At 41.6% G+C, this 251000-nt stretch overlaps 3 protein-coding genes and 1 pseudogene across 10 annotated transcripts in view; 3 read left to right on the top strand and 1 right to left on the bottom strand.

The window, feature by feature from the left end:
- Positions 1-16957: 16957 nt before the first annotated feature.
- RHOBTB1 (Rho related BTB domain containing 1) lies at positions 16958-129188 on the top strand. 5 transcript variants are annotated; one of them, XM_029245251.1, is made up of 11 exons: positions 16958-17059; positions 62071-62121; positions 90521-90722; positions 91241-91344; positions 107722-107907; positions 110664-111643; positions 113343-113461; positions 119781-119931; positions 123604-123692; positions 126350-126455; positions 126998-129188. In XM_029245251.1, exons 3-11 carry the CDS (start codon positions 90531-90533, stop codon positions 127165-127167), a joined length of 2097 nt encoding a protein of 698 aa, XP_029101084.1. In that variant the 5' UTR covers positions 16958-17059; positions 62071-62121; positions 90521-90530; the 3' UTR covers positions 127168-129188. The 5 variants fall into 5 exon arrangements, with proteins under 5 accessions (XP_029101084.1, XP_029101083.1, XP_029101085.1 ...); XM_029245250.1 differs by lacking the exon at positions 16958-17059 and adding an exon at positions 59799-60026; XM_029245253.1 differs by lacking the exon at positions 16958-17059 and adding an exon at positions 59887-60026 and having other exon boundaries at positions 123609-123692; positions 126998-127189.
- A 32583-nt stretch (positions 129189-161771) lies between these two features.
- On the top strand, positions 161772-184263 carry LOC114883263 (annotated as a pseudogene).
- Positions 184264-194479: 10216 nt separating this feature from the next.
- Positions 194480-208650, bottom strand: CDK1 (cyclin dependent kinase 1). 3 transcript variants are annotated; one of them, XM_029201219.1, is made up of 8 exons: positions 208440-208650; positions 206196-206257; positions 203736-203892; positions 202792-202915; positions 199881-200051; positions 198539-198702; positions 198287-198428; positions 194480-195504 (listed from the first exon to the last, which is right to left on the bottom strand). In XM_029201219.1, the coding sequence occupies exons 2-8, from the start codon at positions 206230-206232 to the stop codon at positions 195406-195408; spliced, it is 894 nt and encodes a 297-aa protein (XP_029057052.1). In that variant the 5' UTR covers positions 206233-206257; positions 208440-208650; the 3' UTR covers positions 194480-195405. The 3 variants fall into 3 exon arrangements, with proteins under 3 accessions (XP_029057052.1, XP_029057050.1, XP_029057053.1); XM_029201217.1 differs by having other exon boundaries at positions 208330-208445; XM_029201220.1 differs by lacking the exon at positions 199881-200051 and having other exon boundaries at positions 208330-208445.
- Positions 208651-246922: 38272 nt separating this feature from the next.
- Positions 246923-251000, top strand: part of ANK3 (ankyrin 3) — a 677213-nt gene continuing 673135 nt past the window's right edge. For both annotated transcript variants that reach the window (XM_029244863.1, XM_029244862.1), the window contains exon 1: positions 246923-247066. In XM_029244863.1, coding sequence (XP_029100696.1) covers positions 247010-247066 — 57 coding nt within the window. In that variant the 5' untranslated portion in view covers positions 246923-247009. The remainder of the gene's footprint in view (positions 247067-251000) is intronic.

Raw genomic sequence — 251000 nt, 5'->3', positions numbered from 1 at the left:
GTGTGTGTGTGTGTGTGTGTGTGTGTGTGTGTGTGTGTGTGTGTGTGGTGGTGAAGCTTTAAAAAACTGATAAAAGCTCTGGACATGCTCCTGAGAAAAATGTCCAATGGCACTTTCCAACAGAACTCTCATACGGTTCCATGGAGTCCAGGCTGCCAAAGCTCTTGAGGACACTAGGGTCACCAGCCGAAAGAGGCCAGCGGTTCAAGTATTCACTCTGGGCTGGGGAGGCCTGGAAGATGGCTTGGATCGGTGGAATTTGAACAGGGCCTTTAAGGGCAGTAGCATTTAAGCTGGACTGTGGGCTTAAGGGGCTTCTGAAGCTTTCAGAGGAAGCAGGTTCCCACAGGGTTTGAGGGTATTTAGAGAAATTAGCTTGGACAGGTTATAAAAAAAAAAATGTCCAGATCATGGACAGCCTTGGACTCTAAAGGGCTTAGGCAGCCTATGTTGGGAAATAGAGTGACCTCATCCACGTGTCAATTAGGGGAGAAAACATGATCAAACAAAGGGAGATGGTGTGGGGAGACCGCAGGGAGCCTGGGCTCAGGATCAACAGGCTTGGTATAAGCTCCTCCATGAACAAGCTGGGACCCCTTCAACATGTGGGCAACTTCTGTGAGCCACCATGTCTTGAGCTGGGAATTGAGAATGATAATAAAGGCTACTAACGGGGTTGTTGCGAGGATAAAGTGAGCTTGTACAGTGATGGGCACAGTGCATGATACTGCGTAAATATTCAATCCGTGGTACTTGGTACTATCGTATGCTACTGCAGCTACTACTGCTCTTGTTATTTAAGTAGGATTAGCCTCTGAGCAGCCGGCAAGAATGGTTCGAGGAGAGTGAAAGACAAGGAAAATGACTGTTTGATCTAGATTTGAACAAAGCTTTAAAATGTCCCTTTTCCAAGTTGAAATTTCATTATCAAAAATCAGTGAGGGCAGAAACAAGTTAGTAAAATCATGTTTCTACTTTTGACTGAGAATTTTTTTTACCATTTTTTTAAAATCAAGTATAGTTAATTTACAACGTTGTGTCAGTTTCAGGGGTATAGCAAAGTGATTCAGATATAATATATATATATATATATTTTTTTTTTTAAGATTCTTTTCCATTATAGGTTATTACAAGATACTGAATATAGTTCCCTGTGCTATACAGTAGGTCATTGTTGTCTATCTATTTTATATACAGGAGTGTGTAAATGTTAATCCCAAACTCCTAATTTATCTCCTCTCCTCCCCGCTATCCCTTTTGGTAACCATAAATTTGTTTTCTATTTGACTGAGAATTTTAAAATAAATACATTCAGGCTCTTCATTACTTCTCCGAAGGGAGGGTGTATTAAAGATAACCCAAATAAGTTGCTCTGATCCAAAGTCAAATGACCTTCTTCTTTTTTCACCTGTTACTCTTAATAGCAGCTTTGCTGTCTTACTTGTTTCGTCTTGGCTAGTATTTAATTTGCACACAGTGAGCTCAGACTAATTGTTCGGAATGTTGTTCCCCAGAGCCTTTTAAACAGCAAGGCAGATGAGTTTATTAGATAGAACTCACAAAACAACCTCCCTTCACAGAGCTAACTGATAACGGTGGAGGTGGGATCATGGAGGCTCTGGAGTCAGGCTTCTTAGGTAGCAAACCCTGCTGGCTCTTCCCACTAGCTCTGTGACCAGGCAGGTCGTTTTGCTTCTTTAAACCTCAGTTTCTCCCTATCTGTACACCAGAAGTAGTAACAGCCTTTACCTCGAAGGTCATGAGCACAGAGGTCTCACACAGTACCTGGCACACTTTAACTATCACAGAGAATTCTGTGATCTCAGTCTTGTCTTCATCTCACCAGTATATTATTTCTTTAACATATTTATAGGCAGTTTAATTCAGGAAAACAGCTAATAATGTGGGAGAGATTTACAATCTTCAGTCACATCTTAATTTATTGATTTACACAGCCAGGGCTGTGTAGGGCATTTTCCAAGCCACAGAGTACAGTGTTCTTATTTCAAAGAATTTTTAATCCCAATTTTCATTACGTGTTCCTTTCCCCTCCTCACCCATCTTCAACTTTTCTAGCATGACTGGTGCCTTGCTAAAGACCTTTGGGTTTCAAGCTGTACATTAAAGCATCTGGGCCCTAGAATTTACTTGGCTCATAAACCTATGTTACCGAACAACACAAGATCTGTTTAAGGTACATTATGGTTACATGTATGGCAGTTATATTTTATTTGGCCTGTGCTGAGCACCTTGAGGCCATCTCCCACAGTGCCTTCAAGATGGCAGACTCAGCTATTTATCGAGTGAATTTCATGTGTAATAAAATACATGGCACTCTTTTTCTGAAAATACCTTTCCCTCACATTAGGAAATCAAACTTTTTAAATAAAAGAAAATGAAAACAAGGAAAAGCTATCTAACCTTCACACAGATTAGTCTGATATTTCTAGACTGAAGTACTAAAAATGAATTTGAAAAGTGAATTTGGAGAACGACCATTCCTATTTTCTAGAAGAGATATGGATTATAACAAGCCTGTATCTCCATGAGGGTCTCTGCATTAGCTGGTCTCTCTCTGGAATGCTCTTCCCTCCAATCCTGCTTGGCCCAGCTACGATGACACCTCCTCAGAGAGCTCTTCCCTGACCATCCAATCTCATTCATTTTCTATTACATTACTTTGTTTTATTCGTTACAGTACATTACCATCCACTTATTTCACCTTGTTTTTTATTGCCTTCCCTCATCCCCACTAGACTAGGAGTACCCTGAGGTCAGAGGTCAAGTCTACATGTTTCGGCTGTTTTCCGAGTAACTAGTACAGTGCTACGTGCTTAGTAGGTAGTCAGTAAATATTTTGTCACTTAGTTGAATGTCAAAAGACCAAGATCTGGTCTTCCAGGGTTATTCCGCTGCAAAGGAGTAATTTCTTATCTTTTGGGTCTAATTCACCTTTCAGAATTGGATTAAAATGAAACTCCTCCGTAATAAAAATTTATATGCACCAACTTTTGCATATAATTTGAGAGTCCATAGACCTCAGGCTAGGAATTCCAGCTCTAAAAGTGTACGTATAGATTAAGAAAACATAACTGAAATATTGAGCTGAATATCACAAAAAATTTTAATTACTATGAACACGAGTGTCCTAATGCTCATTTATGGTAATGAATTATGTGTTGCCTTGGGAAAATTCTGCAACCCTCCAAAAGGGAAAAAAAAAGCTGCCTACAAATGTTGTATATTTTATTTATATACTGGAAAGGAGTTAAAGCTTACAGAGAAAGGCTAATAAAAATACATACTGTAGAGCAATATAAAATATATTTCAAATAGGTATGAAAAAAATGAGTCACAGGAAAAACAAAATAAGGCTAGAAATGTAAGATAGAGCCAGGAGAGAGAGTCATACTCAAAACTTTTTTTTCCCCCCCTAGGGTGAAATGTGACAAGAGGTGCAGTAGAATCATAGGAATGGGGCTGTTCTCCCTTATCTGCTACCAAGACTGGCTGATTCAGGACAGTCCTCACTATTTTCTTGCCTCAGTCTCCTCATTGATCCAATTCAGGGCTGGGTTTAATGGCTCTGCTGTCAATCTTTTTTTTTAATTTTTTAAATTTAATTTTATTTATTTTTTTATACAGCAGGTTCTTATTAGTCAGCCATTTTATACACATCAGGGTATACATGTCAATCCCAATCGCCCAATTCATCACACCACTACCACCACGACCCGCCACTTTCCCCCCGTGGTGTCCATACGTTTGTTCTCTGCATCTGTGTCTCAATTTCTGCACTGCAAACCGGTTCATCTGTACCACCTTTCTAGGTTCCACATACATGCGTTAATATACGATATTTGTTTTTCTCTTTCTGACTTACTTCACTCTGTATGACAGTCTCTAGATGCATCCACGTCTCAACAAATGACCCAATTTCGTCCCTTTTCATGGCTGAGTAATATTCCACTCTATATATGTACCACATCTTTTTTATCCATTTGTCTGTCGATGGGCATTTAGGTTGCTTCCATGACCTGGCTATTGTAAACAGTGCTGTAATGAACATAGGGGTGCATGTGTCTTTCTGAATTATGGTTTTCTCTGGGTATATGCCCAGTAGTGGGATTGCTGGATCATATGGTAATTCTATTTTTAGTTTTTTAAGGAACCTCCATACTGTTCTCCATAGTGGCTGTATCAATTTACATTCCCACCAACAGTGCAAGAGGGTTCCCTTTACTCCACACCCTCTCCAGCATTTTTTGCTTGTAGATTTTCTGATGTTGTCCATTCTAACCATACTCAAAGCTTATGCCATGAAATTCAATACTCTCGCTAGAAGACAGTAACAAATTTTATTCTCAGTCTTTTAGCAGCCAATGCAAAGGAGAAAAAAGTAATCAGTTATGCCTTGCAGAGGGTCATATTTTATATATATGTATGTATGATTATATGTATATGTATTTTACAGCACACTGCTGCTTGAAAGAAGGAAGCTTGAGTGCAGGAATAAGGAATAGAGATTACGTTTCCAGTGTTTGTTTTTGGTAAGTGCCCTTGTACCTGAGCGTGAAATAACCTAGAGTAAAATGTTCAAAAAGAACTAGCACTGTGAATGTTTATAATCAAGATTTGATGGCTCTCTGTAATTTTTGTGAGCAGCGGGTCGAGCAGAAAGAGGCTTTGTTTGCCCAGTAAGACCCTCCTAGAACACAAGGGTGGACGGATAGGGGGAACAGACAAGGGAGACGAAGGTCTTTCTCCATTTTCTTATACCCCCATCAGTCCTGCAGCATTCCCCCCCTCCTGCCGGTGCACACAATTTAAATGCAACAACTGGAGCTTTCATGCTCCCCTTTAGGGGGTGTGCATCTAGGACGCTAACATAAGTTTTTCCACCTAACCTTAGTTTCCTTGAATAGCAGTCCATCTGGGACTTCTATGCCTTCTCTTCGAGAGAGCAAATACAAAAACTAGCTTCTCAGAACATTATGTGGATTTGTGGCATTCTCTGAGGGGCTATAAATGGATCACACTGACAGCTTTATTTGTCATTCTTAAATGGAATGTGTTTTTCCCCCTTTGTGTTAAATCGAAATCAGATGGCATTTCTTATTTCAATGTGGAATGTTTTTACTCTCATAATTGCAAAAGTACATTCACAACTGATACTGTTCTAATTGACAAAATTTGCGTTTCATTATTGGGAGGGAGGGTCCTGTATTTGGAATGTAACTGAGGGAAGACAACTTAGGCAACATTTTCGTGTTGCCTATTTATTGAGAACCTGATACAGTTGATAGAATTCTGTCACCATATGGAAGCAGAGACAATTATAGTGCATGTAATGACATGGATTTTAGAAGCAAGGATATAAAAAGCTACACCCAGCAGAATAGCCACAATCCAGAGACATCAACATTTTTGAAATCTCATCTCTCCTTTGCCTCCCCAGCTCATCTCTGGTCCTATTCTTCTCTTCTCTTCCTGCCCTTGCAATGGCTCTGGTTCAATATATGCAGTGACAAAAATGGCAGGAGTAGGGTTAGAAAGTACTACCTTCATATCTTAGCATATTTTTACGTGCTAAAACCACTTGCTTTTCAGCCCAGATAAAATTTTTCCTTAAAAAATCCATATCATTCCCATCCACCCATTGCTGAATCTGAGTGCGAAAGGAAGCCCTCCCACTTTGATTTCTTAAATCCATCAAAAGCCTTCAGTGCTCTTGTTACTAATCTCAATACTGTGTTTATCTTTAGAATTTTTAAACACTGGGCTATGGGTACATTTTTCTTGCTGAATTTATATCGGGGTTTATTTTCATATTCATTTCATACACGCATGTTTTCAATAAAGCTGTCTTTAGTGAGTACCTACTATGTGCCAGACACTGTTAGGATGCAATGAATTGCATCAGGTATTCTCTGCCCTCATTTGGCCTACAGGCTGGTGGGGCAGACAAACAGTAAAAGAATCACCCAAGTAGGTTTGAAATTGTAGCTCTTCTAAATGCTACAAAGGAGAGACACAAGATTCCAGAAAATGAGATCTATATGATGTACAGACTAGGAGTATAGGCAGAAGGCATGATGTATGGGACAGCCAAAATGTAAGGAAAGCAGAAGAGAGCAGGGGTCACGCGAGAGACAAGGGAAGCCAAGTGGCCGAATGACAGGGAGCAACATAAACAACTTGAATCTGAGGACGTAATCAGAAGCCATCACCATGAAAGGCTTTTTAGCCGTAGCAAAGCATATCCCTTTAACCTAGCACCAATAAAAAAGGTTGGTTTGGGGGGGCTTTTTTCAGGGGGAGGATTACAGTCAGTCACATCATCAATTGTGTATTTCAAAAAAGTATTTCTGGGGCTTCCCTGGTGGCGCAGTGGTTGAGAGTCTGCCTGCCAATACAGGGGACACGGGTTCGAGCCCTGGTCCGGGAGGATCCCACATGCCGCGGAGCAACTAGGCCCGTGAGCCACAACTACTGAGCCTGCGCGTCTGGAGCCTGTGCTCCGCAACAAGAGAGGCCGCGATAGTGAGAGGCCCGCGCACCGCGATGAAGAGTGGCCCCCTCTTGCCCCAACTAGAGAAAGCCCTCGCACAGAAACGAAGATCCAACACAGCAAAAATAAATAAACTCCTACCCCCAACATCTTCTTTAATTAAAAAAAAAAAGTATTTCTGGCTATAATGCAGAGTACTGGTTGGCCAGTGGCAAAAGTTATGTAGACCAACTGAACTTTTTGAGCAGAGAGATACTGGTAGCTTGACTTAGGGGAGGAAGGATGAATTCTAAGGGGTCAGTGGATTCCAGAGATGTGCAGGAGGTGAAACTGACAGGTCGCCTTCTGCAGTATTTATGCAGAGCCCACGAGGAAGTGTCAGGGAACACTGGAAGAAGAACAAGTCTGTGAAGACAAGTTTGTAAGTTCAGTGTTGCACATGCTGTGTTTCAGATGGCTTGCAGTCATCACAGGGCAGAGCAAGCAGACATGTGATTATGGGTGTGGAGCTTGTCAGAAAGCTCTGGGATCCGAACCAGAGATGGAAACTTGTGATTCAACTTCACATTCACTGGTCTGGATATGATCGACAGGATCCACAGTTGGAGATGACGCCACAGAAAGGGTATAAAGTTAGTCACGGGAGAGAATGCTACGACCAAAGCCTTGAGGTATTCAAATCCATCGTGGCCATGTAGTGAAGGATGAGCCTGCTGAGGGTGGGGGGCGAGAGCCAAGAGAAAGAAGGAAACCCAGGAGACTGCTGGCTTGTGGGGCAAGAAAACAAGGATTTCCTTTTCAGAAGGTGCGAGTGGTCAGTTGCCTTGAATGTGGAAGACTGACAAAGGAGACACTTGTTTTGAATTAAAATAAAGAGAAATTGAAGACTGGTTCAAGATGGCGGAGTAGAAGGACGTGCTCTCATTCCCTCTTGCGAGAACTCCGGAATCACACTTAACTGCTGAACCATCATCGACAGGAAGACACTGTAACTCACCAAAAAAGATATCCCACATGCAAAGACAAAGGAGAAGCCGCAATGAGACAGTAGGAGGGGTGCTATCACAATAAAATCAAATCCCATAACTGCTGGGTGGGTGACTCACAAACTGGAGAACACTTATACCACAGAAGTCCACCCACTGAGGTGAAGGTTCTAAGCCACATGTCAGGCTTCCCAACCTGGGGGTCTGGCAACGGGAGGAGAAATTCCTAGAGAATCAGACTTTGAAGGACAGCGGGATTTGATTGCAGGACTTTGGCAGGCCTGGGGGAAACAGAGACTCCACTCTTGGAGGGCACACACAAAGTAGTGTGCACATCGGGACCCAGGGGAAGGAGCAGTGACCCCAGGGGAGACTGAACCAGACCTACCTTCTAGTGCTGGAAGATCTCCTGCAGAGGCGGGGGGCAGATGTGGCTCAGCAAGGGACAAGGACACTGGCAGCAGAAGTTCTGGGAAGTATGTCTTGGCGTGAGCCCTCCCAGAGTCGGCCATTAGCCCCACCAAAGAGCCCGGGTAGGCTCCAGTGTTGGGTGGCCTCAGGCCAAACAACCAAAAGGGAGGGAACACAGCCCCACCCATCAGCAGACAAGCAGATTAAAGTTCTACTGACCTGTGCCCACCAGAGCAACAGCAAGCTCTACCCATCACCAGTCCCTCTCATCAGGAAACTTCCACAAACCTCTTGGATAGACTCATCCACCAGAGGGCTGACAGCACAGGCAAGAAGAACTAGAATCCAGCAGCCTTTGGAACAAAAACCACATTCACAGAAAGATAGACAAGAAGAAAAGGCAGAGGGCTATGTACCAGATGAAGGAACAAGATAAAACCCCAGAAAAACAACTAAATGAAATGGACAGTGTCAACCTTACAGAAAAAGAATTCAGAATAATGATAGTGAAGATGATCCAGGACCTCGGAAAAAGAATGCAGGCAAAGATTGAGAAGATGCAAGAAACGTTTAACAAAGATCAAGAAGAATTAAAGAACAAACAAACAGAGATGAACAATACAGTAACTGAAATGAAAACTACACTAGAAGGAATCAATAGCAGAATAACTGAGGCAGAAGTACGGATAAGTGATCTGCAAGACACAATGGTGGAATTCACTGCTGAGGAACAGAATAAAGAAAAAAGAATGAAAAGAAATGAAGACAGCCTAAGAGACCTATGAGACAACGTTAAACGCAACAACATTCACATTACAGGCGTCCTAGAAGGAGAAGAGAGAGAGAAAGGACCCAAGAAAATATTTGAAGAGATTATAGTCGAAAACTTCCCTTACATGGGAAAGGAAACAGCCACCCAAGTCCAGGAAGCGCAGAGAGTCCCATATGGGATAAACCCAGGGGAAACACGCCGAGACACACAGTAATCAAACTGGCAAAAGTTAAAGACAAAGAAAAAATATGGAAAGCAGCAAGGGAAAAACAACAAATAACATACAAGGGAACTCCCATAGGTTAACAGCTGATTTCTCAGCAGAAACTCTACAAGCCAGAAGGGAGTGGCATGATATACTTCAAGTGATGAAAGGGAAGAACCTACAACCAAGATTACTCTACCCAGCAAGGATCTCATTCAGATTCGATGGAGAAATCAAAAGCTTTACAGACAAGCAACAGCTAAGAGAATTCAGCACCACCAAACCAGCTCTACAACAAAAGCTAAAGGAACTTCTCTAAGTGGGAAACACAAGAGAAGAAAAGCACCTAGAAAAACAAACCCCAAACAATTAAGAAAATGGTAATAGGAACATACATATCGATAATTACCTTAAACGTGAATGGATTAAATGCTCCAACCAAAAGACACAGGCTTGCTGAATGGATACAAAAAGAAAACCCATATATATGCTGTCTACAAGAGATCCACTTCAGACCTAGGGACACATACAGACTGAAAGTGAGGGGATGGAAAAAGATATTCCATGCAAATGGAAATCTAAAGAAAGCTGCAGTAGCTATACTCATATCAGATAAAATAAGCTTTAAAATAAAGAATGTTACAAGAGACAAGGAAGGACACTATGTAATGATCAAGGGATCAATCCAAGAAGAAGATCTAACAATTATAAATATATATGCACCCAACATAGGAGCACCTCAATACATAAGGCAACGGCTAACAGCTCTAAAAGAGGAAATCGACAGTAACACAATAATAGTGGGGACTTGAACACCTCACTTACCCCAATGGACAGATCATCCAAACAGAAAATTAATAAGGAAACACAAGCTTTAAATGACACAACAGACCAGATAGATTTAATTGATATTTATAGGACATTCCATCCAAAAACAGCAGATTACACTTTCTTCTCAAGTGCGCACAGAACATTCTCCAGGATAGATCACATCCTGGGTCACAAATCAAGCCTCAGTAAATTTAAGAAAATTGAAATCATATCAAGCATCTTTTCTGACTACGCCGCTATGAGATTAGAAATGAATTACAGGGGAAAAAATGTAAAAAACACAAACAGATGGAGGCTAAACAATACGTTACTAAATAACCAAGAGAGCACTGAAGAAATGAAAGAGGAAATCAAAAAATACCTAGAGACAAATGACAATGAAAACACGACGATCCAAAACCTATGGGATGCAGCAAAAGCAGTTCTAAGAGGGAAGTTTATAGCTATACAAGCCTACCTCAAGAAACAAGAAAAATCTAAAGTAAACAATCTAACGTTACACCTAAAGGAACTAGAGAAAAAAGAACAAACAAAACCCAAACTTAGCAGAAGGAAAGAAAGCATAAAGATCAGAGCAGAAATAAATGAAATAGAAACAAAGAAAACAATAGCAAAGATCAATAAAACTAAAATCTGGTTCTTTGAGAAGATAAACAAAATTGATAAACCATTAGCCAGACTCATCAAGAAAAAGAGGGAGAGGACTCAAATCACTAAAATTAGAAACGAAAAGGGAGAAGTTACAACAGACACCGCAGAAATACAAAGCAACCTAAGAGGCTACTACAAGCAACTCTATGCCAATAAAATGGACAACCTAGAAGAAATGGACAAATTCTTAGAAAGGTATAATCTTCCAAGACTGAACCAGGAAGAAATAGAAAATATGAACAGACCAATCACAAGGAATGAAATTGAAACTGTGATTAAAAATCTTCCAACAAACAGAAGTCCAGGACCAGATGGCTTCACAGGTGAATTCTATCAAACATTTAGAGAAGAGCTAACACCCATCCTTCTCAAACTCTTCCAAGAAACTGCAGAGGAAGGAACACTCCCAAACTCATTCTACGAGGCCACCATCACCCTGATACCAAAACCAGACAAAGATACTACAAAAAAAGAAAATTACAGACCAATATCACTGATGAAGATAGATGCAGAAATCCTCAACAAAATACTAGCAAACAGAATCCAACAACACATTAAAAGGATCATACACTACGATCAAGCGGGGTTTATTGCAGGGATGCAAGGATTATTCAATATATGCAAATCAATCAATGTGATACACCACGTTAACAAACTGAAGAATAAAAACCATATGATCATCTCAATAGATGCAGAAAAAGCTTTTGACAAAATTCAACACCGATTTATGATAAAAACTCTCCAGAAAGTGGGCATAGAGAGAATCTACTTCAACATACTAAAGCCCATATATGACAAACCCACAGCAAACATCATTCTCAATGGTGAAAAACTGAAAGCATTTCCTCTGAGATCAGGAACAAGACAAGGATGTCCACTCTCACCACTATTATTCAACATAGTTTTGGAAGTCCTACCATGCCAATGAGAGAAGAAAAAGAAATAAAAGGAATCCAAATTGAAAAGAATAAGTAAAACTGTCACTGTTTGCAGATGACATGACACTATACATAGAGAATCCTAAAGATGCCACCAAAAAACTACTACAGCTAATCAATGAATTTGGTAAAGTTGCAGGATACAAAATTAATGCACAGAAATCCCTTGCATTCCTATACACTAATGATGAAAAATCTGAAAGAGAAATTAAGGAAACACTCCCATTTATCATTGCAACAAAAAGAATAAAATACCAGGCTTCCCTGGTGGCGCAATGGTTGAGAGTCCACCTGCCGATGCAGGGGACGCGGGTTCATGCCCTGGTCCGGGAAGATCCCACATGCTGCGGAGCAGCTGGGCCCGTGAGCCATGGCTGCTGAGCCTGCGCGTCCGGAGCCTGTGCTCCGCAACGGGAAAGGCCACAACAGTGAGAGGCCCGCGTACCGCCAAAAAAAAAAAAAAAAAAAAAGGATGACTAAAAAGAAAAAAACAGAGAAATTACTAAATGATATGTCTGGGAAACAGACCTATAACTGGTTCTGAATGTGGTCATGCATGTTTGAGACGATTTCACACGTTCATATTTTACACATATCTTAAGAAGATGCTAGGGAGAAGGTGTGATAGAGAGGAAAGCCATTTTGACATGTTGGCAACCACTAGAGAGAGAGTGGAACTGGGTGGAATCTGTGCACAGAACAGTCTGAGGATCTGGGGATGTGAACTGGAGAGAAAATCAGACCCTGACACCAGGGAACTCTATGAGCTGCCTGTTCACCCGCCCGATGGTGCTCTTGTGAGCAGGGTAAATAAACCGAATGTTCATGAAGCAGTGTTGACTCACCTCACCCACTTGCTAGCATTGCTGTAGTGGGGGAGGAGGCCATGGGCTGAGACACTGCAGAGTACATTCTCCGCAACTTCTGTGGCATGAGCTGCAGCCTCAACTTCCCTCCCTGCCCCTGGACAACACCAACATGTGAGCCCACCCAGAGGGCAAGGAGTGGAAAGCTGTATCTCAGCACAGTGAGCACCGTGGTAAGGCAGAGGTCAGACTGAAGCGGTGTGAGCTGCAGACGGAAGGTAAGAAAAAAAGACGAGCATCGGAACTTATTTACAGCAGTGCAGCTATAAAGGGGAAGAGAGACTGGAGGCCAACTGGAGAGAAATAAGTGGATGAGTCACCAACTTATTCATTCAACAAATAGGAAACTATCTTATATGCGTCGGCCAATGGGACAGCACCAGGAAGACATCTTCTATCCCTAATGGGAGATCAGATGTAAACACTTACTTGATTTTTATAAATTGATCAAACACATTTGTCAAAATAATGAAGAGAGGAAAGTAATACTCCACCGCTATTTGGGTTTCTATCTCATCTTCTCTCCTTTCATTACTTTTGTCTTCCAAATTTGGACAGTCTTGCTATTGTCACCTATTCAGAAAATATCTTCTAAAATGGTGTCCATAACCCATGTTCAGAGCTTTTCATGGTGCCATTTGACTTTAAAAAAAACCATCTTACCGCCTTTTATATGGTACCCACAATATTCAAGCATGAAATATTACACCAGGGCAGTTAGAAATGTGAATAAAGCAGGGTTTCCCTAGATTATAAGCTGAGAGCTCTTCACGATGCTGTATTTACAGCTATCAAAAATAAAGCCAGAACTGCTACTTGTAAAAGAATGAAATTAGAACACTTCCTAACACCATACACAAAAATAAACTCAAAATGGATTAGAGACCTAAATGTAAGGCCGGACACTATAAAACTCTTAGAGGAAAACACAGGCAGAACACTCTACGACATAAATCACAGCAAGATCCTTTTTGACCCACCTCCTTATTTTTGAAATAAAAACAAAAATAAACAAATGGGACCTAATGAAACTTAAAAGCTTTTGCAGAGCAAAGGAAACCATAAACAAGATGAAAAGACAACCCTCAGAATGGGAGAAAATATTTGCAAACAAAGCAACTGACAAAGGATTAATCTCCAAAATTTACAAGCAGCTCATGCAGCTCAATGTCAAAAAAACAAACCCAATCCGATAATGGGCAGAAGAGCTAAATAGACATTTCTCCAAAGATGGTATACAGATTGCCAACAAACACATGAAAGGATACTCAACGTCACTAATCATTAGAGAAATGCAAATCAAAATTATAATAAGGTATCGCCTCACACAGGTCAGAATGGCCATCATCAAAAAATCTACAAACAGGGCTTCCCTGGTGGCGCAGTGGTTGGGAGTCTGCCTGCCGGTGCAGGGGACACAGGTTCGTGCCCCGGTCCGGGAGGATCCCACATGCCGCGGAGTGGCTGGGCCCGTGAGCCATGGCCGCTGGGCCTGCGCATCCAGAGCCTGTGCTCCGCAACGGGAGAGGCCACAGCAGTGAGAGGCCCGCGTACCACAAAAAAAAAAAAAAATCTACAAACAATAAATGCTGGAGAGGGTGTGGAGAAAGGGAACCCTCTTGCACTGTTGATGGGAATGTAAATGGATACAGCCACTATGGAGAACAGTATGGAGGTTCCTTAAAAAACTAAAAATAGAACTACCACATGACCCAGCAATCCCACTACTGGGCATATACCCTGAGAAAACCATAATTCAAAAAGAGTCATGTACCACAATGTTCACTGCAGCGCTATTTACAATAGCCAGGACATGGAATTAACCTAAGTGTCCATCGACAGATGAATGGGTAAAGAAGATGTGGCACATATATACAGTGGAATATTATTCAGCCATAAAAAGAAATGAAATTGAGTTATTTGTAGTGAGGTGGATGGACCTAGAGTCTGCCATACAGAGTGAAGTAAGTCAGAAAGAGAAAAACAAATACCGTATGCTAACACATATATATCTAAAAATCTAAAAAAAAAAAAAATTGGTTCTGAAGAACCTAGGGGCAGGACAGGAATAAAGAAGCAGATGTAGAGAATGGACATGAGGACATGGGGAGGCGGAAGGGTAAGCTGGGACGAAGTGAGAGAGTGGCATGGACATACACACACTACCAAATGTAAAACAGATAGCTAGTGGGAAGCAGCCGCATAGCACAGGGAGATCAGCTCAGTGCTTTGTGACCACCTAGAGGGGTGGGATAGGGAGGGTGGGAGGGAGACGCAAGAGGGAAGAGATATGGGGACATATGTATATGTATAGCTGATTCACTTTGTTATACAGCAGAAACTAACACACCATTGTAAAGCAATTATACTCCAATAAAGATGTTAAAAAAATAATAATAATCTAATGGAAGATGAAGACCCTCCATAAAGTGATAGGGAAAGAGAAAATAGGACTTCACATGATGGTGACTGTGAGGCTTTCAACTGACATGTCCATATTAAATTACTACTAAGCATAAGGGAATATAAATTTCCTTAGCAGTGAAAAAACCAAAACCAATTTCGATTTGAAAAAATAATTCAGATGACAGAAATATAGAATTGTATAATACAATTTGATACTTAATAAATATTGTAATTGCTCTATAAAGTAAATAAATAAAGCCAGAGTACTATAAGTGTGATTCTTGTAGTGAGGGTATAGTTAAGCATCCTTGGGTTTGTAGAGGAGGGTACAATGGATTCTGCACAAGAATTCAGGAAGATCCCTGAAAGAGGTGGTATTTGAACCTGTTGTTGAGAGGAGCATTTCATCAGCAGAAAGGTAGTAACCAAAGTCAAGGAGGCAGGAAACAGCTTTTGGGGAGAGGGGCACAGAGAGGGGAAATGCCTTAGTAGGACTAGAAAGGTTCTGTGAAAAGTGGTAAATGTATTGATCTCAGCTATCGACAAGTTCTGCCGAGAAGGTTTAGACTTGATCCTACAGGGACTGGAGAGCTGTTTGAAGTTTTCAAGCAAGTGGGGAAGCATGAGGTTTAGGAAGAAAACTAAGGTCCATCCCGAAATCTGCGAAATGATGGCGACTGGAAGCAGGGGTACATGAGATTGGAGCCCACTGCCTGGATGGGAGATGGTGGAGGCTGGGTGAGTTTTTTGATCACCAACGGCCTTGGACATGTAAAAGGGAAGTGAAGTTTGTGTGCAAAGTGGCCATAGTCAGGCGGGTAATGTTTTACGCGGAGGTGCGGTGATGGAGGAGAAGAATGAAGATGACACCAAGGGTTCAAGCCACAGAGGGTGACAATGCCACTGACGTCAGGCACAAAAAAGAAGAGCAAATTCAGGAGAGGATGGGGATGAGAATCCAGCCTGGAGAAGCATCAAAAAAGACAATTTAAGGTGGTGGGAGTGTGAATGAAATTGCTGCCAATGGAGAGTCTTCAGGAAGGCCCACATTTAAGGGGAAGAAGAAGAACCAAAAGAGGACAATTGAGAGGCGTTTCCTGTAAGATTGGAAGTGAGGTTTCAAGGAAGTCAGGAAAACATGGAAAACATGTGGATTTCAAGGAAGAGCTCCATGCTGTGACTTGTTTCGTTTACAGTATAATCATGCGGTTGTATCTTTTCCCTTTCTCATCCTTTCCCTTTGGAATGGCCTCACAAAATGGGCTGTGCGGAGGTCGGTCCTGTATCACGTCTGCGTTCATTATCTTCGCAGCTCTACCACCTGTTTATTCATGCACAGCGACCGGCCTAGAGTCATGAGCAATCAGTGACTTCCTTCAGAAACTATCCTCATTGCTGACAACATGACTTACGGAGCTCCTTCTGTGTTTCTTAGGAAGGCACAGCGAGGGAGGAGAGCTGGATGATTTGTTAACTGGGAGTGAGGTGGGCTTACATTTAGGATTTTCCCTAATTCAAGCTTCAGGTTTGTCTCTAGGAGTAATACAATTTTCATAGCAGTAATAACTACCTCCAAGCAAAAGTACTCTTTTGCCCTTCAGTTGTCACGGTAGGTAGTCAGCTCTACTCTTATCAAATGGGATATTAGCCCATTGTATCTCAGGGTCCCTCTATCGTGTTTTACTTGTAAGAATTTTCTATGAATTTCGTATCAAGAGGATAAAATACTTGGCTTCTTTGGGGGAAATGATGTATTTTCTCCTTTCTAATAATAGGAGATTAAAAAGAAATTATGTTTTCCTTTTTCCTAAATTACCAAGAAATTCAAATCCAAATTGTAACTTCAGTCATCTCAAGTACTGACCAACGTCGGTCGTATACACACTTCTTCCTTTTTTACTCTCAACCCTATTTTCTTATTTTTATTCATATTTCTTCATTTTTCTTTTTGAAAGCCACCTCAAATCTTTACGATAGAGTCAGAGCATAAATAAGTGAAATAGTTTTACTGTTAACTAAATGTCCTTCTACACATTGTCTCATCTGCTCATCAGAGCAGTCCATCGAATAGCTGGCGTGAGTACTCCCACAATAGAGATGAAGGAGCTGAGCCTGGGTGAAGTTAAGGACCTTCACTTCACCCAGACAAGTACAAAATGGGATGTGGACGGCCCCCGGTCTCCTTTCTTTAATGGCGGTAGTCATTTTAGCCTTTCTTGCTCAAACTTTTGTGGGCACCGAGTTGATCTCTAAATAGCATATGGTTGGCTGGGATAGCTCTCGTTCAGACGGGAAACAATCACTGACATAACAATCTATTATTCCTTGTAAATTTTTCTTCTTGATGATAAAACATTCCATGCTTGTATCTCCTACCCAGGTTTTATAACTACCCAGAAGCACATGAAAGAGGCCTCTTTCAGCAAGTATTCTTGATTAAGTCATGAAAATGGAATTGAAGCTCATTCTTCCCCTTCATGGGGTAAGTAACTACTACTATGGGTAATTCTAATCCTCTCATAATATTCAAAAAGAAATGGAAATACTTGTGTGAACATGGCATAACTTCCAATATCTAGATCTGTCTTCAGAATGTTTCATAAAAGAGGGGAATTTCAAGTTTTTAGTTCAGTTGTGGTTTTTATCGATGCTAAATATGTTTTACATGGTTTAGAATTTTAGTCATTTTGATCTACTCATATGTAGACCTACATATGAGTTTTGATCATTAAATTAACATAATTCTTCTACTCACTTTATAAACACTTTTGAGATTCCTTAGTGGGTGGCATCTGTGCAGAAAACTGTCATGTGGACTCTGAAAAGTCATGGCCACATATAAGAAAGATTTCAAAATGCCAGATTGCTGTGCAGTGGCACTTCTCTTCATCCCAGATGCCCTAGTTTGGAGCATCCACCCCTTTTGGTGTGGACACTGACTGTCTTTAATTGGAAAAACTTATTATCACTTTGCAAGTGATTAGAACTGAGTCATCCAAAGTGAGTGAAATTGGCTTTTGAGTAAAGGGCTATATTACTGAGTTTTCACCAGTGCATTGTGCCTAAAGGACTTAAAATGATCTGAAACAGTTCACTCTCCTCTGTCCACACTCACAAAATCATTTATTTTCACTCTTCGTTGTAGTTTATTTTTCTTTATAGGTTCTAATGCATATTGAAAAGAAAAATTCTATATGTAGAGATGTGAATATTGCAAAATTACATTTATTCTAATGAATTAGGGATGCGGGCATATTTTAATTTGTGAGAAGGATGAATTACAGATAACTGTTAAACAAATGTGGCTTTATTACTTTAAACTACATATAGCAACTTCAACAAAACATTATAAAACAGAAATCCTTAAGGAGACCTGTTATAATAAATCATATGAGCATTTTGTTATTAGCATATAGATTGGGTGTATGTAGGAGCTTGTAAAGTGCCCGAGGTTCACTGAAAATAGCTTATTGTGTCTAAAAGAGTACATAAGACTGGAAAAAAATATTTAAAACACCATATGTTATCTACCTATAAATAAAATGTTTGCAAAAGAAAGGTAAACATCAGCCCAGCTCATGATCAAATTATCAAAAGATTTTAAATTCACTGAAGTCCTAAATTAATGAGATATTACCATGTATGCATAAATCTAAAGAATAAAATTTGCTGATACGTCTCTCATATGGGTATTTGTGCTAATGAATCAGGATCCTATTTACACGATTAGTCCCCAAAGTAATTGCTTATTTGAAGAAGTTCTGTCTTATGGGCTTTCAGTTAATTAAATCCATTTGCATTTTATGCACACATTTTAAATTCTCAAGTCCCGTTTTTCATAAGTCAGATTCAAATATGTTCATGTGATAATACCTCTCATTAAGGCATTAGTCTTTCATTTTTAAAGGAACTTTCAGAATAGCCATATGCATAAAATGCTTATTAATGAAATCCAATCAATATTTTAGAGAAGTCAACCAATATTGCTTCTTAGTTTAAATTTTCCTATTTGTAATGGTGATTGCCATGCTGAATATACCTTCAATTTCTAATTTTTCGGTTAGTTTCACTTGTTCAATATTTTTTTGTCCTGCTTTCGTTCTGCATGGCAGTTTTTAACTTCTAATCATGCCATGGGATTATAAGCATCCCTTTCCTAAAGAGTAGCTTTTTCAAAGTATGTGCATATTAACTGATCTTGCCAACCCAACTGGGAGATCACTAAAGTATGGAGAAAAACTTTTCTAATACTGAAGGACAAAGTATAGTAATTCACAAAGTTAGGTATGTTTTTAAAGGCATAGTTTGCTTAAGGTTTTCAAATATTTGAGAAGCTGGGAATTAAAGTACACAAGTCATAAAAAAAAAATGTAAATGCCTTCATTAGATCCAAACTATAGTAATCTCGCGGTGCTACCCTAGCTTGGAAGCTTGAAAAAGCTACTGAGGTTAGGAGAGGAGAAGCAGCAGCAGGACAGGCGAGATGAAAGCAGGGGCCAGGAAGAACCACCGGACGCGCACAGTGGACCCAGGCTCTAAAATGAAAGAACATGGCAAGGTCAGATGCTGGGAAACGCACAGAGGGGCACAATATGGAAAGCAGATTTGAAATCCCGGTTTTATTTGCTTGTTTGTTTTTGGCCGCGCCTCACGGTTTGTGGGATCTTAGTTCCCCAACGAGGGGTTGAACCCATGCCCTCACAATCCCTCAGCAGTGAAAGCGCAGAGTCCTAACTGCTGGACTGCTGGGGAATTCCTAAAATCCTGGTGTTAAATCTTGCCTCAGTGACCTATATCTAGGTGCTTATTAGATGTTTATCTAGTTTACTGTTTATCTGGGTTTATTAATTCCTCTTTGCAAAGAAGACGTAAAATGCAGAATCTGGATATAGGTTCCAATTCCAGCCTAAGATTATATCTGAATAAAAAAATGTGTAGAAATACCGTAGAAAAAAAGGAAGAAAGAAATGATATCCTACAATCAGAATATGACAGTTATTTTGTCCTGTTTAGCAGTATTGGTCAATAATGTAATTTTGTTGTCATCTTAACCTGGGATTATACTATAGGTATAAAAAGGAAAACAATTTTTGATACCCTGAAAAACTTATACACTTTACAATAAAATAAACAAATTTCATTCAATTAAATCTTACTGATTCATTTAAGCAATGATCTATGTTGAGTTTAATACCAATAGTCTCCTCAGAAGATAACATTTTCTTTGTAGCTGGAATTGCCCTAAGGAAGCGCTTCTCATTTAGAGAAAGTAGGAATAAAGCACTTGTATTACCATTTGTACAGATTTTTAATACTGAATAAAATATTAGTGTTTAGTGTAATATTGATTCTCAACGTAATACTCCTCCCCAATGGCATGCTAATTGGTTAGAATTAAATCAGACAGACTTAAAAACCCTGAGAACAGACCATCTAACACTTGTAATTTTTTTCATTAGTTTTCAGAATTCCAACTAAAATGGAATTAATCTGTCAAATAAAAGACCATGATTCAATAGAAATTCTGTGTACTATGTCTTGTGCACCCTTTCTTCCTTCCCAATGCTCCACCCCATGATGAAATATGAGTGAAGGGGGGGCTTCGCTGGTGGCGCAGTGGTTGAGAGTCCGCCTGCCGATGCAGGGGACGCGGGTTCGTGTCCCGGTCCGGGAAGATCCCACATGCCGCGGAGCGGCTGGGCCCGTGAGCCATGGCCGCTGGGCCTGCGCGTCCGGAGCCTGTGCTCCGCAACGGGAGAGGCCACAACAGTGAGAGGCCCGCGTACCGCCAAAAAAAAAGAGTGAAAAGGGTGGGAAAGAGGGCACGCCTTCACTTATGAGTTTCAACCATGGAATAACAGCATTTTAGAGGCAGGTGATCTACGTGCATTCCATCTCTGTAATTTACTAACTGTGAGACCTCAGCCATTTACTTCACCCTCCTGGAGCCACAGTTTCCTCAACAGTGATATTACTAATCTAATAGTACTGACCTCCCTCGAGTTGTTGAGGAAGTAAAACAGAGGTTCTCTCTCAACTGGGGGCGATGTTGCCCTCCAAGGAGACGTTTGGCAATGTCTGCAAATAGTTTGGGCTGTGACAACTGGAGGGGGTGGGTGCGCCACTGGCAGCTGGGGAGTAGAGGCCAGGGATGTTCCAAATCTTCTTAGGCGCAGGACAACCCTCCCCACTCCAAAAAGTCATCCAGCCCAAAAGGTCGGTAGTACCAAGACTGAGAAAGCCCGGAGCAAAGTGAAGTGGTGTACACAATGAGCACAGTGTCTGACACACAACAGGCCCACGGTAAATATCAGTATAGTTACATTGTTATTGTTGTCATTATTTATTTGAGAAGGAACTCCAAGTAACCTGCCTGGTATCAGGACTGAATAAGCAATTCGGGAAGCCCATCCCAGCACAGTCAGTCTTGCCTGTCAGCTACGTCATCTACTTGGGGTGGCCAATTTTTAGGGACAGACTGACCCACTTAATACTTGACTAGTGTAGCATGCTCATAAATAGGATCATACCAAAGTTCGAGGGCTATCATTTAATTTTTACCTTCTTAGAAATTCGAAGAAAATAGGAAAGACAAATAATAACTTACAGTCACAGGTGACTTTTACTTTTTAACTTCTGCTGTTAGGAATGGCTCAGGAGTCTCCTGACGATCATTTACTTTATAAAATAAACTGATGTTTGGACAAATAGCTAGGAAATATGGTCTTCTGATTAATATAAGGTCCTGATTAACTGTTTATATGGTACATGAACATTATCAATTTCAAAACCAGTTGAATGCAACCATACAGTTTTAGCTTTGAGGGCGGGGGAACTCTTGCTTAATGCAAGATTATTTTGGTCAAAAAGACTTGAGTTTGAATTTCAGCTTTATAACCATCAAGCTGTGTGACTTTGAATAATTTGCCTAACTTCTCGGAGCTCAGTTTCCTCATGTTTAATAGGCATAAAATTACCTCATAGGATTGTTGAGGGATATTAGCAGTGAATAAATGACAGCAGTTATTATTTTCATTATTATTATTTCTTCTGGGAACCTTGCATTGCTTTGCATGGCCATCAGTTCTCATTCTAAAGAATGATAACTAGGATATATAGGTACTTTTTTTAATTAACAGAGGAAGCTCAAATTATTTCCATTACCTCAATAAACAAAATCTTAGACTTGCTTCAATAAAACTGATTTCACATGAAAAAGGAAAACATACATATTATACATGGAATTTTCCAGTGAGAATATTTTTAAGGAAACAGTGGATTTCCTAAATTAAAGAACAAATGATGTGCACATCTTCCTCTATTTTAATACAGTTGATAATCCACTTTTTAATTTGCCACCTAATTATAATTCAATAGAAATTTCCCTAGATGAATGTAGTAACCTACTTCAGAAGAGAAATGGTGATGTGAGTAGGCGATCCTACTGTGAATTTTGACACTTTTTCAGGTCCAATTTGTTCCAAACCTAAACCACCCAGGAGAAACGGGGAGAGCTCTGTTGCATAACCTAATAATTCAGACTGCCAGGAAGGGAGACTATAAGGCTGAATTCACCTTTCGTCAGTATTTTTTTTTTTGCGGTACGCAGGCCTCTCACTGCTGTGGCCTCTCCCGCTGCGGAGCACAGGCTCCGGACGCGCAGGCTCAAAGGCCATGGCTCACGGGCCCAGCCACTCCGCGGCATGTGGGATCCTCCCGGACCGGGGCACGAACCCGTGTCCCCTGCATCGGCAGGCGGACTCTCAACCACTGCGTCAGTATTTTTATTTCTCCATTTCTTTGTTCCCTGAAGGAGACTCAACTATTTTTTTTCTTCCCATCATTCGTATGTTTTAAATTTGAAAATAAAAACACAATTAATCCAAATTATGGCTTCCTTCATTTTTCTTGCTGGTTTGCATTCTTCTTAACTCTTCAAGTTTCCACAGCTTCCAACTGAAAGGTCTTGATTTTTTTTGTTTTTTTGTTTTTTTCGGTTTCTAGGACCAAGAGGTACTTGAGGAGACAATTTCAACATCATAATAGGCATCTGTTTGATTCCACAACCCAGACCCTGTGTTAAGGAAGGAGATTTTTTTTTTTAATCTATCCCTTAGCAAGAGATATGCAAAGTTCCCAAGCCTTAAAATTTTATCATTGGTTATCCATCAACTTAGTTTAAAATGTTTTCAGACTTAACATTTGGTGCTGAGGAAATGGACTGCTTTATTGAACTCTCTCTTCCAACCAGTTTTAGCTTCGTGTAGTTACAACTTCAGTGTCTTTGCATATAACTCTGAACTACTGTCTCACAATTCCTGGCTCATATTCATTAAATTTATGCAGAGAGGAGAGCTGAACTTTTCATTTTAATTATCTCCTTGCTTCCACCCTTGCACCCTACCGTCTCTTTTCTTTTCTTTTCTTTCTTAATTTTTATTTTATATTGGAGCAGAGCTGATTAACAATGTTGTGTTAGTTTCAGGTGTACAGCAAAGTGACTGAGTTATATATATACATGTATCTATTGTTTTTCAAATTCTTTTCCCATTTAGGTTATTACACAATATTGAGCAGTGTTCCCTGTGCTATACAGTAGGCCCTTGTTGGTTATCTATGTTTTAAATATAGCAGTCTGTACACGCCAATCCCAAACTCCCAATCTGTCAATAAAGTATAAGTCAGGTCATTTTGTTCCCTGACTCAAAACTCTCCAGTGGTTCCCTGTTACAATCAGAGCAAAAGCTAGAGCCTAACAGTGGTCCTCAGTCCATCTATGTTTCAGCCCGCTCTGACCACTCTCTCCTCCTGCCCCCATCCCCACACTTACTCCACTCCAATCACTACAGCTCGCTATAGTTCTGCCAGCACAGCAGGCATGTTCCTGCCTCAGGGCCTTTGCACATGCTACGTCCCATGTGGGACACGCTTCCCAGGGAATCCACATGACCTGCTCTCTTATCTCCTTCAAGTCTTCCCTCAAATGTCAACTTCTCAGTAAGATCTTCACTGACCACCCTTCTAAAAATGCAACCCCTTCCCACCAATTCCTATTTTTCTCCCCTGATGTATTTCTCACCATGATAATCGCCACCCTCTGATAAATTATATAACTGACTCATTTATTGCTCATTTATTTATTGTCTGTCTCCCTCCACTAGAATGTAAGCTCTATGCGGGCAGTGATTTTGGTTAGTTTTGGCTGGTATCACGCACTTGATATTAGTTAACTTGAACTGAAGTAGAACTGTTGCCTTACTGACCTTATTTTGTTTCCCTCAAAGCCTTAATTTTGCCCTCCCTGGCTTTTTCTTCTGGTGCTCTGCCCTTATGATAGTTCCTTTAGGAAAACTTCAATGCCCCTAACCCCGAGTTGGATTTAGGAAATGGAGGAAACAGTTTCACTGTGTTTCCTTTTGATCTCTGATAAGCTTCAACTGGGATAAGTATGCATTTTAGCCATGTTCCTTCCCCTGTTACTTTTCCTATTAGACAAGGAGACTGTTATCAGTAAAAGGGTAAATTGACTGGGATAGATTAGATTCCTGATCAGAACACTCCTGGGTGAATCGTGATGCAAAAAAGAGATACTGATGAAAATGCCAAGTGCAAAAAATAGTTAAATGAAAGAAAACGTGAGGGTTATTTCCCTTTGGACCTAGGTAGACTTTTTCTAGCACACACATTCCTAGCATAAATATTAGAGCCTTAAATCTGATTCGAGCAAATACATACCTCCCGATGACAAGAAAGCCATCAATATAACTCATGACCAAAGATTAGTCGCTGTGTATCATTGCTGATAACACATGATACATAGAGGAGATCTGGCAATATTTCAGACTTCTCCAGTCGGCCATTTGTCATTTCATAGTGGAAGATGAGGAGGTATTTCTGTATTAACGGCCGCTATAAAAAGGAAGTGAGTGAAGAAATGCCTGATGTGTTTTATCATTGAGAGTCAAAGGGACACTTGACAATGTTAAAAATGCGCTGAATGGATTACAGGTTTCGTACAAGTTGGTCTTCTAAATGATAAGATTCCGTTAAAAAAGAAGAAGAAAAGGTAGAAGAGTGAGGGAAATATGTTTTATATTGCTTAGTTCTCCCTTGTGCCCTTGAACGACATTTCTGAACTTGAGCTGAGAAACAGGAGCTTGATTTATCTCTAAAGCCTGTAACGTTTGGAGCAGCATGATATCCTTGAAACCCTGCTGCTTCAGGCCATGCTGCTGAAGCACAGAACGTTTACATCTCGGATGAGTTCAATGCAATGTGCAGAGACCCGACGTACATCCCCGCTAATTTAACATTGCTTCCCGATCTCAATCCATAATTTAGAATCAACCAAGCCACAGAGCATGTTCATCACTTCCACCTGATTGAAAAATTCACACCGATGTCCCCTTCGTAACTACTATGTCTATGCAAGTGAAAGACCTAAGTCCCTTCGGGAAAGAACCTTAAAAATGGGACTGGGGATGTGAACAGCCAAGAACTTTGTCTCAGAAATGTTGGGACTGAAAAGTTTCTAACATAACCAGTAACTTCTGCGATGCTCTGCAGAATTCCAAAGACACCAATAAAAATTAAATAAAAAGCCTCAGCTTGGTTATGTGTATACTTAGATAGGCAAAGAGATATATTTAAGGCAGACGGTGTTGAATCTGAATTAGTATAAATATTATTAATTTAATGTTCATACTGTATTTTATGGTTTATAGACAGCTTAGCAATAATTTCATATATTTTCCCTCACAGCACCACTGTAAAATATATCAGCATTTTTTCCCCATTTTATAGATGAGGCAACCTTTAATAAGTGATCTGTTTCTTTCCTGTGCATATTGGTTAACTGGTAAATGATTAATTTTTGTCTACATGAACTTCACCGTGCAGAGTATTTATTTTAGTGTGAGTTGGTATTTATTTTACCCTCAAAGCATTGCAGTATCCAGTTATATATGCATGTTTTAAAGGCAGTAAAGCAGCCACCAGTAGTTAATGCAACATTAAGTCAGAGACTTTAAATCCACAGTAAATTCTGCATTAGGGTATTTAAATCAACCATCCCCCTTTCTCCCCTCTCCGGTCCGTGTGGGTCATAAATGGTCCTTCTACAAAATGACCACATGGCACCTGTCCAGTGACAGCGAAAAGATATGCTGAGATTTTCAGAGTTTAAAATCTTAACTGTAAAATAAAGAACCTAAAGGCTTATAACTACATCTGGCAAGAGTGGAAGAGCAAGCACGTCTGATCAGTGACTTGTGCCCATGGAATAACTGTGGCTGTGTGGCTTCTATCTGGCTCTCTTCCTTCTGCCGTCTTTATTTTTCTGCCTTCATTTCTTCCTTTCCTCTTCTTTATCAATTTTTTCCATCAGTGCGATGACTGTTGTGGCTGCTTGTACGGAGAAGAAACTAATCACACGTAAGTGATATATTAAAGGTTTAATAAAAAAGGGAAACATCTCTGGCAACACTATCGTTTGCATTATTTCTCCATAATGCACTCTACTATACTATTCCTGTAACTGCTCCCTCAATGTGTGCAGCACTTACAGTCCAAGGTTCTCAAAAAGCTTCCTAAGCACTGACTCAGCTAGACCCCCTCGACTGTCATTTCGCCGCGCTTATCTTATAATTTAGAGGACAAAACACCACAAAGTTCAGTCATTTGATCGTAAGTCAAAAATTTTTAATTAATTAGAAACGTGCTTTCTTCTCATGATAATTTATAGTATGTAATTCTCCTTCACTTATTGATCTCAGGACTCTTATATTTAGCCAATAAAACTAAGAGTCTAAAAAATTCCTTGCAGAGGGTCCCTGCCCTAATTTCACATGCAAACGTTTCTGATAAAGTGTAACTACTGGCATGTTAGCTGTCAAAGGCAGGTGATTCACAACACATTGTGTGTGCTGGGTATTTAAACTCTTCCCAGAAATTGTCTCTTTCAAAATTGAAATGTATTTCTTTTTATAAATTTATTTATTTGATTTTGGCTGCACTGGGTCTTCGCTGCTGCGCGTGGGCTTTCTCTAGTTGCGGTGAGTGGGGGATACTTTTTTTTTGGGGGGGGGGGGTACACGGGCCTCTCACTGTTGTGGAGCACAGGCTCCGGACGCGCAGGCTCAGCGGCCACAGGCTCACGGCCGTGGCTCACAGGACTCTCAACCACTGCGCCACCAGGGAAGCCCGGGGGGGCTACTCTTTGTTGCAGTACATGGGCTTCTCATTGTGGTGGCTTCTCATTGTGGAGCACGGGCTCTAAGCGCGCGGGCTTCAGTAGTTGCGGCACGCAGGCTCAGTAGTTGTGGCACACGGGCTTAGCTGCTCCACGGCATGTGGGATCTTCCCGGACCAGGGCTCGAACCCGTGTCCCCTGCATTGGCAGGCAGATTCTCAACCACTGCTCCACCACGGAAGCCCCTAAAATGTATTTTTGAAACTAAGAGAGCGCCTAAAGATTCAGGAAGTGCTATGATATGAATTTTATGCAAGTACTTTTATTATTAAAAATGTTGTACCTACTGAAATATAAACTCCATTACATCAGATCTACCAGTAAGACAGTGTATTATGAAGTAATATTTTTTAATTTGTGTCATTCGTTATGGGATCTATTGTACAGTACCTATTGAATCAAGGCATAGAAGTTTTGAAAATGAATTTTTTTTAAAAAACAGGAGCATTACTACAGATGAATGTCATTGAAATATTATCCCCATGCTACTTGCTTAGACATCAGTTAAAAAAGGAATCAGCACCTCAGCGTGCAGGTTTCTAACTCAGACTTAGATACAGTTGACCTTTAAATGGACACTGTGGATTACTTTCATATAATGAAGACAGAGAGACAAATTGGGAGGTTTTAGCCATCTTACTCTGCTATAAAAATTGAAAAAACTACACATACAATTAAAAGAAACATTTCAAAATATGGGAGTAATATATGGAGTATACAAATTTCAACCTTCTAAAAATCCCTCCTACTAATAAAATACCCAAATGAAATGCCATTATAGCTTCCCTCACATACTGCAGTTCCAATATCTAATACTGCAAGGCTTTTTCCAGTCCAAGACTTTTTAGTTATTTATTTATTTATGGCTGCATTGGGTCTTCGTTGCTGCACGTGGGCTTTCTCTAGTTGCGGTGAGCGGGGGCTACTCTTTGTTGCAGTGCGTGGGCTTCTCACTGCGGTGGCTTCTCTTGTTGTGGAGCACGGGCTCTGGGCACACAGGCTTCAGTAGTTGTGGCTCATGGGCTCTGGAGCTCAGGCTCAGTAGTTGTGGTGCACGGGCTTAGTTGCTCCACGGCACGTGGGATCTTCCGGGGCCAGGGCTCAAACCCATGTCCCCTGCATTGGCAGGCGGATTCTTAACCACCGCGCAACCAGGGAAGCCTCCAAGACTTTTTCGACAGCAGTTATTCTTCCCATTTACATTTATTTGACCCATATTGCCGCTTCTAAATTGGATGTATCATTTTCCTCTGAGAACTCCATGTCCTTACACAGCCTTACAGGAGAACCGTGAATTTACGTCACTTTCTGGTTCAACAATGGACTAAATGGGTGGAGAGCCAGGTAAGACTCCCTTACACTTGCTCATTCTCCACCACCCCTCACAGAACATGAGACACGAATGTGCGTCCCATTACTGTAAATGTTGAACTGGGCTTGATTCCCAGGTTCTCAGTCTTGTAACCCCAGGACCCACTATTACGGTATTTCTGTTTTCACTGATTGTCATCTTTTTATATAATTCTGTTAGTTTCTGTGAAAAAGAACCATTTCGAGGAAGGATTCTTTTATGGAAAAACTGAAAACTAATGTTCATGCTGAGTAAAAACACTGTGCTCCTTTTCAAAAAGAAAACGTACCAAGTATTCATGATTTTTCGGAAGTGCATTTGCAGAAGTTGCTGAAACTTAATCTTGGTTCTAGATAAAGTCAGCCCAGCATTTACACAATTATTACCTAGCATTTCCATGCAAACTAATAAATGGTATTTCAGCCTAAAATTTCAGCTTTAGTGTACACTGAACTGAAAAACTCTTACAAGGAAACATTCTTGTCCATCAGAAGTTGGTACTGAAAAGGGAAATTCAAAGCAGCAAATATGGACAGGGCCTTTCCAGCACCAATAGGGCAAGAAGATCCCGGCCCAAGAACATGGGTCTCTAGACCATGTGGCAAATGGATCCCTAGAAAGAGCAAAATCCCTTAGGTTTCCATGGCTTTGAATCATCAGCCATTTACACCTTCCAACTTATTCCCCTGGTTCTGAAGTCAGATCCACTTGGTAACCAGTTCATTGATTATAATAATTCTTCACGTATATTTATATCTACATCTATATCTGTACCTACAGGGAGAAAATACAGCAGTCAATATAACTCATTAGCCTGATAGATATATTTCTTACTGTAAAGTAATATATTGACATTCTGCTGTAAAAAGCTTTTTAATTAACGTGAATATTGTCAATGACCTCATTTTAAAGTCATGTAACTCTTGGCCACACATACAGAGGTAGAAGTTCCACTCCTGGAACTTGAGGCTAGAGGGAGATAGACATTTCTCATCCCATATATTTGTTTATAAAATACAGCCACTCCCATACATACTATCACAATGCCTTCCCCACCCCACAGGAAAGGGAACTAATGCTTGTAAGAAATGACAGTGAGTCTAACGCTGTCCTTAGAGAAATAAAGTTCCTCGTGCAGGTTCACCCAGCCAGTAGGTAAACAGAGGTGAGAATAAAACTCAGGTCTGGGACTTCCCTGGTGGCGCAGTGGTTAAGAATCCGCCTGCCGATGTAGGGGACACAGGTTCGAGCCGTGGTCTGGGAAGATCCCACATGCCACAGAGCAACTAAGCCCGTGCGCCACAACTATTGAGCCTGCACTCTAGAGCCTGTGAGCCACAACTACTGAGCCTGCGTGCCACAACTACTGAAGCCCACGGACCTAGGGCCCGTGCTCCGCAACAAGAGAAGCCACCGCAATGAGAAGCATGCGCACCGCAACAAAGAGTAGTCCCTGCTCACCGCAACTAGAGAAAGCCCGTGTGCAGCAACAAAGACCCAACACAGCCAAAAAAAAAAAAACCTCGGGTCTGACAGATGTCCTTTCAACTAAACTTATGTCTTTACTTACCTTCTACTACTAGCAACAAGTTCCCTGTCTGCTGGAGAATGAACACTGCTCCTATGGGCTATTCTAAACAACTCTAAACCCAGATCTCACCCAAGAAGTGGGTGTTCTGTAAGTCAGGGGTCCCCAGCCCCCGGGCCATGGACCGGTACTGGCCTGTTAGGAACCAGGCCACGCAGCAGGTGGTGAGTGGCGGGCGAGCGAGCAAAGCTTCATCTGTATTTACAGACGCTCCTCATTGCTCGCATTACCACCTGAGCTCCGCCTCCTGTCAGATCAGCGGCGGCATTAGATTCTCATAGAAGCGCGAACCCTACCGTGAACTGCGCATGCGAGGGATCTAGGTTGCGTGCTCCGTATGAGAATCTGATGCCTGATGATCTGAGGTGGAGCTGAGGCGGTGATGCGAGCACTGGGGAGCGGCTGCAAATACAGATTATCATTAGCAGAGAGGTGTGACTGCACAGAGACCATAATAAATCAATTGCTTGCAGACTCATATCAACACCCTATCAGTGAGTAGCAAGTGGCAATTAAGCAGCATCTGGTGGCAGGCTTTAAGTCAGAATCCGACACTTATTTTAGTCCTCCCATTATTTCATTTACCACTTCCGTCTGCGCCTTTTTCCCGCAATGAGTAAGCCAACAAGCTAACCCTAGCCAAAATGAATAAAAAACAAACGTCGCTGGAGAGCTTCTTTGTAAAGGGGGAAAGACCCAATGATGAGACAGCAGAAGACTCTAAGACTGCCAACAAAAAGAAAGCTGCATTTAAAAGAAAATACCAAGGGTCCTACTTAAATTACAGGTTCACTGCAACAGGTAATTCACATTCTCCAAGCCTGCTTTGTATAATATGTGGTGACCGGCTACCCAAGGAAGCCATGAAACCTTCAAAACTGCTTCTCCACATGGAGACCAAGCACCCTGCATTAAACGACAAGACTTTGTGGAGTTTTCCAAAAGAAAAAAGATGTGAACACAAAGAACAGAAGCAATTATTGAAGGCCACCACTTCATCAAATGCGTCTGCACTGAGAGCGTCATTCTTAGTGGCTAACCACATGGCTAAAGCTAAGAAGCCCTTTACTATTGGTGAAGAGTTGATCCTGCTTGCTGCTAAGGACATTTGTTGTGAACTTTTAAGAGAGGCTGCAGTTCAAAAGGTGGCACATGTTCCTCTTTCGGCTAGCACCATAACTAGACGAATTGATGCAACAGCAGCAGAGGACAGACACAACTGTTAGAGAGGATTAATGAGTCACCGTGGTATGCAATCCAGGTTGACGAGTCTACCGATGTTGACAACAAGGCAACAATGCTTCATTTTGTGTGATGTATTTTTCAGGAGGATGTGCACAAGGATATGTCATGTGCACTTTTGTTGCCAACCAACACTACAGCTGCAGAACTATTCAAGTCTTTGAATGATTACATCAGGAAAACCGAACTGGTCATTTTGTGTAGGTATATGCACGGACAGAGCAGCTGCCATGACTGGACAGCTTTCTGGTTTCATTACTTGGGTCAAAGAGGTCGCTTCTGAATGTGAGTCTACGCACTGTGTCATCCATAGAGAAATGCTGCCTAGCCAAAAAATGTCACCTGAACTTAACGTTTTGGAGGATGTGATTAAAATTATCAACCATGTTAGAGTACACGCCCTTAACTCACGTCTGTTCGTGCAGCTCTGTGAGGAGACAGACGCAGAGCATACATGTCCTCTCTTATACACAAGAGTGAGATGGCTTTCTAAAGGTAGATCACTGGCCAGAGTTTTTGAGTTACGAGAGCCTCTCCAGAGATTTCTTTTAGAAAAACAGTCACCACTGACAGCACATTTCAGTGACACAGAATGGGTCACAAAACTTGCTTACTTGTGTGACATATTCAACCTGCTCAGTGAACTCAATCTGTCACTTCAGGGGAGAATGACAACTGTGTTCAGGTCCACAGATAAAGTGGCTGAATTCAAAGCCAAACTGGAATTATGAAGGTGACGAGTGAACGTTGGGATTTTTGACACGTTTGAAACATTAGCAGAGATTTTGAAAGAGACTGAGCCAGGGCCTTCCTTCTCCCAGCTGGTGCATGACCACCTATCCCAATTTTCAAAAGACTTTGAGCATTACTTCCCAACCATAAAAGACCCGTAACTGGGAAGGAATGGATCCACGGACCCATTTGTGAATAAGCCAGGTGAATCGACTTTGTCCGTGCTAGACGAGGATCAACTGCTTCAGATCGCAAATGACGGTAGCCTTAAAAGTTTGTCTGAGACAACTTCAGATCTCTATACATTCTGGATTAAAGTCAAGGTGGGATATCCTGAGATTGCCACAAAAGCACTGAAAACTCTGCTTCCATTTCCTACATCCCATCTCTGTGAAGCAGGGTTTTCTGCAGTGACAGCGACCAAAACGAGATTACAGAGTAGACTGGACATAAGCAACACACGTCAGGTGTCACTGTCTCCCGTCACCGCCAGGCGAGACCATCTAGTTGCAGGAGAACAAGCTCAGGGCTCCCACTGATTCTGCATTAGGGTGAGGTTGTATAATTATTTCATTATATATTACAATGTAATAATAACAAAGTGCACAATAAATGCAATGCGCTTGAATCATCCAGAAACCATCCCCCCACCCCCAGTCCATGGAAAAATTGTCTTCCACACAACCGGTCCCTGGTGCCAAAAAGGCTGGGGACCACTGCTGTAAGTGGTACTCTTATCTCCATGGACGTTTGGAGAAACCCTGTCTGATCATTCACCTGTATGTATATTTTGGAATCTGATTTTTTAAAAATTTATTTATTTATTTATTTTTGGCTGCACTGGGTCTTTGTTGCTGCACACAGGCTTTCTCTAGTTGTGGCGAGCGGGGGCTAATCTTCTTTGCGGTGCACGGGCTTCTCATTGCAGTGGCTTCTCTTGTTGCAGAGCACAGGCTCTACGTGAGCGGGCTTCAGTAGTTGTGACACATGGGCTCAGTAGTTGTGGTACACGGGCTTAGTTGCTCTGTGGCATGTGGGATCTTCCCAGAGCAGGGATCAAACCTGTGTCCCCTGCATTGGCAGGTGGATTCTTAACCACTGCGCCACTAGGGAAATCCCTGGAATCTGATTTTAAACTGAACACTGTGAACACAACGACATGTGTTCGTAGTGAACTTAAGAATTTATTGTACACTCCTTATCAGGGAATTGGAAAGGCAAAGAGAAACAACCGTTATTATACCAAGCAGTGTCATAGCTGTCTTTCATTGTCTATTCATACCTCATTATTTGGTCTGGCTATAGAATTAGTTATGAGTCCAATTCCAGTGATCACATTTTGTTAATTAATAATATCTGTTTGCGTCCAAGTATACATTTATATTATTTACCTAAAACTAATCCGAAAAAAGGTCTTAAATCTGTTTAATTGGAGCTGGTAGGAGTGAGGCTACTACTAACTAATTATAAGCTTAGTGACACACAGATAAAATATTCTGGATTTTGACCATGCATGTTAGGTATTAGGAGTCTTATAGTCAGCCCTCTGTATCCGCAGGTTCCGAATCCACAGACCCTGCATCCCCACATGATTCAACCAACCGCATATCGAAAATATTCAGGAAAAAAGAATTCCAGAAAATTCCAAAAAAGAAAACTGGAATTTGCCATGCCAGCAACTATTTTCATAACATTTACATTGTACTTACAACTATTTACACAGCATTTACACTGCATTACGTATTATAAGTAATCTAGAGATGATTTAAAGTACACAGGAAGATGTGCAGAGGTTATATGCAAATACTATACCATTTTATAAAAAGAACTTGAGCATTCTTGGATTTTGGTATCTGTGGGGTCCTGGAATCAATCCCCTTGCTAATACTGAGGGACGACTGTATTTCATGTTATGGAGATAGATGTAAAATTTTGGAGATTATTTTTTCATCTTAGAAAATGATAGGTATCAAATGTCATTTATTAAATCATTCTGATTTAATTTAATGAGGTCATCTTTCCAACTTCCAATAATTTTGCCTAAACTAGTTCAAATATTAGAAACTTTTCTTTAAAAAAAGATCATCACCGAAGACTGAAATTGTATAACCTAAACAGGAACTCATTTCAGTGTTTACCATACCGCCCCACTTTGAATAAATTCTTCCTAATATGTAACTCAGTTCTCTCCCAAAATGTTCTCTGCAAGCAATGTAATACTAAATCATCTTCCTTCATCTGGATTTTTCATCTTTTTTTTTTTTTTTTTTTTTTTTTTTGCGGTACGCAGGCCTCTCACTGTTGTGGTCTCTCCCGTTGCGGAGCACAGGCTCCGGACGCGCAGGCTCAGCGGCCATGGCTCACGGGCCCAGCCGCTCCGCGGCATGTGGGATCCTCCCGGACCGGGGCACGAACCCGCGTCCCCTGCATCGGCAGGCGGACTCTCAACCACTGCGCCACCAGGGAAGCCCCATTAGAATTTTGATTGGACAAAGCAACACTCCCACACCTGACCACGTGGCGCACCTACTGAACGCCCTTCTGAGTTCTCTTCTTGTGCTTGTAAATGGCATTTCCCGGGTTTCCAGAAAGATGATTTCTGGAAATTCATCTGGAAACATTTGGGGCACTAGTTTTCCTGCTGGGGCTAAGATGGAGCCAAGTTTGAACTGTTTGCTGGGAGGGAGAGCGAAGGGCGGGGGCATTAAAGAACACAAAAGGAAGGTGAAGTCGGGGTCTGGAGGAGGAGAAAGGGATGCAGGTTTCCAGTTCGGTCCCTTGAAGCCTCACCTTTCTGTGCCCCACACAACTGGAGTCCCTCTGTTCTCTCTTTATTTTCCTCTAGGGACAAATTCTCTTAGGACCTGGCCCCTCTTCTACTAGTATAATCTAACCTGCACCTCTCCCTTCATCAACCCCTTAAGGGAAATTTAAGCCAGAAGGTAGAGAGAATTTCAGGAGGAACAGCTTCTAAAAACAAATAGATGATGATGACCAAACCTCAGATTTCAGTAAAGCCCTGGCCATTGAGATTATTCAAAAGAATTATAGGAATGCTAACATCATCTCTTTGCCCCAAGATTGCAATCATTTCTAAGGGATGAAAAAAAAAAAAGGGACAAAGTTCCCACCAAGCGGAATCCTTGAAAGCATCTAGAACATAGGCACCCTCTTACATTCTCTTTCTTCATCTTCTCTTCCCTCTTAGCAACAGCAGACTATCATTTCCATTCCAAAGACACAAAGAAAATAGAAATCTTACAAATCTGCTCTCTTTCTCATCTACCCATGTTACCATCCCCTCTAAGCTGCAGGTCCATCTTTTACTGGAACAATGTGTTCCTGGAACTTAAAGAGCAGACAAAGAAAACCATGTGTATCCTGAGGTTTGTTTTTTTTTTTTAAACTGGTCTCAGATCATTTGGGGGTTTTCCTTTATGTCTGCTATTCCCTTGTCTGCACAACTCTTCACCTGGATTCTCCCAAGGCCGATTCATACCATGGAAGCCTCCCATCAAGAGGCGCTCCCTAAGGACTTCCCTGGTGGTCTAGTGGCTAAGACTCCACGCTCCTACTGCAGGGGACCCAGGTTCGATCCTGGCCAGGGAACTAAATCCCGCATGCCGCAACTAAGGCCCGGCACATTCAAATAAAAAAATAAATATTTAAAAAAAAGAGTCACTCCCTTCTCAGAGGACTGACTTCCTTAACCAGCACATCTGAAACTACAACACCACGTTGCTCCCTCTCCTCTTACCTTCCTTCATTTTTCTTAAAAGCACGATTGCTGCCTAGAATTAAAGACATGCTCTATTTGTTTGCTGTCTTTCTCCCCTACTAGAATATCAGCCCTCTAAGAACAAGGATGTGACCTTGTTCGTATCAGAGTCCCAGTGCCTGGAACACTGCTGCTACATGGAAGTTTCTCGGTAAACATACGCTTACTGAATGAAGCAATAAATGGATTATTTAGAGCAGAGATGCAGAGACACTGGAAAGAAGGTCCTATAAAAACCACCACAGCAGAATGATGTGCAGCTACATGGCAGAAATTGTTTTAAAGTAACTTTTGTTTTATTTTTTTAGATGATAATATAATCAGAATTGCTCTGACCATCTGAAAACCACTTCATAGACAAAAATGTGGAGGTAAAATTTTAAAGAAATTACTCATAATCCTAATACCGAAAAAAATGACGTTAAGAGCTTTAGGGTGTGTTTAGAATTTCTGCAAGCTCCTCAATCTTTTCAAGGCATTTTTCCTTTTGAAACTTATATGCTATAGAATTCTTCTAATCTGTTCCCTGAACTTTTAAAATCTGTTCTCATAAATTTACCATACTTCTCTGATATTTTTCAGAACTTCTATCCCCATCACAGTTTTTAAAACTCTATTTTTATCTTTAAGATTCCTGTTACTTCCACCTGCTCAACTGGCTCTCCCTTATGAGTCAGAACTTGATTTTTTTGAACTATCAGTTCCTCCATTCATTTCCTCCAATTTTGGGACAATGGAATTGCCAAGAAGGCAGGTCAATGACCTATCTGATGTCCTGAGTTTAGCTGAAAATGAATTCCAGGATAGCTGGTTAGAGATCACCATTGATACCATATGTCATAAAATATTGTCTCATTTAGTCTTCAGACTTTATTCTACCATTAAGGATATACCATAAGAATGAAGGTAATGGAAAAATGCTCAAAAGAGACTTCCTAAGGAATCTATATTCATTCATTCAACACTTAATTATTGGGGACCTGTTTGAAGCCCTTGAGATACCAAAATGAAAGCAAAGAATATACTACTTGGGAAAAGCACACCAATAATTCTTCTACACATATTTATTGAACACCTACTATGTGCCAGGCACTATGCTAGGCATATAAGCAGGGAGGAATCATAATATCAATGATCAGACACGCCTGGATTTAAATCTCAATTACATTCTAGCTTATAAATTGCTGAATAATTTACTTTATCTAGAAACTAAGACTAACAACACACACTTAAAGGACTACTGTTAGGCTTGAGAAGTTAAATCATCCAAGGTACTGGTGATATAAAGATGAGCAAAATAAATTCTCTTTTCTCAAGATGCTTGAAGTCTAGTAGATAATATACATAAAAACTAAGCATTTCGATAATACTTATTGAATAAAATCAAATCTAATACAGGACAAAATGAGATACTGTAATACTATATTAACTTTTCTACTGAATGGTAAGTTTCTTTGCACACCTAGAACCCCTAATATAGTATCTTTTGAGTAATGGAATACTCAACAAATGTTAAACGGATGAACAAGTAGATATTTTATAAGTGACTCTTCCACAATATCACCCTAAAGTCATGAAATTTTCTCTTAAGGCAGAATATTTACTTCCAGAAACCTCACTTTAGTATTATTTAAATTCTCCTTTAAGATTCAGAAATGAAAGCAGATTGATTTCTGCCTATACAGTAGGATTACAGTAGATACTGTCCCTAATTTTTCAAGTTTTATATAAAGAAGCTTGAAAGCCCTGAGGGTATTTTAAGTTGTATCTCCCATGTAAAAATCACAAGTTGATTTTTGCTCTTCACTTCAAATTCTTTTGTCTAGAAATAAGTAACAAGTTGGCAACTTCAGAAATGTTTGCACATTTTCCTCGGTACAAAATGACTTTATAAAGAAAGGCTGAAAGAGCCGGGGTTTCTGGTTGTTGGAGCACTGAAAGGTAAAAGTACAAACAGTGACTAACACGTTAGTCATAACAAGCAGCTGTTCCTTAACAGGACAAGAAATAACATGTTTAAAATTCTGCAGGGAAGTCAGGATAGACAGAATGAAGAACTTCTTATCAGCTGTGACTCTAAATTAGCTGATCCTAGAAAAGCATGTGATGTAAAGATTTCTTAGGATGATACAGCTATCGTTGAAGTAATTTTAATTAGCTTTTCATTAAGCTTTCCTTAATAAAAGTTAGGCAGACAAGATGACTTTCCAAGGTCTTAAATTTCTAGCACAAGCGTGAGAGACTTTGCTTATTTTCCATGTGTCCCCTAGAGGGCAGCGGTGGCCCAAAACACAGGAAAGGATTTTCTGTCAGTCTCATCCTCTGGTGACAACCTTCACTCCAGTCCCTTTACCATCTCTCGCTGCTCTGCCTTCTGTAAGCAAGCTGGCAGTGCTATGTTTATTTCTGAGTACCTAACTAGTAAAATCATTAAATACGAGAAAAGAACGTTGCATGGAGCATATTTTTACAGAGACTGGAAGGAAAGAACATTATATGAAGATTGTTATTTTATGTTTGTGTATATCACTTCACACACACACACATACCCTAGTTGGTCCTTTTTATGCATTTTCATGCATTTTGGAGTAGAGAATGGTGTTAAACATTTGGGGGGGAAAATAAGATGGGTCAAGACAAAGAAATCAAAGTTTTTTTTCCTTTAGTTGGCTTGAAACAATCCATAGTTATTACTGAATGCCTATTCATTCATTCATTCACTCAGGAGTTATCTACCTGTAAGAACCATCATATTAGATGCTACATTTGGTAATGTGTGAAATAAAGCAACTACAGCAGGGAGCTTATAAATAAGGAAGCGATGCTAAATCACATGATACAGAGAAAGATGACACAGGAGTGTACCCAGCTAGCAGCAATGTGCCATAGAACTCTTTGCTCCCCTAACACATGGTGTGGATTTCTTTTGGAGGCCCATGGGTCTGAAATCCTTGCCCAGTCCAACAGAGCACAAAACTTTCTATTTAAAAGGTGATGACGAAACACAGGAAGCTTCCTTAATGGGAAGGGAGAGCCTGAGTGTGTGCACTTTTCTAATGCTGAGGTTTTCTTTTTTAGTTAATATTGCTTGTTTAAATATTTTATTCTGCTCATAGATATTTTTACGCAAAGGGTGCAACTTTCAAAAGAGACTTTTTGCAGGGCTGCCCTAAAAGCCTCTTATCATGCTTGTGGAATTTATCTCCTGGGATCTTTTTTATTGTATTCAGATTATTTGCTGATTAAACTTCTTTATTCACTTTCATTTTATGAAATTGGGAGTAAGATGTAAACCTCAAGTCTGTGAAGAAAAAGATTAACGATGTGAGAATTATAATTCAGTCAATATTTGCTGAGCCATTTGGGTTTTCTGTATGAGCACAGGGTAATGAAAACAGTCTACCTATATGGCAATGAGTGGCTCTGAGGACATTCCTGCCATAACTTTGGGTCAAACCAAATGACGTGGTTTGTGTGATTGCTTGTTTACGCAGACTGCTTTGGCTGGAAGTTACACATATTTGCAATACTTCCTGGGGGACTTCTGCCATCAAATCTGAATCCATGGTCTGCACTACAATCGAAGGCTTTGAGACATTAGAAAATTGACTTCCAGTCCTAACGATATAGCAGACGGTCTAACTAACCATTTATGATGGTCCAACTCTAGATTAGGAATGACGTATTTGTTTAAGTACATTGAAATCTGTGGATAGCTTAAGTGATATTGCTTTGAAGAGGGCAAGTAGCAGAATCATAGCGCTGTCAGTTATGTACAGGTTATGTTTAGGAATCCAGGACCAATCCAGCAAGGGGACAAAATTGTTACAAGTGGACAAGAAACCATAGCATTTTTAAAATTATTTCTATTTGGCCAAAATTGACTAAGCCAAATTTTATTTCCAGGGCTGCAGTAAATAACCTTAAATCTTCATCAAAGGACGGGTGAGCGTCTAAGTACTTGTCAAGTGTAAAACTTCTTTAGAAGAAAACAGAAAATGAGGGCTGTTTGAGAAAGACTTAAACATTTACTCTAGACATTTTATGAGGGGGGAAAAAACACTATATAATTTGCTTCCTCCTGAAGATGTGGAAATTTCCCCTAAAAGGTAAAAAAAAAAAAAAAAAAAATTGTTTGTAGAAAGAGTAGGTATAAAAGCTAATTTGCCCTCCTGACTATTTTGCATTTGTAGTTTGAGATGAGCCTATAAAATGGCTACTCTTAGACATTAATCATTTCTCTCTCCACCACCATTTCTGAGTGCTATATTTAAAAAGAATATAGGGGCTTCCCTGGTGGCGCAGTGGTTGAGAGTCCGCCGGCCGATGCAGGGGACGCGGGTTCGTGCCCCGGTCCAGGAAGATGCCACGTGCCGCGGATGCGGCTGGGCCCGTGAGCCATGGCCGCTGAGCCTGCACGTCCGGAGTCTGTGCTCTGCAACAGGAGAGGCCACGGAGAGGCCACAACAGTAAGAGGCCCGCGTACAGCAAAAAAAAAAAAAAAAAAGGAAAATAGAACCATTGTGTGTCTTTTGATGTATTATCTGTTGTAGAAAAGTGCCTCTTTTCCTGTTCAGAAGGGTTATATGGGAGGTCAGAGATAGCCAGATGATTTTAACTTGGTTCCAACAAAAACTACAGATCACTAACTGCAAATAATTCATCGGCAGCCATTTTCTACCATGTGGCTCATTTTGAAAGTTTCTGCTCATAACAGTCCTACCACTGGATCTCAGGTGCAGAAAAATGACCAGTTCCTTTAAAAATATTATAAACAATCACTATATTTAATAGCACTGCAATAACATATTAATAGAATAACCTATCTTTTTTTTTTTTTTTTGGTACGCGGGCCTCTTACTGTTGTGGCCTCTCCTCTTGCGGAGCACAGGCTCCGGACGCGCAGGCTCAGCGGCCATGGCTCACGGGCCCAGCCGCTCTGCGGCATGTGGGATCCTCCCGGACCGGGGCACGAACCCGTGTGCCCTGCATCAGCAGGCAGACTCTCAACCACTGCGCCACCAGGGAAGCCCCCCTATCTTACTTTTATAGCTTTTTCTTAAGTTTAAATTTATAGCTTTATTAAAAGCACTTCCACACATGGCAACTCATTTAAACTTCACGCTGATCCTAGGTGGGTGTAGTTAAATCCATTCCAGAGAACTTGGGGGACTTTCCCAAGGTCACATAGCTAGGAAATGGCTGAGCTCATTCTTGGGCAAGGTCTCCCCACTTTGAGTCTAGATCTAAGTGACATTCTAGTGAGTCAGTATTTACAATCATTGCATTCATTTTATCATACAAGGCAGCCTACTTCTAGCTGACGTAACGTAGTGCTATTATCATGTGGCGGGCAGCAGACTCAAAGCACAGGTCTCCTTTTTAGAGAGGAGGAAGCAGAGCCCCAGCAAGTCTAAACGCATCCAGAATCACACAGCTAGTGAGCCGTGGAGCCAGGGACACGCCAGGTGAGTCCAACTCCAAAGCCACACTGCTTGCCAGAAAAGCACTTTCTTTCCAGGGCGGCTATTATTCTAGACCGGGCTTTCACACTCCCCTAGTTGTTCTATTCTAAAACTGTCGGCGGTTCTGTGCTGACTTCTGCCTCGAGGTTGTACATTTTCATTGAATCCGAGGTTTTCTACACGTTCCAAATGATGTTGGGGTGGGCCCTCTATTTAAAGTGTAATTTGCAAGGCATGGCACCTCCCAAACATCAACAGAGGACCAAGTGAAGTAATCCCGGAAGCCTAGCCCTCTTAAAGTGACAGCCACCCCTCCCGTTCCTGTGGTTAGCGGAAGGGTTAGAAGAAAAGGAGGGTCTGAGCAAAGCAAACTTGACTCTGTTCTGAGTACAGAACAGAGTTAGTGACCCTCCCCTACCCACAAACCCAACCCCAAGTCACGAAAGGTACGGAAGAGCTGTAGAAGGAAGTTTGAAAAAGACTCCACAAGCCTGCTCTCACCACTGTGGCCGTGATGGGGACAGCATCTTCCTGAAGCCGTAATAACAAGTTCAAGGGTATTAGAGGTGGTAAGCAATGCAGCAGGCCAGTGGGGGGAGGGGGGGTACCTAAGCTTCTAGGACTACCCAGAAGGCCACAGAAAACGCAGTCCCACTGTAGCCATTACAAGTGCTTCATGACTTGGGCTGTGATTGCCCGTAAGTAAGAACGTGTCGGATGGATGGTGGGGACATGGTCCAAAAGTAATATCATTTACAACTCTCTCATGAATATTTCCAGTTTAAATATTTGGCCCAACTGAATAGTTCAAACTCAGATACTATGAATATGACTTTCGGAAAAAGCAGTCATTTATTTGATACAACGTGCTATGTTGCAAACACAGATCATTAAATTTCCCATTCTCTAAGGGGGTACTTTGTTCCTGTGGGCAGCTTATTTACAACTGGCAAAACCACATGCCTGACTGTGGACGTCAGACTCTTGTTGGGTTACTTAGATAAACATACTATTTGATTAACTTCACCAGTGTAATCAATAGGGGCTCTGGCTGTCTCATTAATTACATTCTATGGAAATTCTATGCATGCATCATTTAATTAGATTTTTCACTTAGTACTTATCAGAGTATAGGAAATGTCATAGTTTCTTTGCACATAGTAATGAAATCACTGGTACATTACCAAGATTAAATCATGAAAGGATATCTACCCTTCTGTTTTCCTTCCTGCTAAAATTATTCAAGCTTCTTACAGTACCACCTGTGATAGGCGGGACATGCAGAATTTCAAAGCTTTCCGCAACACTTACCAATCTCCATGTCAGAGAAAATTAGTATTTCCAGTCTACTATTTATCATTACGGCATTTTAGACCCTAACAGCTAATTCTTAAGAACATTAATAACATGTACCTTTATTTAGTGTTCAATATGTACAGTGAATGTGTTAAGTGCTCTGCTTACATGATCTCACTTAATCTTCAGAGGAACACATTGCGGTTTCTGTCCATTATACAGATGTAGAAACTGAGGCACCAGTCACATAGATGGTAAAGGACAGAGCCAGGACTGAAATCCAGATGTGACTCATACCAAGGCCCATCTAATCTAACCCACTTATTTCACAGATCCAGCAACAAACCCCGGGGGTAACCTGTCTTTCCAAAGGGCACACAGCTGGAGAGTGGCATACAAAACTAGGATTCAGGCTTCCATCTGTTACCTTTATTGCCATGAGCCATTACTAAAGACCTGAGCTACTCAACTTTTAATTTGTTTCATTTCTATTTCAGCATAGAGCAGCCAGGCTCAGAGACATGTAAACAATATCCATTAGCACTGCTGCCTGTGATGTGTAGAGCAATCACATTTTTAATGGACTCTGTCTGAGTCCTTCCTTGCCTGCATAGCTCTTAAAGAGGTCTGGAGTTAATTTATTGCTCACTGGGAGTCAGCACTTGGCATAGTTCCTCCAATGGCAGAGTTGGATATCTGTGGATTTTGCTTTCTCCCATACCCCTGGAAACTTTTCCCAGAGAACGTCATACTGTAGCTCCCTGTTCAAGGACCAAGAACTGTGACTGCTTCATAAAGAGCCTTCTACTCTGAACAGCACAGATGTAGCCATGGCTTTTCCTTGCATTAAATAACTCGGATGAAAATTTTTATCATGAATGAATGTTGAATTTTATCAGTTGTTTTATCTGCATCTATCGAGATCATGTGGTTTTCTATTCTACTAATGTGGTGATTTACATTATTGATTTCCTTAATAGTAAACCAACCTTGCATTCTTGATCACTTGGTCTTGATGTATCATCCTTTGTTCAGTTGCTGCATTTTCTAATATTTTGTTCGGGACATATGGCTCTATGCTCCTGACATCCTTGTCAGGGTTTCTCATATTACGCTGGCCTCACCTTGGTCCGAGTGGTGGTCACACAGGTATTTGCATACATTAAAAGTCATTGAACTTAAGATGTTAGACATTTTACTGTGTGTAAATTACACTTCATTTAAGTACAATTTTAAAAAATCGTTCACAAGGCTTTACCTTGTCCTCAAGCCAAATTGATGAGAATGGCCTTCAAGGCTTCTGTCTGCTTGGACAGCTGGGTAACCACTGTTCCTGCACCTTACACTATGGCCGCAGAAGACTTCGCTTGCTCTAACCATCACATTATTTCACGCTCTCAGAACTTTGCTACTGCTCTTCCTCTGGCACAGAATGACCCCCATATGACTCTTTCTCCACCTGGGAGAATTCCTTTCATCTTTCAAGGCTTAACACAAATGCTGTTCCTTCTAGGACATTTCCTGGAAGATGCTGACACCCCCACCCACCCCAGCCCAGCCACTGGCACATGAGTTGATCCCTTCTCCATGCTGCCATTGCACTAGGCACACAGTGTTCTAGCACACAAAACAGATGCTGTGTGTGAATGTTTCTGTCTCCTCTGTTAGGCTAAATGATTTTCTGAGTCTCCTTCTCATCTTTGGGTATCTAGGGCCCAACAGCGCGCAATAGGAGGACTTGGAAACACTGAAAGAATGAATGCTTCCTCCAATACAAAGCTGGGGGAAGGGAAAGAGTATAATATGGTAAAGTTGTTACCACTTTATAAAACCAATAAACAAACAGATGAATGTCTCCTCCAAAACAATTTTGGGAGGAGGGGAAAAGATCTGGTATAATTATGTCTATGTATTGTTGCATTAAAAATTAACTCAAGGGACTTCCCTGGCGGTGCAGTGGTTAAGACTCTGTGCTTCCACGGCAGGGGGCCCGGGTTGAATCCCTGATCAGGGAGCTAAGGTCCCACATGCCGTGCAGCGCAGCCAAAAAAAAAAAATTAACTCAAAACTTGGAGGCATAACACAACAACTATTTCACTTATTTGCTCCCCATTCTGCAGCTTAGGTGGGACTCTGTAGGGGTACCTGCTCCGCATGGCATCGTTTTGGGGTGCCTCAGCTGGGGCTGGAGGAGCCACTTCCAAGACAGTCTCATTCAGCTGGCTGGCAAGTTGGTGCTGGTTGTCAGCTGGGAGCTCAGCTGAGGTTGTCTTCTAGGGCGGGCCTGCCTATTTATGGATACATGGGGCCTCTCCACGTGGCTAGGCTACGCTTTTTAAGAACGGCAGTCCCAGCGCAGTCCAACTTCTTACATTGTAAGTAGTTTCCTACGAAGTCTGCAAGCAGAAGCTGCCAGGCCTTCTTAAGGCTTAGGCCCAGAAATTCAACCACACTCTACTGGCTGACGCAGATCCAAGGGCCAGTCTTCCACGAGGGACCTCCCTCGTGGAATACTGAGAGGCAGGGTCCACTGGGGACCACCAAAGTAACATGCTACCACAATGAGGACATCACCATATAAATTGTAAAACTGAAGTCATTTTTACTTCAAACTCCTACTCTTTCCTCTCTGTTGATGGTTGATATTTTCTGAGATGTTTTTGAAAACAAATTTAGAAGTTCATATCGTTTAATTCCAAGTTTTGCCTTATAGATCCAGTTATGCTTACTCATCAAATAAAAAGAAAAAACTTAGCTCCTCCGACCTGTGCAATATCAAGGTCCCAAACCCTTTAAGAACTAAAACCTTTTGGGTTTCTTTTGCAAGAGACCAGCTCAGAAATGTTGATTTCTAAAGGAAATGAGAGTTTAGCAATTTTATACTGGACAAATCTTCAGAAAATTTACAATCACATTAGTGTTCTTTACAACACACTGTGCTCAAAATTCAGTGTTTTCAGGCTTCGACTGTACGCTTATAAAAATGGTATCAAGTTCCCTGTGATTTCCTCATTCAGAGGTGCTTGACTTTCCCACCTCCCTAAATTTGGCATTAGCCTTCTTGTGCTCTGTACTCAGTCTTTTAACCACATGTTCTGAGAACCCAATTACTGACTTTGTAATCCGATTAACGGTGGGGGTCTGTGTCTGTCCTGGCAGAGAAAATACACTCACAAGTGATGTGTGCTCACAGCAAGGCCTTCCACTTTGCAGAGGTATTGTATAGTGGTTATGAATTTGGGTTTGAATCTAGACTTAGAATTTTAATCCTTGAACTGCCCTTTCTAGGGATATGATCTTGCACAAATGACTTAGCTCTCTATACCTCAGCTCTCTCATCTGTACAGTGGAGAGGAGACTAGTACCTCAGAGGGCTGCCATGAGGATTACAGGATCTGATAAAGCTTGCAAAGCACTGAACAGTGTGTCAGGCACGGAGTAAACATTCAGTGCATGTTGTTGTTGTTATTATTACTACCAGTGGACAAACTGTTAAGAATACTTTCAGTTTTTCAGAAATAGATTTACTAAGTTTGTGATTATCCTAAAACCTTGGGCTCCACCCCCTTACTGATTCTGTGGACTTGCTCCGTAGCATTCTCATTATCAACTAGCATTTGATTCAGGTTGGTTTTTAGGATGGGAGAAGGACGGAAGGCGAACTGACTTCTAAGGCTTAGCGGCAGTTAAGCCACTGCACCAAATTGTTTGGGAACAGCTGTAGTCACTCCGAAGAGGATTACCAGCCTATTAACAGATGAGGTCCACATGACAGTATTTCAGTGTGTTCACTGATAAAAGTTAATGGCTAAAAATGGTTATGAATTTAATAACATGTTTAAACAAAAAATACCTCATCTACCATGATAGTACATATTAATTTTCAAAGTAGTGACATTCTTTTTTCAAACAACAAACAAACTTGGTGTACACATGGGTTTTTGTTTCCTTTGCGATCAAACGCTGGACCCTTTTGAGTATCTATCATTAACAGGATACAGATAACAAATTTAGACTGAGAATGCTTTTCCAATACTGGGTCTGCTGCTACCATGCTACCTTAACTACTTACAGTGTTTTATAATCAGCACTGCTGGTATGCACTGAACTGGCGTTTTAGATGAATATATTTGTGCTGTGTAATGATGGCTGGCAGTTATCTGTGGTTTGGAGTAACCCAGGACAGTTACTCCTTGAATAACTAACCACAATGACCCACACGTCTGCCCAATCAGGGAGGAGCCTCCGTGCTGTTTAGAATGACTGATCCGCGCGGTACACCGTTGTGGTATTCTTAACGTTGATGTTCACAAAGTGTGTTTGAGGAACACTGTGGATTGTTGATAGGTATTCTAAGACCACAAAGAAGGGATCCTGGTCAAATAAGCACGGGCAGCTCAACATAGACTATTTCCCACTGAGAAATTAACTTTCACCGATAAATACTTTATTATACTTTACTCTTTGCAGAATATTTGCATGATCTCAAAGTGCCCTTTCATGGATGATCAATGTAATGTTGGCAGTGGTTACAGTGGAACAAATAAAGCCATAAAGGATAATTTTCCATTAAAACTGCAGCTCTGTCGTAAGTCACATAGGTGGCCTTGTATATATGAGTAACTAGAAGAAATTATAACTAAGGAAACTTGTGAACGTTTTATCATTCACCTTTATTATAAACCAGTTACTCTGGGCTTTCTCGCCCACAGAGACACGACACTTTCACCAAAACTCCAGGCTCCTCTAAAGTGGATCTGTGATGGGAAGTGAGATTTTGTCCCTGGCCCCAGGAGTTATCCGCTTATGTTTACAAGCTAAAGGACTAGACTCCTGCAATGTCGATCACGACGTGTTTAACTGCTTATATCACTCACATGTGATTCAGTTAACTACTTGTTCATGAAGCGGGAAGTTTACCAAGTAGTAAATCAGAGGTCCTGTGAAATATTAAGATAAATATAATATTTACAGAGCTAAGGAGCGATTGCAGTTGTGTGCACGAGACATGGTCTTGACTCCAGAGCAAGAAGTCAGATCCTCAGCGCTTTTACACAAGGAAACATGATGAAAGCAGAAGTGACGACAATTTAGAAAAAGCCTCACAATTCAGCTTTTTTCTGGGGACTGATTGGTAGGTCTCCTTCCAGGTCATTGGTGTTTCTAAAAAAATTTGTATTTCTTTTAATGTGGTATCTATACATAAATTAGCATACTATGCACTCAATTACTTCAGAATATTTACTTTCATGTGGTCAGAAGATCTGGGTTAGAATTCTGGGTTAGATAGAATTCAGGTTCCCCGTCTGCTAACACACAGCAAGTCACTTACCCTCTAGTAAACTTCATTTCCCCATCTCTCGAATTTTGAGATAATAATTCTCAAGGTTGTCATGAAGATTAAGTGACATGTATATTAGAGATGCTTGGTAAGAAGAAAAATGTGATATGAATATAGGTGGAATTAGTTTTCTGACATGAGCTCTGTGTGTGTGTGTGTGTGTGTGTGTGTGTGTAGTCCATTTATTTTTCTAGTTTCCGCATGTAGTTTAGCTCACTTCTAGGGAAATGCAGCAATTACAAGTCACTGGCACAGCAAAAACCTCAGATCTCAAAAACTAAACCTTCTACCTTATGGATAGAATTTGGTGTAGGCTATTCTGTATAATACTTACAGTCAACATTTGGGGCTGAGTTGTGGGAATGATATAGTTCCTATAAGACTGATCTTTGCTACTCCCAAATCCAAGGATACCCTGTGCTGTACAAGATATTTAAATGGCTCCAGGATGAGTCATTTTACACTTACCAGTGTGTATAAAGCTTCACATTTTACAAGACATTTTCCACAAACATTATTTCATTTAGTCTTAACAACTTTTTAGAAAGTTAGTATTCCCATCTTCATCTTATATATGGAAATTTGAAATGCAATGGATGAAGGAACTAGCACAGAATTACATGACTAGTTAGTGGGATGGCCAAAACACAATTCCATTTTCCTACTCTTTCCACTACTCTATGCCCCCTTTAATGTGTTTCCGTTTGGGGTTTTTCGGGGTATTTTTTGTTTTTTAACTTATGTCATGAAGAGAAATACAGTTTTGTATTTTTTGTATGAAACAGTTGGTCGGGCAAGATAGCCTTAAACATGCTATGACACATAAACCTTGTCATTTATTTGTAATTAGGTAAAGCTGAAGCCTAATATAACACCTTTTGTAATATTAGGAACATAGCTGATTTTGAACAAATGTCCCTTTCAAATGCAGACTTCTTTCCCAGTACAGAGCCCTATTTTTACTTTTTTTTTAAAAGCAAAGATAATGTGCATTAGGCTACTGTGTTTTTCTTTTCTAGAGGTGTGACATACCTGGGTTACGATTAGTAACGCCATACTAAACAAAGCCAGCCAGAGGCCCATAAAAGCTGTTTGCTACCTCCTCTTACACATGCTGAGCTAGACCAGCAGAACACCACCTTAGTAAGAGAGATTCTGACAGGAAGATGAATGTAGTTAGAACTGTCCAGCCCGCAAAACCACATTTTTACCAAACTTGCCCCACTGTAACAGAAAACCTAATGAAGGGATGCATACAGAAAGGATTTTATGCAAACCTGCACAAATACATTTAACATGCTATAATCAAAGGATACCTTTTTGTCTATTTCCAACACATGGCCTATATACACTGGTGCCCAGTAATACAGGAACGCCAATGTAAAAAGCATTTTCACCTTCATAGAACTGACAACTAAAAAGCACACTGACTGTATTTAGCGCTTCTGTCTTTAAATGGGTAACCAAGGAAATGCCAAGACTGAAGGACTAGTTAATTTACACTTGTAGCTTTTAGGTAAAGGACAGTCTCCTTCAGTTGATTCCCACAGCCAAGACTGGCTTGGATTTCCCCAGAAAATAGGAACTTCAGGGACCACAAGGGCTGGTTTGAGTAACAGCTGAGATAAATTCCCAAGTAGTCAAAACCCCACACAGCTGGGCTCCTGGGGCTAAAGGGTCTTCACTCTACCCAGGTGAAAGCAATTTGGGCAAAGCCTGCCTGTGGTATTTGGGACAGAAAGGGTTCGTGATGGTACGTAATTCCATGTGGCTATCAATGACATGAGAGCTGGCGAGGGGGCCCCAGACACAATGCTCGACAGGCCCCAGAGCAGTCTGACATCCGGGAGAAGCACCTACTCCGGCAGAAGTACTAAAGGTCCTGAATACAAGAAAGAGTTTCAGGAGAAACAGAGGGACCGGGAGGATCAGGTCATTTTCTTTTAGATCCCGAAATACTTTGCATTAATCTAGAGCCCCGAACAGGGGCTGTCTTACCTTATTGCCACCGGTCGCTGGAGCTGCATACAGCCCCTCCTGCCAGCTAGGTCCAGACAGACGCCACTGCCTGCAGGTGGGAGCCAGAGCCCAGGTCCTCCTGGGCAGCCAGCGAGCAAGACGATTTGTACGGGACGAGGAAGCCGCCCCTCAGCCATTGCTGAAGTCCGGTGCCCACGGGCCTCACTCTGTTCTCTGGTCCAGAAGCATTTCTTCAAAAGCCAGAACACCCGAATACATGAGACAGCATGCCACTCACTAGGTCTCCAGCCACCATCTCTTTAGAGTACCACAGAGCTGTCGGCTGTTCCACATTAACACCAGGAATCTGCTCCAATAGCTGTTTTTCAACATTGTTCTACCAAACACATCTCTCCTTAAAACAGGGGCATGTCTTCAAACGCTGGTAGTGCTTGTCTCCGTAACACCTGGAACCCGCCACCCAGGATAACATGCTCTCAACAGCCAAGTACAGCATCCTACCGGGCACCCAAGGAGAAGGAGAGAGACGAAGCAAAGCCGGCCTCACTCAGGCTTCTGCTGCAGGCATAGCTGCGTCGAGCACGTACACGCATCGCCGGAAGAGGTGTCTGCGACTGCGCGGAGACCAGACGTCCACTACTTGCGCTGCGGCCACGTGTGGGGCGGGGTCTGCGTGTTGGTTACCGACAGCTGAAAACCAAGTTCATTAAATAATCCTGAAAGACCCTCTCTATAGGAGTTTTTTGTAAATACTTGAGAATACTTACTGTAAACACCTGAGAATATTCTCTATAAAACGGATGGCAATAGAAGTGAAGGTAGCATTTAATTTGCATCTGCAAATTCTGTGATCCCAGAATATTTTTTTATGTTTATTTTTATTTATTTGTTCCTATTAGTCACCCATTTTATACACATCAGTGTATACATGTCAATCCCAATCGCCCAATTCAGCACACCACCACCGCCACCCCCTGCCACTTTCCCCCATATGTTTATTCTCTACTTCCGTGTCTCAATTTCTGCTAGGCAAACTGGTTCCTCTGTACCATTTTCTAGGTTCCACATATATACGTTAATCTACGATATTTATCTTTCTCTTTCTGACTTACTTCACTCTGTATGACAGTCTCTAGATCCATCCACGTCTCTACAAATGACCTAATTTCTTTCCGTTTTATGGCTGAGTAATATTCGACTGTATATATGTACCACTTCATCTTTATCCATTCATCTGTCGATGAGCGTTTAGGTTGCTTCCATGACCCGGCTATTGTAAATAGTGCTGCAATGAACATTGGGGTGCATGTGTCTTTTTGAATTATGGTTTTCTCTGAGTATATGCCCAGTAGTGGGACTGCTACTATGGTAATTCTATTTTTAGTTCTTTAAGGAACCTCCATACTGTTCTCCATAGTGGCTGTATCAATTTACATTCCCACCAACAGTGCAAGAGGGTTCCCTTTTCTCCACACCCTCTCCAGCATTTGTTGTTTGTAGATTTTCTGATGATTCCCATTCTAACTGGTGTGAGGTGATACCTCATTGTAGATTTGATTTGCATTTCTCTAATAATTAGTGATGTTGAGCAGCTTTTCATGTGCTTCTTGGCCATCTGTATGTCTTCTTTGGAGAAATGTCTATTTAGGTCTTCTGCCCATTTTTGAATTGGGTTGTTTGTTTTTTTGATATTGAGCTGCATGAGCTATTTATATATTTTGGTATTTATATATATTTATATATATAGTTATTTATATATTATATATATATTTATATATATTATATATATAAATATATACATTATATATATCATTTACAAATATTTTCTCCCATTCTAAGGGTTGTCTTTTCATCTTGTTTATGGTTTCCTTTGCTGTGCAAAAGCTTTGAAGTTTCATTAGGTCCCATTTGTTTATTTTTGTTTTTATTTCCATTACTCTAGGAGGTGGATCAAAAAATATCTTGCTGTGGTTTATGTCAAAGTGTGTTCTTCCTATGTTTTCCTCTAAGAGTTTTATAGTGCCCCGTCTTACATTTAGGTCTCTAATCCATTTTGAGTTTATTTTTGTGTATGGTGTTAGGGAGTGTTCTAATTTCATTCTTTTACATGTAGCTGTCCAGTTCTCCCAGCACCACTTACTGAAGAGACTGTCTTTTCTCCATTGTATATCCTTGCCTCCTTTGTCATGGATTAGTTGACCATAGGGGCATGGGTTTATCTCTGGGCTTTCTATCCTGTTCCATTAATCTATATTTCTGTTTTTGTGCCAGTGCCATACTCTCTTGATTACTGTGGCTTTGTAGTATAGTCTGAAGTCAGGGAGCCTGATTCCTCCAGTTCCATTTTTCTTTCCCAACATTGCTTTGGCTTTTCGGGGTCTTTTGTGTCTCCATACAAATTGTGAAATTTTTTGTTCTACTTCTGTGAAAAATGCCATTGGTAGTTTGATAGGGATTGCACTGAATCTGTAGATTGCTTTGGGTACTATAGTCATTTTCACAATATTGATTCTTCTAATCCAAGGACATGGTATATCTCTCCATATGTTGGTATCATCTTTAATTTCTTTCATCAGTGTCTTATATTTTCTGCATACAGGTCTTTTGCCTCCCTAGGTAGGTTTATTCCTAGGTATTTTATTCTTTTTGTTGCAATGGTAAATGAGAGTGGTTCCTTAATTTCTCTTTCAGATTTTTCATCATTAGTGTATAGGAATGCAAGGGATTTCAGTACATTAATTTTGTATCCTGCAACTTTAACAAATTAATTGATTAGCTCTCGTAGTTTTCTGGTGGCATCTTTAGGATTCTCTATGTATAGTATCATGTCATCTGCAAACAGTGACAGTTTACTTCTTCTTTTCCAATTTGTATTCCTTTGATTTCTTTTTCTTCTCTGATTGCCGTGGCTAGGACTTCCAAAACTATCTTGAATAATAGTGGTGAGAGTGGATATCTTTGTCTTGTTCCTGATCTTAGAGGAAATGATTTCAGTTTTTCACCATTGAGAATGATGTTTGCTGTGGGTCTGTTGTATATGGCCTTTATTATGTTGAAGTAGGTTCCGTCTATGCCCACTTACTGGCCTTTATTCTGTTGAAGTAGGTTCTGTCTATGCCCACTTTCTGGAGAGTTTTTATCATAAATGGGTGTTGAATTTTGTCAAAAGCTTTTTCTGCATCTATTGAGATGATCATATGGTTTTTCTTCTTCAATTTGTTAATATGGTGTATCACATTGATTGATTTGCGTATATTGAAGAATCCTTGCATCCCTGGGATAAATCCCACTTGATCATGGTGTATGATCCTTTTAATGTGTTGTTGGATTCTGTTTGCTAGTATTTTGTTGAGGATTTCTGCATCTATCTTCATCAGTGATATTGGTCTGTAATTTTCTTTTTTTGTAGTATCTTTGTCTGGTTTTGGTATCAGGGTGATGGTGACCTCATAGAATGAGTTTGAGAATGTTCCTTCCTCTAATTTTTTGGAAGAGTTTGAGAAGGATGGGTGTTAGCTCTTCTCTAAATGTTTGATAGAATTCACCTGTAAAGCCATCTGGTCCTGGACTTCTGTTTGTTGGAAGATTTTTAATCAGTTTCAATTTCATTCCTTGTGATTGGTCTGTTCATATTTTCTATTTCTTCCTGGTTCATTCTTGGAAGGTTATACTTTTCTAAGAATTTGTCCATTTCTTCCAGGTTGTCCATTTTATTGGCATAGAGTTGCTTGTAGTAGCCTCTTAGGATGCTTGGTATTTCTGCGGTGTCTGTTGTAACTTCTCCTTTTTCATTTCTAATTTTAGTGATTTGAGTCCTCTCCCTCTTTTTCTTGATGAGTGTGGCTAATGGTTTATCAAATTGTTTATCTTCTCAAAGAACCAGCTTTTAGTTTTATTGATCTTTGCTATTGTTTTCTTTGTTTCTATTTCATTTATTTCTGCTCTGATCTTTATGATTTCTTTCCTTCTGCTAACTTTGGGTTTTGTTTGTTCTTTTTTCTCTAGTTCCTTTAGGTGTAACGTTAGATGGTTTATTTGAGATTTTTCTTGTTTCCTGAGGTAGGCTTGTATAGCTATAAACTTCCCTCTTAGAACTGCTTTTGCTGCATCCCACAGGTTTTGGATCATCGTGTTTTCATTGTCATTTGTCTCTAGGTGTTTTCTGATTTCCTCTTTGATTTCTTCAGTGACCTCTTGCTTATTTAGTAACGTCTTGTTTAGCCTCCATTTGTTTGTGTATTTTACGTTTTGTTCCCTGAAATTGATTTCTAATCTCATAGCGGCGTAGTCAGAAAAGATGCTTGATATGATTTCAATTTTCTTAAATATACTGAGGCTTGATTTGTGACCCAGGATGTGATCTATCCTGGAGAATGTTCTGTGCGCACTTGAGAAGAAAGTGTAATCTGCTGTTTTTGTATGGAATGTCCTATAAATATCAATGAAATCTATCCGGTCTATTGCATCATTTTTTTTTTCTATTGCATCATTTAAAGCTTGTGTTTCCTTATTAATTTTCTGTTTGGATGATCTGTCCATTGGGGTAAGTGAGGTGTTCAAGTCCCCACTATTATTGTGTTACTGTCGATTTCCTCTTTTAGAGCTGTTAGCCGTTGCCTTATGTATTGAGGTGCTCCTATGTTGGGTGCATATATATTTATAATTGTTAGATCTTCTTCTTGGATTGATCCCTTGATTGTTACGTAGTGTCCTTCCTTGTCTCTTGTAACATTCTTTATTTTAAAGTCTATTTTATCTGACATGAATATTGCTACTCCAGCCTTCTTTTGATTTCCATTTGCATGGAATATCTTTTTCCATCCCCTCACTTTCAGTCTGTATGTGTCCCTAGGTCTGAAGTGGGTCTCTTGTAGACAGCATATATATGGGTCTTGCTTTTGTATCCATTCAGCAAGCCTGTGTCTTTTGGTTGGAGCATTTAATCCATTCACGTTTAAGGTAATTATCGATATGTATGCTCCTATTACCATTTTCTTAATTGTTTGGGGTTTGTTTTTCTAGGTACTTTTCTTCCCTTGTGTTTCCCACTTAGAGAAGTTCCTTTAGCATTTGTTGTAGAGCTGGTTTGGTGGTGCTGAATTCTCTTAGCTTTTGCTTGTCTGTAAAGCTTTTGATTTCTCCATCGAATCTGAATAAGATCCTTGCCGGGTAGAGTAATCTTGGCTGTAGTTTCTTCCCTTTCATCACTTGAAGAATATCATGCCACTCCCTTCTGGCTTGTAGAGTTTCTGCTGAGAAATCAGCTGTTAACCTTATGGGAGTTCCCTTGTATGTTATTTGTCGTTTTTCCCTTGCTGCTTTCCATAATTTTTCTTTGTCTTTAACTTTTGCCAATCTGATTACTATGTGTCTCGGTGTGTTTCCCCCTGGGTTTATCCTGTATGGGACTCTCTGCACTTCCTGGACTTGGGTGGCTATTTCTTTTCCCATGTTAGGGAAGTTTTCGACTATAATCTCTTCAAATATTTTCTCGGGTCCTTTCTCTCTCTTTCTTCTCCTTCTGGGACCCCTATAATGCGAATGTTGTTGCGTTTAATGTTGTCTCAGAGGTCTCTTAGGCTGTCTTCATTTCTTTACATTCTTTTTTCTTTATTATGTTCCGCAGCAGTGAATTCCACCATTCTGTCTTCCAGGTCACTTATCTGTTCTTCTGCCTCAGTTATTCTGCTATTGATTCCTTCTAGCATATTTTTCATTTTGGTTACTGTATTGTTCATCTCTGTTTGTTTGTTCTTTAATTCTTCTTGATCTTTGTTAAACATTTCTTGCATCTTCTCCATCTTTGCCTCCATTCTTTTTCCAAGGTCCTGGATCATCTTCACTGTCATTATTCTGAATTCTTTTTCTGGAAGGTTGCCTATCTCCATTTCATTTAGTTGTTTTTCTGGGGTTTTATCTTGTTCCTTCATCTGGTACATAGCCCTCTGCCTTTTCATCTTGTCTATCTGTCTTTGAATGTGGTTTTTGTTCCACAGGTTGCAGGATTGTAGTTCTTCTTGCTTCTGCTCCAGGATATATTTTTGAAGGAAAAAAAAAATCTCAAAACTCAGTAGTTAAAAAAATCCAGTCACAAAGTAGGCCAAAGAGATGAACAGATATTTCAGCAAAAAGAGACATGGGACATGAGATGTTCAACATTATTAGTCATTAGGGAAATCCAGATTAAAACCACAATGACTTGTCCCTACAAAGCTACTGTACAATTGAAAACAAATATTTTTTAATACAGATAATACCAAATACTGGTGAGATCTTGGAGAAACTAGATTTCTCATACATTACTGGTGGGAATGTAAAATGGTACAGCCACTCTGGAACATAGTTTGACAGTTTCTTAGCATATGACCCAGCAATGGCATTCTTGGGCATTCATCCCAAAGAAATAAAAAACTTAAGTTCACACAAATACCTACAATGCAATGTTTACAGAAGTATTATTCTTAATGGCAAAATACTGGAAGCCACTCAAAAGTTCCTCAGTGGGAAAATGGATGAACAAATTCTGGTATATCCATCCAATAGTTTACTTAGCAATAAAAAGAAATGAACTACTGATATATGCAACACCCTGGATGAACCTCAAGAGCATTCTGCCTAGTAAAACAAATTTTTCATTCAATCTCAAAACGTTACATACTGTATGCTCTTATTAAAGTAAGCCTCAAAATGTCAAAATTCTAGAGATGGAGAAAAGATAAATGGTTGGTGGGGGGATGCAAATACCAAGATTTAGCATGAAGGAGTTCTTTTATGATGATGAAACTTCTGTATCTTGATTGTGAGAATTTTTTTTTAATCCTGTGACTTCAGTAAATAATTACCATAAAAGGTAGTCAAAAGTCTTTACACCACTTTTGTGCAGTACAATCCTGAGTGTTTAAATACACAGTGTTGGTTTAATTAAGCTTAAGTACCAAATTTTTCTTTTATTTTTGGCTGCATTGGGTCTTTGTTGCTGCACTTGGGCTTTCTCTAGTCGCGGCGAGCGGGGGCCACTCTTCGTTGCGGTGCGCAGGCTTCTCATTGCGGTGGCTTCTCTTATTGTGGAGCGCGGGCTCTAGGTGTGTGGCTTCAGTAGTTGCAGCACACGGGGTCAGTAGTTGTGGTGCACAGGCTTCAGTAGTTGCAGCACGTGGGCTCAGTAGTTGTGGCTCGCGGGCTCTAGAGCGCAGGCTCTGTAGTTGTGGCACACGGGCTTAGTTGCTCTGCGGCGTGTGGGATCTTCCTGGACCAGGGCTCGAATCCGTGTCCCCTGCACTGGCAGGCGCATTCTTAATGGCTGCACCACCAGGGAAGTCCCACCAATTTTTATATTTATTAAAAGTGAATGGTATTGATTTTATTAGCAAGCCACAATTTTAGTATACACATGTGGATTATTTTGTGGTAATAACAAGAACAGGGCAATAACAAGATTCATGGCAGTGCTTCAGAGGATTATTTGCTATTGTTCTTTTCCTTTCCTGTTGGCAAAATATAGTCTGTACTCATTTTGTCCAACTTTTTTAGAATCCTGAGTTTCATGTGTAAAATTTGGGGGCTACATAGCACCATTGTGGCAACCTCTTTCTCAAATCACTGCCCTGGCTAGGAAGGACTTCCTTAAATCATGACCTTTCCTCTGCCACACCTGAATTATTGTTTACACCAATTTATTTTCCTGGACATTCTTCCGGTCATTTTCCCTCAGATGTAGGCATCCAACTGGGTAATTCCATAATGATGGTTAATTCTTTGCCCCCTGGAGAAGAAGCATCCTTTGAAAGGCCTATCTGAGCCTCAGTGCCCCCTAGGGGTGGAGGGCAACGTCTGAACAGTTGCCTACCAACTGGGGTCTTTGTATAGGTGTCCTTCTGGTCCTACAACCTACCTGCTGCTTAAACAAGCCATTTAACTCTTTTTAACTTATAACTGGGGAAGTGAAAGAAATTGAGAAGAGGCAGGATGTCAAAAAGCCAATTAGTGGTAAAATAAGGCCTTAGCACAGGCTGACCCAGGTGGAAATGCAGCTGTCAAAATCTCAGGAAACTGCCTCTGTGTGCCTCAGTTTCCTCATCTATAAAATGGTTATGTTAACAATGGCATCTACCTCATCCGCTGCTGTGAGGCTTGAGACAATGTGTTTGGAATCTCCTAGCCTAACCCATTGCCTGCCACATGTGAAGGCCATAATACATGTTGATTCCTATTTCTTTTGAGGTTTTACACTATTTTTTAGCCCCTCTGGACAGTCTGAAGAGAAATGGCTTGCAATAAAGAGAACTGATTGCTAGGAGTGAACAGGGTTAATTAACTTTTCCCAAGAAAGAAATGTGTTCCTGAAAAAAATGTATAATATATTGATTAAACCTTTCAAAATGGAGTTACTTTTAAATAGACTAAGCAAAGTCTGTTTTGTGCCAAGTAAATGATCACCCCCTCATGTATCTGTGTTGAAGTTCTTAGAGTAGACACCCATACTTGACTTTTCGTTATCCTCTTCCCTGGGTATCAAAGATTAGGGACTAATAATTCCATTCCCAACAGACAGTTCAGTGAGGATGGCTTAAACGAAGCAGGTTGCCCTTAATAACCTTCCTTGTAAAAACACTGAATATCACTATATTCCGGGGTCTCTGGGAAATTCAGAGAGCACCAGGCAAGACTTGGTCCCCAAAGGGAATATAAACTAGTGAGGAAGAGTAGGAATATCCAATGTAGTAAAACTCATCTGGGGAGCCTACGAAGGGAGAGCAAGTATTCCATCTGGGAATCTGAAGATGGTTTCTTGGAAGAAACTGAGGGAGAGGGGGATATGTTCGCATGTATAATTTTTTTCTAATGTTCTGTTTCTTGAGGGATAACACAAAGAGGCAGCCTTTGCAATAGAATGTGGGTCCCTCTTTCCCAGCCCTGCAAACCTTCAGGAACCCATTAGCTGAGAACTCCTTGAGGACATTGTTGCCATCTTTGTATCCCCAGCCCTTAGTACACAGACAGCCTCCTCGGTGAAGGTTTATTAAAGGAACAAGCCCCTTAAGGTAGCTGAACACATCAATACCTTTATCTCCTAATTGCCTCTTTATAAGCTGGGAATATAGGAGGTTTAAAACACAGTAACTTTAATAGGCTGACTGAAAGCACGTTGAGGGCCGGCACCAGGTTGGTTGTGTTCGCTGTCACCTCCTTAGAGCTTGACAGGGTACCTGGCACACTGTATGTAGACACTAAATAAGTACCTTTTACGTGCGTGCATGAAAACTGCCCCTGGTCCTGTCCTCAAAGCTCAAAGTCAGCCTGGAAGAGTAAGAAAGAGTTCACGAGGAAGGACGGACTGTCGTGGGCATCCAAGAATTTTGACAACCCACGAGCAGCCAGAATCAATTTCACTTCCTCACTCAGCCATTTGTAGGCGGCTGTAAATCGCCTACTTACTCGGGGGGGGGGGGGGGGGGGGGGGGCAGCCCGTGTGACCTTACCGCCCCCTGCGGGGACCCCCACGAGCCAAGTCACAGAGGAAGGTAACCCAGAGGGGGGAGCCGGCCAACACGTGCAGCGCCCAGGGGAGGAGCAGGCTGGGCTAACGCAGCCCTTAGTCAGCAGCTGGGCTCGGTTTTGAAACAAAAGCCCATGTCCTCCCTCGGAGTCCGCGGCCGGTCAGCTCCTTGGGGGAAGAAAACCATGCCGCCCAGCCGGTTAGTGGCCCAACTTACTTTTCCGGAGCCTGGGACAAAGGGCCAGCAGTTGTACGGGAATGGGTGGAGTGCTGGGGACAGAGGACGGGGTGGGGTGGAGGTGCGGGGTGGGGGGCTGGTCGTCCTGCCCCTCCCCGCCCGGCCGCTAGCGAGCGGGGCTGGGGTCTGCCAGGCACTGCGCACGTCAGCCCCGGGCAGTCTGCCTCCGAGGCCGGGCCCCCCCCCGGGTCCGCGTCAAGCGGAGGCACCTTTGCAACCCGCGCCCCAGCGCACAGACACACCAGGCCCCGGTTTCATGAATGAAATCCAACCGTGTGGCTATAAATAGCCGCGAAGGCTGCTAACGTCACGGAGCGAGCGGCGGCCGCCAAGGCGGCGGAGCTGGGTGCCGAGCGCTCTGTTCCGCCCGGCCGGCCAGCCAGCCCGAGAGCCGGGTGGGGGCGGGAGGAAAAGGGGAGGGCTGGGGGGCGGCGGCGGAAAGGGGCGAGCCCCTCCGGCCCGGCACCGAGAAGAGCGGCCGCGGCGCCGGGCGAGCCCGGGAGGCGAGGCAGTGCCATGCTGCCTTTGTGCAAAGTTGGGCGGCGGGCGGCGCGCCGCGCGCAGGGGCCCCGCACACCCGCGACCGCGCGCAGTCGTGGCTGCTGCTGAGTGGCGGGGGCCAGCGCGCCCCCCGCCCCCCGCTCCCCCAGCCCTTGAAGGCGGAGAGAGCTGGCGTCTCGCTCGGCTTCAGGGTAGGTTCTGTGTCGTGAGTGCGCTATGCTGTGAAACTTCTCCGAGCGGCCGCCGCGGAGCCTCGCTCCACCCGCCCCGGCCCCGGCGGGTGGCCTGTGGGAGCCCCGGGCCGCGCGCCACGCGGCGGGCAGCGTCCCGAGCGAGAGTCGTGGGACCGAGCTGCTCTGGGAGCCGCCCTCGCCTGTCTCGCGAGGCCGGGAGCCCCGCCATCAGAGGCAAGCAGAAGAGATTCCTAGGAGCGCCCGTCCAGCCGCACCCCTAACTTGGAGCTGAGAAAATGCACAACAGGCACCCTTTGCAGGCGGGCGGGGCGGGGTGCCGCGCAGACCATAGGGCTCTTTTCCTTGGAAGGACGGTGGTGGGACTGCAGAGGGGGATACCCGAGCCCCTTGGGCTCTTGCACCCCCCTGACCGGTCAGCCCAGAGTTCGGCGCTCCCCACCACCAGCCGGTGTCCATGGAGTCTGTTGTGAGTTGCTGTGACAACAGTAGGAGCTGCCATGAGGGGCTGGCAAAACACCTTACCTTGTCTCTGCGCGCTCAGCTTTCGGGGAGAAAAAGGGGGGGTGGGGATATGCAGACAGGGAATCCAACCCCTACTACAGAAGGCGAAGTGGAAGGCCCAGCTATGTAAAAATGGACCACCCGATCTTACTGTCGCTCTGCCGTTTCTACCCTCAGCAGTATCAAACATCTCAACCGAGGAGCAGTGTCAATATTTAGACTTGGAGGAGCCAGAAACTTAGAGGGGAGCGCCAGGCGCAGGGTTCTGACTTGGTTTTGCACGTCAGCACACGAGCGGTGCCTTTCGAGCTGACTGCACACGTTTGCTGGGGTTGGGGGCGGGGAAAGGTACGAAGATCGGTATATACACAAAGGCACCCAGACCTAGGAAGACCTAGGAAGTTAAGACCAGAGGAGTCGCCTTGACTTTGAACTTCCCCCAACCCTTGCTGTTCACGCAGCTCTGTTGAACCCCAGCCAGACGCTCAGCTTGAGGTTTCACTAGTTTGGGGCTCCCCACCACCACCCGGGGCAGTGCTGCATATTCTACACCGTATTGTGGATCCTCTCTAAGCTGCAGAAGTATGTTATCAGTAGTTTTCATCTCTGTATAACTGTGCTCTATCAGCAGATATAAATAGCCAATCGGCTGTGTGCGCAGCAAACGCTAGGCTTTTCTAAACATACAGATAAGTTTGTTTAAAAACACTCTTCAGAAATGTGGAGTTATATTTCATTTCCGGTAACTCTGTAGATGCCCAAGAGGGTCACTGATTGCTAGAAAAGAAACACAAGCTCTTTTCAATGTAAATAATGTCTACACACCGCTCCGCAGGTGAAGTGGGCGGCAAATTATTATTCAACTGGGTTTCCTCTGAGATACCTGGATTGTATTTGGACGTATTCGTGGGAAGGGGATTTAACTTGTTCATCCCAGCGTGGAAGACTCTGAAAACTCAGTCGGAAGCAATGAAATCATAGTACTCTAAGCTTGCCCCGTTGATCGTTGTTTTGAGAGGAGCGTAAATTTAAGTGCATAGGGGCTGTGTGTGATCACAGAGGTGAAAATAGAAACATAGGTAGTTTGATGTCACTGGCACAACAGCATAACTTATTAACTATACAAATGTAATCAAATAGTAAAAACCAGAATCATTTGGACTTTTACTTACGATAATGTCCAAAAAATGCTATTTTGGAAGAATAGCGTGTCCACTTCGTTGACTTCCATATTGTTAAATGCCTGTAAGGTTTTCCTTGTTCCTATTCCTGAGTTTGTGGTTACATGCTTTATTCTGTATCATCCCCAGAGGCTCAGAAACAGACTTCCAGAAATGCTGCAAAAAGTTAACCTAGCCATTTCAGGATGTATATGACCCCAAGAAATGCCATTTTAACACTGACACTTGGCAGAAGTAAAGCAGATTCTGCCCTTTTGGGGGGAAAAAAAGGAAAACAATGTATGTTTTAAATGTCAGTGGCTCCCCATGTGCTCCTAGCAAGCAGTAGGATTTATAAAGTATTTCTCTCTTTTGTGTAGGTAAGTCCAGCTGTGAGCAGGGTGTTCTGTTCTTCACTTCCAGCGAGCCAGGTCAGTGTTCTCTGTGCAAACCCATGACCGTAAATTGCTGACATCCTGTGTCTAATTCTGAGCATGCATTTCAGAACAAGTTTCTTAGTCATTTGTCTTAAAACGGTTCGTCTTTGTCATGTTTTTATTGACTCAATTATGAATATCACAATTTCAGTGATTATTAAAATTAGTCTATTTACCCTGAGCAAAGTGGTACTAAAATGGGCCTTGAATCAGTATGTTCTTTAAAGGCTTTTCATTTTCACTTTGGGGATCCAAGTGGTGCCAAAATAGCTGAAGATACTGGGGATTTGGGTGCTTGATAATTAAGATTTTACATCTATGCTAATCTTAGCGCTCTAAAGCTGAAAGAAAATTGATACAATAATACTTGACATTTTTGAGCATGAACCAAAGTCCAGGTAACGTGCCGCATTCTTTATACTACGTTCTCAGTCTGCATCAAAAAAAATCCCTGTTAGGTGTAACTACTCCCTTGGTCGCCAAAGGACAGGTGAGGAATTGAAAGTTCAGAGAGGTTAGGTAATAGGTTCAATTCCTGCTTCTCTAGTAAATGGAAGAAATAATAGTTCTTTTCAAGTGCTGTCTTACTCCAAAACCTAAATTCTTTAATTGGAAAAATCTTATCTCCAGTAGAGAAACTGGGACCACGAAAGGTTAAGCGACTTGCCTGAGATAACTTGGTAATTACAGCTTATGTAGTAACATTCAGTGGCACAGCTGTTAACAAAAGAATAAATTCCATTCTCTTAAGTATTGTAAAACAGCAAAATATTAAGTATTCATATGTACTTTCTGGCATGGCCCTGTCAAAAATTTAAGAAAGTTTTTACCATGGGGTCTCTGGTTTTAAGGATCTCACAAACAGATTTAAAAGACAAGATATTAAACATTCATGTAGGAAAAGTGAGAAAATAAATCAAGATCATACATGCCAGAAGTTTGAACTGAGGGTCAATGGTACATTTATGAGAAGTTCAGCATTTTCCACCCTGTGGGACTACTTTGCAGTTCTATGTATGCATGGAAAAAAATTTCCAAGCACATTTTTGTCAGGATAGATAATAAAAGGGTGAGAGATTGAATAAAGACAGAATGTAGAACTTCAAACCAAGAGGGAGACATGCATTCATTTAGAACTGCTAAATTACAGTATCTCAAACTCAAGGTGTTATTGCTTCAAAAGCATCGAAACAAAATTGTGAGCTGTCTGACACAGCATCAATGAGAAAGCATTACCATTTGGCATACTGGATTCCTTCTGAAACCTCAGTTTGTCTGATATGTGCCACGTAGATAGATTTGGATACCTAATAGTTAAATACCAGCTAAAGTTCTGAAAATGGCCAGTATTTAAAGATTAAGCAGGACATTTTCAGTTTTTGCCGGGGTTGACAACCGTCTCCTTCCCCCCTTTCATACTCCCCTCCTACTTTTTGTAGAATAATTTGTAACAGTTGTTAATCCTTCTCAGAGGGTATTATATAAAGGGATAATCAAAAATAAAATAGGGAATAGATTACTAGAGAAAGCTTTACTATATCATCTTTTTTAATGTACTGAAAAACCCCAACTCAAGCTAATAACCCTAAAAGCTTAATTAGTTAAGAGATACTTTTAAGCATTTAAGGGGTTGTTATAAGCTGTCCTATTACACCTTTGTCCTGTAAAAGTTGTTATATAGTGTATCATTACAAAATAGATCATAAGAGCGCTGTTAGACTGGGAAGATCCCATTACAGGTTAAGGCCTCGTTATCAACCGATATTTGCTTAGCTATGACCATGGTATGTCGTAAATTATCCGTATAACAGCTATAAACCTATAATTACTTAAAGAGTAAACTTATACTCTGAATCATATGATGTTAGCACCAAAAGAAGCTTCAGAATGAGCATGGTATCTCTAGTAGTAATTTAATTAGCAATCATTTGTTTGCTTTTGTGAACTTCAGAGGCTTTGGTTAATATGCTTGACTTATCTTAAAATACGCCTGGAAATATTTGACACTTTACTATGTTTTTTTGCTCAGGAAATTTACCTGTAGAAAACAGGAATTTTTTCTTTAACCTTTCTATTGGTCTTCCTTTTAGAAAACAGGCAGTTCAACCTCATTATGTGAAGAATGGGGTTCAAAGAGTACAGGCGATTGGAATCTGGTTCTTGTGTTCATCTTTTGTTCACCCAGGCTTCCCACCAACCTGGCAACACCAAAGCAAAATTTGGACGGGGAAGGAAAAATAAGTCACAAAAAGTGTGGCGTATGTAGAAAGGGGGAGGGGGTGGGAGAGTGTTTGAGTGCTGGGGGAAGGGATGGGGAAAGGGAGAACTTTGGCAGGGAGGGCAAGAAGCAGTCACTCAAAAGGATGGGATGTGTGTGGATTGGTTATTGACATGTCAGCATCAAAATGGTTTGGTTTTTTTGGTGGGGCTTATAAGCAAAGTAAAGTCGCCTCCTCCTAGAATCTTTTGTTCTTTGTGCGCATTGGGCAGAAACTGGGAAATAGGCAAAAAAAAAAAAAAAAAAAACCACTAAAATGAAATGTGGGTCTGACAGGCACTCTTTCCAGATGTCCCAGGACACTCCTGTCTTCAGACACTCCCTCCAGCTGTCCTGTCAAATACATCAGCATTTCTCTTATAAGGTTTTATCCACTGAGGGTGAATTAGAAGGTTTTACAAAGAAAGAAAGAGATAGATGCCAGTAGGTACAGAAGAAGCATGATTACATTTCTCCACTCTGCACCTGAGTTTGTTATTGCATAGACACAGATGAATGGCAAGTTCCCAGTGCTAATGAGGTACAGTCTCAGGCTCCATCCCTCTGTGGAGAAGTTTCCTTTGAATTGTTACCCAGTGGTAGTCCAGACCCCTAATGACCACTGGAATAACAATAACCAGTACTTATTATGCTCCTACTAGATGCCAGACACTTTACTGCATTACAGCTAATATTCATTATTAATTCCAATTTTACAGAAGCCTAAGGGAAACTCAGATATGTTAAGTCAGAGAACTAATTAGAGGTAGAGCTTGGATTTGTACCCAGATCTGTCTAAGAACTTGAATATATATTTGTTTTAAATATATCCTGGGGGGAAAAAACCACTTTAAAAACATTAAATTCCAGGTTATTCTTGCAGATGGTAGAGTACAGGAGTTAAGTAATTATTCTTGTAGGGTTTTTTGAATTTTGGGGTTTTTTTTTGTTTTTTTGTTTTGTTTTATATTTGGTAACTTGAACCACACAGCAGTCTTGTCTGGACAGACTTGTTAACTCTTCGGGTCATTTCTAATACATTTTGATGGAAGTCACAATTGTAAGCAGTTGAGTCATGGAGGGTTGAATCATGGACCCAGAAAGGTTCTTAAGGATACTTAATCCAACCTCATGTAGGTGAAAAAAATCTGCCACCCAGAGAAGCAATGTAACTCACCACTCTTACAGTTCATAAGTGGCACAGCTGGAACTGAACCCAGGTTTCCAAGGCCCAGCCCAGGGCTCAATTCTATTACATAACACTGCCTGAAACGTGCCAAGTCTTCAGAAGCCTCCAACTTAGCCCAGATTACAGCTATCAAGTTTGAAATACATCTGAAACCTAATATACATCCAGAAGTGGGTGATAAGAGGATTCCAGCAATGTAAAGATAAGGTGGGTTCTAGGAGAAGCCTCGCTTATCTTCACTGACACCAATATAGACCAGTCTTGCCTCGTATTCGAACCATAGCAGCTCCATACTCTTGATCCCTTCCAAGCTGTTTTTGTTGAGATACCTGTTTTCATCAAGTATGGAGCTTTTTAATTTTGTCTCTGGAGTTCTGGCTTTTTATTAACTATGTGATGTGGGTGACATACTTCTTTGAACCTTATTTTGCTCGTCTGTAAAATGCTAACAGTATCACCTCTGTCAGAGGGTTATGAGGATGCTATGAAATCACACATGTAAAACAGATAGTAGGTGCTCAATAAGGGTGAGTTCTCTTCCTAGGCTTGCTAAAGTATCTTAAGGGAAAATGTTATAATACATAAGGGCATTCATGTCATGTTGCTGCTAAATGTTCTTCAGTCATCTGAAGTCTGATATTGCAAGGGATGATTAGTGACCTTTTTTCTTGGGTGAAAATGGGCCCAATCGTGTCTCAGTACCAGTGGCGTCTCTGAGTACCCGTGGCGTGGGCACGCCTGGGTACAATTACATTTGTCTTCTTCATGATCTAGGGTTGCCAGGGTTTACTTGAATTATTTTATTGCTTCGGTTTCTACCTCAGACTAATACCAAGCTCCTCTTGGAGATTTGTGGCTCTCATTTCCTTCCAGACACTGTTTAAGTATCTAACGTGTTTTCCACATAGACCTTTGCATCTCAAAGCATCCACTATGTTTTCAGCCAAATAACTAAGAAATATTTCCAGAGAATAGTGTTGCCAGTAGAACATTTTTGCTTTCAATTTCAAAACATGTGAGAGCTTCCTCCCATCATTTCAATTAACTCTAGTATTGAATCTTTCCTGTGCATTGGCCCTGTCTTTTCTCTTTGTCCTGGGTTGCCGACTGCTTTATTGATTGGGAAAAACATAAGCACTACAATTTCCCCCTTTCACCCTCAGCACTTGATAGCTACCCTGGCCTAAATTACATCTCTGGGAAGTGTTTCATCACACTCCTCTCTCCAGCTGCCACACTTTGTCATGTGGCCCTTGCTGCCCTGCTTTGGGTTTTAGGAACCAAGCCTTTGGCAATGTGTCCTATTCATCATATACATGCAGGAAAGCTACTGATAACGATTATTTTCTTACTTGTACTTTCCCCCCGTTTTTGACATTAATAATCCAAGTGGCCTAGAATGACCTTTATTTTCCTAGTGGCTCAGTTTCCCTTTTCAGTATTTGACAGATGTGACAAATGGCAAGATGTATGTCCTTTTCTTCAGGCTTAGGTGTAGCAAGGGGCTCCTCGCTGATGGCAGCGCTACTGGTCCGAGGACCACATTTTGAGTAGTGAAATATACTGTACTCTCTAAAGTATAGTCATTACTCTATCTGATGCTGAAACTCATGCCTTGGAGGCTGTAAGGCTCCCATCTTATTTTGTTTGTTTCTTTCTTAAATTATAATAGAGAGTCATGGAGTCTTAAACTTGAAAGGGATATGCTGGTAAATCAACCAGCACTCTGGGGAAAAAAGGAATGCATTTATGTGCATACATAAGTTGATTAAAAATTTTACTGACAAAGGATGTGTGTAGCATACAATTTATAAATAATAATAAAATAAAGAATACTCTGTTGTGAACTCCATCTAGCTAATTGGGTCTCACAAAACACTCGTTGCTTTTTGAGAACTCACCTACGGTACAACTGATGTGTGTAATTCCCATATAAACGTTGTCTGATATTTTCCCTTATGTTAATGAGTAAGATAAAAGTGAAATAACGAAGACATATGTCAGAACTGTACGCATTCATCAAAGATATGGGGGCTTCCCTGGTGGCGCAGTGGTTGAGAGTCCGCCTGCCGATGCAGGGGACACGGGTTCGTGCCCTGGTCCGGGAAGATCCCACATGCCACGGAGTGGCTGGGCCCGTGAGCCATGGCTGCTGGGCCTGTGCGTCCGGAGCCTGTGCTCCGCAACGGGAGAGGCCACAACGGTGAGAGGCCCGTGTACCGCAAAAAAAAAAAAAAAAGAGATATGAATGACTTCTTTGCTGAACCAGATAATAGCTTTTAAATACAATAAGATATTTCCTTAAATGTACTATTCATAATGTAACAGCTAAACATATTACACACTTTTAAGTTTAATCTGCATTATTAACATTTTAAAATCACTTTCTTAAGTCAAGACAGTCAACAGAACAATAAAGCAAGCCCTGATGTGAAGCGGTTGCCAATTTCACTGGTATAAATACTCCCATCATGGCCAATTTGAAGCCATCATTGTGACTGAGCTGGAATTGGAAAGAGATGGTACAGTAGCACACCATTATATAGCATTTCCACCATACAGATAAAATGTGCACAAATAACCTCAAAATATAGATAACAGTAAAATAAATACAAAGTGGTGAGTTCTGAGTAGTACCTTTGTTTTTAGTATACTTTATTGAATTGAAACTTTATCTGCTTTAATTTTCAATACTGACCCTATTTTAACAGTCTTGCAAAAGTCCTGAAAATTTAACAGTTGGTTCGTGGGCTTGTAGAGGCTGGCTCCAGCGCACCACTGGATATGGCTCATCTGGTCCTGGTGATTCTCAGCCTTTGCTATACACTGGAATACCCCGAGGCATTTACAACCTACAGCTTTAGTAAATTCATGTCAGGGCCCAGGAATCTGAATTTTTAAAACATTTTTATTGAACTGTATCTTATTTCAAGAAAAATACACAAATCATAAGTATATAACTTAAAGAATTATCACAAACTGACCACACACCTTCACCTAATCTAACCAACACCTAAATATAGAAACAGAACATCACCAGCACCCAGAATCCATTCTTAAGCCCCTATTCAATCACTACCCAGTCGAGCCAACCACTGCCTTGACTTCTAGTACCAGGGATTAGTTTTGCCTGGTTGTGAACTTTTATATAAATGCAATCTCTTTTGTGTCTGGCCTCTTCCCCTCAATATTATGTTTGGAAGATTCATTATAATATATGCAGCCGTAGTTCATCCATTGTTTTTTAAAGAAGCTCTTCAATTTTATCTTTTTTAAAATTTTTATTTTATTTATTTATTTGGCTGCACCAGGTCTTAGTTGCAGCAGGTGGGATCTTTGTCGCGGCACGTGGGATCTTTGTTGCGGCATGCGGGCTCTTAGTTGCAGCACGCATGTGGGATCTAGTTCCCCGTCCAGGGATCGAACCCGGGCCCCTGCATTGGGAACGTGGAGTCTTACCCACTGCACCAGCAGGGAAGTCCCAGTTCATCCATTTTTAGTGCTGTATAATATTCCATTGTGTGAACAGGCCTCAATTTATTATTTCTATATCCATCATACTGTCGATGGTTTGTTTCCAGTTGTTGACTGTTACAAATAGTGCTACCAAGGACATTCTTGCGCAGGCAGCAGTATTTGAAACAAAACAAATTCCCCCAGTGATTCGAATGAGCAGCTGATTTCTTGACTGCCTTCTCTATAATTTCCCCTCCTGTCTTTTATTTCTCATATGATGTGACCAAAGCTATTGCTTCTTTCGTGTGAATGTACTTTTAACACCTTAGGCCGTGAAGCTGTGTGCTTCCATTCATTACAGCATGTTCTCCTGGCTCTTTTCAATATAGGTTCACCAACACCCCCTTTCATCAAGACATCTGCTCTTGTGCACTCTAAATAGAGAGGAGATTTGGCCTCACATCAATAGCATGGAGGAATATTAGACATGGTGGAGATGGAGCCAAGGCTAAATTTGGCAGCCGATCGTTAAGGCTCCTGGAAAGAGGCTTCAAGGAAGGGAAATTGTTTCCCTTTGTGTGTATCAAACAAAAATCAACGGCAAACCTTTGGAATATTTCCAATTCTAAATTTTTAAAAAATTGATTTATTTGAAGTAGACCAGGGACTCTCTTCTGACATGAGAACTGACATCTCTCAAAGTCTCATGATTTGATCTGGAAAGAGTACAGAAGGAGGTGTTCCCATGGGCTTGTTCTACACCTAGTGTGCAGCCGGTGTAGCCTTGCTGCATTGTTCTAGGCTGAGTGGCTGTGTAATTTGTGTCTTTGGGCCTATTGAGATATTAGTTCCTTTGATAGAAGTCAAGGGAGCTGAATGACCAGGAGCTCCAAGATGATGCTGTTGATGGAGTAGGATGGGTGCTCAGAATGGAAAGAAAGGTGCCAACAGCAGCAAGGCTGTTTCCTGCCATATGAAAGGCAACGTCACTTACAGCTTTCATGATATGCAGGGAAAAAGTAAAGAATAGACACTAATTCCACTTAATGAAAGAAGAATGTATTCCCACACACATAAATATCATAGTCCCTGGTTTTCCTACCTCCCCAACCTCACTTTTTTGTAAAATGTCTTTGTTATAAAATAACACATGTTCATTATAGAAAAGATGGAATATGTATGTAGATAAGAAAAAAAGAAAAATTAAATCAGTTATAATCCCAGTTGGCATTAATATTTTAATGTATCTCTACCCCAAATATTTTTGTGTATATTTAGGTACATAATTTTTTTAGGTACGTGATTTTTAAGGAATGGTGTTACTCATGAACCTCTAACTGAAATAATAAACGTACTCCTATAACGTATTTTTAACTGCTATATACTCTCCCATTATATGGACACTTTTTAAAAACCCCTCCCCTGTGGTTGGATTTCTAAAATTGTTTCCAATATTTTGTTTCCACAGTAATATGATGAACACTCCTTTAATGGAATCTTTTTGTAATCCTAAATAGTTTTTTAGGAGTAAAGTCTTATAATTGGATGAAAGTTAGGGACATTTTAAAGTCTTTTGAGTGCCAGTGGCACTCCAAAATAATGATACCATCTTCCACTCCCACTAACAGTGCCTCATCCTGCTTTTAAATAATGTACAATCTTTCATGTAATAATTCCTACCTAGAGTTGGAGGGTATATCTGAAAATACTAGCTAGAATCCACACGTTGCTGGCAGCCAATAACCTCGAATAAAATAAGAGATTTTTAAGGTTTTTGTCTACCAGCATTTTTGTGTTTCTGGTCTAATGTTGCTAAGAAATCCTGGGGGGCAGGTGGTGGTGGGGGGGAATAGTTTTCTTCATTTGCCTGAATGAGAGCATAAGCTAATCCTAACCGACATGTTATATAGTCTCATAAATGATTAAATGCAATTGTTTGATTGTCATCATATCTGAAGGTTTCGCAGCAGGTGGTCTTTTGGTGCTACAGATGCTAACCCAAGTGACATCTTTAGAGAATACTTGGAATGAACAATTTATGACAGAGGACTATAGAGACTTCTCTATACAAGGATGGATTTTTAAGGGCATCTAGTCTGCAGACTTGATATGAGCTTTCTCAAACGAGCACTTTGACATCTCTTTAAAGACTTGACCAATATTTTAATTATCAATTCTTGACGAAGCTTCCTGATCCAGCCCTTAGCTAAGGCTCACCCACATGAGGACTACAGGCCCTCTGAAAACAATGTATAGTGTCCTTTGTTGCTTTATATATATTTTTGACTTTAAAAAAGGATATTGAAGTATAACATGCATAGAGAAATGTGTCTAGATCACAAGTGTACAGTTTGATGAATTTTTGCAAACAGAACATACGTCTGTAACCAATACCTAGATCAAGAACCCCACTTCTGGTCACCACCCCACTGCACCCTCAGTATGTCTGAACTGCTTCAAATTTTATGTCCTGGGTAAGTCAGTCATTTACCGAATTTGATTTTTGACTGAACCCTTCCTTAATATGAGCTAGCTGCAGTCAGCTTTGATCAAACTATCTCCCTTGTAACTGAGAATATGTAGAATCTGCCTTTCCGAGTAAAAATTATAACATTAAATTCATGCACTGAGTGTGCAATATTTATGTGTTTGTGATTTTCAGGTATACAAATACACAACAGGCATACAAACGAATTTGGAACTTTTTTTCTTAATGAATATAAAGCTGATTATACTACATTATCCAACTTAAAAAAATCTTAACTACAATTGATTGCCACAGAATAGTTCATGGGCTAAGTTCCCAACAATTTCTTAAAATTGCTCATTTTCGTTACCATAAGTATTCCCTTTAAACACTCAGAATTTAAAAGCCAAGAATTTTTCATCTCTTTGAGATAGAATCGTATATTAAGGATCCTGGTTGTCCACAGCTGTCTCTTTTGGCTCAGTTGCTATGTCTGATATTCAGCAAGATATCATTTAGGTTCCTATGTTCTTTTTTTTTTGGCGGTACGCGGGCCTCTCACTGCTGTGGCCTCTCCCGCTGCGGAGCACAGGCTCCGGACGCGCAGGCTCAGCGGCCATGGCTCACGGGCCCAGCCGCTCCGCGGCATGTGGGATCCTCCCAGACCGGGGCACGAACCCGTGTCCCCTGCATCGGCAGGCGGACTCTCAACCACTGCGCCACCAGGGAAGCCCTAGGTTCCTATGTTCTTTTTAGTTGAGAGGTTGAGTCAGAAAAAAACAGGTTTAATAGGCTCACTATGCTTTTTAAATACATGATTTTGAAAAACAATCTATCATCAAAAATCATTTTTTATTATTACTGGAGTGTACCAGTGTACTCTTAGTAGAATTAACAATCAAGGGTTATGCTTATGTACTCATTACTTTTTTAAAAATAGTTTTCCCATTATAGAAGTAACACATCTAAGAATATTATTCACCCAATAAAAAGGAATGAGGTACTAATACATGCTACAACATGGATGAACTTGAAAACATTATGCTAAGTAGAAGAAGACAGACACAAAAGGCCATCTCTTGTATGGTTCCATTTATAAGAAATGTCCAGAGTAGGAAAATCCATAGGCACAGAAAGTAAATTAATGGTTTCCAGAGCTGGAGGGAGGAGGGAACGAGAATGTCTGCTAATGGGCACAAGGTTTCTTTTAGGGATGATGAAAATGTTCTAGAATTAGATAGTGGGAATAGGTGTACAACTTTGTGACTATAGTAAAAAAAAAAAAACAACCCTGAATTGCACACTTTAAAAGGGTGAGTTTTATGGCATGTGAATTTTATCGCAGTTTACCAAAAAGAGGTAATATATTTTCACTGTAGAAAATTTGGAAACTACAGGAAAGCAGAAAACTGGCAACAAGTTACAGCCCCATGATCCAGCCACAATCACTGGCGTCTGTTTAGTGTACTTCCTTCCAATTTATTTTGCATGTATTGTTGCAGGAGGAGGAGACTGGTATTGTTGCCCTTTAGATGGCAAGCGCACAATTTATTAAATTTTAAGTATTCACTTATCAAAACCCACCCATCTCTTCCCCTCCAAACAAAGGGCGGGTCCCCAAGGAAGATCCATTCGTTGGCTGAGGGGAATGCACGTGAGAGAGGCAGAGAGCAATGGCCAGCCCTGTGAGAGGGGATGAAGCAACACCTGAAGGGAAAAGCTCTAGGGTCCCGAGAGGCAAAAAGACAGGTTTGAGCAGTTGCCATGGAGGCAGAACTCTTCAGGGAAACATCCCAAAGAGACTTTTTAGAAGTTTCGCTGCAAGATGCCTGATACATTATGTGAACCACATCTCTCTATTCTTCAATACCTGTATTGTTTTCAGGGCTTTCTAAAAGTCACATTTTTGTCCCTTTTAGATGTGTCACTGTGGTAAGGTGGTACTTAGAGGGAGAGAACAAGGAGGCTTGATTTTATTCGAGTTACACATATTCATTTTATGTAGTTTTTGTCAACTATATTTCAGATGACTCTCCTGCACTTTCCCCTCCGTAGTGATACATTAGCACTTCTCTCAGTTACTGCAAACTTAATGTAAACATAATTTTAAATAATGATAATCTTAACAGATCAGACTTACTGAATGTTCTCTTGATGGCTGGCATAGTGATTAAAATATTTTACAAGCATTATCTAATTTCATCTTCACAACCACCATTGAGGGAAGTCATTATCCCCAGTTTACAGACAAGGAAATAGAGGCTTAGAAAGATTAAGTAATTTGCCCAAGATCACATACCAAGTACCTTAAATAATTATCCCCCGACTTATCATAGATAGGTGGTTTGCAATTTTTCCTTATTCTTAATAAAGATGTGATAAATATATTTGCTTTTAAAACATTGTCCATTTATAAAGTTCTTAGATGGGTATTTTTCAAATTTCCAAGTGGTTGAGTTTCTTGGTTGCTGTCATAAAACCTTTCCTCTTAACTTTTTCATTTATTTCTTTGTGGCTAGAGAATTTGGTTGCTATAACTTATGTTTTGAAGGATATTTGTCTTTATGATCAGTCCATATGTAGTCAACTTTTATAAATGTGGCAAGAACACTTGAAAAGAAAGCACTCTCTTATGGATTTTTTTTTTAAATGTGGGTTATCTATTAACTTAATGCCACTTTTTATGCTACTCAAGCCCTCCGTGTGTTGTATCTCACTTTTGCTTTCTTCATCTGATGGTGATTCTGATTATTCATCTCATGTCAGTTATTTGCATTAACTTCTCTTTTTACTTATAGAATTTGTCCTCCTTTTTATTACATGCCTTTTAATCTATGAAGGGTCATTATTACTGCTATGCTTCTACTATGAATTGCCCTTTTTTACCTTCTAATTATCTTTTACAGATAATTTTTCTATATAAATTTGAAACCAAAGGCTAAATAACTGTAGGCTGGTCTTATATTCTCGACTGGTTCTGGTTTCCACAGTTCTTTGAAACTGAAATGTCCATTTTTTTCATTTTTAATTATCTCTGGGTGTTTTGGCAAGTATCTTTGAGCAGTTTAATTCCTTAAAGACATTTGAGGTTTTGCCCCCAAGTCTTTTTTTTTTTTTTTTTTAGTAATGCAGATGACTTTTTTTTTTTTTGGTCTGCTTTGGGTCTTAGTTGCGGTACACGGGATCTTTCATGGCAGCGTGTGGTCTTCTCTCTAGTTGTGGCATGTGGGTTTTCTCTCTGTAGTTGAGGCGCGCGGGCTCAGTAGTTGTGGCGCGTGGGCTTAGTTGTCCCACGGCATGTGGCATGTGGGATCTTAGTTCCCCGACCAGGGATCGAACCCACGTCCCCTGCATTGGAAGGCAGATTCTTAACCACTGGACCACCAGGGAAGTTCCACCCCCTGAGTCTTTAATATCCAAAAATAACTTTATGTTGCCTTCACACCAATATTAATTTGACCTGATTCACAAATTTGTTATTATATCACTTTCCTTTGAAAGCTCTGTGGTTTCTACTGCATTAAAATAATGCATTGGTGAAGTATATGGTCATCTGTATTATCCTTTCTTGATAGAAATGTTTTTCGCCATTAGTTTTAGAAGATGTTTTGCTAAGATACTTACAGGATTATTATACAATTATTTTTTGCTGAAAAATGTATAGCTTTGGAGTCTTCTTATCTTCTCCTTCTTTTTCTCCCCACTACATCCTCCTTTTAGTACTGGGAAAAATTTGTTCTATTAAATCACATTTTGCAACCTTATTTCTTCAAGAGCCCTACTATCTATGGGATTGCTTTTCAACAGCCTCTTACCTGATATCTTCCGTTACATCATTTTCAGATGGCCTTCCTTCTATATTTAGAGTTTCTCTTGTTTGGCCTCTACCTCACGAATTCATTTTACTGCATTTTCAAGGCTGCTATTGACTGTTGCCAGTATGGTTTTGAATTTGGCTGACTCATATTCCATTTATACATGGCCTTTACTTACCATGTTCTATTGCCTACTTATAGCCTCATCTGCTGTTAGTATACCTGCATTATCTTCTTTTGTGTGATCAAGTACATGGATAGGATTTTTTTTCTTATGTTTCTTAAAGCATATCTACTTCAGTAGAAGAATCTTCTCTATGTCTTTAGCTAATTGCTTGTACTTTTCTTTTTTTATTAATTTTAATTGGAGTATAGTTGATTTACAATGTTGTGTTAGTTCCTGCTGTATAGAAAAGTGAATCAGTTATCCACATACATATATCCACTCTTTGGCTACGTTGGGTCTTCGTTGCTGCACGCGGGCTTTCTCTATTTGTGGTGCGCGGGCTTCTCATTGCAGTGGCTTCTCTTGTTGCAGAGCACAGGCTCTAGGCACACGGGCTTCAGTAGTTGCAGCATGTGGGCTCAGTAGCTGTGGCTCACGGGCTCTAGAGCACAGGCTCAAGAAGTTGTGGCACACGGGCTTAGTTGCTCCACGGCACGTGGGATCTTCCCAGACCAGGGATCGAACCCGTGTCCCCTGCATTGGCAGGCAGATTCTTAACCACTGTACCACCAGGGAAGTCCCTCCACTCTTTTTTAGATTCCTTTCCCATATAGGTCCTTACAGAGTACTGAGTAGAGTTCCCTGTACTATACGGTAGATTCTTATTAGTTCTCTATTTGGTATATAGTAGCGTGTACATGTCAATCCCAATCTCCCAGTTTATCCTTCCCCCGCACTTTCCCCTTTGGTAATCATAAGTTTGTTTTCTACATCTGTGACTCTATTTCTGTTTTGTAAATAGGTTCATTTGTACCATTTTTTTAGATTCCATATATAAGCGATATCATATGATATTTGTCTTTCTCTGTCTGACTTACTTCATTCAATATGAGAATCTCTAGGTCCATCCATGTCGCTGGAAATGTCATTATTTCATTCTTTTTTATGGCTGAGTAGTATTCCATTGTGTATATGTGCCACATCTTCTTTATCCATTCCTCTGTTGATGGACATTTAGGTTGCTTCCATGTCCTGGCTATTGTAAATAGTGCCGCAATGAACACTGGGGTGCATGTATTTTTTTGTGTCCGGGTTTTTGATAGACCATATGTTGAATGGTCACTGTTTAGTCCATCCATATAAAAAAGGATTTATGCTGGCCAAGGATTGAAGTATATTTACATTCCAAATGCTTGGAATAACCTTAGGCTTTCAGGGACCAAGGCAGGGCTCTGTAGAGATCCAGGAACCCACCCAGTCCCCAGCGGACAAGCAAAGCTACTCAGTTTGGTTCGGGTTGAGAGGACTTAGGAGGGTGAGATAAGGACTAACGTGAGGAGTGTCACCACAGAGGAAATACCGACGTCCAGCCTTGTACACCCTCAGCGCACTCCCTCTGACGTCAGCATCACAAGCTCAGTCACTTCTGTTTGCAGTGTCAAAGCTGAAACAGCCTGGTGGAGCCAGCTGAAGGAAGCAAAAACCAGTCTCCTCCATGCTCGGTGCTGTCTGCCCGGCCCAGCCTCAGGAAGGGGCAATGACGGCAGCCTGCCGGTGTCATAATGGCTCTCCAGTGGCTCCACAATCTCCTCTTTCCACCCTGTCCCAGTGAGTCCATCTCGCATCACTCCAGATCACAGGCATCTGTGGCAAAGAGCCTCCTGCTTCCCTCCAGGCCAACTCTTTTCCCCGTGGAAAAGAGTGACCTTCTCATTTGGCTCCATGGAAGTGAACTGGGTGGAGATCTTTTCAGTTTCTGGTGAATGGATACTTCTTATTCTTAGTTTCTGGTACTGTTTTGAAGTCTGCTATCTGTACAGAATAAGGTTAATTTTAGTGAGACATGGGTAGAGGGGGGGTCCAAGGCATCTGTGCTTTCATGGCTAACTTGCCTTAAGTCCAGCTAATTGCCTTTTGTGATGTGGCTCTTGTAGGCATAGACTGAACTCTGTCTTCCAGACTCATGTTCATATCAGTTATGAATCTTTCTCCCTATGTAGTGGATACATATGCCTCCCTTTTCCTCTTCTTTTTCAGCCAAGCAGTGAATAGAGTTGGGAATCCCTTGAATTAGGATGTCAAAGTCTAAAAGTGGATGAGAACTTTATACGTCCCTTATACATAAATATTATCAAGATTCATAACTTGGCTATAGGCACTAGAGCACAGTGAAAGACCACATTCCTTTATTTTTCTAAATCAGGTCCAGCCCGAAGCCACTCTTATCTGCCTATATCGGGGCTCCTCCCTGCCCCCTGCCTTCCCGTTTGGTGGAGGGGCCTGGACCTTGGTCCCTGGTGGTTCCCATGGTTACTGATGCTCTTCCTGCTGGGGGAGCCATGGCTGGTGCACTGCCATCTGTCAGAGACAGCTCTCATGATGGGCCACACAGATGTCCCTCAACGTGTTCCTCTGCAGGCTTGGCAACATGCCGCAGCTTTCGAGGCCATGGGCTTAATGATCAGTCACCAGAGACAGCCGAGCGCCAGGTCTCTGCCAGCCCCAGGTGGAAGGTTTCCTAAGGAAGGTGGAATGACTGTGCTTGTGTATGCAAGTGAACGGATATTTACGGCAAGCCACATACAGCCAAGGCACCATGAAAGGATCTGAGGATTTAAAGGTGAATAACAGTCTCTGTTGTCAAAAGTGCATAATCGTGGTGAGGTGGAAATGAGATACATATAAGCCTAACTGTGAATATTACAAAACAAGATTGTGATAAATACCCTGGGAGACAGGATAAAGGGAGAATGTGCTAAGTGCTTCTCGTTGCAAAGTGAACTTGAATCTGTCTGCTTTGCTCCATCTCTGCTGATTCCACCCTGGTCCCAGCCACCACCCTTTCCCTCCTGGAGAACTTAGAGCTTCCTAGCTGGGCCTCGGCCACTGCTCAGAATCCCCCCACATGCTCTCCACACGGCAGTCTCGGTGAAACCAATGATCCTTTAAAAAAAGCAAATCAGAACCTGTTATTCCTTTGCTGAAAACACCTCAGTGGCTTCTCACTTCATTGAGAATAACATCGAAACTCCTGACCGTGGCCTAAAAGGCCCTGTGTGACCTGGCCCCTTCCTGCCTTGCAGCCCTCTCTTGCCCCAGTTCCCTACACTTGAGCTTTTCCCACCTGCTTCGTTCCCATCTCGTGACGGGGCCCTTCTCATTCTTCAGAGAGCAGGGAAATGGAGCCTCCTCGTGGAGACCTCCCACCCATCATTTCCTCTCATAACCCCTTTCGTTCTTCCTCAGGGAGCTTATCAAATGTACAGTTATGTCCACCTGACCGTGAGGGTCCCTGAGGGCCAGCACCACCCCTGGCCTGTCTGCTGCTGTCCACCTGTAGGCCTGGCACTCACTAAGTGCAGCCTCTGTTTCTTTAACTATGACAGCCCGAGTCCTAAGAACTATTTCAGCGGGTGGATCAGGGGCACGAGAAAGGGCATTTGAGCAGAAATAATGGCACAGTCAACATCAAAGGCGGGGTTACATGGCATGTTTGTAGGCATGTAGCACACACTTTACTTATGGTGGCTTTGAAACCTACCCTGGAATTTGTATGCACCTTTTAAGCTGTTTCTGATTTGTTGTTTATTTTTTCACTGGGACAGCATTTATTAAGGGCAGTGGATAGATAGAAGGAGAAGTCTATTTCTAATCCTGGCCCACCTTCCCCACTGACACTGAGTTTTAAAAAATGAAGGAACGTGATCTGGTGTAGGTCTTTACAGGGCTCTGCTGAGAACGAGTGAATGTTTCTAAAAGTGTCTCTGTATTATCTGTATTCCTGGACTTCTCTGCAGTGCTTTTTCTGTTACTTAATCTCTTTTTTGTTTTGATCACAACTTTCAATTGAAAAAATATTGTTGCTTTGAGTGATGAAAGGCAGTATTATCCTAGAGATACATTTCGGTGAAGTTTTGATTTAGGGAAGCCCAGCCCAGCCCAGCCCAGCCCTGACTGTCTCTTTCCCCAGGTCTGGACCCATTCTCCATTCCAGCTGAGATGTTTATATAATGCATAAGGCAGCTCCTGCCTGACTAGGACTGGTGATTAAGAGCTCAGGATAATGAAATCTGCACAGTTGAAACTTGGCTGTTGGCTATAGTTATTATGCAACTCTTAACATTTCCCTTTTGTTCCGGCCAATAATATAAAATTCTCAGTTTTTCTTTCAAAGTTAACTCTTCAAAGATGCTGAAATTTGTTCCACTAGTATTTTTAATGACCAAGTTAAATTATTTCTTAAAGTTCAGAGTATATGCTTTTCTAAAGGACAAGAAAGTTTAGTGGCTGTGCAAGAGCCCTGTTCAAACTGTTAATAACAGCCGAATGGAGCTTAAAGTACAAAGGCCCCTCTGTGGGCCTTAGATTTCTGTCTTTAAGCAGACTGCTCACCTGGCCTTGACTGCAGTAGCAAATATAACAAAAGATACGGAAAAAGTGACAGTAAGAGGCGGCATATTCCGAGAGTGGGGTGATGCGGAGGAATTAGGAGATGCTCAGTGAGGCATCTTAGACAAGTGATAAATCTTTCCTTGCCACCCGCTCTAATGTCTGAATTTCTAGTGTTAGAAGAGATCTGCACCCTTACCTGAATTCAGATAGTGGACCTATCCTAATGTGCACCCACCTGGGACAAGCGGAAACATCTAGAGTTTTATAAGCCACGGTGCCTCTGAATTATTCAGTTATGGAGACAAGACTCTGACGGTCACCTAGCTGTCGTGTGACTGAGGAAGCGAACGTGCCTGAGACGTCCTGAGAACCTGTTTCTTAAGAGAAGAACAGGACAGCACAAAGGCCATCATCTCAAGGACTGAAGGTGGGTGTGGGGAACCATCACAGGAAGGAACATGCTTTGAAAAGGAGTCTAGGGCAGCTAGGGTCATGTTAGGCTCTATCACTGTTTTGCCCATGGTTTGCCCAGGAGTATATTAGGGACCCATGACCCAGCTTTATGGAAGAGAGGCATTGTATGCTCATATATTCCAAGCACCTCCGTATACAGTAGTACCCCAGAAACAGCTGATGACTCATTCAGTGAACAAGACGGGCACTTTGAAGTTACAGCCACAGGGAAAAAAATGAAAAGGTCACAGACCACCATTCAGTGATTTGCTAATATAAGAAAAAATGAGTGTGAGAGAGAGGAAGAGAAAGAGAGTATCTATGTTTTTGATTGCTTCTCCCAAAACCATTTATTGGTACAGAGGAGCAAGTAATTTAGTCTGTGGGGAGGTGGGGCAATTATTATGAAAGCTTTTTAGATGAGGTATTATCTGAATAAGATTATAGGGAATGAATAGGATTCACCAGGCAGATGAAGAATTGTGGAGGTACACACAGCGTTTAGAATTTTTTTTTTTTTTGGCCACGCCGTGCAGCACGTGGGATCTTAGCTCCCTGACCAGAGATGGAACGCGCGCCCCCTGCATGGGGAGTGCGGAGTCTTAATCCGTGGGCCGCCAGGGAAGTCCCCAATGTTTAGGATTTTGAAAGCCATTTTGTGCGGCTAAAGCAAGCTGTGTTAGTTTCCTACTGCTGCTGTAACAAGTTACCCAAAGTTAAATGTCTTAAACCAACAGATTTAGTATCTTATGGTTCTGGAGGTCAGAGGCCTGAAACGGGTCTCACCGGGGTAAAAATCAAGGTGTTGGCAGGCTGTGTTCCTGCTGGAGGCCCCAGGGGAGAATCTGCTTCCCTACCTGTCCCAGCTCCCAGAGGTTACCTGCATTTCTTGGTTTAGGGCCCTTCCCTCTATCTTCAGAGTCGTCCTTTATTTCTCTCCGACTCTGACCTTCTGCCTCCTTCTTGCCTCCTTCTTCCACATGTAAAGGACTCTTGTGATTACACGGGGCCTACTCAGATAATCCAGGATAATCTCTTTATAGTAAAGTCAGCTGGTTAGCAACCTCAGTCCCATTTGCTACCTAATTCCCGCATGCCATGTAACAGAACATATTCACAGGTCCCAGAGATTAGAACGTGGACATCTTCGAGGGACCATTATTTTGCCTACTGCACTGTGCAGTACAAGAAGTTGAGGGTGACAGTGTAGATAAGAGTTGGCATGATTCCTCAACCCTAGGTAGAAAAGATCATCCAAGAGGGGCCTATCGTCTGATATGGAAATGTATATATTATTTTTTAATGGAGGAGTCGAGGTTCTAGAGATTTTCTTAAAGAATAATGTGTATGTTTCAATTAACTATGGCTCTGAAACAAACCACCCCGAAACTTGGTGGCTTAAAGCAACAGTTTATTATTTCTTAGGATTCTGTAGGTTGGCTGCGTGATTCCTCAGCTGGTTTCAGCCGGTTCACTCATAAAACAACATTCAGCTGGAGGGTTGGCCGGCCTAGAGGATTCAAGATGGCCTCACATTATGTGGCATTTGGTGATGGCCGTCGGCCGGACTGCCTCGGTTTTCCTCACTGAATTCTCATCTTCTGCTGGGCGGGCCTCAGATGACGGCCTTGAGGTTGCTCCAGTAGCACGAAGGTGGAGCTGCGGGGCCTGTGGAGGCCTTCATTCCGGAACTCACACAGTGTCACATTCACCACATTCTTTCGGGTTGGGCCAGGAAGTCACTCACATTCAAGAGGAAGGGAAATAGATTCCATCTCCTGATGGGAGTTGCTGCCGTGGCCATATTTCACCCAGCACTGGGCTGTAAAGATAGGATTTTTTGCTCTTAGAGTAGGATTTTGGAATTGGAGATTTCAGAGGTAAAATGTTTCTGAAGGACAGCGATATCCAGCGCACGGCCAAAAGGTACGAATAGCTCCAGTACGGTGTGGTGAATGTCACTGGCACTGAAGAGGCGAAGAAGCTCTGAGGCTTGGGTGTGGGGTGCATCATTCTGTGGACGCAGCAAGAAGACTGAGTTGGTGGTGGATGTGCAGGAGTGACGTGAAGTCCAGTAGATGGCAGTAATAATGGCGGGGGCAGATATGGGATAACCAAGCTGATGGCGTAACCTGAGAGCTAGAAGATCGGGACCACGCTGTTCTAAGCCAGCCTTGTGGAGGGCACCAGTACCCAGAGCGGTGGTGGCCTCCCTGCACCTCACCAAGTCCTTCACTTCCCAACCTCCACAATATCTTGTTCACGTACCAGTTTTTTTTTTAATTGAAGTATAGCTGATTTACACTGCTGTGTTAGTTTCAGGTATACAGCACAGTGATTCAGTTATGCATACATATATGTTCTTTTTCAGATTTTCTTCCATTATAGGTTATTACAAGATATTGAATATAGTTCCCTGTGCTATACAGTAGGACCTTGTTGTTTCTTTTATATACAGTAGTGTGTATCTGTTAATCCCAAACTCCTAATTTATCCCTCCCCCTCCCTTTCTCCTTTGGTAGCCATAAGTTTGTTTTCTATGTCTGTGAGTCTGTTTCTGTTTCATAAATAAGTTCATTTGTAACATTTTTTACATTCTGCATATAAATGATGTCATGAAATTTGTCTTTCTCTGACTTACTTCACTTAGTAAGATAATCTCTAGGTCCATCCATGTTGCTGCAAATGTCATTATTTCATTCATTTTTTATGGCTTAGTAATATTCCATTGTATATATATACCATGTCTTCTTTATCCGTTCCTCTGTTAGTAGACATTTAGGTTGCTTCCATGTCTTGGCTATTGTAAATGGTGCTGCTATGAACACTGGGGTGCATGTGTCTTTTCAAATTACAGTTTTCATCTTTTTGAGATATATGCCCAGAATAGGGATTGCTGGATCATATGGTAACTCTCTTTTGTTTTTTAAGGAACCTCCATACTGCTCTCCCTAGTGGCTGCACCAATTTATATTCCTACCAACAGGCTCCCTTTTCTTCACACCCTCTCCAGCATTTATTGTTTGTAGACTTTTTGATGATGGCCACTCTGACCAGTGTGAGGTGATACCTCATTGTAGTTTTGATTTGCATTTTTCTAATAATTAGTGATGTTGAGCGTCTTCTCATGTGCCTGTTGGCCATCTGTATGTCTTCTTTAGAGAAATGTCTGTTTAGGTCTTCTGCCCATTTTTGGATTGGGTGGTTTGTTTTTTTTGATATTGAGTTGTATGAGCTGTTTGTATATTTTGGAAATTAGTCCCTTGTCAGTTGCATCGTTTGCAAATATCTTCTCCCATTCTGTAGGTTGTCTTTCTGTTTTGTTTATGGTTTCCTTTGCTGTGCGAAAGCTTGTAAGTTAGTTTAGGCTCCTTTGGTTTATTTTTGCTTTTATTTCTTTTGTCTTGGGAAACTGCCCTAAGAAAACATTGCCATGATTTATGTCAGAGAACGTTTTGCCTATGTTCTCTTCTAGGAGTTTTATGGTGTCATGTCTTATATTTAAGTCTTTAAGCCGTTTTGAGTTTACTTTTGTGTACCATGTGAGGGAGTGTTCTAATTTCATTGATTGACATGCGGCTCTCCAGCCTTCCCAACACCACTTGTCAAAGAGACTGTCTTTTCTCCATTGTATATTCTTGCCTGCTTTGTCATAGATTAACTGAGCATAAGTGTGTGGGTTTATTTTTGGGCTCTCTATTCTGTTCCATTGATCCATATGTCTGGTTTTGTGCCAATACCATGCTGCTTTGATTCTGAAGCCTGAGAAGGTTATGCCTCCAGCTTTGTTCTTTTTCCTCAGGATTGTTTTGGCAATTCTGGGTCTTTTGTGCCTCCATATAAAGTTTAGGATTATTTGTTCTAGTTCTGTGAAAAATTTGATATGGATTGCATTAAATTTGTAGATTGCTTTGGGTAGTATGGCCATTTTAACAATATTAATTCTGCCAACCACCATATGACCCAGCAATCCCACTACTGGGCATATACCCTGAGAAAACCATAATTCAAAAGGACACATGCACCCCAATGTTCATTGCCCCACTATTTACAAGAGTCAGGACATGGAAACTACCTAAACGTCCAACAACAGATGAATGGATAAAGAAGATGTGATACATATACACAATGGAATATTACTCAGCTGTAAAAAGGAACGAAATTGGGTCATTTGTAGAGATGTGGAGGGACCCAGAGTCTGTCATACAGAATGAAGCCAGAAAGAGATGTGAAATGTATACATGTGAAATGTAGAAAAATGGTACAGGTGAACCTATTTGCAGGGTAGGAATAGAGACGTAGATGTACAGAACGGACATGTGGACACAGGGAGGGAAGGGGAGGGTGGGATGAACTGGGAGATTAGGATTGACATATATACACTACCATGCGTAAAATAGCTGGCGGGAACACGCTATAAAGCACAGGAAGCTCAGCTTGGTGCTCTGTGATGAACTAGATGGGTGGGATGGGAGGTGGGGAAGGACGTGCAAGAGGGAGGGGATATAGGTATGTATATAGCTGATTCATTGTACAGAAGAAACTAACATCACATTGTAAAGCAATTATACTCCAATAAAAAATGAAGCTAAAAATATATATGTTAATTCTTCCAATCCAGGAGCATGGAATATCTTTCCATTTCTTTCAGTCATGTTCAATTTCCTTTATCAATGTTTTATAGTTCTCAGTACGTAAGTCTTTCACCTCCTTGGTCAGGTTTATTCCTATGTATCTTTTTTTGGATATGATTTTAAAAGGGATTTTTTTTTTAACTTTCTGATATTTCATTGTTAGTGTAAAGAAATGCAACAGATTTCTGTATGTTAATCTTGTATCCTGCTGCCTTGCTGAATTTGTTCATCAGTTCTAATAGTTTTTGTGTGGAGTCTTTAGGGTTTTCACATAGAATACCATGTTATCTGCACGTAAAGACAATTTTACATCTTCCCTTCCAATTTGGACACATTTCTTTTTTTTCTTTTTTTTTTTTTTTTTTTGTCTGATTGCTGTAGCTTGGACTTCCAATACTATGTTAAATAAAAGTGGTGAGACTCGGCATCCTTGTCTTGTTGCAGAATTTAGTGGGAAAGCTTTCAGCTTTTCACTGTTGAGTATTATGTTGACTGTGGGTTTGTCATAAATAGCTTTTATTATGTTGAGGTATGTTCCCTCTATACACACTTTGCTGAGAGTTTTTATCATGAATGGATGTAGAATTTTATCAGATGGTTTTTCTGCATCTGTTGAGATGATCAACAGAGGTTTTGGTCTTTTCTGTTGATATGGCATATCACATTGATTTTACGTATGTTGAACCAGCCTTGTGACCCTAGGATGAATCCAACTTGATCATGGTGTATGATCCTTTTTATGTGTGGTTGGGTTCAATTTGCTAATATGTTGTTGAAGATTTTTGCATCTATATTCATCAAGGATGTTGGCCTATAATTTTTTTGGTAGTGTCTTTGTCTGGTTTTGGTATCAGGGTGATGGTGGCTTCATAGAATGACTTTGGGAGGGTTCCCTCCTCTTCAGTTTTTTGGAAGAGTTTGAGAAGGATTGGTATAAGTTCTCCTTTATATGTTGGGTAGAATTCTTCAGTGAAGCCATCCCATCCTGGACTTTAGTTTTCAAGGAACTTTTTCTTTTATTACAGATTCTATTTCATTTTTAGTGGTTGGTCTGTTCAGATTATATCTTCTTGATTCAGTTTTGGTGAGCTGTATGTTTCTATAAACTTGTCAGTTTCTTCTAGGTTCTCCAATTTGTTGGCATAGTATTCTCTTATGTTTTTTTTTTATTTCTGCAGTATCAGATATTATTTCTCCTCTTTCATTTCTTATTTTTATCACTTACCTGTTTTTAAATAAACTTCTGACTTCTAGAGAGTATACAAGTAGATTTTTCAGGCAGCATTTTAACCGTCAGCATCCATGTCCTGAAGATTCAGTGAAGGTATGAAATGAAGTTCAAGTCAGTTTTGAGTGAGATTACAGAGATGCCACAGTATCAGGTTACCAGTATCACTTCCGCCTAGCTATTCTTTCCCTTTTATACCTTCCTTGTCTCCCCAGATATGGATCTAAAGGCAAAAGGGTATCTTCATAGATCAGCAGGATTTATGGTGGTGAAATTTATTAACAATGTTAAAGGAATATTTATTACTCTCTTTTCCAGGTGAATAAAAATCAGAAACCAGAGAGTCATTATCCAGATGGTCGTAAGCACGCATTCAACCATAAGAGTGCTAGATATGGATACGTTTGAGCCCATAACAAGCAAAAGAGGATACAATTGCATATTTTTATAATTAGACCATGATGTAATGTTTATTGGTTTATGCGTAACAGATGAATACTTGGTTTATAGTACAAGAAGAGCAGGAGTTTACATCCTTGGCTGTGACGTCATACTCTTAAAGTACTTTTTAGACTACCACTAAGTAAATTTCTACCCAAAAGGAAAGATTTGGAGCCTCGGATTTTGGAAAGCCAGCAAACTCTTCCTGGAAGTGCCCCATGTAGAGTGCATGATCCGGGCTATGAGAATATAATTCTGCCTGCCTTTCACTTCCCTTATATGCTGTCACCTTCGCACAAATTTCAGCACCTTTGGCAGTCACTTCAGTTTTGCGCAGATTGCTAGAGATGAGAGGACCAACGGTTGTTATTCTCACCTTTGATGCAGAAATTCTTTTTAGGACTGTGCATGAGATGTGTCTATAAATAAGTAAAGTGATGATATTTTTGTAATCATGGCCTTAATATAAAAACAGAAAGGCTTTTATCCCCCTCCAAGTCATCTTCTGTAAAAGCTACACAGCTATTCCACCTGAGCTGCCACTATTCAAATTATTTGGGGGACTCCTCTTTGGGGGGAGGCTATCAGAGTAAGTTTGCAAGCCAACGAGAAAACCAATGTTACAGTTTTTGTGTCATGTCTGAATTTTTACTAAATCCAAACAGTCTCCCCAATTTTATGGATTGGTTCTCTTTGACTTTTATCTATCTAAAAAATAAAATAAAATTCACTCAAAAGTATAAAGTTTTGATGTCACTTAGGACATTCAGAGTAATAGACCTCAGGTTCCAGAGTTGTGAGACTCCAAATGGAACCTGGTTTTTTCTGACATAGGCTACCCCACGGTAATAACACCAGAATCTTGTCAAAGACTGTTGTGAAGTCCTACCACTTTTGTTCTAGGATCTAGAAGTGCCCCATAAAAATATTTTTAACCTACCTTTGCAACTCTGTTATCCTTCAGTTAACTGTGACCTCCTCTCTCCCCCTCCCCACCCAGAACTTTCTCTGCCTTCTTTGCATCAGGTCAGCTGTGCTCCATCTTGTATTTATGTGCTGCAGTTTTCAATGAATTACCCTTTAATTGCTCTACTAAAATGTATCCTTTTTATAGATCTTTATGATTATTAAGTTTATGATTTTTGCATCTAATCCTGATCTTCCACCTGACTCAATTTCGTTGTCATCTAAAAGTATTCATTTCAGCATGATGATTATAATTTTGAAGCCATCAGTGTGTCAGGTACGGCCCTGGGGACTGAAAACATCAGTTCATCTAACCCTCACCGCATTAGGAGATGGGTACTATCATTCCCACCTAACAGACGAGGAAGCTAGGGCTCAGATAGTGCCGCTGACTTGCCTAAAGTCAAAGAAATGACTAGAAAGCAGGGAGACAAGGATTCAAACTCTCATCCATCCAAGGCAGGGTTTCCCAACCTCGCACTATGGTATTTGGGGCCAGATAATTCTTTGTTGTGGGAGCTGCCCTGTACATTGTAGTATGTTTAGCAGCATCTCTGGCCTCTGCCTACCTGAAGCCAGTAGCCCTTCCCTACACCCATTGTGACAACCAGAAATGCCTCCAGACATTGCCAAATGCCTCCAGACATTGCCAAATGTTCTAGAATTTAAGCACCACCCATCTAATGCCAAGGTAATGCTTTTGCCACATTATACTATTAAATCGAGAATACAATCATAGAATTTTAAGGCTGGATTTTAAAGAGGTTGATTTTTGGAATCACCACACCTGGCTAATCACCAGAATTGGAGATATTTAAAGACTCTTTTCCCACCCAAGACCTTCAAAATCAGCATTTACCAGGTGGGGGACAGGTATCTATTTTAAGCCTCTTCACAGGTGTAGGATCAGATCTTAACCTCACCACACATCTGTTCCTTGAATCACTCCACTCCATTCCTGCCAGATAGTTCTCCAGCCTCGGGTTTAACACCTCCTGTGATGGTGTTACCCATATTCAGATGGTCCTAACTATGCAAAAGCATTCTTCTTTAACATTCTTTTCCTATCTCTCCCTCTATACCCTTAATCTCATATTATCCAAATTATCATTTTTCTTAAGTCAATTGAATTAAACATGTATTGAGGGACTTGCCTGGTGGCACAGTGGTTAAGAATCCACCTGCCAATGCAGGGGGACACGGGTTCAAGCCCTTGTCCGGGAAGATCCCACATGCTGTGGAGCAACTAAGCCCGTGCACCACAACTACTGAGCCTGCGCTCTAGAGCCCATGAGCCACAACTACTGAGCTCACATGCCACAGCTGCTGAAGCCCACATGCCTAGAGCCCGTGCTCCGCAATAAGAGAAGCCAGCGCAATGAGAAGCCCGCGCACCGCAAGGAAGAGTAGCCCCCATTCACTGCAACTAGAGAAAGCCAGCGTGCAGCAACAAAGACCCAACGCAGCCAAAAATAAATAAATAAATCTATTAAAAAAAAATTGTTTTAAACATGTTTTGATTCCCAATTATGTATTAGGCCCTACCCTGAGCTTTTTTTTTTTTTTTAACCATGGCTGTTAAGACCGTTATGGATTCTTTTTAAGAAAATGACCATCCAACAGTTTTCTCAGTTTAACAATAGACTTCCTCAGAAGAGCAATCGTAATACATTAAAATCTTGCATGGTTGGCCACCCATCCAGCTGCTACAGCCCATCCAGCTGCTACTGGGAAGCAGTCCGCTCTGCAACTTGTGGGGTTCCTGTTTTGGGGAAGCAGAGCTGCCAGTAGCTTTCCTCTGCCTCTTCACCCCTCACCCAGCAACCCTCTTTTAACCCTTTTTGATGGTTTCAGGAAGATTCCAAAGTAGCTCCTCATTCTGGTAAAATCATTCTCTACCACATGCTCCAGATTTCTTCTCTGAAAACAGAGAGGAAGGGAAATTTTTTTCAAAATCTTTCTTTGTAGTGCTCCTCTTAAGAATATCTTTTAATGAATTTGATTAATAAAAATTAATGAATGAGTATAAGGATAAATTAATTTTAATAACGTATCAAGGGACTTCCCTGGTGGCGCAGTGGTTAAGAATCTGCCTGCCAATGCAGGGGACACGGGTTCAATCCCTGGTCCGGGAAGATCCCACATGCCTCGGAGCAACTAAGCCAGTGCGCCACAACTACTGAGCCCGCATGCCTAGAGCCCATGCTCCACAACAAGAGAAGCCACCGCAATGAGAAGCCTGTGCACCGCAACGGAGAGCAACCCCACCCGCCACAACTAAAGAAAGCCAGCACACAGCAACGGAAGACTCAACTCAGCCAAAATAAATTAATTAAAATAATAATGTATCCAATCTCACACTTACAGTTCACTCTTCTTTAAAGTCAAGTAGTCCCTTTCTGCTCACACTTTGGATTCTCCCCTAAGTCACCAGGATAGTTTAGAACCTACAGGAAATTGCTTTTTAATGAGAGATCTTGGATCACTGGAAGATTGTAACGGACACTCATACTGCAAAGGCTGCTTATGACCGAATGTGTAAGGTTAAACCTGCAGGTGCCCAGTCTCTTTAGCGGGTTGACGTGAGTAGCTAGTGAGCTAGAAATGTGTGCAAGCAGCCCTGACTTGCCTGGATGGAGCTCCAGTAGGCAGGTTGTGTTTAGAGAAAACCAAGGAGAAAATAACATGTTAACCGGAATCAACCGTTTGGGGTCAAAATAACAATCCGGTGTTTTTGTACTTGTGTGAGACATAAAAAGAAAAGTTGAGTTTCAGTTTGGCTTAGTAGGAACTTCCAAACTTCTGGCTTCTGCCTGGGTACCTCCAAAGAAGTACCTGGACCAAGGGAAAACCGCCTGGCCCTCTCCCATCTTTGACTGCTCTGGAAAGCACCAGTGTCTTGAATGTGGTGTCCGCTCTCTTCTTCTAGAGTTTTATAAATGGACACTGACATGGACTACGAAAGACCCAACGTGGAAACCATCAAGTGCGTGGTCGTGGGAGACAACGCCGTGGGGAAGACGCGCTTGATCTGCGCCAGAGCGTGTAATACGACGCTGACACAGTACCAGCTGCTGGCCACCCACGTACCCACAGTGTGGGCCATTGACCAGTACCGGGTCTGCCAGGAGGTAAGACAGACGGTGTTTCTTTAGAATCCTAAGGGTACATCATTGCTGTTGCCAGTCTGATTTTTATTTCTTTTTTTGGATTTCTAGTTACTTGATTTTTTTTTTTTTATCAAAGTCTAGTTGCTTTACAATGTTGTGTTAGTTCCTGCTATACAGCACAGTGATCCAGGTATACCTATGTATACATTCTTTTATATTCTTTTCCGTTACGGTTTACCACAGGCAATTGAATGCAGCCAGTCTGATTTTTTAAAAGCAGGGGAAGGGGTTAACTTGTGTATTCGAGACAAAACTCACCTTTTTAGTGTCACAAGCAAAAACAAAAGCCAGAAGGCCGACTTGGAGTATGGCTATGGTATCCTGAGGGAGGGCTTTTGAGGCACGTGGCTCCAGGAACAGAATTAGGACTTAGCTAAGTCCTGTTCGATAGAAGGAGAAGACTAAATGCAAGTGTGTCTCGGGGGCTCTGAGGGGGAGCCTCTGACTGCCAGTGAGCATGGGTGCTGTCTCTCCTGCAGGTCTTGGAGCGTTCCCGGGACGTCGTTGATGAAGTGAGCGTCTCTCTCAGGCTTTGGGATACTTTCGGCGATCATCACAAAGACAGGCGTTTTGCATATGGCAGGTAAACCAAGACTAGTGCAGTTCAGTTCAACTTCAGTACAATTTCCTTTCCCAAACCCATCTCTGCTTCGTAAATCAACAAAAAATCACATAATATGGCCTCGAGATGTGTTGGGTGCTGCGCTGTGTCTAAGAAAACACAAGGCCAAAAAAAAGAGCAACCCAAAACAGCATTGTTTCCTGATGTCAAGAAAAGCGCTCTGCGTGGCCACTTGGTTCCTCCCAGGAAGTATTTTATTTAAAACAACCAGTGCTAGTTAAACTGGACATTTGCTGGATGCAGATTCTGTTGTGCTCTCCAACCTTGGGCCGCTTTGATTGTTGTCTTCCTGAATAATACTTAATTTACCTTCTCTTAGAATGTTTTAAGTTTTTTTTAGCACTTGGCCACCCCACTTCAGAAGGTCTCTTTGGTCTTTTTGTGACCATACTGCCGTCTGATGTTACTTGCTTTGGGCTTTGTTGTCTGAAAAGTCTATTGTTTTTATTTGAAGGTCATTTTTAAAAAAGAAAGAAAAATATCTCTGAAGTTCTTCACAAAGGCACATTTCCAAAATGAACTGAAGCGTTAATGTCTACTTTTCATTTAAAAAAAAAAAAAAAAAAGGAGGAGGAGGAAAAATCCAGTAAAGGGAAGATAAATCTAGGACATTAATATGAGTGGGAACGAGGTCAAAGTACCGTAAAATATTTAGCAACTTTTCTTTGTCACCATAACTCCAAAGGAGTCTCCGGGACTCCAGCGGTCTTAAAGTCCCTCTCAGTGAATCTGTTATAACTATCAAAATCCAGATAAGGAGGAGATTTCCTTACCCCTTAATAGTAAATGAAGACGTTCCCTTTTAAGTTTAGAAAGTTTAGAATTTAGGTCTCTGTTAACATCAAGCATCATGCTACCTCACAGGATTGGATTAGATACTCCAAACGAGTTACTCCTTTGTATTGAGATAAGCTTTTCTGAAAGGACCTCTCTTTTCTTCAAGCCAGTAGCCCTCGTAAGCCTCTGAACTTCTATTGGCATTTATCCAAGTGGTCTAAAATACTGAATAAACCGCTGAAAGGGTTTGCCCTAGTCCTGAGAAGTCGTTCACACACTGAAAGAATCTGCAATTTAGGCGTTTGTTCAAGGGGGTCTCAGAAAGAGGCATGTAGAAGTAAAACTGCTTTTAATGTCCCCTTGAACAACGAGAACTGTTGAAGTTAATATCCAGCATTACAGATAGGTTTCTTCTTGAGTTTCCTGGGTTTTTTTTTTTTTCCCTTTCCATGATGTTCTTGATTCTTATCTTAGTTGCCATTTGGGTTTTTTCCTGTTGTCTCATTATTACACACGCACAAAAATAAGAATCAGTGAACCTGCTTGTAAGTACTATGCCGTCAGATTTTGTAATACCTGTGGTTTTAAGGAAGCATAATTAAATGATGACTGGAAGCAAAGTAAGGACAGCACAATAGATTTCAAAGGACTGTTTGTACCCAACTTCTAAAAAGGTGTGGTGAATAGAGATGAGCTTACTGAGATGTTGGGTTTAGCTTCTACATGCTGTCTCAACAGCTCAGTGGTTTATTGCCACTTGAAATTTATGTATTTGGGATGATGAATTTTAACTTGGTTCCACCATGTAAAACTTGTTTTGTGGTAATAGAAAGGCTGCTTCATTATTATGGGAGGTTCCTGCTTAGGGGTGATTTAATGGCACAGTGACCTTCATAGGTCTGATACTGACAGGCATCTACACTGGGCCTCATCCAGCTTCTTGATGTATGTCATGCCTGTGCTTGGTCCCTCCCAACAGAAATAAGCTGGTCTCTCATGTGACTCTATCAGTTCAAAGTGCAGTGTTCTGGCTCTGACAGTGTTTTGCTCTGTCAGCTGTAGCCATCCCCCACCCCTTTGGTGGAAACAGGACGCGCTTTCCAAGCCAAGTCTGACTCCCTGAGCCACACAGAGGGGCTCAGGAAGCCCTCCCGTGTTTCTGACCGAGCTCTCTGTGGGCCTCACTTTTATGTGCATGTCTGGCCTTGCATTTCCTCTGTCTTTTCTGATTCTCCGCAGCCTCCAGGCTTCCTGCCACAGACCCCACCACTGGTAAAGAACAAAAACCAGGGCTGTTCTGTTTCGGATTCCAGCCTCTGTCTATAAACGCTAAATATGTCAGACCGCATTGCTATAGCACCAAAAAGTTACATTGTATGGAAAAGTCTGGTAGTAGTAGAAGTTTCTTTTACTCAGTATAGGGCTCCAACCACTGGATCTCATTGCTGTGTGAGAGCTGTTTAATTTCTGTATAACTTCCATTTTTAGCTCCCTATCATTCGTTACGGAGAAAAACCATAATTACAGTTTCTGACATTCAGTTTGGTTTGCAAACCTGTTTTTTCACTGATGTTTTTACTATACTTGGTATGAATTACAAGTCAGCGAGATGTGATACGTTCCTGAGACTCGGAAATGTATTTGGAACCTTTTTAAAATAATTCATTTGATTCTTATGGTGACAGTGAGAGAAACCAGATTCATACCAAGATGCCTTAGACCTCACCTTCAGTTTCCTCGGCTTCTTAGCACCAAGCTAGTTAACAGGTTACCCCCTCAAACCTCCTTTGGCACAGGCACGTTCTAGTTTGCAGGGTGGGCCAGGGTGGTGCCAGTCTGCTGACTTGAATTTGCAATTTTCCTCATGTGGTATAACTACAACCAGAATGTCAAAGCTCTTGTTATAATTTAAAGGTAATTATTCAACCCATTTTTTTAGCCAACTAGATTAACAGCTCCAATTCATCAAAGCCCTACAGTGTGTCAATCAAAATATTAGGTGCTTTGCCAACACTAGTTTAGTTAATCCTTCCAGGAACCCTAGGAGGCAGAGATTATCTCTACTGCAGTTGAGTAGAGAGTTGAGTTCTTTTACTACCATAACCTGCCCAATAGTGAGTTTCAAAAATAGATTCAAACCCAGCTCTGCCTGACTCCTACTCTTTCCATTGTGACAAGCTACCTTGACCTCATTTTAAACAGAATGCAACTGAAACCGCCACCCCACATTGATGAGCTGGGTATCCATTTGCTCTTCTATATTTGTGTGGTGGCTCAGAATGAGAAGAGATCTCAAAAAGTCATCTGGTCAACCCCTTTTCTCCAGGAAGGGAGATCATCCATCCAAGAAAAAGTAGTGATAGGAGTCCTTCTGTTCGATGGACATGAAAGGTAGCAGAGTGGCATTAGCATCCTAACACTTACCTAACACATTTGAAATACTTCAAACCCTCTTTTGTCTGGAGCGAATGACTCCAACTTTTAGTAGCCTTCCTTCTTCCTACCACCTGCTTTCTATCCATTTTCGCATGAACTTTTGAAGCTCTTTCCTGGATCTTTTAAAATGTCAAGAACAAAACTGTACCTAGTAGCCATGACTGTGATCAGCTGCTCTTTTTTGGCAAGAAAAAAAAATAGCTTCTTTTTAAAGGGATGTCACTCAAGAGCTTTCCCCTAGAACTGTTAAAAGAAGGAAGTGTGTACACTTAGGTACCTGGCACTGAAAATGTAGGCAAGTAGGATGGGCTCTGCCTTCAACAGAATACCTGGGCCCCTCTGCCGCCATCCTACAGTCACACCACACATAAATAATTACCCATTTTATTGTTCACTTTCCTTGAAAACCTTCACCATTGCTGTGTCTTGGGGCCACATAACCTTCAAACACATAAAGCCTATGGAGCTGGAGGTGGTGATAACAGCAGCTACAATTTAATCAGGGCTCCCCACGAGCCAGGCCTGTGCTCACGGCTCTACGTATCTTGTTGCCACGTCATTCTTGTGGTGACCCTGTAAACTAGGCTCATTTCACAGTTGAGCAAGCGCGTACAGAAAGGGGCCAAGGTCAGATGGCTAGGAGAGAGTGGTACTGAGCTTTTCCTGGTAGTTCTGTCTGGCTCCAAAGCCTGCTTCTTCCCTTCCCCCCAGGCTTTTGTGGTTGACGATGATGATTGACGGCCAACTTACTTTACATTTATTCCCAGTCCAGTCTAATTCTTACACTATTCTGTGTGGACATGGAAGACCAGCGTTCACCATCTATCACCAGCTCTAACTAATATTCCCTTTGTTCCTCTTAAGTTCTTTAATACGTAGCAAATGACTTAATTCTCTATATGCATCCATGAGTGACTAAACATGAGTCCTTTCATTTCCAGTAAAAATGTTACAACCGAGCAGACTTTCTGAGAGGGAGTGGGATGCTTGGGTACTCTCTGTGGCATGTTTTCTCCCCCCAGTTTTACGTAAGCATGCAGAATCACTGTATCTACCCTTACGCCGAAGAGTTTCTAGGCATATTTTCAGTACAGTTGGAACTCTTATTATATAGATCACTCTTACACACTGATTTTCCTCAAGTGTTTTTACGTCCAATGAGAAGTACACTACATGTTTTAAATGATAACATCAATCAGAGCCACGGTTTCTGTGTATCTGTTTAGATAAGACAGCTCTAGTTTCACGTGGAAGGCACATGTAATCAGATACAGCATGAATACATCTCATCTTGAATGCCTGGTTGAGGCCCTTTAAAAAATTCAGGACTGTGGGTGACCAGTGTTTATGTCTTTGTTTGGGATTGGCTGAACTTGTGGTTAATGGCATGGGAAAAAAGCAAGAAACAACTAATGTGCCTCAATAAAGTATTTTGAAGTAGTTCTCGTCCATGGCACTTTTCTAAACGCTTGGCCAGAACTAACATTCTGATGGTGACTTCAGGATGGCAAACAGCCTGTCAGACAGAGAAACATATCAAGTGGAAGAGGGCCAGGGCCAGGATGAGGGTGAGGCACTCACCTTGGGTGTAAAATGTAAATCATCATAATTTTTAAAAGATAGGATCGGGCTTCCCTGGTGGCGCAGTGGTTGAGAGTCTGCCTGCCGATGCAGGGGACGCGGGTTCGTGCCCCGGTCCGGGAAGATCCCACATGCCGCGGAGCGGCTGGGCCCGTGAGCCATGGCTGCTGAGCCTGTGCGTCCGGAGCCTGTGCTCCGCAACGGGAGAGGCCACAACAGTGAGAGGCCCGCGTACCGCAAAAAAAAAAAAAAAAAAAAAAGGATCACTGTTAACTGATCCTTTCTTTCTGTCTCAGGCTCAGCATGGCAAATGTTACTGGTCCTGACCTTATTTAAAATTTTGGTATTTTGCTCATCATGGATTTTTTTTTTACCTTAATTTTGATTTTTGAAAAAATAGTGTTCATCTGGATTACTGAGGTTTTGGGCACCTCTTTAAATTTTGCACCTGAGGCCAGTGCTTCACTCTTCACCCAAGTCCTGGCCCTGAAGGTGGACTTTATAAATGGATAACAAATCAGCAAAGGGAGGAAAGTCCCCAATGCGGGTACTTTATGGAAAAGTCATCCAAACCACACTTCTAAATGTGTGGTCCAGAGGCATCTAGGAAAACTACTGCAGCTTGTTTCCTAAAGATATTTCGTCCTGCTGTGGCATAAAGGACTAAGACTTGCCCAAGTTACAGAAAACAGTAGAAAGACATTAGAAGAGCAGCTAGTTGAACCAAGGGACAGGAGTAGTTGCTCCCTAAGAGGTTCGACTAGAACTGCCACTTCTCATAGTTGGTTATGCCGAAGCTACCGGTGATCTGATGTCAGAGCTCTGGGGGGAGGTGAACCGGCATGTTTTAGCCCGTACCTGGATGATCCGAAAGCAGCCAGTCCTCAGGCCACGCTTGGCTAAACACTGTCACGGAAATATCACAATACTCTCTACTGAACCTCAGCCAAACGGGAAGAATCTCATGAATGCTGGAGAGAGCTTTTGAGTGAGGGAAACCGGGGAAAAAAGAGCACATACTGTGTGTGTATCCCTTGCTGTAAAATTCTAGAAAATGCAGTGTAATCTGTACTGACAGAAAGGAGAACACTCGCTGCCTGGGAAAGAGGATGGGGGGAAGGAGGGATTACCAAGGGACACAAGGACACTCTCAGGGTGATGGAAATATTTGTTTTATTGACTGGGATGACAGTATGGAGAGTGTATACCTATGTCAAAGCTAATCACATGGCGCACTTTAAGTGTGCAAAGTTTAGTGCATTTCAATTGTAGCTCAATAGTTTTTTAAATAAAATATTTTTATGGGCAGTCTAAGTAGTCTATGATATGTGAGGAAATTTTCATGGCTGACAATGTATGTTTTGATTATGTATAGAACTTAAACTTAGTTCTCATTGAAAATATCAATAGAAATCATTTGTATGAACTTAGGGGCGAAAAAAATAAGACGAGATCCTTAATAGCTGAACATAGGAAATGGAATGGTTCTGGCATCTCAAAGCTAATGATGGGACACTATCAAATTGTCCCCAAATCATGCTGGATCCCTTTTCCCAGAGACAGAGCCCTCAGCTGTGTGGATCGTAATTCACCTAAGTGGCCTGTGTCTTTGGCTGTGGTTCTGTTTGTATCTTTTTCTGAGAAGATACATTTGAGCAGGTACCCTGTGATAACTGAATAAAGGACACCACATTCCTGAAAGTTTTCCATTTCTCCATCAAATAGTAACAATTTTCTCTTTCGTAGTTGGCCCTTTCTGGAACTAGAGAATGGTGCGAGACCAAGAGAAAAAGGAGGGAAGCATAGTAAGCCACACCACCCCAAACCTCCCCCTTTTTCGCCAAATTTTTGAATTTATAAATTGGGGTGGGGGGGGAATGCTTTGTTTGAATGAGTATTCTTAAACAGAATTACATGTATTAACACTAATGTTTTTCCAACTATAGTTTGTTTCTCCTCTGGGTATCATTTCCAAGATCTTTACAAGAATCATTTTAAAAAATAATTATATACTTACGGTAATCCATTTACCCATAGATAAGGGCATTAACTAAAACAGTTGAAAGTGGATTATTACTGCTTTGTGCTAATCCAAAACAAAAATATGTTAGACTAAATGCATACAAGTAATTAAAAATTTTTAATGTACTGGAAATTTATGGATTCTGTACTAAAGTACTCAATCATAGGACTGCAGTCATGCCAAATCATCTGGCACAGAGAAAATATGTCTGTGCCGTGCTCTGTGCCATCCCCAGCCTGCTGTCCTCCGCTGTCCTTCCTGCTCTGAACTGGTACATCTTGTACTGTAACCAGAAGACACAACATCAGAAGAGCTGGGATCCCTGTGCCCAACCCAGCCCTGTTCCCGGGATGAAATTGTCCTTGAGAAGCAGCAGTGCCAAATGAGACAGGAACAGGGCTTGGTTGATGACTGGGGTCGGTCATGTTCCGGGACCTGGAAGGATGCTGCCTGCTGCCCAAACATTGGTCACATGACTGGGAAAGACAGTCCGTTATGGTTGAGCCCAGAAAAGCATTTGTGGACCCAAAAGATGCCACAGACATATGAATAATGTGGCCACTGAGATGGGTAAGGAGAATAAGGAACATATATACTGTTCAATACATTAACATCGTGTGTTCTGCCTTCTTTTTACCTTTTTGCTGTTACTACTTAATAACTGCAAGCTTGACAAGTTGGGTCAAATACAGCTGTTTGTTGACTTTTCATCCTTGGACAAAGAGAAAACATCAGTTTGTGATGTTTCTATACTGGAATCATGTGATGAAGAAATAGAGATTTCAGCCCGTACAGCTTTCCCTTATAAATTAGGTGGTAAGAAGAAAGAGACAGCTGCTGGGTAATTCTGCAGTGTCCTCAGAGGATGCTTCTATTACCATCTTTCAGCAATTCCATATCAATGAGCTAGTCAGCCAAAAGGGAAAGATCTCTTGATGAGAATGTCCTGCCATTCTTATTAGCTGCAATATACAAGATATGTCTTTGGTGACTTTTGAACCCATAATCGTATTTGTCTGACAGTAATTGGTACCATATGGTTTACAGACCACTTTCACAGATATTCTTCTTAGTGAATCTTAACAATAATCGTATCAATAACTTTGAATTTTGACCATTTATTAAATTTCCAAAATTATTCCACTACTTTGTTCTCTCCCCAGAACTCCTCTGCCTCTCAGCCTAGAAAATATAGTTAGAAGGACAAAGTACTGAATTACCAAAAGATAAAACAAATAAGCATAAATCTCTTCTAAACTTATCACCTTGGTTATCTTTCTATTTTAGTACTTTTGGGGTGGGGTGGGAGAGTTGGCATGTCTTTTAAAAAACAAGATGGTCTGTGAAATAGAGGGTGTTATGTTAAGCCTTAATTCTGTGAAACTAACCCAGAATTAATCCTGAAAGTAACCTGCCCATTTCTTTATATTTCCTTTGTTTCTGGATACAGTCTAATTCCTAGAAGAGATCATTAATCCATTTTTATTCTGCCATTATGAAAGTATCCAATTAGATGGGTAAATAGATTTTTAAGATAAATCCAAATAATTTAAAGATATATTTTTAGTGGATAATCTCTGCTATATACCAGAGATATTATATAACTATCTTTCAGCCATAATTGTCTGAAGAAATGTAATAGCTCACATATCATTTTTTCATTAAAACTTTAAGCATATCCCCTAACTGACTTATTTTAGGCCCAAATTTATTTCTTTTAGATTTTGAGTCTGCAGACATATTTGCATCTACATCCTGCAATATCTATAAGGCCATTTTATTTGATAAACAGTCACTGAGGGCTTCTTTTGTTACAAACACTGTGTTGTGCACAATGGGAGAGAAACTAGTAGGAACAGAACAAAATCCCTAAAAATGAGACTCAGAGTAGTGGGGAAAGACAGCAACATTTTAAAGAGTTACAATTCAGTGTTAAAGTGCTGAGCTAAAGATGTCAGTACCAGGAACAGGGAAGAAAGAATTTCTCTGAGCAAAAATTCCACCATCATTCTTGACTCCTTTTGGTCATATCTGACACCTGCTCCATCAGCAAACCCCGGTGGCTCTAGCTTCCACGTGTATAAAGAACGCAGCCACTTCTCACCACCTGCACCACTCCCAGGCCGAAGTCACCACCATCTCCCTCTGGATTATTATTTTTTAACTGGCCTCTCCTTCTGTCTTATCCCTCCTGACAACCCACGCCCCACCACCATTTGGTCAGTTCTCATGATGGCAGTGGGGTGATCCTGTTAACACATAAATTAAGTCATTCTGCTCAAAAACCCCTAATCACAAAAACCAGTTCACTCTGAGTAAGAGCCAGACACCCATTAGGCCCTCTGTACCTCAGCCCAGCATTGCCTCTCTGAGCTCAGCTCCTGCTGTTTTCCCCCTCGCCCTCAGGAAAACACCCCAGGAATGCTCCTGCCTCAGGACCTTTGCACTAGCCGTTCCCTCTTCCACAGTGTTCTCCCCGCAGATATCAACGTGTCAGCTCCTTCACTTCCTTCAGGTCTCTCCTGAAATGTCACCTTCTCAGTAAGGCCCTCCACGGCCACCTCATTTCAGCAGCAGCTTATGCTCCCCAATATTTCTGTCCCCCTTCCCCACTATATCTCCTCCTTAGCACTTGTCACCACCTAGCATACTAAATATCTTACCTATTTTTCTTGCTTTTTGTCTCTATTCTCCAGTTGAATATAAGCATGACGAGGGTTAGCAAAATGAGAACAGTGATTTGTGTCTTTAACTTGTTAAAGACACAAATGTCTGGAAGAGCACCTGGCACATAGTAGGTTATCAGTTAATATTTCTGGGAGAAACGATTGAATGATTGCTTATTGATACTGGATAAGTGACTTGGCAAGTCCTTGTACCTTTATTGATTCACAGAGGATTGGGGAGAAGCCTGGGTAAGAGTGGTGGGATGATCTTGCTGGTTCACCCAGTTTCGTTTCAGAAGAGTCAGGAGGTTAATCCCAGAGCCCTCCCATCTGGCCATCTAGCTGACATGTAGGCATTGTTACATGTGCAGCTGGTCTTGCTCTTAGGAGAAAACAGTGCAGGAAGACATTTCCTCAGTCATGTAGCTTCAGGGCAAGCCGAAGAGACATGGGAATGAGGTGGAGTTTAGGCAGAGAATTTATTACCACAATTTCACTTTCTCCTGTCAAGGAAGCCTTCTCCGTATCAGGGTTTCCTGCTTTCATTGATCAGGAGTTAAATGAGATTGCTTAAGCTATTTCTTTTAATTAATTACTTGTGCTTCACCCAATTTCACACGCACTCCACTTTTTCTGATGATTGTGTGAGGTGTAAGAACACAGACAGTCTCTGACTTACAATAGTCCTATTTACAGTTTTTCTACTTTACGATGGTGCAAAAGCGATACACATTCAGTAGCAAACATACTTTGAATTTTGATCTTTTCCCAGGCTAGCGAAATGTGGTACTATACGCTCTCGTACTGCTGTGCATTGGCAGGGAGCCACGCAGTCACCAGGGTAAACAACTGATACATTTACAACCACTCTGTGCCCAGACAGCCATTCTGCACATTCAGTACAGTATCCCATAAGCTACATGAGATATGCAATACTTTATTATAAAATAGGCTTTTTGTTAGATGTTGCCCAAGTGTATGCTAATGTAAGTGTTCTGAGCACGTTTAGGGTAGGCGAGACTAAGCTATGATGTTTGGTAAGTTAAGTATATTAAATGCATTTCTGATTTATGATATTTTCAATTTAGATGGGTTTATCAGGACATAACCCCATTATAAGTCAGAGAAGATTTGTACACTAAAGGGAGCATAGATAGAAAAATGGGATATCAAGTTAAAAAAAAAGCTGGTTTCCAAAAGATGATAACCCACAGCTTTCTATATGGTCAGGCCGTTGCCTTCTGTGATATTTGCACTATGATGGCAGAACCAACCATTTTTAAGACTTGAGTATTATCTATTTTAGGATTTGGTGGCATTGGTGGGATGTTGACATGGCTACCCTGTACTTGAGAGTGTGCATCGCTTGGTCCCATTTTTGGAGGGTGGGGGAAGACTGGTTTAAAATGTTGCTTCCTACTAAACATGCAGTTATGGGCTTGGAAGAAATAGTTACGCATGCTAATCACTCCCCAATCTGGATATATTTCAGGGTGTTTTCACAGTTTTCCCCACATAACATCTGTACTTAAGAAGCCTCACTGCTATTGGTAAAGTATTGACTTGATTTCTCCGCTCACATCCAGGGCACTGCATGGTACTGCCCTGCTCTCCCTAGATCCCCTGCCAGGCACTCCCCTACAGGCCTCTCCATTCTCCATGAGTGTGAGCTTACACAGCCATTCATCTCCAGGTGGTTATGTTCACCATCACTGACAACTCCCTCCGCATCTCATACACACCGGGCTGCTCCCCTACTAAAATTTTCCAAAGCCACGTGTTACACATTCCTTTTCTCTGCCATGCTCCCAGCTGTTTTGTGCTGTTTTGATCTGTCTGTTTGCACAGCGCTGTCAGATTATATGCATGAAAGGTGTATTGCTGACATGAATGGTTTTGAAAACGTTTCCGTAGAGGCTACCTCGGTTATCAGTGGGGAGAAGGAGGTCAGGGACTCCTACTTGAGTCTTTGCCAGAAGAGGACTTGTGTACATTGACAAAGAAACCCATTGAAATGTGATCATGATCTCTACCAATATATAAAGGATATGGTAGTCTCTACTAAAGAAATAATAATAGGCAGTAGTGACATAGAAAGGCTTAAACGTATATGTTAAAAAGGAGATACTTCCAAGCAAGACTCAGGTAAATAGAATTGGTAGCTTACTCTTGGTTACCAGGTATTCATCAGCAAGAGACCCAAGCAAAACTGGCACAGCAGAGAAGGGCCCTCGGATGCCCTGCTCACAGCTCTCTGGAGGACTGCATGGAATCCACTATCCTTCATGTTGCCCGCGTTGGCCTGGTCTTACTTAGATAAAGGATAATTTAGCAATTATTTTTTTCACCTAAGCAGATAAGAAAACCCAAGGCCCATGGCTCCTTAGCTGGACAGTGACGGCAAAGTAGAAAAGGGAAGAAAAGGGAAGAGAAACTAAAAAGATGGAAAGCACTTTTGTGATAGGAAAGAACATAGAAAATTTATTCCTAACAGCAAATTTTTGATAATGATTATCTACCTTTTTTTTTTAATTTTTATTTTTATTTTTTGCGGTACGCGGGCCTCTCACTGTTGTGGCCTCTCCCGTTGCGGAGCACAGGCTCCGGACGCGCAGGCTCAGCGGCCATGGCTCATGGGCCCAGCCGCTCCGCAGCATGTGGGATCCTCCCGGACCGGGGCACGAAGCCGTGTCCCCTGCATCGGCAGGCAGAGTCCCAACCACTGCGCCACCAGGGAAGCCCTATCTACCCTTTTTAATCACTTCTTCAAAGGATAAACTTAGCTTCTGTTTGCTTCCCTGATCTTTTCCCACCAAGTTTGATAATTTGACTGTAGATATTATAAAGACAGGCCATGAAAATGTGTGGCATTTAATGTTTAAAGTCTAGCTTGAAAAAGAAAAAAAATGTATATATACACATACTCTTACCTTAAAAGGAAAATCCACCATGTATTTAATTTCAATCTATTCTTTAAAGATTTCACATAAAAAAAATTTCACTCTACGCCCATAGCCATATATAATAAAGAGTGTAATGAATAAAGTACACTTTTTAAAAAGTCTATCCCGGGCCAAGGTATGTGGGTATGATGCACTGTTTTCAGATTTTGTTTTCTTTAATCCTCCAACAAAGATTGGCCCCAACTTTGCATGCACGCCTTATGTTATCCAAATATCTCTGCCAATCTTTCACATGCTATCTTTGGCCAGTGTTCTCCTTGAAAGATAGCTGAAAAATATATGCTTTTCTGTTTGTTTAATATCTGAAGAAGAACTGCTACAACTGAGGTTGGCTTTATCAGCTCAAGCATTTTGGGGATGACGAGGTCTCTCTCTGGTCCCACCCCTCCATGAAGCTAGAGATCCGCAATTGTTTCAACACATAGATTTACTTTGGATTGTTTTTCACTTGTCTAATCAAAACATTATTTCATGGGCATTATTTGATGCGTCAGTACCCTAGTGAAACTTTTATATTGATATTTTCCCCTTAGAAACAATAAATCACATTTTTCTCCAAAATATAAACATTCATAGGCCAGCAACACTCTAAAATCCTTCGTAATCCTGGCTTTCTTTAATAAAGCCACTTAGCCCAGTCCAAAATAATCCAAACCTTTCCTACCCTTCTCAATATTCAAGTTCTGGAGTTTAGAGTTTTGTCTCCTATGTGCTTTGCCTCTGCATTCTCGAATTCTCGTGCTTTCTACTCCAAATAGCTGTAGGACTCCACTTAAATCCCATCAGATTCTTTTTACAGCTGAAATAGGAACCCTGAGGTCATTTCTAGGCCAACTCTGCTGCCTAATCTGTGAGAATGTCCTCATCACACCTCCCCCTCCCAATTATTTTTAAACTCAACTCTTCAAAGTAAAAAAGTGTAACAGAGCCCAGAGAAGCAGAAATGCTAGAACTTGCCTTTTTCTTTTTATCTTTCACAGGAATGGCATTTTTAAACACCAGCTTGTGTCAGACATTGAACAGTCTCCACCCAGGAATGAATGTTTTGATTAAAAGTTATTTAGTATCTCTAGCTCCTTGGAATTCTGCCTAAAGCTGGAGGTATTCTTAGCTGCAGGTCTTGTGCCTCTTTGACCAGATAGAAAAATGGCTCAAAATCTAGAGGGAATAAATGGCATTCTCAAAATAGCTACTTGATTATGTAGGTGTTTATATCATAGAGGATCCTGATGTGTTGAGAATTAGGAATTAGAAAAGAATGCTGGGATGCGAAGGAATATGTCAAAGCAGCGTCTTTCTATAGCTCTATCCCTATGGCCATTGATTCTGAGGCTTTTGCTTAAAATCAGGTTTAGAACACTACATTCGTATGGCAGGCCTCTGTACATAATGCTTCTTAACTTGAGTTTGTATTTAAATCAACAAGGGTTAAAGACATTTAAGCAGGTTGGTAGATAAAATATGATCTAATTTTTAAACTACTTTTAATGTAAAATCATGGGGACAGATTCCCATAGCATCTAAACGTGCATTTCAAAAAAGGAAAAAGAAAAACTTTATTCCAAGGATGCAAATAGAATTTTGACTCAAGTTATTTTCGCTTCAGAGGTAGCGTTGCTCTCAGTACAGCCTCTTCTCTTTAACTATCATCCTTTTGAGGCAAAATATTTACAGAGCATTGAATTATTTTTCTGGCTTTCCAACGGCATTTCATGCACTGAGATATTGATGTGACATAGTTAGAAGTTGGGCCCTCCGGACCTGTATTGTGCAATGGCATTGTGCTGCTATCATCAGGAGATGCCATTTTTTCCAGCCCCCAAGGTCCTGTCCGTACTTGTTTACAGGTCATCTGGATAGAAACTACTATAGGTTCAGTGGCATGAGTGTTATCACGGTAACCTTGGCAACAGAGCTAGCTCTGATTTCAAAACCTCACATGCTGTATCATAAAATTAGATAGCAGAATTGACATTTTGCTACATGTCTGTCATATAAATTAAACTCTGAGAATGATTTTCTTTATAGCCATGTGCCTTAATATGGAAATAGAAGGCACCAATTAGAAAAAATTTTATACATATATCAATATGTACTGTTCCACATTTAGGTGGTGGATACATTTTCTCAATTCTTTCCCTATGATTTTGAACCTGAGATACTGCCATATTATTCTCACTGTGCAGAATTCTTGGCAGCTTTATTTTATGATCAGGCTGAAGCTCACAGCAGAGCTGCATCAGATATCCTATATAAATAGGATTATGAATAATAGAAAACTCAGCTCCTAAAAAATGTAAAATTCAAAGCATTCTTGACTTTACTGGATACTATTATTTATGCTGATTAGAAGTGAGACTGTGCACAGAATATTCTGCTAACTAAATCAGAATCCCAAAGACAAGACATGCTTCCCTTTCATTTATATAGTTATGCATATTTTTACACACATTATATTTTCCAGTACCCAAGAATCTTTGATAAGATCTTTATTTCAAGGGCATTTTAAACATGCAGATTAATATACACATCTGCTTTGAGTCCTAGAGTCCTCTTTTATAATTAGTAAATATTTTAATGTCAGGATTTTCCCCTCTACTTGTCGTGGTCTGGTGCAGTTTTTCTTGGATATAAATTTAAATACTCAACTTGTGAATTACATTTAATGTAAGCACCCTGCAGTTCGCTGCATTGCAAATCATTATTTTTAGAAATTTTATGGTTGCCTGGATATATTTGTTTCTCTTCATTGATATGTAGGGAGAGAAGCTCATTAATGATTTAAAAAGATGGTGTTTTGATTCATCGACTTGATTCTTCTCATTATATAAACAATAAAGGCAATAAATTAACATCTAATAAAATTGTGAGTTTATTTCTGAATATAACTGCAAAATAGTCTTGAATCCGTGGTTATAACTTTTTCTATTCTTTATATTCTTCTGCCTCCATGTTTTCACAGTCATCATTCTGCACATTTGAACCTAGAAAAGATGGTTTATAATTCTTACTAAAGATACCTTTTAGCAGTTATCTGTCAAACACCATAATTGACAACTGTTTTGTAAAACAGTTCTTTGGCTCCTAGAATGATAAGTTATTATATGAAACATGGAAGATCCTTATGTCACAACTGATTATAAAACAATTTTCCTTTTTTCCATATATCTGCTCTGTGTCATGTATCACATTTGAGAAATCTGCTTCCAACATTTTCTCATCCATCTTATTAGCCGTCTGACTACCTCCGGCTAGTTTTATGTTAAATACTACCTTCTTGCCTTACACCTAGCAAAAAGTCGAAATTCCTGCAAATTCAGGACTTATCCTTTTCAGAAAAAGATAAGTGGTTGTGCTCTCTCCATGTGTGCTTGAGGGAGAAGAAGGGCAGAAATCCTTCTGTGTATTTGCCGACCCTGTACAGCAAATACCTGTTACATTTTTTTGTAATGTGTAAACTGTTTGCTTTATCTCATTGAGTCATCATCACCTTTCTGTTTACAGTGGTAAATGGTATTTTTTTATTATTTTCTTTTATCTTGAAACTATTTCTTGTGATGAACAGAAATAGTTCAGCATGTGGTGGTTCCAGAACTGAGTCTAGTTTGGATAACCATCCGTACTGTAAAATAACGTCATTGGAAACCCTTCAATGCATAGGCCTTCTGCAGTGCAACGTGGAAATGAACTCAGGCTGTGTGGGTGCTGGAATGTGGAGGCTTAATGGGCTGTTTGCATGACACCAAGATGTATTTTAATATCTGGTCTTTTTTTTTTTAAACTGTGACATGATATGGCATTAGATGGATGGGGGAGGGGAGGAACCATAATGATAAAAGAGAAAATACAAGTTAAAAGGCAAAATACAGCTTCTTGTGTGATTTCCTTTTAGGTCCGACGTTGTGGTCCTCTGTTTTTCGATCGCTAATCCCAATTCCCTAAATCATGTGAAAACGATGTGGTATCAAGAAATCAAGCACTTTTGCCCTCGCACACCTGTTGTTCTAGTTGGCTGCCAGCTAGATCTCCGCTATGCTGATCTTGAGGCTGTTAATAGAGCCAGACGCCCTTTAGCAAGGTAAGCCGAGGGACTCAGTGTTTCCCTGTGCCGGCCAAATTAAAATTTAGAGGTAGCAGATGTCTCTGTAGCCTTGGGTTCTGTTCTTCAGTGGCTCTGGGGCCCCATCAATCAGCCATATGCTTTAGGTTTGCTTGTTAAACATGAGGAAGGGGTGTGTGTCCCTGACCCCTCTCACCTCTTAGGCAGGGACCCATTTTTGTAAAATGGTTGACCAGCGATTGAAGTGAATTCTCTAATTATGATATGGAGTGTATAAAAGTGCTTTGAACTTTGTAAAGTAGTAAACAAAATGTTAGCTACTCATAATAATGTCTTTCTGGAAATTATATTAAAGTTAACTGACATTCAGAGCCATCAGCCATAATTCTTGCCCCCAGGAACATCAGGTTCATGCAAACACATATATCCAGGTGTTTGTTTGTTTTTGTTTTTGTTTTTGTTGTTTTTGTTTTTTGCGGTACGCGGGCCTCTCCCGTTGCGGAGCACAGGCTCCGGACGCGCAGGCTCAGCGGCCATGGCTCAAGGGCCCAGCCGCTCCGCGACACGTGGGATCTTCCCGGACTGGGACACGAACCCGTGTCCCCTGCATCGGCAGGCGGACTCTCAACCACTGCGCCACCAGGGAAGCCCTATCCAGGTGTTTTTCATCTTCTCATTTTCCTCCATCCAACCTCTGAGAGTATTTCATTCCCAAGTTGGCAGTGTCAAGTTTTAAAAAATTACATAGACCAATGGTTGCAAAACTGCAACACTGCTTTTCAAATGGCTCTAGTGGTGATATGTTTAGAGCGTCACACGTTTAAAATACAACTTGAAGGAGAGTTTGTTTCAGTCTGTATAAAATGTGGATACCAATCTTGGTGGCAGGGACATGGAATAAGAGTTTTTCCAAAAGTTGTGCTCCTTCAATATTCTCTTTTAAAAAATAATTTTATACGTTTTATGCTTAACTCCGTTTTTTGCTGGTGAGCACAGCTTTTCCCAAAATGTTGATATTAATACCTTCCTTCCAGGCAGGTACTTGCCTTAATAGGGTTGTTAGAAAATGTTATAGATACAAGTTTTTATGCTCTCACAGCAAAAGCAAATGGTACTTTGTTGAGATAATTTCTGATGTTCTAGGTATGTCTTGGATGAATGTTCTGAAAACAATTCATGTTCCTTCTATTCTTAAATGCATGGACTAGGAATTGAATATCATAAGCCACGTAGAGGGAAAGAGGACTCCGGGCAAATGAGAGATTAGCCCCTGGCCCCGGAACTTTCTGTTTCAAAGGTTAGGATAGTCGGGCCTCACACCGTGGATGTGCGGAGGCCTGGAGGAGAGTTACAGAGCTCCAGGGGACAGTCCTTTCCATAGACAGTTCTGAGATTTGATGAAGGAGGTGGCATCTGAGCTAAGCCTTAAAGAGATTCATCAGTGTGATGAAGTTAACCCCTCTCCCTCTCTGCACTTCCCTTCCGCCTTTACAACAAGCTGCAGTTTTCCATCTAGGTCCTCAAATCCGAATTCTACCCAGTATTCTTATTGTTCCTAAGGCCGGTGCCTGTCACACACATCACCCTTGGTCTCGTAAGCCAAATATTTATTTAGGAAGATCATCTCCTAAGAGTGTGTCTCAGAACCAAGGATGCGTGTGTGAAGAGTATAACGACAGATCCCATCTTGCCTACGTTCTGGAATCCATCTGTGTCTTGACCACGGTTATGCCATAATTACAGCACTCATCTGCCAGTACTGCTTCCAGACATTTGGCTTCCTGGGTTGTGATTAGATTGTAAGCGGGCCTTGTGTGCCAGTCTAAAGGGTGTAGACTTTATTCCATGGGCTCCGTGGAACCAGAGGAAGTTTTTTTAAAGAACTGCGGCTAAGTCATACTTGTATTATGTGAGGAATTTTCGTGCAACAGTGAGCACTGTGAGAGAAAATGTGGAGAATCTGAAGAAAGATGAGTTCAGGGGCTCATGCAATGAGGGCCTGACTGAAGGGTGTGGAAGTAAAGAGAAGCGGTGAGATATGAAATAAGGCTCACAAACCTAATAGAGGAGACTTAATGAGCTGTCGGACATGGACCGTTTGGTCTAGAACCAGGGAGTTCTAGACTCTCATTGCTTAGGAAAGGTCTCTCAGCAACTTGCAAATGTGACCTTAGGCAAACCCTTTAAACTCTCTGCCTCAGTTTCTTCAGAATGTAGAACAAATATAATACCCATAGAGTTGCTGTGAGGCTCAAGTGAGAAAATGACTACGGATTGATTTTTAAGGTATACGGCGAAATGTAAGCATAAGGGGATAATAATGAAAATGATGCTGATGATGGTGGCAATGATGACAACAGCTAACATGTATCAAGCACTTACTATGGAACAGGTACTATGCTGGGCAAGTATCTCATTTAAACCTTCCAATCGTCCTTTAAGATGCAAGTACTCACTATTATTCTTCCTATTTTACAGATGGGAAAACCAAGGCTTAAAGAGGTTAAGTAACTTTGTCCAGGATCACATAGCTAGCAAACGGCTGATACTTGAGTTATTGTTGTTACTACCAGAAGCACTTTTTTTTTTTTTTCCTGCAGTCATAAGTCCTTTATATTTGCAAGTCTTAAGGTTGGTAGATTTTTCAAGAGCCTGGTTAAAAGCCTGAATAGGATTTTAAATGTATAATCCATTTAGGTGCTTAGATAGGCCCTGGTTACTATTTTCTTTCCTGAAATAAGACTGATGCTAATTTTTAAAGTATTCTATTTCAGGCCCATAAAGAGAGGGGATATTTTGCCCCCAGAAAAAGGCCGAGAGGTTGCAAAGGAACTGGGCATACCCTACTACGAAACAAGCGTATTTGACCAGTTTGGAATCAAGGATGTGTTTGACAATGCAATCCGAGCCGCCCTCATTTCCCGCCGGCACCTGCAGTTCTGGAAATCCCACCTAAAGAAAGTCCAGAAACCTTTACTTCAGGCACCATTCCTACCTCCAAAAGCCCCTCCACCGGTCATCAAAGTTCCAGAATGTCCCTCCACAGGGACGAACGAAGCCGCCTGTTTACTGGACAATCCTCTGTGCGCTGACGTCCTGTTCATCCTCCAGGACCAGGAGCGGATCTTTGCACACCGGATTTACCTTGCTACCTCCTCTTCCAAATTTTATGATCTCTTTTTAATGGAATGTGAAGAAACCCCCCACTGGAGCGAAGGAGCTTGTGAGCAAGAGAAGCAGAGCAGGGATTTCCAGGGGCGGCCCCTGAGTCTTGATCCAGACGAGGAAAGGGACGAGGGCACCCCAAGGACACCTCAGGCCGATCAGTGGACGTCCTCAAGCCAGAACCTGTCCCAGCAGGAGACCCCGGGGCTGGAGGCCGAGGGCTCAGCGGCAGAGACACAGACCCTGTCAGGCTGGAGTAAGGGCTTCGTTGCCATGCACAAGGAGATGCAAGTCAACCCCATTTCGAAGCGGGTGGGCCCCGTGACTGTGGTCAGGATGGACCCATCCGTCCAGCCAGGCCCTTTCCGGACCCTGCTCCAGTTTCTCTATACGGGGCAACTGGATGAAAAGGAAAAGGATCTGGTGGGCCTGGCTCAGATAGCAGAGGTCCTAGAGATGTTTGATTTGCGGATGATGGTGGAGAACATCATGAACAAGGAAGCCTTCATGAACCAGGAGATTACGAAAGCGTTTCACGTCCGGAAAGCCAACCGGATAAAAGAGTGTCTCAGCAAGGGGACGTTCTCAGGTGAGTGGGTCCAATGGCAAAGTCATCGACACCTCTGGTTGCCTTTGATCAAACGTTAGCCAGACACGAGGAGGGGAAGGGTAACCATCACGAGCATACGTAAGTACTCTTCCCCCACGTACCAAAGTTCCACGTATTTTACTTATTTCATTCTCACAGACTTGAGGGTTAAATGTGATGATCTCCGTTTTGCAGATGGGGAAACGGAGGGACAGAGAGGTTAGGTAACTGGCCCACGGTTATACAGGTTGTAAATGACTGAGCCAGGATTTGAACGCAAGCTGCCCCCTAAAGCCCCGTGCTGTCACAGCGCTCCTCAAGGGTAGGTCGAGCTACCCCCGAGCCTCAGCCAGTCGGTTTGATGCTCACAACCGCCCTTCAGGATTCCTTCCCTGATCAAGTCTGTTTTGACCCTTCGGCACGCACCCATGACAAAAATCAGTGGCCTTTGTTCCCCAGGCCATGAAATCCTTGAGGCCATTTCGGTGACCCTCTGCATTCCCATCTGGAAAGCCTCATCTGTCTCTAATCCCTCTCCTTTCACTTCTCACCCTCCTTTACCCTGCTCATCTGTATCCTTCTTGCCCCTTCGTTGTCTTTGATAACTGTGCTGAGGGCTGCCCACAGCGCCCTTATGTAATTGCTTAAGCACCCTGGTGGCCTGTATCCAAGATGGGCGACTGGCCCATGCTTGTCCTATCTTACAGGCTTGTGCCGTTTTTGTTCTGTAATTGTTCTGTGTATGTTTCATTGTAAAACTTTGACTTCCTGACTTCTATTTATAGGGGTACTTGTATTCTTCTCTTTCTCTTTCATAATGCCTGTCATAGTAATATACATGTAACAGGGGGTAGCTGAATCTGTTCATTAATTTTGAAGCTTTGCCGTAATATTTACTCCAGACATTGACCGTCATGGTACAGAAGCAGTCTTGAAAGTTAATGAAATGTCACAAACCCACAGTAAAGTAAACAATAGACCTTAAGTGAACGTGATGAAATCTCCCTTTCCTTACTACAGAGGTATATTAACCAAATACAGTGTGGGAGCTTCAATTGGATTCTGTTTAAAAAAAAAAAAAAAAAAAAAAACCTATAAAATACAATTGGGGTAATTAGAAAAATTTGAATATGAACTAGATAATGGATGATATTAGGGAATTATTCCTAATTTTCTTAAAAATAATAATGGTATGGTTATCTAGGAGAATGTTATTTTTAGAAAATTATTTATTAATAAAGTAGTTAGGAGTGAAGTATCATGCTGTTAAAAAATGTCTACATAAATGTAAAATATATAAATGTATATATAGCTAAGGCAAACATGACAAAATGTTAAGCATGTGAAAAGCAAGTTGTCGTTGTACTATTCTTTCCACTGTTCTCTATGTTTGAAATTTTTCAAAATAAGGCTGAAAAAATATTCCTCTCCTTTACGTTACTTTATGGTTCAGAGAATTTGTGTTGTGACCCTTGTGTAATTTTAACTGCTTACTCCTTAATCCTCGGAGGACACGGTGAGAATTGGGTGTGCCCAAGGCGGGGGGTCGGGGGGTGCCGGGGAGGTTGGGGAGGGGTGGACACAACATCAGTGCTTAAAGGTATGGAGGAGAGAAGACGAGAGATGTAGGCTGAGGCGCGTGGGTGGAAGTTTCTCGGGGAGGTTGGCTCACGCTTGTGCTTCCTCCATCCTTGGGCAGATGTGACATTTAAGTTGGATGATGGAGCCATCAGTGCCCACAAACCACTGCTGATCTGCAGCTGCAAGTGGATGGCTGCCATGTTCGGGGGGTCGTTCGTCGAAAGCGCCAACAGTGAGGTAGGTGCCTTCCGAAAAGCCCAAGCGGCATCTTTATGAATGTGCATGTGTATTTATGTTAGGAAGTGTTTAACTGGCCAGAGGACTTCGATTCTTTAACTGCTAACTTGGAATAGGTTTTTTTGTTTGTTTTGTAATTTTTCTTTTTTTTTTTTTTGGCCACACTGCCGGGCACGCAGAACTTCCCCGACCAGAGATCAAACGTGGTCCCCTGCAGTGGAAGACTGGAGTCCTAACCACTGGACTGCCAGGGAAATCCGGAATAGTTTTTTAGGCAGTGCTTCAGTGTCAGGTCACCGTCGTCTTTTTTTTTTTTTTTTTTTTTTTTTTTTTTTGCGGTACGTGGGCCTCTCACCACTGTGGCCTCTCCCGTTGCGGAGCACAGACTCCGGACACGCAGGCTCAGCAGCCATGGCTCACGGGCCCAGCCTCTCCGCGGCATGTGGGATCTTCCCAGACCAGGGCACAAACCCACATCCCCCGCATCAGCAGGTGGACTCTCAACCACTGCGCCACCAGGGAAGCCCCTTCACTGTCTTCCTAATTCTGCAGTTATGAGGAGCTGTTGTCTGTCGCTCACTTGTTCTGTGTGAGCCCCTATGTGCTCCTGTATCCTTCCATCCTCACAGCTCTCCTTGTCCCTGAAAACATGCTCAGCTATATTTTTTAACAAATGTCACCAGGCAGGGTACTCTCAAAATCACATCGAAGCAGGGCAGACCGTCTTCCAGAAGGTGGATACTGAAAAGTGTCTTTAGTCACTTATGTCCTGGGCTCAGCTCTGCTAGTAACAGACGGGGGAATCTTAAAAAGCCACCTCCTTGTGCCTCGGTCTCCTTATCCGCAAGACGGGGGATGCACTAGGTCACGCTCAAGGTGCCTGGAGCTGCAACTCTCCGAGGCTGTGCCCTGATCTGTCTCAACTCTAGGGTTTGTCAACTCTAGGGAAACAGTAATGGAGCAAAGGGTGACTCCTCTGAAAGGCCTCTTGGAGTGCTTGTTACATCTAGTAGAAGCCACTGGGTAACCTGTCAAACGCTGGCCCTATCTCCAAAAGAGGGATAGTCTTACAGCAGAGCAAGCAGTATCTTGGAGACCCTGTATCTCCACCTTTTTACGAACTGTTGGAAAAGACAGAAAAATTCCCTTCAAGCGTTTCTAACTTTAGTCTAGAGGTAGGCATTTTTTCTGTCGAGTTTTGCAGGTATTTCTTAACCATCTTTTTTAAGAAAAAATAAAACATGGGGACACAAGCTTATTGTCCTAAGAGGCTTGTTATGTTTATCTCAGCATCTCTCCAAACTTTTAACAGAAATACAGAAAACAATAGCTAACTTTTCCAAGGGGGGGGGTGCTCACACCAGAAATCCGAGCACTCCCTTTGTGACCCAGACGCTTGCATTTGCATCCCCAAGTAGGGAAACAGAATCCTAGAATCACAAGCCAGGATGGCCAGCTGTCACTAGGCCACCCTCCTGCTTCCAGAAAAAACTATAGCTGCTCCTAAACCAACCCCCAGCCAAAGACTGTCTGCTGTTGGGGGAAAAGATGTTAGAATTATCCTGATGACCTCTTCTGGTGTCTGCCAGCCTTTGTAAACCAGGAGGTCCTTACCTGTAGCTAAATGTAGTGTTTCCTGGGCCATCAAAGGTGTTTGGGAGCATCGTTACTGAGATGACAGCAGCTGGTAGAGGCCACCCAGTGAGGAAAGGGCTTGAGGCTCAGATCCCCCAACTCCCCTACGTAAAAAGCTGAGTGGCCTTGGGCAAGTGACCACCTTGCTGGGCTCCAGCCTCCCCATCTGGAAAAGACGATCGTAAACCCGTAATGTGGTTGTGAGGTGTGACAGTTGATACTTGCAAAGCACGTCATAAGCGCTAAATGCAAGGTGACCTCAGTCCTATTTGGATGCCGGTAGCGTTGATGATATTGCTTCCCTCTCACTTCCAAGAAAATTGGGGGAAGCCACCAATTCATAAAACCTCATCCAACTGGCACGTCGCCAACTTCAGTAATCTCCTGAGATAAAGAGTCCAGAGGCTCGCTTCCCTTCTTTTTCCAGCTCTCTGAAGTGTGTGCCAAGAGTGCCGCAGATAGCCTGCTCTTCACCCAGCAGAGAGAAGTTGATCGAGGTCAGGAGCCCCTTGTCCCACGAAGGGACACTGTCAGAGCTGACCTCACAAATGCTAATCCCCTTTATCCCTTCCCAGAATGGACTGTAATTGTGTCCAGATTAAAATGTGCGGGAGAGGTGACCAAAACAAAAACTTGGCAGCCGATGTGAACCACACGCGTATGCGGCGCCACATCCTCTCCCAGGGACAACACCTGTTTAGCTTCACCCTGCCCCCCACCCCCTAAGGACTAGGTCACTCACCATTGAGAACTGCAGCTGAGCCTGATAGGGATGTAGAGATTCAACCCAGCTCAAGAGACAAAGGCCATGGAACCAAGCAACTGAAGGTCTGTGCCAGGGCACCTCGTATACAAAGAATGGCATGAGCTGTGGATATGTCCAGCCTTTCCCGCCCTTTCTCGTGATTTCCAGGGTAGACTGGAAATAGTCTACCCTGGAAATAGTACATAGTTATGAACTCTAGTCTCAGCTTGACCTTGGGCAAGAGTCTGACCCTCTTTAGACCTGTGTCCTCATCTCTAAAACAGGGACCACAAGAGAACCTTTTTCGAAGGGCAGGTAAGGCATGAGGATACGTGTGTAAAGCATCAGATTTGGTGCCTAGAACATGCAAAGGCTCAAGGAGTGTCAGTGACTATTATCCTGGAGGATTCTTGTTAAATTGTTTCCATGAGGAGCTCAAGATCTTTGTCCCCCAAAAGCCTTCAGGTAACAAGCCCCCAGTTCCCTTCCTAAACTAGCGAAGTGTAGTAGAGATGGTTATGGGGGTAAGAAGAGGCATTTGGTTAAAGGCTCAATAAATGCTTAATGGTAAATTGAGGCGCGTATTCACATGGGCCTTTTCTTTCTAGGCCACCTTTTAACTCTTTGTCTCCTGAAAATCTGACATCCTCCACAAAATCCAGCCTCTTTTTTTTTTTTTGCATTAATAGAATTCACATGCATATCCAGAAAGGAATAAAATATGCCCACTGATGTTCCTTTAACTTTTTTTGTCATTTAATATTTAAGAAGACACTGTAATTTACTTCTGTTTTTCTCATTACTTTTAATGTAGCAGTAAGCATAATTTTCTCCCCAGAGGTACTCAGCAAGTGGTTCATTAAAAATGCATGGCCGGCTTGTAGGAAGCAATGCTCTGGATCTAGAATACTCTCTCATTCTCTATGAGACCATCTCTAATTATAAGCCTGATAGTCTGAGCCGATCTTCGCAATTAAAATTTTAAACCAACTAAACTGGAATATGGGTCGTTGTTTAGGGTAGCATTATATTCTTATATTTTTTAAAGCTACATTCAGCAGGTAGGGCACAACATTTTTAATTCCATTTCTTGTATTTGTATTATTTTTTAAAGTTCTATAAAAACAGTCGCTCTGTTGCTATTCAGTTCATTATAAATGTTGAAATCACAGAAACAGCCTTTTAAAGAGAATCAGCATTGAGGGGGAAAGAATGCGTGTTCTGAAAGTGTTTTAGTTTTTTCTCATTTGCTGGTTACTTCTGAGGGTCCCTAACATTATTTGCCCAAAAGAGCCATTGCTTTAAAAAAAAAAAAAGTTAATGTTATATTGAGCAGGAAGGAAACAGTAGGTCATGGATGATTACAGATGTCAGAATGCTCTGAAGACAGTGGAAGTGTTGGGCCAGGGCTGCTTGCTGGAATCCACTGTCATCTCCGGCCGCCAGAAACAACTTCTTTCCATTTAGGATGTCCATTTTGCCATGACTTAAAACACACTCTTAGCAAAAATTGCTAAAGTCATCTGGGTATCTTCAAAATCCGTAATCTCAGTGAAGAGAAGCTTTAGATGTCATCTATTCCAAACCTCTCCCATGTCACGGATGAGGAAACTGAGGTTCAGAGAGGGTGATTTGTCAAAGGTCACAGAGCATTTTAGCAACACATCTCTGGGCCTGCCCCAGCCTCTTGCCCTGTCCTCCAAGCCATTGTTTTCAGAAACAGCAGACATCCCCATCCCTGAGAGAACAGGTGCTCATAGGAAGCTCTGGGACTTTTTTATATTTATTATCACTAACACTTTAGAGCACTTAGCACTTTGTAAAATGTATATATTTTTACTATCACAGTGGCCCAAATTTTAAAGTTTCACAAGTTAATTAACCTTCAGTTATCTAAAAGGTGTACTAATCCAAGCACCATTCTAGAGAAATGAAATTTTGCCATATGTCATTTGCCATATTTGCCATAAATAATTTCATGTCTGTGTAAGATAAACGCATGTGTACATAAACATATATACACACAAATATAACCAGTGTTAGATTCACTGGAATAGAAATTACAATACAACAGCTTCTTTATTTCAAAATGGTATAAGTAATAGTTTCTACTTGCCAGGTTTTATTTATTGTAGAGGTTGTGCTAGAAACTTGAAATGATCACACTTGTCAAGTCATTGATGGTAGTAACCCATGCAGCTTATTAATAGAATCATAATTGTTTTCGCTCTGAGAGGGGAGGGGGTAATTCTCTTAATATTTCTAGGGATTTTTCTGGGCCCTCCCTTTCATACACTTAGGGAAACTCCAACTGTCTGAAAGGATATTCCCTCTCTGAAGTGGCTGGTGTCTATGCAGGAAAATTATATAGATGGTTGCTATAACTTAAACAGTTGTGCAACCACACCACTAGAAGACTGCAATGGCCACAAGGCCCTTGTCGATTGTGGAGGCATTTTATGTGTGTGTGTGTGTATATATATATATACATATACACACATACATACAAATATATGGAGAGAGATTATAGTATAGATGTAATCATATATAATATACAGATATCATGTATAATTCATAAATGTAATCATATATAGATATATATTTTTCTGTGCTGTATAGAGAGGTTTATTAAGTACCAGAATTAAGAAGTATATGACTGTTCACCCTTTTGAACTTAGAAATCTAATTCTAAAAAACTGTTAGTGAAATAAGGTGCTGTAGTGTAGCTTTCTTCCTTACCATGAAGGGTTTCCAGTCCTACACAGCAGTTCTGAACATAGACTTTAGAATCATATTTCCTGGGTTCAGATATCAGCCCCAGCCTCCTAGCTCTGTGACCCTGGGCGCTGGACTTAACCTCCCTGAACCTCCGTCCCTTTATCTGTAAGATGGCAAAAATAATAGTCTCTTCCTCCTAGGGAGGATATAAGGATCAAAACAGATAATGCATGTGGAAAGCTTATTACCACAGTACTTTGTGCATAGGAGGCCTTCTATTAGGTTAATTCTTATCATCATTCCAAATAGCAAGCACTAGTGGCACCATTCTGTGTTTTGCCAGGGTACGTCTCGTGGAGTTAGAAACCTAAAGTGAAGAATACCTGCTATAACGTGTACATCCCTGTTGATCCAGGCCCAGACATTCAGAACTCTACTTCCCAGGCAGTCCCTGGCTCCCCAGCAAACTCTAGCATGTAGGAATATGGGCAACAACCACAGGTACTCAGGAAGGAGATTAGGGGGATCCTCCAGGGGACAATTCCCCATACCCAGCCATTCCCCTAGATGTCCCAAGCACTGGTTTCTCTGGATTCTCTGCATCTGCTGATACCTGATAATGTTCCAGTAGTTCTATGTCTATGCCATAGGAAAAATAAAGTGTGTATGTCATGCTAGCATATACTTTTTAATTTTTTTTTATTGACATAGAGTTGATTCCATGCTAGCATTTAGTGAAAGAAGGTTGGAATCAAGCCAGTCACTGTGGCAACTAGGGTGGCTGCTCATCCTTTGTTTTGACATCTTAGAGAGCTGGGCTCTGTCATGTGTCAGCAACAGTGCAGTTTGCAGCTCCCCCCAACACCTGTCATGTTGCTAGGAGATTTCTTTCCCCACAATCGAGTATTATAAGGTACTTGGCAGGGAGGGCCTATAATGTCATACATTTACAGCCCATTTGTCTGATTTATAAGCCCAAACAGCCATTTAAAAATTCCAAATCAGGCTATGTCAGGCAGCCCCACTTTTTTGTCGTCTACAAATCAAACGGTTATGTTTAAAGCCATAAATAGTAAATGACTTCTCTGCACAGCCTCAAAGCAAGGTGTCCCAGACTCACTAACAATGAATCACACAGTGGGGATATTTACAAGCAGTAGAGCCTGAAAATATGCCCACTGGTTTCTTCAGCAGAACTTACCTTTTCAAATAACATTTCAGGTATATCTCCCGAACATAAACAAGATGTCAATGCAGGCGGTACTGGATTATCTTTATACCAAGCAGTTGTCACCTAACTTGGACCTGGACCCACTGGAACTAATTGCTTTGGCAAACAGATTTTGCCTGCCACACTTGGTTGCGCTTGCAGGTAAGGCTGATGACTCAGGGCCATGCGGTGTCTGACTGTCATATTTATCAAAATCGCATTTAAGCAAAAATAAGATTTCCAGGGAATAAAAATTTATTTTTTATCACCCAATATAGAACTGTCTGGTACAGGGTGGTATGAACGGATCAAATGTATCAGACAGCCCAGTTCAATTCAGCAACTATTTTTTAAGCACCTACTTTGTAGTAGGTCCTGCTGAGGCACATTTAAAGCTGAGTAAGGCATGGCCCCTGCCCCTGAGGCCCATGCTCTATGCCCTCTGCCTCATTTGTGGGTGGACCACAGAATTGGAAATAAAGCTGTTGTGTCCATTTATCCCCATACTATGTGTTCAGACACAGTGTCTAAGAAAGAGGCAGGGGACTTCCCCGGTGGTTAAAAATCTGCCTGCCAGTGCAGGGGACATGGGTTCTATCCCTGGTCCGGGAAGATCCCACATGCCACGGCGCAACTAAGCCTGAGTGCCGCAACTACTGAGCCTGCATGCTGCAACTACTGAAGCCCACACGCCTAGAGCCAGTGCTCCGCAACAAGAGAAGCCACCACAGTGAGAAACCCACGCACTGCAACGAAGAGTAGCCCCTGCTCGCCTCAACTAGAGAAAGCCCGCGCGCAGCAACGAAGACCCAATGCAGCCACGAAAAAAAAAAAGGAAGAAAGAGGCAGTAGGAGGCAGTGGTTAAGAACATAGGCTACAGATCCAGATTGCCTGGGTTCAAATCCTGGCTCCACTATTTACTGGCTGGATGATTTCCTACTTGATTTAACTGCTCTGGGTCTCAGCTTTCTCTCTCTTTAAAATGGGGATCATAATATTCTACTACAGAGTTATGAAGATTAAATGAGTTAAGAGATTATATATATATAAAGAGAGAGAGAGTCCTTAGGAACAGTGTCTGGCACCTAGTAAGCGTTATGTAAGTGGTTTTCTTAAAGCTATTTTAGAAAATGTTCTGACATTGTCAAGACCATTTTGGGAAAAAGGGAGACTTGCTTTAACTTCACAGAATCTTATGTATCATTTCTAGATTTGTTCAGTTGGTGAGCCAAAGCAGGTCAAAATAAGATATACGCTTTCGAATATTTCTTTTCTTGAATTTAAACCTTGTGCTTCATTCACCAAAGGTTTCGATTAGCAAGAAGGGTGTTTATTGCTACATTTAGTTGACTCCTGTTAACCGTGAAAGCAGAATAGTGCCTGTTTTGCTCACTGGCTTATCCCCTGCACGCAGAAAAGTGCCTGAGCATATGAGGTTCTCAGTAAAGATTTGTTGAATCATTAAATGAAAATGAATGTATGAACAAACCAACCAGTCATATCTACCCTTGACTTTCTGCCAGTGTCTTTACAGAAAAGATTTACTTCTCTGTATTCCAGGTTTCTACTACACTCAACCAACTGGAGATCAAAGTTTTCTCCTTACCTCCCTTCTTCACCAGTTGGATAACAAGAGATGGTTGAAGTATTGCTATTCATTTTTTTAAATGGTTTTTAACCAATATACCTGAAGTCATAGATTCAAATGAGTATTGCTGCTTTTTAAATACTAACTCTAGGAGGCTGCAATGGGCAATTCTTTTTTTCAGAAGTAAGAGTCCCAAGCCATTTGACTATCCAGTTTTTACAAGTATTTGTCCTTTGAAAACAAATTGAATTTTTTTAAATAGTCAAAAGTAATTTGGAGGCAAATCTGTTGAACAAGGTTTGGGATCAATCTTGAAGTAGTGCCATTTTTGCTTAAATATTAAGTGTGGTGATGAAAACATGGGACTGATTTCTCCGTGAAAGAAACTGACCCAAAGAAACCTTCTTGTGTGAACCATAGACTTCTATGTATGATTACTTTTCTTATTAAATGCTATTATTAACTGTTATGATTATTTAGTAAATAGCTTCCTAAGGTGGTTCCTTTAATCCTTTATATAGTGTTTGGTGTGTAGTATAGAGTGTTTAGACCATAGTGTTTAAAAGTCAGTTTCTGGGGTGAAAATGCCTTGCAAGGCAAAGTGTTAAATGAATATCAAGAAATATTGCAGTTCCCTAAAATTTAAAACCCAGTGACTGGACTTCCCTGGTGGCACAGTGGTTAAGAATCCGCCTGCCAGTGCAGGAGACATGGGTTCGAGCCCTGGTCCGGGAAGATCCCACATGCCGCGGAGCGACTAAGCCCATGCGCCACAACTACTGAGGCCACGTGCCACAACTACTGAAGCCGGTGTGCCTAGAGCCCCTGCTCCAGAACAGGAGAAGCCACCGCAGTGAGAAGCCCGCTCGCCGCAACTAGAGAAAGCCCGCGCGCAGCAATGAGGACCCAACGCAGCCAAAAATAAATAAATAAAATAAATAAATTTATTAAAAAAACAAACAAACAAACCCAGTGACTCCTCTGGGAGATTTAGTTCCAAATGGTTCTTTGTTTGTCAATCGAGCTGAGGAAGCTTGTTTCAAAGAAACCATCCCAATCTTGATACCCTGTTGACCAGATGGGGGCGTACTGACTAACAAGTAAGTATGTATCGATAGAACCAGAGCAGAAGGTAAGCATGATTTGGACCATATACTAGAAGAATAGATGCAGTGCTAAAGATGAAAAAAGAATACGTCAGCATCAAGGAGCCAGAAAATGCCGGGCCAAGACTGTACGCACACGTCAGTGCTAGAGGCGGGCAACAGCCTAACAGAGGCAAGACACAGCTCAGTCTCAGAACCACAGTTTGAATTCATCTTAGAAGCCTGGAACACAGCTTCGAAGCAGAAATGGCTCTCCCATCTAGACTTGTCTGACTTCTGGCTGAAGTTCCCCCCAGCCTTTGGAATCTGAGAGGTTGAACGTGTTCCTTGTCTGCTGCTGCTGAGACACACGTACACATTCACAATTTTAATTCCCCATTTGCACTCATTCCGGTTACTCAGTCTCTCCAAGGTCAGAGAGTACTGAGAATTGGAGGGATGTGAATGGGGAAACTGTCAAGCAGGAAGATATGACGGAATCTAGAGGATTCTAGGGCTTCCCTGGTGGCGCAGTGGTTGAGAGTCCGCCTGCCGATGCAGGGGACGCGGGTTCGTGCCCCGGTCCAGGAAGATCCCACATGCCGCGGAGCAGCTGGGCCCGTGAGCCATGGCCGCTGAGCCTGCGCGTCCGGAGCCTGTGCTCCGCAACGGGAGAGGTCACAGCAGTGAGAGGCCCGTGTACCGCAAAAAAAAAAAAAAAAAAATAGAGGATTCTAGGCAGGTACTGGCCTGTCCAGAGCAGCACGCTCCAACAGAACTATGTGCAGTGATGGAAACTTTCTGTGTCCGCATTGGCCAGTACACATGAAATGCGGCTTGCGTGGCTGAGGACCTGAAGATTTTACTTGGTTTACTTTTAATTTTTAATTTAAGTTTAATAGTCTCAGGTGGCCAGTAGTTACCATATTGGACAGAGAAGGTCTGGAGGACTCTAGATATTTCAGAAGGCTAACAAGTATCCCCGGAGTCGCTGGTGCACTGGCTGGAGACCAGGACTCCCCGTGCTGAAAGGCGCGCGGCAGAGTGGGCCCTGGGTTCAGTTCACGTGGAGCTGTGACCCGTGCTTCCTCCCCTCGTGGCTGCTCCCGGGCCACGGCCTCCAGGCACTAACTTTCTCCCGCTCCCTCTCTCCTCCCCAGAGCAGCACGCTGTCCAGGAGCTGACCAGGGCTGCCATGAGTGGCGTGGGCATCGATGGGGAAGTGCTCTCTTATTTGGAATTGGCCCAGGTTTGTAGCAGTTTGCCTTTCACCTTTTCAGTGTGTTCAACCAGTTCGTTTAACGCTGATGAAACATTCCACTGTTGCATCTGTCTAAATAAAGATGTCACCACCGAGTCACAGAGGCCCCCCACTGTGTGCAACGAGGAGATCTGAGAGTTTTACGTTTCATGCACGGTTCACCCTGCTGGGCTTTGTTTGAATAAAACAACAAGGACCCCACCCACACGCCAGCCCCCTTGTGCCCCCCTCCCCCTGCCCCGAGGCACCAGCTTCACATGTGGGAGAACAACTCAGGGCATGGGAGGAGAAGGCATTCTCTCTCCTTCTTTGAATTCTCAAACACGGATCGGCCGAGATCAGACAGTTTCTAGAATTTCGTGAAGTCCAGTGATGGATGCCTCACGTCTCACTGCAGCTCTCCTGGGTTTTTTTTTTTACATCAGTACTTGTTACTGTTGACGTTGTGGTTCCATAATCCCCATACACACTTGCCCCCTTCCTCTATAGAGGGTCTGAGATCCAGCCTCGGCTTTGTCACTACATAACTTACTTAATGCACAAAGCTAAACTCTGCCTCAGTTTCCTCATCTGTAGGAAATAAGGATGGTAACTCACACCCTGTCAACCTTACAGATTATTTTGAGAATCAGGTGGGAGAGAATGTTCCAGAAAGAGCACCAAAGAGAGGAAGCCCTCTCATAATATAAGGCACATATGCAGAGTTATCTAGTCCCTGGCCTAGACTTACTGGCAATGAGTTTACACTCTGAAGGAACTAAGAATAAACTCTTTAGTTTTTTCTGTGGCCTATTAGGTTTGGCTTTCTTCATTCCCTTTCTCAGGGCAGTGGTTTACCAAGTCTTAGGTCAGGCAGTTTCAATCCAGATTTCTCAGAAGGGAAAACGGTGGACCAGGACTTCACAGCAACCTGCTCACTCTGACTTAACATTCAACAAGGATTTGTTATTTTCTCCCCCTGTACCAGGCACCACCCTAGACGAGAGGACATGGAGATACAAACATGGTAGATTCTCTGCCCTTGGGGCCGTCCTAGGCCACTGAGGGAAACAGACACAAGCACAACTTATTAAAATCCAATGTGAAAAACAACCTCACAGAGGTTCCAGTTAAAACTGAGAACAGACATCAATCACAAGTCAAATCAGCAAGCCCCCATCAACACTGTCCAAATGGGAATTTGGGGGTGTTTTGAAACAGGCCTGGAGGACAGCTTATGACCTGTGCCCTCTCCAGTAAGTATTCCTCCTCGAGAACAATCAGATGACCCAGAACTTCATATAGGGCCAGCCCACTTGAGGTAATGATTTACAGTTGTGTCTATTTGTTTGCTGTGTATTCCCACCCCGTGCCCTCCCCCGACCCCGCCCACACATACACCCTGCAAAGAAATAATATGATTCCTGCTAAGCTCTGACAAGCCGTGGCAGGAAGAGTTTAGGACAGAGTCTCCCACATCTTAGTTCATTTGTTAGACCCTAACCCAAGGGGTAAGTATTTAACAGTCAGCTTGGGGACAGGTGGGACCCTGATCTGTTGGATTTTCCAGTTTCTGGGGTGTAAATACCCCTACCTGGCCAACTTTAACAACTTGAAGTCACCGAGCTCAGAGTACAGAAGGGATGCCCCCCGTGATGCTCTTAAGCAGGTACAAGCCAACGCCAGTACTGCACTGCCCTGCTCTGACTTGCAGAAGGAAATCTGTTATCAAGAGAAGTTGGAAGCACCTGCTAGAATTGTCTGTCATGTTGGGCTTGTGATCTGCAGAGAGTTTCTTGAGTTAGTTTCTGAGGGCGTTGGCTTTTCTCTTGGCCTCTGTTCAGGGCACTGACGGGGGGCCCTGGAGGAAGCACACTGTAGGTTTCAGGGGTTCACCTGCTCAAAGAAACTTCAAGAGCAACAGACAACAGAATGGATGTCTGAAAGGGGCCTGGACAGAAAGAGTGAGGGATGGGGGGACCTGCCAAATTGGGGGAGGGAACGGGGAGTGGACTGTGGATTTTTGAGCATCGGGTGTTTTGCAGTCACGGCTTCCTCAGCTGCCACTGTCCTGAGTATCTGCTCAGAAAGGAGAGGGTGGATCGAGGGTCTGGATCCCTCCGTCCCCGCCCACACTGCCTGCTCTTCTTATGTAACCAGAGGACAGGTAGAGGACAGGCACACATGCTGCGTGCTCCTGCACTGATCTTTCATGCTCCTGTTTTAGATCTCTGGCCCCAGCCACCTGAGCTTCGACATGCAACACAGCGGATTCTGTTGCCGAGGCTCCTTAAACAGAGATGACATCGCTGCTTTCTCCTGTGGTCTGGTGCCTTCCAGAGGCCACGGCCACTTATCATTAGAGGGCAGGTGGAAGGGGAGAAGAGGAGGGCAAGGCATACTTTAGACTCCTGATCTGATACAGTGATTATTTTTAGCGCACATATCCCCGGGGGGGGGGGGGGGGGGGGAGGAGTGTGCCGAACGCTTACACGTGGCTGGCCTCCGAACCATGGGCAGAGTCAAAACCCTGTAGTCAAAACAAGAGGTTTCCGAATTAGTCATCTGGGCCCTTTATTTCTTTGACCCGTCCCGTGGCTTTTTCTTTCTTTGTAGCCCCACTTTAGAAAACAGAGTCTGACCCCCTTTTGGTCACTTCCCTGCAGTTTCACAATGCCCACCAGTTGGCCGCCTGGTGTTTGCACCACATCTGCACCAACTACAACAGTGTTTGTTCCAAGTTCCGCAAGGAAATCAAATCGAAATCTGCAGGTGAGGCCGTGCGGTCCCCGTCTGTCCAGTTCCCCTCACCTGTGACTGAAGGGTTTACCTTCACTGCCCTCGAGAATGAACGCGGGCAGCCCCCAGCTCATGGAGAATTCCTTGTACGGTAGTCACAGATTCACGTGACGTGACCCAAGGAATTGGAGGTTGGAAATCGTCTCTGGAGAACTTCACGGCCGGGGGGATCTGGGCGGAGGGGGCGGTCAGGATGCCCTGCTGTGGAGCGAGCAGAGATTGCTGGCTTGCCCTTGTCCAGGGAGGCATGCTTGGGAGAGAGCTTACGCTCTGAAATGAAGGGGTCCTGGGTTCAGGCTCTCTGTGTCCAGCTGTGTGATTTTAGGCAAGTGATTCTACCTCTCAAAACTTTGGTGTCACCGTCTGCCACTGGCCCTACCCACAGTCCCTGCCCATTGGGTAGTTAAGATGAGCACACGATCATCATATATAAGAAGCCTAAGCACAGAACCTACTAGCACAGAGAAGCCATGAATGAAGAGCAGGTATCATCATTGGCATCTTTCCTTCCCCAGACAACCAGGAATACTTTGAGCGGCACCGCTGGCCCCCCGTGTGGTACCTGAAGGAGGAAGACCACTACCAGCGTGTGAAAAGGGAAAGAGAGAAGGAAGATATTGCACTAAATAAACATCACTCGAGACGAAAGTGGTGCTTCTGGAATTCATCTCCAGCGGTCGCCTGAGGCAGAAGAGAAAAAAAAAAAAGCAGAAATCTGACACACCACTTTTCGAAGCACTGCTGTAAAGTCGGTCTTACTGTTAGAGATAAGGTGTAGTTCAGGTGGCAGGCACTGCTCTTCCTCCACTTTCATGCATTTATCTTTGTTGGGATCAAAGCACAAGCTCACCGTCCATGAGCCTGGACAAAAAGGGAAGTTGACGCACACTGCATTCCTTAAACTTGTATATTTTTTGTTAGAAGGCTTAATAAAACTTTAGTCCGTTATCTCATTTCTTTTTATACAAAGGAAAAAAAAAATCCAGCTCTCACGTTTCGAATTCCAAATTGGAAAATATTTTTATATGGTCTCTTGTAAATGAAAATACTGTGTATTACTTTATTTCACAAGCCACACATTAACCATGAAGTCGCCCTGTGATTCTCTTTGCCCATGTGATCACCAAGCATTATTACTTAGAGGGTTATCCTTCTGTCGTGAAGTAAAGGGTTGGAATGAAATTCCCCAAAGTGCAAGTTAGGGAGTGTTTCATCTTTGTTCTGCTGAATAGCATCGGTATAATTACAAAGTCAACTCCAAGAATGTGTAATATTTACGATATTTGCCATGTAAGTGCTAGTAATTATATGGTTATATGTGCCATGTAAAATACAGTGATATCACATCTTCTGTTGTATAAAACATCTAGACTTAAAGGACAATCTTTATAATCATTAGAAGGGCTTATTAAATCCCAGCATTATCCAGGGCAAACTCTCTGGTGGACCTGAATACAGAAGATACAGTAAGAGCATTGGTGTTCGGATTGCTGTATTAGGATGTACATCTCTCAGTGTTCCTTGATCTTGCCGTGTTTCTGCATGCAGATTCTCCACTGACTTGAATCGAGATGGGCAAGGGAAAGGGTCCCCGGACTCTGTCCCAACGTCTGCAGGCTTGTCACACCTCCCCACTGGAAACAGGCTTCCTCAGGTCTCTCACCTGCGGCCAACTTCACTTTGTAAGACCCATATTTTTAACTCTTCCCAGGGAAAACTCACGTTGCTGCAGAAGTATACCAAGGCAGACCACCCACCCCTGCTGAAATTCAGCGGGGCCTGTGAAGGCACGAAGCTGGAGGCTGGGTCGTCTAGGGTCACTGCATTCTCCAACGAAGACGGGAGTTTTACTCCAAGAGTCTAGGAAACGGTGCTATTGTGAGTTAGTTCTGACCCTTTGTCATTCTGAGTTTTCAGTGTTAAAATAGAAAGTACTGAGCAGGGGAGTTTTGAGAGGCCGTCAATCACTGCTTCTCTGTAAATTAAAATGTTACAGCACTCACGCAGAGCATTTTAAGGTCACACTTCCATACCTGTCAAGGGATGTTGTATGGTGGAGGCTGAGACTTATTCTTTCAGGAAGTCAATTAACTGATGCTAAAAGCTGTTGATTTTTTTTTTAGCTTTCAGAAGTTGCAAAAGAGACAGTTGAATCCAAACTCCAATGTTGACAGCCAAATATATTTGAAAATCTATCCAGATTACAGATGGACATTTATTACTGGCAGGGGATACACACCAGATTCAAAAGCTGGGAGAGGCCCAGCAATAAAGAGGCTCCTTTATCACCCTCTCATGACAAAGGAGGGGGCAGTAGAGTAGGGAAGGATGGGATGATTGTAAATGCCTCTACTTTAATTTGGGGTCAATAGGTTGTAAGTCATTAATGGAAGGAGAAAGGAGACAGAATGAGTGGAAGAATCGGCATATATCCCGTCATAAAATGGTAGAAGTTGAGTTTTCCATGAGTAGTCAGAATGGAATTTATACAACCAAAGCTCCCATGTGATTGTAATCTTGCCAAAATGTAATGGACATATAAATGAACCTGGGTATAAGCAATAATATCCACTAGTGTTTGTTATCAGCTACTGTTACCAAGTGGCTGGTTCATTTGGTTAACGCTGATTATGGCCTTTTAACCATGGTGGTTTGTTTTGTGTTTTTTATTTCACGAAAAGCCAGTAAAATCGTTTAGCTATAAAATGCCTCCAGTTTTTCTTTAAGGACTACCATCATTATCATGTGTGTAATTTTCATTGCTTTTTAAAAAAAACTGTCAAAACTTTAAAGGTGGTGGGTCATGGGGGCTGTGTGTCCTCTAGGAACCAGGCAGCTTGAATGACCGTCATCTTTGTTTTCAGTATTGCCAGCAGCGTGCAATACCATGATGTAAATGAGGGGTCTGGATCTTGGCTCTTGGCTAATATGGTTATGTCATTAGACGTGGTACAGTTCTGGAAAAAAACAAAAATGATGCCTTTCCCCTAATGGACTTCTTATAACCGGATTTTGGGGGATTCCACCAGCAATTAAGTCAAAGTTTGCATTGGTGGACTCATGAAGATCAGTCTTTTCTTCAGAAGCAGATCTGAGAAAAGCCTTTGGAAAAATCTGTTAAAAATTTCTGGACTTCTAGGTAGTGTAATATTTGCCCAAGCTCAGAAGGAAGAATGGTCTCCAGTGAGGTCACAAGGGGGGATTTTCTGAGCAGCAAATTCCCTATGACTCCATGGAAAGGAGTTGACAACTATAAAAAATAACCGCAGGAAAAAGACAGTGAGTTTCCAATACATTTACACACCTTTTAAAGGTGGGTGGTCCAGATCAGACACCTTTTACATAACGCATACCAGTGGGGTCTTACATATAGAAAGTCTTGGTCTAAATCTCTCCTATGGCAATGCCTGGCAAACCATCAAGGATTTCAACAACCCTATATCAGCATTATAGGAACCACAAATTGTACTGGTTTAGAGGTGACTCAAGTATTTTCATTATAGACATTCAAAAGCAGGAATTCTATGCTTCTAAGATTTTTTTTCACACTTACTTCCACTGTATGGTATATCAGTTGTCAAAATTCAGTTTTTCATCACGGTGACACTGGCTAAGTAGAATAAATTCTACTAGTCAGAGGAAAAAACAAAGTGAATTCTGAATTTGGAAACTTAATGAGTGCAGCATTTCTGAAATGAATGCTTTTCTGCAAGCTAAAGATTTACCAGACTTTTTCTTACGGAAATATATGGGGGATTTCTTTAATTGGATGCCAGTGGGCAAGCAGCAATAATTCCTCTTTTCTAGAAGAATGTGACTACTGCATAGAAGATGTAGACTTAAAAGTTAGCCAGGGAGAATGTGTTCTGTGTGTGCGTGTATGTGTGTAAGTAATCAAGAAACGACACACGGAAGAAAAAAAAAAAAAAGGCTAAACACAATTTTAAAAAATAAAGAGGGAGAAGGGGCACTGACCAGAGCCACCGAAGTTGAATTAAGCACTGTGAGCCTTGGATGCACCTCTTCCTTCCAAAGTGCTAATTTATGAGATTATTCCATATCTCATGACTTAATTTTCAGATGAAGACTTTGCTGTCTTAAATTTCCAATTAGGAGGCAGGTGATGTACGCACTGGTGTGGCAATGCTGCTGACCTCCTGTCAGAGGAGAAGCCGTGCTCTTCCCTTTGGCTGCATTTGAAAATCTCACCCTGTGCTGCTAGTGCCTTTAAGTTGGGTATTTTTACTTAAGCCATTTAGATGCGGGATTTTTCACTGGTTCATGTGCAGGTGCCTCGTCAGTTAGACATTTACAGACTATAGTCTACAAAATATGGAAATAATTTGGGAGCAGATAACTCTTGGGTGGAAACAAGTCAATCATACAGTTGCACATCCACAGACGTGAAAGTGTTAGAAACAACAGTAGGAGACATGAAGTGACTTGCCAGCAACTCCCTCCTGTTGCTCACCAGTTCTCTAGGAACAGAACATGGAAGTGACATGCATTTCCAGAATGTAGATGAAATGGGTGATTCCCAAATGGGGCCCCATGGAAGGAGTATTTAAATTCTTTGAGTCTGAATACATTCTCAATCCCAAAGACAAGAATGGTTAGATGGAGGAGGCGATCAATAAGAAAAGAACGTGCTTCATATCTCTCTGCTTGGATGCCAACCAAAGTTTGAGCATTTTTTTTTTTGTTTCCTCCCAATCGGATAAAAGTAAACATCCTTTTGATTTGATGATTCATGGTAGTCCCAACTGGAGGGATAATACCCATGGAATGTTAAGTTTAACTGGTGTGGGAAAAGATACACTACCTCTCCAAGCTTTAGTCATCCAGAAAAGAATGGAAACAACTTTCACTGAGTTTTTCGTGCAGATTAAGTGAGATGATTTACGTAAAGCACTTGGAACAGTGCCTGACACATAGTTATCACTCAGTAAATAAACCTATGTACTCAGCATGTGAAATACCCAGGCAAGAAATCCAGGAGAGAGGACAACTCTGCACATTACAAAATGGAACAGTATTGTCTTTTCCTGCATTTCTCAAGCTGTGTGCCAGCCTTGCTGCTTAGTGCTTCGTGACAGTGATTAAAGAGTTAGAAAATAAGAGCTATGGAAAGAGAAAAGGCAAGTGGTAGGAGGATGGAGGAGAGTATGGCTCTTTCCAAGAAGACACTGCCCTCACTGTTCCTCCCTTCTCTCCATAGAATAAGGGCTGGATCACCCTAAAGTGAAACTTGGCTGAGCCAAGTTTGAGATGACATCTCAAAAGCCCCTTGAATACTAAGATTACTGATTTTTGCCTTAAAAAAAAACCCTAGAGATGAAAAACCTTTCTCCCCAAACCATCAAACAGCTCGGGGTTTTTGAGCACAAGCCATATGTTCTCCTTGCTTGGCCCTGCAATAAACCTTTCCAAAAAAATAAGTAAATCCCTAGAGAGCTTGTGCATATGCATTGAAGGTTGCCTTCTAATTTTATTTCACATATGAAGTCTAAAGAAAAAGTAACCTACCAGTACAAATTCTACAGATTTTTCAAAGAGTCTCTTGAATTCTGTGAGTCATATCAACATGAATATAAAACTTAGTTTTCCATTCTGGGTGGTGAACCACAGAGCAACACTACCTAATTCACGAGATGGAGGGTGTTCAGACCACTGTGATTTCTCCCCCAGCCTCACGCCCACTGGGATGCTGGGACCTCATGACCGCCACTAGTATATCTTTCAATTTTTGTATTGGAGAGAATTCTTTAAAAGTAAGTAGTCATAGTAAATGGCCAAACATTTGAAATTTCCAACTCTTAGAGAAATGGGCTTACCAATCTTTTAAAAAATAATAATAATAAGGTGGACTCTCTCCGCAGCAAATTCTGTACTGCGGGTACCCTTGCACCCATTTTGCTGACATTTGCATAGGTAGCCAGGGTGGTGAGGCCTTGGGAGGCTAAGATGCACTTTCACATGCTCTTCCAGTCTTCTTCCACTATTTCCTCACAGTGCCCAACCCGATGGATTGATGTTCCAAGTTTGGTACCAATCTATCAGAGTCCAAAACACAGACATGAGAACCATGATAATAATATTTAACATTTTTTAGTACATATTGGGACCAAACAATAAGTGCTTTACATGCACTTACCTCATTTAATTCTCACAACACTGTCTTATGGGGAAGGTGATGGGTTCCCCAGAAGCTAACCCTGAGTCAGAGAGTCACAGGCGAGTGATTTATTTAGGAAGTGCCCTTAGGTGAGACCAGCATGGGCGGCGGAAGGAAGCAGGAAGGTAAGAAACCAAGCAGGGGCACAGTTTCAGACAATCCCCCTCTCAGTCTGGTCTTGAGGTGTGCCCTGCAGTATAAACTACACCTCGGAGTTGGCTTTCCTATTCCTGCACAGATAGTCAAAGGCTAAGTGCTCTGGGCAGGGGAGGGGATTAGTGTAAACTTCGGAGCATTTTAGGCCTGTGTTGGCGAGTTGAAAAAAGTGGCTCCAACCATACAGAAGAATAAATTCAAAATGGCTTAAAGACTTAAACATAAGATATGACATCATAAAACTCCTAGAAGAGAACATAGGCAAAACATTCTCTGACATAAATCACACCAAGGTTTTCTTAGATCAGTCTCCCAAGGCAATAGAAATAAAAACAAAAATAAACAAATGGGACCTAATCAAACTTACAAGCTTTTGCACAGCAAAGGAAACCATAAACAAAACGAAAAGACAACCCACAGAATGGGAGAAAATATTTGCAAATGACGCAAACAACAAGGGCTTACTTTCCAAATATACAAACAGCTCAGACAACTGAACAAAAAAAAACAAACAACCCTATCCAAAAATGGGCAGAAGACCTAAATAGACATTATGCCAATAAGATATACAGATGGCCGACAGGCACATGAAAAGATGCTCAACATCATTAATTATTAGAGAAATGCAAATCAAAACTACAATGAGGTATCACCTCGCACCAGCCAGAATGGACATCATTTAAAAGTCTACAAAAAACAAATGCTGGGGAGAGTGTGGAGAAAAGGGAACCCTCCTACACTGTTGGTGGGAATGTAAGTTGGTGCAGCCACTGTGGAAAACAGTATGGAGGTTCTTCAGAAAACAAAAAGTAGAATTACATATGATCCAGCAATCCCACTCCTGGGCATATATCTGGAAAAAACTATAATTCAAAAAGATACATGCACTCCAAAGACGCAGACCTACTACAGAATGGACTTGAGGACATGGGAGGAGGGAAGGATAAGCTGGGATGAAGTGAGAGAGTGGCATGGACATATATACACTACCAAATGTAAAACAGATAGCTAGTGGGAAGCAGCCACATAGCACAGGGAGATCAGCTTGGTGCTTTGTGACCACCTAGAGGGGTGGGATAGGGAGGGTGGGACGGAGGGATACGCAAGAGGGAAGAGGTATGGAGATATATGTATATGTATAGCTGATTCACTTTGTTATAAAGCAGAAACTAACACACCATTGTAAAGCAATTATACTCCAGTAAAAATGTTAAAAAAATAACTACATAAAAAAAAGAATTAGTGGGAAAGTAGCATGCTTGCATCATATAGAGCGAGACTGGTATTCAGTTACCTCTGTTGTGCCAGTTTGTGTTGCAGTTTACCAATTCAATATAGCCCTGCATTTAAAATTCCTTTTTAAGATTTGTGGATTTTATTTTTATTAAGAATATAGATATAAAGTACTGTAGTTTACAGCTAGGCCTTGAAATATCTTTTTCAGGATCTGTTAGGAATAAGATTGATATTGTATTGTGTGTAACCTGCACAATGTGGAAAGCTGTGCAAAATCTTTGCCTCTGTGCTGTCAGCGTGATGTGTTTTCTGCATGGTTATATACTATTAGTGATTTTATCAAAGCTTCTAAAACTTAAATTACATGGTAAAAGATCTGTAAGAGGCTGCATAAATGTTAGTTGGCACGTAAAGACAATTGTAGACGTTGAAGACATGATTGCTATATTTCAATGTTTATTCCCACTCAACATATTGCCTTCTAAGCTTTCTTTTTTGTTCAAAGCAGGATCTTAAAGATAGGTTTAAGTTAATGGATGTAAGGCAGGGTTCCTACACTGTACTGGTGCATGTTGGTGGCCCTCTGTGCCCTAGATATATGCACACAGGGTGCAAGTAAAAATCTACAGAGTGGAAAAAAAAAAAAGACACATGCACCCCAATGTTCACAGCAGCACTATTCACAATAACCAAGGTATGGAAGCAACCTGAAGTGTCCATCAGCAGAGGAATGGATAAAGATGTGGTACATATATACAATGGAATATTCCTCAGCCAACAAAAAGAGTGAAATAATGCCGTTTGCAGCAACATGGACGCAACTAGAGATTATCCTAAGTGAAGTAAGTCAGAAAGAGAAAGACAAATATATGATATCACTTATATGTGGGATCTAAAATATGACACAAATGAACCTATCTATGAAACAGAAACAGAATCACACACATAGAGAACAGACTGGTGGTTGCCAAGGGGGAGGGGGTTGGGGGAGGGCTAGAGTGGGAGGTTGGGGTTAGCGGATGTAAGCTATTATGTATACATAAACAGCAAGGTCTTACTGTCTAGCAGATGGAACTATATTCAACATATATAACTGAATCACTGCTGTACAGCAGAAATTAACACAACATTGGAAATCAACTATACTTCAATTTTTTAAAATGAGTTGTAAAAAATATAAAAATAAAGTGGCTCCAGTAGCATGTAGGAAATCCTCTGAGGTGAGTCATGGGTGTAGGCTGTTAAGGGTAAGCACAACACAAAAGCCGGGGAGGGACACCCAGAAAAGTGAAATGGACCTAATGGCGTCAGGTTACTCTGGCCACTAACCTCTATCTTGAAATTCTGAAAAACAACCTGGACTGTTTGATGGGGCACACTGATGGCAGTCTTGTGTGCTGACAAAACATTGCATCCTCTTTTGCTTCCTGTCAAAAAGCTTCAGAAATCAACTTGAAGAGCATCAGAAGAGAAATTCATCTTGGATTAATTTTTCAAAATTACCGAATCTCAAACATAATCATCCTCCCCCAAAATGTACCCAAGACCTTATTGGAAAGGGCATCATTGAATTTCCCCTAGATTGTGCAAAACAAATTTAATAACGATTTAGTTGAACCTCAACAGATTTCTGCCACACAGCATTTTCTAGATTTACAGCAATTTCGGAAAAAAGCCCAGGATGGCAATTCTGATTCTCCCTCAACACACCCACCATCTCCCTACACACACCAGAATCAGTCCAGAGGAAATGATCAAAGTCTAAAGATTTTAAGTCTTTTAAAATTTTTATTTCAATACCAACTGCTTGATTTCCACGGCATTCACTGCCTGATTTTTACTGAGCTAACCAAAGGGAGAAAAGGAGAGCCTGAGGTGGAGTCAGGGCTCAGAGCAAGGAAGAAAAGTTCTGCCACTGCTTGCTTTATTATGTGACATCTTTTTCTTGAAAGCTACTGCCTGGACCACTCTCTGTACTTCCTTGCCCGATTCCTGCATTAACCCCCGTTCACTTAACCGACAGGAACTCCACCCACTTCACCCAAGCTTCTGGTCATCGAGATGGTTACCTCCCCCAAAACAGAGTTGCCATATGATCCAGCAATCCCACTCCTGGGCATATACCCAGAGAAAACTAGAAAAGATACATGCACCCCTGTGTTCACAGCAGCACTACTTACAATAGCCAAGACACGGAAACAACCTACATGTCCATCAACAGAGGAGTGGATAAAGAAGATGTGGCATATATGTGTGTATGTATGCATATATATATATATAATGGAATATTACTCGGCCATCAAAAAGAATGAAATAATGCCATGTGCAGCAACATGGATGGACCTAGAGATTATCATACTAAGTGAAGTAAGTCAGAAAGTGAAAGACAAATACCTTATGATATCACTTATATGTGGAACCTAAAATACGATACAAATCAACATATCTACGAAACAAAAACAGACTCAGACACAGAGAACAGACTTGTGGTTGCCAAGGAGGAGGGGAGGTGGGGGAGGGGAGGTGGGGAAGGGAAGGATTGGGAGTTTGGGATTAGCAGAGGCAAACTTATATATAGGATGGATAAACAACAAGGTCACACTGTATAGCACATGGAATTATATTCAATACTCTGTGGCAAACCATAATGGAAAAGAATATTAAAAAGAATATATATATATCCATATGTGTATAACGAAGTCACTTTGCTGGGCAGAAGAAATTAACACAACATTGTAAATCAACTATACTTCAATAAAATTTAAAAAAAAAAAAAAGATGGTTACCTCCCCAAGAGGGGCAGCTACTGTATTTCAGCAGCTTCAACTGTCTGAAAATTATTCAGCTGGAGGCCCAGCTATTTTCCTATTGGATCTCCCATGAAAGACACAACCTCTTTAAAGGCTATGTCCTCTCTTTATCCTCACACAAACTCTTCAGAGAGGGTCTGACCTTCTTGAGCTAACGGCCTTTTGTTCAGTAAAAGTTCAGAGAACAAATATTTCTTCACAAACAACAATAACAGCAACAATATTCTTTTCAGTGGAGGAACCAGACAGCCCAAAAGTCAATTCAGACGGCTGAGGGGACGGTGCCAGGATATCTGTGTTTTGAAAGCATTCCGGGCAATTCCAATGTGCATGGGGGTTGAGCGGCTCTGTCAATCTGATGTGGCCTGACTCCCTTCCTGACCCTGCTTCCCCTGCCTACCGTGCTTCAGCCAAACAGGGCTTCTTCTTCTTTTTAATTAAATTTTGTTGGAGTGTAGTTGATTTACAATGTTGTGCTAGTTACACATGTATATATATCCACTCTTTTTAAAATTCTTTTCCCATGCAGGTCATTACAGAATATTGAGTAGAGTTCCCTGTGCTATACAGCAGGTTCTTACTAGTTATCTATTTTATATATAGTCAAACACATCTTTTTTTTCTTTTTGGGGGGAGCCATCCTGATCTTACCCTGACCAGGGATCAAACCCAGGTCCCCTGCAGTTGAAGTGTGGAGTCTTAACCACTGGACCACCAGGGAAGTCCCAAACAGGTCTTCTTGATGAGCTTTTACTAGGCTGTGTCCTTGTCCTGTGATCTTTGTACATGCTGTTCCCTCAGCCATCAGATGCTCTTTCCCCGGTTAACTGCTCGACTCACCGCTCGATTCAAGGACCTGCGCCAGAACCATAAAGCTTCAGGAAGCACCCCTCTTGCTCCTTGGATGTCCCACCATATAAACCTCATTGAGTTTCTATCCAGTTGTGTAACCATCTTCAAGGAGGCCCAAGAGGCTCATGTGATAACTAGAAGAAACCATCTCAGCTTAGGGTTGAAAGGAATTCAGCCTGGAAGTTCTGTAATTACACACATCACGGCTCACTTGTCAATGTTACCATCAGTGCAATGAAGCAGCAACCCAGTCTCCCACACGCCTGAAAAGAGTGCTGACGATTTCTAGGTAAACTCATTGTTCTACCTTCAAACCAGCCCTCTGGCCTGGCTGCAACCCCAGCTGCTCTCTGGCTTCCCCCTCCCTCTGGGTCTAAGGAGGCTGAACGCAGGTGCAGAAAGAGTGGAGGGCAAAGAAATGACCAGCAGGGAGACCGGTTAGGAAGTCCTAGTAGAGCAGTGAGGGCCAGAGGACGGGCATGTTGGGGAGGAAAAAGTCCCCCTTCCCCCAGGGTACCCTTTCCAGCAACAGACATCCTGTTTCTTTCTCTCAAAATCACCAACTCATTATGTATTCCTGGGCATCTGGCACTCTAAAGCTCCAGCTGTTCTGCCCTTGGCTTTCAGAAACTTCAACAGGAACTGATATTCAGACCATGCAAGGTGGATGGACACATGGCAGATTATATCTAAGACAGGTGTCGGAAAGGGTATTCATCCAATAGGTTTCCTGGTGCCACCCAACTGCCGGACTTGCAAATACCTCGAGCCCAAGCTCTTCATAAGAGTCTAATTGTTATTTTCAGCACCACAGGCACAACCACCTTAGACGGGAGCCCTCAGCCTCCTGTCCATGCTTCCGCAGAGTTTCCACAGCCCTCTCCACGGTGGAGGGTTCCTGGAGCAAAAGTCCCAGAGCCTCTCTGTACCCCTGTGGTTCCTCCCCACAGAGCAGCAGAGGATGGGATGGCCCAGTCTCTCTCCCTTGCCTCCAGGAAGTGCAGAAAGGGAAAGGACCCTTTCTATTCCCTGCCCCAACAGAGAGAACACCTGGGTCAGGACTTCAAGAGGCTGCCTGGGGACCGCCATTCTCTCAAGGACCTTCCTTTCTCTGCCAGCAACGGATGCTGTGAGCAGGCTCCCGCCCTGCTGAAGCCCACTGGGTAAGAGTGCCTGGAGCCCACTGTGCCACCCAGCGCTCCCCACAGACAGGGACGAAGGCTTGGGTTTGAGAAGCAGCAGGAAGCCCTCGCTTGGTCTCCAGTCCAACTTCACCAGGAAACCCTGAAATTCAGGATTATTGCATACGTGACACCATGTAGCTAACAATGATCACCTTCTGGGTGCTTATATCTTTCCTCTAGTGGTTAGAACCTGCAGACAGGAAGAGATGGCTAAATGGCTCCCCAGGCACACAGCTACCTTTTTTTCTTTCCACTCACTCAGAGCCTGCACTGTCCTCACAACAATTTATAGTGCTCTGCAATACATCTTCCTATTTGTTTTACAAATGGGAAACCGGACCCAGAGAGGCGGGATAATTCACCAAGTTTCCACACTTAGTACCAGAGCAGAGATTTTAACTCGCTTCAGTACCTCATTTGCACCCTTCGTTTGTTTGTTTACTTATTTACTTTTTTATTAGAGTTAGACAAATTTATTCTAAAGTTCTTAGAGACAGATAACAATAACCATGTGCTATAGGCTGAATATTTGTGTCCTACCCCCAAATTTATATGTTGAAACCTACCCCCCAGTGTGATGGTACTAGGAAGTAGGGCATTTAGGAGGCGATTAGGTCATGAGGGTACAGCACTCATGAGTGGGATTAGCACCCTTGTAAAAGGGACCTCAGAGAGTTCCCTCCCTCCTTCTGCCATGCGAGGACACAGAGAAAAGACAGCCATCTAGGAACCAGGTAGTGGGCTCTCACCAGACACAGAGTCTGCTGGTGCCTTAGTCTTGGACTCCCCAGCCTGCAGAACTGTGAGAAATACATTTCTGTTGTTTATAAGTCACCCAGTCTATGATTTTTGTTATAGCAGCCCAAACGACTAAAACACCATGAGAGCTCTAAAAACAAGGAGAAAAAAATAGGAGATGGATAGCCCTATTTGATATGAAAATGTCTAAGGAGGCTTTACAATGAACACAGTTAATGCCAGCCCAAGAACAGACATAAAAATAGAATACAGTAGAAAGTCTACAAATAAACACCTGCAGAGTATATTTAGCCTATGATTAAAGTTGTACTTCACAGGACTGGGGAAGATATGGAATTTTTAATACATGGTGTTGGGACACCTGGATGGCCATTTGCAAAGAAAAACTGAAACACATCCATACTTCCACATCATTTTTAACTCCAGAGATCTCAATGTAAAAATAAAACAAATATAACTAGAGTGAACTAATACAAAACTCTGGGTGAATTTCCTGAGAGTGGGATGACATTTATGAGTCTGGTTCAAATCTTTAGGAAATAAAAGAAACGACTGATAGAGTCAGCTATATAAAATCAAAATTCTATCCTGAGAGCCAGAGAATGTAAGTGGCGTCACCCAGGCCACAGGGGGTTCGTGTAAACTCCTGAGGGTAAGGCCAGGTTCTTTGACCTCACTCTTGGGTACTTCCATATGCTGTCCCCCGTGACTTTCTAATACTGCCCATAACCCTCCTGTTCTCTTCTTGAGGCCACGTCTGCAAACTGTCTCTCACACCTACAAAGCCCTCTTATCACTATGTGCACAGAACCCAGTGTTAGGTTCCAGGATCCTTTGAATGAAATGTGCATCTCCTTTCCACCTCACTAGTTGGCTAAAGTTTAACCTATGATGGGATTCTGAAGTCATCCACAGTTCACCAGAGCTGTAGTCTGCAGCTATAGGTAACAGATGAGCCCCGAGTCTGGCAGACGTGGGCTCTGCAGTTGCATCTTTGTTCTCTGGAGAGGTAGGAGGCCAGCTGGACACAGTATTCCTCCGGTAACCCCTGTTTAGGAGACACTTCATTGGGAGAGGTAACAATGACACAGAAAACCTATTCCCCGCCCTCAAGTGTCTTGGCAGCAAATTTGGAAATTAGGAGGATGGAAGGGACCTGTGAGGTCATGTAATCCAAACGCTAGCTGGTCTTTAAGGAGGCCATCAGTGTGAACCCAGTAAGCAATCCTAGTAATCAACGCTGGTGTGTACAGCACAGAATGTGCTAGAGTTCAGAGAAGGACGAGATCAGAGGCAGAGGGAATGAGGTTCCACATGCAGAGACAGATGGCTACTGAGAGTCTTACCCAGGCTTCATTCATGATTTATCCCCAGCCCTAGCCATAAATCCTAAGCCTTCTTCCTGTAAACAGCCTTGCTGTTCTAACCCACCTTGCTCATAGCAGGCTCTGTAGCCTGGGTTGTCACTTTGGGTGAGGACTCTGAAACGTTTCAGACCTCCCCTCACCCCGGTCTCTTCCCACGGCAGCCCCCTTAGTTCTTTTGCCCTTTCTACCTTCTTTGCCTGTGTCTGATATCATTCCCTCTTAGGCCAGGCTGAGAAGAAAGCTCCTCTGCCCTCTGGAGAAACGCAGTATCCAAGCTGTGCAGCAGGCACGCAAGGTGCCGAGGAAGACTTAGGGAGAAAGGATGAGGGAGGGGGGCAGGGCTAGCAGAGCCCGAGGGAAAGTCCAGCCACAGCCCAGCGGCACTGGGTGATGGTCACTGGGAACACGTGGTTCATACAGATGGCCAAGAAGCACATGAAAAGGTGCTCAACATCTCTAATTATTAGAGAAATGCAAATCAAAACTGCAATGAGGTGTCACCTCACACTGGTCAGAATGGCCATCATCAAAAAATCTACAAATAATAAATGCTGGAGAGGGTGTGGAGAAAAGGGAACCCTCTTGCACTGTTGGGGGAATGTAAATTGATACAGCCACTATGGAGAACAGTTTGGAGGTTCCTTAAAAAACTACAAATAGAACTACCATACGACCCAACAACCCCACTACTGGGCATATACCCTGAGAAAACCATAATTCAAAAAGAGTCATGTACCACAATGTTCATTGCAGCTGTATTTACAATAGCCAGGACATGGAAGCAACCTAAGTGTCCATTGACAGATGAATGGATAAAGAAGATGTGGCACATATATACAATGGAATATTACTGAGCCATAAAAAGAAACGAAATTGAGATATTTGTAGTGATGTGGATGGGCCTAGAGTCTGTCATACAGAGTGAAGTAAGTCAGAAAGAGAAAAACAAATATCACTTACAGTATACAGTATAGTATCACTTATATGTGGAATCTAGAAAAATGGTACAGATGAACTTATTGGCAAAGCAGAAACAGAGTCACAGATGCAGAGGACAAGTTTACGGTTACCAAGGGGGGAAGAGGGGCATGGGACAAATTGGGAGATTGGGATTGACACATATATACTAGTATGTATAAAACAGATAACTAATGAGAACCTATTGTTTAGCACAGGGAACTCTACTCAATGCTCTGTGGTGACCTAAATGGAAAGGAAATCTAAAAAAAGAGGATATATATATATATACATATAGCTGATTCACTTTTTTGTACAACAGAAACTAACACAACATAGGAAAGCAACTATACTCCAAGAAAAATTTTTTTTAATTTTTAAAAATAAAAAGGAAAAAATAAATTAAATAAAAATTGCCTTGGAAAGTTAAAACAAAAAACCATAGGAGAACTGATCTGAGCATACACAAAACATCTGGGGGCTCCAGCAATAACCCGGAAGGCTTCTACAGGTGGAACACGCTTTTCAAGTGTGGACTTAGAGGCTATTGTCGCCTTCTTTAAACCCACAAGTGAGGGACTTGGAGGTTACAGTAGAAACTCCTTCTCCAGACTTCCTATCAGATCTGTGTGTGGCTTCTCCTTAAATAATTCTGAACACAGCTCACTGCTCTCTGTATTGGCCCATTCCATCTATGGGCAGCTCTAGTTGCTCTTTCCCACATGAAGCCGAAGTTTGCTTCTCTGTCATTTCCCCCATGAACCCATTTGGTCACTGGCATCTCCCAGAGCTGCTTCCAGTAGAAGCCATACAGAGATGCTCCCCAGTTTCTACGGAGGGAGCAGGCCCCCTGCCCGTACAAGAGCGCCTTCATCACAGTCACTCCTGGGGCTCTTCCGCTTGGCCATCATCCCATCAGGGAGGGGCTTTGTCCAAGTTTGTTTCCACTCTTGAATATTCTGCCTTCAAGAAAACAGCACTCTCGCCAAACCATGTTTCTCTCTCCCGCCGTTTAGTGTGATTTCCATTATTCATGAACTCTTCCAGTAGTCTTAATGCCAAAAGTTTTGCTGCCAGAGGGGCCGAATTGATTTTGTGGAGTGGTTTGCACACTATATATAAGATCTTCTCATTTATTTATGTGAAAGGAGCCTACCCTGGGCTGAGTATCAGGCTGGGCCAGGCAGTGCAGGGCACTAGGTTTCTGGGCCACATTGCCTTGGAAACCACGGGGCTTTGAGATGAAGCCCAAGCGGGGGCGCCCGTAGCAAATGGAGACCTCTTCCCTAAGGGGCTCCCCCAGCCCTCCCCCGCCCTGGGTAATGAGACTCCAAAGGCCACTGCCAAATTCCGCTCTGGCCAGCTCCCAGCTGTAGAAATATTCAAGCAGTATTAGTAAACATGGATTCCAGGGACGATGTTTAGCCTTCTGAATGAGCCTGCCTCGCTGGGCTCTATTTACTCTGAAAAAAAATCATGGCGCGATGGGAAGAGGATGGGCTTTGCAACCAGACACACTGGAGTTCAAACACCAGCCCTGCCTCCAGAGAACGGACCCATCTCTCCCAGCCTCTGTTTCCTCATTTGTAAACTGGGTTAGTATGCAAATTAAATGCTAAAAACCACAGGAGCACCTATAGCAGGGCTTGGCATGTAGAAATGCCCAACAACGGTAGTGCCCTGTGATTACCAAGAGCTTCTTACCAACCTCATCTGAGCATTGACATGGGTTTCCTTCCTTTACTTAGCAAAGTAAACTGCTGCTTAATCTTTTTAGCCCTTGTGGTAGGTAAAATAATGCTTCTCTCCCCAAAATATCCATGTTCCAGTCCCTGGAACCTATGAATGCTACCTTACACGGCAAAAGAGATTTCACAGACGTGATTAAGGATTGTGAGATGAAGAGGCTCACCTGGATTATCCAGGTGAGCCCAGTGTAATCACCAGGGTCCTTATAGGTGAAAGTCGAAGGTAGGGAAGTGAGAGAGAAGGACAGGTTAAAACCGAAGCAAAGGGAGAGATGCAAGGGAGGTTTGCAGATGCTAGGCTGCTGGCTTTGAGGCTTGAAGAAGGGGGTCATGAACCTAGGAAACCTCTAGAAAATGGAAAAGGCAAAGAAATGAATTCTCTCCTAGAGCCTCCTGAAGGCACTTCGCTGTGCGGATGCCTTGATTTTAGCCTGGTGAAACTCATTTCAGACTTCTGACCTCCAGAATTGTTACTAAATTCGTGTTGTCTTAAACCACTAAATTGTGGTAATCCGTTACCACAGCAATGGGAAACGAATACAGCCCCTAATCCCTGTCCGCCCTGGAAGACCTGGCAATCCCCTCCTCACATCGTGGAGCATCCCTGGAATCCTCCAGCTTGGCTCTGGCCCTAACCCAACGTGCCTGGACGAAGGAGAGAAGAAAAGTCTGACGTGGGACACAACCGCCCCAACAATAGGTAACATTAGCTGGTTGCTTCTAAATACGTGACAAGTCTTAATTCATTTAATCCTCACCACACATCTATAAGGTAGGTACTTTATATCTCCCTCTTACAGATGGGAAGCTGAGGCACAGAGATGTTAAGTCAAATATCCAACGTCCATACCACTGGTAAGGGACAGGATGCAGACTTGCACTCAAGAAGTCTTTCTTCAGAGTCCAAACTCTAAACCACTTCTCTGTGCAGCCAAAGTCCCCACCCTTGAGAGTGAGAAGCTGGAAGCACCATCTCAGGTTCTCCCCTTCCAGAGATTCACCCCATCGGCATGACCTGAGATTTAAAACAGCATTTTCCCTTCCCTCTAGAGGTTGAAGAGTGGTTGGAGAGAGGATGGAAGCCAGTCTACCAACCCCATTTCTGAGATGCAGTCACAGGCAGAATCCAGAACGATTTCCACAGCGCTTAGAAAAGGCTGGTCCAGATAGCGTGCCCCCTCTCACACAAATCTCCCCCCTCCCACACCATGCTCTGCCTTATGATGAGCCCCAGAAAAAGGCTCCAGTCATCCCCCAGCTGGCCTGGCCAGTGTGGGGGCTCCATGGGACAAGGCACCTGTTGCCCTCCGGGTGGCCCTGACACAGGCATCAGGTGAGAGAAGAGTGCAACGGTGTGACTGATGGGTTCTTAGAGAGTTCATATCTGAAATGTGTTCAGAACGTTGCCTAGTCCACAGTACGGCTATGTGAGCATTTGTTTACTGGACTGAGTTTCTTTTCCTGGACAGAAGGGTGCCAAGGAGCATGTCATGTAAGGTGGTGCTTCTCAAGCTTTCACGTGCACCCACATCACCTGGGGAGCTTCTTGCAATGCAGACTCTGATTTAGAAGGTCAGAGATGGACTCAAAGATCCTGTGTTTCTAACAAGGTAATGCAGATCCAGCTGGGCCGTGGATCGGACTTCGAGTACGGAGGGGGTAAAGCACAGGTAACATTACCAGGAAGCCAACCTCATTGTGAGAAGAGGCCCTGAGGGTCCAGTGTGTACCCTGACCGCAACTATTAAGTCTGGCCTTTCAAGCCTTTCTCCCTTTCTGGGCAAGTGGCTCTGGGCGGGAGGCGTCCCTCAGTCTGGCCAGGATGGTGGCAGCAGGCCATTTCCACTGAAGACCTGGCCATGTCTCAAGCACAAAGGAGGCACTTAGCCAGGAGGTCAAGGAAGGAATTGACCAGTAGAAGCTTAAACCCTCAAAGCTTCCCCATCCCCTACAAGGTAAACACTAAGATTCACGCCCGTGTCAACAAGACTCAAAACCCTGACCTCCTTTTTACCACATAGCTTCCCAAATATGACTGGCTGTGACCAGATGGCCTCCCACTTGATGAAACAATGTCTCCTGTCACTCGAAAGTCCCAACAGCTTGCAAGCTCAGACAATGAGGTGAACTGCACCCCTCTGGGCCCCTCAGAGCTCGTCGTTTGCCCCCTCTGCATTCCAAGCCCTCACTTCTCAAAGTGTGGTCCGTGGACCGACAGCATAGGTACCACCTGGGAGCTTGTTAGATATGCAGACCCTCAGACCCCAACCAGAGTGACTGGATCAGAAGTCGCGTTTTAACCAGATCCCTGGGGGTTGGGACAGGGGGATTTGTGTGCCTGTGAGAGTCAGAGCAGCACGGGCCTGAGCCACTTCTATTTCTGCGTTTGCCTCAGGTTCACGCTCAGCCCCAATCTCAACTTCCCTCTCCGGAGCAGGTCAGCCTGACCCGCGAGCCGAGTATAAATGTAGCCTCGTCTCCCGCTCTCCTTGGTTACCTCTCCTTTCAGAAGCTTCCAGTCCTTTCCTCATCTTCCTCTATCAGGGCCAATTCTGAAACCCTGCCACCTTCTTAAAGTAGTCCCAGAATGTGTCAACAGCCCTCATTTGAGAATCCTTGCAATGATTTTTTTTTCTTTCTAAATAAGAAATTATCTACTTGAAGGTTTTAAGCTGTGGCCAGCCAAGCCGCTCTGCACAGGCGCATGGCTGTGCTGTGTTTGCCACTCTGGCCTCTGAGGCTGTCTGTGCACCTGCAGAAGGAGTCAGCCTCGGTGGGACAGAGGGGAGGCCACCACTTGGGGCCAGTTCTGTGTAGAGTTCTTGTCCTAAAGGCACCTTGGACTGCAACAGGGAAAAACAGCAAAATTGCAAGCAGCTGCCATGCCTCACATGGCACCAGCCAGGCTGACCCCGGTCGTCCCGGGGCAGGTGGGGTTATTCCAGGGAGTTGCTTTTCGAAATGAAACAGCAGAGGGTTCCTTTAAGGCGCTCAAGGCCTGAGGATAAATTTCGAATTTACCCTTGGAGTAATGAATGATACTGTTTCCCTTTTTATTCGTCGTGAAAACAGCCTTCACAACTCTTCATGAAGGCTTCTTAGATTGTGTTTTATTTTTTTAACCCAGTCCATCAATTTCTCGCAGAACATAAAAATACATGTAGAAAATTTGTAATATAAATGCAGACATTTTTATCAAAGAAAATAAAAACTAGTTCACCAAGCAGAGATGATCACAGATCATATGTGGGTCTGTTTCCTTCCTCCCTCAGTCCTGTATGTCTAATATATACACATAATTATGTTTTATGCCCTACATACGTATGCACCAAGATATAGAACATCCTTTATAAAATGGGAATGATACCATAGAGTTTTATACACTTCTCTTTAACTTAAGTATGTACTATCTCATGTCATTAAACTTTCTTTGAAAACATAATCTGTTGTGTGGTTCTGGTCATAATGTATCTGTCCACGCCTCTAATGTTGACTATTTCTTTTGTTTTGATTCTTTGACTATTTTTAATTTTTGATACCTTTACCACGTGGTTTAATAAAAAGTGACTTAAATCTTTTATTTATTTAGCAAACGTTTATTGAGCACCTACTCAATGCCAGGTGCCCTGCCAAATGGTAAGCATGTAAAAATGAAGTACTGAGGGACTCACGGTCTTGCAAAGAGACAGGCAGATAAGCAAATGCACACACTGTAGTAATACCTGTAATAAAGGGAAGTACAGGGTAGGAAATGAGACTCCTAGTCACAGACAGCAGGATACCCCACAGAGTCCTTAGTGTGGAGGATAATTTCAGAGAGTACTGAGTAATGCATCCCCTCCAAGATAAAAATCACTGTCGCTTACGTATATGTCCTGTCTTCTGCCACGTCTGTGTTTATGGTGGCAATATATCTTCATGACCGTTTCCATTTCTCTCTCATTTTCAATATCAGCACAAAGGCTCTCAAATCTCTAGAGGGGCCAAGAGTCCTCTGCAGTTCCCCGTCTCACGTAACCACATTTTTCCCAATAGAAACCAGTGTCAGGATGACAAGGATAGGATCCGTCACCCTGGAGAGCAAGACCCACAAAGGCTAGGTGCGTGGCCCGAGTTCCCGCCACAGGGGCAGGTTCAGAGTAGGACTCCAGATCCAGCTGCCAGCACATTCTAACCATCTGTTATGGGTTGAATTGTGTCCCTCCCCAAAGATGTTGAGGTCCTAAGCCTGGTACCAGTGAATGCGATCTGATATGGCAATGGGGTGTTTGCACATGATCGAGTTAAGGTGAGGTCATTGGAGTGAGACAATCCAATATAACCGGTGTTCTTCTAGAAAGAGGAAATTTGGACACAGAGACAGACACATGCAGAAAGAATGCCATGTGAAGATGAAAACAGAGGCGGGGAGCATGCATCTACAAGTCAAGGAACACCAAAGATTGCCAGCGAACCACCAGAAGCTAGGAGAGAGGGATGGTACGTATTCTCTCTCAGAGCCTTCAGAACGAACCAAACCTGTCAGCACCCCGATTTCAGACTTCTAGCCTCCAGAAAATAAAATTTTTAAAGCCACTCCATTTGTAGCACTTTGTTACATACAGCAGCCCTAGCAAACTGATGTCATCACGTGACCCCAAGTTGATATCAATCAACTGGACAATTCATATAACGTTGAACCTCTTAGCTAGACTAATTCTAAAGTGCACTCAGTTTTGCGAATCACGGATTTTAGAAGCAAGCATGCTGTGCATCCTATCTTTAATAAGGAAACACATAGCAAGAAAGAAGGCCAGGTAATAGCAGTCCCAGATTCTTAATGAGAATCACAGTTTGCCATCACAGTTTGAAGATGGACATGTGCAGAAAGGAAACTCTAGGTAAAACTTTGCTCCAAATCCCAAAGTTCTTGTCTAATGAGCCACATTCATTACATGTGAGGTACTAGAACTTTTGTCCCTCCAGCCTGAGTCCTAAAAGCTCTGTGAAGGTAGGGACCCTTGTTTCTTATCATATCCTCGGTGCCTAGTAGGTTTGACCCTCAATATTTGCTCAAGAAGTATAATTTTGAATAAATGAATGAACAGCCTCTTTATTTCTTTTTAAACTCACAAGCTATTCTTAGCCATTTTAGATCACTGGTATCCAGATTCGGTTGTGTACCCCTAATACATGTGTATTTATTATAAACATATGCAACACTACGTGATCAAATACACAGAAATAGAAACACCCAAAAGATAAAATGAAAAAAATAAACATAATTAGAGGTTCTATTAAGCTCCCCTAAAGCTCTAGTGGACGTTCTTTGCACCCCAAAGCATCCTCAACCACCACCACCGCTGCAGATTTTACCAAAGAAGAGCAAGAAAACGGAGATCCAGGGCAAATGAAGGCTTCTCCCTCAGACCCAGAGAAGCAACCCCTGCTCCGACACCCGCTTCCTACTCATTTAGCTTTGGTAGGAAGGGGCAGAGTCAAAGGAGGGAAATGCCTCTGATTGAAGAATAGAAGGTCATAGGTACCTCTCCAGATCACACCCACGAAAAACGCAAATAGTATGATCAAGTGTCTGTTAAAAAGATTTAGCAGGGCTTCCCCGGTGGTGCAGTGATTGAGAATCTGCCTGCTAATGCAGGGGACACAGGTTTGAGCCCTGGTCTGGGAGGATCCCACATGCCGCGGAGCAACGAGGCCCGTGAGCCACAACTACTGAGCCTGCGCTTCTGGAGCCCGTGCTCCGCGACAAGAGAGGCCGCCATAGTGAGAGGCCCGCGCACCGCGATGAAGAGTGGCCCCCCTTGCCACAACTAGAGAAAGCCCTCGCACAGAAACGAAGACCCAACACAGCCAAAAATAAATTAATTAATTAATAAACTCCTACCCCCAACATCTTCTTTAAAAAAAAAAAATATATATATATATTTAGCATAGGACCTCCCAGAGCTGTTAATATGCTTCGGAAAGCCCCAGGAGGCTGGAGCCTGGTTCCCCTGGAAGAGAGTGAGAACCCTACAAACTGGGAATATGGGATTATATGATTCAATTTGTCTAAACTATTCAGAAAAAGCATTCTTCTTTTTGCCTACCATCCCCCTCAGTGCTTTCTCCCAACATTTTTGATCACGGAACTCTTTTCTTCAGTGAATCCTTATTAACATTTTGAGAGAAATTAGTCTGAGACTGAGGTAACCAGAGAAAACAGTTATCTAAAAGTATTAAACTTCATTAGAAACATTCAATTTTTAATTCAAATATAACTAAAATTTTTTTCACTTAACTTGGGAGTAAATTACTGTCTTCTAACAAATTCTCAGAAACTTAATAAATTTGTCATCAATTGAATTTAGGTTCACATCTTTAAGCCCTAAATACATAATGGACATAAAAAAATAAGTAAATGCAAGCAAAAACATCTAGCTCTAGCTCACAGTGAAAAAACACACATTAAAAATGGCTATTATTAAATTAGAAAGAAAAAAGAGAAAGACAAAACGCTAGTGAGTATAATGAGTGTGCTGGTTTGATACGCTGTAGTGTTTTATTTCAATGGAACAACCCTTTTGAAAAGTAACTTAACAATAACTATTCAGAGCCAAGAAAATGTCCTATACCATTTTACCCATTAATCCCTTTTCTTAGAAATAATTGAAAGTCTGGAACCAGGACAAGAGATGAAGGAGGGGCACTATACATTCATTGCATTTTTTTTAATGGAAAAAAAAATCTAAATATTTCATCCTACAGAAAACAGTGAATTTTGGCACATCTCCTAGAAGGAATATCATGTAACCACTGAAATTCTAAATTAAAATGTGGAATATGTAGCAACATAAGAAAAAACTTATTTTATAATAAGGAAGAAAAGCACAGGATACAAAATTGCATAACAATATGAAAACCATATGTCCACAAAAGATTATAAAAAGATGAGTTCTTGTAGCAGGCTGGTAAGATCATAAGCGAATTTTTTTGTTGTTGTTTTTCTAAAACTTTGTAATGTTATTGTATTTTACCTTTTAAAAATATTTTTAAGAACATAAAAGCAATTTGCTGCTATATACATTTTTAAACCCAAATGAATTTCTCATACAGTACAAAGCACATTTTTCAAACATTCTCCCACTCATCTGTAGGCGCATTAAAATTCAACTAAATTTTCAATGATACAGATTATCTTTCAACTTGAAAGGTGTGTGAAGGCCCTTAGATAAACAGAACCATTCCTGGTGCCCAACATGATTATTTATTTTAAGTCATTTTACAAAATCTAGTCCGTTCTTGCTGCACCTGGTAATTAAGTTCAAACATCCTGAAGAAGGCAGCCTCCTCTCCCCGAGGCCCAGAAAGAATTTCAATGGCCATGTAAATCTTCCAATTAGTTCACAACATAAAATTACAATTCAGTTTTGATATTTTTTCCCTCTGGGTTTTTCTCTTTTACCATTTTTGTAACCCATATTGTAATTATGCCTGCTCAATCTGACGCAAAACAGCCCCTCTTTTTATGCTAGGCTTATAAAATGCAAGCTGGCTAGCTGGTCACTGTCCTGTTTAAACATACCTGTTCCTGGGAATTCCCTGGCGGTCCAGTGGTTAGGACTCCGAGCTTTCACTGCCAAGGATGCGGCTTCCATCCCCGGTCCGGGAACTAAGATCCCGCAAGCCACCGCCAAAAAAACAAAAACAAAAACAAAAACAAAAAAACACCCGTTCCTGAAGACAAAGGGTCACTCTAAGCTTCTGGGAAAGACTCTCCCCGCGACTGAAGACCTCCAGACTGAGGCCTCACCCACGCCCCTTGTCAGCTGACCTTTGAAACACCATCACTCTCAGGTGGTGGGATTTGCAGGTGTTATCTCTAATACCCGTTTCCATTTCTCTAACCTGGCTTCCAGAATTGCCGCCATTGTAATCCAGGGGCTGAAGATAACAATTGAAAGTTACCTTCCCACCAATCAACTGGGAAGTAAGTAGCCATGCCAGTTACTGGCAGGGTAATTTACTGAGATACTAATTTCTGTTTGGTTTTCCTGTGACCTTCCCTCTTCCTATTTTAAGCAGACATCCAGACCCTTCACAACTCCTTGCCTCAGGAGTGTCACCTCTCCCCCCGACTCCACCTCCACCCAGAGATCTGAGGTTAGCTGAAGTCAGGGTTTTTGAAATACTTAACTCATTAGAGAGATTATACAGAGTTCTTGAGAGAGACAGGAGAAAATAGATTTTGAGAGCAGTGAGAGCGAGGGGAGAGATGGCCTTCTGTCACTCACAGCTCCCCTCACCTCCATCTCCCACCCACCCCTCTCAACCCTGGAGAGGAGACGTGTATCTGGGAGACTAAGCCCCGGGAGTTGTGCGGAGCAATAGAATGGTGGGCAGTTCTTCCCAGAGGCAAGAGGCACCCCTGCCCTGGGCCCCATGGTTTAGAGGATTCCATTTAATCACAAACACACACACACATAACTATGTTTATATTCATGAGAGGACGTGCTAAAAATCCGCTCTGTGCATAACAACTTTTAGGTCCCAAGGAAATACTTCTCCCCATCTCTTGTTCTGTTTCCTCAAACTAACCGCATTTGAACGCCATGAAATTCTGCACGTCGTCCCACTGACAATGTCAGAGATGGGGACTGCTTGGAAATGTAGGGGGGATTTGAAAGACGGAAGACTTTAGGTAAGAGAAAAGACAAATGAATTCATTTGTCAAATCCTTTCACTTGGCATGAATGCAGTAAGTCTAGCAAATGAAATATTAATTCCCAGGAGTGCCAAGGATTCTTTTTTCTTCTGCTTCTTCATGTCCCAATTTATCGTTACAGAGCAAGTCAACAATTAGAGCGGTGTTTGCAATATCTGCACATGGTAGCTGAGAAACATTTCACAATATTAAAGGAATCATATTAAAGTCTTTTACACATAGGTCTAGATTATTACACACACAAATGGATCCTGATTTAATTCAGTGGCAACTAGAAGAACAATGACACTAGAATTGTGAGTAGTGTTTTTTAAATTTAATAAGATTAAATTAAAATTTCAAAATTAATTTAAAACTTAAGCTATATTATATATCTTTGATTTATCATTTTTAATATTAACTATAATATGTATTTTTATTTTAATAATGTTAAAATATTAAAAGCTAAATAACTTTGAAAACATACAAATATTGTTATTTTTTTTAATTTACATTTACCTGAATTCTATATTTTTTGATGAAAATATGTTCAAATTTCATTTTTTAATTTATTCAATCATTACTGTCAGCAGAATATAAGTTATGTGAAAACCTTGATAATAAAATAGTGATTTTTGCTGATATAAATAAAAGGAAAATAAAGCTATGGAATAAGTACATAATTTGTGGTGTATGTGTGTGTGTGTGTGTGTGTGTGTGTGTGTGTTTAATTACTAATTACTTATCTAATCATCACCAGCCCACTAACAAAACGCCCAATTATGCTCAGTAAAAATTTAATTCCTTTGTCATTGGGTATTTGACAGTGTTCCATCATATAAAACCCACTGTTTTATGCATTTTGATTCTGTCATAATGAAGGTGTATTTGTCATGGTAGAAGGACAGAATATCTCATTAACCACCTTGGTACCTTGGTTTATAACTTCATCATTTTTAGATGTAAGGCATGACCTTGATCTGTGCCCTTGCCACAGCAGCTCTGCTGTCCGCGGAGGCTCTGCTTCCCAACCCACCAGCTTCCAACACAAGCCACAGCTGAGTCTCTTTGGCTCTGATTGGGTCATGTGACCCTGAACCCCTGAACCATTCTCTCCAACCAATTAAATGCAGTGTAGCATAGGCCAGCCCTCAAACACCCGCCCTTGTAGAGTCTGGAATGGACCCAACTCCACTTGAATGTCATAAAGTGAGTGTGATAAGAAGGGTGGTTCCCAGAGGCAGATCAAGTTTTGTGAGTTATAACATTTTTTCAACTGGGGGGCAGGGGGAGCTTTCTAAGAAAAAGACAGAAATTACAAACTCAAAACTTCAAAATTAGATATTGAAAGAAAATATTTCAAAGAAGAAAAAACAAACCCCAAATCCTCCAAAACAAAAGAAGGTCACCATTATCACAAAATCCTCCCTAGAATATCTCTATTATTGTTGGGTTTTTTCCTACAGTTTTTGGCTGAATACTCTTCAATCACTTCTTCATACAACAATCACTTCAAAATATCTTTCACTGTTGTGGCCTCTCCCGTGGCGGAGCACAGGCTCCGGACGCGCAGGCTCAGCGGCCATGGCTCACGGGCCCAGCTGCTCCGCGGCACGTGGGATCTTCCCAGACCGGGACACGAACCCGCGTCCGTTGCATCGGCAGGCGGACTCTCAACCACTGTGCCATCAGGGAAGCCCCAAAATATCATTTTTTTAAGGAGAATAGAAAGATAATTCAGTCCTTATTCTACTATGGTTGAATAACATTTTTTGAAATCACCGATAACTTTAAAATGTACTTTCAACTTCATATTGTATTGGTAATTTTCTGTGTATTTTATGCCAAATTATTATTATATTATTATCATTGCCAAATTCGGGACTTTTTTCACATTTCTCCTATGAATGTGCTGGATGATTTCAAGATATTTCAATTTCTCTTCACAAAATTTGACTCATCTTAAATACTCTTCAAATTGACGACACTCATTAACCAGTTTGCTGTCAATGTCCTCTTGTCATATCAGATCAGTCACCGCAGTGGGCAGTAGTGAGTATTCCTGGAAGTCATTAGGAAGACATTAGGATGCCAGCAAACACTGAACTATAATCGAGTGACTATGAACCACATAAATTTATCCGTTGAAGCACAAACTCAACTTCCCCTTAACTGGACTCAAAAATATGCCTTCAGCCCTTCTAATACTTTAAATACAAGGGGAAATGTGAATGAGGAAGGTCAGGGTGGAAAGATAGAGTCATGCCAATGAGAAGCTTGGAGGCTTAGGCTTCGGTAGCTTCACAGTATACCCACCTCTGGTGGTTCCCCAAGGAAAATTCTGAAGCTATTTCCTGAAGAAGGGGGAATGGATTCTGGCAGGCCAAAATAGTAGCTGTCCACTACAATCATGTTGGCTTTTAGTCCTTCTACCACTAAGTCCACTTTTTTCCCCATGAATAAATATACCTTCTACAAAAGATGTTTTGCTGCCCTCAGTTAAAATGACACTTTGTTTTTTGCTTTTGCTTTTCTCTCCCTAGAATATCCTGTACCCCATCTTTATTTGACCTAGTCATTCCCATCTTACAAGGCCCAGCCCAAGGGCTGTCTTTTTTACCTCTGATCTCCCTACCCCAGAAGTGTTCTATGGTCAAACAGATTTGGGAGAAGTTGCATGACTTCTCTCTCTCTCTCTCTTTTTTTTTATTTCTCACAATTGAATTTTATTATTTTCTTTTTCTAAAAATTTGAAGTATCGTTGATTTACAACGTGGTGTTAGTTTCAGGTGTACAGCAAAGTGATTCAGATATGTATATATATATATTCTTTTTCAGATTCTTTTCCCTAATAGCTTATTACAAAGTACTGAGTATAGCTCCCTGTGCTGTACAGTAGGTCCTTGTTGATAATCTATTTTATATATAGTAGTGTGTATATGTTAATCCCCAAATCCTAATTTCTCTCTCCTCCCCCCATCCCCTTTGGTAACCAAGTTTGTTTTCTATGTCCCTGAGTCTACAAATAAATTCATTTGTATCATTTTTTTCAGATTCCACACATAAGTGATATCATATGATGTTTGTCTCTGTCTGGCTTACTTCACTTAGTATGATAATCTCCAGGTCCATCCATGTTGCTGCAAATGGCATTATTTTCTTCTTTTTTGTGGCTAAGTGATATTCCATTGTATGTATATACCACATCTTCTTTATTCCTCTGTCAATATGCCTGTGAGTACTTTGGGGCTTGAGAAGTTCCGCTCTACAAGAATAATCATTACTGAGAGCTTACGCTATACCAGGCTGTTCTCATTGCTGTACATGTCTTATCTTATTTAACCCTCACTACTTACTCTACAGAATACATTGATTTTACTGATGAGGACATTCTAGGGTTAAATAATTTGACCAAAATTGCACTACTGATAAGAGAAAGATCCTGGTTTTCAGCTCGGACACTCTTAGCCATTTTACTATACTGCTCACTTACTTTTGTTTAAGCGGGGCTTCCTAACAACTTTAATCAACAGGCCCCCTCTCTGCACAACCCTTATTAATTCACCCATAAAAATAGGCTACACCCCATGCACCTAAGTTGCACCACTCCTGGGCCCTATCCCCTCTGCATCCTACCAGAGACATTTGTGTATCCTTCTTATCTCCTCCAGTAAGTCATGAAAACCTCTAAAGGGACCTTCATTTTAATCATTTTATCCCCCAAGTCTCTCACAGTATTTGACACACAGTAGGTATTCAATAAATATTTGTGGACTTAATACATATTGATAGCATTTTCAACTTTCCCAACCTGTATTTAATTTCAAAAAGAAGAAGTAAATCCAATAAATTAAATGCTAGAAAACGGAGACTAGAACGTTTTATACAACTTTTCCAAATCCTTTCATATTTTTCCACTTCTGCTGTTTACTGAGTGAATAAGGAAATTAAAAAGCAGCGGCAGGCTGTTTAAATAGTCAGACAAATTCAATTTGGAATCAACACAAAGATATATTATTTTTGAAGGTCCTTAACTGAAAAGGAATGGAAAATAAATAAAGCTCAGAATCAATCGTAGCTTGATATGTGCAGCTTTGAAAGAGGAAATAACAACATTCTTAATAATGTCTAATAATTCTCATAGCACAGGGACACAAAAAATATTCATTCTGAATGACAACATGTCAATTCAGCTTCTTGTCCTTCAACCTGGAATAAACAAGGAGCACCCTCTGAATGTCCTATTTTTAAGAGCGACAAATGCAGAAGGGATTTTAATTTCCGAAGATTCAAGTTCAAATCATGAGTCATCTTCTCCATTTCAATCACAATTCTGGTATACTTTTTATTAGCTAAAATGAATATTTCTTACTGTAGGGGGAAAGGAATAGAATCTAAGCAAATTGGCCCACTCACTGTTGAAAACTTAATCCAAACACATTTTGCTACCAACAGAAATAAGCCTCACCCAATTTTGCAGTGTCTTTCAAGACAACAAAATGGCTTATCTTAAAACCCCCTTAACCATATTATGAATGTATCGCATATCACCAATCCATATTACATTATTTTGATTCCAATAAGCCAGTCCAAATATTTAATGTGGATAGTTCTGAAGAGCAAAATTCTCTGCAGGTAACAACATGTGGACCAGAGCTGCCTGACAGGTAGGATCCCAGCTGTGAAACCAAATCCGATCCTCCACGTGACCTCCAGAAGGTTCCTGCCCCTGCCTTGCTTTTAGCCATTCAGTGGCTCTCCAGTACCTTCAGAAGAAAGGGTAGACCAGCAAGGCCCTCCAAGACCTGAATTCTTCTTTGCTCTTTAACCTTATGTATCACCACTCCCCATACAGAACCACTTCAAGTTTCCTGCACATGCCTTTTTATTCCATACCTCCATGGTTTTGCTCAAAATGCAAAATACCTTCCAATTCTCACCCTCCTTCTTCCTCCCTCCTCTGACCCTCCCTGCCTCTTCAACCTAAAACCCTAATCTTTCGAAACAGTGCGTAGCCATGCAATTCCACTCCCAGGTATACACACATGAATGTTCATAGCAGCTTTATTCATAATAGCCAAAAAGTGAAAACAACCCAATTGTCCATCAACTGATAAATAGATCAACGAAATAGGGTGTATCCATACAATGGAATATTATTTGGTACTAAAAAGGAATGAAGTAGTAACACATGCTATGACATGGATGAATCTTGAAAACATTATGCTAAATGAAAGAAGCCAGATACAAAGGACCACATATTGTATGATTCCATTTATGCTAAATGTCCAGAATAGGCAAATCTATAGAGACAGAAAGTATATTAGTGGCTGCCTAGGGATGGAGGGGCTGGGGGAAATGGGAAGTGATCACTGATGCATACAGACTTCTTTTGGGGGGGGGTAACGAAAATGTTCTAAAATTGATGGTGGTGATGGTTGCACAACTCTGTGAACATACTAAAAGCCACTGAATTGTGTACTTCAAACGAGTGAATTATACGGTATATGAATTATCTATCAATAGCTGCTATTAAAACAATGCTCAGGGGCTTCCCTGGGCTTTCCTGCTGGCGCAGTGGTTGGGAATCCGCCTGCCAATGTAGGGGACACGGGTTCGATCCCTGGTCCGGGAAGATCCCACATGTCGTGGAGCAACTAAGCCTGTGCGCCACAACTACTGAGCCCACGTGCTGCAGCTACTGAAGCCTGCGCACCTAGAGCCCGTGCTCCGTAACAAGAGAAGTCACCACAATGAGAAACCTGTGCACTGCAATGAAGACCCAACACAGACAGAGGAAAAATAAAAAAGGTACATACATATGAACACTAAGACCTTATTAATTTTGATTATCCAATGAAGACTGGAATGGTCCAGTCTGAAACTGACCTATGAATTTTCTCTGAGGGTATATTTTGCCAAGCAAAATAACAGCATAAACAAAACTTGTAGGAGTTTGTTTAACCTACTTAGCAGGAAAGAAAAAAATTAAGGGCTTTATCGACTCTATTATTTCTTTTTTCCTTTTAGAAGATGTTGGGGGTAGGAGTTTATTAATTAATTTATTTATTTTTACTGTGTTGGGTCTTCGTTTCTGTGCGAGGGCTTTCTCTAGTTGTGGCAAGCGGGGGCCACTCTTCATCGCGGTGCACGGGCCTCTCACTATCGCGGCCTCTCTTGCTGCGGAGCACAAGCTCCAGACGCGCAGGCTCAGTAGTTGTGGCTCACAGGCCTAGTTGCTCCGCGGCATGTGGGATCCTCCCAGACCAGGGCTTGAACCCGTGTCCCCTGCATCGGCAGGTGGACTCTCAACCACTGCGCCACCAGGGAAGCCCTGGTTTCTTTCTTAATTCTTTTGGAGTTAGTATTTTCCTGATTTTTAATAGGGAGCATATATTACATTTAAAATCAGGACAAATAAATAAAGGTCATTGAAATGAAAACAGTTCTTTTTTTTCTTTTTTTTTTTCCTCCAAAACAATTCTCTTTTGAGGCCACAACAGTGAGAGGCCCGTGTACCGCAAAAAAAAAAAAAAAAAGAAGGAAACCAGATCACCGGGATTGCATCACCAGCTCAGGGCATTTACTTAGAAGCCTCTGTACCCTCAGCTGGAGCTCCCTTAGCATCTGTAGCCCACGGGAGAAGCTGGGTCCTGCCTGGTCCTTTTTGATCAGCTCCCAGAAATTTGTACTCAACCAGGTCACCAGAGTTGGCACTAGAAAAGGCAGTTTTATCTCGTGTAAGCTCAGAGGGCTTTTGGAAGCCCAGACTTATATTTCCACCCCCTCATCACTTACAGGGTACCACGCCTCCCGTCTGTTTCGAATCCAGTGGCATTTCCTGGAATTCAACTGCCTTCCTCTCTCTACAGAGGAAGTGAACAGTTTAGAAACCTAGGCTCTCCAGAATGCGAACTCAGTTATTGGCATAAATGTCTTTATACTGCTTCCCACGAGTGTAATTATCAAGTACCTTCTGTTTTGCTTCCGGTTTGTAGTACTTCGTGTCAGACGTTTGACTCAGGTCAAGTTTCTGACCTTTTCCTTTTTTCTGTTTTTTTTACACTTTTACTGGCATATAGTTGATTTACAATGTTGTGTTATTTTCTGCTGTACAGCAAAGGGAATCAGTTATACATATACATATATCCATTCTTTTTTAGATTCTTTTCCCATATAGGTCATTACAGAGTATTGAGTAGAGTTCCCTGTGCTATACAGTAGATCCTTATTAGTTATCTATTCTATATATAATAGTGTGTATATGTCAGTCCTAATCTCTCTGACCTTTTCTTATATAACTTAGTTTTCCTTGGACTCAGACAGCTTTCAAACTAATTTGTCCTTAGGACATAGTACGGTGCAGTGGTTGTGAGTCTTATGACAGCACGCTGTGTGAGCGCTGCAATGGTGAAATAGGCACTTTGGTACATAGCTGGTGGGGATGGTAAAGGATCCAGGTCTCTTGGAAGGTAATTTGGCACTAGCTATCAAAATTACAAATGCATATAGCCTTCAATTCAGTAATTCCATTTCTGGGAATGTATCCCGCAGATAGACCTGCACACAGAGGAAATGAATGTGAGCTTCATCCTTATTGTAGCATTTATACTATTATTATGTTATTTGTTATAATTATATATTATAGTACAATAGTATAATTGTATATTACAATATAATAATATAAGTATACATTATACTCTATATTCTATTGATACTATTATTGATATTATTGATATTTATTGTAGCATTCATATTATTATATTACTTTGTTATAATCATACATGATAATGGTATATTATATTATGGTATGTTGTATATAAGTGTATATTATTCTATTCTATATTATTATTATTACTATAGCAAAAGATTTAGAAACAACCCAAATATCCATCAGTAAAAGATGGATGGTTAAATAATTACAGAACATCAGCATAATGGAATACTATATAGATGTTTAAAAAGTGAGAAAGTGGGAGTTCCCCGGTGGTCTAGTGGTTGGGATATGGCGCTTTCACTGCCATGACCTGGGCTCAGTCCCTGGTCGAGGAACTCAGATCTCGCAAGCTGCATGGCACAGCCAAAAAAAACCAAAAACAAACAAACAAAAAAGTCTGAAAGCCCTCTATGTACTGATATAGTATATATTTAATTCTATATACAGAAGATACATAATTCATATTATATGAAAGTGAATAGATTTTTTATAATATGTGATCTATATTATATATTCATGATGTATAATACCATATATATGTGTGTACCATATATATATATATATATATATATATATATATATATATATACATGCTGAGAAAGACAGCTTGGAGAGAGGTTAAGAGCACAGAGTCTGGAGCCAGACTACCTAAGTCAGAAGCCTGACCCCACCTCTTCCCATCTGTGTGATCTTGGGCAACTCACTTAACCTCTCTGTGTCTTGATATAATCATCTATAAAATGGAGATAATAATAGCACTTCTCTCATAGGGTTGATGAGAGTATTAAGTGAGTTAATATGCATCAAATGCTTAGAACTGGGTGTGGCACATAGCAGAGAAGAACCATATAAGTGTTAGTATATTCCATGAAGTGTTTTATATTCCATGAAGTGAAAAGAGCAAAGTTTGGAGGTGTATAATATGCTACGTTTTGTGTAAGAAATGGGAGAAAATAAGAACCCCTATTTGTATTTGCTTTTCTTTGCACAGAAAAGCATTAGAAAAATACTTACAGGAGGAGGGGGTGTAGTGCCAGACATAGATAGGAGAGACTTTTTAAGTGCATTTCTTTGAATGTCCTTTCAACTTTTTGAGCCACATGGATTTAATGCCTTTTCAAAAATATATATATATTGTTAGTTTTTTTAAAAAAAGAAGTATGAACCTCAGATTCATGAGAGTCTGAACTCTGACTCTACCACTCACTAGCTCCAAAGCCTGGCACAAAATTACAAAATTTATGACTTCTCCGAGGCTGAGATTTCTTTCTGCATAAAAATCATATCCACCAGTAATTGAGATGCACCAGTAACATGTCTGGTGTAGGGCAGGCCCATGGCACGTGCTCAGGAAGTGTTAAAGGCCCCTGACTCCACTTGATCTTCACGTCACTTTCTTCCAGGTGCCCCCAAAGACACTGATTCTCCTCCTCCAGCTGCTGGCATTCCAGAACCTGAGACCAGATTACCTGGGGATGGGAGAGGAAGGCCAGACTCTGGGATGAAATCAGAGCAGGGTTCAAATCCCAGCTAAGTGGATTATTACCAACAGCATGGACTTGAGCAAGTGGCCTCGGTTTCCTCATTTGTAAAATGAAGACAGTGACAATGTCTCCATCTTGTAGGGTGATGGTAAGAACTAAACATGGTGTTTGGGACGCACAGCTTAGCACAGAGGAGGCGCTGTGTCCGTGGAAGTGACTGTGACACGGAGGGCAGGAGGGGCTGGGAGAGACGGAGAATGGCGTTTGTTCCCAGCTCCCGCTCTCCCAGTGTTGTCAGTGCCTTAACTGCTGAAGGCCGGGTGCTAAGTCTTGCCCTCTTTAGCCTCCTGGGGGAGAGAGAGCGTCTGGGTTAAGAGGACACGTAATCATTCTCAATATGCAAACAAGGCAGATGAGGCCCCAGCTCTCCAAGCATCTACACTCCTGTGGACCATAAACAAGCGAGCACAGAGAATTAGGATCATGTTTGTGGGCTGCTTCCTGAGTGAGATAGTTAATGAAGGTAAATTGGAGAGCTCCAGTGGTTGGTTTAGGGTTTGACTATGCTTTTTTCAGATTGAAGATGTCCTGGTCTCCAGTTTTTTGAAAGATTGAGGACTTCAGACATGATATTCATCTAAGGAGAAGGAGGGGAGGCTTCAAAATAGGAGGCAGTTTAAATCCTGTTTCCACCATTCACCTGGGCCTGTTCTCTCAGTTGATGGAGTAGCAGTTGGGCTGGAAGGTAGCTAATTCTCCAGGTCCTGACACCAGGATCCGCTGCTTGATTTGGCATCAACCATAATATCTATGTGATGTCATTGCATAATATGATTTTTATGTCTTTGCAGACTTTATTGTTTTACTTTTCCTCTTGCTGAGAGCCATGTGCAGCTGTAAGTGTCATGGAGTCAGGTTTTTACTATCCTGAATGTGAAAGGCCACATTTCTGGCAAGATGTGGATAAGCAAAACCCCATGTGTGTCTATAAAACTAAATAGTAATTCCAAAGTATTTCCTAGTATGAGCCTGGGATGTTACCCAGGTTTTAAAATATATAATTTAAAATCCATGATCCTCTTGGGAAAAAATTCAGGATAGTAAAATAAATCTGCTCTTTTATATACACATGCCTCAGGGAAAACAGAATTTTATGTAAATAGCTGTAGGTGGTGATGTAACAGTATTACAATAGCCCCTAACAATTCTTGGAGTTTTCCAAGTGTGCTCTGAACAAAGGCTCTGAGTCTTTGCAAATTCTGTTCCTTCTCCCTGGAGTACCCTCTCTCTTCCTCCCTACCTGTACCTAATTCGCCTGAAAATTTTCTAATTTTCTTTCAGTTACAACCGAGACAAGCCTTTCTCTGGGAAGAGATCTTCCTGTGCTCTCCCCAAAAGTGGGTTAGTTGCCCCTCCTCTGTGCTCTTTCAGCAACCTGAGTCTTTAGCAAATGATTTAAATAATCTTTACCACACTGTCTAAATAAAGTTCTTTTTTTTGCCCTTGACTTCATAGGCACAGAATTGGTTGAAAACTAATCCTTGGTTTGTAATGCATTATCATTGCTGGCCTATGCTTGGCCGTGTTTTATAGTTAAGTGTTTTATTTTACCTCTGTATTTATTTGTAACCATATTGCCCAGTAGAAATATAATGGAAGACTCATATGTAGCTTTAAATTTTCTAGTAGACCCATTTTAAAAAGTATAAAGTAACGTATGGAATTAATTTTAACAATATATTTTATTTAACCCAATATAGCCAAAAGATTGTTATGTCAGTAAATAATATAAACATTATTAATGAGATATTTACATTCATTTTTTTCCATATGAAGCCTTCAAAATCTGGTAATATATTTTACATTTAGAGCATATATTGATTGGGTCTAGTCACATTTCAGATAATCAATAGTCTTATGTGGCCAGTGGCTACCATACTGGACAGCACAGATTTATAATATAGCCAAACTCCATGCACACATGACCAAAAACAAGAACTAAAATACTACCAACAACTTATGTCTACCTATAGATGCTTCCCTCATCCTGCTTCTTGTCATCTGCTCTGTTGGCCCAACTAGAGGTCAAGTTCATGGAGGACAGAAGATGTATATTATATAGATGTTTATGTTTCATTATCTTCTCGAAGTGTGGTCCCTAGATGCTGCGAGTCCCTGAGACACTTTTATTTCAAAGTGTTTCTTATAATACTATGAAGCCGTCGTTTGCCTTTTTCATGGGCTGACATTTACACAAATCACAAAAGCAATGGTGTGTAAAACCGCTGGCACCTTACCACAAATCAAAGTAGTAGCCCCATACAGCACTGGTAGTCATTGTAATCGTCAGTGCCATGCACTTTCGGTTTTTTTAAAAAAAGAAAGTTGCACTTACAAAGTCCTTGATTGGGCTTCCCTGGTGGCGCAGTGGTTGAGAGTCCGCCTGCCGATGCAGGGGACGTGGGTTCATGCCCCGGTCCGCGAAGATCCCACGTACCACGGAGCGGCTGGGCCCGTGAGCCATGGCCGCTGAGCCTGCGTGTCCGGAGCCTGTGCTCTGCCAACGGGAGAGGCCACAACAGTGAGAGGCCCGCGTACCACAAAAGAAAGAAAAAAAAGTCCTTGATTAAGCATTAAGATGTATTAATTTTATTAAATCTTGACCCTTGAATGCTCATCTTTTTAATATTCTGCGTGATAAATGGGGACACACATAAAGCACTTCTGCTGCACATCGACGTGCAAGTGTTGTCCCAGAAAAGCATGTGTGCCATTGTTTGAGCTGTGAGCTGAGCCAGCGGCTTTTTTCATGTAACACTGTTTTTACTTGAAAGAACAACTGACAGACAAACCATGATTATTCAGAGTTGGGAATTTAGTGGACATTTTCTCAAAATAAACAAAGTAAACCTGTCACTTCAAAGAAAACAACTCACAATATTTATTGACAATAATAAAAATTTGAGCTTTCAAGTGAAGACTCAAATTTTGGAAGATGTATATCTACCACTGTGAATTTCACAGCTTCTCAATATCTAAACAATTTTCCGGAGAAGGTGGTGGTGATATTAACAAATGTGAAAAATGTTTTGGTTGTTACCTAAAGAAGTGGCAACATTTGGAAGATATGTATAGCTCAGGGAGCCAGTATTTCCCAAATGACCAGTGTATAATGTTAACAAAATCACGTACGGGTAAAAGATGCACTCAAAGTGCAGGAGGAAACAGTGGATTTTCATGTAAGAGAGAACAAAGTGTTCACTGATGTGGTTTCAAATTTTATGCTGCAACTAACTTTTAGGAAGTTATACTTACTGAGTTTTGGTGTATAGTATCAAAGATTATCCACACTCATTTGAAAACGCTACCAAGATATCCCTCCCTTTCCCAAATGCGTACGTGTTTTCTTTCTTTTCCTTCATATACTTTAAGCAAAAAACATATTGCAATAGATTGAATCCATATTGCAAGCAGATATGAGGATTCAGCTGCTCTCTATTAAGCCAAAATTAAAGAGGCTTGCAAAAATGTAAAACAATGACATTCTATTCACTTTTGTTTGGGACAATATAGTTATTTTTCATAAAACGTATATTATTCATGTTTCTATGTAACAAGTTCAGTATTGTTATTGTTTATTGTTTTTTTAATAAGTTTATTTATTTATTTATGGCTGCTTTGGGTCTTTTTTACTGTGCGCGGGCTTTCTCTAGCTGTGGAGAGCGGGGGCTACTCTTCGTTGCAGTGCGCGGGCTTCTCATTGCGGTGGCTTCTCTTTTTGCAGAGCACAGGATCTAGGCATGTGGGCTTCAGTAGTTGTGGCTCGCAGGCTCTAGAGTATAGGCTTGGTAGTTGTGGCACACGGGCTTAGTTGCTCTGCGGCATGTGGGATCTTCCCAGACCAGGGCTCAAACCCGTGTCCCCTGCATTGGCAGGAGGATTCTTAAGCACTGTGCCACCAGGGAAGCCCTGTTATTTTTAAATAAATTAATAAGTTAAAAATTTTTAATTTCTGTTTTAATTTCTAATACAGTAAGTATTGATAAATATAACTAAAATAAACAAAGCTCTGAGACCCTCAATAATTTTTAAGAGTGTAAAGTATTTCTGAGATGAGACCAGAAGTTTAAGAACCACCAGTCTAGCACATTTCCTATTCTATTCTATTCTATTCTATTCTATATTTCTTACACATTGTATTTTGCTTACATATTATATTTTATTTGTGTATTATATTTTGCTTACATATTATATGTGTTAATATATAATATATTTTATAGCTTTCATAATATTTTACTATTATCTTAAAAAGTGATCAAAGTCAACATCACCGGTGATGGGACAAATCAACATCATGTGCCTCCCATATAATGTACTGAGATATAGACACAACATCTTTTCTATGGTATTCTTAACAAAAATGTACATCCTGAATCTAATCGTAAAGTAACTTCAGATAAACCCAAACACTAACATCTACCAAATATTTTACTTGTACTTTTAAAAAATGTCAATATATGAAAAAAATACAGGGCTTCCCTGGCGGCACAGCAGTTAAGAATCCACCTGGCGCACTGCAACGAACAGTAGACCCCACTCGCTGCAACTAGAGAAATCCCGCGTGCAGCAACGAAGACCCAACACAGCCAGAAATAAATAGAAGTAAATAAATTTCAAAAAAAATTAAACAATATATACAAACAGGGACTTCCCTGGTGGCCCAGTGGTAAAGAATTTGCCTTCCAATGCAGGGGACGAGGGTTCGATCCCTGGTCAAGAAACTAAGATCCCCATGCCGCGGGGCAACTAAGCCTGCGTGCCACAACTACTGAGCTCGCGCGCCTCAACGAGAGAGCCCGTGTGCTGAAAACTACAGAACCCATGCGCTCTGGAACCTGCGCGCCACAACGAGAGAGAAGCCTGCGCACCACAATGAAGAGCCAGCACACCACAACAAAAGATCCCACTTGCCTCAGCGAAGATCCCGAGTGTTGCAACTAAGACCCGATGTGGCCAAAAAATAAAGAAAATAAAAATAAATACTAAAAAAGAAGGCAATTAGACAATATTATTTTTTTTAAATACAAATAAAAACAAAGCAAAACCAAGAAATGGTTTCAGTTTAAACTAGCCTAAAAAGATATGACAGTGGAATGCCACCTACCATCTGGGGGTTTTTTACTATAAAATAATATTGGGCTTCCCTGGTGGCACAGTGGTTAAGAATCCACCTGCCAATGCAGGGGACATGGGTTTGAGCCTTGGACCGGGAAGATTCCCACATGCCACAGAGCGACTATGCCCGTGCACCACAACTACTGAGCCTGCGCTCTAGAGCCCGCGAGCCACAACTACTGAGCCCGCATGCCACAGCTACTGAAGCCTGCGTGCCTAGAGCCCGTGCTCTGCAACAAGAGAAGCCACTGCAATGAGAAGCCCTCACACCCCAATGAAAAGCAGCCCACGCTCGCCACAACTAGAGAAAGCCTGCACGCAGCAACAAAGACCCAATGCAGCCATAAGTAAATGATAATAAATAAAATAAATATAAAAAATATTAATGGCAATTGGAAAAATCTGAATAAAGTCTGTAGATTAGAAAATAATAGTCACTGTTAATTTCTTGATCTGGATCATTGTACAGCGGTTATGTCAGAGAATGTTCTTGTTTTTAGGAAATACACTGTGAATAGGGGAAAGGTGTCATTTCTGTTATTGACTCGGATGTTTCAGAAAACAATATGAGAGAGAGGGGGTCGGAGAGAAAAGAGCAAACATGGTAAAATAATATTTGGAATTTGGGAAAAGGAAGTTCAGAAATTCCTCGCATTATTAGTGTAATTTTTCTTATTCTGAAATTGTCAAAATAAGGAGTTAAAAGGGAGAAAGTTTACTCAACAAATACACGAGTGAATCCTTTTCTAGATACTCCACTTTTTTCAGCTTCTGGATTTAGATGTAAGAAGGATTAAACGGAGGAAAACGAAAAGTCTCTTACAGACATAGAGAACAGACTTGTGGCTGCCAAGGGGGAGGGGAGGTGGGGGAGGAATGGATTGGGAGTTTGGGATTAGCAGATGCAAACTATTATATATAGGTTGGCTAAACAATAAGGTCCTACTGTATAGCACAGGGAACTATCGATATATTCAATACCCTGTGATAAGCCATATGGAAAATAAAATGAAAGTGAATATATATATGAGTCACTTTGCTGTATAGCAGAAATTAACACAACATTGCAAATCAATTATACTTCAATAAAATTTTTTTAAAAAACAAAACCAAAAAGTCTCTTAAAGTTATTATTATATCCTTACATTGCTTTAACAATATGTGCTAAAAGTGCCTCCAAAACTTACCTCCCCCTGTCATTTTTCTTAAAAGGGCCTTTAAACCCCAGAAATTGAGGTTTTCATTACATGCACTGCAAATTATTTTGTTCCTACTTTGATGTGGCAGGAAAGAGGATCCTTTGCCAGTCTCTAAGGCAACATGAAGAGGAAAGAGTAATTAGAGAATTACTGTTGGAAGAATTTAGAAAGGCGCTTGCGTCCTATCTTAGCTTTGGCCATCAGGAATTAGGACAGCCGGCAGGGAAGCGTAACCTCAGCGGCTCTCAGTTCCAGGAGGCTCTGGACCGCAGGGCCAGGGGGTGGTTCGCCGGATCCGTGAATCTTCGTTCCACTCCTCTGGTCTGGAAGTGCACCGCTTGCGGCTTGACTGCTTTGAGGGTAAAAAAGAAGCTTGGGGCATCTAGGATTGGCTGAAAACGTGTGTGGTTAGGAGTCTAGCCCTGCGGATAATTAGAAGCAGATCCTGGAGTGAGGGAAGGTTTTGTGTTTGTGTTTTTTTTATTTTTTTAAACAACACGCCCTCCGTCTTTTCTTAACAATTCAATTCTGCACAGGTCGCTTCGCCCGCCTCCCTCTAGCGGCCCCGAGGAGGATCGTCACAGCCGGAGGAGCCATTGTTTTGACCGTGGCTTCCTTGTTCGGACAAGGGTCGTGAGCATTGGTTTCTTGTTTTAAGAGCCAGAGCCGGGCTTTCCTGGTGGCGCCGTGGTTGAGAGTCCGCCTGCCGATACAGAGGACACGGGTTCGTGCCCCGGTCCGCGAAGATCCCATATGCCGCGGAGCGGCTGGGCCCATGAGCCATGGCCGCTGAGCCTGCGCGTCCGGAGCCTGTGCTCTGCAACGGGAGAGGCCACAACAGTGAGAGGCCCGCGTACCGCAAGCTACTCCACCCTGGGCTAAGGACGTTTAAATCTGGAGAGATTAACGAAATCTCCCGAGAGCACAGCAAATTATTAGGGCTAACCCAGGACAGGCACATCAGTCAACTGACCCCAGTCCTGAGCCCGTCTCTGGAAAACTTGAAGAGGGACCCACTGGCACACACGGAGAATCCCCAAAGCCATACTTAGAAGAAAATACAAAGCCCTTATCTCCTTATCACTCAGGGCCTGCAAGCCCTGCACACCCCGCCCAACTTCCTTTCTAACCTGCTCCCAAGCTCTATGGGCTTCCACCACCTGCTTTATTTTTACCGTGTAGCCAGCAACACTGTCTGGCATTAGACTGTGCATCCATTAATCTGTTCATCGTCTGTCTTCCACTATACAATATAAGCTCCATGAAGGCTGCTTTTTCTTTCTTGCTCTCTCCTCAACACCGATCGCCTGATACGTGTATTAGATTCCCATGACTGACCTAACAAATCGCCACAAACCTGGTGGCTTAAAACAACGGAAAATTATTCTTTTACATTTCTGGAGGGAGAAGTCTAAAATAAATTTCACCGAGCCAGAATCAAGGTGTTAGCAAAGGCCACACTCTCTCCAGGGCCTGTAGGGGAGAATCGGTTCTTTGCTTCTTGCAGTTTCTGGTGGCTGCTGGCAATTCTGAGCTTGTGGCTGTATCACTCCAGTCTTCAAGGCCACCTTCAAATCTCTCTCTGCCTTTCTCGTAAGAATACTTGTGATGGTGTTCACGGCCCACTCAGGTAATCCAAGCGAGTCTCTTTGCATATCAGGAAATTGAGGTTCCTAAAGATTAAGTGACTGCCCATGGTCAGACAGGTAGGAGTCTCGTACACACAGGTTTGAATCCAGGCAGTCTGACTCCAGGGCCCCTCCACTACCCTGTACAGGAGTCTGATGGGCACTTGTGCATTTATGGGTTTTGCTTTATAGATGAGCCCAACTATCTATTCTTTACTAAGTCCTATTCTAGACACCACAGGGATACAAGGAGGTCAAGGATCGCGCCTTATCCTCCAGGATGTAGCCATTTATGTGGAAAGAAAAGGCATAAAGTTGGATAGTGGTTACCCGTGTGTGGTAAAGTGACTAAAAGAGCGTGAACGGGCTTCTGGGACATTTGTTGACCTAGTGCTGGTTACAGTAGTGCGTGAAACAGTTTGGAAAAATTCATCGCTATACACTTGTGATTTATGCGCTTTTCTTTGTGTATATTTTGAAAAAGGCATAAAATTAAGGCATAAAGGCAGGATTCTGGGAAATGCAGGGGCTTCGAGAGAGGCCATAAGGCAGCCTCTCCCACAGCACTGGATGTCTAGCTTTCTGACTAACTGCCTGACTAATAAAGGGTTGTGAAGTAGGAGGTGAGGGAGTGGAATTTTCCAGGGACTTTCCTATGAAAATTCCCAAGGTCAGCCCATCTCAGACTCAAGTTTGGCTGTAAAGCAGAGTTAAACAGACATTTTAAGTAACATTTAAAATGTTGCCAATAAGGATTAACCCCCCCCAAAGAAATCTACTGTCACATAAATTTGGAAAATCCTAGGCTAAACAAATTTTGATCCCTTTCTTTGCTGCAGGACTTGTCAGAGCCTTTAGTATATTAACATGACCTCTAAGTCTCCAAAAGAGAGATATATTTTGCATTTTTCCCCCAAACTTATTTTACTATGGAATACTTTATTTGTTTTCTTAACATTTTCAGGATTAACGTTCTAAGGAACAAATTTTGGGAAGTGCTATTGTAGAATCCTAATTTATAGATCCAATTCACCCAAAAATAATGGAGACCAAAAGTCATCTTTCAAAGCATTCCCTGAGGCCTTTCTAGGTTACTCTCACTGTCCCTCGACAAGCCATAAGAGCTGGTTCAAATGACTAAATAAAATATCCCATAACCTAAATGTCTGGATAAATGATGGGGCTGAGGGGGCACAGAGGACAGATGGGGAGCAGGGGAAGGTTAGGGTGCAAGTAGAAAAAATTACAATGACTTGAGTTCCAGATTATCCTGGAAAGTCGTAAGAGTGGTCTGGTTGAACAAAATGATTATTTACTATGAGGATGCAGGGCTTTCTCCCACAGCCAAAGAGTGGACTCTGGGACTCAAGGACAAGTTGGAACTGGACACCTGGATGCCACCAAGGCTCCCTCTCTGTCCTAAGTGTCCCCTTCATCCTTCAGTCTCTCAGGAGACCTATGTTTTTGCTTCTTGGCTGGCAAGATGGAAAATACAGTTACCAGCAGTTCCAGAGTTTATGTGTCACTGTCCAGTCATGAGGAGTGAGACTCAACTGACTTAATCCCAAATTCCTGAAAAAGGGATATTGGTCAGGCTGCTAGCCACTGGTGAGAACACTGGGTGAGTCACAGCGCATGCCACAGTCACACCATGACCGTGTTGGGGGAAGGGTGCAGTATGGATGCCCACATCCAGGTGGGGAGCTGGGCAGATCACCCAAAAGATGGCTGTTCCATCTTTTGGAACAAGGATCCATCCTGTGTACAGCTGCTTTGTAAAAGCACTTTCTCACCTTCTATGTACATAAAGAAATACGATTTTTTTTTTTTTTGATGACTCGGGAACTTTCAGTTCTTCAGAATCATGATGCAGAACAGTGGCTCTCCTCCCCTGACCTGTAGATGTCTCCTGTGGAAGGGACGCTGCAGACTGTGCTAGCCATTTCTGAAAATCATTTCACCCAAGTAACATGAGAGGAGCTTGCATTTTTTAAAGAAAGATTTGTTTCTTTCCCCTAAAATTTGAGTCCATGGAGGGAAATTTGGTTAATTAAAACAATATTTGTTTTGGGAAACTGGTTGTTTAAAGCTTCACTGGGCAAGATTTCAGTTGTTTTCTGCTATTACATCCTCCATATTTAATGCCGTCGTTTTGAAAATGGATTGACTTCAGAAGTATTTTTCTCTTGCTTTGGAGACTTTGCACATTGGCCCAAATGGGGTTTTATTTTCCATTTTAATTTATACAGTATAAATATGATGTTTGACTTCTTCGGAGTTAACAGTTTCACTGTGCAGATGTTTCTTGAAAGCCTTTTCAATTCATAGTGTTGGTTAAAAAAAAAAATTTTTTTTTATTTTATTAGCCTGGCTGCCTGCCAGGGGTAGGTGGGGAAACTGTTCCATTTTGCATAAAACTGTAAGATTTTCTTTCCTTGTGCTTTCCCCACCCCCAGCCAGCTACATGATTATTAGGATTAAAGATGCCATAGTGACATCTTGTGGTCAGCTGCCAGAGACACAGCAAACAGTGGTCATGGTGGGATGACAGGAGTGATCTGTTCATTCTCCCACAAGTATTTCTTGATTTATTTTATTTGCTTTTTATTTACCAGTTGGCTCAAATCACCCTAGATTTCCAGGTTGTTTTGCTTTACGGAAAGTACTGAACTTTACCCCCATAGGAAGGATAAACATGCTGTGTTCTGGAAGGGGAAAGAAGGTCATAACTCTTACTTTTGGCTTTTTGTTGGACGCCCTCATGAAAACAATGTTGCACAAGTTAATCAGTGATAACTCTGAAAAATACCCAAATCTTTTCCCTAAAAGGGGACAGGAAAGAGTGATTCTAAATAAGCTCTCATTCTTTATTCTAATTCTCAGCTTTCAGAAACTAACAGGCGGTTTGTTTACTTCACTTGTTTAGTATTTAGATGAAAACGTATAAATAATAACCCTCCAATCTTTATTTCCTCTCCCTAACTAGTGTCAATGGAGATAAAAATCTGCTTGCATAATTCTTGACTTTTAAAAGAAAAATGTAGCAAATATTATGCAGAAATTTTAAAAATTATGTTTACCAGAAATTTTGTAAAATGTAGAAGATATGATGTAATGTTAAAAGAGCAAAACACCAAGTTATATATCTGTTGAGGTCCTATATACATATCAATGTGAAGATCAGCATGGGTGTAGAAGTCTACACAGGTGTGGATGTAAATGTCAATGTCAAGGTCCATGTGGAGGAGGGCATAGATGCAGAAACAAGCCCAGAAAAAAACATATATACTAACAAACATTTTCTGTTTCATAGTATTATAACTAATATTTACTTTCTTATGCTGTTCTCGATTATCTATGTTTTCTTGACTGAACATATATTAAAATCATAATCAGGAAAAATACTTGGCACTTTTTTTTTAAGGATCAATGTTCTGTTTGTTTATATGTAAAATATCTCCATTTCAGGATGACACAGAAACATGAAAAAAATTCCTGCAAAGTGAGACGTATAGCAATGCACTGAGATGAGGGAACCGGAGTGAATCATAGACCAAGATCAAAGTCACTCAGGGAGAGCTAAAATACTTGGCATTCCAGAAACCTAAAGGTCTGTCCTGTCTCTTAGGTGCCTTCCCTGTGGAGCTGAGGATACGGGGTCTCTGGTGTAGGGGGCCACTCTCTGCAGGAGAGGTTTGCCAAGGCCTCCAGAGAAACTGTGAAACAGTTCAAGTTTGTCTTTGGTGCAAAATGTGCATCTCTTTTTTCAGTACCTAATGTATACCAGGTGCTTTGCTAGAATCTTGACATATGTTAGTACTAAGATTGACAATTCTCCAAGGTATCTATAAAAGTGAGAAAAGTGAGAGTTGGAGAAATTAAGTGCCCCAAATCACACAACTGGTCGGACTGGGATTTGAATTCAGTCTCAGTGGGCTCTAAAGCCCCTCCTCTATACACTACACCTGGCTCTCACCGCCCTTTTCAGCAGATGAAATACTTTACACACACCTTTAGTGTCTCAGATCTCCAGAATCATAAAAGCAAATTCCTTTAGAAGTCATTGAAATATATCCTGAGAAGAACCCCTGGCAGGTGCCTCAAATTCCACTGTTACGGTGAACACCTTTATCCACATGCTCCTCATGTTTCCATAGGAGAAGAGGTTTTCTTCTCCACTCCCCCCAAAAAAGAGTGGTAAATCCTTCTGGTTGCCTCTCTTCCCCATCACTCACTCGACCCCCTAGGGAGAGGAGTGTGATATTTCAGTGGTGATACTTTTGAGAGTCTAACATCCTTTGGATCACATGAACCAAGGGGCAGGACCCCTGACTGTAAAGGTAACACATACAGCCAACAGTCCCCTCTTCGTTAACCAATGTGTTATACAAAGCCAATAAAATATTAACTTTTCACATTAAATAAGTTAATTCTAAAGTTTAGTTGGAAAAATAAACAGGCAAAAGTAGTCGAGAAAATTCTGAAAAAGAATAATTACCAGATTTTTTCCAAACCAGAAATCAAAGCATATTATAAAGCTATAGTGATTAAAAATGTATAGTGCTGATACATGAATAGACCAAGAGATCAATGAAAGAGAATAAAAAGTCCATAAATAGACCTAAGAGCATGTGGAAGTTTAGTATGTGATAAATTTAATATAGCTTAAAGAACAGTATCTCAAATCCATGGAGAAAAGATACGTTTTTCAATTAAAGGCTTTAGGACAACTAGATGGCTATCTAAAATAAAGTTGGATCCCATACCTCACAACTTCACCAGGAAAAATTCCGAGTGGTACAAAAATTTAAATGTAAAAAAGAATAGCATATGACAAGTGACATAAGAAACCATGGGAGAATTATTTAATAATCTCAGAGGGCAGAATATCTTTGCATTTATGACACACACGAAACACAGAAGTCACAACATTCCGCAGAAAAAATCAAAGACAAATGACAAAACTGGAAGGAAAAAATATTTGTAATAGACACCATGCTAATTTTTCTAAATATATAAAGAATTCCTAAAAATCAACAAGGAACAAACCAATGGCCCAATTAAAAACTAGGCAAATGATTTGCAGCAACATGGATGGACCTAGAGATTATCATACAAAGTGATGTAAGTCAGAAAGAGAAAGACAAATATATCACTTATATGTGAAATCTAAAAAAATGATACAAATGAACTGATCTACAAAACAGAAATCGACTCACAGACATAGAAAACAAACTTAAAGTTACCAAAGGGGAAAGTGGGGAGGGATAAATTAGGACCTTGGGATTAACAGATACACACTACTATATACAAAATAGATAAACAACAAGGACCTACTGTATATTCAATATCTTGTAATAACATATAATGGAAAAGAATCTGAAAAAGAATGTGTATATATATATGTATAAATATATATATATTTATACATATATATATACACACACATATGTATAAGTGGATCAATTTGCTGTACACCAGAAACTAACGCAACATTATAAATCAACTATACGTCAATATAAGTAAATACATAAATAAATTTTAAAATAGGCAAATGATATGAACCAACTCTTCCCAGCATAGAAAAGACAGAACGTTCTTAAAATATCTGAAAAGGGGTTCAACGTCACTCACAATTGGAGAGACGTACTTTACAACTATCAGGGAGCATCGTTTTGCACCCGGCCTGTTGGCAGACCTGAGACTTTGGTAGGAGACTGTGCTGGTGAGGTTGTGAGGAAAGAGGCCTGCTCCTACACTGCTGGTAGAAGTGGAAATTAGAACAGCCCCTGTGAAGGGCAGTCTGTGAATGCCCATATCCTTTGACACAGCCATTCCACTCCCAGGAATTTATAGAACAAAAGATGCTCCCGTATGCAAAATGACTTAGGTACACGGTCATTCATTGCAGCAATGTTTAAACACCAAAAAGCTGAAAACATCAACCAAATATTGGTTAAGTAAGTTATAATACACCCACCTAAAAGGCTACCACGCAGCTATAAAAGAAGAAAAGGATGATATTCTTTATGTGTGGATATAGATCATCTCCATGAGATATTGTTAAGGTAAAATCCAGGGCTTAAAAGTGCATAGACTGTGCTATCATCTTGTGTTACAAATCAAAACAGGAACGCACTGAATATACATATCTGCTAATGTTTACATAATCTCTCGCTTGAAGAAGTGCTAACAGTGTTTAGTTAAATAGCCAGAAAGAATGACCTCTGAATGTCTCAGACTCACTCAACATGGTGAGACCTTCGTGATGGTCAGGGCTATGCTCTCCACCCGAAGGTCAGGGGAGACTAATAGCAGAGGCGTGAACAGTACCCTCGGGGAGGCCCAAGCACTCCAACTACTGTGTCCTCCCCAGAATGGGGGGATCTTTTCAAACCATGTGGACACTTTTTTCTTAATTAATTGATACAAATCTGATACATTCTCATCAACAACATATTTACACTCGTTTTAAGATAAAAATAATGATTTATTTTTCCCCAAGGAAGATGCACCATATGGCACTGAGGTCTCAGATACTCACAGATATATTGTGGCCTTCACCCAGTTTTGGCAGCAAGAGAGAATCGCTTGGGATCCATGCTCACATCTTTAACTACCCAACATTTTATGCTTGATCTTTCCTCCTGAATTCCAAATAATAACAAAAATAACAGATTTGTTGCATGCCAGGCATTTTGATTAGATGCTCATGGCAATCCTAGGATGTGAAGATCATTACTATCCTCACTTTCAAAACACAGAAGCTGGACTTCCCTGGTGGTGCAGTGGTTAAGAATCCGCCTGCCAATGCAGGGGACATGGGTTCAAGCCCTGGTCCGGGAAGATCCCACATGCTGCGGAGCAACTAAGTCCATGAGCCACAACTACTGAGCCTGTGCTCTAGAGCCCACGAGCCACAACGACTGAGCGCGCGTGCCACAACTACTGAAGCCCATGCGCCTAGAGCCCGTGCTCCACAACAAGAGAAGCCACCGCAATAAGAAGCCCGCGCACCGCAACGAAGAGTAGGTCCCGCTCGGCGCAACTAGAGAAAGCCTGCGCGCAGTAGCGGAGACGCAACGCAGGCAAAAATAAAAAATTAAAATTAAAAAATAAATAAATAAAAACGCGGAAGCTGAGGCTCAGAGGGTTAAATGTTTGCACAGCATCACACAAGCTAAAAGGCAGAAAGGCTGAAGTTCCACCACAGATGGATCGGACGCCAAAGTTATTTCTCTTTATCTGTATCAAGCAACTTTCAATTCTTTCTGCACTGTTGTTTTTTGGGGTTTTTTAAAAATTTATTTTTGGCTGTGTTGGGTATTCGTTGCAGTGCATGGGCTTCTCAATGTGGTGGCTTCTCTTGTGGAGCATGGGCTCTAGGCGCACGGGCTTCAGTAGTTGTGGCACGTGGGCTCAGTAGTTGTGGCTCACAGGCTCTAGAGCACAGGCTCAGTAGTTGTGGCACACGGGCTTGGTTGCTCCACGGCACGTGGGATCTTCCCGGACCAGGCCTCGAACACGTGTCCCCTACATTGGCAGGCAGATTTAACCACTGTGCCACCAGGGAAGCCCTGCACTGTTCTTTAATGCCTTCTTTATTTGGTTCTCTTTCTAGTGGTCCTCTATGACATATTAAACCTTATACATTCCTCTGGCTTCAATGTCTACAAATTCTAGTGGCTCTCAATCCGAGCTGCACATTGGACTCTCTCGGAGAGATTTTAAAACACACCCACCAGAACTCACCCACAGATACTTTGTTTTCATTGGTCTGGGATGGGATCTAGGAATCAGTGTTTTCAACCCCTTCCTCCACTCCATGTGTGTTTTATTGAACTTTGCATCCCCGGTGCCTAGTAGGCACTCACTAAATATTTGTTAAATGAATGAATGAATAGATGATGAATGAATGAAAGAAGGAAGGAACGAACGAACGAACGAACAAACTTCAGGGTAAGGTAGGAGCCAAAATTGTTTTTGACAATAAAGCAAGAGCAGTTTTGAAAGCCCTAGGCTAGGTCATAAATGCAGAGTCATTTTGATCTCCTTCTGGGACGCTGGAGAAGAAGGAAGCTGCATCCCTGTAACCCGCTCTATTTCCACACAATGGAAAACTATAAATAGCAGCCCTGAATCACATGAGGGTTATGTAATATAAGGTTCACAGAACAGGCTGCCTTTATCACTCAGGCTTAAGTTGCACTGAAATGGAAACTCAGCTGATGCCCTATGTATTAGTTTCTCCAAAAGATGAAAGTCTCTGGCATTTGCCCAGACCATCTATTTCCATTGCCCAGGTTTGAGGCCGGTTGCCAGGGCCTGTCTTGATAAGGAATTCCTGCTGTCTCTCCAGATAACAAGTAGGCAATTTCAGCAGAATTATTTTTATTTGCAAAGATAAGACCAGAATTTCCCCTGATCAAGTGAAAAGGCCGTGTATATCAGCTTTTCAGACACTTGGGAACACTGGATCATAGCCTCCAGTGAGAAGGTAGATATGCCACACTCGTGTGTACAGTTCCGGAGAGGTCACCCCTGCTTGTTCCCGTAGAGATTTGCTGATCACCTGAAATCCTTTGGTGAGACACTCAAATCCACTGTGTGCCATTTAGAACGGGTTTGTCATCCTCTATAAAATGATAAGGTGGGCTTTCCTGGTGGCGCAGTGGTTGAGAGTCTGCCTGCCAATGCAGGGGACACGGGTTCGTGCCCCGGTCCGGGAAGATCCCACATGCTGCGGAGCGGCTGGGCCCGTGACCCATGGCCGCTGGGCCTGCGCGCCCGGAGCCTGTGCTCCGCAACGGGAGAGGCCACAACAGTGAGAGGCCCGCGTACCGCAAAAAAAAAAAAAAAGATAAGGTACCTGGCCTGCCTAGGAAAGGGATCCCTGAGCTACTTTTGAATACACAATTGATTCTCACTGGTTAATAAAGGGGGACTTTGGAATAAATGTTTCCATGAGCCAAAGTGTAAGGATGTGGTGGCAGAGATGGGCACCCACATTCTTTTCTTCTTCAATGCCCAACTAGCCCTCATTTCCCATCCTGGCTTGCAGTTAGGTATGGCCATGTGACCGTGTCTTAGATGATGGAATGTGACAAGTGAGGTGTGCCGTGTCCACACTTGGCCAGGCACATTGCTCTGTGTTTTTATCTGCCTCCTGGATGTCTGGTACCGAGACGCCTGCTAGGGCAATTCTGGAAGCCATGGGATGAAGATGCTAGAGCGTCGCCCGTCTGGGTCCCTGAATGACTGCCTATAGGAGAGTCATCCTGTCATCCTTTTCGTTACCCAGTGCTCTCATCAGAGCAAGAAATACACTTCTTGGGAATTCCCTGGCGGTCCAGTGGTTAGAACTTGACGCCTCCACTGCAGGGGGCACAAGTTCAATCCCTGGTCGGGGAACTAAGATCCCACAAGCCACGTGGCGTAGCCAAATAAAATAAAATAAAATAAAACTTCTCTTGTGTTTGTGCCATTTTACACTATAGGCAGTGAGCCTTCCCTATCTAATTATAGATGTCATGAACGTGTCATTACACTTTAGCATCAAGGACAGGAATCCCTCATTTGCTTTGGAAGAAAAGATCCCACAGAATGGCTTACTCAAAATGACTCTGCCAGACTGCCTTTGCCCCCATGTGGCCCTGGGAGTTGATAAGCTCAGAATTCTTGTCTGAAACCAGATGGGGATGTTTGCAGGGATCATCTGGCTTACCTCTAACGTGGATGAGCAATTTTTCCAAATTTCATCTCAAAACACAGACACTCCATGCAAGGACTTTAGCAAAGGCCTGAACTGGAAGAAAGGGATACTTCAAGTAAAATTCACATTGCACAACAGATGGGTCTCTGGAACAGTTGATCAAAATTGAAATTTTTATCAAACTGATCATATGTCAAGAAAATGAAAAAGAATCTTTTAAGACTTTTTGCAATTCAAATAATCACAATCCACATTCCCCACCTAAGTACTTTTTGAAATATCATAGACTAATAATTCTTTTAGTGAAACAACCTATATTTTTCAGAAGCTGTAATGATTTCCACGATATCACTGAAGCGAGAGCGGAGGTGGAGTGGAGAAAGAAGAAAATAGAACACTTAGATGAAAGTGAAAATAATCCTCAGCCCAGAAATCCACTACAGTACAGCAGAAAGGATTCCTGGGCAAGAAAGTAGGCAAAGAGTGTTCGATGCCCAGACACTGGATAAATGAGCAGAACTCGTTGGTGAAGTGGGTAGAATGCTCTAGAATTCCATTCCAGAGATAGAATGATAATGATAGATGATGCTTGCTTGGCATCCTTTGCCAAATGTAAATGTCTGGCAATAGAAGAGTGGGGAACTCGGGCCCCAACCGATTCCCTTCCAACTCCAGATCAGGGGCAGGAGGGAAGGGGGTTGATAAAGCACGGTGCTTACTTGAGAAAATAGGTGAAGACTCACTCTGCAGAAGAGCTCCAACATCAAATAAACATAAAATGAGTTCTCCAAGTATAAGGGGAAAAAGTACACTCTTAAAATTCAAGATCCTGGCAGGAAGGAAGGGATTACTGAGCTAAGAAGAAATCTATCCTTCCTCTGTGTAAGAGAGAAGATCTGGCACAGACTGTAGGACCTCACTCAAACTTTACTGCTCTAGAAACTTTGTATAAGTCTCTCCTCAGCCATCAGGCCAAATCTGAACCCAGTGACTTTGGAAAGCTCCCCAAATGAGCCTTTCAGCAGAGTTTTATATACTGCTGAGAAAGGAGAGGCAGTGTAGCTGTGGCTGTAGAGCAGGGAAACCCAAATTCTTGATTGCCCCCCCATCGATAAAACACTATTGAGCACATGACATATGTGTAGTTATGGATTCAGAAAGTATATATGTGCACTACTGCATGTAACACTAACATATTGTACATCATGGAAAACATATTCCCAATAAAAGAAATGTTACAAGGATACATCAAAATATTTTCTTTTTGCACCCTATGTGGGTTGTCTTGTACATGTTGGACTCTACCACCTTCAATCTTGGTCCTGGAACAGAGCCCTTATCTTCACAGGGGTGACTATGGTATGAAAAAGAGAATAATGCTGCACTCAAGTCTGTTGCCCAAGTAACTAAAAGAGTCACGTGGAAATGGAACTCCTTAAGGGTCTAACTCATGTTTCATTTCTAGGACCAGCAGGGTGCCCTAGGACACCAAGGACATGCTGGGTCCTCAGTGATGCTTGTTGAATTCAAACATGATCGAGTAAATGACTGAACAATCGAACGAATGCATGACAAACATTTTTAAGCTACAGGAGAAACACAATATTTAAGGCGTAATTCTCACTTGTCAATGAAAAATTTCCATTGCTGGAGGAGTGCACATCTTCTGCCTGGCTTACAGTCTGGAATTCCCAGGACCAGAAATCAGCTAAAGTTCTTTCCAATTTCTCATCAGAAGCTTTTCTTCGAAGGCCTTTGAGGTCTAGGTGGGTACCACAGAGGCCAGAAGAAGAGCAAGTAAGGCAACAGGGAGAAGTGATGGAAACTGGCTAAATGAAGGATGATGCATAGGGCCTGATCAGGGTGATCATATTTGCCTCTGTTAGGCCAGGTGTTTTCTTCTCTGGGTGTCTAATGGTTTTGTGACTCGTCTTATCAGCTACATTGCAAACCTAAACAGGTCTGGGAACATAGGGTGTTTCTTCTTTCTTCTGTCCCCTCCATGGTCTGGTGGAACGAGAACTAGACTTAGAATCCAAACCTACAAGTCTTCTACCCAAGTAGCTAGATGGCCTTAGACAAGACACTTAACCTCTGTGATCCTCAGTTTCCTTATCCAGCCAATAAGAATAGTACTACCTCACTCAACGGGCTGTTCAAAAGAGCAAAGAAGACTTTTGCAAACTGTGGTACTGTATACAAATGTAAGGAATTACTACTATAATTAAAGTAGAGAATAAATACGTGTTGAAACGCCTTGAACTGAGAAGAGAGGTGATGCAATTCTTTACACTAGGCAAAAAATCAATATGTGCCTCTACTTAAGACTCCTTTTAAAAATAACACGTATAGAGAATATATATACACATAGAAAAAAATTTCAATATACATATATATAGAGAGAGCAAGCTAATGCATACATCAACACATCACATTATTGTCACCAATGAATTGGAAATCTCGAACGTTTGTGATTTTATGGTAAATAAACAAGCATTGATGAATGTTTTTCCATTTTACAGTTTAAAATATATGTTAGGGCTTCCCTGGTGGCGCAGTGGTTGAGGGTCTGCCTGCCGATGCAGGGGACACAGGTTCATACCCCGGTCTGGGAAGATCCCACATGCCGTGGAGCGGCTGGGCCCGTGAGCCATGGCCACTGAGGCTGCGCATCCGGAGCGTGTGCTCCACAACGGGAGAGGTCACAGCAGTGAGAGGCCCGCACACCGCAAAAAAAAAAAAATATATATATATATATATATATATATTAATTGTATATGTGTTTTATTGGGACATGCAATATACCCATTATAAAGTATTGTATCCTGAACACCATAATGGTGATCTCTGGAATATTTCTGCTAGTAGAATTACTCTTACATTTTATTTTCTTCTTTGTGCTTTTCTCTATTTTCCAAATTTTCTTTAATAAACACATCACACAACTTTTTTTTCTGATTCTGAAGTATTTAAAAAGAAAAAAAAAATCACCCTTTTATACCTGACTTACACCTGTCTTGGACTGGTGGGTGACCACAGACTTTTGTAAGAAAATTTGCAAACGATATGATAAGGAGGGAATTCCCTGGCGGTCCAGTGGTCAGGACACCACGCCTAATCTGTCTGTATATGCTATTTTGGGGTAAAAACAGAGAGGTATAACAATATACATTCATATTTACTTGCATAAAGAAAATATCAGGGGGGAAGGAGAGGTGGGAACCCAGATGACAAGGGCAAGAAAGAAGCAGGGCTTTGTGTACTTTTCGTTATACTGCTTGAATTTTTAAAATATCATGTGCAAGTAATAACCAGCCTAAAATGCACATGTTATAAGAGCTCCTGACCTTTGTTCTGGGGAGTCAGGCCTCACAGTGCGTCTGTGCTACAGGCTGCCGTCCCCAATGGAGAGATGGATGTGCGGGCCTGGGCAGCGTGCAGGCGCCAGGCTGGTCCTGGGCTGGCCCTCCTCAGCCTGCTGTGTAGTCGTGCTTAAGATTTATCTGCTTCCTGTGGCAGCGCGAGGCTCCGGCCGCACACTGCCTCTGTTCTCTGCTCCAACCCAGCATGGCTCTTGGTTGCCAGTTGGTCACATTGAACGTAGCTGGCTATGTTTCAGGGACTCACCCTGTTCAATACACTTTCCAAGCCAGGCTCAGTACAAATTAAAAAACAAAAAAAAAAAAACACGTTCCCTTTATAGGCTTGCGTTCAGCTGAGTCTGAGATACATTTGGGCTAGAAAAGCCTGGGAGGTGCCCCCAGTGCAGCCAGGCCCCCTCCATGCTCCCACGTAGGAAGGATCTGCAGCAAATAGAGCCTCAGACTTCCTCTCGGGAGTCCATTTACTCTAATGGGAAATGCTGACATAGGGTTCCTGACTAGCCAACTGCAAGCTGCCTTCTGCACATGCTCTGTCGAGGGGATGTGGGTTGCAGAATTTTGCCAATATAGGTAGGCTGGTCACATCTGGTGGCCCTCATCTGATCAGTAATGTTCTGTGAAACTCAGGGAAACATGAAAACTTTGTGAAAACTACATTACAATTAGAAACGTCTGTCCACGAGAACATACTATTGAAAAAAATGGCAAGACAAGGAATGGGAGAAGGTATTTACCACACATATAGCCAACAAAGAATTAGTATGTAGAACATAAGTAACTCCTATAAATCAGTAAGAACCAAACAATCAAAAAATAGGCAAACAAGCAGTACGCTCCGTGGTCTCACGGATCTCTCTTGCTGCAACGGCGTTTGGAGGCCACAGACCCAGGGACGCCCCTCGCTCCAGCCTCCCACTACCCTCCAACGTTTCTTCCAGTCGCAACCCTCAGAATCAGCAGTTCAGGATCCTTGGCCTCGGGACCCACCAACACCCTTTTTTGAGCTTAACTCCTTATTACGAACCAACCGTGAGCTCCCAAATTGGTCAGAATGATTCCACCGAGGTGGAGGCCATTGTCCACCGCCTGGTCAACCTGCATCTGCGGACCTCCTACACCTACCTCTCTCAGGGCTTCTTTTTCCACCGCAAGGATGTGGCTCTGGAGGGCGTGGGCCACGTTTTCCGCAAATCAGCCAACGAGGAGCGGGAAGGCTCCCAGTGTCTCTTGAAAATGCAAAACCAGCGCAGTGGCTGCACCCTCTTCCAGACGTGCAGAAGGCGCCCCAAGATGAGTGGGGTAAAACCCAGGACACTGTGGAAGCTGCCATGCTCATGGAGAAGAACCTGAGCTAGGCCATTTTAGACCTGCCTGCCCTGGCTTCTGCCCACGCAGACTCCCACCTGTGTGACTTCCAGGAGAGCCCGCGTCCTAGATGAGCAGGTGAAACTCATCAAGAACATGGGCGACCACCTGACCAACCGCCGCAGGCTGGCTGGCGCCAGGCTGGGCTGGGCGATTATCTCTTCGAAAGGCTCACCCTCAAGTACCACTAGGAGCCGACCAAAGCCCAGCGACCTTTGAGGAGCCCTCTGGTGTCAGGGCTTCTGCCTGAAGCCCTTCTCTGCAGCCAGTAGGCAGCTTTTTAACTACCCTGGAGCCCTCCCCCAAGCCTTGGACCAAGTGGAAACAATAAAGCTTTTTTGCAGAAAAAAAAAAAAAATAGGCAAATAATTTTATACCTCTTAGGTAGTTAGAGGTGGAATGGCTCAGTCATACGTTGCAGTATATTTCCCTTTTTAAGGAACCAACAAATTTTTCTGAAAAATGGTTGCTAGTGTGCAGAAATACAATATATTTTTCATACTGATATATTCTGTAGTCTTGTAAAACTCATTTATTAGTTCTAGCTTTTTTTGTAGATTCCATAGGATTATCTATGTTGATGATCATGTTGTATGCAAATAAAGACAGTTTTATTTCTAAAAGGCAAGCAAGCAATTTACCAAAGGAAAACCTGGATGGTCAATAATATATAGAAAGATCCTCAGTCTCAAGGAAAGAAAACTAAAGCTTCAGTAAAATATTGTTTCGGACTAATTAGATTAGCAAGATTGTAAAAGTCTGACTATCTTATTTATTTATTTATTTATTTATGGCTGTGTTGGGTCTTCATTGCTGCGCGTGGACTTTCTCTAGTTGCAGTGAGCGGGGGTTACTCTTCGTTGTGGTGCGCAGGCTTCTCATTGCCGGTGGCTTCTCTTGTTTCAGAGCGCGGGCTCTAGGCGCGCGGGCTTCTGTAGTTGTGGCACACAGGCTCAGTAGTTGTGGCTCGCGGGCTCTAGAGCGCAGGCTTCAGTACAGTAGTTGTGGCACACAGGCTTAGTTGCTCTGTGGCATGTGGGATCTTCCCGGACCGGGGCTCAAACCTGTGTCCCCTGCATTGGCAGGCGGATTCTTAACCACTGTGTCACCAGGGAAGCCGTGACAATTCTTAATATTGGTTATTAAAACAATGGGAACACACACACTGTTGCTAGAAGCGTTAGTAGGTGTACCCACTTTGGAGAGCAATTTGGACTTGAAGATATGCACAACCTATATATTAGGATGTAACTGGAAAAGAAAATCCATTCCAGGTCTTGAAACAGAAGGAATTTAATCAAAGGAATTGGTGACCTGTGGATTGAAAGAGCTGGGAAGTCAAACAGCAAACAGTGAGGTGACCAGGGACCAGCCATTTCAGGAAATCACTCCCATCTCAGTCTATTGAGACAAAAGACTGAGGCTACAGAAGACCAGGAGTTAGTTGGGGTCTCTGGGCAGAAGCTAGAAACAGGGTGGACCTGTGGGGATGGGAGCCGGAGGTACAAAAGCGACATCATCTGGGCAAGAGGCAGATATGCACTCTGACTTCTCTCTCCCGCCAGCACCTCCCATTGGCTAAGCCCAGAAGCAAGCCAGGGGACACGGGAATCTGGGAAATGCAACCTAGGGGGGTCAGGTCCCTGAGATTCAGAACAGAGCAGGGGAAGGACACGGAATGGGTCTGTAACCCCTACAAAAAAAGCCCTTGCACACTAGCAGATGGAGACATATATAATAAAACTTATAGCAGCGCTGTTCATAACACCAAAACAGGAGAAACAAGTGCCTATTAATAGAAGAGATGAATAAATTATAGTAGTCATACAATGGAATGCTGTAGTAAAAGCAAATGAACTATGGCTACATTTATCAACATGGATGAATCTCACAAAGCCAAACAAAATAAATAAATGTCAGAATCTTTAATATTGATGTAAGGCATAAAGGCATGCAATACGTGGATGATGATGAAGATAGATATATTGTAGAAGTATAAAGAAAAGTTGAAAACGTGTAAGGAAATACATCTTTTTGAAAAAGAAAGGGAGATGTGGGCAGAAAGAGATACGCTGTGGGTTTCACATGTAATAATAATGACACTGGGTAATGGGTACACGGGGCCGCTGTATATTGCTATTGATAGTTACCTTAACTTTACAAAGGGGCCTGGAGGAGTGTGAGTCTGAGTGGCTGTTCTAAATGGCAGGAAGAGACTCCATTAGCTTTGATTGGAGGCAGAGCTTGATGCCATTTGGAGAATGCAGACTGGCCCGAGAAACCCCTTCCAGCTCTCTCCCCATGGACCCAATCCAATTAGGCAAACAACCCTTGACCCCGTGAGCTCTAGCCATGCGGTTTGGTCCCATCCCAGCGGCACCCTCCTGACTGTCCTGCAGATATTGTGGGTAGGAGCTACGCTCCCGGTAAGTCTTCAGTGTTAGCTTCTCAGGCCCCTCCGGTGGGCACTGGTTCCGTGTCTCACCATGGCAGGAAACACGTGTCAGAGCTCTTCAAGGGTCCCTGTGAACCGTCCCCGCCACTAGACTTGGGTTAGTTAGACGGTAGCATTCCCAAGCATAGCCCAGCTCTCCAAAGATCACCATCCCCCAAATCTCTCTTCTCTACTCTAAGCTTTTTCACTTTGTTTTTTTGGCTAAAGGATCTAAGCAGGGCCAGCTTCACAGGCATGTGACCTGTGCAGTCACAGGGGCCTCCACACTTGGAAGGGCCTCGGGCCTGGTTTAACGCTCTGTTGTTGCTGTCTGGAATTTAATACTTTCACTTTGCCCCGGGCCCTGGAAATGCTGTACCTTTATCCTGGGCCCAAGACTTGTGGGACAGGTTCTTAGAGCCATTTCCTTGTAAATCTGCATATCAGGTATGGAATTCTGATAACTACTCTGACAACTACCTTACTGGTCAAAAGAGGCAGGAACATCCCATTACATTTATTTACTTGCTTACAATCTGTCTTCCCAACAAGGAGTTGTAAAGTCCATGAAGACAAGACGAGTTGAACACTGTCCTCACGACCTAGTTATTTGGCTCATAAAACGTTTTCAATAAATACTCATTGGAAGAACGAACATTTACAGAATCATTGAACCCGTGCTTGTCCCAGAATTGTTTCCTAACAATAGTTTATATGAAAATCATATACCAGATTTTAGACAGAGGATATATCCTGGAAGAATGTGCATAACTCAATACTGATTTTTCCACAGAAGTTAATGGGAGATGCTTCCTCAAAATCCACAACTATTGTACATTTTTGCTTACATGCTGCTTTTTATTTTCTCAAGATTATCACTAACATTTTACAGGGTCCTCGCTCTAAAATGTGCCACGGGAACTGTTTGTTTGGCCTTCATGACATTAAAGCCAATCTGAAGTTCATTCCAAAATGCCAAATTTTCAGCCTGTTTTTCAGCCCTAGCATTGTCACCCCCATTTAATGAGCGCCCAGGTGAGATTGCCTCAGAAGGTAAAAATATTTCAAATTATAGAACAGTCGATGTGAAAATAAGGAGAGTCAGGACTTTCCTGGCTGTCCAGTGGTTAAGACTCTGCGCTTCCAAGGCAGGGGGCGCGGGTTCGATCCCTGGTCGGGGAACTCGGATCCCACGTGCCCAGTGGTGTGGCCCAAAAAAAAAAAAAGGAAGTAAGGAGATTTATCATCACAGGCACCTGCAGGAGCTCTAATTCAGGGAGGCCACAGCCTGGCTGACACAATGCTGACAAAGGGCTGCAGGTGTGTTTTCTCTGTCAAAGTGCCAGTCGGCACTGGCATACACCAGCTTTACAGTCCTCTTGGCTTGCCAGACTTCAAAAGAACTTTCAGACACTGGTGGTATTTCCATTATTTCAGATTCTATACGTGATCTGACACATACACTTATACTGACGTTTGCATAATTAAATCCACACAAATGCCACCATACTGTGTGTCACTAGGTCACCTGTGTTTCAATGTGTCCATAAACACACTGCTTTGCACTAAACAGAAGAACTCGTGGATGGTGAAGCAGCAGAGCAGCAGCGGCTCTGCAGCACCAGATGACCTGAAGCGGTTTGGGCAGCAAAATCAAACACAGGGAAACTTCTTAAATGCAATTTGCTCCACATGGCAACTGATGGAAGAAGTGAAATATCTGACTAATACCTAATATTTAATTCCTAGACAAAACATTTCAGTGCAAATAGGGAAGTGCTTTATTTACTCTGATCCAAGTCAAAGGTAGCTGGATAATTAGTTTTCTTTAAACAACATTCAGCTTTGCTGACATCTCATTTTCCAAAAGCAGCTGTTAGCCAAATATAGTATTGTTTATTCACTCCCTGGAAGGCTGTTTTTAAAAAGACTTCTTCTGGTAAAAATATTGCATCACATAATTGGAGATAACAGGAAAAGTAGGAGTTGATGTTTGTATTTAAATAAACATCTGCTCAAAAGTCCAGTTTTCTGTTTGTGAATAACCGCTTTATTTTGTGCCATCAGGCACACTGAATGATTGCTGTTTATTCCTTGCTTTTTCAGCCATGCTAGGAAATATTCCAAACATGGTAACACATGAGATATTTCTCTTGAAAAGGGATAAAAGAGATAAAGCTGAGTTCTTTGCCTTTTACTTTATTATACACACGCCAGCTATTCCAGTGCCAGAGACCATATGAATATGTAATATTAACATCACAATGTTTATTACATGATACATACTTAAATTGCAGTTGGACAGTTTCTTTTTTCGGTTTTTTCTTTTAGAATGTGACTATTTACAAATACCTGTAACATCTGAGTTAAACCCCCCATTACCCTCTGAAGGGAAGTAGAGAACGACAATCGTTATTGCTCTTGCAAGGAACACGCTCAGTACCTCTCACTGGCAATGTGCTTGGCTTGCACGTGCTACTTGCATTGTCGGCTATTTCACTTTTAATTTCTAGCAGCTGAAAATCTCCGCAACGTTCTCTGATCTGACTTCTATTTTCTCCTCACTGATTACTTGGGTTCTCTCCTGTCCGCACATTTTACCCTTAAAATACATAATTTCTTTCTTGAAGCCATTGTTGACTCCCAGCTTCACTGTCAGAGGCAATCTAAAACAGAGTAGAAGTCTCTTTAAATTGGAAGTCAGAAAACCTAGGTTCTGTTTCTGACTCTGTTGCTGAAATCTGTAGGTTCCTCCTTGGGAAAATAAGGATTGAACCGAACAATGTCCAAGATCCCATTCAATTCTAAAATTTTATTTCACTAACTTGGAAATGAGATTTGTTGCAAGTGGGTGGGTCACAGAGTGCCAAAATCTGGGGGGAGGGAGGTGAGATGTTGGCTCTTTAAGGTTATCCAAGACGCTAGAACCTTCTGTTGGCATGGGTACCTAAGAGCTCTGAACATATAAATAATATTGCATTTGTCATCCAGTCCGTGTGGCTTCAGATTGATGTTGACTGGTCTAAAATGTTTTGTGCCCACGGGGGAAATTGCAATCTTTCTATGTTCTGAACCATTTTCCATTAGTGCCTATGCATGACAAGTAATTCAAACAAGAAACCAAAAAGCATTTCTAAAACTATGTTCAAATTCTAGCAAGAAGATTTAAGATGGAGCAAATGTTCTGCTTCCCACTTGGATCTTTGAAGAGTGAATGCAGTTCATGAAGAATAGGTTTGTATTTTCTTGCACATAAATATGTCTGTCATGATACCAGAACCACTGAGACAAATGGCTATGGTCGGTTGGGAAATGTATCTTTTCTGTCCATATTATAAAGTATGTTTTATGGTATAATTATTCTTGTGGTTTTATAGTTAAGGGCATTTTTATAGTATAGGAAGCTTCTGGCTATTGAAATAGCATAGGCCACTTAATTAGTACAAAGCTCTTTACAAATACAAAAAACTACTAATACTCATTAGGAAACAAATTCTCCCCAAACATTCTGCTTTTGTCATTGCATTATTTCCTTAGCAGAAAAGTATAGCATGGTTTTGAAATCCTATCTCAAGGAAAGGCATGACTGCCCATAGAAATAAAGGCTGCAGATTTTTACTCCTGACTGGTAAAGAGTAGGTACACGTATGTAAGCATTCCTCAAAAGTTTGTAGGTTCTTTGAAAGGTCAATAGGAATACATCTATATCAGTACCATTCTACACAACCAATACTAGAAGCTGCACTGAAAACAATGATTATGAGAAATAAAGTGCTTTTAAAGGAAGATATTTATGTAAGGATTTATAACTATGAGGGTGCTTAAAATTCGGGGTTCCTTTAGGATTATTCATCCAAGTGTTATCTTGGTATTGACAGCTGTGGCTCTTGGGGGTTGAAATGACAGAGCCCCAACTCAAACAAGATTAAGCAAAAAAGAATAAACAACCCACAACTCCTACCCCTACAAGGGATAGTGGGTAGCTCCAAATGTTAAGGCAGCACCGCCGGAACCAGGGACATCAAACTCCTGAGAATCTTTCTCTATTCACCACTTTCTTGGCTCAGCCAGTTCGGCAGAATGGGGGAGATGCCTCAGGCTTCCAGCCATGTCATCCCAGCTTAGCACTATCAGCAGAAAGATGACTTCATTCTCTCGAGGTTTCTATAGCAAAAAGGACACTCATGGGCCTTGCTTAGATCGTTTGCCCACCCCTGGACCAATTACTGCTGCTGGGTTATGGTTTACTTGTTTGTTTGTTTATAAAGGTCGGGTCACGGTTTACTGCACTGATCCAATCTGGGTCATCCGTATGAACAAGGAGCTGGAATTAAGCAGCACAAGAGGGCCACGTGCAACGTGATAAAAGGAGACAGTGCTGCCTAAAATGGGACAGCAAATGAACTGGACTGAAAGCGATCTCACCTTGGTCCTTTCAGCCTTGACGTAGAGGTCTCAGGAGCTTCGGCGCTAATGAGGGGCTTGCAGGCCTGTGAGGGCTGGTTTGCACAACCCTGAGCTGGGTGCTCCTTGGCATCTGGGCTGCGCTGGCTTTAGCATTTGCCTGCCTTCTTCAGGTTCTTTCTTCTTAAGCTTTAGAAACTAAACACATGTTCACTTTATCGGTTTATTGTGGGAAGCAACATGATGCCATGGAGAGAGAACAGTGTGAAGCCAGAAAGCCCCCAGATCCTCGCTCCAGCGTTTACTAGCCTTGAGACCTTTGGCAAATTATTTATGCTCAACGAATCTTAGTTTCACCATCTCTGTAAGGTAAAGTTGCCCACTCCCTTACAAGGTTGCTGGGAAAGACAGGGAATGTATGTAAAGCACAGTGGCTGCTCACTATAGATGTTCAGTTGTTATTGAAGGGGAGGTGCCATAACCTTTGAGCAACCTTAAAGGGCTGGGATCGTGTCTAATGCTTGAGGTTCTAGACCAAAGGCTGTGAGGATGAAAGAACAAGACATGGCCCCAGCCCTCACTGGACTTAGAATTTAGTAAGGGAGAAAGTAAAAGTGCCAGAAGAGGTAATATAAGAAAAAAGTGCTGACACTTCAAAGGAGAAAGGAATTACCGTGTGCCAGGAACTTTACCCATATTCCCCATCTAGGGCAACTTGTGTTGCCATTTAACAGATTTAAGCACCAATTACTGTGGCAGAAAAATAGCTCTAACTGCCCAACTTTTGTAATGTATTGAAAAAGGAATATTTAGGGCATTCTGACAAGACATGTACTATATAATACATGCAAGATGCCTGGCAGCCCTATCTACATCCCTCACAACAATCCCACAGTCCTACCTATGTATTTATATAAATAAATCCCATTTATTATCTCCATTGTGCAATTGAGGAAATAGATTCAGAGATGTTGAGTGACTTATCCAAGGCTACAGACAGAACTGGTAGAACTGGGAACCAAGTTCCAATATGGCTCTAAAACTGGAAACTTTACATTACACCGTTCACTTTTCTCAATTCTCAATGACAATGGAAGATTTAGGTTCGAATTCCAGTTCAACCTCGAAATGTATGCCTGGCTCTAGGCCAGTTTCTCCTTCTGCACTTCTGTGTTTCCTCTACAAATAAGCTGACCAAATAGCTAGGTTTCTGTTCAGTTCTCTAGAGCTCTGAGAACCACCCAGGCAGTGATTCTCAAAGTGTGGTCCCTGGGCCACCAGCAACATCACCTGGGAACTTGTTAAGAAAGTATATTCGTGGCGACACAGGATGTACTGAATCACATGCTGGGGATGGTCCAGAAATCTCTTAACAAGCTCTCCAGGAGACCCTAATTCAGCATTCTCAGGAATGCTGGTATTGTGATACCTTTTTTCCTCCTCAACAAGTCTATGACTCTCAATGCATCTCTTCTGAAGCTTTTAAGGCATCTTAGGAAACTTGATATTTACATGACAGCATGGGACTAAAAACGTCTAGTCTTGCTTCCAAATACTTCATTAAACTTCACTCCTTTCTCCAAAGGGTCTAAAGTTACAATCCTTGTCAGTACCATTAATATCCCACCTGAACCTTCTACTAGATGCTATTTTTAGGTCGGAAGTACCTCCCTCTTCAGGGACTTTCACCCTTGATCCCTCCATCCCTCACTTTCCCTTTAATCATTCAATACTCTATCCATCTTGTCCCAGACGTATTTAAACAATGCCCACTACTCTCTTAACTCCATAGCCCACAGACATCTCTAATTGTCTCTACTCTGTCCACAAAATATAAAATGATCCTAGGGTCCTATGGAACCTCACCGACTTCAGTTTGAATATGGCAACATTTAAAAGGCGTGGAACTGAAGTTGACCTATTATGAACTACAGTTTGCTAAAGGCACTAAAGTGGAAGTGTATTCCACCTAGTAGAACTTGCAAGTCTCCTTAAGTACTTTAAAAATTACTTTTTACTAATTAAAAATTATTTTAGTATGTTAATCCAAGTCCCCAAAAGACCCTTTATTAACTCTAAAACACTATCATTTTTTTTCAAACATTTAATTCACATATGCCATGTCCACATATAAATTAGTAAGATTTTACTACAAATTACGTATTAACTTCTTTGCACCATTACTGCCTATATATTTTAACTTTAACAGCAACAACAAAAAAAACCCTTCTCTAAAGCCTACGGACAATGAGAGGTAGAGCAATTGTCATAGTATATGGAAGTCTTCTATTGGTGATGAAATATACAACCCCCTCCCCTCACTAAAGAGTACAGCCTGAAACAGAAATAGAACAAGTTAAAGATAATGCAAGGTGACATGAAGTTTTGAGACAACTAAAACTAAATGTCGGTCCAAAGTTGTTAAACTCACCACCAACTGGTGATAACTGGCTACCTCAGAATCACCCTGGGGAAATTTTGAAAAGAGACAAATTTTCAATTCCAGAATTGTTCAAGGTGGGACCAGCATTAGTCTCAGGTGTTTCTAGCACACAACAAATATAAGAACTATTGGCTCAGAGAAAAGATCCACCTTAAAATTAATCAGAAGCACCATGGCACAAGCCAATGTAAAAATATGCACGAGATGAGGACCCAATTCAGTAGCTCTTCACCCAGTCACTGAAGCTGACGTAAACACTTCACATGGGACTACACAGATAGCTGGAGCAGGACGGAAGGGTGGTCACTCATTACAGCAACTGTTGGCAGTGTTCTACTGTCTCATTTCCCTGGTCCACTAAGTAGGTTCTCAATTGATGAATTACTGACTTTTCAAACAATTAGACTGCATGGAACAATAGTAGTGAGGATGCATGCTGCTTCTACCAAGTCCACAAGACCCCAAACATTGGTGACACCAGTGCATCTATATATTATTGAAACAAAAATACCAAGAAATAATTATATAAGATACACCGGTAGTTTCAGGGTGCGGGGAGGGTATCATTGATTAATGCTGACCCTGAACCGCTAAAGGGCTGCAATGCACAATTTGAAAAGTAGACTCACTTCAGTACTTCACTTCATAGGTCAGAAAACACAATTCTGCAGATACACCATGTCACCATCTCAATTCAATCTTTGGTGTGACCTCTCATTTAACAAATTCCCGCCATGAAATCTCTCCACAGTATGACCTCAAATGACTTCCAAGCTCTGCATTCCCTTACTGCAGGCGGGCTTCCACCAAAGCGCCTAGGACAAGGCCACCAAACCTCTCAACTTATAAGCCCTGTTGCCAAAGAAAGTGACCCATCCTTTCTCCTCAAGTGCAAAAATTCTAAGACAACAAGACTAGGTAGATCACCCATTACATGTTCAATCAACTGGATCAGTCACACAAGAATGCCCATTCTAGCCATAGGTAACCAGGAGGAAAAATAGAGTCTATGGGCAGACAATGGATAGATGTACACTAAAAATGATAAAACTATTTTCAGAGACATTTCTCTAGGCTATAACAAATAAATTAGCCTGCTTACAGGTAAAAATCACAACGAGCAGCATTATTAATTAAACAATTCCCAAAGCTAGTGATTTTAGCTAAATAATTTTACATTAGAACCTTCTAAGAAGGCTGCTAATAAACTAGAAGAAGGCTGCTAATAAACTAAACTATGTCAAAATCTACAAACCGAGTTTTAAAGTCAGGCTTGAAAGCCAAGATAAGCCACTACTCCTTTGTATAATTACCTCTGACCAAGGCACAAGAATTCACTCAGACAAATAACTTTCATAACCTACCTAAAAATAGGATAGCTCATAAATTTTCTAAACTGTTCTTCCCTGCTGTGGACAGCCCTTAATCTCTGACTGTAAAACTTAGCAAACTTTGGCATACGCTAATGTTAGTTTTATAAGTTACTAAAAACCTCTCTAAATTAAGCATCAGTTCTCAAATCTGGATAGTTTTCTCATTTGAATGCCTAAACATTTAGGTCACGAATTGAAATACCAGTAGAAAAATATTCATCTTTGGGCAGGTTGTAGAGTTACCACATGGCAAGAAACTGACAAGAAAATTTAAACATTCAGAGCATAAAAATACTTCAAAGCATTATGAATTTTCAACTTAGCACACTTTCGTAAAGTTTAGTATTTCCAACTACAGGAAAAGCAGACTGCTGTAGGATTTTAGATGATTTAAGCTAACTCAAATTTTTCCCAATTCCTGACATCAGTACTAGATTTATATAGTTTTATTATAGTAACAAATAGTTGTTACGGTGGGATCTACAAACATATACAGAATTATTATATTTAAATTCATATAGAACAGTATTTACATTTTTAAGTTACACTTTTGAAATCAGAAGATGAGGCACAGCTTAAATTTTACAACAAAGAAAAGAAAAATACACAACACAAAAACAGTTAACAGTAAAAATACAGCTATCTGTTCTCGACACAACACATGGAAACTGTCAGAAAGCTACATCTTCTTAATTTGATTGTCCAAATCATTAAAGTATGGATGATTCAGTGCCATTTTGCCAGAAATTCGTTTGGCAGGATCATAGACTAACATTTTCTGTGGGAGGAAAAAGATTTTTTAAAAGGTTAAGAAATAAACCATTTAAAAAAATCTCCAAAAAGCCTTACTTTTCTACCAATAAGCCCTAAGCTGATAATTTTAATGAAAAACTACTAAATGAACATTTCTGTTAGTTTAATACCAAAGCACATAAATGTCTTACTTCACCCCCTAGCTCTAAATAATCTATTCCTTAAATCATAGATATCTTGATAACCTCTTTTTGCTATAAATTATGGTTTAAGACACAAGCATTCAGATAGCTTTAAAACCAAGGCATAAATTGAAGAAAGATTATCTAGTTAATTATATTTACTTTGAGAATTAAATGGCCCTCTGAGTTATTTACAGCATTGCTGAAGTGGTGGCAATTAACTATAGAGGTTTCTAATGTAGCTTCCAGCAAGTTCCAAATAAAAACAAAACCAATGTGTTATAAACATAGTTTAAATGAGTCACTAAATGAATTATGGTCAAACAACCTAGTATTAAAGTTTATTTACACATTAACAGAAAAGGCTGAATAAAGTTAAAATTTATCTTAAAGAAATATTATTAATCTTAAAGAAAACTAAATCAATAAGCAGACCCAGAGATACTTTTACTATCTAGTTACCATTTGAGCTCTTATTATATAGCTAGCACTCTATTAAGTGCTTTGTACATTTCATGTTACTTAATCCTCACAAAAAAAGGTAGGAATTAGTCCCACTTTACAAATAAGAACTTTGAGGCTCAAAGAGGCTAAGGAAGCTGCCCAAGTTCATAGAGTTTAAGAGTGATAAAGCTGAAATTTGAAACCAAGACTGACTTATGATGTACAGCAGTGATTGTCAACTTGGTGAGACTTTGCCCCTCAGGGGACATTTGGCAATGTGTGGAGACATCTGGGGTTGTCACAACTGGGAGGAATGTGTTAATGGCATCTATAGGACAGAGGAATGGGATGCTGTTAAATATCTTACAATGTACAGGACAGCCTCCAGCAGCAAAGAATGAGTCAGTCCAAGATGTCAATACTGGCTAGACTACGGAACCATGATTGACAGTATGATTTTCATTTCATTAACTGAAGTGAAATTCTTCATGTTCAAGAATCACGGAAGTTAAAAAGACAGACTGGGCCAGGAATATAGAAGGCCTTTTACATCATATCATCAATATTAATGTACAAAATATCTGAGTGGCAGTAAAGGATCTTGGACTGCACTTGTAAGCATTTGGGAACTCTAAGCTGAATTTGGTGGCATGATTTATAAATTGTGAAGGGGCCCAAAGATCAATTAGAACATGTGTATGATGATATAGCAGTAGATTTTTTCCTTTGTTTAGTAACCTGTCAAAATCTTTTTTTTTTTTTTTTGCAATCACATTACCTGAGATTCATAAAAACTAGTCCCTTCTAAAATCCCAGTATTGGACTTCCCTGGTGGCGCAGTGGCTAAGAATCCGCCTGCCAAGGCAGGAGACACAGGTTCGATCCCTGGTCCGGGAAGATCCCACATGCCACGGAGCAACTAAGCCCGTGCCCCACAACTACTGAGCCTGTGCTCTAGAGCCCGCGAGCCACAACTACTGAGCCTGTGCTCTAGAGCCAGCGAGCCACAACTACTGAGCCTGTGTGCCACAGCTACTGAAGCCCGTGCGCCTAGAGCCTGAGCTCTGCAACAAGAGAAGCCGCTGCAATGAGAAGCCCGCGCACCGCAATGAAAAGTAACTCCCGCTCACCGCAACTAGAGAAAGCCCGCGTGCAGCAACGAAGACCCAATGCAGCCAAATAATAAATAAAAATAAATTTAAAAATAAGTTTAAAAAGAAAAGAAAAGAAAATCTCAGTATTTAAATACTGTTCTAAAGCAAATTTCCTGAGGCAGGTCTAGGACAATTTTTTATCCTAACAATTTTTTTTTTTGTCTTGTTTTTAAAGAACACAACTGTTTAGTTGGGAACAGCAACGTAACAGAGGGGAAAGGTTTTAAGAACTACATTTGTCCTTCTGCTAACCTGTCTGATGTGGAAACAAAGCAAAGTGAGAAATGGGAATTCACGCAGTAAAGACTTTAAAAACTAAAACGACTGTGTCTAAACTAAAAAGCAGTAAATACTGAGACAAAAAACCTGGAGAGGAAGGCCACTCCAAGTCCACAACTTAAAGGTTTATTAACCTCATCCTCTCCTTCAGAGTATCTACAGCTACCTATCAGATTAAAAACAAGTGAAGAAGGGCTTCCCTGGTGGCGCAGTGGTTAAGAATCCGCCTGCCAATTTAGGGGACATGGGTTCGAGCCCTGGTCCAGGAAGATCCCACATGCTGTGGAGCAACTAAGCCTGTGTGCCACCACTACTGAGCCTGAACTCTAGAGCTCATGAGCCACAACTACTGAAACCCGTGCGCCTAGAGCCCGAGCTCTGCAACAAAAGAATCCACCATAATGAGAAGCCCGCGCACTGCAACAAAGAGTAGCCCCCTCTCGCCGCAACTAAAGAAAGCCCACGTGAAGCAACGAAGACCCAACGCAGCCAAATAAATAAATAAATAAATCTATATATTAAAAAAAGTGAACAAATGCCACATCCTCCTCTCAAAACCACTAGTGTTTTCCGTATCTAAAATGGAGCTAGTAATGTGCTCGCTTTGGCAATAAACATAACAGACATAATAGTTATGTGCCTGGCTCAGTATACGGTGGTTTTCTTCCTATTTCCTACGTGAAAGAAAGAATTAAGTACATTCAGAATCATGCACAGTGTTAAAGTCAATATAAAGGGCATTCCTTACCGAGAGCAGATCCAAGCCATTCTCATCCAAGTTTTTGACATGGGATGCTAAGCTTCCTGGTTTCCACTTGGGAAATGTATTCTTATAGTCCTGTAAAGATTCCACTTCTGGCCACACTTCATTATTGGGAGTACCCAAAGCTCTAAAAAGCCACAGCAAAACAAAAACTTATGGTTAAAGTATAAACATAACTCTTGTTATATACATGTTAATTTAAAAGTTCTTAGTAGCTCAAGTATAAAACAAAAATACCTGAAAATTCTGAAGAGTTGATCGATTTCTGAATCCCCATGGAAAAGTGGTTTCTTAGTTGCTAATTCAGCAAATATGGTACCTATACTCCAAATGTCAACTGGAGTTGAGTAGCGAGCTGACCCCAGCAATACTTCTGGAGATCTATACCAGAGTGTTACTACCTATTACAAAGAAAATATCTTACTTGGAATAAATGTGGCACGTTAAATTACCTAAATGTAAACATTTCTATTTCATTAGAACTGTCCTTTAGAATGCTGCTTGATTGCCTCTGATAATAGTGTTTAAAAGTCAATTAACTATACACAATACTAAATGTTAGATAAATAATGAAGTATTTCTAAGTTATATTCATTAGGGGGAAAAAGAAAAAAGCATACCAAGTCTTTTCAAATCATTAAAATGCGAGGAACAAAATAGTCAAGATAGCCTTCACTTACAAAAAAAAAAAAAAGCCCAATGATAATGGATTTGGGGTTGATACTGTACAAGTGCATGTAGTGATTACATGCTAAAATCAAAACTAAGTCAAACAACAGTTTATTAGTAGTCTAGCACCAATCTACTATTTTAGCATATCTAATTTATCACATTGGAGGTCAGTGGCATATGTTTAAGCCAATGGAAACCAAATAATCTTTATTTATAGAGCCATGGGAAAAATGATAAAAAGGAATAATTAAAAGAAGCCAAGACATCTGACCAGATCAGCACTGTCATTAAGTTTTGATCTGGAGGAAGTCTTTGGGCAGAAGGGTAGACAACTCCACAGAAGACAAGGTTTCCCAATAATCCTTAACTATGTGAGTCAACATTCCCTTTCCCTCCAGAAATAGCAAACAAAATGCCAAGTCATCAATATAACACAGACAAAACTTGGTTATATTTAGAAGCTTCTAAATACATCTGAAACAGTGGCACTTAAGCAACAAAACCTGTCTTTTAACCAATCTTACTGTTTCAAGAGAGGATCCAGTCAACACAGAAATCTCATGGTATTTTGAATGGGGAAAGTTTACTGTAAAAGATTAGTAACTATAACAGAGGATTGGAAGATTTAGATTGACTAGTAAGAATAACGACTCCTTCCTGTAATGCCTCTCCAGCACCCTCTACTGTCAAAGCGTAACATCACAGCAACTGGCAAAAGAAAAATACTCAAAAGGTTCCAGATACATTTTCACATAGCAGGCAATGAAGGGTGACTTTGGAGCAGAGAGGCAATAAACTGATACTGGCACAGAGTGGAAATCTTTCTGATTGAGTATTTCTTTCTTGACTTAAAGAATATAGAAAACAATCCAGCAATCACACTTAACAAAAGCACCAAAAAACATACCTCATGTGTATATACTCTAATAGGTATTCCAAAAGCTCTGGCAAGGCCAAAATCTGCCAGTTTAATTGTTCCTTTATCATCAATCAATAGATTTTGAGGTTTTAAGTCTCTGTGTAGAACTCTTCTAGAGTGACAAAACACAATCCCTTGTAGGATTTGGTACAAATAACTCTGGAAGAAGGAACCACAAGTTAGAAACTTAACCATACCATTTAACAATTTTCTAAATAATCTTGGTGGCTTTCTTTCAAAGACATGAGAAATTATAATGCGGAGAAATAAACAATTTACAAAAAAAGTTCTCAGGGGCTTCCCTGGTGGCGCAGCGGTTGAGAGTCTGCCTGCTAATGCAGGGGACACGGGTTCGAGCCCTGGTCTGGGAGGATCCCACATGCCGCGGAGCGACTAGGCCCGTGAGCCACAACTACTGAGCCTGCGCGTCTAGAGCCTGTGCTCCGCAACAAGAGAGGCTGCGATAGTGAGAGGCCCGTGCACCGCGATGAAGAGTGGCCCCCGCTTGCCACAACTAGAGAAAGCCCTCACACAGAAATGAAGACCCAACACAGCAAAAATAAGTAAATAAAAATTAAAAAAAAAAAAAGTTCTCAGGCAATTTGAGACTAACAGGAAGTATTTGGGGGTGGGAAGCCCATTTATATAAGGTAGTCATGTTCGTATACCTATGACAAAGATATTCACCTTATGGGCACATGTTTATGAACTCACTTATTCTTCTTTTACTTATTTTGGTCCCTAATTCTTAAGTTAGTTTTCTATATAGAAATTTTCTTAAACTTTTGTTTTATATAATTATAGCAACTCTATTTCTACCTTGAATAAGGTTAGTCTTTTCCATTTCAGCCTTTTATCTTTACATATTCATTTCCTCTTTGGAGACATTGGTCACAGACTCCAAAAGAAACAACAAAGAGAATATTATGACTGTGTATTTAAAGAGACACAATTATCGCAAAATCCTGTTTGGTAAGTTCAGAGAAGTGTTTTATAAGATACTTGTTGCCAAGACAATGTAAGTGACATTTGAAGCAACATGGATATTACAGAAATAGAAAATATACATAGTTATAGTATTGACTTATAAAGTTCAAAATTATAAAATACAAAAAATCAATCAGTTGGAACAACTGGCTAGCCATTTGGAAAAAAATTAAGAACCCTCGTTCTTACACCAAAATAAACCTTTGATCCATCTAGAATTTAAGACAAAAGTAGGGGGTGGGGGTAATCTACTAGAACTACTAGAAAAACATTGTCATGTATTGTTCTAATACATGTGGTCTTTGAGTGAGGAAGACTTAAATAAGACATAAAAAATCTCAAAGTCCAAAAGTCATGTATAAGATTGTTAAATTATAAAAATTACTAATGGTGTACTCCATTAACAAATCAAAAGACAAAAAAAAGGAATAAAAGAACTATTATCAACATGTTACTGATAAGAGGCTCTTAGAAACCAGTGGAAAAAATATCCTAACAGGATCATCAGTGAAGAATATGTATAGGCTGTTTATAAAATGGCTAAGAAATGAAAAAATGTTAAATGACATGCAAAATGATATTAGTCTTTTTCACATAATAGATTATCAAAAAGATTGATAAAAACAAGTTTCAACAGTGAGGTATTAAAAGAAAATACACACCATGATGTTTAAGAGTAAATTGCTCTAATTTTTTAGAGGGCAAATGGCACTCTCTATCAAGATTTTAAGTGTAAATAAACATCTTCAACCCATTGATTCCACCTGTGAGAATCCATCCTATGAAGATGTATATGAAGATATAAAGATATTCACTGCAGCACTGACCATAAGGGCATGAATCACCAAGCTGGAAAACAATTTCAATGTCCACCAGTGTGGAACTGGTTTACATAACTGTAGCAAAAATTAGGAAGACTCTTGAACAAAATGGAATTGAAGAAAAAATCATAGTGGGGATTTCCCTACGAGGTGATATTACAAGGAATACTCATTACAGTTACGTTAAGATATAGATGGATGTCAAAAATAAATAATGTTTCTGAGTAAAAAAAAAAAATTAGAAAGACAGGTAGACCTATGGTCGAATAATGTTTTACACAGAAAAGGGAAAGTAATGCATATATATATATATATAAATATATATAATCCCATTTTTATAAAAACAGTATATGTATATACACATACAAAGTTGACATATAAGTATCTCTAAGATTACTAATAAAACAATGGCTACACAGGGAGATCAGCTCCGTGCTTTGTGACCACCTAGAGGGGTAGGATAAGAGGGAGACGCAAGAGGGAGGGGATATGGGGATATATGTATACGTATAGCTGATTCACTTTGTTATACAGCAGAAACTAACACAGCAATGTAAAGCAATTATACTCCAATAAAGATATTTAAAAAAAAAAAAAAAAAGAATGCCTACCTCTAAGGAGAGGTTTGGTAGAGATGGTGTAAGGATAATTACACATTTAAAATTTAAATGAAATTTAATGTCTAAAATAAATTAACCAAAATATATTTAAAACCAGAATAAAATGAAACCGCCTGCCACCATCACCCTGCCCCAGGCTTTTGCTACTTTGTTTTACACGTACCTGACTGCCAAATAAAGACCAGAATATCCTAGCTTCCAACAATGTAATATGTACTTATTACTTTTGTTATCTCAGGCACTACTTTTCACTTTACAGCTAGAAGCACTATCTAGTAATAAAATGGGTAACCATTAACAACCTAACCCATAGACTAACTGTGTGGGAGAAAACAAAATACTCTTTTCTTCCTTGTTCTACTTTCTAACACTTTTTCCAAGCACATTTTCATGAAACACAGGGACTTCTACAGAGTAAACACTTTATATTCACAGTGGAAAAATACTAATAAAATTAGGCAAGATTCTTACCTTAACAAGTGAAGGATCCATGAACTGACCAGGAGGGATAGAATCCAAGTATTTCTTGAGATCCATGGAAAGGAATTCAAAGATGAGATATAACCTGGAATCCTGCATAAGCACATCTTGAAGACTGAAGAATAAAATAATTATATGAAAATTTAAAACACTAACATTTTTGACCTCTCACAAAATAAAACTATTTCTATACATTTCACAGTTGCTGTTACAAAAAGTAGGGCCATAAGAAATTGTACTATACTGCTTTGGGAAAGAAGAGGTGGTAGCTTCCCTAGTTGTGAAAACCGTAGCACTAACCTGGAATTTGAGAAAGGAACCTCAGGGCAGCAATTGAAAATTAAGTCATATTATATTAGGCGCTAACTGGCAAGCGGCTTCTACTCCAGAAGAACGTTTCTAGGCTGACTGCTTGTTGCTCAGAGCTTGTCTTTCCATTGAGGTAAATAATAGAAACAAACCTTAGAGTAGTATCTGACCTTACTAGTTGCTCACTATCTCTAGCCCCAGAAAAATGCAGTTAAATCCTGATTTGGAAAGATGCCAGTCCAAATACTTGGAAAGAAAAACTTTTTCTTTATCTGACCTATCTACCTGTCTCAGGTCTCTGATTAAGGAGTCTTTAAGGATCAGAGCTCTCAGAGTGGGAGCAGTGTCAAAGCTCTGTGAAAAAGACTTCCTTTTCTCCCTTGACCAGTTTACCCTGATTTTCCAGCCCCCACTACTAACCTTCATCACCAAGCTCCTTTAACTCTGTTCCTGCTTTACCAGCCTTTTTTTCTATGCCCAGCATTCTCAATGAACAAAAATAGTAGGGTTCTAGTCAGCTCAGCAAGGTTAGACCAGAAATTAAGCAAATGTAAAAGTTTCCACAATGAAATTCACATTTGAAATAGAATGCGGAAAATGATTCAAATTCAGATATTACACCATACCTGACTATATTTGGATGACGAAGTTCTTTTAATAGAGATATTTCCCGAATTGCAGTACTAGGAACTCCTTCCTCTTCACTTTCTAGTCTGATTTTCTTCATGGCTACCACTTGACCTGTAGTTTTGTGTCTACCCTTATACACAACTCCATAGGTACCTGAAATAGACAAAGTGCCTGCTATGTGACAACCTCCACAAACTAAAAAAGATTTTAAAAATGATTGAATCCCATAAGGTGTCACATGATAGAAATGTCTGCTGTGGCCAGATAGAAAGCATCTTAGTCATAATTATACCCTCATCACTTCCAAAACAACACTGAAGGTAACTAAAACCTATCATGGCTGTAGTTTAGAGAATTCATATAGTCATCACAGGTTTCCCATACATTTAAATTACCAGTAATTTTCCAGCACATTTTAGAGAAAAAGGATCGTTTGCAGATTGGAATGTATCTCCTGTCAAATATCCTACCTGGCAACAAGGTAGGCATAAAATACAGTGTAAAGATTTGGGCTCAGGAAATATTACTAACAGGAGTCACTGTGACACTTTCAGAAAACTTCATATAGAGTGCTTCATACATTTCAAATATACAGTCAACAATCCTCATCTAGAAAAGAATGAGGATAAAATATTTTATTAAATATTTGATCTATTCAAGCTCATATTATCTACTATATAGCAGAAAGCCTCACATCCATTTGGAAGTTGAGAACACTGATTCTGATATATGGGCTTCAGATAATGAGCAACAATGTCAATATTGACATTGACAGGGATCCTGGAGCAGACCCCACTCAGGAAGATCAGTCATTTGCATAATATAGTCAAATAAACTGTTAATGGTAAATTCAGAGCTTTTTTTTTTAAGTATGCTTACCTCTCCCTCAAGTGTACAACATTCACCTGGTCCTAAAATTTACTCATAACAACCACTGATAAACTTATAGCAAACACTAGATATGCATTTTAAAATATGTATTTATTTATTTGGTTGCGCTGGGTCTTAGTTTTAGCTTGCTGGTTCCTTAGTTGCGGCTTGCAAACTCTCAGTTGAGGCATGCATGTGTGATCTAGTCCCCTGACCAGGGATCGAACCCGGGCCCCCCACATCGGGAGCGCAGAGTCTTAACCACTGTGCCACCGGTTAGGTTCCTTGATATGTACTGAATTGAGTTTTAGACATCACAAGTGCTCTATGTCTCTCTTCTGACTCTTTTTGAACCATATCACTTCTCAATGAACTACTGGAATAGAGCGCTAGTTAAACAGAGCACAGTGATTCCACTGGTTAATTACCAAAAATTATTTGTGACATACAAGGTATGGGCTCTGAAATGAACTAAGCATTATAAAATTTTAAAATGTTCGATATGGACAAGTTATGGAGACTGAACAGTAAAGAGAAAAACCTTTGATCAACAAATGTTTACAGAGTGCCTACTAAATGCCAACTAAGGTTCCACATCATGGATATAGCTATGTTCTCTACAATCTAAAAAGACATTTCCTTAAGACAGGAAGGAGTTCCAAGACTAATGTAAAAACACTCAGATTTTTGTTATTCAGAAGAAACCAGAGAACAACTTTGTAATAACTGAAATAAGAAAAGTCTGGATATATTTAAGAAATGAATTGGGCTGTCAAAAACTCAATGTCAAAGGGGAAAAGTCAGGGGGACAATTCTAAATCAGAAGACATTAAGGAGACATTAACCACCAAATGAAATACATGACCCTGACTAGAACTTCAAGTATATATGCAGAAGTATTTAGAAGTAAAGCACATAATTCCACTGCCCTAACACCCTTCCCAACACACCTACAAGATATCAATAGTGTTTTCAAAATACAAATATTGCTTTAAGCATTTAGTATTAGAAGGATGTAAGATTATTGGAAGGGGGCTGTTGGGGAGACATGTCACAATAATTTCAATTCTCCTGAAATGTGAACATTTTTGTGTTTTATTATGTAGAGAACATATGTATTAATGCACTAATATACTGTTAAACGTACCTGAAAGATTGGATTCTAAAAAACTAACTAGTTAATTAATTTTTTTATTTTTGGCTGCATTGGGTCTTCGTTGCTGCGCACAAGCTTTCTCTCTAGTTGGGGCGAGCAGGGGCTGCTCTTCGTTGCAGTGCGCGGGCTTCTCTTGTTGCAGAGCACGGGCTCTAGGCGCACGGGCTTCAGTAGTTGTGGCTCGCGGGCTCTAGAGCGCAGGCTCAGTAGTGGCGCACGGGCTTAGTTGCTCCACGGCATGTGGGATCATCCCAGACCAGGGCTCGAACCCGTGTTCCCTGCATTGGCAGGGGGATTCTTAACCACTGCGCCACCAGGGAAGTCCCAAAGATTAGACTTTAATGAATATTTACATGTCTTCATGTCAAGGACATTACAGCATCATTAAATCATTTTTTAAAAATCCTTTCATATTATTAAAACCACTCACCTTCTCCAATTTTCTCTATTTTGGTATAGTCTTCCATAGTTAATCAATGGGTATTGTAGATCCTAAAATGAGAGGAAAAGCTGATTTGATTACATGTCACTAACTCAAAGCGTGCTTTTACGTTATTAATGAGATACTATAAGTAAAGCATTTCCCACAGTGCCTAGTGCAGTATTAATTTTCCATGAATATTAGCTATTATATTAGAACAATAGTTAGAAGGGAAAGAACTCAAAGACTCTCCCACCCTTCTTAGTTTCTGAAACATTGGAAATATCTGTATATCCTATACCAGTGTAACATTTAGCCTCTTCCAAATTAACCCTCAAATTCACACATGGACTTACCTATTCTTCCCAAACACATCCCAGATGTTCTCTTTATGTAACACTTCTAAGGAGCACCAGTGTGTGCCAGTTATACCCAAATATTTTAACAAGGTTATTTGACTGAATTTGTACAGCTTTATACTTTTATGAAGATAATTAAAAAAATTTTTTTTTGAAAGACATGAGTAGGGAGCTAAAATGTGGTCACACTGCTCACCCATTAGAGGGTTTAAAGCAGCAAAAAGTATACGTGTTTCAACTTGCTCAAGTGACAGTTTTAATCTTTCTCCTGTTGTCAGCAGTCACATAACACAAACATGACAAAAAGTTTCAAGGTACTTTTTGTAAGGTAGGAAAGATCACTAAGCACTCTAAAAGAAAAAGTGCAATTCCACACATAAAATCTAATTATACCCCACACAAATGTCAAGAACAAAGTAAAAAGCCATATACTTGAATCACAAAGAATGGTAAAAAAAAAAAAAAAAAGAGCTGAAATGACAACCAGCTACTCAAGACTTCCTGGTAAGTCTTGGCTGGTAAGTTTGCAATGAAACAATAGCTCCAGCAGCCCAAAGCATCATTTTATAATACATCACCGATGAAACCATATATAAAGGTCACTGAGCCTGAGGTTATATTGACCCTTAAGTTATGTTTCTCACATTCTTCTTCAAAATCATTCCAGAAATAAGTAGAGATAAATCTTTTTAAATGAACAAAATTGCACTACCCTGGCCATCTTAAAAATGGTTAATTTTACAAATGACAGTGGACGATTAGGATAATTATCTTTTCTTCAATATCCAGATGTAATATGCCTAAAGCACAATGAAATTGCTGAGCTCATTTTAGACAAATAACTGAAAACCAACCCAATTTCAAAGCTTACTCTTCCACCCTTTCCTGGTTGTAACTATTTTAAATAAAGGATGCGGCCTCAGCATAGCTTTTGAAAGCCCCCTGTACGTGGCAGGATGTAAAATACCAGCGGCTTAATCCACCCAGAGACCTCCAGGTCTTTAGAGGAAGCAAGACGTGCACATTGGTAACTTTAGTATTAAATAAAAATTGATTAAAGGATTTAAAAACACACGTTTCTAACTCTCGGCATTTCTTAGATTTCCACTTTTTGCCAATTCCATAGAATGTAACCACCACCAAGCATAAAATGAAAACGACGACAACAAAAAATCCAAGTTCTCTAGTGTTCTTTGCCTTGGCTAAGTGTTCTTAAAAGCTCTAGGAGGGCTAGGGTCATGGGCACAGAGGCAAGCCTGAGAAGGCCCACAAGGTAGTTCATCCGATCGGTTTTCCGGGACAGCCTGTGATTGGGAACGGGCTTGGGTCCCTGGCCCAGGTGCGGTCTTGCTTTCCACCCCCGGAGGCGAGGGCAGGACGCACCGCGGACGGGCGGGAGCTGCAGGGCCGAGGGCCGAGCCTGGCACTCCGCAAGCGCTCGGCGTCGTCCAACCAAGGCACGGATTTGGCTTCAATCAGGACCCGGGAGCCTCCTCAGCCACCCGCGTGACCCCAGACTGCAACTCCAAGGCCAGGGCAACCCCAGCCCTGCCGGAGTAACCCCGCCGGGGCTGGGCTCCCACAAGCCTCCCGCTAGAGCCGGCCGGCGTCGCTCCCACGCCCAGGCCCCGGACCCCAGGTGAAGGCCCGGCCTGGCCGCACGCAGACCCCAGCCGCCTAATTATCACCCGGTTCCGTAATACACCCTCTCCGAGGCCCGCGAGTCGACGCCGGCCTGCCGAGTCGACGCCCCATAGGCATGACCCTGACCCCGGCAACTCTACCCGGCTTATTATCCCCCGGCGAAAGCGGCGGCGGCTATCACGTCAGCGGCGCTCTCCCCTAACTTCGAAGCGCCAGCTTTGAAGAGAAGTGCGAGCAGTTTCAAACTCACCGCGCTAAAGGGTCCTGGATCCACCAATCAGGTATCCCGTAGACTTTCAAAGAAGCCAATCAGGGCCCAGCTTCCCTTAGGCTGGGCTTTCCGGGTGGCTAGAGCGCGAAAGGCGGAGGAAACGGCGGCTGGAGAAAAAGCAGGAGGGCGGGCGCCCACTGAGTCTGAGCGCAAGCGCCGTCTTTCATTCCAAGAAAGTGTCGTCTTACTGTTTCTAGTCATCAGAAACCTGCTGTTCGCTGTGGGTTGGTTTTCCTCCCCCCCCAATATTGGCACAATTAAAATTTATTGTAATCAAATAGCTCATCACAAAAGCGATACTACACGCAATCCAAATCCCATTACTTTCACTTCTAATACTTAAAGCTAGTGTATATTTATTTTTTTCTAAATTAATGATTCTCAGGCTGGGCCAAAGGAGCACATTTCGGTTACCTGAAGGAGGAGATAACAGAAAGCTAGGAAAGATGTCCTCAATAATGTAAAGAAAATTTTCCTATATATATAGATAGAGGACTTAGATACCTTTTTTCTACATTACACACACATATATATGGCCGTGCTATGTTTTTACCTCACTTTTTTATTTAAAATTTTTAATCTATTTAACACTTTATTTAAAAATTAAAAACAAAATTTTTCTTTTTTAAAATTTTAAAATATTCTCACATCAGAATTTTAAATGTTCTTTAAAACACAAAAATTTGCACTTCTGCGGGGGAAGAAAAAGAGATCTAAATTACACTTTAAATAATCCAGTATCCCCAAATTCTTTCGTTGCCCTCCACTGTATCCTAAAGAGAGATTACTGCACTTGGTCATCATTGTGAAGTCTTTAAGAAAATAAAAAAGTAGGGCTTCCCTGGTGGTGCAGTGGTTGAGAGTCCGCCTGCCGATGCAGGGGACGTGGGTTCGTGCCCCTGTCCGGAGGATCCCACATGCCACGGAGCGGCTGGGCCCGTGAGCCATGGCCACTGAGCCTGCGCATCCGCAACCTGTGCTCTGCAACGGGAGAGGCCACAACAGTGAGAGGCCCGCGTACCGCAAAAAAGAAAAGAAAAGAAAAGAAAAAAGTAAAATAGAACTGGAGATAATAAGAGTCTTTGCACTGACTCTAAGGGACCTAGAACAAAGATTGATTACCATGACCTCTACAATTACATATTAGATGACCCAGATTAGGATAAGCAATGGAACTAGCATATCACATGCATTTAAGTGTTTAATACCTTGTTACACAAGGAGCAGCATCTGTCATCTGGCCGTATATGTGGCACAAACACTCAGCCTTGGCAATTTTGTGCTACTGGGTAACAGAAGCAGAGCATTTGGGATTCAGGGTGGAAGTAGGGGATTGGGAAATCTTGGCCTGAACCTAATAACTTTTAAAACTTATTTTTAAAATCACAAATTCACATTTTAAATAAAAACTGCCCCAGAGAAGTGCTCTACAGAAGACTCTTCTCTGCTAGTGTAGGATATTACTTTTAACTAATTTTAACAAATAAATATATATATAGCTTTCTCTCTGGGAGGCCCAAGCAAGGGATTCAATTTATATCATCTAAAAACAGCTAGTAATTCATTATATACATTTTACATTCAACATAAAGAAGACCACAAGCTTCCATAGCTCTGACGCTAGATTTTTATTTAAATTTAACTCAGGAGGAATTTCTTGGTGATCCAGTGGTTAGGACTCTGCACTTTCACTACGGTGGACCTGGGTTCAATCCCTGGTCGGGGAACTAAGGTCCTACAAGTCCGGTGACAAAGCCAAAAAAAAAATTTAGCTCCGTTATCTCTCTTTTTTGCATGTGTGACTTGTCTTTTTTGTTTGTTTTTTGTTTTGGCTGTCTTTCTTTTTAAAGTTTCGGGGTTATTGTAAGTTCAGGCTATCATCTTAGCAAATACAGTTTATTGTACATTGGGCCAACTTCTATTCAGTGTCACAAAAAATAAGTCAGATACTTCTGCTCTAGGTGTTGGGGGTGGGAGAACACAACCATTACTTATAATTTGCTTCTAGCACTGAGGTTGTACGTTCTACTATAAGCCGATATGAAAACACCGACCAGGAAATTACTAATTCAAGCAGAGGATGTGACATTTGAAGGAACACTGGAGAAGGAATTGTGGAGTGAACCTTCCACACAGAGGAAGTTGCATGAGTAAAGCACTGAAGTCTGCCCGAGTTATTCAGGGTGCCTGCATCAGAGGGTATAGGGCTCTTTAGGTGATAAACAGGGAAGGGAAATCGGAGTCAGAATCTTGAAGAGCCCTGAATATTGTTCTAAGGGGCTGCTCAGGAGACCTACAGCCTTGGCACAATATCTTAGACCAATTCTGGAAGTGGCGTGGAAAAAAACTAAAGAGGAGAGGATGGAAAGGCATATGCTCCCCAAAGTTCCATATTTATATTTTGGCAACCTCCATTTAGAAGGGGAAAAATAAAAGATCCATTGGTACTGCACCTAAGTTTTGTTTTCTTTTGAGATATGTGTTACTATGAACTGAATTATATGTTTCTCTCCACTACCCCTTCCCTCCCATCCATATCTTGCAGCCTCTGGCTCAGTGTGATGTTGTTTAGAGATGGCGCCTTGGGGAAGAAATTAAATAAGACCGTGAGTGTGGAGCCCTCACTGTGGGATTAGTGTTCTTCTAAGAAGAGACACCAAAGAGCTTGGTCGCTCTATTTCCTCCACGGGGGGACACTGCTAGAACGAGGCACCATCTGCAAGCCAGGAAGAGAGCTCTCACCAGATTCTGACCATGCCAACACCTCGATCCAGCCTCCAGAACTGTGTGAAATAAATATCTGTTTACCCCACCTGACCTATGGTCTTTTGTTATGGCAGCCTGAGCTAAGACAAGTATTTTTTCAGATAAAAAATTTGAGAAACGTACTTTTAAATACCTAAAATACCCTGGAAGGAGATGCAACAAACTAATAACAATGCGCTTGTGTGGAGTGGAATAGTGCCTGGGGCACAGAGGTGGGAGGGAGGTTTTGGTAGCTTTTGAATTTTGAACCATGTGAGTGTATGGTTCAAAACTCAAAAGCTAGTCACCTTAGTCCAAAAATGATTGAAAGAGTAAATGGATGAACGTATGAAGGAACGCATGCATGAATGAATCTTGCCAAGGCTTCTTTTGCTACTGGATAAAATTCATAGAAGTTTCTAAAATAAACATATCCAAAAGGAAAAGACTGTTCTTTTACATTAATTCAGAAAGTAGAACAGTGGAAAAAAGCAAGACACATAGTTTCAAGACCTTTTAATCACAACTGAAAACACTGAACTCTCATGGCTGTTCCTCAGACATTTCTCTGATAACAAAATAATGGGTTTTTTAAATAAATGTTTCAAACAATTCCATAATAAAAGTGTGTCACATACCATAAAGAGTGAAGTAAGTCAGAAAGAGAAAAACAAATATCATATATTAACGCATATATGTGGAACCTAGAAAAATGGTACAGATGAAGCGGTTTGCAGGGCAGAAATTGAGACACGGATTCAGAGAACAAACGTACGGACACCAAGAGGGGAAAGTGGCGGGGGACGGGTGGTGGTGGGATGAATTGGGAGATTGGGATTGACATGTATACACTGATGTGGATAAAATGGAAAACTAATAAGAACCTGCTGTATAAAAAAATAAATTAAATTCAAAAAAAAAAGAAAAGTGTGTCACATACAATCTCCGTGCCTCCACCCTCATTTCCTCAACAAAAGACAGACAGAGGGATCGCTGCTAACATTTTGGTACTTTATTTTTTTTAATTTTTAATTTTTAAAAATTTCCCTCACCTATTTCACTCATCCTCCTACCTCCCTCCCCTCTGGCAACCACCTGCTTGTCCTCTGTATTTATGACTCTTTCTGCTTTGTTATATTTGTTCATTTGTTTTTAAGATTTTTCATACAACTGAAATTGTACAGTGTTTTTCTTCCTCTGTCTGACTTATTTCACTTAGCATAATACCCTGTAGGTCCAACCATGTTGTCGCAAATGGCAAGATTTTATTTTTTATGGCTAATATTCCATTGTACACATATACCACATCTTCTTTATCCACTTATTTCAAGATGGGCACTTAGGTTACTTCCATATCTTGCCTATTTTGAATAATGCTGCATGAACATAGGGGTGCATATATTTTTTCGAATTAGTGTTTTTGTTTTCTTTGGAAACTTACCCAGAGGTGGAATTGCTGGATCATATGGCAGTTCTACTTTTAATTTTTTGAGGACCCTCCATAAAAGTTTTCCTTAGTAACTGCCCCAATTTACATTCCTACCAACCGTGCAGGAGGGTTCACTTTTCTCCACGTCCTCACCAAGACGTGTTATTATTTTGATAATATTCATTCTGATATCTCACTGTGGTTTTGATTTGCATTTCCCTGATGGTTAGTAATGTTGAGCATCTTTTCATGTGCCTGTTGGCCATCTGTAGGTCTTCTTTGGAAAGATGTCTATTCAGGTTCTCTGCCCATTTTTCAATGGCATTGTTTTTTGTTTTGGGGGGTTTTTTAAATCAAGTTTCTTTCACATATGAGCTGTTTGTACTAATACTCTGAGTTTATGCCCTACAAACACAGCAATTGTGGAAGATTCTAATTTACGGGATTCTAAATATTCCAGATCCCAAAAACTGTCTGATGCATTTATAATTGTTCATGCTGTGTTAACGAGCGTGTTCCTAATACAAGAAAAGTTCATTTTAGAGGAGGTAACGATATACTACAGTATCGAAAACTCTCTCTTTCATTGCTTCCACTATATCCTTAAGAGAGATTTCTGTTCTTGAACATCATTCTTAAGTCTTTAAGAAAATAAAAGAGTGAAACAGAGCTGAGGATAATAAGAGTCGTCTGGTAAGGTTTTCTCTTTGCACTGATGGGATATGTAGATATAACTTTACACATCTGATAATTGGAAGAATTTTCCACAGATTAGCTTTTCCCCTATTACCCACTACCCACTTATTTCCAGTTCAGATAACATCTCTTGCCCTATATCTTCATTTCGAGATGCCTGGAGGGTGAGCAGAATGGATGCAAGGAGTTGTCCCAGAAGCTTTTCTTATATTAGGACTGCTGGGGGTAACTTGGAAGTGTGAGATACCACTCATCCTAAACTCAATATATCCTTTGTTTGTTTGTTTGTTTTTGTTTTTGTTTTTCTGCGGTACGCGGGCCTCTCACTGTTGTGGCCTCTCCCGTTGCGGAGCACAGGCTCCGGATGCGCGGGCTCAGCGGCCATGGCTCACGGGCCCAGCCGCTCCGCGGCATGTGGGATCTTCCCGGACCGGGGCACGAACCCGCGTCCCCTGCATCGGCAGGCGGACTCTCAACCACTGCGCCACCAGGGAAGCCCTCAATATGTCCTTAATTCAACATCTCCTGAGCTGAATCTCAACAGTGTTCATGGTCGTGCCAGTGTCACTGGACAGGTGGAGAAGTGTGACTGACTGGAAGTTGAAGTGGAAAGAAACAGCGGCCTTAACAAACTGTGTTCAAGATATCTTACTTCATACATTTTACAAAGACATGACCATGTGAACACCTCTCTCAGAGTCCTGGAAGGGACCTGTGCAAAGACAGGATCCTGATATGTAAGTTTCATGAGCTTCATGGTGATCTGCTTCATGTGACATGCTTACTATCATTGACAGATTCCAAAGAGCGAAGTTACAGTTACCCTTTCTTACTGATAAAATGATACGGAAACATAATTTACTCTATCTTTAAAAAACAAGACAGGCACTTCAGAGCCTTGTAGCACCCGAGGGCCTCCCCAAGAACATCAGCTGTCTGGCTCTTGCTCGTGCATCAGTTTATACCTGATGTGAGAGTGAAGTACGACAGCAAATTAAACTCTATCGGCTCCACTCACCAAATATTTGAGTTTCTTCTGTTTGTCTGGAATTACTCGGTGGCTACTAAAGATACAAAGATGGATTAGATATCTGTTCTTATTGAGCTTGACAGGAGGGGCCGAGATAAGAAAAATGCACCAAATGATGATACTTCTTGTATGCTAATTAATTAAATACTTTCCTTCCGGCTGAGTACTGAGGGAATACAAGATAAAGTGATTTACATTCGAACAAGGCAAAAAGAGAAAGATATCCACTGTTTCAATAACATTTGACAACTTTATGGAGGCCTTATTGTGTCCCAAGCACTAGCTTAAGTAATGGGCATACAAACAAGAATCAAATGCAAGCCCCCGAACTTCAGACTCCAGATGGGGAAACATATAAAATGAAAAAATTTCAAAGAGGAAAAGTAGAGCCTTCTATTCAACAAGACAAAACAAAACCTTTTTCCTACCCCAGGAATCAGTTTCGATTTCTTCCACAGCCAATCCCAAACCAAACATCCAAAATGAAAAGTAGGAGGAAAGCCATTCAAGAGACACTGTCCTGACCAAGAGCCCTTCGGAATGGCTGTGCCATCACAGTTAAAAAGCTCAGGGTCCCAATGTCCGTAGCAGCACTATTCACAATAGGCAAGACACGGAAGCAACCTAAATGTCCACCGATAGATGAATGGCTGGAGAAGATGTGGAATATATATACAATGGAACATTACTCAGTCATAAAAGGAGAATAAAATACTGCCATTTGCAGCAACATGGATGCACCTAGAGATTATCATACTAAGTGAAGTAAGTCAGACAGAGAAAGACAAATACCTTATGACATCACTCATAGGTGGAATCTAAAAAAAGATACAAATGAACTTATTTACAAGACAGAAATAGACTCACAGACCTAGAAAACAAACTTATGGTTACCGACAGGGACAGCAGGGGTGGTGGTGGGGAAATAAATGAGAAGCTGGAGCTTTACATACACTCACTACTATATACAAAATAGGTAAGCAACAAGGACCTACAGTATAGCATAGGGAACTATACTCAATATCTTGTAATAATCTATAATGGAAAAGGATCTAAAAAATAAAAGATATGTATATGTATAACTGAATCACTTTGCTGTACATCTGAAACTAACACAACTTTGTAAATTAACTATACTTCTATTAAAAAATAAAGCTCAGGGTCCAAAGGTCACCTGGGCTCAAATCCTTTTAAATCCTGACTGCTTCCCTTGACATCTCTGTGGCTTTGGGCAAGTCACTTCAATTCTCTGTGCCTCATTTACTCAAATGATGAGAGTAATAGTACCCAGTTGTGTCGTTTTGAGCGTGAAATGAGGTAATCCATGAAATGTCTAGCTAGATCAACGCCTCACCCACAGTAAGGATTTCACACATAGGATTTTCCTTGATTGTATTGATCACTGTCTCTCACAAAATTAGCTCTGGTGGTAGATACAGGAACAGAGACTTGAGTAAATTGCTATGGGGTCACAGGAGAGACGGGAGAAAACAAAACTAGGGGAGGCAGATCAGGCTTCATTAAATGACATGACCCTTGCATTGGGTTGGGGAGGAAAGCTGATGTCAGTTTACATGGAAACTGAAGGGGAGGAGCCTGCGGAGAACATCCAGGCAAAGGGAACAGCATATGCAATAGACGGCATAGTGTCAGAGGTACCCGGCTTACGTGAAATTGGTGAAGGGAGCTTGATGATGCTGAATAAAAGCACATTTGAAAAAAGTCTTGAAATATGAGCACAATTCTGGCAAATAGAAATGAAAGAAGGAAGGTTGGTGGGGTGGAGATGACTACACGGGTGGCAAGGTAGGCAGAAAGGAAAATCATAGGGCAGGCGTGGAGAACACGCAGCAGTGAGATTTGGCTGGAAGGTGGGGTGTGACAGGAGGTAAAGGGATAGGAGAGGGGAAAGGAGAGTTGGATTCATATTGTGAAGACTTTTGGAAGTCACTGTGGGGAAGTTTACCAGCAGCACTTCAAATAGCTCAAAGGGAAGGAAGGACTGAAGGTTTTTTCATTCATTTGAGCAGGGGAGTGATAGGATTTCCCCTTTAAACAGACTAATCTGGCAGTATTTTTCACAAAGGATTAGTGTGGGAAGAGAGAGGAGCAAGAATGTCAGTTAAAACTGACATTAGGGCTTTCCTGGTGGCGCAGTGGTTGAGAGTCCGCCTGCCGATGCGGGGGACACGGGTTCGTGCCCCGGTCCGGGAAGATCCCACATGCCGCGGAGCGGCTGGGCCCGTGAGCCATGGCCGCTGAGCCTGAGCGTCCAGAGCCTGTGCTCCGCAACGGGAGAGGCCACAACAGTGAGAGGCCCGCGTACCGCAAAAAGAACCCAAAAAAAACCAAAAAACTAAACGAAACTAAACTGACATTTAAACTGACGTTAAAACTTATAACTCGTTCCAGGAGTTCATCATATCTAAGGCTGGGACCAACTATGTAAAGCTGAAATTTATAAATCTGTGTGTGTGTGTGTGTGTGTGTGTGTGTGTGTGTGTGTGTAATCTGGAAGCAATGCTGTAAGGATATTATGACTATGGTTCCACTAGAGGGTAGTAGAGACAAACTGGTAAAGTAGATGAAGCTGTTTCCATCTCTACCTGTTACCAGCCAAGTGTTTTTCTTCTTGTCTATATTTTGTAATGGTTGTAAGCTTAATTCAGTCATTCGGTGGCTAAGAAATATATGACAAGTACATTTAGTAGGTTGTAGCTCTAGATAAGTTGGTAAATTCAAGGTACCCAATTTTTAGAAGGTGATATAGCTGGGTTAGGAAGACCAGAAAACCAGTTGGTATTTAGTTAGCCTCTTCACAACAGCCAATATCTCATTATGACCTTGAAAAGAAACTTTTTTTTTAAAAAAACTGAACCAAAAATATTTCATCCAAGTCTTTTATTGATTACAGTAAAGGAAAAAGAAGGAAAAGGAGAAGAAGAGGAAGAAGAAAGAGGAAGAGGAGAAAAGAAGAAAAGAAAACTTGGTACAAGTTAATTCTGGTGTGTTCTCTTAGATAATTGAAGTTGGAAGAAGCATATTTTTAATATACTCATTTATAGATAATGTCTTAAAATATATATTGCTATGTTGTATATATTGCTATATTTTATACACATACACACATCCTTTTGGAAACTATAGCACTGAAGAGCTATAATACCCAAACTCTTTTTTTTTTTTTTGGTAAACTTAGTATTTCCTCCAACATTATTTTATCATAAGTAAAACTTTTTAAATGAATAAAAGTCATATATTTGAAAAAGCTTATTACAATATTTTCTATAATAACAAAAATTTAGAGCCAACCTAGAAGTCTAATAGGCAAATAGTTAAATAAGCAAATTATGATATTCCCCCCTTAAGCAAATACCACACACCCAAACACATACATTATGATTGCAAGTTTATAAAAGCATGAATTTATTGTAGAATAAAAAAGACACAGAATTGTTCTCTTAGTGTGATGGGATGTGTGGTCATTTAAACACATTTCCATCCAACTAGTTTTATGGTGTTTTTACAATGACCACACACTAAAAGGGAATGTACTGCCACTAACATTTTACTTACAATTTCAAGATTTTGTCATTTAACTTACATTTTTCAAGGCTGCACCGTGCAAATATCACTATATATTAAACTTCTCATCACAATAACTCTCTTCAATTACCTTACCTTGTTTAAAAAAAAAAAAAAAAAGGAAGGAAGGTATGGAGGAAAGGAAGAAATTAAATTGAGACACCTAGAATGAATATGTCTACAATCAATATATCTCTGGAGTAAAATATACTATTTGAGAAGATTTATAAATACCTTCCCCAGCAACTTAAGAAAAGGAATGCAAAGAAGCCAGCAGAGCAAACAGTAACTTCAAATGAAATGAGTCGGTATTGCAGCAGTACTGTGTGTTACTAAATATCAAATAGGCACGTCCTAGTGTAGGAGTAGATGTTTCCGTATACTTGTTCAGTCATGAAAATGTCTGTGTTGACCACCCTCTTCCATCGGTAAAAACAGGATAAAACTCCAAATAAACTCACCTTCATTTCAATGCCTTCTAAACACTTGCAAAGGCAATAATCATAGAATTTATAAGATAATAAAATGTTAAAGCTGTGGAGCCTTAGAGATCATCTTACGAGGAACGAAGAGTGTTAAGGAGATAAGTTTTTACATTTCCCCTATTTTCAGAGTTCCACGGACTTATTTGTATTGTTATTTAAGTTCCAGATAATAAACAGTGTAACTTTGTTAGTAAGCAGGAAATAATGCAAACATGTATTAATATATGTATATGTGTGCATAGTAAAATAGATAAATCAGTTTAAATGTTTTGGTACGATAATAATAGCTACCTTTTATAACATTTAGACTTATGCTATGAATTGTGCTAAGAACTTTACATGGTCTATCTTTAAAAATGCAACTGTCCTATTGGTGCAGATTCAGCTTCAAAGGAGGAAACTAAGATCTAGAGAGGGTAAATAATTTGTCCAGTGTCAGCTGACAAGAGGTAGAATGGAGCCTTGAACCCAGGATTTTCTGACTCCAAAGCCCAGCTTCTCCACTACCATGCAATCTTCCACTTACGTGTGATAAAATAAATATGACCCTCTAAGATGATAAATTATTGGAAATGTTATTAACACTAATTTTGGTAAATAGGAATTATACGTTTATCCCTTATACTGCATATCTTAAGGACAATTTCATTCTCACTAGTGTCTCCTTAAAGAACAGTAGAAGTGTATCATTTTCTTTAAATAAGAATATGATTAAACAAGGTTGAATCATAGGTTAATAGTAGAGTATTTAAAATAGTTGTTCATTATTCTTGGAACACCACATGATTAGCTTCAGATGAAAGGGATGAAAAAATTCAGAACTCATTCTCAAATAGCTGTTGGTCCAGCTTTTCTCTCATTACTAGAATTTTCCACTCAGGATATCTGGTTATTTTCACTGTTTTTGTGGGTGTAGGCTGGTGGTGCCTTAAGAACACAGAAGTGAATTAATGGTTTGTGACACATTTTCATCATTGGTGCATTTTTGACCACCTTTATTCATACAATTATTAGTTTATAGAACTAATATAATAAGCACCCACGAAACCATAACCCAACATCAAAACTGGGACCTTAACAATAGCTTACATGTGTGTGATCCTTTTTGTACCATATCATTCCACAATCACCCCCAACCTCGGGTAACTGCTATCCTGAATCATCATTCCTTTGCTTATATTTTTGTGTAATTTTACCTTACCTGTACAGTCTTAAAGAGTGTGTGTGTATATGTTTCCCCTCAACTTTTTATTAAAAAAATTTTTAACCTACCAAAAAGTTGATAGTAATAACAATAAAACCACTATGCCTTCACCTAGATTCACTGATTATCACCATTTTGCCAAATTTGTTTTATCTTGTCTTCTCCCTCCCTTCACCCCTACCTCCCTCCATCCTTAGACTATGTAACTGAGCCCAGGAAATGTCAAGGGGAGGAGTGGGGAAGCACCAGTCAAGACTTGCTGGTCTGGGGACTTCCCTGGTTGTCCAGTGGTTAAGACTCTGAGCTTCCACTGCAGGGGCACAGGTTCAATCCCTGGTCGGGGAACTAGGAACCCGCATGCCAAAAAAAGAAGACTTGTTGGTCTGTGATTGTTTTCCCTGCCCTTCACCTGCACAGCTTTCCCGTGTCGCCCTCTGGTCCAGCAATTTCTGTCAGTCTCCTAGTGACTTCCAGTTGTTTAGTTTAAGATGACAAGAATGCAAACTATGTGGGCCTGGAGGCAGAGACTGGTTATCTCTGGCCCCACAGGAACTGGACAGGGTTTAGCACATGGTAATGGTCCAATAAATAATTCTGTAGTGAAATAGTGATAAATGAGATGAGGGTGGGACAACAATGGTATTTACATATTGATGACAAACACATATTGGCTATTTAACAATATTGAAGGTAAGGGTATATAAAGAATTTGAAAAAAAAGGTAAGTTCATTGGGTTATTTTACAGAAGTAAAAATTATTTGGTTTGTTATTCATACAGATAGAAAAGTCAGACAAGAAGCATTTATTTGCTATACGTACATAAGTTTGTATGAACTCTATGAGGCGTTCAGTATTTTTGCAAAACTTTGTCTTTCGAAACTCTGTTTTCGAAGACACATCTTTCAGAAATAAATGAAATAAAATAAAAAAATAAAAGGCACATCTTTCTCAATACCAGCCTCTCTTGTGGTTTTCCTCTTACCACTGGTTTCTGCTTCCCAGTCTCCTTCACTGGCTGATTTCCTTTCTCTCCACCATGATTGCCAAGATTCCACCCTGGGTGTTCACTTCTCACTCTATTCTCTTTCCTTGCATGGACCGTCTCATTGAACCCCAAGGTGATAGCTACCATCTATAGAACAGTGATGACTAAATGCTTATTTCCAATCCTCACCTCTCTTTTGAGCTCCAGGGTTACTCCTCCTGGATTTCCCACTGGCATCTTAACCTCTAATATCTTCCCCAACCAAATATAGTCTCTCCATTTCACCCACTCCCGGAGTTGCACTGGTCCACTGTTCTCCCCAACCACTCCTAATCTGATACGTCCATTCTACCTTTTCTTTTCTTTCCATTCCAACTGCTACTCCTGTAGTTTGTCATCACCACTTCTTGGTTACGGTTTCAATAACTGCCTACCTGGTTGTCCTCCCTTCAGTGTCTCCTCAATCTCTACAGCCATGTTAGTACTTTCTTTAAAAGTATTCAGTCGCTCTCCATCACAGAGATAATAGAACCTAAACCGATTAGCATGGCTTTCTCCTTTCTTTACAGTACAATTCTATCTAACCTATCACATCTCCTTATAGCCCTGACGCTTCATTCTGTGCTACATCCAGTAGCTTCAAACAACTTGTGATTCTTTAGTCACATCATATCGCATTCTCTCTCTGCTTTATCTGTACTTTGTTGAGTGAATTGGTCTGTAATTTTCTGGCTAAGAGGAAGAGAAAGGCCTCACTTTTAGCCGGTAGTGAAGGAATGAATTCAGTAATTTCAAGAGAAATTGAAGGTCAGCCAGAACACAAGAGGCAGCAGCCTCAGAGAGTGGAAAGCAAAACAAGGAGAGGAAACAGAACTATTAGGTAAAGTTTCATTGTCCATTATCAGGTTCTGGTTTACCTTGGCTGTGGGATCATCATTTTACGGTAATTATACCATAACGAGAAAACCTACGTGCAAATAAAGTAAATAGTCATTAGGGATCTTGGCCTAGTAAGCATTCCTTGGAAGAAAGTCAGGGGATGATTTTGGGACATGTCTGTGCTATAAAGAAAGAATGAAGTCATGGAGGGGAGGGAAATGTTTACGTATTTACAGGATTAACCTGAGCCTGTGCTTGGGAGAGCTTCCTGGTACCATACACCTGTGTTTTCCCCACTGTTTTTGTCAGTCAGTGTAAACGAATAAAGCATGTGGTTATAAATGTCTCTCATAGTCTATTCACCTGTTTCTGTTTGGAAGGAAACCCTAGAAATCAAGAAGCTAGACTGGAGAAATGGTGGACACTTGCTGTCTCCCAAAGGTTTGGAACAATTTAGGCGGTTTGGGCACTGGCTTGCCCTTCTGGTCCTGCCGTTACTAAATGAGGAAGGTGGTGAGGGGTGTAGAGGGCAGAGACAAATTTATCCAAACCTATCCTGGGGATTAGAGTAAGGAGACAATCTATAAGGAGCTTGTTAAATAAATGATATCTCCCCAAATTGTAATCCTAAACTATTAAGAAAAAAGAAGCCTAGGGCTTCCCTGGTGGCGCAGTGGTTGGTTGAGAGTCCGCCTGCTGATGCAGGGGACACGGGTTCGTGCTCCGGTCCGGGAAGATCCCACATGCCGCGGAGCGGCTGGGCCCGTGAGCCGTGGCCGCTGAGCCTGAGTGTCCGGAGCCTGTGCTCCGCAACGGGAGAGGCCACAATAGTGAGAGGCCCGCGTATCAAAAAAATAAATAAATAAATATAAAGAAGCCTTGGAGGGAAGGGTGTGGAAAAGAGATAGTTTCTTATGTATCAACATGGTATCATCTCCAATATACAGCTAAATAAAAAAAAAAAAGATGCAGAACATGAGTATACTATGCTAGCTTTTGGGTAAGAAATGGGAAAAATAAGAATATACATGGAGCATTTGTTAATATTTGCATAACAACACTATAAACTTACATAATAACCTAATAAAAATGGTTTTCTATGGTGGGAAAAATTAGGAAACAAGATGGAGAGTGTTAGCAAGGTATCTTAATTATGATTTTTATATTGTTTTGATATTTAAAATATGTAAATGTTTTATCTACTGAAAATAAAAGATGATAAAAGTAAGTTTATGGAACTTATGGTTACCAGTGGGGGAAGAGGGAGGAAGGGATAGACTGGAAGTTTGGGATTGACATGTACCCACTGCTATATTTAAAACAGATAACCAACAAGGACCTATTGTAACAAAAATAAATTGAAAAATTACAAAAAACATAAAATAAAATAAAAGAGAAAAAAGATATAATAAAGAACTCACAATTTGGTTCCAGCAAAAAATAAAAAAAGATCAAATGCCGAACACAAGTTTGCTTCTGCCTCTGCCCGCCTCTGTGCTTGTCATTATATTTAAGAATTTTCTCATTAAAAAAAAGAAATCTAAGTTTAACTGTTGATGAGTTTTTGCTACCTTCTAGAAATGAGTCAGAAAGAAATTATCAGATGATTATTAGACAATTGACAGGGAGAGATAGAGAGGGAGAGATGATCATCACAGTGTCGATTCTAATAGAGGCAAAAGAACTCTGACAGGCAATCGACTGAACACAATAGCATGCAATTATGTAATGAATACAGGGAGCTATAAATTATGATATAGATGCATTATTGAGAGTAATAGTGGGAAAATATGATACCAAATAGTATGTGTAGTATGATCTCTCTATATGGAAATAAAAAACTGTGGAACGATATGCACCAAAGTGTTCATTTGAGAATACAGGTGACTTATGTTTAATCTCTGTTTTCTAATGTGGTTAAGTAATGAGTTAATTTTTTATGTATTAAAGAGGGGAGAGAGATAAATTAGGAATTTGGGATTAACGTATACACACTACCATATATAAAATAGGTAAACAACAAGGGCGTACTGTATAGCACAGGGAACTCTACTCAATACTCTGTAATAACTGATAATGGAAAAGAATCTGAAAAAGAATAGATACATACATATGTATAACTGAATCACTTTGCTGTACACTAACAAAATATTATAGATTAAGTATACTTCAATTTAAATAAGTAAAGTTGACAAATAAAAACATTTTATTATGTATTAAATAAATAAAAGTTTAAAAAATACCACCTCTCACTGTCCCTCTCTCCACTTATTAAGTAGGGCATTCTTTCATATTTTGTACTATTAAAGAAGTGGCAGTAGAAGCACTGACATTTACTGGGTGTTCCCCAAGTCCCAGGCATTGCTGTAAGTGCTTTATAAGGATTATATAGGTTAATAGTCAAAACATCATTATAAGGTTCTGAAGTATGAGTTATTGTATTTCCATTCTACAGGCAAGGATCCTGAGGCTTAGTGAGGGTAAGTCCCTAGCCCAAGTCACATTGATAATAATCAGTGGTGAGGGTCTTGAACTTAGTCTGACTCTAGAGCTTATGACCTCATCATTGTGCTATTACGTTATCTATACCTTTGTTGGGCTCTTATCTCACTTTGTTATAACCGTACAATCTTGACTCCCCAAGATTTCTTTTACCTTTCCGTCCCTACAAAGCAGCTCAGCTCCAGGCTTTTAACACACAACTAAGTGTTTGTTGGCTGAATGAATGAATTGGTTTTAAGCCAGAGTAGAAGTCGTTCAGCTTAGCACGTCTCTGGGTATTACAGAGTGTGCTGGTTCCTAATCATATTGGTTGGTTGCTTCTCAGGAATATCTCTCTATCCAGACACATGACTGTGAATTCCATGTTTCTGATAGTCATGCATTCCTGTACTGTGTAGCTGAGGAGTAATTTTTTCATTCCATCAATAAGCCTGTCGAGGAAAATTGATAAAACATGTACTGGGTACCTAGTATGTAACAGGCTTGGTCCTGAGCACCAGATGTACAAAGATAATAAAAAAGTCTGCTGTCAGAGAAAGACAAACATCATATGATATCACTTATATGTGGAATCTAAAAATATGATACAAATGAACTTATTTATAAAACAGAAATAGACTCACAGACATAGAAAACAAACTTATGGTTTTCAAAGGAGTGGGAGGAGGTGGGATAAATTAGGAGTTTGGGATTAACCTATACACACTGCCATATATAAAATAGGTAACAATAAGGACCTACTGTATAGCACAGGGAACTATAGTCAATAGCCTGTAATAACCTATAATGAAAAGAATCTGTAAAAGAATATATATGTATATCTGAATCACTTTGCTGTACACTTGAAAATAACACAACTTTGTAAATTAACTATACTTAAACAAACAAAAAACTCAGTTGTAATGAACTCATAGGCAGAGGCAGAAGGTGGGGGAGGGGTTTCCCCAGTCATCACACCTTTACAATAGAGAGGAAAGCACACAAAACCAGAGAGCCCAGAGGAAGAACAGCTCCCTCCAACTGGGAGTGGAGCATCCTGGAAGACTTCCCAGAGGAGGTGGCAGCGACTGAGCTGAGTTTTACAGGATGAGTGGGAATGAGGCTAACAGTAGGAGTGGATGGGCAATACTGTTTTGTTTGTTTGTTTGTTTGTTTTTGCGGTATGCAGGCCTCTCACTGTTGTGGTCTCTCCCGTTGCGGAGCACAGGCTCCGGACGTGCAGGCTCAGCGGCCATGGCTCACGGGCCCAGCCGCTCCGCGGCATGTGGGATCCTCCCAGACCGGGGCACGAACCCGTGTCCCCTGCATCGGCAGGCAGACTCTCAACCACTGCGCCACCAGGGAAGCCCTGGCCAATACTTTTAACAGGAGCTTGATGTTAAGGCAAGCCCTTTTACAATTTTGAGAAAAGACTTCTCTGATAGGAATACTAATAATTTATATGTGGATGTGTCAATTAAAGTAGGAGAGTGGAGATTTAGAAATTGCGTGCAAGGAGAAGTGTATGTGTGCATGTGTGTGTGCACAGGCGAGCCTGTGTGATTGTGCAAGATCAGGGTGAAAGGAAGTTACATTTAGGAGAAAACTAGATCTTGTTTCAGATCACATCTCTGTTTTCTGACATTCTCAACAGTAACTGCAGTAATTGTGACTAGGCCAGTCTCCTGTAGGTTGGCTTGAGCACATGAATTCCTTTCTCTGATTCCAGTAGCCTGAGGCAGAGTCAGAGTGATTTCCTCATTATTACTGGTAACTCAGTGACCAGGAAGAAATTAACAAGCTTCAAAGTATGTCAATTTTTTATCCAGAGAGAATTTTAACCCTTATGATTTTATCAGCCCAAATAAATAAATGGCCAAATATATTCATGGCATTTCTTCTTTCTAACTCTAAAAACTTTTTTAAAGACTAGGAAAGTAAGCGGGCTCATCCTTCATGATCTCCAGAAGCCCAGAGGCCAAAGCAAAATTTCTCCAGGTACTTCAATAGGTAACTAGGTGGGGACCCAGGAAAAATGTCCTGAAAGAAGACTGAGCTTATATAGTCAAATCACCCAATTAAAAAAAAAAAATGACAACTGCTTTAATTTCAACTTATATATTGAAAACTGTACCCCAGATTTCTTCATCTCAGCCACTTTGCTTGTGAAGTGGAGGAAGTAGAGGAATTAATTAGAAGTCAATTAAAATCCAGGCAATTTAATTAAGGGGTTAAAAACTAATTAAGACAAACTTAGAAATGTTACCCAGCTCTACTTAGAAGAGCAGTAAAAATCAACAAAGTCATCCAATAAACCTATATTTTACCTGCAAACTTTTACATCACCTAATTAAGTGGACCAAAAAAACAGGGGGCGGGGGAGGGAAGGGATTATATTTGAGCATGAACAATTTGTGGGAGAGATACCAGAGATGAGTAAAATCAGATTTCTATTTCTTCTGTACCTTTAGTGAATTGTATTCAAAATCTCTCTCTTTTTTTTTTTTTTAGCGCTGCGGAGCACAGGCTCAGGACGCGCAAGCTCAGTAGCCATGGCTCACGGGCCCAGCCGCTCCGCGGCATGTGGGATCCTCCCGGACCGGGGCACGAACCCGTGTCCCCTGCAACGGCAGGCAGACTCTCAACCACCTCGCCACCAGGGAAGCTCCAAAGGTCTCCTAACGGAACATCTGGTGGCTTTGGGTGATTCTGGACAGGAAGTAGATAGATCTTTATGTTGAATACACGGTACATTCTTGGAACACATTAAGTGCAAAATACTAGCCTCTTGGATCTCACACCACACAAGGTCATGGAGAAGTTCATTAAAGGGCTTTTTTAATAATGACTAGGTTTTACTTTTTTTATATATAAATTTAATTATTTTAGGCTGTGTTGGGTCTTCATTGCTGCGCATGGGCTTTCTCTAGTTGTGTGGAACGGGGGCTGCTTTTCGTTGCGGTGCACGGGCGTCTTATTGCAGTGGCCTCTCTTGTTGCAGAGCACGGGCTCTACGCACTTGGGCTTCAGTAGCCATGGCGCACTGGCTCAGTAGTTGTGGCTCGCGGGTTCTAGAGCGCAGGCTCAGTAGTTGTGGCGCACGGGCTTAGTTACTATGCAGCGTGTAGGATCTTTCTGGACCAGGGCTCGAACCCGTGTCCCCTGCACTGGCAGGCAGACTCTTAACCACCGTGCCACCAGGGAATCCCTGACTAGGTTTTACTTTTGCTAAATGATGAAACAATACTGGTGATTCAGGGTCGGTATAATATTTGTTTGATGTTCAGAGTGGTTGGTTAAATAGTACATTTCCCATCCCAAGGCTATATGTATCCTTGGGTACCACCCCTTGCAAGACTGGAATTGCTGACGTGAAGACAACCATTGCCCCCATACCGGGAAAGAGCTGGGAGAAGGTGACTGGATTTTAGGGCACCAAAATCCTCTAGACAGAGAAGATGGGGCTTGTCTATCTGACCTGTTTACTTGATTTTCTCTTCTTTGAGTCCAGCCATCAAGTCTTCATCCAGTCAACAGATCACTACCCCCAGTTCTCCCAGTCACTTACAGCTGTTCTCACTTTGACTCAGTAGGAATACTCAAAGGTATAATTTTGCTGCCTGCAAACATGAGGTTTTCACTGGGAAAGACTGATACCTAATGTATGACTGAAGTGGAGGCTGTCAGGGCACCTTACCCAAGAGCAGGGTTTCCTGACCTCAGCCCTATTGACGTTAGAAGACAGATAATTCTTGCAGAGGGCAGTCTTGTGCATTAGATGCCAGTAGAAACCTTGCAGGCTGTGACAATTAAAACTGTCTCCAGACATGGCCAAATATGCCTGGGAGAACAAATAGCTCCCAGTAGAGAAGGAGTGCCCTAGATCCATGTCCCAATAGGTGTAAAGAGGAATTTCTGCTCCCTGGTAAGTTTGAAGAGTCTTATCTCTTACCTCTTGACCTAAGAAGAGAAAGGCATCCTCTCCTACCACACTTCACCCCCCCCACCCCCCTATGTAAGCCAAACTCAAGCCAGCCTCCAACAGGAGGCTTCTAAATCGTTTCTTCACCAGTTTGACAAATCTCTGCTGATGTCACCTGGTAAGTTGTCAGTTTCTCTTGTAATGATTTGTTTTAATACACCTTTATTGGAGAATAATTGCTTTACAATGTTGTGTTAGTTTCTGCTGTAGAACAAAGTGAATCAGCTCTATGCATACATATATCCCCATATCCCCTCCCTCTTGAGCTTCCCTCCCACCCTCCCTATCCCACCCCTCTAGGTGGTCACAAAGCACAGAGCTGATCTCCCTGTGCTATGCGGCTGCTTCCCAATAGCTACCTATTTTAAATTTGGTAGTGTATATATGTCAATGCTACTCTCTCACTACGTCCCAGCCTCCCCTTCCCCCACCATGTCCTCAAGTTCATTCTCAACGTCTGCATCTTTATTCCTGCCCTACCACTAAATTCATCAGTACCATTTTTCTAGATTCTCTATATATGTGTTAACATATGGTATTTGTTTTTCTCTTTCTGACTTACTTCACTCTGCATGACAGACTCTAGGTCCATCCACCTCACTACAAATAACTCAGTTTCATTCCTTTTTATGGCTGAGTAATATTCCATTGTATATATGTGCCACATCTTCTTTATCCATTCGTCTGTTGATGGACTCTTAGGTTGCTTCCATGTCCTGGCTATTGTAAATAGAGCTGTGATGATGAACATTGTGGTATCTTTTTGAATTATGGTTTTCTCTCTTGTAATGATTTTGCTGCTGGAGCTCCATCTTCCTTTCCTTGCTCTTTTGTTAAAGATAGAACTTATTATTTTTTTTCAGGTCTCTGGGTTACTGGGATGCAAGATATTTTTCTACATATCCCATGTTTCCCTGTCATATTGGTTGAAATGGTTCTCTTTTCTGTCACCCAAAACCACACTCCAGAATCTTTCTGAATTCTCTCCACTCTATTAGCCACGTGATTCTGTACTTTGTCAATTGCTTCTGTCTCCTCAGTCATAGTATAGGGTCAGAGCTCCCCATCCCAACACACCAGAGAAGAAAACCCTTAGGTATAATCATTTTCATGGTCATTCTCAACTTGGGAAGCAAACCTTGCTCTCGCTCTTTTCTCCTGCTCACCCACCACCTTCACCCAGAGAAGTCTGGCATTGACTTAAGGAAGTGGTTCTCACACTTGAGCTGACATCAGCAGGGCTTGTTGAATCAGATTGCTGGGCCCCAACCTCAGACTTTGGATCTGGTCTGGGGTGAGGCACAATGATTTGCATTTGTAATAAGTTCCAGGTGACCCTGGTGCTTCTGCCCCAGACATCCCACCTTGAGAACCACTGTCGTCAGGTGTGATGGCAGAGAAAAAAGCCCTCTTGGTGAATCTGATTGGATAGGGTGCCACTTACTGCAGATTCACTGGTTAATTTTCCCTTTTTCCCCCAAACATCAGTGTTTCTTGACAAGTTCCATTATCACCGGCAATGCCAGCTGAGCTTGTAAAGAGCTATGAGAAAGCTTCCAGACCTCAGGGAACAAAGGAGGTGCGCTCAAACAAAAATACACAGCACTTATATTTAAAATGGATAACCAGCAAGGACCTACTGTATAGCCCAGGGAACTCTGCTCAATGTTATGTAACAACCTAAATGGGAAAAGAATTTGAAAAAGAATAGATACATGTGTATGTATAACCGAATCACCTTGCTGTACACCTGAAACTAATGTGACATTGTTAATCAACTATACTCCAATATAAAATAAAAAGTTAAAAAAAAGAGTTACAAACCTTCAGTTATATAATAAATAAGCCACGAGGATGTAATATACAGCATAAGGAATATGGTCAATAATATTGTAATAACTTCATACAGTAAGTCCCCTACATACGAACGAGTTCCGTTCTGAGAGTGCATTTGTAAGACCAATTTGTTCAGAAGTCCAAAAAAGTTAGCCTAGGTACCCAACAAACACAATCGGCTATATAGTACTGTACTGTAATAGGTTTATAATACATTCACATCTTTGAAAGTTTGCAACTTGAAGGTTCTCATATGCAGGGGACTTACTGTATGGGGACAGATGGTTACTAGACTTATCATGGTGATCATTTCATAATGGATGCCAATGTCAAATACTATGTAGTACACCTGAAACTAACATAATATTGTACAACAAATATATTTCAATTAAAAAAAATATATTATATATAAAAAATACACAGCACTACAACACATACATACTTTAATTACTCCACCCTCAGGTGGATTTCTAGCTTCACTGGCCTTTAGGAGGAGTCGTTTTGCCATATTCCTTCCATGAAAGAGAACATTTGCTAACTTTGAAATGCATGGATATTTATTAAGTAATTACATTCAGAAATAGGGGAGAGAGCAGGGGGCTTGGAATGGGAACACGTGAGCTCTAGTCTAGGCAAGGTGCCTCATGGCATTTTGCAAAATTCATTCTTGTCATCTATACGGTGAAGGACCCAGGTGTCTTCTCAGAGGGGCCTTGCAGTGCTATGATTCTAGAAGCACTTCCTTAAGGAGGAAGCTGTTAGGATCCTGTTGAGTTGGAACACACTCGGCTTGATGTGCCAAGGGGTCTGCCTGGTCTCCCTTGCTAGGCACAAATGCATGTGCAGCATCACTCAAAAAAAAAAAAAAAAGAGGCCATTCATGGCATATTTTAACATACCCATTGTGGTAGGCTGAATAATGGCCCCTCAGAATGTCCAGATCCTAATACCTGGAGCCTGTGAATGTTACATGGTAATGGGAACTTGGCAGGTGTGATTAAGTTAAAGGAATCTGAGATGGGGAGATTAGTCTAGATTATCTGGGTGGGCCCTAAAAATGTAATTACAAGTGTCCTTGTAAGGGGGAGGCAGAGAGAAATGTGATGACAGGAGAGGAGAAGGCCATGTGGTGACAGAAGCAGAGGGAGAAAAGACGATGTGATATGAGGACATGAACCAAGGAATCAGGACAGCCTCTAGAAGCTGAAAAAGGCAAGGAACAGATTTTCCCCTAGAGCCTCCACTTGATAATTGTCACTTCCACCCTGCTCACACCTTGTTTTTCCCCCCATAAGACTCATTTCAAACATCTGCCCTCCAGAACTGTAAGAGAAAAAATATATCCTTTTTTTTTTTTTTTTTTTTTGGCCACGACCAGGGATCGAACCTGTGCCCCTGCAGTGGAAGCACAGAGTCTTAACCACTGGACCGCCAGGGAAGTCCCACATGTGTGCTGTTTTAAGTCATCTAGTTTGTGGTAATTTGTTATAGCAGCCAACGAAGACTAATACACTAAGTTTAGATGAGCACGACATTCTCCCGATTCCTAAAGTGGAACCTTTTGACAGGCTGGCTACAAGAGGTAAATTGGATGCATGGCAGATGGGGCCCTTGTTCCAATGAATCTTATTGCCTTCCCTTCAACATTAGAACTGCATTTCTCTAGATCTTAGAGTTTCATGGTTATTTATTCAAATTGCAATGTCTCTAACAGGCACTCCGCCTTAGTAGCTAGTGGGTTTAGCCCAAGTATTTGGTATATTGTGGGTACTTCCTAAATGATACTGGTTGACTTCCACCTGTGCACAAGGCACCATGAGAACAAAATCTATAGTTGGGGAAGGTGGGAGGGAAATGTCTGGAAAGATACAGAGTGTCTGTCCAACCCTACTTCCTCAGTTCCATGCGTTCCTTCCAAGTCCATCCTAGAACCAAATACACATCATTTCACCAAGGGCCTGGAAAAGATATTTTTATTGCTATTGTAGGGGAAGCTCCACAATCACTCATTCCTGATTCCACCATTAGTACTGTTTAGCTGTAGTGATCCACCAATACCTCCCATGAAATCATAGAAAATTTATATTGGTCTCTGTCCCTGGTTCCTGACACAGAGTTCCTGAAACCCTTGTAATTTCCCGAGTGTTGGGAGTGTCTTTTGTTTTAATGAGACAGCTCTGGGTGGTTTCCCGGATGAGGCCTGGTTATAGGAAAGACCAAGTCATGATGAGAAGCTTGGGATTCTCAGTCCTGCTTCCCATTCTCCTGAGAAGGGAAAAGGGATGAAAATGAATTGATCATGCCTACATGATAAAGCCTTCATCAAATCCCCAAAGTACAGTGTTCGAAGAGCTTCCAGGCTGGCAAACACACGTCTCCTGGGAAGGTGATGTACCCCAGTCCCACGGAGATAGAAGCTCCTGCGCTTCGGACCCTCCTAGGCCTCGCCATATGCACCTCTTCATTTTGCTGTTCATCTGTATCTTTTATCATATCCTTCATAACCTGGTAAACACAGGTGTTTCCCTGAGTTCTGTGAGCCACTCTACCAAATCAATTGAATCTAAGGACCAGGTTGTGGGAACCTCTAATTTGTAGCCAAATAGGATGGAAGTTGTGGGTAACCTGGGGACCTACTACTTGCAATAGGCATCTGAAGTGGGGAGCAATTTCCTGGGACTGAGCCCTTAACCTGTGGGATCTGGCACTATCTCCAGGCAGATTGTGTTAGAATTGAGTTAAATTGTAAGACATTTAGCTGATGTCATGAAGAATTACTTGTGGTGTGGGCAAAAACCCTACTCTCACCTTTCACCTCTAAATACAGCCTGTGTTCACGACCTTCTTGGACCTTCTTGGGCCTAATTGTTTCTGGCAGCTGACAACCGTTTCCCCAGGCTCTCACCAGGAGTCCATGGTGATGATAATAACCATGAAAGCACTAATACCTGTTTATGGGGAGCATCCTATGTGACAGGTACTTTACACACAGTATCTCTAATTACTCCAGTAATGATGCAATGTACATATTATAATATCTTCTAATAGACACATAAGTTAACTGGGGCAAACTATTATAATCCGGACCATACAGGTGATCAGTGATGAAGCCGAGATTCAAACCAAGGTCTGCCTGATGCCAAAGTCTTTCCATTTTGTGACATGTCTGTGACCATAAGAAAATGTACCCCAAGTGTTTAGCATGGTGTTTGGCATATGATAAATTCTTGATTAATGTTAGCTTTTGTTATTGTCATTATGTGTCTGTGTCTATGACTGTAGCTGCCAGTCCAAGTAAAATGGAGCACAGTCACCCTACAGCCAGGGTGGCCTAGCGCCCAGCAGATGGAAAGGGCCACTTTGGCCTTTCCGTAACCCATATCCCTGGAGAGCTTCAAAGCCACAGAGATGCTCTTCTGCTTCCACATCTCCCTACTTCCACATATCCCACTGTTTCTAGAAAATAAAGGTGCTACAGCCAAAAGGAGAATGAGTGGGGAAATGTACACATAGAGAGGGCCTCTTAGATTGAGCCCCTCTTCACCTGGTATCCTGATAAATTGATTCCCTCTCTGCCTCCCTTTAAATGCCCTCAGGTAGGCCTCTGTGCCTGCACTGACACTATCCCAGAAACCTCCACATCCTTGCCTTCAACCTCACACATACTGCTGAGAAGCAGAGGAGCTGAGGAGAGCGGGATTTAGGGAGAAAGTGAGAGAACCCCCTTTTAAGAACAAATATCTCTTCTCATTTTCTTCTTCCATCTTGGTACTGGAACACTTCAACATTGGTAGAACTTAAAAAGAAGATATTTTCATGTGAAGAGACATAACATTTGAATTGGGACAAAATGTTCTCATTGTGATGCAGGAAAACAGGTCCCTGAGAGATCTAAGCAGGTAAGACAAGCATGTGGCACACATGGTTCCTTTTTCCCATCTCTGACCTGTGGCAGGCATCACCAGTCGATCACAGCACTCTTCTCTACTGAACCCAGACCAATCAATTACAGATGACACTTTAAAGGACACTTATTTGGCATGCTTGGAATATGACACAGCTTTGAAGATAGGCAACTCTGTGAACTCTTTCCACGTTGTGAATTCACTGATCAATTTCTGAATTCTATCCATCTATTAAAGCCCAGGTCCTATCCTATCCACTCTAGGGAGCCTTCCCTAAGCATACTGATGTTGGTCTTTCTTAAATTCCTCTCTGTTACTGATACATCCTGGGGAGAATCCAGATTTTGTGGGGACTGAAACTTGTCAACAGTGTTGTAATACTTTCTACAGAGAAACTGGAAAGATAATTCAAGTTTTCCTTTAGGTTGATCTGAATTTGTTTAGAAAAGTTTATTTTGATTTCGCACTAATTATTGATAATATCATGTAAGTTTTCAGGACGTTCTTTACTTTGAGAAAACCACTAGCAATTTTCTTTCACATATGAGTGCTAAGATTTCAGAGCATTTCAAATTTCCTGTGCAGCGTCTAACCGAAAATAGCCTAATTGACGACACAGTGACAAGGTTGTCTTCAATGTCTTCATATCAACATGTTTTCTAGGAAGGGTGCATCTAAATATCTTAAAGTATTGCAGTTGACCCATCACATCCTGGCAAAGGAAACTGGGCAGATTCCTTGGAGCATCATGTTAGGAATGTTCCTTCCTGAGCTCTATGGACTAGAACCAGGTATATATACTCCAAGCCTCATACTCTCTCTCCTATCTGTTAAGGGAGCTCAGAATGCACTGAGTATTTTTAAAATATCCTTAGCATTCATTCCTCTCACTATATTTAGTAAAATATCTGTGAGGATTCAAAAATATATCTTTGAATTAATGGATGAATGAATGGAAAAGTGAGTAAATGAAGAATACAAGTCCAAACATCTCCGAATATTCTGTTTGCTCTTTTTTTAATATTTTCTATATATATTTTTTCTATATATTTTCTATATACATATATATTTACTCTATATATATATTTCTGTATATGTTTTTTCTCTATATTTCTATATTATCTTTTTTCTATATTTCTTATACTATTGATGGAAATGTGCCTTATTTTTTATTAATACTTTTGGGTGTTTTTTTTTGGTTTTTTTTTTTTGCGGTACGCGGCCCTCTCACTGTTGTGGCCTCTCCCGTTGCGGAGCACAGGCTCCGGACGCGCAGGCTCAGTGGCCATGGCTCACGGGTCCAGCCGCTCCGCGGCATGTGGGATCCTCCCGGACCGGGGCACGAACCCGCGTCCTCTGCATCGGCAGGCAGGCTCTCAACCACTGCGCCACCAGGGAAGCCCCGATGGAAATGTGGCTTATTTAACTGAATTACAGGCTTATCTTTTCAGCTGCTGAGATTAAAATCTTGGTGAAACCACACAGTGTTAGCATTGGAAGATATACTAAAGATCACTTAGTTCAATACCTTTTTGTTTTTAATGAATAAAGAAACTGAAGCTGAAAAAGTTATTAAGTTATTGTCCAGGGCCTCAGAGTAGCTCTTCTAAATCCTGACCCCACCTCTTACCACAACTATACTCTTTTTTATTTTTTTATGTATTTTTTTGGCTGCACTGCACGGCACGTGGGATCTCAGTTCCCCAACCAGGGATCAAACCCATGCCCCCTGCATTGAAAGTGCAGAGTCTTAACCACTGGACCACCAGGGAAATCCCTATACTCTTTAAAATTGTAAAATAAATGCTTACCTTTTAACGGGCTCCAAATTTAGAATCCTTCCACTTACCTTAAAATCAATCATTTGGGGCTTCCCTGGTGGCGCAGTGGTTGAGAGTCCGCCTGCCGATGCAGGGGACACAGGTTCGTGCCCTGGTCCGGGAGGATCCCACGTGCTGCGTAGCGGCTGGGCCCGTGAGCCATGGCCGCTGGGCCTGCGCGTCCGGAGCCTGTGCTCCGCAACGGGAGAGGCCACAGCAGTGAGAGGCCCAAGTACTGCAAAAAAAAAAAAAAAAAAAAAAATCAATCACTTGCATAGTTCTTCCCCTTCCTTAGTTTTTATTCATTCAATGTATGTGTGTTTGACATAATGGGAATGTAAAGAAACATGGTCCGTACTCTTAAAGAACTTACAGTCTCGTTAAGATAAAAAACATATAACCTAATTCATGGCAGGGCATAATTACAGGAAAAATCCTGTTGATTTCCCTTGAATTCAGTGTGAAATGAAAGTTGTTTCCTGTTTAGACCATATTTTTTTTTTCATTTTTAATGAGACCTTTGAAGAATGGCATTCTAAGAGTTAAATCACTGCAGCAAGGCTGCTTATCTAAACAATAGAATTTCAGCCACATCAGGATAGGGCTGTTGTTTTCAAGGGTATTATTCTTTAAATGGAACGTATCATCATCTTTGGTCATTGACCTAACTGGCCAAACATAGTTGGTATATTTTGTTTTTCTCTGCTTATGTCCTTGGGGTTATAAGTTAACGATGTGAATGGAACAACACAAACCAAATACTTCCCCAGCCAACTGCTATGATGTGTCTTATGGGAAATAGCCTCAGCCAGTCCTGGGAAGTGGTTAAAGTGTGATGAAGAGCATGAGATTTTTGTTAACAAGCATTCACTCAGCAGATGTTGATAAATATCTCTTGAGTCTTTAATACATGCCAAGCACTGTTGAATACTCTGATGATGTAGTGGTGAATAAGAGAGAATGATATCCCTGCTTCTATGGAGCTTACATTCTGGTAGGACGGACGGGCAATGAACAATAGCCTGGAAAATTCACACAGTAATGAGTTATGCAGAGAAGAATATGGTTGATGATAAGGCATAGACTGAGAATCAGGGAAGACTTCTGGGGGAAAATGACCTTGAGGTTAAGACAAGAAGGAGGCAACTGGGGAAGACCTGGAGGAAGGGCAGGGAAGATGCTTCAGGCAGAGGAAGCCTTGTGTGCAGAGACCATACGGGCAGAAGGATCTCGGTATGTTCTCAGCCTAGAACTTAGGCTGCTGTGGCTGGGACCTGAAGGAGAAAAGTAATAGGGCAGAGGGTGAGGTCAGACAGGCAGGTAGGGGGCAGACCACGCCAGGCTTTGCAGGCAGGATCAGGAGTTTAGTTTTAACTCCAAAGGCAATAGAAGCCACTGGAGGGTTTTAAGCAGGGCAGTCATGTGATCTAATTTACATTTCTTTTTGGCCAGGCCACTAGGCTTTCAGGATCTTAGTTCCCCACCAGGGATCACACTTGGGCCCACGGCAGCAGTGAAAGCGCCGAGTCCTAACGACTGGACTGCCAGGGAACTCCCTAATATACATTTTTAAAAGAACATTCTTGGGACTTCCCTGTGGCACAGTGGTTAAAAATCTGCCTGCCAATACACGGGACATGGGTTCGAGCCCTGGTCTGGGAAGATCCCACATGTCGCGGAGCAACTAAGCCCGTGAGCCACAACTACTGAAGCCCACGTGCCTGGAGCTCGTGTTCCGCAACAAGAGAAGCCACCGCAATGAGAAGCCCACGCACCGCAACGAAGAGTAGCCCCCGCTCACTGCAACTAGAGGAAGCCTGCGCACAGCAACGAAGACCCAACGCAGCCAAAAATCAATAAAGTAAATAAATTAAAAAAAAAGAACATTCTTGATGCAGTGAGAAGAGTGAAATATAGGGAGGAGAGAGGGCAGCAAGGAGACCGGTTAGGCATGAAGGGCAGTATTCTAGGTGAGAGAATGCAGTCTCCGGGCAAGAGTGGGCCTGTTGCACAGACAGACCAGGCTACTTGACTCAAGAGACAGGAGAAGCCAGTCAAATCGGCTGGCTAAACCCTAATTTCCTCATCCATAAAAAGCGGAAAATAATACTCATCTTGGGGATTTGTATTGGGGATTAAATGAGATAAAACAGGATGTACTACATGACAACCCACAGAACCAAAGGCTAGGGTGCAGGCAATCTCCAACAGGAGTCAGCAAACTCTGGCTCCTCTGGCCACCGCTTGTTTTATTGAACATTGCCATGACCATGTGTGAGGTATGGCTGCTTTCATGGTACAACAGTGAAGTTGGGTAGCTGTAACACAAACTGTATGGCCTCAAAAACCTAAAATACTCTCTGACCCTTTACAGAAAAAGTTGGCTGACCCCTGACCTAGATTGGAATGAAGAGTAAGAGGAATGTAAGAGAGACGTACTAAATCTATACACCTGGGAGGCAGTGCATTCGTAGAAATGGTAGTGGCATGTCATGGGCTGTATTTTTCAAGTGCTCTGCAAAAGAGAAGGCCCTGGCTGTAAAGAAGTGATTAATAAAGGGACACATTTGAAATGAACTTCAAATGTCATTGTCACATAAACCAACCAATAATACCATGTAACATTTACAAAGTGCCTCTATATTTCCATTCTATTCATCAGTAATTTTATTCAAATAATCCACTATGGATTTATATATTCAGTGTGAGACAGGATAAGCAATAGAAAAGATATATATCAATAAATTGGAAGAAACATAAATAAAACACAGAGTTCAGACAGGTAGTCAACAAATGTGACTTTAGCATTAAGTACATGCTAGGTCCAGTGCAGGGTGCTGGAAGACACATTGATAGACATGGCAGTCGCCATTTTTGTTTTCATGGGATTTTGAATTTAATATTTCCACTCACACTGTATGTGAGTGTCTTTGTGTGAATAAAGGAAGACCCTCTCTTCCTTCTGCAAGACATGTCATCTCCATCTGTAGGAAACCTTAAAACACATTGATTTGCTTAGGGCCATCTGCAAAAAATTTAAGATAGATGTTCAACTCTAGTGTAATATGATGTGAATGGTGCTTGGGTATGGCACCCTTCTGCAGTAAACTTGCTTAATTACATGTGCAGTCGCCGGAGGTGTGTGTTCAGAAGAGAAAGGGATGATGACATTATAAAGAAGGGACAGTACTGAGCTGAAGGCTGTGAATATTGTTTTTCTAGTTACCTATTTTTGTCAGTGATCCCTACTTATGGTTGTATCAGTAACGAGTGTCCACAAGAATTTTATATGTCCTCTGAAACTTACAATATGAAATTTAAGCAAGTTATATACTGTACTTGAAAGAGTGGAAAAGAGGAAGCGTGTGACAAAATAAAATGATCAGTTATAGGACGTCCAAGTGCCCAGAAATATTTGGTACTCCCTGAAGGTGGAGACAGTTTGGGAGTAGTGTTGGGGAATTGTGTTGGTGTTCTCATTTATAAAAGAAATTTTATTTTACATTAGAGCCTAGTTGATTTACAGTGTCTTGGTGTTTCCATTTTCATTGAATCTAATTTATTAATTTACTTCCTGGTTTGAACTTTAAAACTCAGATTTGAAGTTCAAGGTTTTATATCCCAGAGTGGTGTGCAGTTAGAATCCCTAGGTGAAGAAGGCCCCTAGAAACAGCTTTATAAAGCACAAAGCCTGAAATAGGCAATTCTACTGGAGCTGGGAGCAATGTGTTCATGGAGTAGGTCAAGAAGGTTCGTCATTATTTTTTCCCTTTGTTCAGAACAAAAATGAAAACATATATGAATTAAGAGAGCCTGGTTTTGGCTCAGCAGAATCTGAATGGAGGAGAGTACGAGAAGCAAGAGGGAGCAAAAGGGAGTTTGTGGAAAGGAAGAAAATACTTTAATTGAACATCAGTTCCTTTTTATTCTCCCAAAGCTCGTTTTCAAGGTGTCACTTTCTTCTGTTGCCTTCCTCCTGTGTCCTAGATGCCATGCCAATGAATGAAACAAAGTCCCTCTTTCCGGAGCGCCCTCAAGGAGAAGCAATACCATTCATGTCACTGGGAATTCCGGAAAGGGTAATAAGGAAGGTTTGCTTTTCCTTATCAATATGCGGCTGAAAGGCACCAATTTATTTCCAATTGCTAAGTAATTTTGCTTCACGTTAGCTTTTTACATGTATTTTTGGGAATTGATATTACTATTATTTACATTACCATCACTTTGTTTTTGAAATCCCATACCAAACTAAGTAAGAGAAATCGATGAAAAGTTATTAGAATCAAAATGGGGAGATAGGGGCTTTCCTGGTGGTCCAGTGGTTAAGACTCTGTGCTTCCAAAGCAGGGGGCATGGGTTTGATCCCTGGTTGGGAACTAAGATCCCACATGCTGTGTGGCACGTCAAAAGATTTTTTAAAAGAAGTGTGGACATAAAGTAAACTTAACCCTGTCAATCTTTTCTCTCCTGTAACTCTACTATGAAGTTTATTATTATTATAAAGTTATTATGATGATGAGGTTTATTAGTCCCATTTCATAAACTACTTTGTGACTGTTTTCTTTTCCTTTACAAACTAGAGGTTTATTCTCTAAATTTTGAATATATAAAGTTGTAGCCCTGAAGATTAATGCAACATATAGTTTTAAAATATGAAAATTAAATGTGATTTAAAAAATCTCACTTGTAGAAGCCAAAAGAAATAGGTAAGTATAATGTAAATAGTAATCTATGATTAGGGTATATTTTCCCATAGACATTTTAATTCTTTTATTGAAGTATAGTTGACTTACAATATTGTGTTAGTTTCAGGGGGTAGAGCAAACTGATTCAGTTATACATATATATTAATATATATGTATTTTCAGATTTTCCACTATAGGTTATTATAAGATATTGAATATTGTCCCCTGTGTTATACAGTAAATCCTTGTTGCTTATCTATTTTATATATAGTAATGTGTAGCTGTTAATCCCATACTCCTAATTTATCCCTCCTCCCCTCCCCTTCCCCTTTGGTAACCATAAGTTTGTTTTATATGTCTTTGAGACTGTTTCTGTTTTATAAATAGATTAATTTGGATTATTTTTTAGATTCCACATATAAGTGATAGCATGTAATATTTATCTTTGTCTGACATCACTTAGTGTGATAATCTTTAGGACCATCCATGTTGCTGCAAATGGCAATATTTCATTCTTTTTTATGGATGAATAATGTCCCATTGTATATATATCACACCTGTTTATCCATTCATCTGCTGATGGACACAAGTTTATTCCATGTCTTGGCTATTGTGAATAGTGCTGCTATGAACACTGGGGTGCATGTATCTCTTTGAATTAGAGTTTTTGTCTTTTCTGGATATATGCCCAGGAGTGGGATTGTTGGATCATGTGGGTGATTGTGTTTTTAAAATCAATAATTAATTATCTTAAATTTGTTGAGTCAACAATATTTCTCATTCTATGGGGGAATATCAGAAAAATCTCTATTTCTTTTCAAACGCTTAAGGAATTAAGAAATGGAAGTTGATATTAAAAAAAATTACTTAACCATTTTCTACATGGGATTGCAAAGCTTAATAAATAGACATCATACTATTTTTCCAGTTGACTCTGATAAAAATATTGCTAAGCTATGATCTTTATTGTGTATTTAGAAGTATGAGTTTGTACCCAGTTGAGACCATAAATGGGGGAGGGAAAGCCAAAAGCCACAAGAGAGAAAACATTTTGGTTCAACTTTGTGCTTGGCGAGCTGTTTTCCCTCATAAAATTTACAGATTAAGGGATAAATTTCTATGTATGATCACAGTTCCCATGGGTAGTGGTAACCAAATATACATAGATACTCCTTTTATTTGAGAAACGCTTTTCTACTACTTATTTTATGAAACAAACACACATTTGCTAACCATAATCTCCTGAACTTTAAAAACATTTTCTCACAGGATAAAAATTTCTGTATTAACTCTTGCTTCCTTGTTGACTGGAGATTTCATGGACACCATCAAGCAGAAACCTCTCTCTTGCTAACAGTCAGGTGGGAAATTCCTACTGTTTAAATGTAATCATAAGTTAGAGACTAATTATAGTAGGAATTACTCTGGAAGGAATAGAGTGTCCGATTGAAGCTGTGGGGAAATATCATTAAGTGTAGAAGCAGAGTGAGGAAAAAGGAGAGGAGAGTTCATATCGTCTTCCTTCTACTGGTGGTTCTTGAGCTAACAGGAGGTGGTTTAAGGATAGGGCATTAAATAATATTGAATCATAGAATGAGTTATTACCTTTTCAGTTCTTTTTCACTCCTTTGGTTAACATTAAGGAGAAAGTTCACATCTAGTGGCAGTTTTCACGTCCCCTTAATACTTGCTAAGTCTCCTTTATCACAAAGAGAGAGGGCCTCAGCAGAATACAGAATAAAACAAGAAATTGACAATATTTTGTTTTCGTCATATCGTTTAGGGCAAGGGAAAGTGACTTTCCATTAGGATAAGAAGAGAAAGTTTCTTTTAAAAATAAATTTGTTTAGGTTGAAAGTTAATTTAAATAAAAATATTAAGTAGTGAAAGTGATGCACAAATATGACAAAGGTTGTGAAGTGACAACATAGTATGTTGGGAACATACTATTAGAGTCCTCTAAATAGAGATGAAATCATCTTCCCCCAGACTTCTTCCATTCTTCTTTTTTATCTTCCCTTCTTTCTCTCTCCCCCAATGTTCTTTTCTACCTTCATTCAACAAGATGTATTGAGCCAGTATATGTTTTTGATATTGTACTGCTCACAGCAAACCCAGAAATACAAAGGTTAGTACATCATTATCTTTTCTTTGTTGAGAGCTCAGTCTCACTAGAGACACAGTTATGCAAACAGTTATTATACAGGGAGAATCTGGTGTGTGTGCAAGGTATCCAGTAGAGGGATAGCCATGTGTGGAGCAAGGGGAGGTATCGGGTTTCAACCTTGGAAAGCAGTCCTATGAAATACAGTCCAAGTTCATAAATATATCCTTAATTTCTTCAGCAAACCTCTATAAAACCAGATATTGCATTAGATACCGGGGATTTGGACATGAAAAAAGTACAGTTGAAACTTCAAGAAGCTTATGATTACAAGGGGGAAAGACAAGGAAAGCAATGGTTATAGAGGTCTGTATCCCTTAGAGGACCTCCCTGGTGGTCCAGTGGTTAAGACTCTGCGCTTCCACAGGTTTGAGCCCTGGTCAGGGAAGTTCTGCATGCTGCACGGTCCGGCCAAAAAGAAAAAAAAAAAAAAAAAGAAAGGACACAGGTCTATATCCCTTAACTGGAACCCCTGGAGGCAGATGTGTTTCACAATTCTGAATTTTTAGAATGTTGATATGGTACACAAACTGTATATTACATAATACCCATAAAAGGGTCTGGGGCAGGTACCCCATAACAAAAACATATTCATCCACGCTAAATGGAATAAAGACTATAAACAGCCCCAGGTCAGTTCAGTGAAGGTTGTTGGCTTTTGTAACGTTAAGATTTCTGAACTGCAAAAAGTGTGGACCTATTTTTCACAATAACTGGAGGTATGTTGCTCTGGAAGAACATTGAAAGGGCAATGAACCACACTTCAATAGAAACGAGGTCAGGGAAGGCTTCCTCAAAGATGTATTTTCTGAACGGAGTCTTGCTGGATGAATAGGCGTTAACTGGGCAGAGACGATGGAGGAGACAGAGGATTGGAGGATGGGGAGAAGGGTTTTCTAGGCTGTAGGGTCAGCCTGTAAAAAGGCAATGGACTTGGGGTTTGGGGGGAACTGCAAGTAATTCGGAATGGCTGTGTGTGATGTGCTGAGACGGAGATGAGGAAGGGTATGGAGATGGAAATGCTGATGGAGAAATGCTGAGATCAGGTGGCAGCAGCGGACAGGGACCCTTGCTAAATCTAATCTTAGCCTGAAGGATAAAGAGAGCTTTAAATGATTTTCAAATCATGCGTGTAGTCATGTGAACAGATTTGAAATTATAGGACAATCATAATATTGGATGACAGAGCTGATGCGCTGCACAAAACTGAGGCAAATGTAGTTGTCTGGGTGAGAGATGATGAGAGAATGGTCTGGCACATAGTAATTGCTCAATAAATCATGGCAATTAGAAGGGCAAAGGCAAGGATGTAGTGGGGATGGCTAGGAAGGGACAATTTAGAGATATTGAAAAGAATTATTCGGGACTCAGTACCTGACTGGACTTGCAGGAGGTGGGGGGCAGAGTCTCCTCCCCTCCAAGATCTCCACGCCTCCTCTTTTGGCTTCAAGGTCTGTGTTGCTTGGTGTTCCATTTTTTCGGCCGTGCAGCATGTGGGACCTTAGTTCCCCCGACTAGGGATGGAACCCGCGCCCCCTGCAGTGGAAGCGTGGAGTCTTAACCACTGGACCACCAGGGAGGTCCCATTGGTGTTCTATTTTGGACATGATGAAATATGGGTTTGGGGCTCAGGGAGATTGTCTCCGCTGGATTTGGGAGTTGTTATGTGATAGCTGCAGCCTTCATGTGGGTGAGATCACAGAGAGACAGTGCGTGGTACGATAAGGAGGACTGAGGTCAAAAGCCTGGAAAATACGTAAGGGGAAGGGAAAGGAACTGTCAACCGTGTTAAGTACCCTCGAAAGATTAACTGAGACAAGGTCTGGAAATATCCTTGATGGACATGGCAAATAGGAGGTCAACAGTGATCTGAGAAGACCAGCTTCAGTAGCTGAGCAAGGGGCTGAGGCTGGCGGCTCTGAATAAAGGAGTGTGCAAGTGAGAAAGCAGGGACACAGTGCTGGCTGCTGTCCTTTTAAGACACTTGGCTGTGTAGGGAGGGACACAGAGAAGGACAAAATTAGAAGCAGTCATGGGCTGTATGGCAAGGTTTTGGGGAGGAGAGATGCCACTGCACTCTCAGGAGTCAGCTTTTTCGGTTGTGTTGCAGCCGGCCTCTGGAGGAGACGTGTCTTTAACCTGAACACAAGTGTTTCTCAGAAACAGACGGCTGCATAAACAGACTGGACTGGAATAGCTCCGCAGGAATGCACGTGTTTCTGGGCTCGTGTCCCAGGCGCTGCTTCTTGTGCTAACTTCCTGTAGAGTTTTTGCTCCTTCCTCCCTCTATTGTCTACCTGGTTAGCTGCTTGCTGCTTGTTTAAGATGGCTCTTGGGGCTGTGTAGGTGCCAGGGAGCTGGCTTGTAGAATACCTGTGTGTGTGCTGGACTCCTCAAGGTAATGCTCTTCCCAAGCCGCCCCCACTCATTCTTGTAGCCTATATTCTCTGCATCACACGTTTGATAATTTAGTTCGATCAGTTCCTATGAGTGGCTGGGGGGATAATGCACCAGGCTAGGCACAGGAGAGCTAGAAGAAGACAGGGCATTTGCGTTCACGGACCTTATAATCCAAGTCGTGGGACTGTCTTCCAAAAAATGGTAACAGTGGCTCTTAAACTTTTGGGGGGACCTATAGATCTTTTTGAAAAGTTGTTGAAACTACATACCTTGTTTCCATGAAAGAGCACACAGAATTTTTTTTTTTTTTTTTTTTTGGGCCACGTGGCCTGTGGGATCTCAGTTCCCCCACCAGGGATCGAATCTGCATCCTCCGCATCGGGAGTTTGGAGTCGTAACCACTGGACCGCCAGGGAAGTCCAGCATGCAGAATTTAACATAAACTTTCAGGGGGCTTGTGGACTTGCTAAATTCTGAAGTGGTTTTTAAAACTCAACCTAAGCATGCCCAGACTATAGAGTCATTTCTGCTCCATTAGTTTGTGACCTGGGCTAAAACAATGTTTCTGAGCCTCCATTTCCTGATTGTGTTGCCTGTCTCACAAGGATTTTGTGAGGACTAAATGAGATATTATGAATAAGGGGTTGAGCAGAGAGCCCAACACAGAGCCGATGACAGTAAATGTTATTTCAGCTTTAAGTGTGTTATGGAGGAAGGTAGCTAGGTGCTCAGCCCAGGCCACAGCTAACTCACTGCTCTCTGGTGAAGGAGTTATTCCAGGATTTTGTTGTCACTAGTTGGTGAAAACGTTGTCATCTGTCTCCCATGTTTCAGTCGTTCCCTAGCTATCTGTAGAATTTTTGCTTTATCTCAGTCCTATCTAAACGATTACTACCCTTATTTATATAATGTTATTAAACTTGCATGTACTTGCTTAAAAAGAAAACTTTGGATCCCAACCATCAATAGAAAACGGCTTTCACTTGCCCTACATAGAAAGTAACAGTAACAGTAAACAATGAAAATTTAACAATGCTCTAGATTCTAGTTAGAGCGCAGTACTTACCTAGGGCTTTGAGCCTGTGGCCTGCTCTCTGATAAATAGGGAGTTTAGCCAGTGTTTGACAGAGAATACTTTCTTCTTGTTGCAATCAGAAGAACTGAGAGAGCATTCAAAAGGGAATAACTTTCTCTCCAGTGGGATTGGCTGTCATTTAATGCCCGGACCCTGCTCTGTGCACCGACTGAACGCATCTCCCCTGACTCCAGCGAGGGGCTCTCCTTTGGGAGACATTATGTGAGGGGCAGTTACCTCTCTCGGCACCCCAGCTGAATAATAAGTTCTGGGAGAGCAGCGTCCTGAATCCAACCGGCCCCGAGGACAGGAGCTCCGCAAAAGCCTTGCCATTTGAGCTCCTAGAAGCAAGGGCACGCAGAGGTCCTGCCCCCTAGTTCCTTGATGGATCAGGCTCAGTGTCTACTTCACACCCTCACACCTCACACTGCTCCAGAGTTTTATATTTTCATTGGACAGATAGCTGAGGCCACCTAGGTGCTGCTGGGACCTCGGTGGGCTGGAAGGGAGGCTATGGACATTGTTTTGAAGCCGTCTGCCTGGCAAACACTGCGTCTACATGGATTGCAGGCTGTAGATGAATAATAATAAAAGCGCGAAAGCAAAATTGCCTGAAGATGTTATTCACTTCGCGCTTGAATAAGCGCCAATTAAGCAAATCATCAGAGCTTACTGTTATTAGCAGTATTAGTATTTTGTTATTATAATGGAACTCTCTTCGGCAGCCCGCAGGAAACAGGACGTGCCCTCCCTCCCTTCCCGGAGCTACCTCCGCTCCCCGCTCCCCAGGTGAGACGCCCCCCAACCCCCCCCCCCCCCCCCCCCCACCCTCCGCCCGGCCGCCCCTCCGACCCCCCAGCGCCGCCCGACTGGGCATGCTCGCCGGGGCCGGGCGGCCAGCGGGGAGCGGGCTAGGCCGCCCCGCGCCTCTACCTGAGCGGGGCCCGCCCCCCGCGCACCGGCCCCGGGCGGGCACCTGGCGGGCGCTGCGGACACGGCAGGGGGAGGAGACGCCGCGCGGGGCGGGCGCCGCGGGGCCGCGCTCGGCGTTCCTGAGCCGCCGCCGAACTTTTCTCCGAGAGGTCTCACGTCTGGGGGCCGGAGGAGCGGGGCGGGGAGGGGAAAGCGGAGTTTCTGGAAGGAGCCGCCGCCGCTCCTCAACATGGCCTCCTCCGCCTCCTCGTCTCTGGCCGGCGCCGAGAGCACCCCTCCTGCGCAGGTGAGCGCCGCGCCGCCCCCCTACCTGTGGCTTCCTGCCCGGCGGGGGCGCGCGGGGGGCCCGGGGCGGGGGTCCTGGGAGCCGGAGGGGCGGGCGCGCGCGGGGGCGCCGCCGGGAGCCTTGCTCTCCAGGGGGTGCCGGGCGGAGCCGGCGAGGCGAGCGGAGGGGACCCGGTCTCTGCGGCCGCTGGGGGTCCGGCTGCGCCCGAGGGCGCGGGACCGAAGTTGCGGCCGCGGGCAAAGGCGGGAGCTCGCAGTCCGCCCCGGCGCGCGCGCGAGCATCCCGGGGAAGGAGGGAGGGCCCGAACCTGCGGGGCTCCCGCTGGGAAACATTTGTCTAGAGGAAAAGCGCGGCCCGGGGCTCGGGACGCCCTCGCCTCGGTCTCCCGTCTTTGGGCTTCTGTGTTGTCGGCTCGCCCCTCCGACTCCGTGCCAGGCTGAACCCGTCCTCAGGACACGAGCGAAGTCGGCTGCCCACGTTGGCAGGGAGGAAGGAAATCACCTGGTTCTCAAAGTTACCTTCAGAGTTAGGCTTTTTTTTTTTTCGCCTCCCTTTCTTTTCTGAAGGTGAGTCGAGATACTTCGTTTAACCCAGTGAGAATACAAAATCTACTTTAAAGATTGGGACATAGAAAAAGTGCAGGCCAGTGTGGATATGGACTCTGCAGTGCTAAGGGGTGGCTTGCGGTGCGTTTATCTTCTCCCCTGGTCTTTGAGAGCCTTGCCTTGGCGCGCAAGTAAAACACCCTAGAAGTAAAAAGTGGGTGCGTGATGTGCAAAAACGCAGCTTCAAGATAGGTCTCCTTTCTCCCACCCCACACCCCTGAGCAGATTGCCACCTTTAAGCCCAGAGGCGTTTAGTAGCAGTTTTGCAGCTGCCACTGTGTGTGTGTGTGTGTGTGTGTGTGTGTGTGTGTGTGTAATAGAGGGTAATTGGTGTAAAACACACGCGTATGTTTGCATGTGCATAGAAGGCCTACGGAAGGAGGACAGTAGTTGTCCTTGGGAGGGGAGCTGGGGGACGGGTGGGAGAGAGGCTCAGTTTCACATACCTTTTGGGACTTTTTTCTTCTTTTTTTTAAACCATGTGCATAATTACCTATTTTAGGAAAAAAGAGAAATATTACCGTTCCAAAAACCGAGGCACGTTTGCATAGCCTTTAAAGCAGTAGTTTACCTAGTTTCAAGTTACGTGGAATTGCCCTTGAAACACACAAATCTCCTAGCCCCTATCATGTCTTTCCTTCAGTTGCTATCTCTAAAAATCCTTAGGGAATCAAGGGGAGGTCTTCAAAAGAAGACTTTTAAGTCTTGACACAAGCTATTGGTGGTTTTTATTGCTACCTCGATTCTGAGTTTTAATTTTGCTTTTTTGAGAGCAAGTGTGGCTTGTGTGATTTTGGAAGAGGTGGCTTTCTGGTAAAAGCACAGCCAGGAGACGTGCTAGGGTGATACCAGAACTTTTTCCGGGAGGGTAGGCCATCATCACAAGAAGGTTCTAGTAGGAAAACCAGAGGGAGACAGTCTCAGAGTGGACATGGATTGCTGGCAGAGCAGTTTAGGCATCTTTCTGATCTGCTGACTTGGGCTCAAATGGATGCATCTTTAAGGAAGCAAATTTTCAATATTGAAAGTGAATGTAAAGTTAAAACCACAGCTCTGAAACAAAAACTGACCGAAATCGAGCAATCCACTGAATATTTTCAGTCCAGCTACTCGTACCAAGAGGGCTGATTTCTCTTAGTTCTCAAGTCTGTGGAGGATGAAGAAGTGAGTTGTGGATCTGGACGGTAGTTAGATGGTTATTTATGATGAACCATTGATGCCAGTCCTCGCTGTTCTTTTTGATAAAGCCTAAATAAACATCAGTTTCATAATCTGCACAGTGATGTGTGAGGCTCCATAGCAGGAAATGTGGCTCTGGGCCCTTCAGACAATATAAAGACCAATGGTGTGTTTTGGAGTCCAAAGAGACACTGTGGATTCTGAATTCGTTTGCATTTTTGTGGCAGTGGTTACATTAGGGCTGTCCTTTTCCTTTATTCAGTACTTCAGTTTTTCCCCCTTTTACAGTGTTAATGCATTGAGCAAGTAGTCCGCCTAATTCTAGAATAATATTTTGGTCATTGAAAATAATATAATTGTTCTGGACTCTCAGTGGTTGTTCTTAGGTTAAATTCCAAGTAGTAACATCTATATTTAAAAGTTATCCATTATTTTATGCACAGAATGTTTGTACATTTTTATAGAATGTGTTACTGTGGTTCTAGGAAATCATTATAATCCAAATTGGTGGTCATGTGAAATTCTACCTTATATAAATGGCATTTTTACTTTTTTGAATAAATACCTGACATTGGTGAGACCAGGTACCTGACACCTTTACTTGAGAATGGTCCTGAGTTAATGAATTGTAAGTGGAATGTTTAGCCTTGCTACAATGTCTCCAAACTTATTAAAGTCTACCCTTCTGAAAAGATCAAGGTTATTCATGATGTAATCAGATCTGAAGTAACCTTTCCGTGTCTGTATTGACTGGGTTGTTGTTCTCATAAATCTACCCTTGGATCTTGCAAATGTAAATGCCAGTGAGATGTTGGGTTAATGTTAAGGTACCTGGAACAGCAGGGCCATTTAACTGCGATTTTTCATTTTCATCCCATGTCAGTATGTGAAAACAGCTTAAAAAAATTTAATTGCCTTCTATATATGATATAATTTTAAAAGTTATTTTGATATTGTGTGCTTTCTATTAGCCGTGTTTTTAAGTACTAGAGGCACAGCTGTGGTTATAGATTGAACGTTCTATCAAAGTTAGGTGCAGAATCTGTTTGAGTATCTTTTTCCTGATTGGACCCTAAGGGATGTAATAAATCTTCAAAATCTATACTCGTGGTTGAGTTACACCTTGGACACTTCTCCCTTTGTGTTTGATACACAGGGCAAACTGTATCTTCCAATGGATTTGTCTGTTGCAAAGGACATAGGTTTTTCCTGGAACCAATCAGGTTCCTGTTTGACCATGGGAGTGAGATCAACGACACCAAAATAGAACCAATTCTTTGATGTTTTATGGAAATTACTCCTGAATTTCCTCTCTTGGGATGGTCCTGTATGGATTAATTAGTAAGTGTCTTATGTTGGATGAGAAGAAAGCAAACACACGTAACGTGAAAGTTATATGTGTTCAGACCTGAGTAGAAGTGGTATTTTCCTTAGAAGAAACTGTCTTTAGTACTTGACAATTTATATTAATAAATAAAGATTAAGTGAACTCGTGCTCAGAGTTAGAGCTTTAAAATACGAAATAAGTTATTTTGGTATTTCTTTCATCAGGTGATGCTTAGTTGCTGCCATTTTTCAGATAATATTGAGGAAAGGGAAATATTGAAAAATTGGCCTGAACGTACATTTTGTTTTCTGGGCAGGGCATGAATATTTGGACCTGGTCTGGTAGAGGAAAGGGGCAGAATGGAAGTTAATTTAAATGCCAGTGTAGGCTAAAGAACTGTGTGTGGCTGATTTGGCAGACTGTTTCCCAAAGTGTTATAAAGGTAACTATGGTGATTCATTAGTAGCTATGTTGTCCCTCCAGCATGGAACTGCATTTCTGTGCTGTGTAGCTCCTCTGGGTAATGCCGTGACTTAATGCCAAGGACCTGCTTACAGGTGTGGGGCTTCTCTTGTCCCTCTTTTTTTCACATCATGGCATTTTATATGGAATCCGGCAGAAAGAAGCTCTGCCACTGCAGCTTTGCCCTTTAGCATCAAACACAGGGCTGGACACACAGTAGGCCTTCAATTCATGTTTGATGAACGGATAAATATTGAGAAGGATCTGGCATTCAGATTTAGGAGCAGCATTAATCATATGAACAATACTTTGCACTTCTTTCATGTGAAAGGCACTCCCAGGTACACAGAGTCTTGGTTTT

Source organism: Monodon monoceros, unplaced genomic scaffold, assembly GCF_005190385.1.
Source record: "Monodon monoceros isolate NGI ecotype Baffin Bay Population unplaced genomic scaffold, NGI_Narwhal_1 Super_Scaffold_4, whole genome shotgun sequence".
Classification (NCBI taxonomy): domain Eukaryota; kingdom Metazoa; phylum Chordata; class Mammalia; order Artiodactyla; family Monodontidae; genus Monodon; species Monodon monoceros.
The sequence above is the reverse complement of the archived record's forward strand: the minus strand, read 5'-3'. Positions and strand labels throughout refer to the sequence as shown.

What these genes read in the sequence shown, in the direction of transcription:
- CDK1 (XM_029201219.1), bottom strand. Translation starts at nt 206,232, where the DNA reads ATGGAAGACTATACCAAAATAGAGAAAATTGGAGAAG. An exon ending in AATAGAGAAAATTGGAGAAG is followed by an intron (nt 203,893 to 206,195) that starts GTGAGTGGTTTT and finishes TGTCTATTTCAG; the next exon opens with GTACCTATGGAGTTGTGTAT. An exon ending in TGGATCCTTCACTTGTTAAG is followed by an intron (nt 200,052 to 202,791) that starts GTAAGAATCTTG and finishes TCCTTCTTCCAG; the next exon opens with AGTTATTTGTACCAAATCCT.
- RHOBTB1 (XM_029245251.1), top strand. Translation starts at nt 90,531, where the DNA reads ATGGACACTGACATGGACTACGAAAGACCCAACGTGGAAACCATCAAG. An exon ending in GCCAGACGCCCTTTAGCAAG is followed by an intron (nt 107,908 to 110,663) that starts GTAAGCCGAGGG and finishes ATTCTATTTCAG; the next exon opens with GCCCATAAAGAGAGGGGATA. An exon ending in ACACTTGGTTGCGCTTGCAG is followed by an intron (nt 119,932 to 123,603) that starts GTAAGGCTGATG and finishes TCTCCTCCCCAG; the next exon opens with AGCAGCACGCTGTCCAGGAG.